At 40.5% G+C, this 254,685-nt stretch overlaps 4 protein-coding genes across 16 annotated transcripts in view; 2 read left to right on the top strand and 2 right to left on the bottom strand.

The window, feature by feature from the left end:
• Nucleotides 1–18,664: 18,664 nt before the first annotated feature.
• On the top strand, nucleotides 18,665–44,593 carry creb3l1 (cAMP responsive element binding protein 3-like 1). 2 transcript variants are annotated; one of them, XM_012814742.3, is made up of 12 exons: nucleotides 18,665–19,222; nucleotides 28,774–28,978; nucleotides 31,423–31,589; nucleotides 32,340–32,424; nucleotides 34,789–34,946; nucleotides 35,338–35,487; nucleotides 35,816–35,874; nucleotides 36,393–36,461; nucleotides 39,113–39,212; nucleotides 39,915–40,041; nucleotides 41,114–41,366; nucleotides 41,532–44,593. In XM_012814742.3, exons 1-12 carry the CDS (start codon nucleotides 19,121–19,123, stop codon nucleotides 41,566–41,568), a joined length of 1,512 nt encoding a protein of 503 aa, XP_012670196.2. In that variant the 5' UTR covers nucleotides 18,665–19,120; the 3' UTR covers nucleotides 41,569–44,593. The 2 variants fall into 2 exon arrangements, with proteins under 2 accessions (XP_012670196.2, XP_031425417.1); XM_031569557.2 differs by lacking the exons at nucleotides 39,915–40,041; nucleotides 41,532–44,593 and having other exon boundaries at nucleotides 41,114–41,269.
• Nucleotides 44,594–49,690: 5,097 nt separating this feature from the next.
• Nucleotides 49,691–173,352, top strand: dgkza (diacylglycerol kinase, zeta a). Of its 12 annotated transcripts, XM_031569543.2 has the most exons (37): nucleotides 100,404–101,204; nucleotides 112,906–113,920; nucleotides 115,691–115,799; nucleotides 116,120–116,215; nucleotides 117,025–117,102; nucleotides 117,229–117,288; nucleotides 119,275–119,331; nucleotides 119,572–119,670; nucleotides 120,579–120,647; nucleotides 121,005–121,076; nucleotides 121,704–121,820; nucleotides 127,055–127,126; nucleotides 127,457–127,552; nucleotides 127,684–127,766; nucleotides 127,857–127,917; nucleotides 135,358–135,471; nucleotides 135,796–135,936; nucleotides 137,168–137,246; nucleotides 137,458–137,513; nucleotides 137,666–137,728; nucleotides 137,930–138,003; nucleotides 138,128–138,239; nucleotides 138,636–138,835; nucleotides 141,147–141,247; nucleotides 143,577–143,656; nucleotides 144,575–144,619; nucleotides 146,466–146,535; nucleotides 152,906–152,946; nucleotides 153,138–153,331; nucleotides 157,670–157,783; nucleotides 159,595–159,651; nucleotides 166,447–166,481; nucleotides 167,832–167,881; nucleotides 168,405–168,525; nucleotides 169,116–169,152; nucleotides 169,360–169,459; nucleotides 171,920–173,352. In XM_031569543.2, the coding sequence occupies exons 2-37, from the start codon at nucleotides 112,962–112,964 to the stop codon at nucleotides 172,034–172,036; spliced, it is 4,029 nt and encodes a 1,342-aa protein (XP_031425403.1). In that variant the 5' UTR covers nucleotides 100,404–101,204; nucleotides 112,906–112,961; the 3' UTR covers nucleotides 172,037–173,352. The 12 variants fall into 12 exon arrangements, with proteins under 12 accessions (XP_031425411.1, XP_031425413.1, XP_031425414.1 ...); XM_031569551.2 differs by lacking the exons at nucleotides 100,404–101,204; nucleotides 112,906–113,920 and adding an exon at nucleotides 49,691–50,200; XM_031569554.2 differs by lacking the exons at nucleotides 100,404–101,204; nucleotides 112,906–113,920 and adding an exon at nucleotides 73,630–74,163.
• Nucleotides 173,353–197,091: 23,739 nt separating this feature from the next.
• chrm4a (cholinergic receptor, muscarinic 4a) lies at nucleotides 197,092–212,713 on the bottom strand. Its single transcript, XM_031569542.2, has 2 exons — nucleotides 212,200–212,713; nucleotides 197,092–202,486 (listed from the first exon to the last, which is right to left on the bottom strand). Exons 1-2 carry the CDS (start codon nucleotides 212,252–212,254, stop codon nucleotides 201,000–201,002), a joined length of 1,542 nt encoding a protein of 513 aa, XP_031425402.1. The 5' UTR covers nucleotides 212,255–212,713; the 3' UTR covers nucleotides 197,092–200,999.
• Nucleotides 212,714–254,490: 41,777 nt separating this feature from the next.
• Nucleotides 254,491–254,685, bottom strand: part of LOC105889064 — a 13,856-nt gene continuing 13,661 nt past the window's right edge. Inside the window, exon 7 of the mRNA XM_012814824.3 lies at nucleotides 254,491–254,685. This exon is cut by the window's right edge and continues 454 nt beyond it. The gene's annotated coding sequence lies outside the window, so the exon portion shown is untranslated.

Genomic DNA, 254,685 nt, shown 5'->3' with positions numbered 1-254,685 from the left:
TAGCTCAATACCTTCATTTTAAGTAGTTGTAGTAATATTTACTAGGTTAAACCTTGTGTTCTTGGCGAGATGTCATATACTTGGCAAGCATAGGTATTTAGCACATTGGCTGATAGTAGTTATACTATACTGAATGCAGGTATGGGGGTTTATATAGGCTACAGGCATTTACTTTACATCTGTGTGATTCGCTTCAGCCCTAATTTGTGAATTAGCTAGCTAGTGTCTGATAGCTCTCTAGGTTGAGGAGTGAATGCAACAATTGGCCACTTTTGAGGTGTTTTTTATGGGCAACTATTGGTATCATCTTCACATTGATTTGGAAGGAATATGGTAATGTGAAGGACAGATAGACACAATTGACGTTCTCTCTATCTGTGCAGGGTATGCACAATGTAGTTATGTGGTTCAGGTTGGAACACCCCGCAAAAATGTAAGAAAAGGTCTTCACAGTACGACATCGCTTATAATATCGCCAAAAGACACCAGTTATCATGTTAGCAAGCTTTTATCAGTGGCAACTAGGCTGGTGATTTGCAAGGTTTTTGCATGCTTTTTAGGTAGGTAGCTTGCTAGTTTTAGACCAAAACTCCATAATGCTTCTTTAAGCAATGGTGAAATGGCTCTTTAAATAGGGCCACAAATTACAAACAAATGAGCAATTTGGAGAAAGGGGAAAGGAAACCTCGGATTCTTTATAATATTTCGTATAGCTGGCTGCAGTGAGACAGCTAGAAATTATCCAGAATGGTCTTCAATCAGCCAAAGATTTCACTCCTGCTTATTACCCTTCATCTCTATGTAGCTGCTACTGGAGAACTGAATTCAGGTCTCTTTACTTTTGCCACTGGTTCAAAACCAACCTAACCTAATTCTAGCATTCAGATCTATTCCTCCTCTCTACCACTTTGTTCCTCTGATGAAGAAAGTTTTGACTTTGCCCTCTCTCCATAGCAATCCAGACTTCAAAACCTCAGTACCTCAGTGGTGGAATGACCTACCCTATTCTTTGCGATTTGATGACAGCCTCAGCCTTAAAAACACATTTGTATGATATATTTTATGTTTGTTTTCCATTATTTCATTTTTTTAATTAAAACAAATCTTAAAACTATTTTTCCTTTATTCCAAGCAGCGAAGCTGCGGCGCCACCTAGAGGGTTTCTACGTATTATTATTCTTATTGTTATTCTTATTATTATTATACATCTTCTTCCGCCATGGGAGTCTATGGCAGCCCCTAGAACCGCATGGTCAGACGTTGTGAAATTTGGCACACTCTTTGGGACCAGTCCCCTCATCAATTTCACCAAGTTTCATGTCTCCCATTCGAACCCTCTAGCGCCACCAATGGTTCAAAGTTTGTGAAGTGTGAAGAACTGCTTATATTTTTAGCAAGTAACTGAACTCTGTGAATTCCAGCACTGAGAATAGCTCACTAGGATAAGTTGGTGTCCTGGCAACGTCAACGTCAGAGGTTCGAAGGTGACGAGCTTGTCATGTCTCTGATTCTCTCTTTAGCGAGACTGTAAGCCACTGCAAAGGAAGCCAGGTACGCCACAGTCGCTAGCTACCTGTAGTCAAGCTCGATATAGTCAATGCAATCCTCACACAAACTATCAAAATGATTTTGGATTTTCGAAACCGTTTGTCCGGTACAGCCAATCGAAATCGACAGCAGAGCCGCCAAACAGAAAGTTGTGTCGTATCTCAGCAAATCTTTGATGGATTCACGCCAAACTTGCTGCGTGTACTCGGAACCCTCTTCTGAGGATGTCGAAAGTTTCTTCTGGGTCATCTGACCTGCTTGGCAACCCCATTGCTGCTTGCAACTATATTTATTATTATTATTATTGTTGTTGTTGTTGTTGTTGTTGTTGTTGTTGTTGATGTTGTTGTTGATGTTGCTGTTGCTTGTTCCAAAAAAATGAATTTTGGAGTGGCTGAGTCTAAGTCTAGACTTAAATCCATTAGAACTGTTGAGACAGAAGCTGATGCATTAAATCTCACTGACATCACAGAGTTGATGTACTTCTTTATGGAGGTATGGGCCAAAATTGGGCCAATCAATAGCTACCAGTAAGGTTTGTTTGAAATCTTTGTTGTCAAAAAGTTGTACCAGTATTTTATATTGGATCATTTGGTCAATAAATACATTGATAAGTACACCAGTTGTGCACATAAATATTAAATCAATTTAATCTTTATAGTGAAACATGAAAACGTATTAAACCGTAATAAAGTTGTAGTACAGGCATTCAATCAAACAAAAGAAATACGTTGTCTAGTTTAATATATCAAATGTCCCTTGAGTTGGGTGTCTGGGTATCCCAATGTTATTTTCTCTTATAACACAGTTAGTTGGACTTTTATCCCATGGTATATTAATAGTATTCCATGTTATGAGAGTTGAGAGAGACAATGTAGTGATGGCTGTTTTATGTGGTGATGACTGGTTTCAAACTTTTTTTTATAGCAGCCTGGACCACAAGGCTGTGGCGGTTGTGACCACATGGGCACCACACCCTAACCCTCTGACCCTCTGATCTTCAGGTCAGTGGGCACATTTCCTCCTCATTCAGTCTTCCAAACTAACTGGAGAAGGAGAAGACAAGCTGAAAGTGGAACTGCAATGGATTTCACAAGTGTAGATTCTTTGCAGAACTATCCAGCCATCCTTCCATCGAACCCACTCTCTGTCTGTTACTTATTCATTGACCCCCTGTCATTTGTTTAATCAGAACACACCATTGTGTGCAGTGTCAGTGTCTGTAGACATTAGTAAAGTACTGACACGAAAGCAACACAATGAATCATGAAGGAAAACTAAATTAATTTCTTCTGAATTAACTGCCAACATATCTCCAATACCACACGTAAAGTAATAGGATAAAAACCACTGGCACACCTTCCTTCCTTGTCTACACATGTATTCAACTAGTGTATTTAAAGAGTATTTAAAGAGTAAGTGCTGCCACAGATATTGTTGACATTGGCCACAATATCAGGTTTCACAATTGGTAATAAACACAACTTATATAAGTATAAAAAGCACCCAAGCCATTTAACATCAGATACTTTGGTTGGTAAAAAAAAGCCTCAGATTAACCTCTCAAAAATGCTCCTGTATCTTTGTGTTAAAACTTCTTTTCTCTCTTATCCTTTCAAAGTGTCATGTCAGACTGGCTGTCTCTCATACTCTGTTCACAGCTTTTTTTGTGCTCTTTTTGTCTGTATTTCACCCAAACAAGCTCATTTTAGATTGTGGGTTCTCAGACACATTTTGGCCATATGTTTGGAAAAGACCGGAGAGGGAGGGGATTGGCTGTGTGTAGTTTGTGTTTTACTGGACCTGATAGGAATTGGTTTGGTTCATCATCATGATTCACTCTCTCCATCTAGGCACGCTTGTACAAGAATTACTGTGAACCAATTCTGGCTCTGCCTTTGACACTTATCTCTGCATATTTTGTATGGAACTGGGCTTTTCTGCATGTGCTCTCATGTCTTTTGTACCTGCATGCAACGTGGCAAACGTTTGGAAACATTTTCTTCAATGAGTCCTTCTAGAGAACTGTAAATGACATCACATGAATACTAATGAATGCATGTTTTCCTGAAGGTGGCTGATGGTTCTGTCAACATAAAAAGGGCTTCCTCGCAACAATGCAGCGATTGATTTTGTCAGAATATACATCAAATTTGTCTCAGTCCTTCTGTGAGTAAACCTAGAGTATGGCGCAAACAAACACAACAGCATATCAAAAATGTATATCTTGAGTCGGTTAACTCTGATCAGCTATTCACTACCCATTGGTAATAATTGATGAGTTGTGTTGGATTCATACTGGTCCATTTTCCCAAATAGAATTAGAAGTCTGGAGGAAATTCATTCTCAGCCCTCCTGGGCCACTGATTCATGTAAATGCCTTACTCACTGGTACACATGTGCTGGGCCTCACGTTATCGGACAATGAGAGTTGACCTAACACGTTTTGTTCCAAAGTATTGTGAGACATGAATCAGTTTTTCCCTTGGACTCCCATGACTAATGTGTGACAGCTAAGGGTCATGATGTGCTTTTAAAATGTAGTTCATGAATGATGTCAGCTACTCATGGAAGGTTGCCTGTCTAATGAAATTTACTGAGGAAACAAATAAGGATTTTGTTCATTGCTGAGCTGTGCTGTTTTGGTAGCTGTTTAGTATGCGTGCTACAATGAGATACTTAACAAAAACACAACCTATGCAAAAAACACAAATCTTTGTCCACACAGTATGTTGTAGAGCCTATGATGCTAATGCTGAAAAACATGTCTTGGAATGGCATTGGCATCAAAAAATAGAGAGAGGGTTTTTAATGTTCTTTTAGGCCTTTTGGGAACACATCTACTTAAAATCATATCTGGAAATGCATCTCAAATATGGGATACATTTGAATGACCAATCCACTGATGATTGCCTGTGTAACATTTAAGCTCCTCAGAAACAGTGTTCTCATGTCAGTAACTCACTGTCTGAACTTGTCTGAACCCAGACACCACAGCTCTGCAACTCCAAGATGTTGCTGTTCATGTTACCATCTTCAGTTCTAGGTCAGAGAAGAGCTGGCCCTGACTGCAGGAGCAGGAGAGGAGACACCATCATCTCCATGGCAACATGCCAAATTCCAACCCCTTTGAGTGCTGTGTGGTCTCTGATCACACTATACCACCCCAACATTCCTCCTGAAGCATTGAGATCTCTCCTGTCTTCCGTGTAGAAGGAGCTACTGAAGGAACGCTACCGCTGCCTCTTTGTCTGATGAGTGTAATTATGAATGTGCATGGGGGGATCCTGCAGCCACGCCCGGTGCCTTGACTTCCCCAGACAGACAGACGGAGTAAGCCTGAGGGTTGCTATAAATACCAGCCTTATTACTGGTTGGCTATGAGGCTTGCTGCTGGAGGGTCCTCATTTTGGCTTTTCCAGACTAAAATAAAAGAGGCTGGAGAATCTGGGGAAAGAACCTCACAGCGTCAGACCTCATTTTCCCTCCAGTGAAGTGTTTTAGAGTTGAATGCGGCCTTTGAGACAATAGAGACCTAGCTGGACCGGATCCAGACAGACGCTTGGCTTCTTTCTCCAGCAGCTGCTTGCAGAAGTCCATGCCGGGTCAGAGTAACTCTTTGCATTTTAATGTTCACAAAAGCCACAGCATGAGGTTTGGGGTAGAGCTGCATTTTGGGCTGGAAGGTTGGCTGGAAATTCAAGGGTTAGACTCTCCGAATTCAAACTCTTTTAACATGAATTTCCTGATAGAGAAGCACAGCTTCACAACCAGCTCAGCTAGGCATTTACATAAAAATAACAGAATTGAATAAGCCCACTAATTTATATTCTATAGACTGAAAGTGTGATCAACATTCACTTTCAGATATTTTGAAAAAAATAAAATCTAGGTTAATTCTTATATACTGTATTTACTTTAATGGGCAAATTATGTATTTGTTTTGAAAATATTTCCATTGATGTGTGTCACATGTCTTTACCCTCATTTGGCAGCATGTGGGCATGTTTAGGATGCATTCATGGTCGCCAACACATGGCAACAGTAAAAGGACTCTCGAGTTCTACTTATGATGGACCTCCAGGGCAAGGGAAACCTTTGTTATGGAAAAAGCAGGTCTGGTAATAAGCTTTTCAACAGGCAGATCACACAGGCAATGACTCATCTGCCCTCATTGAAAAAAAAAGATATTCATGAAGCAGACAGGGGTCCAGAAAGAACTCACGCTAATAAGTCATCCCATTGACTCGATGGCCAGAAGAGACTCAGGAGATTTAATTTTTTTAGACCCCAATTATATTAAATCTTGCCGATGCAATGCAGCAAGAAAAAATGCCACCCTCAAAACGTGACTCTGCATTTTTTTCAAGGACCAGTAGAATTAATACTGCAAATATTTCAGCAGCTCAAGCGGATTCAAATATATTTTTTCATCTTTTCAATCAGATCTAACCCTAAATAATGTCCACCAGTATACCAGTTTGATAACAGCCAGTTTGAAAATGTACTAGGTTTTTCATGTAAATCATTGGTGTTTCATACACTAGACTGTTCGATTTATTGGTCTTCTCAAAAAAGATAGTCTGTTGTGTACAGTGCAGTGCAGTTTCCAAAACACTCATTTCTTGTTGAAGAACAATGACGAAACAATATGATTTCCACACTTTTTTGAGACAGAGGCTGGATGTCTTCTTCAATTTCATCTGAATGGTATGATATTTATTTCAACATGGTGCTGTACCATTCATAGCAGGCATTGGATTTCTGAAAGGTCACATATGATAATCCATATGTATAAAGGAGTTTCCATTTAGACCGTTTTTATGGTATTGTTATGTCAATGCAGTTAATGACGTACATTTCTGCACTGACAACAAGTCTAGTTTGAGCCTGACGTCGAGAGATAAGAGAGATAGTGTTGTGACTCATTGAGCTGTTCCACTCTATTGATGTGCTAACTCCAGTGATGGGTGGGGATCGAAGAGGCGGAGGCAATGGTTTCCAATCAGAGCAGTCGCAGCAATCAGATGTATGGTACTGCCATATCACACTGCGACACAAAATCTGGGGGAGGAAAAGGTCACTGCTCCACAACACGATTAGCGAGATGAGTGACTAATTCACTTTCCCTTCTTTCTGATCAATTCAGACATGCTATCTTTTTATACGCTGCAAAGAGCACTGTGAATGTCTGTGTGCAGCTGGGAAAGACTCTGCCATGAGATACAGGTCAGTAGCTTATGGTACATGAATTCGATTTTTGAACTGAGATAAAATGCAACCCATTTGCAAATCATTGGGTCCAAGACAATCCTCTACAATTGAATGTTCCGTATCAGAAGTCTCAAAACGATAAGATGAAATAATCCTGTATTAATCCAACAAATGGGAAGTGTGCAGTGTTGCAGCAGCAGAGTAACAGCACATTAGTGACACGCATCAGTAAAAAGAAGATGTAATGACACAAATACCTAAACGGACAGCAAGATGTAATAAATAATAAATAAATAATAATGGACAGTGCACAGTTTAGTAAACATTATACAATGATATTGCACATGAGTGAATTGTCAGTTTTGGTTTACTATTGGGAGCAGTGATGTAAAGACTGACAGCAGCAGGAATATTTCCTGCAATTATGTATGGATGGACAAACAGACAGGCTCCAAATTATTCAATCCCTTTACTGTAGCTGCCAAGACATTCTGGTGTGAAAATATTTACATTACAGACTTAAACTGATAAACTGGTACAAACTGGCACTTAAGCTAATAAAGTCATACAAAAAGTTTACATATGAAAATAAGAGTGTATTATTGCAAGCTTTTGTCTGTCCGCATGATGCATATTTGACTATTGACTATTCATGACAGTTTCAACATTTCTTGTCATGTATAAAATGTGCTGGAGTTTTATTGTTTCGGGGTCATCCGTGGAAATAAACTTCGCAAAATATGCACAGGTGACATATTTGTAATGTTTTGCTCGTTATGCAATTTCACAAAAATGTACACTGGACTCGAACCTGCACCCACAGACATCAGGGGTGGGGGGTGTTAATAATTACGCTACAAACCCTGAGTTAGACATTTGTCAATAGAACGTTTCTTATAGCTCCAGGGAATTATATTTTCTCACTGCAGAGTTCTATGTCTTGCTGGCCATGAATTGGCAGTGATACATACCGATTTTAATTGTAAACCTCTACACAATCCAAGTAACCTGTGAAATTTGGTTAATTTGTATTCGATTGACGTTCCTCGTAATAATAGCAGAGGCAGATAACACAATAGGTCAGTGACAGGAAGCATAATGTAAAACCCCATCTGGGTCCCCAGCACTTTTCAAACCAAAATGATGCCCATGATCAAAATGCATAGATTCCAAAGCTAATCACAGAACCTATGATAAATATGCTTACATTGATGTGTTCATTTCGCAAAACAAAATGTAACTAGAAGTTCCATATAGTGGTACGTAATATGACTGCCGCATAGGAGAATGAGCAAGAAGTAAGTGAAACTGAGAAATAAAAATAGTATTGAGAAATTCATTAAAAGACAGAATAATATATAGTTATACATGTGTACTTTAACACAATTTGATACATCCAATGTTAGCCAGAAAAAGTGTTTATTGGATCTTATTGGATACCAAAATCTATGATTTCAATGATTCCAAATTTTGTATCCAACTAAATTTCCAAACTTTACTTTAAGATGATGTTGAGATATTGAGTTGTCAGTTGCAGCACCCACTATACACGAAATTTCACAAAATTTGGCGTGCATCCAAAAAATGTGGTACCAATGCAGCGTGTCAAATTTGACATCACAAGATATTGACTAACGAAGCACTAGATTTACAACATTATTCACTGGGGTCCTCCTAGAGGTCAACTTGCCATAAAAAAAAATCATAATATTTGGTGAACCAGTTGCCAAGCTTTTGCCCAAAATGTTCGGGGGGCGCTAGTGGAAAGGGACAGGCCAACCTAGGGACACAAACCTGATATTCTGTATCAGCCACGTGGGGCTACATTCTTGCCAGGTTTCATGTGGATTGGTGAAGTCTAAGTATATGATATCAGCGACCAACAATCGGTGAAAAAAGTCAAAGTCGGTGCAGCAGTGGTCATAATAAGGTTGCTAGTAATAAGTAAGTCATTTTTAAATAACCAGTCTTGTCTATCTTGGTCATCCCAAACGAACACATCTTTTTTAACCAAACCACATATTCATATCCCCTTCCACCAGGCTATCATTCCCACATAATCTGATAAAACGGATCTAATTATGGCTCCTTTTCCCACCTCCCATTCAATAGCTCTAAATGGCACTGCATCCATTAGAAAGACATGTCAGAAAAGTCGGTAACCACCTGGGAAATCTATATGGAACTATTAGCATTGAGCACACATTAATGATGCCTGTGGGATTAGTCCAAATCTGTGTCTCTAAGGGCTCTCATATGGCACGGCTGAGGTTGGCTGGATGTGTTTTCTTGTGGTTTAACCCTTAGATTAATAATGACAGGAGTGCACTGGGCTAACAGAGAATATGTTTTACTCTCTCTACATCCAGATTGCAAGATGAAGGAAGAAGGAAGAAAAGAGATACGTACTGGGAGGTCAGTGTCATATTTGGATAACAGCCCAGGTGGGAACAGCAACCCTGAAAGTCTATGGTCTGGCAACTCCACCTCTTGAAAAAAGTTGTTTTGCCTCGGTGCACTTCACTTCTTTGCACCCCCTCCAAGGAGTCAGCTGAAGTGTATGAGGAGAGTAGGCCACTCTGGCCATGGAGTTAGCGGACTGGGATGATTAAAGTTTGTTAGCACGGTCCAGAGAGGCCGTTTCAAGGTTGAACAGCACAATGTCCATTACTCATGACTCATGGACATGATTTGGTGACTCACCCTTGATTGACCTGTGTGCTTTCGATACATCTAGGAGAGTTCCTCATGGAATCATGAAATATAGCCATCTAGGTCCCCCAATCCTCCTCATTGTTTTCAAAACAAACAAAAACAGTACAACTATCAATTTGGTGGTAAATAAAAGTGGTACAAAATGTATATGGCTGCAGAGACACACTTCAAGTCCTGCTTCCATGCATATCTTTGCCCATATCCTTGGGCTAATGATTAAACGCAAGTGTGCAGAGCTAATAAAACAAATCATTTGGCTGTCATAATGGACAAACAATAATGAAATCCTTGCCACTCATTTTGAACTGATATTACTGGTTACTGAAGTTTAATTGTTGAAATATGGTCCCACTTTTGTTGCTTTCTGTGTTGTCATGGGTAACTGCTACCTGTCTTTGAAGTTGTTCATCTGCCCAGGTTGAACTATTATTAATATTCAGATTCAACCACAAATGGAGGCTCTCCACATAGTTTGTACACCTGGCCAGTTCTTGAATTGGCATCATACTCTGCAGGAAATGATTCTGTTAATGTCAAACCATGCATATCTCTGACACTGATTCTCACATTAACCCTTTAAACACATTAACCCTTTACACTGCATTTGTGAACCTGCAAAGCTGCAGCATGGTAAGCATTCAAACATTACTTCAAGCAGTCAGTGTTCAGTTCAAGGACAGTTCAGTTCAAGGACAGCCAAAAATCTGCATTGTAATATAATTGAACTGGTGACTGCTTTGAAGTGTGTTTTCTCTCCGGCTGTATTTATTCTAATCTGCACGAATTCAGTGGGTACTGAAAGTTGTTGCTAGCACACAAAGACACAAACAAACATACTCACAAAGAGAGTGAGAGTGTGAGAGAGAGAGAGAGAGAGAGAGAGAGAGAGAGAGAGAGAATATAAGGTGACAGCAGGCTTCATTGAGGCCAGCTGTGTCTCTGGGGTTAGTGCTGGTGTCAGGCAGCCAGCACAATCCTCTGACTTGGTTTTCCACAAGAGCAGATTTGAACCCTTTATACTGCAGATGACTACGAGATCTGGACCTTTGCTTCGTGTTCATGAAGTCAAACAACATAAATGGTTTCAGAAATATCACTCATGAAAACAATTGTTTTGGAATCTTCCTATTGAGGCAGTCTATTTCACTTTGACACATGTCAGTAAGATAAGAGGAAGCAGGTGAGCAAAGCAACATTGTTGACACTCAATCAAAGTTCCTCTCCTGGCATTGATCAAAACCCTAAAATCTCATCTCTGTTCCTCAAAAAAAAATTTTTTTATGAAAAATGTATGGTTTGGATGTAGCGCTACACCTTTGCCTAATTTAGTATTCATGGTTCTATGAATATGCAAAGTAGCCCCACCTCTATCTACGTGTGTCATTGGTGTGTCGATGGTGCACTGCAGTTCCAAGGTGTAAATACTAAGCCATGGCTGAGTACTGCTTAGTTTGCTCATGATAGGACAATATGGACATGTTATCAAGGTTAAAAACTTAAATTTTCTTTCTTGATATTTAAGGAATGGCTCAGTACTCAATTTCACAGCATCATTATAGTCCTCACCATCTGTTAGGCCAAGCTTACATGCCAATGTTTTGAGGTACAATAAAATGTCAAACCTGGACTGTGCTTCACAAATGTCATTGAACATGTCAGCCCTCTCAGCAAAGTAAGGACAGAATAAATGAAGGACATGAGAAAAGGCCATTCTGCTGGGCATAACCTGAGGCTAAGTAGACCAAATGGCCTTCCAGCCTTTTCCCAACTTGATTCTAGAGCAACTCGAAGTAAGCCAAATCCAAAAGTGTGTGTGTTCATATGTGTGTGTGTGTGTGTGAGAGAGAGAGAAAGACAGATAAAGAGAAAGAGAGTATTTGTTTGTTGTTGTCTGTGAAAAATTAAATAAACATTTTTACCTTTTCACCCAGATTGGAGATAAATGAACGTATAGCTCAAGAACACAAAGGACAGACCTGTCAAAATGGGAATCAGGTACCTAAAAACTGAAAATTTGTGTCCTGATAGATTTCTGTCAGATGAAGATCAAGATGAAACTCTGTGTGACATAATGTGTCCTGAAGTCTCTGTGTTATTTTCTTACATAATGAACTAAATTACCTGTAAACTTTTCTAGCAACTCTAACTCCTAGAAACTCTAAAAATCTTTAGTGTCTTTAACTTGAAATAGAAAATGTATTTGCCTCTTGGCTATTGTATTCCAGTGTTTAGTGTGTCTAAAAAAAAAAAACTGAAAATGAAGATAAAATATTTTATGACAGTTTTTACAGTACTGACTTGAACATAAGGTCAAAGAGTAAGGCGATCTCTTGAAGCAGTAGGAAGCACACCTCTTGGGTTCTGCTGTGTTTTGTAGTTAAAGCTCCAGTGATTACCAGCACATGTGGAACATGTTTTTCCCCTCATTCGCTTTGCACTTTCAATGTTTATTCATCAGCCTCGTTGACTCTGTTGCCATGGCACTGAGCAGTGCCTCTCGGTAGCTGCCAGACTGGACGATGAGTCAGTTGGGCTCGCAGTTCCATCCAGTTGTATGACGTCAAGGGAACAGTCATGTCTGGAGTGACCAGGAGGCAGGTAAAACAACGCTTGGACATACGTCTGCTGAGCTGAGTTACAAGTCACCTAGCGATGTTTTAATTCTGCTGCAAATTCAAAAAAAGCGTTGGAAATCGTATGCATCATATACAGTACAAGCAGAAAGAAGAACTCACAAACATTTAGGCATGCCAATAATATGCTGACAGTGGGGTGTAGAATGGAGTATTCATAATCAAACATATACAGGCATAATCAGTGAAATCAAACATCTGCAGTTATGAAACGGATGTCAAATCTTACCTCAACAGATACAGATACTACCCATCAAGTATCACAACAGTGTGAACAGAGGTAACCCTTTTCAGAATGCAGGCTATTGTTTGTTCAGGGCCTGAGAGCATGGCAATGTAATACATATTCTCTCAGTTGTTTCACCAAGACAGGGCAATTCTCCTCAACTAGCTGATCAGGTAATCAGATGGAGACTTTGGTTATATCCCAATCTGACAAGACTGCATTGAGAATGAAGGTAGACCCAGACCCTAGTCTGTGATGATGAATGTAGACCCAGACCCTATAGTCTGTTATGATGAAGGTCGACCCAGACCCAAGTCTGTTATGATGAAGGTTGACCCAGACCCTATAGTCTGTTATGATGAAGGACAGATTGTCCCTGTTCTCAATGATATGGCAGGGCCACAGACAACATTACAGTCTTCCTGTGACTAGTGCATAGACATATTGAACTAATTTGATCAGTATCAGGATAGACAGTTTGTCTAAGTGGAGGGTGTAACATATTGGTGTGCATTGTGAGCCAAGACTCAGCAGGGTAAGTGACCCAAGAAGTGTAAGTGCATTGTCATGTTCCTCCTCATGTGTTTGTATTTCCTGTCCATTGCCTGGTCCCTCCACCAGACCATATTGCAGGGAGTATACAAAAACTCTTTCACCTGACAATGTCTTCCTCCCACCTGAAATGTTGGGAAGGTGGGAGTCATACCAGTAACACATGACAAGTCATTCAGGTGAAATGTAAATTATCCTCAAAGTCTAATTCATAGTTGCAAGATATTGCCAACAGGAGTTATACTATTTTTATGCCATAAACATGTATTGTATATTCTGAGATGCTATTAAATCCAAGCAATATTAAAGGCCATGACATATTGGTCTAAATGGTCAAAATAAAACCATTCCATCACTGAAAGTTAAAATGTTTTGAAAGAAAAAATGAATTTGATGCACCTGGTTCTACTTCACATAAATGCATTGTCCTTCCATGTTTAGATAAACTTCTGTCCTGGGCATTGGTATTTTCTTTTCATGATGAGAAAATGTCAAAAAGCAAAAAACCATGTTTACCCACAAAAATACTGCTGGAAGATGTGGTGACTGTTCAGATGTGTTTGTGCAAAACCTGCACTTGTAAGACTGACTGGAGAGAAAGTGTGTGTGTGTGTGTGTGGTTTGCATGCCCCAAGGGAGGAGTGCTTCCCAACAAAAGTAATGTTCAGCTTGCCTACATTGTAGCTGCTGTGGTCACACACAAACACACACACACACGCACACACACAAACACACACACACACGCACAAACACAAACACACGCACACAGGCACACACACAAACACACGCACAGGCACAAGCACAAGCACAAGCACAAGCACAAGCACACACACAATCACACACACAATCACACACACACACAATCACACACACACGCACCCCCACACACAATCACACACACAATCACACACACACACAATCACACACACACGCAAACACACACACACACACACACACACACACATTCACAGAGGAAAAGTGTTGTCACCTCCCATTCTCTGTGCATGTTTCCCTGTAATTAGAGGGGTTCAATGAAGCAGGAGCAGTTTCAAAGCAGACATTCATTTGCCCCATGTAGTAATAGCTTGAGTAGCACCCTTTTGACTACGTTAAACCCGATTCACCTTGTTTCGCTGTCTACTGAAACAGCTACTGCACTCCACAGTCACCCCTTTAATTAAGAATATTCTCCCCCATGGCCTGTGAGGAGCACTGGAGCATCGGAGGTGCTTTGACTAATTGTCTATGCATTTTAAAGGCAGCATGTTACACTGGGAGCTAATGAGTGTGTCTGATGAGGGGAAGCGAACTTGACCAGGGAGGATATCACATGTTGACGCCAGAAGCTCACTCACACAGGTGCTATCTACAACCCCTCATCTCAAGACCACTTCACACATCTTCTCTGGCGATGTTTGTGATCATTGCAAAAAGGTAGTTTTTATTTTATTGGAGTTTATTTATTACATTTATTCTGTGTTTGTAAGACATATAGTGTTGAATCTCCGCTGCACATGTTAGTGACAGGTGACTATGCATAAGCAGATCTCTAGGATCTTTAAATTAATAATTTCATTTTTCTCCATCATGAGTTAATGCCTTTTGTTACTGTAAATCATTTTACATGAAGTACAATACTCAATTGTGTGATAATAAAATGCTTGCCTACTTTTCTTATAGCCTCTAAAGTTATTTATTCAAGTTCTCCAACACATGGTGCAAGACTGCTAGTTACAGTAACATGCTTTCCCTTGACCTCACTTTTCTTTCTCAGGCTTCTTTTTTACCCGCTGAAAAAGAACCCTAGCAGGTGTACCGTTCACAGAGTAAAGTTTCATTCTACCATTACATAAGAGGTAAGTTAGAATTACATCATGCTTTGTTAAAGGTGGAGACCAGGGGAGTGTGGCCAACAGATCTGTGTCCGAAGGCAGGGGATTCATCTCTGGCTCTGAAAAGAGCCTGTCCAATCACTGTCCACTCCACAGGCAGCAACCAGCAGAATGAGGGGTCATGCTAAACATAATGACATGGCTGAGAGATGATTGCACGTTGCAGACAGACTGACAAAGAAGACCAGACCGGAAAATGCCAAGATTTTTATGGGAAGGTTGATGTTTTGTTTCTCAGGCAAAGCATATATCGTGCCATGCTCAAGTAAAGAAGGCCAAATACATCTTGTGAATCACTGAAAGGTCATTCTACAGAAAGTCTATAGCAGTGACATTGGTTTATTTCTGATAGATCGTAGGCCATACCTCTGCTACCAGTTTGTACAGATATTGGTCAAGTTATTGGTCATTCTAACATGTTTAGAGAGTGAAAATCAGCTTAGCGAGCTACAGATCATTCTGTAATGAGAAAACCTTTCACTGGGTCGATACCTGGAGAGAAGCTGCTTCTCAGGATACTGGCGAGTGGAAAAAAAATGTCTGCATCTTTCTATTACAGAGGGGTTTCTTGACGGTTTACAAGAGTGTAGCTTGATTTCATGAGCAAGGTGCAGACCATGAGATGGACTCCATGGTGCCTGGTAATTAAAACCATTGCCGGATATGAATTGTGGTGTAACAGAGAGCTGAGTTTCCATAATGGTAAGCTTGGCTCCTGGAGAGATCAATGAGACCAGAGGATAAAGTACCCCTTGGACCATACCCTGAAAGGAACCACATGCATCTCACAGTAAAGGCAACACAGCGCTTTCACTCTGGAATGCCCATATGGCCCAGTGTCTCACACTCACTGTTTATCTAATGCAAAGGAGATCATGTTTGCAGAGACGGATGTAAACAAATGGGAGTATTCACATCTTTGGTAGCAGTCTTCTCCTGTGGGGTATAATGGAATAGTGCAATAGAAATGGTGAAGGACACCTCATTACTGCCAAATCAGATCCTTTCACTGTCAGCAACAGTTAAGATGACCTGTCCATAGTCACTAGTCCACCAATCACATGTGTCGCTGTGTGTGTTGGTGATAGCAATGCTAACAGTGATGGTAAGAGCAACATTAGAACATATTAGACCATTTTTATTTTGTTTGTTCTCAATGAACTGGAGCAATACAAAAATGAAAGTATTGCCACCTAGCCATAAACACCCATGAGGCGTTTCATTTTGAACTCCCCCACTATATTTCATTAAGAAACGGCCTGTAACAAAGCTGAAGAGAGGTCTTCAATGTAAGTGAATGTCAGGGAGCCTACCTACAGTCCATGCACTTTCCTTGACGTGAGGTCCTGGTTCCTATTAGTGAAACACTAACGTCGCTCCATTGGTTGGACGTGAAGGAAATTCGGATTGAGTACAATATAGATTATATGTCTCCATTGTCACCAGGGCAATATGGTTTACAAGGTCTGGGAGCAGAGGGAAGAGTTCTCACAGAGGCTGTAAAAGGCCTGGAGCCATCGTTTGAGGGGGTGTCAACAGGGAAATCCTGCCAGGTGTTGGCGCTGTCCTGGCAGTTAGTTTGAAGTAACATGCACTGAGGTTAGGGAACCGAACACACTCAAGATTTACAAGGTGTTAGAACATTGCAGTGTACAACTGGTGCTACTGGGGGACTGAAACTGACCTTGAGCAAGGAAGGCAAACACTTATCCTGAAAATGGTTGGGTTCATTGAAATCACTGCCATCAGTACAACTGAAACACTGGATACACGGTATTTTCATGTCAAAAATGCACATTGAAAGTGAAAAAGATATAATTTTGAAATATCATTTCATCTAATCGAGATTTGTAACATGCCAAAAGATTCAGTAGCAACATGCCTGACAGATGGCTGGTATTATAGAGGCAGTAATAGAAACACTCCTAGGTAAATAAGTTTGATGACTTGTGTGTGCAGAAGAAAATATACATTTCAGCATGAGCCTTCATACGTGTTCAAAAAAATACTTTTTAATTATAAACACAGTATTTTAGACTTGATCATTTATACCTGAATAAACAAAAAAATCCTGTGTAATAACACAGCTCTGTGGCATAACTGTCATCGTCAATGGCGTTGCGTGCCTAGTACCAGGCTGAGACATCTGCACTCGTTATTGAGGATAATGATCTCACTTTGCAAATAAAGAAATGTCAAGTTCCAAAGTCTTCTCAGAAGCCTACCACTTCTCAACAGGACTAATTTGTTAGTGGAGCAATGATATAGCCTCGCCAGCTTAAAACCAGGCCACGGACTGCTGATGAAGCCAGAGGTTCTATGGGATCCAAAAGGGACCTACTGTATTGTCAGACATGACAACACTGTCAAGTTAGTGCTAGAATCTATTTGATACATGACAATGGCATGGGTACAGGAGTGAAAATGGACATAGAGATATCCAACTAAACTAAAAAAAACTGTATATTGCACTACAACAGTTCTAGCAGTAATTCTTCTCAATTTATTCCTATTTTGTTGTTTCATCAAAACAGTTCTGTGAAGCAGGTCTGTTGACATTTTTGTTAATTTTGTATTGTTTGCTAGGTCTTGGTTTGGTCAGGACTGTCTTATAGAAGAGGTTCCAATGTCAAAACCTATCCTGATTAAATATGCTTTTAAAATAGACATAAAACAAGGTATATTTTGTGATATGCTCAACATTGTCAGTGATACTTTGTAACATAAAGCTCACTTGCAATGATCTAATATCAAATCGGTTTTATATGACTAGCATGATTATTTCAATCGTATATGTAGAATGAGATAAATAACAAGAGAGTATATAACAAGCTAGTAAGTGTAAAAATACCATATGCACCAAAACTGAAATTTGCTAAATAAAAAAATTATAAAATCTTAGAAATATTTTCTGTTCAATAGAAGTGGTAAGATTACATAACATGTGAGTGGTACCACTATTCCTTTGTCTGGTATTCCATTAAGAGAAAACCGCCAAACAAAAGTGAATTGGTTGCATTGTTGAGCAGGTATCTATAAACTAGGGCACCACAGAAGTCCCTCAAGTGACAAGGCCAACCCTTTTCAAAGGTAACATTAGCTGGGGTTAGAAGAAACCTGTGAGCTGCAAGTGTGAAAGGGCCAGAGGTATGCAGGGTGATCTTCCCAGATAGAATAGCCTCCTCAAGCACAGTAGGGAAGAGCAGGCAACCATCCAGTCATTCACTGAAAAGCCTTTTAATAAAAAAGTTTTAGTAAAAAAAGGTTTCTAGATATTCTTTTGTACAGCAGGGATTGGCCTACATATACAATTCAGTTGTTTCAAATATTTCTGCATGCAAATCCCTCTGGTCCAGCAAGAGCATCAGAACCATATTACTGTATCAGGACTCCAGGCACAACATTTACACATCTATGTGTTCACCAGAGGCTGTTCTCCAAACTTAAAGTATGCTATGGTACAGAAGGCCCACATAGTTATTTGTGTCCCTTGGGTATCAAACCTATGACCTTGGTGTTCTTAGTACTTGGATTTACACATTGAGCTATAGGATCCTAAATAGAAAGACTTCACTGAGCACACAAATATTTCACCTCATTAGAGTTTGTAAAAACAAATTGGTTGAAAAATACTCCTCGCCCATTGTAGAAGACCCATCATCATGGATATCATGACCAGTTGATTTATTATATCTATCCATTATACTGGAGAATGCTGCATGGGTCATGGATATACATAAGTCTATCTAACGAAATTCTCCATTGATTATTGTTTTGAGAATTTGTATGGTAGCAACAGTATCAGTGGCCAAACACATATTTGGGTTCATCCCAGCACTAAATTCCAGCATTTCGTTAGAACTATGGTGTTACCTGTTTTGAAGAAATGTGTATCTATTTTGTGCATGTTCCTAGTGTGGATACCAGTGGAGTGTAGTAGACCTTTCAGTATTTGGCTCAATGCGAAAGGAGTTGCAAGCTCTACCACTTTAACTTAAGGAAGAGATGGGAGGGATCTAAAAGAACTGAAGGAAAAGTTGGGCGGTGTTAACATTAATATGAATGAGCTGTGCTGTCCCTTAGAGACAGCACCAGCTGAATGTGACAGATTTTACAGAAACCAAGAGAGAAAGCATTGCTTAACATTTTGCCAAGATACATTTTGTATTTACTTGACCACTGCATGAACCAGTCCGTCAACCCCGATGGTGGTTGGTTAGCGCCACGATCACATCGTCAGTTACCGTTGCTCTGCAGTAATAGACTATTTAGTTATTCCTTTTATTTTTTTCATTAGACAGTTTGTCGTATTCTGGTGAGATATTATATCATTTTTTGTTATGGACACCATTCTGGACAATTTCACCTCGGACAAACTTTTCCCTAATTCCAACCTGTTGGACCTCGAGGATTTGAATGAAACCGATTTTCTTAGTAATGTGGTATGTTGCAATCTTACTTTTTACATCCTACTTAATATTTCTAAACGTGCTCACAATCGCTGCTTAGTAAGTCATGTATTCTACTGATGTGTATTTTACATTTAGCATAGCCTTTGCCTCATTTCCCATTTCATGAAGGGATGAGACAGCATATGCACAGTCAGTTGAATATTATCTCACCTGCAATAAATGCTGTAGTATACGGGTGACGTGCCTACCATGGATGAATGTACCTTACATACTGCTGAATGAACGCATCATGTCACACAGCTGACATTTATTTGATAACTTCGTAAGCGTGTCATGCAGGAACTCCATATCTGTAACTGTCACGCGCCTTTTCCAATGATTTAGCCTATATGTGCCCTTGAAATGTTGTGCCACCCTCTTTAGAAGAAATCTGTATGTATTTAAGAAGCATGTAGCTTCTAAATCGTCTGTAATGAACTCAGCAGCTGTTTTCTACACGTTCTGCTTTACCATACGATAACCCTTTAAGTGGGCGTGTTACCGACATAAGTAATTTCGCCATTCCACGCCTCCCGGACCTTTTCTTATCCGGCTTTAGGGTGAGAACTGAAAAGTCAAAAGTCAATCTATTGGCCATTTAAGAAGTCCCTTTAGCATTTGAGTGTTCCCATTGAAGCGTATTTTAGAAACGTATGCCACAAATGTGTTTATTCACCCAAGCCCAGTTAGAATCACATCCCAAAGCTACTTTTTAATTTATTCATCAGGCTGTTTCAGTAGTCTATAATTAAATTGGTGGAAAATTAGACTTTGGCTACTAGTGGGCTCCTGGGCATAGCTGCTGGTTAGTTAACTCCATGAAATCCATTAGGCATTAGGCACACAAAATGATGTTTCCAGAGTGACTCAGTCGTCCATGCATACAGAGAATGTGCTAATGCCCCAGACTGCTCCCCATAAACCAGCCTCCATCCATCATACTATTTCTTCGCTGGGTAATCTCCATTTCACCCAAATGCATAGTAGCCTGGTGTCCACTTGAGGCAATTCTTTGAGAATTTTCTTTAGTAAATCCATTAGTAAGTCCATCAGCTACAATCTTGGCATTGTGGATGCTCTGGTTCAACAACTGGAGCTGCATATGCACCATATTTTAAATGTTTATATGTGCTGCACAGTTGTAATCGCTTGCTCTTATAAGCATCATGGTTTGATTGTATTGAGGGAGAGAGAGAGAGAGAGAGAGAGAGAGAGGGAGACAGAGAGGGAGAGAGAGCGAGAGAGAGAGTGAGAGAGAGAGGGGGGGAAGAGAGAGAAAGATCTAAGGTAAATAGAGGTCTGTCTGAGCCCTCTCCAAGGCCCTCTGTCTGCTTGGCCCCACAATTTTTGGGATGGGGTTAGAGGCAAGGTAAACGAAGCATTAGGGGCGAGGCCCCTCAGTGAAAGACTCTTTGTGTCCTGGAGTGGGAGGCAGCATGCTCACCCCTCTTGCAGTTTAAACCTGCGCTCAACTGGCCTGGGGCTGAATCACAGTCTCAGTTTGTTTGACCTACCATTACAAGGATATAAATATATGCAGGTTATTTGAGGATTTGGCCCCGAGGCCTTACTATGCCACTGTTTTGTAGCTAAGAATGTTATCTTGTGGCTTGTGGTGTATGGGCCATCAGTTGTTTCCTTCAGTCTGTTGTATTAAGAATAATTACCAGCCAATTTGTCACCGGTTGCAAATCAGATATGGAGTGAATGCTGCAACGGCTTGGACCAGAAGACATTTTATTTATAGTTACTGCTACTGTTAGTGTTTGGTATTGCTTCTGTTAGTTCCTATCCTTAGCACTAGATTTTAATTCAATAATATATTTAAACTTTTTTTGGTTTAAAAAAACATGTTAGCCTAGGGTTAGGCTGAAAGAATAGTTGGTTATTTGTTGTACAGAGGATCACTATGGTAATAGTCCAGCGTTCTTCCCCAGACGGATGAAATGAGGTGAAGATTGAACATGTGGAATTGATGGCCTTTCCCCGCTCTTAAAGGTGATTGAACCAGACAGAGCTGAGTGAGAGGACAGTGTTTATTGGAGTGACATTTCACGATGCTGAAGACAAGGCATATTTATTTGTTGTAGACCTCAAGAGTTTTTTCCACCAACCAACCTCATGACATTCATTAATGGTCCCTACATAGGTGCTGGCCATCTGTATATTTCTCTCCATTATTTAACTTAAAGTGTAAGTGCACCCTAAAATGCTGTATCTATGACCATTTGGTACATATTTACGTCATGAACTTGGTGGCCTACTTCCCCCAGTCCATGGTCATGAGTGTCATTTTCATTTATATTTTCAAAATCATGTAGTGGGTGGAGTTAGCTCAGAGCTGGGGATGAACTTACACTTCAAAAGATTTGTTTGTTGGGATCACAGGTACTAGCAGCTTACTGAAAGAAGAATGCAGTTGTGCCGGCATGGCTTGTCTCATAACGACCTGGATTTCTCTGAAGTCAGTTCCCTGACAATGGTTGGTGTCAGTGGTGAGGGTGATGATGAAAGTCTATTAACAAAACGTTTTGTGTACGCAAGCTCATCATCACTAATTATCATCTGTCTTCTGAATAGTGACAATTGCTAGGTGCACACCCTCTAGGTGCACACCCTTTACCCCTTATGAATAGGAAGCGGAGTAACATTAGCACAGGTTTGTCTGGAAACACCTGTCTAAAACCATTAGCAAGATGTTCTGTGTTTGACGACATCTTCAACAAACCATTCTAACTAAAGGATGGGCTCTAATACACACCTGACAAAAAGGACCTGAAGGTAATGACATGCTACATTACAGATGTGTGTGTGGAAAGACAGGTGCTTCTACACCCATATGACATACGTGACACCAAACACTGATCCTGTGTGGATGAAATAGATGTACTGTATACATGAGAGAGAGAGAGAGAGAGAGAGAGAGAGAGAGAGAGCTGTGGGAATGTTTAGTGGCATGGTGGTGTCACTTGTGGTGTTTACTGACTGTGCCATGTTGCCTCTGGCTTTGAAGCGTTTGTATTTGTTTATGGCAGTTGTGTTGGATGCAGATCTCAGCTGGCAGGTGGTGGCCAGTGAACCCATTATCAACCAGTGAGCACACCTGCATTTCAGACGGGCCTGTGCGAAGGCAAAACAATACTCCTGGCTGTGGCAAGTTGGGGCCATATCACTAACCTAATCTGATTCAGGGTGGGGAATGAAGTGGGTGGAGGCCTGTGACAGCCCTAGTAGAACCCTAGAACCTTAGAACCAAGGGGGGGAGGAAGGCTGCATTCCAACCCACCAGATTCCTACCGGGATTCACTGCTGCTGGCAACACTCCACTGATGCTGGATCCCATTCAGCAGAGCAGGCAGCAGTAGTGTTATGTAATTTATGCAATGCATAGGCCAATGACTGAATGAGCCAAAAAGTTGCTCACACTGGCTCACAGAGAGGAGTAGCATCTCATAAGGTATGCGTTTGCAGCATTCTTTTCTTTTTCAGAAAAGTTGTTGAGCTTATTTGAAGGTCACGCATGTACACACTTGTCACGCACACCCACACCTGCAGTGATCAGGTGGCGTTCTAGACCACTGGTACTAATACATGACCTCTCTTCAAACAGCAAGTTTTTCCACCTTCCCAGTATAGAGAGGTTTAGGGGTTCTTGGACTTTTGTTGCTTCTGCAGATACCATATGTTTTTTATGTCTTTAGTATTTTCAATGTTGTTCAGCATTTGACTTTTCTGACTATTCTCATAATTGGTTCATACATTCTAAGTTACTAACACATGCCAGATCTTAGAAAAGACAAATGATCCCTAACCAGTTCAGATGTCAAGCCTTCCACCTAAGCTCACTGCTGTGGTGCTCCCAGGGCTTGAGTCAATATCATGCATTAGTGTTAGCATTTATCGGAAGTCAACAGTTTTCGTCATAGTCCTGTGTGCAAATACCAGTGAGTCCTTTTCCCATGCATTCTGTGAAGATTCAGCAGCTTGTAGCAGTTCACAAATTTTACAAGACTTTCACTCACAGGACCCTTTGTATTAACTAGGTGATTGCTCCCATCTAACCACTCCCTCCAAACAGCAGTTGACAGCAGAAGGCAAAACGTGACTGTGGACTGACTGACTTATCGAAGTTTGCAAACTATAGTTACAGACTTTCAGGGGGCTAAAATTATACCCAATAATAGGGAACACATGTAGTCACAGTTTGTTTGGAAATGTAGCTAATGATCCTTTCTGAGGGGGGGGTGTTAGGTACTGGTAGAAAGATCAGATTAGAGTTGTGACTTTTTTTCAGGGCCTCCTTATGGTAAAGTGAGGAGTTTTGTCAGTTTTTTTATTTAAGTTACAAAGTATCTTTAGCAGAGAATCTTTCCTCTTTGACCTTCTCTCAGCCATCATTTGTCCATTACCTTAGATTCATCCCATCATCCATGGTTCAAAAGTGGTCCTTTGGGGGATGGAAAACCAGCCTCAGTGACACACAGAAGCCTGTCTCCAGTGATTGTGGTTAGCCAACCCCTGTAGCATGCTAAAGAAAGCATGAGCTGGAATTAAGAAACCAGGCTGCTCCACCCATGGACAGTGGGGGATGGGTGCTTGTCACCATAATGCTATACTTGTGGGGAGACTGCTCACTCTGTGTGTAGGAGGTGGGGTGGACTAGTTTGAAGGAAGAGACAGGACACAGAACTGTACCCTCTTGACCACAAGGCATTCAAAAGCTGTCTTTTGGTTTGAAGGGACAGGGTGACCCAGATGGATTTGGGATGTTCTAAAGCCTACTTGTCTTTGTTGCAAGTTTGGGTAATTACACACAGTGCTGCTGTCATGCCTCCTGTTGATTTATGAAGAGTGTTTGGAGTGCACACATACGTGATTCATTTAACCTTTTCAAAGTCGCACAATGCATGCCTGCAGACCAACTACAGAAGTCAATGAACTTCTTTCAAAGAACAACCCATCTGAGATTTTAAAGGATGTGTTTCATGGCAGTTTGTGTTCCTGTATAACATCATTATTTATTCTGCTGAAAAGCGATCTTTGTGTGTATATGTGTGTATGTGTGTGTGCCTTTGTGCATGTGTATATGTGTGTGTGTGTGTGTGTGTGTGTGTGTGTGTGTGTGTGTGTGTGTGTGTGTGTGTGGGATAGCTACTCAAGGTTCTGTATGCACCTGCATTATAGAAGCATTTGGTACAGACTATTGGATTTGGATGTTAGTGAAGAAAGGTGGTGTGCCCCAGACTCCACATGTGTCTGCATCTGGCATAGGTGTTGTGTGAGCTGCAGTACAACAAGCCAGGATGTGACATGTGTGAGTATTTGGAGACGACAGGTGAAAACATTCACGTATTTGAACACATGCTGGCTCAGACACTCCCGTACGCCAGACCAATATATGGGCAGGCATTCACTTTCTACCTAATTCAAAATGTCAGAGGCTCTTTTGGTCTGCGTGCATCCCTTTTTAAAACTACCCTTGGCTTTGGCTTACACATATGCTGGACATACAAGTACACATACCAGCTGATTTTTGTTAAAAGAATTTTAATCATTTATGATGTGGCCACTTTTATTGCAACTGAATATGTCAGATCTTCTGGTACCATAAAACCTCACACGAATGTCTTCGGTTTCTTTCCTGTCTTTTTAAGGAGTAGGACACATCTGCACTCAAAATCCTCATTGTTGCAGATTCGTGTCTCAGTGGTAAAACAGTTCTATACCTAGATTTTCTGTTTCTGACCCCATGGTTTGATGTGCTCATTAGGTTTTTGTGCAGTGTTGTAGCCATGCCGGCCCGCTCCATGCTAACCTTGCACTCCTGCTCCTCTGCTGCTGCAGCCGGGGAATTTGCATGCTCTGTGCTGATTGGCCAGCATACAGCTGGATTGTTTGAATCAGCAAAAGGAATGCTGGGAGACATCTGGGTATGACCTAGCCAGAGGTGTCGAAAAGACATCACTTTAACATTATAAAGTCAATGTTTCAAGTGTGACAGAAAATCCAGAGTTAACAAGCCAAAGTCAGGGCTAAGTAAGAATTTTCATGGCTTCTACCTTTCTGAAAGTCAAGCTTCCAACCATATGAACTGCACATTTAAATACATATATAGAATCAAAAATACTTTTTATTGACATATTGTTATTGCATTATTTCTAACAGTACAACAGTAACAGTATATATATATGCTAAGGGAAGCTATCCAAGGCAATTGTGAAATAATATATGCAGGAATGGGCTAACACAAGCTTTCACCAGTTTGGGGGTTTGCAGCTGAACCCCCGTAATGCCACCAGCAGGCCAAGTCTGGACATATAAGGGAATGATAAAGCACTGTTTGTATGAATTGGTATGCTAAAGGACAGGACATTTTAGAGTCACATTAGAAAAAATGTTTTTAGATATATGGATAGATTACTAAATGTAGTGTCATGCACAAAATATGTTTAATTCTCAAAATGAATGCAGTTATTTTATTATACACACTCCATCTCACATTGAAATGCTAATAATACATAATTTTATGCATACTTTGAAAACAAGTTTTCTTCAGAAACAATTGTTGTAATTGTTCAGCTGTTGTGCAGGCAGTGAGATACGCAAGATGCTTTAAAGGTATGTAGACTGCACATGATTGCTTAAGACTAAGCCTTCGCCTGTGAGTGGTTCTGAACTCCACGGGTCCTGTCTGCTACAGACCTGCACCACCTGCCTTAGGTGCTCATGCTGGACCCCAGCACTGTTCACTGTGTCTAAGCGCTCTCAGTCATCTCGTTTCATAATGCTTGTCATGATCATGGGAAAATGTCTTAACCGCAGGTTGAGTTACGTCTGTGGATCATTGGTAGCAGTACTAGGATGCAATACGAGGACAGAGGAGGAAGCTAGGCACTAGAGACATGCCATAGACATCACATTTACAGTAGCTGTGCGCTCTACTGCAGCATTTTTTGCCAAAGGAAAAAGGGGCTTTCCAGGCCCTTCTGTTGTCTTGGGGCTAGAGTGTAAATAAACTGTCATACCACCAAAAGTGAATAAGTCTCTATTTTTACCTCTATGGTAATATGACCCAGATCCAGAGAAAGTATGGCTTTCTGAGGCCGTCTGAAGGCTATCCTAGTGCCACTGGGAAAAAGGGCCTTCTGTCTGCAGCTGAAATTCCACAGCTCCATCTCTGGGATTCTGAAGAGAAGGCCAGATGTGAAATTTCAGAGGTCTTGCATCAGCAGTCTTGCATCACCACTTACTACCTCAGTACTACAGAAAGGGCCCCTGAACCTGATAGGCCCTAAAAAAAACAGTTAGGAAAAAGATAAGGTCTCTCTCAGTTTTTTTAAGGGCTTCAACTTTTAACTGTTTTTTTATTTTAAAATAAATTAACAAGCATATCTTTATCAATGCGTTTACAAAAAAACAACATATACCTTACATTTTTGTCATTCTTTTAAAAAGAAATACTTGACACTGCACAATGAGACAATATATTATATTGCTGCCAGGTTTTCTAAACTGTGTTTCATTAGACTTCAGAGTTGACTCTGAAAACAAGTTACTTTACCAGGAAGGACACCTTCCTATCACATTCATTTGAATGGTTTTAGTAATAATAGTTGCCTAAATTACCAAGGTGTTTAACAGATCTACAACACACACAGGAACCTTGCCGCTTCATATGAATGAAGCAGGGTGGGACTGTTTATGCTGTTGCGCATTCAGTGAAAATTATCAGGTAGCTGCTGACGTCTGATCTGTTGCGTCAACAATTCAACTGTATAATCCTGGGTGTTACCAGGAAGGCAGGTTCCTTTTACGCACTTGCCTGGATCATCGATTGGTTTTAGGCAAATCATGAAGGTACAGTTCTCCTCATGTGTCATGGCAAGTGTAATCATCAATTGGTTATGGTGATTTTGTGAATATATCATATTTAATAATACTTACTGTTAAGGACCATTCGATTGACCATGGACATTCCCAGGTGATATGAAGGGTATATCAGCCATATCCTGGTGCAAGAGTTCCCTATCCGGGGCCTTGGCAGGTGCAGGACCTGAGTGTTAGAACTGTTGCTTGTCGATTGGTGGATTCCTCTGGTGCACACCACTCTGCAGCTGTGTGTTTCCCATACCACGCCTGACCTAACAGGATGTAAACAGCATGGGTGTCGTTGCACCACAGCCCCTCCCCTCCTCAGCAAACACATCTGACCACCACAAGTGTTTAGTTGCGGTGACACTCCTTCATGAGTAAAGTTTAAAGCGTATTTGATTATGTAGACCTGAGGTTATCCTTCAGGATATTTGCTTTGGCATGCCACAGCCATTTCATCTTATAGGTGTAATAAAATATGGCAGTGTTCTGAAAGAGATGTCACTGTTAGTTTGAAATATCAGGGGCTTATTCTGGAAGGCTTGGAGAATATAGAAAAGGCCCATTACTTGGTCATAGCAAAGAAGTAGCTTTATCCCTGAAGTATTTCGGGGTACGATGTCAGTGTCATCTCAGTAGACGTTTCCTTGTCTTTCTTGTTGCCACAGGCTTGCTTAGTGGACTCAGGCCTAAGGTGATGCACTTTAAAAAGATGCTTATTTTCAATAGAATGGGTCGCTTAAAAGTTAAGTTGAATAAAGTTTCTGTGTAACAAATGTATGGTCCCAAAGGTTACCAGTGTTCAGCAGACCTGTTTCGGTCTTCATTCAATCAGTTCAGATCAGATTCAGTGCAGTCGAAAAGTGTTGAGTGTAGATAAACGGAACGGGAACCTAAACAATCCACTACAGGTCAAAGTTTATATGGCAGTGCTCTTACAGTGATTAGTTATATCCTGCTTTGTAATTATATAATATAGCCAGGGCCCACCATTTAGCCTGTGTGTTAGAAGCTAGCCTAGATAGCTAGCCTAATTATTAATACAACGGACATGCACCTAAAATGTTTGAAAAAATGAAATTGCAGATGATTAACTGTTGTTAATGTAGAAACAATATTTAAGGAATGCTATGCAACAGCTGATATGCTTGTGTTTAGATTAAAACCTAAATGGCCAGTAATATGTAAGTGTCTAAATCTGCAATTGTTTTTCAATGTAAGAGGGGGCCCTGCCATAAAAAGTTTGGTAACTGCTGATTTAGAGTCGATTCTAGTCATTCTAGTCATTCCTTTCTTATGAGATATGACCTCATGACATGAAGATATTATGAACATAAATTCTGCATTTTTCTGCACAAATTCTATGCTATGCAATATTGTTTTCCATGATTAATCAGAATGGGAGTATATTAACAAGGCAAGGATTGTTAGTGAGGATCAGTTGAGTACACAGAGGTATTACGGGCATTTAAACAACAGCTTAAACACCCATAACATAATATTCAAGGTTCAGTCAACTGGCCTGACTTTATTCTTGAAACAAAACCAAACTCAAACATGAATGCTGCTGACAAATATGGCTGATTAAACAAATACTGTATGTTAACACAAACTCTTTTAATGAACAACTTCTGAGTGGTTTACATGTGTGTTCTCTGTGTGATCTTCAGCACTTCTCAGAGCAGATGGAGGACCTGTCAAATGATCTCTTCAGTAGTTTCTTTGATGACCATCTACTGGCAGAGAGACATCCTCTGCTGGACATGGAGTTGGACCCACCCAATCCTGCCATCCAGGCTGAGCACAGTTACTCTCTGAGTGGAGACTCGGCACCTCAGAGTCCCTCTATGCCCATCAAAATGGACGAGGAAGCAGGTCAGACCTCGTACTTTGATGACATGCTGATTACACCCTATGTTCTATTTTGTCTTGTGTTTAGAGCTTGTCGGTTACTCGGTTCTTACATCTCTGCACTACACCTCTGAAATAGACAATGACAGGATAGGTGAAGACTACAAGCTGCCAACTGTGTGTCTGCCACTGTCATTCATGCCATTTGATACGTATCATTAAATACATTCTCCACAAAAAAAGTATAACTCCACATAATGAGTACATTATGTAATATAGTGTAGTATAAGTTGACTAACAGACACAGGCTCTTCCTAGCCTCTATCATGTGTTTTAGTGTACTTCACTTCCCTGCCCTATCTCCTTCAGCGCCTGTGCAGCGCAGAAATCCCAGCCTACTGAGCATGCTCCTAGCTCTGACCGCCCCAGAGGAAGTCAGTCAGGGGATTACAGGCGGTCAGCCAACATACACATTCACTCACTCTCCCTCTCTCACTCTCTCTTTCTCGCTCTCTCTTTCTTTCTTTCTCTCTCTCTCTCTCTCTCTCTCTCTCTCTCTCATACACATAAACACACACTCCCAGGCACATACTCATGCTCAGACAAGCCATGTGGCTCTTGCATCTCCTTGCAATGACTCCCAGCTGCTGATGTTTTCTGTGCTTGGGGCCAAGATAAAAAGGAGCCATCAATAAAATGAAAAAGAAGGAGATCTGCTTTCCAGTTCAGATGGAAAACCAACTGAAAATAAGCTCGTGGCTAGGCTGGTGGGTTGGTCGTGGAAAAAAAAGTACTGGCTCTTTTTGTCCTGTTGCATCATCCTGAGTTTGACACAAGGCCAAAACCACAACACCGCTTCTAAGTTAAGATATTGCAGACATGATGCTCCACACCACCCCCTTCCTCCAAGGGTTCCCCCGAGTTAAAGCCCTGTCTTATATTAGGAGGCTGTTAAAACTAGGACCAGACTTTACAGGATCTCCTGGTGCACTGTGGCGAGATCAAACTAGTTTCAACATGAAACCTGCCTAATGAGCCCTGCTCCCCCAATATGGCCAGAACTAGCACAGCTGAACCGGAGTTCCACTAACTTTAACAACTGCACTGCTATGAAAAGAAAAATCTTCAAAGACACTCCTAACACCCATTGGGAACTAGATAGAGTCTGTAAGCAACATCAGAATACATTTCTATTTATTCATTCATTTACCCAAAGCAACGCAGTACAGTGTAGATATGCATTCTCATCAGTTTATGTGCTCCCGGATCACTGAACCCACGATCTTACACCTTACTGTACCAGTTGAGCAACTCATTCATTAGACAGCAATTCATTACTCAAAATGTAATTGTGCAATGTGTTTCAAAAAACAATGTGTGGAATATGCACTTTGGACAATTGACGCTGTCTGAGGACATAAAGACTGAAGTAGGGGGTGGGGTATGTGGGGGATTACACCCTGCTGGCAATCAGTCTCCTGCAGGGTGCTTTTCCTCTTTCTAAGCACAACTTAAAAGTCACCCTCCACCTCTTAACAAGTCTCTGTAATGTTTTACTGATGTATCTAAGCTGAACCAACACACAAATGGGTAAGAGGAGACAGGGTGGTAATATAAGCCTCTTTATTTCCCCTCTCCCCATTGGTCAAGACACTCACTCCTCTGATACCATCCAATTTTATGTTAGATGGACGCTTGAGCATCTCAGTTCAACTTAGTTCAACTTAATTCAACATGACAATGCAATATTATTTCCACACTACAGTACTCTGGAGTAATTGAAAAATACGCTGACCTTCAGGATTACAATGTGGTTAATATAAATCAAAGAAAGAGCCAGCAGGGAAAAATGTGCAGAACGAGAATGCTAATATTACTCATTTGTTTTATATTTAGTTGCAAATAAGATACATAGTTAGCTATTTGTATATGGTTAAAACAACTCTATGCAACAATTTGCCACTTATAGGCAACTACTTTGGTATAAGCTTCAAATTCATTTTGATTATATATGGCCATGTGTAGGACAGATAAACATACCCGTTTTTACCACTGGCCATCTAGGGTATGAACTATGTAGTTCTGTGTTCTGGGCCAGAACACCCTACAAAGATGTAAGAAAAGCTTTCACAGCACAGCCAACCCCACCACCAAAAGATGACAAACTAGCATTTTAGCAAGCTTTTGCCAGTGCCACCTGGGCTGATATTGGTGATGCAAGGTTTTTGGATGCCTTCTAGGTAGCTAGCTCGCTAGTTTTGGACAAAAACTCCTTACTGCTGCTGTTCTTGGGTTTGGAAAGGAAGAGTTCTTTCAGTAACACCTTGGCATACATGTTGCTACCACTACTTGATTTGATTAGTGAATTTTGGGATGTTTTGAATTCAGAATAAAAAAGCCTCATATTTTCTCATCCAGTATTTCAATAACTGTCTCATTGTCTCATTAAATAAATCTTCTTTCAACAGAATCAGAAGGAATGTGGTCCTTCAGCCAGGATCTGACAGCCATTTTGGTGAAACAGGAGCCCAGTCTTTTGTTAGACCCTGTTCCAGCAGCCTCTCCGGTGGTCAGTGCTGTCCCTCCACCTCTCACCCTCGCCCCTCCACCCCAGAGAAATGCCCCTGAGGATAAGGTGGGTCCTTGCCAGGGCTTTTAAATACATAGTAGATTAATAGTAGACATATAGACTAATAAACAGGATTGCATGAATAGGATGAATTCTTACTAGTGTGCCTGGCAAGGAAAAATCCAGACACTTTCCAGACGTTCCTATTATTACTTTGCTTTTGCACGTACGAATGTAATCCTCTCATTTATTATGCCTTCAGAATTGGAGCATCATTTCTCTCTAGTTACCCTCCCATGAATGAATATGCATAAGTCAGAATAGCACAACTTGTCATTAAGCGCTACTGCTGCAGGCAGAATGCGGTTTTAGCCGTGTGCGGTCTGTTCATAAATACTACGCCGTTAAGGCACACGTTATGACGTAATTACACATCAAACGGGCACCAACAGAATTAATACATCTGTCCCTCAGTGTCGTATACTGTATATTTGGAGGTGAAACTCTAGAACCGAGTCACATTATGACCCTGACTGTCATTGTAAAATGATTTAGCCAAATTTTGTTTCGTTTCATTAAAGTTGTGTGAGCAGCCCTAAAGCTTGACATCTCAATGTCAATATTGTGCAGTTGTCAGCTGTGTTTACTGTTTGAGTAATTGGCTTCATACAAACATCTCTCCTTATTCCAAGTCTTTTGTAGTGTAAGTGGATTTGTGTCCTAAAATGTTTCCAGCAAGATACTTAGAGACCTAGATATTTAGAACTGCAAGATGTTTCAATATTTGTTGATGCCTTTGAAATAATCTGGTTTCAGGAATCAAAAGAAGTGAAATGCAATCAAGTGCCTACGATCAAAGCTGAACCCAGGGAGGTCAATCAGTTCCTCAGTGTCCCAACAGGTAGGTTTTTTTGTGAAGTCTGTCATTATGTTAAAATTATGAAATACATTTTTAATCCATCTCCTCAACACCAGCAGGTGCAACAGTGCATGTCCTTCTTTTCCCAATCATTTTGACCCCATCAAGCTGCCGCTATTTCAGAGCGTGCACAGTTCATTGTGCATTGAACACACAGGTGTTTCTCTCCACTAAGCTGAAATAACACGTTGCGTCATCATGGCTTATTCTCTCCCTCCCCATTGCTTTCGAAAGCTATTAGCATCCTGGTTTTGGTGGAGCATGCGTCACTGTGACTCACTGTGTACCAGTACACCTGAAGGAACATGATAACTGGAACTCGATCTCTGAGCATTGCGTCCTCCCTCTGAATAATACTCATCCAGTCAGGCGGCTCATCCAGTTAAATGGGTACAACTTCAAACATCTACGGGAATTGTTCAGATGTGACGTTTGTGGCATATTGCTTTTTATAGCTGCTATCATCCAACTCAGTGGCTCATTGAAAGTGCTAAATCAGCACATTTGTTTTGTTTTACTTTAGAGCGCAGTTCTGATTTGAGCAACATTTCCTTTGCAGTTATTTGAAAACCCTAGGTTGCCTGCTTGTTAATAGAACAAGTACAGCAGTCATTATTGGTAATGTCTGGTCCTCTGACATGATAAGATATGTCAGTGTGTGGGTCATGTCTAGATTGTGCTAGTATGCCTCTTCCCATTGTGATTTCTGCAGTAGTATGGCACAAGAAGACTCTGATAGGTGATAATGCAGCTTCAGTGCATTTACGAGAGGTGTACAGAGATGTCATCATCTGTATCTGCATCTGTCTCTGTATCTGTTCAACCAATACAATTATATGGCCCTGTATCTTTATTCGAAAGGGGGCATGGCAATGCAATTGTTGTGCCTTCAAGGCATCAAATTGATTCAATATTGGCATATAATTAATTATGAAATATATACCTTTCATGTCTCTCTCTCTCTTCTATTTTTTTTCACTAAACTCAGTTTTATGAACTGTCTGAACCCACCACCACCCCTTTAACTGGGGGACATTGAGCAACTGAGCGCACAGGATGCATCATCCTCCTTGATGCGAGAGTTTCCCTGAGTGTTGCTGGGCACGGTCAACTCTCAGCCCACTGCCTACTGTGCGCTGACTCTGTGGGAGCGACTACAGAGTATAGTGATCACGTTTCAATAATGTGTAGTGAATGCGTAGGCCTATGTTTCAATAATGTGTAGTGAATGCGTAGGCCTATGTTTCAATAATGTGTAGTGAATGTGTAGGCCTATGTTGCAAACAGAATTTGACCTCGTGTTTGTCTACAATGATATGAATCGATTTGAAGAAACATAATGGCTGAGGCACAGATGTGTCAGTCAATGAGCTGAGCAACTTTGGCTCGAAGAAATATCTTTCCATCGCATTTGTGCTTTCCCGAATATTCAGATTTGGGTACACCCCACACACCTGGCTAAGCACCAGATGGTGAAGTATAGGGCAGTTATCTTGGGCCAGTGTGAATTATGGGGAAATGGCTGCACCTGCATGACTGCCTGAGTGCTTAGTAGTTAAAGAGACACGTTTACTGGCTGAAAGGTCAGTGAGACAAGGGCACTACAGGCACCTTCAGACCCCCATGCTCAGCTCCTGCCTGGCACATCATAAATCTCTTTTCTGCCTCTCACTAACGTGCTTCTAGTGAGCAACTGCAGAAGCTAGACAATTTAATGAACTAATGAAATGTCTGCTTGTGTCTGCATTGTATCTGGCTTTTGTCACCCTCCCCCCTCCCGCTTCTGGTCCTAGGCTTCCTTTTTCCAGTAATAACAGAATTAAAGCTAGGTTGTGTTTACTCTGGATGCTGGTCAAACTAAACACACGGGTCATTCCAGAATCAGTCAGAGTGGGTGGTAGGTGTTTTGCATGGGGGGAACTCTGCCTGGTCTGCTCACATTTTGTGTCAGCCTCTCCGCTCACTGGAACTGAACCGTCTCCTGTTTGACCTGGCATAGTCCTGGAAGTCATTTGCCATTTAATTATGAAGGCCTTGGCAAAGGGCAGTGTTTTATGAGGTATACAGTTCCACCATATAAACACTATAAAGACCACTCAGTCCAATGCAGTAGAATTGATGAGGCTATGGATGATGACTGATGACAGCCTTGAGTCTTTACTGACCTTCAAACTCTTTAGGGTAGTGCATATAGGCATAAGCTGAATAGAAACCCATTCATTCGTAAACCCCCTCATCTCTATGATGATCAAATGTATTGATATTATTTGACATGTACAATGGATGCACAATAGTTTTCTTGGCTGATTAGCATTAATACTATTTTAACCTTGCAAATCCCAACAGATGAGCACCTGCAGCTGCCGCCCACTCCTCCTAGCAGTCATGGCAGTGACAGCGATGGCTCCCAGAGCCCCCACTCTCTGCCCCCCTCCAGCCCTGCACGCCTGCAGGCCCGTACCTCTGCAGCCATCTCCACCTCACCCCTCCTCACTGCACCTCATGTAAGTGTGTGGGCCTCCACTATATAGTTTCTCACCCAGTGCTGACCACCATCATCCCCAGTGTTTTCCACTGACAACTCCTTGATGACCTCTGGCTGTACCTTAGATGGTTTCCTATTGGCTCCCGGCCCTGGCCTCAGCAGGCCCCTCTCCAAGCCGTCCTGCTCAGCTGAGCCTCCCACAGAAAGCAGCTGAGCAGCTGGCAAATTCCTGATCCGACTCTCTACATTTGTTGCTCAACTCCAGTGAATGTGTTTGTGGAATGTGTAGAAAATGTGCTTCCACAGTACCTCTGAGCTTTGTAGAATTAGTAATTATAAACATAAATGTGATAATTATATGATTATATAAATCTTGACCATTAGTCATGAATTTTGTGTTTGATTTGCAGAAGCTGCAGGGCACCTCCGGCCCACTCATGCTAACAGAGGAAGAGAAGCGCACCCTGATTGCAGAGGGGTATCCTGTGCCCAACAAACTACCACTCACCAAGACTGAAGAGAAGGCGCTCAAGAGGGTCCGCCGGAAGATAAAAAACAAGGTATGAACAATTAAAAAGCTCTACTTTCTCATGACAATACAAAAACCCACTATAGTTACATCTCAAAGCTATATAGTACACGCACCTCAAGTTTGTATTTATACCAGTGGGTAGATATACAGTATACTGTAAAACCATTTAGATTTTATTAATATTTCTGAGATGACTCTGACATCATGTCAAACAAACCCCAAAACAAAAATCCTATATCCCAAAACTAAAATCTATTACCAAAATAGCAAATGTTGGTAATAGCTTTATAAGTAAAGACCGGATCAGTCCTGTTTTGGTGAGGAAATAACCAATCCATTTTTTCTCCTGAATGAAGATCTCAGCCCAGGAAAGTCGCAGAAAGAAGAAGGAGTATGTGGAATGCCTGGAGAAAAAGTAAGCTGGAAATTTCTTTCTCCTGATTTTCTTCTGTTCTCCCCTGCTGGCACAGTATAATATCATTCTCTCTGTACTTCTGTGTTTGTTCAATCCTGATCACTGTTTTACTCTATTACCCCTATCCTTAGCCTCATGCCCAGTTCTACTTCTGACATGAAAATGTTTTACCCCACTAGTGTTGTTGTTCTCAGTCTAATGCCGATGGCTTCTTTCCATCACCATGCAGTTGCGCAGGCAATATGACTCATACAAATTTGAATAATTCACTGGAGCTCAAGGACTTTGGAGAATGTTTCTGTGTAGGGGAAAAGTGGTTTTGCATATTACATACAGACTCTCCACTAACTTTAAGGTCTCAGTTTAAGGGCCTTATTTCTTCCATTCACACATGATTGCCATTGTAATTGTATTGTTAAGTATGATTACTTAACTATTATATATGAATTGCTCTGTGTAAAACATTGTTATAATTATTTGTATGATTGATGGCTAATATTGTCAATATGTCTCACCAGAGTGGAGACGTATACTTCAGAGAATAATGAGCTGTGGAAGAAGGTGGAGACCCTAGAGACTGCAAACAGGTGAGCCATTGGTGTCAGAAGGTGTCATAAATAGAAGAGTTTCTGTTTCAGTGATGAATCCGTATGGGATTTAAAGGGGAGGTGCAATGAAATGATGCTGTATTATGTCAGATGTACAAATGATTACAGTTAGAACAGTTAGAATCAGATCTGAGATAAAAAGTATTTACTGTCAGCCTTAATTTGGCAAAGCCAGTATGATATTTTCATGGGAATTTCTAAGGCCATTTTTAAAATCCCCAAACTCACCACACTGTTCTTTCTTACAATGGAAGATGGGCTGAATGAGCAACTTAATGAGCTGTATGGATGGCGTTGCATTAAATGTTAACAGGTAACACTAAATCAGACCATATGCTGATGCTTGCTATGCGTTTGATTCCCTCTAACGTGGGTGGCCCTCTAAGTTTTAGATGGAATTTGCTGTGGGAGTGAAAGATACTCTAAACATCTCCTATTGTAAAATAAGAAACAGGACAGAAAAAATGTGTAGCAGTATCAAAGTCTGTGCTGCAGTATCAAAGACTGTGCTGCAGTATCAAAAGCTGGGCTGCAGTATCAAAAGCTGTGATGCAGTATCAAAAGCTGTGCTGCCGTATCAAAAGCTGGGCTGCAGTATCAAAGACTGTGCTGCAGTATCAAAGACTGTGCTGCCGTATCAAAAGCTGGGCTGCTGTATCAAAGACTGTGCTGCCGTATCAAAAGCTGGGCTGCAGTATCAAAGACTGTGCTGCAGTATCAAAGACTGTGCAGAACCAAATTATTTGGTCTTCTTGAGAACACTATCACTTTTTCTGTCATTATGAGTAGCAAAGATGATTCATACATAAACAAACCTTACCTGTTTCCTTCAAAACACTTAAGGCCATGTCTAATAAAAACTATCCACACAATATTCACCAACCATACTGTATTACACAATTAAAGCACATTTGGCAGATATCACTATGGAGTCAACAATGTTCCAGCAACTTAAACCCAATCCTCAGGCTAGTTAAAGGGCCCAGGAGTTAATGCTGCCCACCTCTCATTAATAATAGACATTTATGGTTTGCTTGCATTGAACACACAGTGGGGTGTCATGTCTCCCCCTAATTATGGTGTAAAATAAAAGATCTCCTCTGAAGAGCCGGCTCCAATCTGCTGTTTAATGATTTGACCTCTGGCAGAAACCACAGGCCCCCTAGGAGAAAAAGCCTCTCTGACTCAGCTAGTGGAGTTCAAAGGAGAGCACACCCAGTACAGAAGCTGTGTAGGGGGTTTCTCTCGGCAGAAGCAGACTATTCAGTCGAAGCTTCTGTGAAAGCTGATAAAAATACTGGTTATTTTAGAAGTCTGTACAGAGGTACTGTTTAAATGTCTGTTTTGGTAACGCTGACAATTACGTTGGTACATTCTCTATGAGTATTGGCAGTCATACAGAAGTGGATGTGCAGGAGTCGTGTGGAAGTCGTGTCGAGTCGTGTGGAAGAGAATATTTGTACTGGTGCTGGTACTACTTATGGAAATGGAACACAATGAATTAACATCAGACTTAACATGTTGTTTTACCTCAGAATCAACCTTAGTCAACAGTCTTGGATAGTCAGTTCAGTTATTTTGTGCTCTGACAAATTATTAGTAGCAATTTTTTACAGGCAGCACATAAATTGTTCAAAACAAGTAATTTGCTATGAACGGTTATGAATTCTGTGAAGGGTATCATGTTCACATAATTTAGTTTCCAGGATCAATCAAGACACATCTTCTTTCCTGTAGCCCTCATAAATTTGTGCAGGCAAAATATGTAGAGAACACAGTTCTTTGTGCACACTCAGCTTCATGACGACTTAAAGGATGAGTGCCTATTGAGACCAGTGAGACTCCATTCAACCATAGAAGCAGTACATCCCATATCTGAAGGCCTAATCAGAAGGCTCCCTCTACTGGTCTGTAAAGGTTTTGAGGCCCAGCTTTAATTACAGTATGAGCACTACAATGTTTAATACCCACACAAAAACACACACACACACACACACACACACACACACACACACACACACACACACACACACACACACACACACACACACACACACACACACACACACACACAGAAAGGTTTAAGTAGGGCTCAGTGCTCACACAGAAGCAAGCAGGGAGTACATCTTACTGTGTCGCAGGTCTTCATGAGTGCTTCGGGCTGTTAATACAGTCATTGCTGCCGCTGCTAAGAATATTTCACTTGAGATTGAACCCACCTTTAGGGTCAGACGTGAATGCTTTCCATTTGATGCATTTGTTTCCCTCTGTGGGTGCTGTTCAGGGATGGAGGAATGGGGCTGAGTGGGAGTATAAATTACCAGAGGTTACAGTGAAACTACATATTCATACAGAGCTTGTATTTTGTGGTTTCTACACAGATGCCCTGAAACCCAAAGTAGAAATGCAGTGCAGCTTATGTAACATGGCTGATCCTTCAGTCCACTATCCTTATATGATCCCTTTGTGAAAGCATGAGATTAGTACAGTGAAAGATCAGGGGGCATAGACGTGCTGAAGGACTTTGATCGGAGAGTCCACACTAAAGGTTTATTTGAAGCTGATCTGTGGCCTACTAATTTACTAAATAACACTCAGTTTATAACGTTTATGTTTTCTTACCACTGCAGATCTCTTCTTCAGCAGCTACAGAAACTCCAGACTCTTGTATCAGGCAAAGTGCCTCGGTCCTGCAGGATGGCCTCTACACAAACAGGAACCTGTCTCATGGTGAGCAATGAAAATGAACTTATAAAACTCACAAGCATGCACACACAGAGAGGAAACAATCAGGTGTTTATTTGTGTGTGAATTATTTCATGTTATTGTTTGTTGGTATCTTTGGGCTTCTAATCTAGCTCCAACAATGGGGATGAATTTGAGATTTAAAAAAGTCTCTGCAAATATATCTCCTGGAAGTAAAGCCGTGCAGCAGTGCCTAAAATAGTGAATCTGAATGTGTTGGCTTCTGTGGACTATACAAGGGTGTTCAAAAGGGCTTAGAACAATACCGTTTTACAAATATGTCATCAAGGGGGCAATTGTGCTGAGCCTAAATATAAAAGTAATCTAAGTAATCTAAAGATGTATAATGACAACAACAACAACAGCAGCAGCAACAACAATGATATTAACAATAATACGACATTATGTTCAATGTAAGTCTATGAGGGCAATTCCGCAAGTTCATAATGCTGACATTCAGATTCAGTGAGAGTGAGATGACAGTGTCTCAGAATCCTCAGTCGGTGGAGGGCAAGGCCTTCTGTGTTGCACCTCTTACTTCCCTGCATGAGACATGAGACGTTGTAGCTCAAAGCCGCTCGACTGTAACCGCGATGGGGGACGTGCTAATTTCAGATCAGCTCTGAGGGCTAGCCTCTGCCCACACAGCCAACGCCCTGTTCACAGAGTCTGGTTCTTTCTGACCAGGTGGTGGTTCTGTGCTTTGTCCTTGTGCTGGGTTCACTTGTGCCATGTCTGCCTGAACTTTCTACCACGTCGCACATGGTGAAGTCCTCACCCCTTCCCTCGGCTGACGTCTACACCACCAGCCAGGGTATGTCTGCCCTTCCACCCTGTCGCTTCACATCCCACTTTCCTTGTCTGCCAAACTGATATGATAGAAATCAATCCCACCCTGCAGATATGGTGATTGGTGATCCATTCACCCTGACCATAGCTTGGGTTAGGCATTCAAATGCATCTATGCCAGTTCTCAGCTGAGGTAGATGTGGACAGACAGGGGATTACTGCTTTTGGGCAGAGCTCCTCATTCATTGTTGCTTGATGACCTGAAATAACATTGCTGTTACTAATATCTTATAATATCTACTTCAGCTGTGTGCTCATCTATTCAATCCACCAAAGATGAAAACATGTAATCAGACAATCTAAAGAATGGATTTCTTCATCTTTCTTTATCTTTCTCAAAAATACAGTTAAGAAATACTGGACAAGAAAAAAATCTATTTCGTATGCTACCGGGAGAAAAATAGGTGATCTAGGCTAAATCAGATGTGCTGATTCCAAATCTGAAACCGGAATGTGTGAGCATATCACGATTTTGAGTTATCCACACATAAAAATGACTCAAAATTACTGGCTATCATGATTATATATTTAGAGGCTATCAGAATGGCTCTAAAGTGTTCAAAAGTGCTCAAGACATTTGCTCTTGCACTTGTAATTTGCTGCTTTTTCCTTTGCAGGAATCATCAGTAATCTTCCAGTTGAAATGATCTTGATAGCTGGTTTCCATTTATGAAATTACTTGATAATATATTTCTCTATGCTCATCACTGACATCACCCAAATTAAAAGAGTACTAAGGTTACTGTGCTGTTCCTTAGGTGTGTATTTGCCACAAATACACCAATAATTGTCACAATGGTTACTAAAGCTTTGTCAGTTCATGATGATGATACAAGTTGGCTATGCCTGCAGGTATTACAGTATCTGTTTGCAGGAAAACCTGCTGTATGATATCAGTCTAAATGAGAAAGGAGTTATTGTTGAATTTCCCCTTGTTGCACAGCTCTGAATACAGAAAGCTATAGGAATTCAGTATGTGAATCTCAATCGTATCTTTTTGACACATTATGATGTTGTGGTTCTGTGTGTTTGTTCAGTCCGGTCCCGCAGCCTCCTCCTCTACGACGAGAGCTCACCGCTGGAGGACGGCCATGGCAGCTTCCTGAGAGTGGAGGCAGGGGATGGATGGGAGGGGGCGCCCCTTGACTACACAGTGGACCAGCCAAAACAGGTGGACCACGCCACACATGAAACCAATAAGTACCTGAGCAAAGAACACTCAGACCCTGTGGCCTACGATAACAGGACCGGCGCCCCATTCCTCCACAGCAAGGAGCAGTACCATAAAAGGTGAGAGGACCAGAGGCAAGTAGCAAAACCAGTCATGTGAACCAGTCATTCTTCTTGTAAAGCGTAAAGCTGGCACTGTTGCTGGGTACTGACTGAATTGATCTAAAGGAACTGTTTGCATTGACTCACTGACTTATTGGGTCCTCCTCTGCCTACCTCACTCAGAGAGCCAAACCCTGAAGGTGGAGCGGAATACTTCTGACGATTTGAGCAGAGCTGCCACGCACACCCCCTCCACAGCTTCCTGACTCGAGCACCAGACCTTGGAGACACTTCCAGATCATGCCATGCCATGTGTCTCCAAGCTCTTTCCTAGTAATCCACTGGCACCATCCCCAGCAATCCATCCCAAGACCAACCAACAGTGACAAACAAGGATAAGAAAGGGGGAAGAGGGGGAGAAAACATTGACAGCTCCAAAGAAATGGAATCATACATTTTGCTGCACAGATTTACTTATTGGACCTTCTACACTATGGGGAGAGTGTTGCATTCAGAGCACTGGATTGGAGCCCTAGTCCATGTGCCTGAACCCAAGAATGGGCAAACCGCAAATTAGAGCGAGATCTATACAAGTGTTCCCCAGAATCTTCATGTATGTTGCTGTTTTTCAAACTTTTAAAAGAGCTGTGCTGTATTTAGATGGGATTTTGGAGCAGCATAGTGATCTAAACAGAGTAAATTAAACAGAGGAACTAAAAGGAAATAGGATGTCTTTTTTCAATTGCCATGTGACTGAAACTCAGAGTGTGTATTTTTTACAAATATATTTAGTTTCTTCTCTTTTAAAATGCTGGCACTATGTTTGGGTATAGATGTGATGATGCAACACTAGTTGTATTAATCTATACCATACTATGGTTGAACGTTCATACCTTGCTACATTCTTTGAGGTGTTATTTTTCTCAAATCCCTCATTTCAACTGCAGAAATATTCTTCATTGGACTTTTTTGTTTGAATAACTATTTACACATTTATTTAATGCCTGCATGGGAAAAATATTTTTGGATTTAAGTTCATTTAAGTGCCTTCAGTCTCCTCAGTGAAATCATTTTAATATTATATTCCTCAAACACCCAGTCCTCTTTTTAGATTTATTTTTCATCATTTTACTTATTGCTTAAAAAAAAAAAAAAAATCAGAGGTATTTTTATGGGAAGTATAGCATCTGTAAAATATGTAAGTATTGTTAGCATCAAAAATGGCATATTTATCTTATGCAACAAAAAAACAATTGTGAAACAATTATCTAAGTTCTATCGATACATACAGTGGTGTTATGTCATAACTGTTAAGCAGTCAAAGGTATTTTTATGGAAAGTATAATACCTGTAATATATATGTAAGTATTATCTGCATCACAAAAGTGCATATTTATTTTATGCAATGAAAAAAAAGAATTATGTGTTTTTATCTATGAAAATGATGGTGTCATGTTTTAATACTTAAAAAGTTTGACATTTTTATTTCTGTAAGAGAATAATTTGTATATAAAAAGTAGAGACAAAGGAAGAAGGACCATCAACTGTAAACATTTGCTGACAAAAAATGACAAAATTAGTTCATAATATGAATTCTATTGCATTCCTTAGGACCAAATGTCTTACAAGTGAAGCCAAACCACATAATGACTACCATTTGGCAACTGAGTAAATAGCCTCAATTTACAGTCCTTGGTGTAAGTATAACCCAAATTAAATGATTAAGTTATTTTTGTGCAGTCCAGTCTAAGGAAATAGGAATGGGTTCATTGATCTCTCCTGTGGTTGACGTAGCAAGACAATAATTTCGTAAATTTAGTAAAAGCTGAGCATGATTTGTGACCCCGTTGAGATCTCTCTCCTTTAACATCATAGGAGAAATTTGGTCTATATAGAAATCTGAGAAGCAGGAGATGTAAGCCTTAATCTCACATTTTAGATTTTCTTTTCTTATGGGGAAAGTCCCTCACAAATTCTTATTTTCACAGACTTTATGGAGTGCTTCAAAACATATACATAATTTACTATAATATTTTCTATAGTTATGTATATTTTTGAAATGCATTGGATTATTTTTATCTATGGTATTTCAGCAGAAATACCCAGGTTGCCTATTCATTTTGAAGGAGGATATGTTTTCCTGTTCACTTATGCCTGTAATTTAACACAATGACCAAAGGAAAAGCACTGTAATGAGCAAAAATTATCTTTTCGTTTCCTTTCAGTTGCACAAAGATGTATAGCAACATGGTTTATGGTATGAATTAGATGTCAAATTGCCAAAAAATGTTAGAAAGGTACGTGGCTATACTAAATGAAAGGATACTTTTTGTCAAATTTCTGTGCAATTGTATGATACCATTGTCTGGTTGTATATGTGTATCACAGTATGGTATATAGTCAATAGTGTTGGACACTGTCAGTGGTCATTTCTGCACAAGCTTACCGTTAAAGGAAGGCATAACCTAAAATCTTTGTAAAAACATGTATGTTCTTCTCACTGTCGTTTTCACATTTACCACTTTACTTACATCTTAAATGTACAGTCCGTGATTCTAGTGAAAGGTTGTTGATATATGAGCTTAGCAGCCAATCAAATTACACCCCTCCCTTCTGTACTCCTGAAGCAACATGCTAGAACACTGGTATGGCTCAGCCCAAGCCACTTTGTTAGTTTCTCATTCACAGAAATAGGACAATACACGAACATCAGAGTTTTTTTTGAACGGACAGACAGCTAGGACTGTGAGAAGCTATTTTTGAATTTGACAAAAAGTAAATTGGATTACAATTACGGACTGTGCCTTTAATTGTGTTTGTCAGATGTTGTATTCACATCTAACCTGCCTGTTCAGAGTCACAAATTAAAGATCTCAAACCTGTATGCCAAATGTGAGCGACACACCAAATGTAATCCTGTCATGTTTATGTAAACCTTTCTTCCGAGACATTCCACAGCAGTTTTCTTAGTCTGACCTTACATTTGTGTTATCCTCTGTACATATGTGCAAGTGAAGTGTTTACTGTAAATACCGAGAATGTATTTTTGTATTTGTAATGTATTGATGTATTTTAGTATTCACTTGGCATCTTTGGAGAACTGCCTGTGTCTCACCTCTTTCGTACAATTTCGTACTGTTGAAAGTGCATGCATTTCTGTAGTGACCATTCTCATTATCTTTCTTGTACCTGTCTCCTGTCCAGTAGATTTAGATAAAGCAATATATAAAAAATGCAGAAGCAAACGCAGCCTCCTCTCATTTGTTCAAAAATCGTGTTCATTTTTGCTTATAGAAGTGGCTCAATAATATAAACACTAATAGAGTGTGATTTGTGACAATATAGTGAACAATACAAGCAGCACACGTCTTATATACTGTATTTGTGATATATAATCACATCATGTTACTTGATTAGAGTGAAAGCCAAGATATCCAACCTAATATTCCTTGTGACAAAAAAACTTGCTTTTTCTCTTTTGAACAAAATGGGAGTTATGTTATGTTATGCTGCCACTGGGTGTCAGTCTTTCCTCAAGATAAGTTTCCCAAACCACAAGGCTAATGTATTGCGTATTGCCCTACAGACACACAACACAGTATGGAAACATCTTTTAGATGATGTCAGTGTCCCAAGTATAATTCTACAATCTATTGTATGAAATGGCTCTGGGCATGACTCCACATGAGTGGATTGAAGATAATAAACAAGTTAAAGATGCTGAGTATGTTGATCCATGTCAGTGTCCATGTTTCACTGTCTTGCTGGAGTCATCTCTTTGTCCACCCAGTCCATCTGCACCACATCACTGTCAACATGCTCCTTCTATACAGTGGGCTCTGTGATGCAAGAACCACCGCCAAGGTTAAGTTCTTGTTACTGTATGTGACTAAATCTGTCCTATTATGCATTCCAAAAAATATATATAAATATAAATTGGGAGTGTAATTTTGTATCAAAGAACCAAATAAATAGATAACAACTGTACCATTGTACAACATGTACAAATGTACAACATATACCATTCACATCAAAACATGAAATAGATTACTAAATTAATTTGTAATGTGTTGCATGACTAAGATCTGAGCTATGACTCAACATGCTGTGTCACCATGACCCCCCTCACAGCAGCTGGGAGCGCTGTGCACCTGATAATGACCGGGCTGGGCTAGACTCTGTGGGCCATTATCGCAGTGCGGGGGTCTATATGTCTGCGGCTTTAATCAACAGATAGTCAGCTAGCAAGTCTGTGCAGCTAGTTTTAAGCTTTACCACTGAGTACTATCCTCTGCGTTTGTTCATTTTCTGAGAACATTCATTTGGAATTTCTTTTGTTCTGACTCTATGCTCATGTAAACATTTCAGATTCACTGAAATAAAGTTGATGATGACAAGAGAACTGTAAGCCCTTGGAGTTCATGTGGTGAAATCTCTCCAGACATATTCTTCCTATTGTATTCTATGACATTTGTAAAACCTCAGCCAGGGATTTGGAATTTGTGGAGTTTACTCATCTGTTCTGTGAGTTTAACGTCACCGTTGAGTTGATGATGTTGACCCTCGTGAAATAAAATTACTTGTCTATATCACATCATCTTGATTTCACAGAAGACCCTAATCACATTGGCAGCCCCAAACCAAACAATCATTATGAAATAATCTGAGGAACAGCATCCACCATCCTCTCATGACACTACACTACTATCAATCACACAAAAGAGAATAAAGACTGTTAAGTGCAATGTTAGAACAAAAATGTTCATTTCATATACATATTCTATACTAACCTACAGTTTCTTTACAAGGTACAAGGACATTTGTTATTTATATGCAATCCACATCACTAATGACACAATAACAGTAATTCTGGACTAAATCCCCGAAATACTTTAACACTGTGTGGCAGTTGTAAATACAATGGTTAAGGGCACGTTTCAGGTTTTTCGAGCATAATCTCCAAGAGTAGCAGGCTTGGACACTACAATTATTTTGTCACAGGACACATAGAATATATACATACTATTTTGACAAACAACAACAAGACTAAAGCAGTCTGACAATCAGCATGAAAAATTCACAAGATACAAATATTTCACCCTATATATAACCCCCATGATTACTAAATTGTCATTACACCAAACATTACACCCTATGCTCAACCTGGTGACCAACTGATGGGCTCAACAGGACGACAAGCACATGGATTTTAGCCCACAACACAATCAAATCTATAACTTTGATCAATGTGTGGTAATGCATTCCCCCTTTTGATAATGTGCTCTTTGAATTGTCATTATTTTATTACTGAACTAAATGTGAGCTTTGATGTCTGTGATGTGTGTAAATGGAGTTTTCTCTCCCATTGAAACACTGTCGCTGTCTTTTAGTGTAAGCCCCTCATGTGCATAATCGTGCCACATGATGTACTGTATGACTTGTCAAAAGAAAATGTGTAACATGTAAATGAATCTTTGCAGACGACAAAGCAAGCAACTAGCTCCCTATGTGTAAGAATGATACCAAATAATGCCAGATTCCATTATTCTGACACCTTCCATTCATCCTAGTTAATCCAAAGTAGAGACATATTTCACACTCATTAAAATGGTTGATTTGGAAGATTATACAGTTTCCAAATATTATCTCTGAATGAACATTCTATTTAAGCTGTGTCATATTTTCATGCGTAACATAATGCTACTCCTGGTGGTGTGGTGTGTCAAACCGTTCGTGTGAAAAACCCTGTTAGTATTGATGTGTAGCCAGTGACCAACAGGGTTACTGTGCCGTGTGGGGCTTGGTATTGAACAACAGAGACAACATAAATCAATTGTTCCAGTTTGTCACTGGTTCTTAGTCACTGTGTTAAAGCTATGTTTGGACCTATTATTGTACCTACCCATTACCTATTATTGTTCTTGTCACTCTTAAATGTCTATTTTTTGGGAAACTAAATGTCTATTTCCATGAGAACACTATCCAAAGAAAACAAGAATCACCGGTTTCCTTCAAAATTGTTTATACAACCTATCTATGTCAGAGAGTCATGAGCCTCAAACTATTTCATTATACTATCAGATGCATCTTTTCCCCTTACATGTAATTCCTACTCACACCGAGAGCCATTTATTTATTGCTATTATACAGATTTTCACCCCATTTAAATTGCTTTTGAGACACTATTTAAAGTAATGAACAATTCACTAAATTCAGGATACGTTCCACAATCATTCAAAATAGCAGTGAGTAACAGTCAAACCATCTCTCAAAAAACATAACCCTGATCCTGACAATCTGGCTAACTGTAGGCCTATATCCAACCTCCTTTTCTTGTCAAAATACTTGAAAAAGTAATAGCAAAGCAACTTACTTCCTCTCTATATAAAAACAATATCCAAGAAGCATCAGAGCCCATCACAGCACCAATACTGTCTTGGTCAAAGTTCTGAATGACCTACTAATCACATCTGATCATGGGTGCATTTCAATACTGGTTCTTCTAGACCTTAGTGCTGCTTTCAACACTATAGATCATCATATTTTTCTACAGAGACTTGAATATCATGTTGGCAGGGACGTGCACAGGAGGGGGCTAAGGTTGCTTGGGCAACTGCCCGTTTGCCCTCCTCGACTGAAGTTGCCCCTCCGAAGGAAATATATATATTTTTGAAATAGTATTACCGCTGCAGAACTTCATGTAGGCCTAGATAAAATAATCCCGGAATAAGCGTCCAGGGGACGGGGGCGTGGCGGCGGTTAGTGAGAGTTTTAAATGATATAGGCAAAATATGCATCCAGGGGACGGGGGCGTGGCAGCTGCGGTGACAAAAATGAACGGGTTGCCCCTTTTTCCAGGGCAGAGCAACTGCCCTTCAAAATGTCTGTGCACGTCCCTGCTTATTTGGCATGAGATTGAAGAGGACTGATCAAACTTTTTGGCGTGAGAAATTGATTTGGATGTTAGCCTGAGATGGTACTGAGATAGATAACTTTATTTGCTGTCTTGCTTTGTCTTGTGTTGCACTTGCTTGATGTTTGACTGTGTTAGGAAAGTTGTTGACTCGCTAGTTTGTCATAAACAAAGTAAGCACATTTCAGCAGGTTTCGCTAAGTTTAGCCGCTAGCAAGACATCTCGTTAGCGATGTTAGCAAGCTTGTTATAACACGGTTGGACATTGATGCTAATAATAAGTGCTCCCGCGTCGGCTTCTTTGTAATGTTATTGTGATAGCTATGTTGGCTAGCTTGCCAACAACTTTCCTAACAGAGTCAAACATCAAACAAGTGCAACACAAGACAAAGCAAGACAGCAAAAAAGTTACTGAATCGTCCAGCAGAAAGTAGCCCCCTACCTGGCGGCTCCAGAAACTCCATAGTGTTACTTTAAGATTACATGCGTGACAAAAGGGAAAACAATTTAGTTTTATTTTTCATTCCTATATAGCCTTGTATGTGTTTGGTTCCACAGGTTTGCTTTGGCGTTTCTGTTTCTTATGGTCATGTCAAAAAAGCTTATCTATTTTAAACTTAGAGAGAGAAAGAGAGAGAGAGAGAGAGAGAGAGAGAGAGAGAGAGAGAGAGAGACCTTGACCTGACAGACTTCAGTTCAGGGAGGGGAGCCAGCTCACCATAGGCTAATTGTGTGTACGGTCTGTATAGCTTCGTATTGCTATATATTCACATCAATAACATTTTTTTGGCATCAACATAATTCACGCTCAATGATTCACCTAGAGTTTTCTTCTTGAAATAGCCAAGAAGGCGCGATTGTTTTTTTTAAACCGGAACTTTTCATCTGGGTGCACATCCTCTAACTTTGTGTGCACTGTACCTTGATAACTCCCCCCTCTGATCCATCCTGTGTTGTTTTTAACTAATACATTAATGGGTTTTGTATGTGAAAGAGGCTTTAAACAGTCTCAGCCTAGACCTCCTGGAGAAAATGAAATGGAATAGTGGCCTCTTGTGAAGTCAAGTCTCAGAACTGGTTTAACGTGTTCTTTCTTGTGTAAATACCCTTTCTGGAAGATGTGGAACAGGAGATGTGTTGTTCAAACATGGCCTTGTCCAGGGCACTGTAATTTCTCAAAGGATTAAACTACATAAGAAACACTGAAACATCCCGAGATACTCTAACGCATGAATGTGAATATTGCCGTGATTGTAGAAAAGCTGAGTCTTATTTTAACAGAATGCTACGTTTAAACTGTTAAATCACATGGTAGGCCTATGTTGCAAGGCTGGGCATGTCTTGTAACAAGCGTGTACAACGAGAGGAATTACCTGGTGCCCTAACCGTTCTAGTACTATGGTCTGGTTGTCGATTGTGGTTGGCTGATGCTCTGGTGATTAGAGGGGGCGGGTCTACAGCTGAGAGATTCGGCATTGTAGGCTACTGCGTCTTGAGTAAACTGACTGACATTATATTTTAGGTTGAAAATCTACACAGCAAAAAAAAAAGTCATACAAATTATCGTTCAGTATTATATTAATACGCGCAAAACCCTGTCTGAACAGCTTTGAGGAGTTTTGAATTTCAAAGCTCCGGCAAACGTTTAGATGGCTGAAGCAACTGATTTCACCGGGGACAGTTCCACTCGTGCGGCTAATAGTTCCGCGGACTCCTCCAATACAATCATGGTGCCAACAAGTCTCGAAGATTTGGCCGAAGAGGAGGACGTATTCTTGCCCTACGGTGGAGAAGACAGGACAACTTTCAGGACACGGGAATGCCCTGTTAACGACTCACAGACTCTCCAGACACGGAGGGAAACCACGGCGTTGACGCTGGAGAGTCAGATGGAGAACGAGTTTCTTCATCTCACAATCCGGAAGCAGGTGTCATACAGGTAGGACCTGCGTGTGCCGCTGTGAATTTTCGATATTGACAACTTCCTTCTATTTGATTTGCAGCGGTTAGCGTATTTGCTGTCGCTAAGTGCAACCACGGGTTGGTCAGTCCCGTGTAAATAACTTACTTTGACAAATTAAGTTGGTGGTGAATGTACTCAACTGAATACACTTTTGATTTAAACGTAGGCAAATAAACAATATGCCAGGATACACTGTCACGGCGTTTCAACTTGTCGTTGGGTAATTCTCGTGTGACTAGCTAGTTCACAGACCCGACCATTTGTAAAGATTCCCCTTAGACAGTTTAGGCCTGTGGTCATGTGTGGTGGCCTTTTATTTACCCTGTGGCCCATCAATTAGTGTACGACTATCATATTTGTCATGAAAAGCTAGCCTAGGTTTTATTTTCTGTGATTACTTTTCCACAGCGTTTTTACTGATATTACATCACAATTATGGAAATAAATGGTCCAACATGTTTCATTAATGGCCAAGACCAATATAAAATGAGTAGGCCTACTAAATTAATATGATGTATCTTACAATATGTCCTGGAACATTATTGCCACCCTCTTTTGTAATCACAGCTTTTAGTTGTGTTCATAATGCGTTTCGGCGCAATGGCCTACAGGTTAATCTCTTTGTCCTGCTTTGTCATAATTTTGTTTGGCTCATGGACTCTAGGACCGGCTCACATGGCTTATTTAATCATTGAAATATCTTACTATAGGGATTTTCAGTGCACTCAATGACACCCACTTGCAGGCACACACCATTGAAATCACACTGTTCAATCCATGATGTTGTATTGTTGGTTGGTTAGAGAAAATTCCCTGATCAAATGGCATTAACAATGAAAGAGTGAAGTTAGCCCATCGCTTATCATGTAAACCAACGACTAAGTGCTCAATCAGGTTCTGCCAGTGGGAGCAACACATTTCAGCGAGGATGACAACAGCCTCAATTTCCCAGTTTCCCTCTCCAATCCCTATCAAATTATGTAAAGCCGAGCAGATTTCCCCAATCCCTGAGCAGCACACTCTAATGTGAATGACGTTGGGAGGGAAGGGGAGGGGGGTGGGGGTCTGATGCTGGCACAGGGTGCAGCAGCAGCAGCAAGCTGCTCTTATGTAATGGGATGAGAAGCATGCCAGACTGAGCAGAGATCAGCATGCTGTTTGAACGGTAAATAAGAGGATATTTAAGAATAGACCTGGATAGGGGGGTGGCTTTGGCCCCATTCATATGAGACCAGGAATGTACTACATTTGAGCTATGTCAGTTTGTTTTCTCCCCTGCAACAAAACCGTTGTTGCATAGGCCAGGCATACATTTGCGTGCATTCTTTATTAAATGTTGCAGTCATTGGCTGAAACAATCCAGTCAAAACATTGTGCCATTTACCTTGATATGCTTGTCATCACTATACTGCTAATGTGAATATAATGCCCTGGTTACAGTGGTTAGCCATAGGGACACCATCATGCACACGTGGGTGTGTGGTTTATGTTGAGTACCGTATTTTCCGGACTATAAGCCGCTACTTTTTTCCCACGCTTTGAACCTCGCGGCTTAAACAACGATGCGGCTAATTTATGGATTATGATACCTGTGACTGTATACGGTGGCTTTGTGTTTACGGTGGCTTTGTGGAGCTAGGATGCTAGCATGGATGCAGCCACATGGATGCTTAGCTCCACGCGATTTCTCAGTATCTCTCAATAACTTAACTAATGTCAAAATAACCACAGTCTACCAGCGTAGACAGAACACAACTCAAAACACTTTAGAAAATAAAATAAAAGTTTACAACAATGCAAATCCAGTCTTCAAGTTCTTTAGCTCACTGGTTTCAAACTAGCGTCTGTCTTCAATCTAACGTTCTAGCTTCTGATTGACTCTTGCGACTGTGCGCTCTTAAAGCAACAGTGCACTTATCTAACTGGCAAAACTAACTATTGTATTAGTTTTGATATTCATTTTAGCCTGTGTAAAGTTAATTTGTTTCAATGTTGCGGTAGGCACCTGCGGCTTATAGACATGTGCGGCTTATTTATGTTAAAAATAATTATTTTTAAAAAATTCAGTGCGTGAGGCTTATATTTAGGTGCGCTCAATAGTCCGGAAATTACGGTATTTTTCAAACCTGATTCTGTAGCCTGCCTGCTTTTGTTTGGGAAGTGATTCAGGGAGCTCTGGCAGCAGAAGGCCAGTGGGAGTTTAGCAGCCCCCCTCTCTGTTTTTGTGTGCACCTAGAGCAGTGACTTATGGGGAGGGAGCAGCAAGTCAGAGAGTGCAGTGGGTATGGGACGCAATCAATAACCAGCTTCAGTGTGGAGTTGACTTGATCACTTGAACATTGAACCAACAGCAACAAGTCATCTGGTTTTCTTTCCTGTGCAACAAGATTAGCAGATCCAACCTGATCCTCCATGGAGGGTTTAGATTGTGAGATGTGATTTTGTAATTAGCTCCATCGACAGGTTAGACTCATCTTAGCAGGGAACTAATGGGTTTATCACTGTTTATGTTGTACTTCCTCTTCAAAAGCCCTAGAGGTAATGATTTTAATTGAGTGGCTCAGCACTTTTCAGAGGTGAAAATGAACAGCCGCAGAATGGAACCAATGAGGTTGTGCAAAGCAGAGTATTGTAGTCATGTGCACGTTTGTTTTTCTGGGTAGATGAACAGAATGTGCACGCTGTCCTCCTTGATCACAAGCGCCTTTCTACCACAGGAACTCATGGTAGAAATTATTTTTTATTTTCCTGCAGCCAATCAAAATGGAAATGTGGTAACCCATGTATTATGTTTTACACAAATGAGAATCATTTTTTCAAGCCTGACCTGAGGTGAGCAAATGGATGTTTCATGAATAATTTGAGGATACTATGATTTCTTCAACTGTTTGCAGACAATAGAACAGCTAATCAGTGATTACATTTGAACACAAGTTTACCATAGTGATCATCTTTTATTAATGGCTTTTAGATATTTGTCATTTATTTCTTCCATCATGTACTTTGCATTTGTAAGTATACCTTTTTCACAGTGGATTATTTGACGCATTGGGTTGTTCTAGTAACTCTATACAGGTGATTCAGATATGTATGTTTCCTTTAACAGTATATTTTCTTAACCTACTGTGTTCCACTACTTTTCTATTAAATCCTCCAGGCTTTACTATCTAATTCTGGCTTTAGTGAGTTATGTATGGGTTCATTATATGGGCTTATCATTTATAATTCCCTCTTCTCCTGTTGCTGGAGAAAGAATATTATCAGCATGAACAAAGGGATTAGATTAGTTAGAGATCTGCAGTATGACTGGACATCAGCTCGGCACTATCAAAAGGCACCCTGGTAACAGGGTTAGCAATTTCAGCAAATGTTGAAGCAAACACGAGTCACAAACATGGTCACATACAGGCTTACGTGTTCTCATGTATAAACCCAGATGGCAGGTTCAAGCCCAGTGAAGCGAGTATATTAGGCCATGTTGCCACGTCTAGATCAGAAGTTGGAACAGCTATCAATTCTTGTATTGACTATTGTGACAACCTCAGTCTAAGTTAACAGCCCCTAGGTTTCTTGTTTGCATGATGACATGAAGTTTCTTGTTCACTTTCAGACTTTGAAACCATGTTGTTTCCTTTTTCCTTTCATTCATTCATTCATTCACTCATTCATTCATTCATTCAGTGTGATTGGGGTGGGGTGGAGGGTGTTAGTATGGGGCGAACCATAGCTAACCTTCATTCATCCAATCATTAGAAGAGTGCAGCTTGTGCTTGCAATACTACATGTAAAGCCAACTAAAGGTACTGAGTAAAATCATAGTGAAACGGTGCTAGTCATAAAGTAACTAAATGATGAGCCTCATTTGATGACGCAGAGACTAACATGCCCAGAACCATGACTTTAAATAACATGCACACACTCTCCAATGAGCTAGCAGTTTGTTTACCAAGTAAAAGTGCTTCAGACCTTTTCCAAGTCCGTGACCATAGAAGTGCAAAGACAGTTTTAAACCCCATTACTTCCTGTTCCACTAGTCCTGCAAATAATTCCTGTGTAGCATTTAGCAATCCCTCAGTGTACTTATCTGAAATACTCTGTAACCCTGCTTTGAGGAGTACCCTTTAATCCCTGGGCCAGTGGCAATGTTGTTGTGAAGCACAGGTGACCACTTGCATAGGAGATGGGAAGTAAAGCTTCAGGGAGGGATTTACGCCTGGCATGATGCAGAAGCTGACTGGCTTCTGGTTTGAAAAGAAAAACAACAGCAACAGTTAAACAAACAATTCCATTAATGTAAATCACAGGAATGTTGTATCCTGCTGTCTTTTTTACTGTTTCTTCAGATGTACATCTGTATTAAAGCTTTTTATATTTAATCAAAAGCTTTACACTGGAATTTGTAAAAAATGAAGCACCTTTCAAAGTGCAATTTAAATAGGTTAGCATTTCATTTAATTAGTTTGGAGCAATAACCTGTTTGTAGCGGACACTTCTCTTGTAGAGCTGGTGCAATATTACATTGCTACTTGTTTGTTTGTGATTGTCACAGAGATTTGACTGGGTTTGCTTTTTTAGATAGCGAGAGGCTATCTTGGGTTATGCTGTGAAGGAGATTAACTCCCAGTGTAATCCGGAGTGGGATTAATAATACAAGCACATCTTGGTAGTTGCTTGGGTCGTCTATATTTTAAAGTAACAGGATGACCCATAGAATATGATTTTAGAACCATTATAAGGGTGTGCTGCTATTTAATTCTGATCAGAGTGTTATACTAGGATACTAATAAAATACATATAATTTCAAAACACGTAATCGGACCATCGACTATGCTCTGAATAGATTTGCTGAAAGATGCCACAGCTGAAGCTCAGTCTAATATTCAGCCACATTGCTGTCTGATATTCTTCAATCATCTCTGGGCTATCCATTTAGTAAGAATATGGGTAGTGTGAGTCATATCCTTTGATTTTTAAATAGGGCGTCTGGACTGGAAAAGCTCCTGCTTTGGACCCAGTTCCTTCAAACATGAGTGGTGCCTTTCCCTGGCTGTTCCCTACCTGTGAACTGGATGGGGATATGACAGCTGAGGCATGCTCTTACTTCCAGACCCAGGCCATATCCATCCATGAAGACAAATTATGAAGTACCAGCTGTGCTTTTTCAAAGCCCCTGCATGGCTCATTGAAGTAGCCTAATGCCATTAAAGCTACCAGACTCTCATGAATTATGAATCATGTTCTTTGTGCCTCATGACTGGGTGTCACGTACCACATGAAGATGAAGGATTTCAAGAAGGCCCAGTGGAGTCTGTTTCATCTTATTATAATTCAGATTGAAGGCACACAATGCTGACAGTACTCAACGTTTTCTTACACCTAGGGTTTTTTTGGCAGGCTGACCAAACATTGGCTCATTATAGTCTGATAATACTGCATTCCCAACTTAACAGCAATTATGTACGTCTGAAATGGCTCATTATAGTCTAGGGATGCACGATATTGAATTTTAGCCGATATCCGATATGCCGATATTTACAAGCTCATTTTGGCCGATTGCCGATGCCGATACCGATATATACACCTTTGCTTTTTAATTATTGAAAAGTCTCTCCTGTACTAGAATGAATCTGTTATTATGATAGGGTATTGCTGTAGATACGGGACATTAAAAACTTGATTTGTATCATTTTAAAAATAGACATTCACTCATGAAAACTATTGAAATGATTTCAGCAGATTTATTTATATTTTCACGTCACAATTTTCATACTTGAACAGTACCTCCTTGAACTTGAACAACTACACTCTGGAAATGCAACTTGGCTAACTTGGCAAGCTAACGTTGGTTAACTGACTCACAGTTTAATAACATCCCTTCTAGGATTTCTAATAGACTAATCTATGTAACGTTATTGCCAAGTTAGCTATATAAATTCCATATATGCAAAAGTAAGCCATGTACAGATAGCGTGGGCTCGTGACATAACGTTTCACATCCCGTCAAATGAAATCATCAACTTCGCTGGTGCCACGTAGCATGCAAGCTAACTAGCTAGTGTTTTCTAGCTAACTAGCAACTTATTAACTTCTATTAGCGCGCAACAGGTAATGTTGCAAAGCGTTGCACGCAGATGGTCTGCATCTATGCATGCAACCTACGTTACGGCCAAGCTGTAGTCACTTCAATCTCCTGAAAAGTTTCCTGACAAATAACATGTCAACATCCTCTGATACTGTGAAGTACTGCCACACAGCCGACGTGTTAAAATACGTTGTTGGCGCTCATAGTAACCAAAACATTTGCTTCGCGTGAGCATAATTTGAACGTCACCTTATCGGCCAGGTACATCGGCAGAAATGTTCATATCTGCAGATGCCGATAATTAAGTTTTGAAGCTTTTATCTGCAGATACCGATGTCGTGCCGATATTATCGTGCATCCCTATTATAGTCTGATAATACTGCATTCCCAACTTAACAGCAATTATGTACGTCTGAAATGGCAATTGCAATGCTATTCTCCACCGTGTGTCTTCTGCTGTCTTCCAAAAAACTCTTATCTTAAAGGGAAATTTAAATACTTGTCACATGATGGAAGGTAAATGTTTAAGGACAAAAGTATTATGGTGGCACAGTGGATATGTCACTCGGCGCCTCATTTACGTACCTTTGCGAGCGCAAGCGCATTTTGCGTAGTATTTATCAAACAAGAACCTTGTCGCGTAATCAGCACCTTACTCCGCCCTCTAGTGGTATTAGCGTGCCGTTAAAAGACGGGAGAATGGGCCTGCCACCATGGATGATGAATTAGAATTAGAGCTTTTGGTTCACGAGGTTACAGCAAACTTCGACCCCGTCCACACTAACCCGGGTAAATATAGAAACGCATAAATATTTCTTCGTTTAGCCCTTCCGTCCACACTAACAAATTCGCCTTGTAGGCTGAAACATTTATTTTTTTTATTGCAAACAGCCATGAAATTAGCCAACAACATTAAACATGAGGAGAACATGTATTTATGAAATGCATTCAATTAAATTGTGATGTCTGCTTTGTGCTGATGGACTGAAGCTGGTAGGCTACCCCCGGCTTGTATTCGGGGGCCCGGCCTTTATTTGTCCGTATCGACCACGCCCCCGGCTACTATCTGAAGCCCGGCCTCTAATTGAATCCCGGTCTTTATTTGAGGATTTACGGTAGTTTAGTTAGTGTACTTCAGGTACAAGTACTTTTCCTGAATAGATACGCGTTACTCCTACGCAAAAGGCGAGCGCTGTACTCTGTGGGGGGGAAAAGGCAAAGAAGACGGTTTAAACCCTACATGGAGCGGCGATTCTGGGTAAGACCTGGCCAAACAGCTAGCTGGTGGGACATTTTTTTATATGCCTATATTAAATGATGTATGACATATAAACATGTAAACAAATAACATTTCTGTTATATTTTCACCTGTATCCCAAACCCTGATTTTCTTTTTAAAATGAATTGCGTCAAATTTCTCGCACGCACATAGTTTTCATTTAGCAGCTGATATGTCATGCTAAAACACCTCTTATTTCTTTACAAATGGAACAGACCTGGTTTAGACCTGCTTTTATGAGGCAGAGAATTCTCACGCTAATTAGAGACGCCCTCTCGTCAGGCAGTCTTAGTAAATACCACAGAATATATAATCAGTCGACTGTACGCATCTCCTCCCATCTTTTTGCGGCGAACACACACCCTCTCTTATACCCACCCATTTATGCATATGTATAAAACGGGAAGCGAAACTTGCCTCCATCCGCTTCAGCACTGGGCAATCTGCGATTTTATCCATGTGCGCCTTGTTTGTAAATACGGTTCCATGTCTTTACCCGCATATTGCGTAGAAATTACGCCTGAAGTGGGCGCAATTCTGTTAGTAAATCTGGCCCTCAGTGTCTACTACGTTGCACTCTGCTTATTCCCTTTTCCTTTGGATGGGATACATATGGATCCTTACAATATACAATTCAGGCACTATGACAGCTGATAGTATCTTCATCTGTAGTTTCATCTAGATCAATCTAATTTTGTAAAATCACTTGCTTAATCTCAAAAGAGACAGTTGCATTCAAGTTTTATCCAACTTGAACGTAATCCACACAGTACTTTCTACCTCTTATTCAGTATGACTGGGCTATTTTTACGCGAAGTGTTTTTGTCACCATTTTTTTTATTGAGACATCTTGCGCCTTACTCATCAGCACAAAGAATAACACCTTTCTGTTCAAGGCCATATTTTTTTCTCTGGAAGCTTGAATGCAGTCTCATTTTTGATTTATGTTAGGAGTTCAAATATTCTCAAAATTTACCAATAAATGTGATGAAATATTTTTCAAATGACAAATGTATTTCTTGATTCACATGCAAATGTCATATGATTCACAAATGTAAATGCTGTTACATTTATTTAAAGACTGACGAACGTGCATTTACAAACTCCTCGCCATTCGTGAACATCCCTGCATATTTTTTGTGGATTTTTGAGACTTTCCTGACACGGTTTCATTTCATTGGAGAACGGTTCCGATGATGATGAGGTCAGCCACAACCTGCTATACAGTAAACGGCGGTGAGATGAGCTGGTTCCGTCTGTAGATAGTGGTCCTTTGGTGGGCTCAGCACCGACTCAGCCACCAAGCGGTGTGGCTATGTCAGCTCTGAGTAGTCAGCTTCACTCCGTAATTCTCTAGTTGAACGGAACTATCACTTCACAATAATAAAAAAAACGATTTGTGATCAAACATACAGTATATCTATACATATATCTATACAATTGAGGTTTGGCTAACTGTGGGCCTATTAACACTTAAGCACAGGTGGTTTCCACTGAAAGCAGTCGTTCCACTGGAGCAATGAACAAACATGTGACCTCTCTCCTTAGAGTGCAGACTTGGACTGACAGCTCTCTTTCGTCGACACAGTGGATTAACAAATTAACATCGTATTTGAATTTCTAATGGAACAATCACATCACACAAATAAATCCGATTGGTCTACATGTACAGAATTCCTCATCAACAGCGGGAAAATGTGGTAAATGTGACAGTGACCGGAAAAAAAAACACAGTACAGTATCATTACAGTATATACATATGAACCATATTTTACAGATCCTTACAGTAGATATATGCTTCTGACACATGATGTTTCCTTCATTTCAATGGAGTGCAGTCAACCCTGGGTAAATGTAATTTAAGAATAATGGGCCACATTCTGGAACATTTTCTGAAGTTTCTTCTGAAATGTTTCTTACGGACTTCGGAAAACCAACGTAAGAAAAAGATCTCCGCCAGATTCATGAACACCTGAAAATGTGTTCTTACGCCGCTGAAGTGTTCTCAGCTGTGCTCTCCCGAATGAGGTTTCTTACATTGAATGCGCGTTCTCGTGCACCTGAATTTGCATACATACACGCCCGACAGCTTCTTATAAGGGCACGCAACCGTAGTGACGTGTGCAGTCGGAATCGACCGAATCCACGCGAAAGCAACTCGAAAGCGAGTTATGTCAAAGCGGAAAAACGAGCACCGGTCGAGAACAGAATACAAGGCTGACAGTACCTTGCATGGAAGGGGATATTCCTTATTGTATTTACACATAGAGGCTTGTAGTGTGGCTCCAATCACATTAATGCGTGCTCCAGCGTAGGTTGCTGGTGAGATGGCAGTAATGACCTCTGTTTTAGCTGGAGATTCAACACATTTGTATTGCTTAGTCTAGAATTGAATAATTTAGGGTCTCTCTACTGCTCCCCTGAAGTGTAATTAACAAAGAAGAAATAATTAATATATTGCCTGTGTAATTACTAATTTTAGGCACACGAATGTGCATAAAGGCCATGTATGCACTGATGTAGCGTAAAAAGGGTGGCCGTGATTGTATAAATCTGTTTGAACTGAATGCATGTTTGATCGTGCAGATTCAAAAAGCAAAAACAAGTGCATTAAAAACTGAAATCGGACTGTTATTGTTGCTTAACTACATGCTGACATAATTGCCATGTCTGGCTCTGTTTGCTTGCATGGTTTGTGTAATGAACTCTGGAATGCTAGAGAACAGTAAGTGGATAAATGGTTCTAGTCTGTCATTCTGAAATGCATTTGTTCAGGCCTTTTGCTTATGTGATATTGTTTTCTGTGACCACGAGCGCTGACTGCAAAGTACAATCATTAGTGCTGGTGCTTTATAATTGCCAGATATAAATTCTGTTTTGTGCTATTACATTGTTGGGCCACATTCTCAGCTGTTTTCCACAGTGGTAGATCAGCAATCACAGCGATGCCAGGTCACAATTCCAGCTTTTATATTTATTTTTAACCAGTAACCTTTAACTTAGTCTTCTGAATCTGAAGGGTGTTGCCTTTTGAGAGTAGAGGTAATCTTCAGATGTCAGAAGAAAATCTCCCAAAAGACATTTACTTTTTACCCAGGGTAAATTAGACCACAAATTAGTCAAATGAGTCAGGACAGGTTTTTGCTCTTCTTTTGAGATCAGTAGAAATCCAAGACCCGGGTTATTGGGAGGACAGAAATAATCATTTCTCTTAAAGGACAGATCTCCTTGAACGAGCGGTACTGAGGACAGCAACAGCTGACAGTGGTTGCTATGGTAACAGGTCTAGTATCAGGTTGTTAGCTGTGGGGAGAATGGCTTGAGAGGGTGTAGATAATGAAACACTAGTGTGTGTCTGTGTGTAAGGAGCTCATTTTGGGCTGCATGCTGTCTCTGTGGTCACCTTGTATGTCTCTGGAGAGCGGTCTCGCTGTTGGTCATCTGTTGTTTTCAAGTCAAGTGCATCCCATTAGCTTTTGCTTGAACAACAGCCAGAAGCAAGGATTTAAATTAGTTTTCAAATATTTGAACTACAATTGTTTGTGTATGGTATACTATGCTTTACCATGAGAGATACTGAGCGGTGCTACAGGAAGGAAATAACCTTCTTTTGGTGCCTGATTCAATTTCAGTTGTTGTTGTGGATGCAGGGATCAGTAAGGTGTAAGCAATTTAATTAAGTGGTTAATAGTGTTTTCCTAGAAAACGGTGGTTGTGGCAGTTTTCTGATTTCCGTTACTATAGTTGCATGGCTGGTCTGTTCCCCTGATTCTCTGTAGAAGGGTGTGTGCCTTTGATGAGTTCAGTAGACACTTTCCTGTGTTCATCTACCCTGGAGGTCTCACTGATGTTTAGTCAGTTCAGACCAAGCCATGAACTGTTGCTTTGCGACAGTTACAGATAAGTTGACCAATGGAAGTACAGAAAGAAGCAGCATGTTACATGTGTCTGAAATAGTTTTTAGTACCGTTATACTACATTTGGGCTAAGGAACACAGTGTTTCTACTAAACTAAGGCTCAATAGAATGCTAGGGTATGCTATCTTAGCAATAGAGGTATGAACGTAAGAGCTACTGGAACTAACAACCACCTCGAACATGCATTATTTTCTCCTACCCGAACACCTTGTTACCATTATCCCTTACTAGTGTATTTAGTTTTTATTTGGCTTTGTATCTTTTGTAACCTGAAGCCACAGTTTTGTTAATGCATTCTGAATGGACCTAATCCTGTTTGCTCGTCATTTAGTCATTTATAATTTTTTACGTTTTTATAGGGATAAGGGGTTGTGTCGTGTGAATGAAGCCATTCTAAACTCAATTTCCCATAGGTTCTGTGAAAGTCAAAACATTAGCAAGTGTGTTTGCAGTTTTGTCTGGAATCATTTATATTCTAATGTAATACTTATCGTTTGTCTCATCATCAACCCATTCAAATAGAGCTGTCAGTTCAGTAAATATCATCCCCTTTTTCTTTTTTTTGTCTTTCAATGATGGTTCTCTGCAGATGAACCTGATTTCCAATTTTGTGTTCATATTAAATATACAATAACTCAGTCCTGGTGTTTACTCATCAAATGTTTTGACTGGAAGTCAGTCATACATTTTTGCAAATACAATTTAAATTAATCCAGCTCCACTGGATATTAAGTTTGAGTCATGTTGCAGCAGAGTAGGGGAGAAGCAGAGATGCAGTGAACCCACTGAGAAAGTGCATCCTAGCTCAGTGTTTATAGGCTGTGAAGGCTTTAAGAATAAGTGGAAAAGGTCAAAAGTTAGTGTAGCAAACTAAAATAGAGAGGCCTTTATGATTCAGAGCTGGTACCTCAGTGGGCGAGAATCAGACCAAACACAATAGGTGAATAATTGCACATTACACATACAGTAATTGCACATTACACAGATTACAAAAATAGTTCTGCCAAAACGAGTCAAATCCACACAACCTCCCCAACAGCACCTGTACACACTTGCAAAATGGAAAGATCAGTGCATAACGTTTTGAGATACAGTCTCAAGGCTGTCACCACCCAATTCACTGAGGCAGAGATAAAATAAAACCAAATGCACAAGAAACACAGCAGACATCTAACAAGGTTTGTTGGGGGTAATAATAATTTAAGATAACAATAGGTGATTGTGGCGCAGTCACATAAAAAGACAAAAACAGAGATTAGATTATTAAAGGGTCCCAGCATGGAAAACACAAACCTTGTGACAAACAATGGGAACAATAATGGGAATGCCACCACAATTAGGGAATTTCTAGCACTGGCACTTTAATTGTGCACACCTCTGTGACCTTCGCTCATTCATAAGACAGAAATTCATAAAAAACATTAAAATCAGACCACAGCGTTAAGTACATGGAATTTCGAATAAAGTGAGACATTATTGACTTCAGGTTAAAGTTACCAGCGACCCCTCATTCTCATAGGGTCAGTTCACATTAAAAGAGCAATATGTAGTTCGGGTTTCAGGTTCAAAATTGTTTCTAGACTTACAATGTAACATGGCATCAAATGTTCAAAAAAGACAGATAAGCAAGCAAAATCGAAAAGTAATGGATATTAAATAGATAAAATGAAAATAAACAGATAAATACAGCCATAAATATGGAAACCAAATAAAACCACTAATAGAGTAGAACAGAATAAAATACTATGAAGTTACAATTAAGACTGGACTTCAGACTGAACTGAAAGCACAAATAAAAATACACTAAAAAGAGCGTGACACTAAATTAAAATCCAGGGAATGCCAATGTGTAAAGGTATGATTTTAGTCTAGTTTTAAAGGTCTCTAAGCAGGCAGAAGATTTTGTATAAAATGGGAGGCTATTCCACAATTTAGGACCACATTTTGACTATAATTTGATCATCCTTAGAGTTGACATAAGAACAAGGTAGAACCATTAGGGATGCACGATACCACTTTTTTACAAACCGATACGAGTACGAGTATTTTTATTTGTGTACTTGCCGATACCGAGTACCGATACCGATACTTCTTAGATTTGGTCTCCATGAAAGTGCAATTAATTTGGAGGCAGATTTTATTTAATCCTCTGCAGATTATGTCAAGCCTATTGTACAAAATTAACAGAAGGCTATCCCAAGCCAAAAATAAACAGAGCTTTCTGGTTTTAACACACAAAAAAAGCCTTCAAACAGACAATATCATCACATTAGACAAAATGCAAATATAACCAGATAAAGGCAATTAAATTTGCTGCATAGTTAACAACACAGTCTGCTTAACAAAAAGTGAACAGAACTATTACTGGATTAGCACAAGAGCACATTTCAGTTACAAAAGGATCAGAAGAATCTCCTGCTCAAGTACACAAACAATCACTTAACCTATGTGGCACAGTCTTTCTCTCTACCTCTCTCTCTCTGTGTGTGCGTGCGCGTTTTTTTCTTTTGAAAGACGTCAGTTAAGATTGGTTGCTTCGGTCTTGCGCCACTAGCATCAGTGAACTCTGTGTACTTAGCACTATGGTGCGTCTTCAGATGTTTAATCAAATTGCTTGTGTTAAACAGAGTACTTTCCTTTCCGCCCCTCGACACCGTAGCAGTGCAGATCTTACACTGTGCCTTACTCCTGTCGTCGTCATTTATCTTAAAATGAGCCCAAATCGCCGTTAAGGCAGCACAACGGAATTGCTAATCGCTAACGAGATGCTAGCAGCTACATTTAGCGAAACCTGTATACTGAAATACTTTGACACTATGACAAACTTTCCTAACACAGTCAAACATCAAGCAAATGCAACACAAGACGGCAAATAAGCTACTTACTAGTCTGGCAGAGAATGGTAGGACAGGTAGGACAATAAATCACATTTTGTGTCAGCATAGCCCGGCCAGTTTGATGCAGTGAAATACTGATGAGTGGTATCGGTGCTTGGTATCGGCAATTCAACAACGAGTACGAGTATATTTTAACGAAGTATCGGTGCATCCCTAAGAACCATTAAAAGTTAATTGGTGGTTCTAAGACCATTCACAGCCTTAAAAACAGACATTAAAATCTTAAAATCAATCCTCGAACAAGAAAGTAGGCTACATCAGAATGGACGTTTCAATATCCAAGCTTGAGATTATGTTGCGTAACCCATTATTAAACACCCAAACATCAAGTAATCAAACAACTTCCCACCGATGACTGAAAATGACTTGTTTGTGCTTCATATGACATATATATAACAGCTGGACTGTTTTTATTTTCATTTTTTATGTGTATGTTTGATTCCCATTCCTGTCCTATTCACTTCATAAATCTTGCTGCTATGACACCTGAATTTCCCTAACGGGATTAATAAAAGTTTATCTTATCTTATATCAGCCATCCTCTGAAACGAACCGCATGCAAGGACAGACAGAACACTAATTATTTTGATTTTGAGGACCTGCAGAGAATGTGGATGATTACTGTGGCTTGAAAGTTATTCATTCATACGTGGCTGTAAGATCCAGTTTATCTAAACTAAGTCAGAGCTCTCGCAGATATCTGTATATGTCATTTTTCGAATAGACAAAGGCGTAGTCACAGATTCCTGCTTCTTTCTCCGCTTTAGTCAATCCTGGATCTGGTGCATTGCCGCCCCGTACGGTTTTCCGCAGGAATCGCACCCACTCCACTTCCAGTTTATCGATGACACCAGCATTTAAGTCCCATGTTGCCGTGTTATACATAATCTTGGACCTGATAGGGGCATCCATGTACCTCCCTCTCGTTTTGAGTTTCACACGGTGGTCTGTGAGCACCTTTCTCAGTGCTCCAAACTTTGCAACAGCGGAGGCAATGCAATGTTCGATGAGCTTCTTGAGTTCAATAGATGATAGCATGATGCCAAGATATTTAAACTCTGTACTGTTCACAATATATGAATCTCCAAGCTTGACCAGACATTTTGCTAGTGTGTCATCAGCGTTTCCATTGAAGACCATCGTTTCTGTTTTCTTACGGCTCAACGTGAAGCCAAACCTCGTGAACACTTTCTCCGTTATCACTAAACATTGCTGTAAAGCCTCTTTTGTTCGAAACATGAGCACCATATCATCCGCATACAGGATGTTATACCATACACGTTCCTGTTCCTGGATGTGTTGAGCACTGTTCCCTGTTGGTTCCCTGTTGGTTGCCTCTGTTGTGATACCCGTACATCACATCAAATTCACATACATCACTTCAAATTCTTCTTCCAATTTGGATTTCAACTCTGCATTAATGATATTTCTCAAAATAAACACTGCATCATCCCTTGAAGATCTTGCCCGGAATCCGTACTGTGCCCTGTCCAACCCGGAGTTGTATGCAGCCTGCCCACGACAATCATTGTTGAAACAGTGTTGCTGTGATACTGATCCCCCGGTAGTTAGCAGCAAGTGCTCCGGAGCCCTTCTTAAATAGACATACGATGGTGCTTATTGTCCATATCGCAGGAATTGATACTGTTGTCCAAATCATGGTGAGAAGGAGGTATTTCATAAGCAGTGCCGAACCCGTGGCATATTTGATGGACTCCATCTTTACGGCATCCACGCCCATACAGTTTTGGTTCTTCAGTTTCTCCATGTGTGCTATGATCTCTGCCTCTGTGGGGGGCATCTGGTGGACCTTTTCCGCCATATTTAGTCAATCCTTCAGGCACAAGTTGAGCGGTGTGGCCAGCTCAGGTGGCATCGGTAGGTCTTCCTTCCGCTTGAAGTGGTCCGAAAAGTGATCTTGTAGCTTTTGGTTGGAGATAAGATTCTCAGAAGTCTTCTGGTGCATGTTATAGCTTTTCATGAGTCGGAATTCTTTCGCAACCTCTCGCTGTTCTTGAGCCCTGTTGATACCATCCGCCTTCTTGTCATAAAACTGGTTAATCTACCTGTTTCTCCTCTTTTGTATCTGTTGGTTAAGCTGGCGGAGGTTCTTACCCTCTGTTGTCAACAAGCTTTCGCAATGCGTTATCTTCCTAATGACGACATCTGTTCGTCTCAATCAGATCAGGGCAGACACTTTGGGTTGCTCCTTTCAGGCCTTTGCAGATCTCATCATTTAGTTGTGTCACATCCGCTGGTGGCCCGTCAGCTAACAGTTCATCTAGCTTGTCTTCATATACGGCCCTAGGGTCTGGATCTTGTAGAACTTCTAAACAAGGCCTTGGTTTGCGGGGTTTCCTACGATTCTCTTTGATCAACTGTGGAACGGCAGGTACATACATAGCCATTTCAATCAGAAAATGATCTGTTTCGAACAGCTTTGATGATGTAAGTCAAGGGGAGAATATGCGTAGGCTGAAAGGTGCATAGAAGGATACGGCCCTATGTGTCTGGCTGCTTTTCCAACCTGGGTCAGTACAACACAGGACTGGCAACAAAATTGTTCCCTAAAAGAGGGATCAAATGTAAGTAGTTAAAAGTAGTCTATTTCTTTGGCCATTTAGCAGTAGCTAATGCTAGCAGCTGAGGTAATAGATGTAAGTTATGCTAATTTTCTAGAAAGTTATTGGCACTACTTGCTACAGGATCCACAACACCGTTAATGCTATAAGTTTGTTAGCTGAACGTCTGAAAGATATACTTTATCTTATCAACACTCTCTTAAAATAACCTGAGAGTAAAATGAGTGAATGGGTGTTAGAATTGTCAGAATCTTTACAGAGAATAGACAGCATTGCTTAAATCTTTTTCACTTTCGGTTTCACAGACTTATAAGCTAAAGTGAATTGTGAAAATTGTCACATCATATGTTGGTCAAATAGAGATGGCTTTCAAGGCTTAGGAAAGTCTATTGTTGACTTTAGAAGCATAAGAAAATAAATGGACTACAACAGTTTGGATGTAATGGTAATTAGTTTTAGTGCTGTCAAACGATTAAAATATTTAATCGCTATTAATCGCATTTATGTCATAGTTAACTCAAAATGAATCGCGATTAATCGCAAATTTGTATCTAGTCTAAATGTCCCTTCATTTATTTCTTTTTTCCATAATTGTATTTTTATTTTAATGCCCTTATCAACATGGAAAAGTGGATTGGCTTGCTTTATGCAAATGTTTTATTTTATTAAAAACCAACATTGCCAAACAGGGCGGTACAAAATAAAATTATAAAGTGCAAATTTCAGGTTAACAAGGACTTCTTTTTTTCAAGTTTGCTGGGAACATAGCAGTCAGGCCTCTTATTTCAGAAACAATGAACCGTAACAGTTAGGTTACCAATAAAAGGTAAGCCTACTACTTCATTGCTTTCAGCCAGCTGCCTGTTGACATTTTCAGACAACAGTGAAGCTCGCTTCTTTTGCACAACACAACTTTTAAAAGTAAACTTTCCATTCAGAAGCTTTTTTATCATCCATTTCGCCGTATCGCGCTCACCATTCACTCAAACCGTAACGTTAGCCTACTACACAGTTTGCGAGGCCAAAAAGAACGTTAATGTAAAATACAAAAAAATAAAAAATTACTCCGTTAAAATGGGTTTGCGTTAACGTTAATAACGCGTTTAACTGACAGCACAAATTTTTTCAGAATCCACGAATCACCCCAACGTGAGAATTGACCCAGCAATAGAAATGCTCATTTTAGAGTCCATTAGAACATTAAAAAGTTTTGCAACATCTCTGATTCCCTCTGAGAGACATCATTTAAACCCACATGCACAACAAGCTTCGTGGCTGTTGAAAACTGGGCTTGCAGCATTGGAAGTTGGTCTAAAATATCACAGACCTCAGCTCCAGGAAAACAGAAGGTCTGGGGTTGATCTCAAGCTCACATGCCCGATGATCGAGTCCCCGACGATCAGTGTTGCGTGAGATGGTGCGCGAGACTGAGGCCAAGGGTGAGTGTAGACTACCAAAATAGGTAGTCTTTTGCCTTGTAAGTGATGAATAAACACATGATCTGAGCTGTCAGACTGAAGCCCCTTGGTAATGTACAATAAGATATTTGAGCCCAGGTACAAATGAGGTCACAAATTCAGATCATATCAAAAAATATGATTGGAACCGTCAGCGTGAACATAGCCAGCCTTTTCCTAAGGAAGAGGAGCTTTCAGACAGAATAAGGCCATCCAAAAACTTGTGTTCACAGCTGCTCTCGCCTGTGAGTCATGGAACAGAGCCTCTGTGTTCCCTGAAGGGCTGATATGGTGATGAAGCCAGTCATCCATGTCTGCTCTGTTTTGTAGAGACAACAGTATGGGCTTCTTTGTAGTTTTTAGTGCCTTAATCTCATACTGTCTGTGCTAGTCAAATGTAAGTGCTGTTATTGTGAAGTAAGTCCTGAAGTAAGGTAAGGTAATTTGTCCACAGTGGCAACACTCACTAACAAGTTTGAAACTGGTCAGGCCAGCATGAGTACAAGAACTGGTGTCCCACCATTGACTTGACTCGGGACAGTGGGAATGTGTTGTCTAGAGTGATAAATTAAGCTTCAATTTCTCGCAGTGAATTGGAAAATCCTGGTTTGATTGATGCCAGGAACACTCTCTGCCTAAATGTATCAGTTGTAAAACCTTGTGAATGAGTAATGGACTATAGCAGTTTTTCATAGTTATGGCAAGACATGTTCACACTGGCACTCTCATGCTCATTTAGTTCTAAAATCTCATTCTTTTGTTGTACTGTTCAGATTAATTTCTATACGTATTTTCTAACCATATCAGTGTGAGCCGATCACACAATCCTGTGCTGACGTCCTGTGCTGTCATTGGCAAACACAATGGAACAGCAGGTTCAATCCATGCTAATTAAATTTAGCTATGGCCAAAAAATCCATAGCCCCTCTACTGTGAATTGATGGTGCTTTTGTCAGTGAGCGACAGGGGGAAAAAAGGTGAATGTTGAGTGATGTAAGAAGTCACATTATTTACATTACCACTGTAAAAAGAGGACCTCTTTGGTATTGATGCAGTGTGAAACGTGCAGTTTAAAAACTCATATGCACTGTGTGCATTTGAGAAAAAAATATCTGATACCAAATCAATAACATAGCCGGACTTCCACCTGACAGGTCCCAGATATTTGTGGAAAGCACTCCCACAGGAGAGCAGGTTGTTATTGCAGCAAGTCCATATGAATGACTGCTTTTGGAAAGAGATGTCCACCAATCTTTCACTTTATGCTACGTGAACACAAAGGTGCAGCACTACTAACATAGAAGTTCCCTTCATTTAACCTAAATGACCTGAAAAAGTACAGAAGTATGAAAGGCTACAGTGCCAAAGTTAATGTAAATGTTGTGAATGTGTGAATGTCTCCTGAGCTTTGTGTTTGCTCTACTTGGTGTTTTTTCACCTGTCAGTGGAGCTTTGTCTAAGGTGTGACTCTGACTGCTCCACGGGGTGCACCTCCTGGTTTCTGTAACAGAGAAGGAAAGGCCTCTGTCCAAGAGGTTGTTTTACTCTCTCCTGCCTTTACACACACACACACACACACACACACACACACACACACACACACACACACACACACAGGTGATTTTATCGTTTGCCATTTTGTTTCTTCTTTGGATTTCCTTCTGCTTTGTTTCTGTACTTTTTGATAAATCCCATTTAGGGATAAATGCATTAGCAAAATGGAAATGAAGAACCCCTTGTACCCCTTTGTGATTTCTTCCCCTGCCTCCAGGCCAGTTGCAGGGGGTAGGGGGACGCTGTGATACATTCAGAATTTTGTTTAATCTGAAGTCATCTAAAGCAAAAGTCAAATATGAGTGGTGCTCATATACAACTCCAAAGCCTCCTGTTCACTGGGACCTGAAAGACAAGCACAACACATTTCTCATAAGGACAGGTTGGCCAGGATAGGTAAGAGGACCTCCAGTACTAAATTAGTCAGCTGCAATGTCAACAGCAAGCTGGAAACTGAGCGGGGATCCGAGTGGTCCTCAGGTGGGCTGCAAACTGAAAATCGAGTGCACCCTTTGACATGGTCAGATGCACTACATAATACAGAATGTGGCTGCGCTACTGGGTCCAGATGGCTGTAGGGGACTCTCCAGGGAGCTAATGGTACAGTCCAACCACGAGAGCAAAACACAGACATGGGGAAAAACTAGAATGTCGAGTCATTAAAGGCTTAAGCGAACAGTTCAAAATGAAATTGAGACAATTATCCATTCGTGAAGTAATTGAACGAAATGGATGATGAAAGATTCAAACCCATTGTTCATTGAAGTCATTTTGATGGTGCGGACTGAACAGAACTACAAAGCACTTCACTGACCCTCTGGTCACAGGGGGAACATTTTACAGTAGATGAAGTCTTGTGGAGGGGGCTACTGACTCACTAACTGTCAGAATGTCAGTGCCTGCTGGTGGTTAGGTAGGGTCACTTTAAACCTGTCCTGTCCTGTCCTGCTGACATTGTGTGACAAGCATGATGTCTGCTGGTCTTCCATACTCTGGAGCATTTTTGTAATCCCTTCGTATAATCCATAGGATACAATCATCCGCTTTGTGCGAGGAGCCACCACCCAAAACTCATCCAGTTTAAATGAAATAAAAAGGCCAGCTCGAAGCATGCGATAGATAAATCATAAGGCTACCCTACCAGCAGCCGTTAGAGCCACTGTTCCAACTGTGTTTTCTCATCAGAAACTGGTGAGGTAGCTATTTTATCAGAACATTGACTAACACGTGCAAACGCCTCATCTTACCGGCATCGGTTCTAACTGTAACTCCTTCAAATTATATAGATAGAAATTTTAATAAATGATAAGTTCTATCATTTTTTTTATATATGAACTTTAAAGTCTGTGTCACAATATTGGACTAATAACACTTGGGGACTACTTGTGCTCAGAACAGCGCTGACACACACTCCTGAGTTCACGTGGAACATCCCATGATTCAACTTGGGCTCTTTAGTGTGAAGAGTGCTGTGAGCTCTCAGCTCCTCATCCCATCCACCCACAAGCCACTATCAAAAACAGTCACTTGGTAACCAATGTCCTGGCAACCAGTTCTTTATCTCCTGGAGCTTTATTGGCTGTCAGATAACCGTGTGCCAGTAAGCAAGCCTCCTCCATCATCTCCCTAATGCTGCCAGTGCACATGACTCACAAGCAACTTCCACATCCCATTTCAGGAGTTTCTCTCTGAAGTGCTCCCTCAGAAGTGCTTTTTTTATAGCTCCACCTGTCTCTGTAGGGTGAGTGTGCTTGAGTAGGAGAAGCAGGACACCCTGGCCCCCTTGAGTCCAGCCCCAGCTCCATCAGGAGAAGCAGGAGCAGTGGTATCCATGTTGTTTGTGTGGGAGCTGCTGGGCCGAGCAGTGTGGGCGGCATTCAGCTAAAGCACAGTGTGGGAGGATTGAAGCACTTTGCTTTCTGACTGAGAGTTACATAGAAGTAGACGTGTGTGATCTGGATTGCTATATATGTTACTGGAGCTACTGTCATTTTGGAAAGTGCACCACTACACCCTCTAGTGGTAACTTTGCATAGTCATATCCAAGTACACAAAATGGAATTAATGGAGTATTAAGGATGATTACATGGTGTCTCTTTGAAAGCTAAGAGATTTTAATATTTACTGCAGCCTGGCAGAAATAACCACATGAACCTAATGTGTATTTCTATACACATTTTGTACGTAGTGGTTTTTACCCCTCTTTTACATTTGTTGCATATCTTCCATTGCAATATACATTTTCTTTTGTCATTGTCCAGACAGGAAATTTATTTAGCTTCAGATTCTATTTAATTTAGAGTCATGACATTTACGCTCAAACAAGCACAGTTTACCAATAAAGAGTGTCATGCGTCAGTCTGGTTCCTTTTTCCACCCAGTGCTTCTGAGAACATGTAGAGCACTTTGTACCCAAGGTCTTATTTATACACTGCAGGACACTGTATATAGTTCTTTGTGTGATGTCTTCACCACGGGCAGGGGTTTGCTTTATGTTTTTCCCCTGTCACCCACACACAGTCACACTGACCTGAGAATCATGCACTGGTTAAAGAGGAACGAAACAGAAATAGACCTTGAGACTGAACATATGTAAGAAAAGACACAGTTGCGATAAAAATGGAGATAAAAAAATGGATGCTGCTTGGTATGCTCTGAGTGTTTAACCATGTGATGAGACAGTGAGGTCCAGCTGTAGCTGAAGGTGAAGGATTTTGGTATAGATGTGCAGACAGTGCTTTTCAGCATGAAAATGTATGTTGGCTGTCTTACATTAGCTCTCTACGCAGAATATAGATTGTGTTATCTCAATACGGATATGAGTAAAAAGGTCACAACTAGCTGTCGTCAAATTTTTTGCACTATTTCCTGGGTTCCTTTATCGTGTTTGATTATGTTTCTATTTCTACATGTTTTAATAGTTACCATAGGTCATACCAAACCTATTTCCAAGTCTAAAAGATGTGAGTCATTCAGTGCTGCGGTTGATTTTTAGTTTTTAGTTTCTTTCGGAAATGCAGTAGAAATGCAAGTAGTAGTGGATACAGATACAAAGCTCCCAAGGAAAAAGTCTATTCAAGGGAGGAGGAAAACGCTGCATTGCTTTAAGTACTTCCATAGCTGTTTAGAGGCCTCAGTTTCTCTCAGAGCAGTCATCTGTTTACAGTTGACCTGTAGGCCAAGGGGCTCTCTCAAGCTCCGTGGTGTAGTGATCATAGATCCTGATCCTCAGTCAGTATGTCAGCTCAAGCTCTGTGCTGTAGTGATCATAGATCCTGATCCTCAGTCAGTATTTCAGCTCAATCTCCGTGGTGTAGTGATCATAGATCCTGATCCTCAGTCAGTATTTCAGCTCAATCTCCGTGGTGTAGTGATCATAGATCCTGATCCTCAGTCAGTATTTCAGCTCAAGCTCTGTGGTGTAGTGATTATAGATCCTGATCCTCAGTCAGTATTTCAGCACTGCCAGGAAAAGACAAACATTGGCAAAGAGAAAGGGGAGAGGGAATCTCCTCCAGCAGTCTATAAATAGCTACAGAAGTGGGCCTGGGGCCAGTTTGGCCAACTCATGCTTTTTTGCAACAACTCGTTTAAGATCATGTAAAGTAAATCTGTCACTCTCCTGTATCTTATTCTTGCTCTCTTTCTCTCTGTACCTGCTGTCTCTCTTTTTTTCTCAGTGTTTAGCTCTTTCTCTCTCTCTCTTTCCCCCTTCACTCTCATTTTCTTTACAGTCTCGTGTCATAAGCCATGAGGAAGTCATAAAACAGGAAGTGAGTAGGGGGGGTGGGGGTTTGTTCTGAGACAGAAATGAGATCGCCCTGAGAGAGAACCCAGTCATCACTGTTTGACAACGACTCAGGGCAGCTCCTGTCCTCAGAACAGGGGGAGAGGAAAAGACAGAAGGAGGATTTAAGAACAACGTTAGACAAGACAGAGGGGAGATTGTATATTTCTGTCGCTATCAGACAGAGGTCACATAAAGTTCGAGCGTAAGAGTGCCAGACAGTGGAGATGTGGTAAAGGCCACGTTGAGTAGAGCATCCAGCACGGATGACTACATTCCAAACAGCCCCGAGGCTAGGCTCAGTATAGCGGCGGAGCACTGATGTGGAATCACCGGGGGAAGTGGGATGTACCCCCAACCCCTCCTGCAACTACTCTTCAAAGGTAAAGTAACCTCTGCAATCTCCATCAGTAGCAGAATTCAGCACTGGTGAGAAATCAGTAGGTAATGCATGTCCTAGATTGGTGACGACCTACTTTCAATCTGTTTTCACGCTGCATTTTTCACTTTCTTCCTCTTTCAGTTTTCACTTTTTACACTCTTTCCACATTTTACATCTGGATTGGTGTCTTACTCTATGCTGAAGAGAGCCATCTCTGTAACGGTTTGTGATAGACAGGGAACTACAATATCGCCTGCTCTAGTTTGCCGTATTTTCAAAGGGAATTCATGCTGAAATTGCCTTTCAAACTTCCTCTAGATAGTGGAACAGTTGTGTTCCTCAGTGCCATCTGAAGCTTTGCTGTAACAGTTCTCTCATCACCTCTGACGGATATACACACAGCCTCCTTCTTTTGAGAGTCTTATTTTCAAATGTTGCATTTCCACAGTGTCGGTCTTTCCCATACAATCAGAGTAAGCATTTCATCATCAGGCATGCTTCTTGTTTAAATCCATAAAGAATCACCATTAAAGCCAGGAACTAGAAAATAGAAGATCATTTCCAATAGATTAGTGCTGACATTTACTGTCCTCTTTTGTGTGTGACTATCAGTTTGGAGTAATCGCACTTCAAAAATGTTGAAATAATTAAATGTAATAAGCAGTGACATGTAGGGCGACTGAGTTCGGTATTGCACCCTACCTGTCTGTGGGTATCTAAAGAATGTTTAGCTTTTGTGAGACAGACAGATGGATCTGTCTGGTTCACTTGACATTTGAGTTGATTTAAACTTCTCAATAGTCTCAATAGAAATTAATTTTAAACGTGTTCATGATGGGTTTCATCGAGTGTCTGCAGGTCAATACACGGTCTACTGAACCAAGTTTTAATCAGTCAAAAGGCGAGTTTTGCAAGGGGCCAAAACTTGTTTTCAAAACCATTTTCAAAGACTTGCGTGCAAAAAACTGTCACTCCAGTGCAAATGGAAAATAATGCAATTAAATAAAATAGCCACTAGGTGGAGGACTAAGTACACTGAACAAAAATGTTAGGGTCATCTTAGTAGGTTTCAAGAGAAATCGAAATACTTTTACAGATATGGAAATACAGTATTATCCTGAGCAGGCAAAATTAAAGCATGTTTTATTTAATTGTACTGATGTTTGTCTGACTATATATAGACACAAAATGTAATTCTCGTTTTCTTACCTATTTGATACTTCATTCCTTCTGCCAACCTTAATGTTCTGCACACCTACCCTTTTCTTTTCCTTCTCCTTCTCTTATGTCTTTTTCAGATGGGTAGATGCACTGTGGTACTGCTTCTGTTGTGTGTGGGCATTCAACTTGCCAAATATGAGTCCTTACAGGCTTTATCAGCCACACATACATCACACATCATAGCCACCCAAGCCTAGCTCCAAAGCTCCATAATATACGTTCATCTTGCATCATGTTAATGATGGCTCTAGATTCAATCCTGCTCCACCTGAATGTTGATTGGTTATCTGAAACACTTCTGAGGGATTCAAGCAGTCTAAAGTGCATGTGTGCTGATAGGGTTGGAAGATATTGCTGATCTGTGTCTGGTTTGTTTTACATGAAACAGTATGCTGTATTAAAGCAATGGTTTGCTATTTCAATTTGGAGAGACAGACAGAGAGAGACTTGCTATACACTTACTCAAGATACAGTTTATTTTCACACACACACACCCACATACATAGAGATAGAGAGATACACATATACACACACTTGCTATACACTTACTGAAGATACAGATTATTTCCAAACACACATACACACACAGTCTCATACATTCACAATCCCCCTTGTAACATAAATGAAAGAGAAAGATTTCAGCAGGAAACTGGCAGAAGAATAGCAGGAAGCCACTCATGGTTTGTGGTCAAACCGTAATTGTGTACAACTCTCTTGCTTATGACGTTATATCCTTCCTGTGTAGGAAGACACAAGTGAGTTGGATCAGGTTAAAGCAGTGGGGCTACACTGTTGCTTCTGCTCCTCTCTGACTGCAGGTGCGAGAGGGCTCCCCACATGTTAGATTGGGTGATATGCTAGAGTACTCCCATGCGAGGCCTATTCCGACATTCATTTGCAAGCACTTTTATTTGTAATCCATACAGAATATGACACCATATGTAAGGGATAATGTATAGTCCGCCAGTCAGTATAGGAAAATAAATCCCAACGGGATGAACAGGACCCCGACGCGTAGTGGAGCATTTATTATACGGTTACTTGCCAAGCGATAAGACATTCCTCCAAAATACCTCTTTTTAATGGTTTTATTGCCGTTTCGTAACTTCTGCTTAGGAAAAAATTGTTCTTCACGCGAATACAACTTGAGGTGTTGCGTGGGAACCTGTTACTTGCTGACTTCAAGTTACAATGACTTTCCGTTGGGTTGTTTCTGTTCAACCAAGATATGAACTCTTCAGTCTTGTGTGTTTGTGCATTTGTATATTTGGAGGTTGCGTTGATGCACTTGATGTCTCTGTGAGGTGCATATTTCCTTATTGATATAGTTATATAGGTATGGCCTTTTAAGGATGTAGAGCCTTTGTATCTTTATCCACTGTCTAAACAGAGTCCTGAGTGTCATCTCATCTGCCCTCAACCACAGTTTGTTTGTTTAATCTGTTCGTATTTACTGGCATATCAGTTAGTTCACTTGGAAACAATTTGAAGCCATGAGAAATGTAGTATTTCATTTGTGAAGCCTGCACCAAGAGATCTTCATAAGACACTAGGCTTTTAGAAACCGCAGACCCCCATTCAGATGAAGGTCCATTTTTCTTTGTCCTAATCCATTTTGCTGTGGTCACAGCTATGCCACTCCCTCCCTCCTCCAATCGGCTGTTTGTATTTTCCAAGCTGGTGGGAGGATGTGGCCCTGGAATTAGCTCCATTAGCGGCTGATGTCATTTGGTGTCTTGGTAATGACTGTTTTACTACCTAGTTGTCTCTCAGCAACACACAAGGTACCCACCCCCCTGCATCACATGCTCCAGTGTGTGTGCATGAGACATTTAAAACAAGGACATAAGGATGCCTTTAGAACTAGTGTTTACACTACATTTTGTTTCTGTAGAATATGTTACTGAAAGAGAGTGAACTTATGACAACCCCAGGCACAAATTGTGGCCCAGATGTAATCACGCAATACATTTTAGTCATGCACCCACACGGGGATGTGAACAAAATGCTCTTGCCATTATTGTAAAGCGTAGCCAGTCACATTATGTGGTAGGGACGGACGCTGAATTGTTTTTACTTTGATTTCTGGCATTATGTAAGGGAAAAAAGTGTGCATTGCCTCCAGAAACAAAATGCAGTGTAGACACTAGTTCTAAAGGTATCCTTATTTTCTTGTTTTAAATTTCTAAATTTCTTCGCCATTTTTTCGTGTAACGGGACACCTTAGCGTTAGCCTGGATGCCAGACGAACTTAGCCCCGCCCACAACATTTTAGGTCGGGAAGTTCGGTCTGGTGTCGCTCCGTTGGGGAGAAACTATCTCCTCACAAAAATCTGTGAGGAGATAGATAGACCAATCAAATTGTCAGGGCGGGCTTTATACGATGATGGACAGATGATCAACCGTAACGTAATCAACCACGTCACCAACGAGCTTTTGGGGTGAATTCGTTTTCAACAAACATGGCTGCCGTTGGAGAGCTGAAATGTGGAGATTCGAGTCTGTTTTAGAAGACATTGACAGCACATTGATTTTGAAAGAGGAACAGAGAAACGCGATCAAGGCATTTGTCGACCGAAAAGATGTTTTTGCCGTCCTTCCTACGGGATCCGGTAAAAGTTTAATGTATCAGCTGGCCCCATGGTCTACGTTATGGTCATACTACGTTTCTCTGATTGGTTCTAGATATATCCAATTGAGCGAAGAGGCATTTTTTTTCCTGGTTCGGTTAAACACGCCTCATAATCACAGCCCATTGGAGCGGTATCAGACTCATATTCTGACTAGAATTATAAATATGACATCGTCAGGCTACCTTAGCGTCTGATATCCCTTACATCGCAGATATAGAACATACTTTTGTATTTCGTAACATAAACAAACAATCTACAAACTCATCTGATGACTGGTGCAAAGGTAGAGCTCCATACATAGTCTGTTTTGTAGTTATTCGATACATAGTCTGTGTTGTAGTTACTCTTTACATAGTCTGTGTTGTAGTTATTCGATACATAGTCTGTGTTGTAGTTACTCTATACATAGTCTGTGTTGTAGTTATAGGCACTAAAGCTGGAGAGACTTGGACTCCCACATACTTTCAGAGTAATCCATAAAAAGCTCTAGGCACACATGTCTTATTGACACACACACACACACACTTTTCAATTCATGTGACGCCAGTTTTGCATATATGACCAGTATGAAATCTAAGACGTGATTTCGACTGCATCACTTGTACCTTTTGTTCGTCTTTGGACTGTGGACTGTGGCCTGTGTAATAAACGATGAGCAGTTAGATGTGCAGTAAGCCCTCCAAATGAGTCCCTTCCAATGTGACATCAATCCCCTTCTCTCTGGGCCAGATTGAGCTTGGCTAATTCTCTGTGTATGCACTATGATGTTACAGCAAAGAAAAGATTAGAGGATTGCCTTTAAAGGACCATCTGATATCAGCCACTTGGCTACATCTTGACATGTAAGAGGTTTCACAACATATGTTTCTGCATGCCCATGTAAGTCTATGTGTATGTGTAAGTGTGTATGTGTATGTTTATGTGTATGTGTAAGTCTATGTGTATGTGTATGTTTATGTGTATGTGTATGTGTATGTTTATGTTTATGTTTATGTGTATGTGTATGTGTATGTGTATGTGTATGTGTATGTGTATGTGTATGTGTATGTTTATGTGTATGTGTATGTGTATGTGTATGTGTATGTGTATGTGTATGTGTATGTGTATGTGTATGTGTATGTGTATGTGTATGTGTATGTGTATGTGTATGTGTATGTGTAAGTCTATGTGTATGTGTATGTTTATGTGTATGTGTAAGTCTATGTGTATGTGTGGTTCCTTCCCACCCTGGCTGGCCTCTTTGTGTCTCATGTATTTCTAATGATCTGCCAGTGGAGGGCAATGCATCTGCTTCTTTCCACCTCCGGCTAATCTGTTTTGAGGAGGAGTGAGGGAGGGGGTAAAGAGAGAGAAGGGGAGAGAGCAAACGTTTCAGTGGTTGTTTGTCTGTGAGGGAGTGCTCTTGATAGAGCAAAATATACCCTGTAGAACATGTTAGCAATACATGAAGAGTAAGGAATAAAACAGCTTTTTGCTAACAGTAGAAAACAACTCATGTTGAAGGAGAGCCTGTATGGAGCATAAAAGGTAGACTTTTAGAGAGAGAGAAAACAATTAGGCAGTTGAACAGGCACCTATGTTTGGGGTCCTTTGACTGCCTCTCTTCTGAGTTTGACACTTCCTGGACTTTCAGTGTTCAGTACAGGGAGCCGGCAGATCTTGCTAGAGAGCGTTAGAGAGTGTTCATGAATGCGCATGCATGTGGGTGAGCGTGCGCGTGTGTGTGTGTATGTGTGTGCATAAATGTATGTGTGGGAGGGAGCGAGGGAGCCAGAAGTCGAGCGTGCATGCCTGTGTGTGTGTGAACGTAAGTGTACTTGACAGAAAGACTTGCAGTCACAGCTGAGAGACGCAACGCTGAGGCTTACACGGACGTGCATGTCGGAGAGGGGCAACAAGAGGGAACAGGAGGTGGGGGAGAGAAGGAGAGGGTGGGGGGGAGAGAAGAGGGGGACTTAGCAGAAAGCAACAACCAGCTGGTTGCCTCTGTCCCTCAGCCCTGGATAGAGAACAACTTGAAGGCAGCACAGGACTCAGGCAAGTGAGCCGAGAGATTGGTGGGGCAATTCTGAACTTCCTCTGGAGTGTGTTTGTGTGGAACTTGTTAAAGCGGGGAGAGACGGACAGGGGAAAGAGAGATAAAGACAAAAGACTGAAAAAGGGGAGAGGGCAGAGAAAGAGGAATGCGAGGGCATAGCTTATAGGATTACCTCTCCCCATGGCAAAATGGGAAGTCTGTCGCACGTGGAAGCCAACCAGGACCTGAAGGAGTGATCACTCATTTGCCTTTCTTTTTTGGTTTCTTTTTTGTCCTCGTCTCTCTCTTTTTTTTTCTTGAGAGACAGAGGGTGGGAGAGGGTCCCACTTGCCAAGCCTTAGAATAATTTCTTCTCCTCTGATCTGCTGGTGCTTTGGGTGGGGGTTTAAAGTTGCCCTTTTTTGTTTCTTTGTTTGTTTACTGCCGCTGACACTGACCTTTCCTTTGACCTCGTTCATGTTACCTTTATGACCTAAAGAGCGGCCTTTTTGTTTGCCCCTTCCTTACTGGATCTGGGTTTCTGACATTGCCATGGAGCAGCAGTGTGACACAGGGGCAAGGTGGGATGCGTTTGGGGAGCCCTCAAGCCAGGGGGGGCAGCAAGAGGTGGATGACCCCGTGACCTCTGCCTCCTCCTCAAATTCTGATCTTCCGTCCATTTTGCTGCCTGAGGGTGAAAGAGCAGCCACTGGACGCCGCCACACTACAAAGGCCTTCACTGGACTACGTTTGTTTGGCAGGAGGTGAGTGGAAGGCTCCTGGCTTCTCATTGGTTCACAGTGTCAACTGCTCCAGGTAGAGCAGTCTGCTGCTGGTTGAGCTGAGGTTATGTATACTGTTTGATACGGTGGACCACATTCAGTCATCTCTATGTTCTAGGGTGTTTGTGCCATTAGGCTGAGCAAACTATAATATAGTAAACAAGGCTTTGTGTTGGTCATCAGTTCTTGACTAAGATCTGTGGATAGGCATTGCCAGACTGCTGGGGATAGAGCTATGGTACATGTAGACAATCAGTAGATTCCACTGTGTGTGAATGAAGGCTCTTTCAGCAGCTGTAACTGCACATATGGGTGTGTATATGTATGTCAGAGTGGGTGTGCCATGCCTCTGGCTCATCTGTTCTGTATTACAATTACATTAGAAGAGCATTTTAGTTTCCTAACTACATCTATTAGAATATGACCCATGCTGCTAGGATGGTTATCAACTCGGCTATGAGTCACAGTCAGACCAGCGCTGTTATTCAGAGTTTATTCAGACACTGTGAGTGGGTGCATGTGTGTGTGTTCTGCAACTGTGTCTGGACTTCTGTGTAATCGGTTCTCTGTGGTCATCTCTGAATGCCTAAGAAAATACCTGACACCATGCTTCTAATTAGACTGAAGAAGAATTGTGCTCTGTTGATCTGACTTGGTGGGTGCTTATGTTAAAAAGTTAACAGTTTGAACTTTAGAATTAGTAGTTGATCAACATGTTGTTGCTGGTGTAATAAATTAGAATCTTGGAGTTTTAATTTTTCTGTCAGCACAGTGTTGCTCTCTCTTGCTCTGAATCAGTCTTCTCCTATGCGATCTCTCTTGCTCTGTATCAGTCCTTCCTTGGATCTCTCTTGCTCTGTATCAGTGTTCTCCTATGCGATCTCTCTTGCTCTGAATCAGTCTTCTCCTATGTGATCTCTCTCGCTCTCTATCAGTCTTCTCCTATGCGATCTCTCTCGCTCTGTATCAGTCTTCTCCTATGCGATCTCTCTCGCTCTGTATCAGTCTTCTCCTATGTGATCTCTCTCGCTCTGTATCAGTCTTCTCCTATGCGATCTCTCTCGCTCTGTATCAGTCTTCTCCTATGTGATCTCTCTCGCTCTGTATCAGTCTTCTCCTATGCGATCTCTCTCGCTCTGTATCAGTCTTCTCCTATGCGATCTCTCTCGCTCTGTATCAGTCTTCTCCTATGCGATCTCTCTCGCTCTGTATCAGTCTTCTCCTATGCGATCTCATTGACTGTAAGCAGTGTCCTGCATGCATGGCTGACAGTAATGCGGTGGGAGGAGTTTGACAGAAAACCTCAGTGGACCTCTGTACTCCAGCCAACAGGTAGCAGCGGCCATGTAGACCTAGCAGCCCTGTGGGATGTGTCCCTCTCAGTCACAGTTTATCTATAAACCTAATTAGGATCGCCCCCCCACCCTCATCCATTGCCAAGAGCCTTCAAAGGGGAGATGAAAAGATGAAGGATCTCCGGTAGAGATGTGTTTATCAGAGCCCAGGACACAAAGCTAAGATATGCATGTCCAAACGAGACATCATGGCACCCTCCCCTTGTGTCATCAGCACCTACTGCCCTCTGAAAAGGGTGCAAAGATCAATCAGCCGGGGGAAGCCCTGACCTCTCCTCGAGCACCTGCAGTACTCTGATGGATATTTGAACTGGCTAATGTGTTTAAGTAGGGTTGATGAAGCACTCTAAACCAATGCAGGTTTGGTTTAGTTAACAGAATGTTATTGTGACGGTGAGGATGCCAATTTGTGACACTGACACATTTATTAGCACACTGAATGCATCATCTATAGATCTGAAATCACTAAGGAATCAATGAGATTAGGCAAGATTCATTATCAGGACATCAATTCTTTCAGTTTTTATACTTTTTTTTGACAATGAAATCTAAATATTGACTGCCTTTGGTTTATATTGTATTTGATATCTACATGACATCAGCCTGTTATGTCTTCAGCATACAGCAGTGGCTTCAAGAATTGATTCAGTGTTATTCAAATGAACGGGTGAGGAACAGGAAGAGGAAAGTTAGAGACTGCATGGGAGTGTGCACTCTTTTTGTCTTTGTCATTTGCAGGCTTCATGCACACAGAGGTTGGGTCCTTGTTTAGCATCGTCATGTATGTGAGTGTTGCGTCTAACCAGAGTCAGCTGTGGATATGTGCTCTTTACCACACCATGTATGGTGCATTTTTATAGTGTGCGATTGTGATGTGCATGTTTGTGTGTGTGTGTGTGTGTGATCTGATTGTGTTCGTATGGATCCCAACATATAAAAAGGCGTGTTTATGTGTGTGTCTGTGAGGAGATGTTTGTAAAAAGGCTTGTTTATGTGTGTGTGTATCTGTGTGTCTGTGAATAGATTAGGTTTTAGCGATTCCGATTCCATTTTCGATTCTGCTTATCGATCCGATTCCTTATCGATTCTCATTGGGCAAGGAAAAGTAGAAACATGTTTATTAACATTATTTTTCAATTAATTTTTTATATAATATTCTCTGAATAGATGATGCACAGCTAATACAGTATGTATGTATACATTTACATATTTTGAATAACCAAAAACAAACCTAAGAATAGGTCAACAAACTCTAAAGTGGAAATGGAGATTATTCATATAGTGAAGGCTGGTTTACACAATGAAACAAATGGCACTTACACAATAGACCTCATCGTCATTCCCTAGCGCATCGAAAACGTGACATTTCTGCAAAGTTATTGCATGTTGTGTGGACAAATGTTTCTGCATATTGGTAGTATTTCCCCCCTTTGACGAAATAGACGTTTTGCCATCATTGCAGGTGGCCCTGTGGTCATCTTTTCGCGTGAAATATAACCACACTCTTGAACATCTCTGCCTAGACGCCATGTAGGCTGCGGTCTAAACAAAACAAGGCTATGTGCGTGTGACGTCATCGCGCATGCGCAACGGCAATCTGGAATCGATAGCGTAATCGTTAAGGACTTTGGCTCACTATTCCAAGGAATCAATCCACTCGGAACCACTTCTCAACAAGAACCGGTTCTCGATTCCCATCCCTAGAGTAGATGTCTGTTTTGAATCTGCTTGGGTGCCTCCATGATTTGCTTTAGCAGGTCCCTGTGATGTCTTGCTAGATAACATGAGTTTTAGAATTTTAGAAGGCACATGATCCCAGGAACAGTCCACATGCTGTCACCAATAATAACACTTTCAGAATACAACAAACACCAGTCCTGTGACATCCTTAATGAGGTCAGATGGAATAGAGGAAGCCTTGCCCAATGTCCCAGTGAGATCAATTAGATGAAAAAGTGGTGATTGTTAGAAGGAAAATCAGCTGTGGCTTTTAATAATCTTAAGTTATTTCCCCCCTCACACAGTCTTGATGGTATTACATACTCTTCTGATTGCAACATTGCAGTCTGATGTCTGTGGTTGAGACATTTTAACGTGACACACTCAGAATCAGTCATTTCACTTCTCAGAATCTAGCAAAGAGATTCTGGAGGTGTCAGAGTGTTCTATTAAAAGAGCGTCTGACAAGACTGTCAGCATCTATTTGGGGAATCTGATGCCTAACAATGTTAAGTGTCACCAGACAGTACTCTGGGTGATTGGTTATATTTGTCGTTGTGTGATCAGGGTGTGAAGAGAACAAGAAAATGGCGATTCAGTGCAAGGGCATCTCAGCCCAGATATCTTAGATCGCTGGTGCAAGACTGCATTTTTTTTCCCAGTTGTTGTTCCCAGTCTGTACGGTGGATTTAACATCTGCTTGGCCATGCCATCTGACTGATGCATGTCAGTCTGATTCAGATTTTCTCCATGACTGGATGCCAAGATGTCAGAGGAGTTTGAGACATGTGGCCATCATGTAGTGTGTTTGTGTGTCAGGAGTCACTTATGCAATGCAGGGATTTGCTCCATCCCATTACCATGAAAGCCCTAATCCTGGATTTAGAAGCTCCTTCATAATTCTTGACAATCTAGGGGGAAGTTGTACTGTGTAACCAGAATTTATAATTTACCTTAACTTAATTATCTTTTCATAGCCATATTAATCTGTATCTCTAAGACGGGATCTTCTGGATTCTTGAAGTGCTCATTAAGAATGTTGCAATATGCAACAAACTGAGTTTGTCCACATGCATCATATGTGTGAATGTGGACATGTACTTTATCCTCTGTTCTCCACTGGACCCCTTATAAATATGTGAAGTCATCACCTGTCCGAGGCCTATCTCCAGGCAAATGGCCACACTATCCTCCTTAAGCTCATTAAGTGCACTCAATTCCACATCTCTGTATAGAAGGAGCTGCTCTGCAGCCAACAACACAAGCAGCCAGGGCAGAACATGTGACCATCATTTGGTACTTCTAGCAGTTATTTGCCTAACTTAAATAGTTAAACGTGTTGTGGCAATGGTTACATGTGGCAATGGTTCCAACATCAAGAAAAAAAAATTGTGAGCTTCTCATGAGTTTTTGTCTAAAACTAGTGAGCTAACAACCAACAAACTTGCTTTGCAAACACCGACAGCACAGGCACTGACAAAAGCTAGCTAACTTCATTAATGATTCATTTTTGCATACATTTTATGAGGACCTGTTGTAAAAGCTGTTTTTACATTTACGCTGGTTTTCTAATCTGGAGCACAAAATGACACAGTGAAGCGCCTGGATGGCTAGTGGGAATGACCGGTGTATGCATCTCTCCTTCACATGGCCATATGCCATCAGCACACTTTTGAGGATGTTTAAAAAAACTAGTACCAACAAAAAAACCTACATTGCACAATTTTGCTTTAAGTAAGTAGTTACGGGTGTTGCAAGCAACAAAGTAGAGTACACATAGGTGCGATTGAAGCTATATATGCCATTTCTCCTTGTCTTCAGTTGTTACCTCATTTTCAGTCATTCTAGAGGGAAATTAAAATGAGATTTAAGCATTTTGATAATAATTTGAGATTTCAAAATAGTGCATTTTATCTCATGAGCCTTCGCCTAGCTTGTATTGAGTATGAAATTAACCTGACTGCAATGAATGTTAAAACACTGTCCTTTGTATTCGAGTTAATATAGTGATTGCCTTCTGTGCTTCCCTCTCACCTGGAAATGTGGCATAAAATGGTGAAAAGACCTTGTGTGAATGGTGTTGTATTTCATGCTTTTGTGCTCTTTAAATATGGAGACTCTGCCTGCCACCCACCCCCGGAGCAAAGAGAAGCAGAATAGTAGCAGTGCATTCTCAAGGTTCTCTGCTGACTAGAACTGCTGTCTGGTGGAAAGTGTGTGAATTGTCCATCTACATAGAACATAAAGACATGGGATTCATGTGCTGTAAATTGTCAATTTTCTGTGGCATAAATGTTTTATTGTCCTATGTCTTAGGCACTTGTCAAACATATTATTGAATGGTTTTGTTTTAGAGGATGCAAAATTATGAAATATGCGTAACTTTGGAGATATCCCAGATAGCAAAAGGCCAGTGGACCAAGTCATTTTTCACCTTGAGAACCTTCTAGTGCCATGAACTTCGGTTCAGCGGCTGATGTTTTAAATAGACTAAGCCAAGGATATGATTTAGAAATTCCAGGAATTACTAACATTTTATGTCATTTTCTTATTATCTACGTCCAGTAAAACTGGTGGTGGATGGTGGTCTTAGAACAGCCCCCGAAGTGCTGATAAAAATTCACAGGTGGACCAATATATGCTTGCTATCTGGGTACAGTTGATTTCCAGAGATTTCCAGCACATGTAAAACAGAATTGAATATGGGAGGCCTGCTAAAAACACTGTTATCTCCGTATTGAATTCATTTAGCAAAGCACTGATATGTTATTTTATTAAAGGAGCTCTATGCAGGTCTGACTAGAGAGCGAAATTATTTCATACTCCACACTCCAAGCATACTGGGGGCAGTGTATCATTAGAATTTAGAATAGAAACTACCACAAAGGGTTTAGTTGGTTCAGTTTAGTGTTGCCGCATTGCTGTTACTCTGTTTACCAAATAGTTTGGTATGTAGCAGATTGTGTTTGAAATCTGCCGTTATTAAAAAGTCAGATTCCAGACATGGTCAACTCCAATAGTTTTTTTAGGGCATAATCAGTGAGTGAATGAGTGGACATTCCAAACAGAACTTAGGTTTTTACACCCCTACTTCTTTTCCATTGCAGAAGTAACCAAAAAGTTAAGGTAGGATGGTGGAAGCTAAATGCTACATGTAGCATACATTTATACGATTGAAAGATACATTGGCTTGCAAAAGTATTCAACCCCCCCTAAAAGTCAGCACCATTTTCTGTTTTACAAAAGATACATAACAACATATATTTTCCCAATCAGTATATTCATTGTAAACACTTTAGTATTAGTATAATTAGTACCAGTATATTTCTAAAGGCTAAATAAGTTGCTTCAAATAAATAATACTTCTAAAATATTCTGCTTGCATACAAATGAAACCTCTATACATTAATACTTGGTACAGAACCCTTTTCCTGCAGTAACTGCTTCAGGTCTTCTGAAGTGAGACAGTACCAGCTTGGCACATTGTTCTGCTGTGTTTTACCCACATTCTTCTGTAGTGCCACAGAGTCTCAGCAGGATTTTGATCAGGGCTGTGACTGAGCCATTCTAGAATGTTCACTTTACTGTTTTTGAGCTACTCCAGTGTTGTTTTGGCCTTGTGCTTTGGGCAATTGTCCTACTGGTAGGTAATCCCTCTCCCAAGCCTTAGTTTTACAACAGATTGCCACAGGTTTTCTTGTGATATTGTGGTGTAGAGTTTATGTCCATTCATCCTCTCTTCAATTCTAAAAGGTTTCCCCAGTTCCTGCAGTTGAGAATTATCACCACAGCATGATGTTGCCACTGACATACGTCATGATTGGGATGAGGTTTCTTGAAGAACTGGCAGTGTTAGATTAATACCATATATTGTACTTTGAGGATTGGCCAAAAAGTACTATTTTGGTCTCATATGATTTTAAAAACCTTTACCCATTTTTAGTGTGGATCTTCAATGACAATGTTTCTTTTGCCACCCTGCAAAAGTTTTATGGATAGCTGTTAAGATTGTGGACTCCTACACCAGCACCCCAATTCCATGAACTTTATTCATATGGATCCAATGGTGCTCAATTGGATATCAAAACACTTCATCATTTCTTGGAGGTTATTTGACTTTCTTGGAGCTATCATGTTGGCCTGGGATTTTTGTTTACTTACCTACTTTTCTAGCTGTAATAACTCTAGACCAATTCATTTTGCAGTCTTTTGGGTTCCTTGCCAAGAAAGGTCTTATTGAAAAATGTTCTTCTTGTGTGAGACATGAGGTACATAAAAGGATGATGTCCATGTTGTTAGCTGCCTAGAAAGCAGGAATTGACAATACACATGTTTTTGAGCTGATGACGATTTGAAGGCCCAATGATGGTATAGAAAGCCCACACCAGTAATTTAAGCTGATAAATACAATATTTTTGTATAATAACAATTTTTCTCTTTCCATCTATCTGCTAATCGCGGATGTTTAGTAAAATTAGTAAATCATTTTAAGCAGCCATGTTGTCAGAACTGCTTTGCCTTAGTAGACATCCATCTGTTGCAAACAACTGTTTCTGCTATATCCCATGTGAGTCACTTGTAAACATTTTACCAAGACCAATGCTGCATAATGGACAGCCACAACCAATATACAAGTCAACCTGTTCAAGAATACAATTTTGGTGTTTAGCCTACACACATTTTTGTGCATACACATGTAGTGATGATTCTCCTTTTGTTTGTCAATACAGACAATATGTAAAGAGATATGTAAATATTTGTATTCAAAGAAAGAATTTCCTCAAAATGTGCAGTGAGACAGGGTCATGGAACAGATGACATTTACAAGCAATGAAGAAGAACAGTACAGCCTGCGCTTTTTGCTCCCATATGCCTAGCCACACAAGCCATCTGTCCGGGTCTTCTACCAGTCATTATGGGGGGTTCAATGGCAGCAGCTTCTCTCTATGTCTGCCAATCTCCCTCTCTGTGTGAGAGGTCTCACTAGAGCTCCATCAAACTGAGCTGCCATCTGCTCACTGTCCCGCTCAAATAGAGGCACAGCTTTGGCCTATTTTCTGTCAGAAGGTACCTCTCAGTAATTCTTCACTCAGCAGTATCCGTTAAAACCTGTGTGAATTAAGTACAAGTGTAAGTAAGCGTGAAAGATGCTATAGATAATAGTGTTTTGGAATCCTTGAGCATTTCAAACGGCAACTGTCTGCAGACTGTTACAACCAGTTATCACATCCTGCCAGTTCATTTGTGGCCGGGCCTGATGGCATTTAGGAAGAAAAAATGGCATCTCTTACTTTCTGTGAGGGCACTATTTTGACGAGTTGGCAAGGTGCAAGAGTGTAGCATGGTGCTAAAACTACTCCTTTTTTTTCCCAAGAAATTTCAAAGACTGTTTGTGTTTGTTATGCCGCTGTGTAAAGGTAGGAGTGTGTGCACAATGCTTGAGAGTGTTGCCCAGAAATGGGAATTCCAAAAAAATATTTTCATCTGAATTCACTATGATTTTGAAATCATCTTGGGATCTTGGAACTGTTGAACTGTCTTAAAAAACTGTTGAACTGTCTTAAAAAAACTGTGTTAAAAAAAATAACTTGGTCAGAAAAGTCCTCACACCTGTTCTCATATCAAGTAGTCATGTGTATCCCCCCTGGCTGCAGACACATGCACTTCCTCGATGATCTAAGATGCAGTTGGAACAGCCATTTTTTCCTACCTGCCATATTAAGGTTGAGAAATTGATGGGTAGGTCAGACCCTACTTGATTACTGCTCTAACTGTTCCTGTGACTGTATGGCCACCAGCTTAACCACATTGTACACAATTCACAATTTTTCAATTTCTTTCATCCACATTTTTGAGCCTGTACTAAAACAGTTTACATTAGCCTGACCAAATCATTTTATGTTTTAACTGTGTAGCATTCTTTGGTGTACTAGGCCTTTTTATTGTGAGCCATTTTGGTTAGTTCTTCCTGAGTAATAGCCCCAAGAGGATAGTCTCCCCCTTAGCAGTGCTCTTAGTAATGCTGCTCCTTTCTGAGATAGTTTGTGGCTTCAGTTTGTGTTCATCATGCCATCCCTGAACAACCCATTAGACCAGACTGAAGCATACTCGCTGAGCCAAGACCATCAGCAGCTGTGTGACTGCAGACATGGGATGGGAAGGCAATGTGCGCATACAGATGATGACACCATACAATATTCTGGAGATCCAGAGAATAACATGTCTTGATGCCTTCTGTTCACACTCCACACTTTCCAATGCTTTCACTGACTGACAAAGCATGTGATATTGTTCATATTTACATCACGTTTATATCTACTAGCCTTACAGGAACAGAGTATACTACAGCATCATACTTTACTCTGAATGTTGTTGAACAGAGAATACTACAGCATCATACTTTACTCTGAATGTTGTTGAACAGAGAATACTACAGCATCATACTTTACTCTGAATGCTGTTGAACAGAGAATACTACAGCATCATACTTTACTCTGAATGCTGTTGAATGCTGACTGAATGCTGAAGAAATGATTTGGGGTTGACCTCTGAAGCTCTCTGTCTACTTCAATTAATTAGTGAATTATAATGTGCAAGGGATGAAATGATTTTCTGGACATGAACTGTTCTAGCAATTTATTTTTTGTCAGTAAAAGTATATTTATGTATTTTCTTTGTTGCATTATGTATTACTGTGGATTTTCTTCTTTACTCTTACGAGTCAATTGCACTTGACAAGCTCACTTCCTCAGTTTCTACACAATTGCCTGTTTTTATCTCTTTGTTAGTCATGCAAATGCCTTCCTGTTTTGCTGCAGCGAGTGACTTGCAGCCTGGTCGGTGTCATATGAACAGCCTGATCACACAATGCTGAAACATTGCCCAATTTGATGAAATGCTGCCCCTTTGTCTTGACAGAATGAGAGGGAGTGCTCAGACAGAGTTGCCGGGTTGTGTTGATGCCTTCATGAAAGACATGCAGACTCTAATAATAATAATACTTGGGTGTGAATGTGTTTCTGGAGAAGCTATAGAGAAGGCTGACTCACCAAGTAGACTGAAACATGGAAGCAATCCTGTTGTTGAATTGTGTTTCTCCATGATATATGAAAACATGGACTATTGGTTACCTATACCGCAAATAGAGACCATATTCTGCATATTTAGTTAACTAAAATCACAAATGGTGTAAAAAAAAAATGCTTACTGCCTTATCGGCCATATTGATTAGTGGTTGTAATCTTGTCCCTGTTTTGGTTGTATATTTCAACTGTTTGTAGTCCTCAGAGTAGGGTCATGAAGGGGTTCCCATCCCCATTCCCCATGGCATGGCCAGGAAGGGGCTGACAAGCCAGTGTCAGGAATCTGATTAAAACCCCTTCGTCAGTTTTAGTTTAGTTTTAGTAAGTTACTTTGTTAGTTGGAATCTGATTTAGAACACAATTGCAGTTTTGCAGTGTTGAGCCAGTCACTGCCATCACCATCATACCAACCTGAGAGTGCTGCCATCCTCCAGGAGCTTTTGGCTCAGTCAGCGGCCTTGTCTACACATTCAGATATGGATCACAAAAGGATCACATCGACAGTACACACCTTTTTTTTTTGTATCTCTCCACACGAGAACGAGAAAGCTATTCTAAAATGTCCAGACCTGTGCACTGAGCATACACATAACATTTAGCGAACGCATTATGTCATTGTAACCTTCTGGTCGACTACCATAATTTGCAGACTATTAACGGCATTGATTTAGTAACATTTTTGCAGCCCTGAGGTTAATTGTCAAGTGTTAATATGAAGTGAATATGAAAACGTGTTAATATAAAGCTGCAAAGGCACCCTGAGGGTTTCTACCTTTTCCTATTATATTTGTATCAGTTACATTGAGGAGACTATAACATCAGCTAGATAACTAGTTATCATTTCATGCAAGTGGAATCCTGACATTTAAACTGCTGAAGGTTATTTAAAAGTTTCCTTCACTAGCTGTCAACCATAGCAACCAAGGAACACCATTTACTGCAAAGCCTGAAGCCAAAGGCAGTCTTGGGTTCAAAGTGATCACAACCACTTGCAGAGGATGTTAAATGGCTTCACATAGACATTAAACAATCCTGAGAGAAATAATGGGAGCAAGGGCTCCCCTTTGCCCTTTCTTAACATGTTTATTTCAATAGTTGCGATTCCCACTGCAAGTGTGTCAGAAGATTATTGTTTATGGGGTCCATTCCCACCATAGCACTAAATAAACTCTCAAGGAATGGTTTTCACTGTGAGTGGGAATGAGGTGTTTGTGTGTTTGTGCGTGCGTGCATGCATGCGTGCGCACAAGTATGGTTGGATAACGTTGAATAAACTGCGGTCAATACACAGGTTTGTTTTATAAAATTACATGAAATACTGTAATGTGGTTTTATATATGGTGCAGTTAAAAGTCAGGAAAATATGGTAACCAATCAAATCAATCGAGAGGACTGGCACTGAGGAGAAGCAGTTTGCGAGTCTGGTTTTGAAAACTAGTGAGCAACTGTCAACAAATAATGTTATGGAGGAAAACATTCAATCTATGATAAAATGTTATAACACACATTTCAAATAATTTTACGTGAGTTTTGTCACACATTATAAGTTAATCAACCAAATATTTAGCATTTTATATGGTATGCACACCATAAATAAACCATAAATTGTAGTTAACAGAGTTTCAACAGATAGTTTGTTTATAATCTGAGCATCTGAAGATGGTCTATCGGGGACCATCCAAATATAGTGTAACTGGATATTTGTCTTTTGAAAATGATAGAAACCATGTTTGTGCAACAAAGATTATATGACCTGTTTAGGGTAGGTGTATTTGTTGTTTAATACAGATATCAGCTAATATGTAAGTTAGGAAAACACTACTGGGAAGTGCTAAAGGTGTGGATTAAAAGATATTCCAATATCTTTGAAAAGTGACCGCTAGAATACCAAAGGTCATATGTCTGATAATTGAGTGTCACCAATCCATGTTTTATTTATATATGGGTTAACTGATAATACTCATTGATTGTGCATTTTAAACTCAACTTTTGTCATGATTTTGGTGTGTAAGTATTGCTAACACTGAGGATACATCTGTATATGCTTTTAGTTCCGATTGTAAGCGACTTTGGGTGTTTGTCTCATCTCAAGTTGTAATATTAATATCTCTGGAAACCAAAGCTGTTCTTTCCACAAATAGATGACCAATGTAAGGAGTGAGCTTGGTATAGTATCTCTAGTTGTATAACTGTATTGCACAGGTCTTCTATTCACCCTTGTACTTGAACTCTGTAACTGCTATAAATCTACAAGATAAGAGTGATGGAGTTGTGTAACACTGAAGTATGTTAAAAATAGTAGAGAAAAAGCCTGTGAGTAGGCGCTGATTCGCCTGGGATAGAATAGAGTTATAGCCAACCCCCCTCTTTTCCGTGACCTGCCTCACTTATATCAGCACTTCACAACAGTAACAGAGAGTTACATAATCACACCACTAGACATTTACTCGTGAAGTTATTTCTGTAGTCTGAAGGACTGTGCTTCTCTTGGTGATTTTCAGACACATACGATCCATAAATGGTAGATTATGATTTACAATGTTTTCCATAAACAATCATAAGCAGACATCATTGTACAGTTTAGTAGTAGGGAAGGCATTTTGAAGAGATACTTCCTTGTTTTCTGTGGTGATGTTCTTCTTAAGCTTCTCATGGTTAAAAGAAGCGGAGCTCAAGGCTGTCCAGCCCCATAGCAAGTCCCAACTGGAGGCTTATAGTGAAACCTCATGAGACCTGAAGCTCCTCCAACAGCAGAAGAGCAATTGATCTTCAGACCTAAGTGCCCAGCTCTTCAGGGGGAGTTGTGGTTGTGGTGTTGGGGGGGGGGTTAAAAAGCATCTCTGGTATTTTAATACCTCAGGGGCTGCTCCTCTTGAAGTAGGAATGAAGAAAGGTCATTGCACCAAACAGAAAAACAAGTCTTTAGGCAGTGTACTGTACATTGATGCACATTTGTGGTTGAGTTTATAGAAAGGTTTAAAAGGTTTGTTTGAAGTCCATGATGTTCACTTTGTTTAGTGTAACTTTGTCCAATAGTTGCACTTTATTCTCAGTTCAGGTAAAGCTCAGTGGTTTTCTTCTTCGGTTGCCACGGTTGCCTTCTCTTGATTAGTCACTCTGATAGGTACATGCCTAAGACAAACCTCAGTATATTTTAAAGGGGAATCCTTAAATTATGTGTTATGGTGTGTCTCGAGAGGTGTTTTATCCATTGATAGGGTTTGAAATTAGACAAAAGAGATGAGTTGTCAATGACGTTCATAGCACTGTTCTTGGTTTTTTCGCAACCCATGTTTAGCATGTTTCTAAGGAAAAATATATGATTTATAATTGTGTGTGTGTGTGTGATTTTGTCTCTCCTGACCACACAAACCAGCCAACACCCAGGCATTGCATTTGTCAAACCTATTTAGCACACCCACCATCAGGAAAGGCCCTGAGTACTAACAAAACAGTGGAAGAGGAGTGCTTGGGTCACTGGGGGTCACAAGCAAACTAGCCGCCTGGGGATTCAGAACTCACAAGTTCCCAGTGGATGAAACGGTGCCCTTGCCAGTGGACGTGAAGCTGTCTCCATCACTTGTCAAGGGCTTGCCACAGATAGACATTTACTGTCACACACACACAGAGAGACAGACAGATACACACACACACACACACACACACACACACACACATGAATAAGGGATGTAACAGAACTTCCTAGGCATTCCCACAGATAGCTTATCCTTAAAAAGAATCATATTTCCTCCATTAAAAGCAGTGAAGATAATCTTTTTTTTCTGTCGCTTCTTAATTACAAATAGGCAAGGTCAAATAATCCTCTTTAAATATTCATTGTAGTTTGTAATTTCCATCATTAAGCAAGACCTTTTACAAGTCTTCAACAGTTTCTAGTGTGAGTTAAAAGTCTGAAAGGTGCAAAAGGATTGGTCTTGGTACTTTTATATTTCATAGGCCTTCTCGTATATTAAATATGCCAATGTATTTTTAAAAGCCTCAGCAAATGTAGAATGTGTCAGTCTGTTACTCCAGCACACGCGTAGGGATCATTTGATGTGCAGAGATCTGTAACCGAGAACTGGCATAAGCCTCTCTGTATGAAACTACAATCATGGCCTCCGAAGCAGATGAGCTCAAGATGAGGCTGGACTAAATTAGATCGAATGGAATTGTGATGCCTCCTAGTGGAGAGTGGATTCAGACACACAATATGAATCTAGTCTTGCTGCACATTAGCACAAGCTAGTATGTGTGTGCAGACGCACCGCACTGAAAATATATGGACTATACTTGTATTTTGCACTCCACATATATTACCATGACTTAAATGCTTAGGTGTTAAACAAGTCAACCTATATAGGATGGATACAGATATCCAGTGAGAGGCTGAACCTAACACAGGTCTAAATAAAGCTACTGGCTCTTCCATTTTGGCCCAGTAAATCAATTTTGGGATTACTGCCATTGATTATATTATCAGCCTGTGAAAATCCTGACACTTGCAGAGTGTGCTTCTGAGTGAGCACTCAGAGTTATTGCTGATTGCATTGGTGCTTTGGTTTAATACTAATTCCTTCCATTACAGTCTGCTATTCTGGTAAAAGATTGCTGATCGTTGAGCTCAACAGCCCACCAGATTACTCCCCTCCCTTCCATGCTCCGGATGCGACGTGTTGATTGGTTGGAATAGTGTATGGCACAGTCCAAGCCACTTTATTTGTTTTCCAGGACCGTGGACAAACACCAGTTTTGCTGAAACTGCAATCTGACAAAAATCGCGGACTGCACCATTAATGTTCATGCCACCTTCAGTGACCAGTACACACACAACACAACAGTATTTGTTCATAAGATAGAAATAATGGGTGAGAATATAGGTTATTGTTAAGGTTGGAAATATGCTGAAAATAATTATTCAGGCATAAAGGTGTGACCGTTAAGATAGATGTGGTTAATGTTCTTATGAAAACATTACAGTGGAGGAGGAACGCACCTTGGAGTAACTTTAGATATTTTCCAGTCTACCCTGCCTTAATATTTCCTCTGCTGTCCTGCATGTGTTTTAGCTGAAGTTTGTCCATACTGATTTGAAGGTCTCTAGAGTTGTAACTGAATGTGGTTGTGATCTAGAGTGCTGGATGGTTGTAGTGATGTATACTATCCACTAGATGGCCCACAGGCCTTACTGGTCACTTTACCCTCAGTATGTTAATGAATTAGGTTCCCTCCACAATGATTTTAATTTTGTAAAATTCACATAATGTCATTACAGTTACTGAGACGCTGTGGTATCTTAGTTGAAATGTGAACGGTTTAACTTGTACAATTTTCACACAGAATAATTTGTATGTTGCAGTGACAATTGACAACTAAAACAGCAACAGATGTAAGAATTCTGATGGTGCATTCTTTACCTACTGATGTGCTCACAAATGATGTTGCAATCACATTGTTTCACATTTAGATATTTTATCACTCTAGGATTCGTACCACTCTGAGTTGGGCAAGGACAAATTACATGATGACGATTTACAATCACAAGGAGATTCAATTAGTATTAGGTTCATGTTGTAAGGTTGCCATACCAAGCTCCATGGCAACCAGCAAGTGTACCTGTATGGGTCTTTGCCAATAACCCGCTGAAGTAAGTCCAGCTGGGTTACTGTGTGCTATTGTTAGTCCTCAAGTGTCTGTGCTCACTTTGATCCCAATCACACATCCAGTCTTAACAAAAGCGGCCCTCTGCCACCACAGCGCTCTGAGCACTGCTGCATTCCACTCAGCTCCAGAAAGCTGATACTCTGGCATCAGCTTGATCTGTTAAGCAGTTTTAAATTCCCACCAATTAATTGAAAATGCTACGATAAATAATAGGTAAAAGATGTGTGTGGTTTGAAGTGGAAACCAGAAGGCCAGACAGAGGACCTGAGCTCCTGAATGAGCACTCAGGTTTCGTCTGTACATTTGAAAATATGCCTACCATAGTTGAATTCGGCCAGGAGGCCCAGATCTAGATGACAACAGAACTGTCATGGGGAGAGCACTGTACGTGGCAGTGAACTGGCTCATTATCAGTCACTCAGTCCACAGTTTAGATTATTTTCAGTTGCCTGTAAAAAAAAAAAAGTGCCTCATAGGCTGTCTTACATCCATTTGTATGCAGTGTGCGAAGCCTTTCACAAAGATAATGGCATTGTCATACCAACTGTTAGATTTGCTCATTACCTTTACTTTATCATTTCCTCTTGGGAGATGTGTACATTTTGTCAAGACATTGTCCGTTGTTTGTCACGTGTTTGTATAAACTTGGTTCAGAGAGAAAGCAGTCTCATTAGAGAAGTGCTGTAATTCCTTTTCAGCTACAAGAAAAAGCATGTGAGCCCTTGACTGCTTTTATTCTAATATTATTGTTTATTTAAGTAGTAACATAGTCATTTGTCAAAAGTTAAGCCATATTGCTTGTGTACACTGGTATTTGAGGCAGTGTCATCAGGTGGTGTCACTAGTTTTTAAGAACTCACTGTAATTGTTAGCGCACTTCCTCATATGTTCATGTTCGTTACTCTAGCTTGTGCTGTTCCTTACAGTCCTAATCCTACACACCTGACATTAGTCATCCAAACACTTCCTGTTCTCTTTCCTGGTACTAAATACACTCTTCATATTTCCTCTCCCACACTCGAAAAAATATTGTCTCCCTAGGTTTAGGGAAATTTCATTTATGTTACACATATTAGTACAGAAAGTAAAATATATTTACCATTAATTATTATTTGTTGTGTGGGAAATGATATAATCAAGGACTTGCAAGGGACAACGGGTGGACCTTTGAGTTGAATGAAGTTGAAGAGCATATTGGCCCAGAATCTTGACGCTAACACATGGTTAAATATGGACAACCTATAGACCTCACCTCGCTGCCCTTCTTTTCTCTCTCTCTACCACTGTCATAACACAGTGCTATCTGTACCACACAGTGCTCTCTCTACCACTGTCATAACACAGTGCTATCTGTACCACACAGTGCTCTCTCTACCACTGTCATAACACAGTGCTATCTGTACCACACAGTGCTCTCTCTACCACTGTCATAACACAGTGCTATCTGTACCACACAGTGCTCTCTCTACCACTGTCATAACACAGTGCTATCTGTACCACACAGTGCTCTCTCTACCACTGTCATAACACAGTGCTATCTGTACCACACAGTGCTCTCTCTACCACTGTCATAACACAGTGCTATCTGTACCACACAGTGCTCTCTCTACCACTGTCATAACACAGTGCTATTTTTCTCTCCCCAGTTGTGCAGCTCTGTTAGTCTTCACAACCCTGGGCCAACGCTGTCACAACAGCCTCATAATCTGGCACCCACTGGTGGAGAGAGGCTGGAAGCCTTCTCACAGTGGTGCTCCTTAGAGGGTATGGAGGCTGAGGGACAACACCATGGGTTGGGACTACTCTCTCTACGTCACACTGCACATTGGCCTGATCATTTACATAGCTTGCCTGTCTGGTGACTGGAGACGGGGGACAGACATGATTGTCATGCCAGGAGGGACATGCAACGGCTATCAACACCCTCTCCTTTCTGTTATGGTGACAAGCGGAGGGCGAAGATTGGCAAGTGTAGGGAGCACAGGTGGCGTAACTGCCAAGGAGATGAAACCCCCCCCATTGCCACCGGCAAGGGAAGTGGTGGGGGCCTAGTGGTAAGGGGAGATGTGTGTGTGTGTGTGTGTGTGTGTGGGTGTCAGGGAGCTTTCGTGTACAAACCTTAAGCTGACCCCTCTCAATTCATTACATTCACCGATGCTTAACGCCCACCTTCAAAAAAAGCAATTTTTCTGTAGGTTTGTTTTTCCTGTTGACTCACAGGCATACCAAATATCTCGCTTACTTGCTGCATCTCAGTCAATCTGAGACCCAAAGCCCCATATCTCCTAGCCTCGAGGCGTACTAAGTGTGACTCACACAATCTCTTACCCCTGCCTGCTCCCTTCCTCAAGATGTGACCTAAAAAAAATCTCTCTTATTTGCCTGTCATATGTGCCTGTATTTAAGTCTTTGAAATTATGAAAGGCTGGTTTACAGACCTCTCACCCCAGGGGATGCTTAAAGTGGCTGTAATTGACAAGCTATGAAGGCTATTTCCATATTTTGGACATGATTTTAAATGAAGGCTTGAAGTGTCCATCATGCACAGGCTTAACAGTAGTTTTCTGTAGCACCAAATCATAGCTCAGGTTTTTCCACAACCCACACAGACAGACACACACAAACACAAAACACACACAAACACACACAAACACACACAAACACACACAAACACACACAAACACACACAAACACACAGTCTAGTGAGTGCATACAAACACAGTTTCATTTTCCGGTAACCAAGGTGTTTCAAACCAAACCTTCTGCTGACTTCTGTGATGTGAAGTGGTTGCTGTCAGTTTTGTTGGTCGGATTGTATGCATGCAGTGCTCATTTTTTTTTTAAACTAGCAGTAACATATGAAGCACTAGGGGTAATTTACGTCTTTTGTAAAACGTTATAAAAAGTGCAACAAAGCAAGCCTATTCTTGAGCCTATTCTTACACAAGGCCCTTATTGTGCATGTAATGCCTCAGCACGTTTCACATCACTTGTTGATGTGACTTGTGGTTTTTTGGCCCCTTCATCTCTTTCCTACAGCATTGGTTCTTCTGCGCCATGTCAATGCAGCCCCCATGTAGATATAGTGTGGTTGGCCCACACCGTCGGTGGCTTGTGAGTACGTCTGTAACTGTCTGAGTGACTCATCTCGCCTGTCGGATGCAGGCGGGCCTCGTGCCAGGCCAAAGTTGCAGAGCAGTGTGTCACTGTCACCCACACTGCTGCCGAGACAGCAGGCTGTGGGTTTGTTTGAGAAGGGAGGGTTTAGGGTGTCAAGTCAGACATCAGGGGCATGGGGATGCCATAGTGGCCGAGAGGGCTTATCTATATTAGCAGTGTCCTGGCACTCTTCCCCCACACAGGCTCAGTGGCAGGGCCAGGGTAGGAGTGACGATGCGCCCAAAGCCAGATAAGACATCCTCAAATCGTGTTTGTGTTTATTGGTGTTTGTATCCGTGTGCAGAATAAATATCCCCCCAGACGTTCCAATACATGAAATGATGATTTAATCCATACATTTTATGTGGGCATATATTCAAATTCACAATGTATTCTATCAGTCAATAGGATGTTTTATCATAGTAGCATTCTTAGAGTATTTCACAACTAGTCTATATATATATATATATATATATATACACACACACACACACACACACACACACACACACACACACACACACACACACACACACACACACACACACACACAGTATATAGCTACTATAATACACTGTCTCTCCATATTCTGTCATTTCTGCCTCAGGTCCACTAATACTCTTTCTCATTCTACTGTGCCCTCTGAGGATGTGGCTTCTGCTGTGGGCTCCTCCATACTCCCTTTACCCTTTGACCCTCGCCATCTCTATGGGGAGGTTATGCACAGTGTGTTAATCCACCCAGCCGTTCCACTGTGTGGGTGCATGCTCATGTTTGCATGCGTGTGTGTGGCAAAACATGAAATGGCACTGGCTTAACCTTGCTTGTGGGCTAGCCATGATGGTTAGGGACACATCAGCCTCTGGTCTCTGAGAAACATCTAAGTATCTTTGTTCATCTCAGTTCAACTGAAAGCCGTTTTTAAACCATTTGCTTCAGAGATTTCAAAGATTCCATGCCATCAGGTTGATCACCAAATATTTTAAGTACATTATCTTTGACAATTTTAGAAAAGACATAGACCAGACATGAAAGAGAAAAAAGACAATTGCCATGCAGCTGCATGTGAACAGTCTGCACTGAATGGAGGAAGCGTGCTCCATTACTGGGTTTATTTTAATGCTTACACCCCGCCCCCTCCCTTGCTTTCTTTAGCTCTCTCTCCTTTGCTCCCTCTCTCTCTTTTTCTCATGCACACTGTTGCTCTGTCGCTCTTTTCCCCCTCCCCTCCAGACACTCCTACTTCAGCCACGGCTGACTGACTGTGGCAGTTCCAAACCTAGCCTAACTGTAGCTACAGTCGTTTTCATCTCTCTCTCTCTCTCTCTCTCTCATCACATGAAGTGAACATTACACTATTTAGCACAGATTAGCACAGACTCTGGATTACTCTTCTTTGCCTTCTGCCAGGTTGTATAAAATCTTCATAATTCTTTATTGTAGACTATCACTGTTGAATTCTTTATGTGCATTAGTCTCATGGCAGGGCGCAGTGCTGTCTCTCTTGGTCTCTGGACACAGGGTAGAGGGCTGAGATGTTGATGCATGCATGTGAGCAACTTCACACTTATCTGTGAGATCGTACAATGACCCAGCAATGTGCTCATGAACTAAATTTGAGTTTGCACTGTTCCGTCTCAGTACTGCTACTTCTAAGTACTGACTTATCTCTCCTGCTCCTGCTGCTCTTCAACATTTGTTTTGAAACATAACGTTCACAAAGTTTGGTTTGATTCCAGCGGTGGACCTTGTGCACATCCTCCTCGCCCTTCTGCTCTAAACAGAAAGTGCTGACTTTCCTGCAGGGATAGTTTGTGTAAAACGTGTATCACATTAGATGGATTATCTAATGTGTAGCAAATGTCAGACGTTCTCCCATCTAAGGGATTGGGGAAAGACATTTGTAAGACCGTGGCTCTGCATTGTACAGTACTGGGATTATTACACCCAAGAGAGCTGTGACGTTACTGTATCTCTATTTACTGTCTGTGTACAAGAACACCCCCAAGATCACATACAAAATATAGAGAGGAAGTAGGGAAGATAGACAGTATCTTGACATCCTCTGGTCATATAATGTGTACCGCTCTGTCCTGTTACACCATAAAAATATATAACGTTGTAGTTCATAACTGATAGACATTTCATTGCCATTGATAATGTCTCGTATGATGTTTTGAAACCTGATCCTCATGTGCTGGTTGAAAGCAAAACATTTACAAAGCAGATTCTGAGAGCTATCTTAGTCGTTTGCTGCCTTTGTTGACAGTTTGAGTTAGGGGTTCCACAAACAAACTGTGCTTTAATCATGCTGTTGGACAAAGGTGGACAAGGACAAGGTGTATATTTATAGCACAGCAGATTTTGACTCCAGTCACACAAGTCAATGTTGGCTTTCCACTGCACTCTTTTTTTTTTTTTTCTCCCAGGGAAGGAACTTCATCCTAGACCCCTATTTTAGAAACTCGCCATGCTACTCAACCTCTGCCATCCTTACAATTACAGTGTTAACTGGGCTATGTGATATCAGTTGTTTCTAATGTACTTCGGTGTGTACATATTTTATGTACATATTTATTTTCATGGACTTTTGTCAAGTTGTGTGGGGTTCCCCGAAGGAAAGCCAGTCGTTCCGTTGGCAGAATCCAATAGCTTTTGGGAATATGTAGGCACAGGTGCAGATTTTGGACAATAAAGCTTTTCTTAGTCTTCAGCAAAGTTTGTAAATGTTATTTCATATGTTACGTTTTTAAATTGGACAGGTAGTAGCATACAAAATATTAAGAGCCTTATATCTAATAAGGCAACAGGAATGATGCATCCCCAATGTCCCCAGGTTGGCATCAGATGCTGATTGTAGAGTTGGCAACCTTAGACACCCAACCTTAGACACTCTAGTGTGCTAAAAATGGTTCTGTGTCTATCTAGCTAGCCTGTTAAGTAGCAGTAGCACCTAGGACCGAAATGTCACATGCAAAAGTTACAGAAGTTACTTTCCTTATTTAAATTCATGAACAGAGCCTTAAGAATTGACCAAACTGACCAGTTGTGGTAGCAGGAGAAGTGGAAGACTGTCTACTCTATTGTTTGCTATGACTCAGCAGTGGAACCACTAGCATAAGGTGCCGGTCACACTGGACATCACAAAGTGCCAGCAGCAAAGCGTGATGCAATGCTCAATGCGCCAATGCCCACCTGTTAGGTTCTAAATAGGGTGGGACATCTGGAGTGGTGGGAATCACAGAAGAAGAAATTGATCATCACTTAGCAACCACTGTGTCTGAGTCATCCCATTATGGTGGGACCATTGCATTAATGCTTTGCCACTTCTGCTTACACTTAGTTATTTCTGGTGTGATTGCCCACTAAGAGCGGGGTACGAGCAAGTAGCACCAATCTATAAGACATGAGCCCACAAACAGACAGTCATTTAATTGTGGGACCTGCGTCTTTGTCAACCAATGTGTTCATGCATTTCATATATATATATATATATATATATATATATATATATAGTATAGTACATTTCATTCTATATATTTTTTTTTTTTATAAAAAAACTGTTTTCCTACTTTTCCTAAAATATAGAATGCATTTAAAGGGGCTATATGTAAGCCTGACTACCTGTTGGCTGAAGCAGATTGGGGGCACTGTATTACTATGTTTGTACATGTGTTTGCTGAAAATGGATTGAAGCTCCGCAGTTCAAAAATGTGATTTTCTCTTGGATTCCAATTCTCCACGAAGTAACAAACACTTTAACATTAATGTCATTATTTCAGCCTTTGAAATGGGATTTTAGCGATTAAAATAACCATTCCTGACTGTGTGGGCTTATGCCTTGCTGTTTTTGCTACAGTGACTCTCTAGTGCCTCTTGAAATACAACGTTGTATTAGGCGAGAGGACATGCCAGGGTTAGCTGATTAGCATGCTAACTTTTGTTGATATCTGGAAATCGTGCATAGGCGTATTTTGTATTCTGTTGCTATTTCTAGTTAATTCATTCTAAAATCCTACACACATAGCACCTTTAAGGATAAAACAAATGAAGGGAGCCTATAGAAATATTTAACAGTGTTTTCTTCACTAAGGGAATTTGAAAATGCCAGCGCATGCGGACAAAAAGGACATGCTTTAGAAAGAGCGGTAAAAGGCATTAAGTGGGCAGAGACCAAGCTGAAGTTAAACAGTGAAAGTTTAAAGCCTACCAATAGCATTGTCGAACAATCCCTTTAAACTGAATGCATCAGACATGATTACAATGTAAGAAGATATCAATATCATTGTGAGTTCTGGACAGTGTTCACCATGAGCCCTTTTATAAGGGATAACTTGTAGCTTTTCAAACCTGTTCAAATGCCCCAGCCACATCCCTTTGAACCTGCCCAGCCGGAATAGACCATTTTCCCTTGAGTTTTTGCACCCAAACTAAGGCCTTAAAGCAAAACTATGCAACAATTTGACACTTTTTATAGGTATGTTTTTATAGGCAACTGGTTTTGGTACCATCCTCAAATTCATTTTGATAGCATATGGTCATGTGAAGGATAGATAAACACCTGTGTCTTTCCCACTAGCCATCCAGGATATGCACTATGTAGTTCTGTGTTCCGGGCTGGAACACCTGGCAAAAATGGAAGAAAAGCTTCCACAGCATGGCATTTCAAGCTATACTGCCAGTTTGTGTGTTGGCAAGCTTCTATCTGGCAAGGTTTAGCTTGCTAGTTTTGGAACAGAACTACTTATTGCTGCTTTAAAGGTGTTGTTTATTGCCTTTTTTTGTTGATATCCTTACTTTTGCACATCCACAAAAGGGTCTGTATAGAGTCAGATAGGACATGAAGCAGCACTGCATATGACTCTATGTGAGGTCTGTTAATTAAAACAGGCCTCACATGGGAGATGGACGTGCTCCCTGTAATTTACTGGCAGTGGGACATACAAGCCCCGAACAACAGGGCAGTGATCCAGAACAAGTAATCAACGTCCTTAACCCTGACTGGTTGCATTGGAAAAATCTGCTCTGAGCCACTGATCCCTGTTCAGTGTCCAAACACATCACTGCATAGTCAGAAGGAATTTTCAAGTTTGGAAGCTGTTTCTAGAAAAGAAAACAGTAGACCTAGTCAGCCAGTGTTTGATGTTGGTGAAATAAACTCTGAACGTATTAAAGCTTATAAGGTTAGTGCACACAAGGCAGATACATGCACGTTTAATGGAGTTGGTGACCACAGGGTAGTAGATGTTTGGAATGAAAAGAAAGTAAGGGACATTTCTTGGAATTATGCTGTATTTAGGTGGCTGTTCCTCAGGGTTCATTTATGCAGAGCCACAATCTACTGCCTCTGTCCTCAGCCAGATTGCATATTCAGAGATCACTCAAAAGCTTTTGCAACACCTCCATGCAAATCACACTCCGATGGTTCCCTCGTGGTTTCACCTCTCAGTAAGGAGATTTGGGGTCAGAGCAAAGCCCCATGGCTGTGCCATCACACCTACTTAAGATCCTACTTAAGTGCTCAGCCTGACCTTTATTTTGATGCCAGTGAGAGCAAGAGTTTACTTTTAGTGACTGTTTGTATCCTCATGTGACTGAAGTGTTTACAGAACAGAAATGCAACATTTGATATCAAACACATCCCATTGTCTGTCACCATGTGGGAGGAACAAGTATAGTTTATTTAATTTCCAGGGTCTGCTGTTCACTTAACATGTAAATATTTACTTGACTTGTAATAAATGCTTTTTTCCACTCTCAGAATCCATCCTAGAAACAGTAATATATCCTGTTGTACCCATAGGAGTAACAAGGAGTGACACTAACTATTATTAATATACAGCACAAATTCATTTTCGATATACTGTAAAGGCAGTACTCTGCCAAAAGAGTTACATTTTTGTATTTGCATTATGCAAGATGTCTGGCTCACAGCTGAGTGCCTTCATTTGCAGTTGCATTAAAAAAAAACCTGCTGTGATCACAGTTTCTCAGTTTGCCTTTTTAGCAGCAGTCCATACATGTATAATTTATACTCACCCAGTGAGTTTATTTCCTCCTCTGTCTCTACCAAATTATCTCTGTTTCTCCAATTATGTCCAAACTCCCATATGTTTTTTACCACCTTAAACACAGTGTTCATCAAAAATGTTTTACACAATCTTTTAACGGTCCTTAACATTTAGATTGTCTAACGTGACACACTTCGGTTCAAGTTCACGCACCAGAGTTGATTTACTGAGTTCTCCATTCCCATGCTCTGAGAAATCACCCCATGGGAGACAAGATGCAACATAGACTTACCAGTTTGAACTCTCTGTGGGGATGGAGGTCATATTAGACTGTGACCCTGCCGGGCTAACTGGATGTCGTATGTCACCACTGGTTTAGCGGATAGTAATGCATCATCTGCTGAGTGCACTAGCTTTGAGCTTGTGACCAGCAATACCATGTATTCATATTCCTTAGATCTTACTTCAACTTTTTTGTGTTAATTATTACATTCTTATATATACAAATTATTATATATATATATATATATATATAAATTAAAAAAACAACATGCTGTAAACTGAACTGAACAGAAATGTCCTTTTAAGAATGGACTTGAAAAAAATGACCATGTTAAACAACAAAATAGCTCAAATAGACCTCATCACACGATTACAGCCACCGTTATGGCTACCTGCAGGCAACTCTTCCACAAGGGGAATTCTTTCTTCAAAGTCTTGTTTCCTGACTGGCTGAGCTGTTATGGACTCTGGTCACCTCACATCGTGACTTCCGACAGCAAGGACTCGGTCATCAAGGTTAACCTCCTCCTGTTACCACGGTGATGACCTGCCAGGTGGGTTTCCTGGGTTTGAGGCAGTTAATATTTTTCATTCTCTGTGGAGCAGCATGGCACCACTTTGACTTTGATCCGTGACGAGCAGTGTAGTGAGGAGCCCAGAGGCAGCCACGGATGGCAAAGGAGATTGCCATAAACAGAACAGGCTTCTATAAATAGTGCATTGCCATGCTAGTCTCACATCAGACCCTCCTAATCTCCTTTAACCTCTGACTCCCATTTTAATAAATATGAGGTAGCTCAACCAAGTCACAGCCTTCAGTCAGTGCTGTGGTCCTCTCTTTTGTTGAAACCTGCTTTGGTGCCTCTGCAACAACAACTAAGCATTCTCTTTAAGTGTCTAAAAGTCCCTGTGCACTTAAGTGAAATGTAATTTACCCTTCACGCTTTGCCAAATATTTGAAGGACAATATCTGCCTCTGTTGCAGCCTTCCAACAGAATGTGTGTGGGTAAACATAGTCAGAAGAATTGTTTACATTTGAAACATCGAGTTGGGGAAGAGAGGATTCTTTCCAGTCCTTATGTCTACCATATTTTGTCACCTGTTTAGTCTTGTTTAACTTTGTGGAGGACCTGTGTTTTCAGAGAGAATCCCCTCTGACGTAACCGCAACCTATTACCGACCAAATGAGATGGAAATATCCCCATGTTTTTGCATTCCGACAAGGTACCACACAACATGACAAACAATGTTGGGTTTGTGAGATGTAGTGGTGTCCTGTTATTTAACATTTCAGCTACGTTGGTCCCTGGCAATTTGCATTTCATTATGCAATTGTAGTTTTGAAAGATGCCATTGCATTCTTGATGTCGTATGTGGTAGTAATATTTGGTTTGGTTAGAGCTAACTGTTTGGCATGTAGTTTTTGTTTAATTTAAAAACATCAAAGGGCGATATAATAATCACTTGTGTCAGTGCTGCAGTGCATTTTATACTATGCGCCAAAGTAAAAACGTGCCTAGGGCTCCAACACTGTCAGGGCCGGTCCTGCACAGACACCATGCAGAAAGTTGCCTCTACTAATCGAGTATGTAAGTGACAGTTGTCATTTTGTATGCTGCAGATATGTATTTTCGCAAGTTCCTGTTTGTAAAAAATAAATTAAAAAAATCCCTGAATGAACAGGGTTTTGGAAAATCAACAAAATACGTCTTTGGTAGTTAAATAACTGCTTGAGAGACCCTGCATTCAATTCTGTTTGATAAAACGCACATGTCTGTCGTCTCCGTATAGACTGTAGACACATTATATCTTCATAATATGTCTGTTGTTATCCCTCTGCTCACAGCGAAAAATAACTCGCTATACAGCAGGTCACTTAGCTGATGTGACAGCTGATGTGTTATTTTACAAGGGGAGCAGAAGCTAACCATAGTTCCCCAAAACACACCGATTCCCTGAGGCTTTCTTGGCCGCAACGTGTTGCATAGAATAAATCAGATGTTTCAGGTGCTAGAACTGTAACATTAAGTTTCATAACAGATAGCTACAAAAGACCAAGCGCTTTGGATTTAGGTTTTTTTCCTGGCGTCATTTCACTCACACCTTATTTTTGGAGATTTTGCAAACACCTGTTCATTTTTCCATAGAGATTTTTTCTTTGGTACCAGGAAGTGTAAAAATGCCAACACTAAAAATGACATGCTTCTGGCCAACATACACACTCTTAATAAAACAAGCAAATGAAGCATATTTGGCTACTGGTAGTTAACAAATCTATTTGAACTTTCTTTAATCCAATCAAATCAAATTGAGTATTTTTTGATAATGTTTCTCACAATTTTTCTGAGATATTACCCTAATTGGCTCAGTCACTGTTGATTTCATTTCCTTCAATTCTCATTATTGACAGGTTAACAATTGCCTTAACATTGCCAAATCTTGAGGGTTTTTAGACCAAAGTAAATGTAATGGACAGTTTATTATCTCGTCACAAAGAGTACTTTTTTTATAGACAATGACATTTGGAGTATGATACTCATCTACATTTTCAACTGCATATATAGGCCCATGTTACAGAAGTATGGTGAACATAGGCTAAATTGAAGTCATTAACAAAGCCAAATATTGGGAGTCATGTACTTGCTTCATTTTGTAATGAAATTAATGGGTAACTTAATGTTTCCTCCATACAAACATTTACTTGTGAAAGATGAAAAGCATGTGTTTGGCCCCATGAGAAATACATCTGCAGGACGATATTATGGTAATCCTACACAATGCTGTGTGTAGAGTTTTGGTTGTACTTAAGATGATGACTCAATCCTTTCTCTTTCATCAGAATTGTTTTTATTTTTGACAAAATAAAGTCACCTACAGTTGCCATATGGTATGCTAAATCTCCGGTGGTGTTTTTGGAGAAAGGAAAGTCTCCAAACACGCCACACAAGCACTTTAAGAAAAAATGATAGACAGTGCATATGGCAATTAGTACTTGGTTAAAGCACCTTTGGCAGCAATGACCGCCTCAAGTCCTTGATCCTACAAGATTGCCACACCATTCAATTGTAATGTTCTCCCATTCTTCTGGGCAGAATTGTTCAAGCTCAACCAGGTTGGACGAGGTGTGTCAGTGAACAGCCATTTTCAGGTCTCTCCAGAGATGCTCTATTGGGTTCAGGTCCGGACTCTGGCTGGGCCACTCCCAGTCTTTCACAGAGTTTTTCCAAAGCCACTCGTGTGTTTTCTTGGCGGTATGCTTTGGGTCATTGTCTTATTGAAATGTAAACCTTCGCCCCAGCCTGAGATACAAATCTCTTGACCTCATGGCTTTGGTTTTTACAAACACCATCAACTGAGACCTTATATAGACAGGAGTGTGTCTTTTATGTCTACTGACTTTAGTGAGGCACAGATGGACTTTAGTCAAGTTGTAGAAGCATGTCAAGGACTATTGATAGAAGTGGGCTGCACCACGCGTGTGAATACTTATGCAAATAGTTTATTTCAGTATTTTATTAATAAATTAACAAAACATTCCAAAAACCTGGAATATTGTTTGTAGATTGATAAGAAATAAACAAATTTAATCCATTTAAAGATGAGTCTGAAACCTAATAAAGTGTAGAATACTTGAAAGGGTCTGAAAACATTCTGTATGAATTAGTGGTTGCGTGTCTTTCATTATTAAAAATGTCTACCACAACAATGGGCTTTAGTCAGACTCACAGTATTGCTTCGGAGTCAATTATGTTGCTGTCCCTGTAACAACAAGCAAAACTAAGGCAAACTAGTCTAAGGACCTCCAGCATTTAGTGTGCTCTAGATGACATCAGTTCTGTGTGATTTGTATCTTGGTTGAAAATTTTGCTTTAGATGTCATAAATAACTGATATCTTAAAAATACCTATCACCTATTTTTTTGTCTAGCATGTCCTATTTTGTTTGTTCATGAAATTCAGACTGGGAATGAAGGTTTTTCATGTATCCTCTCACTATCCACCTTGCTCTCTCTCTCTCTATGTGTCTCATATGCTCTATGGCAGATTTTGGCCTTTCACTGGTATAGCTGGTATACAGAAATGATTTATGGAAACTAATGCACAGGTCTATGTGAAAAAGCAGCCTCTCATCTTTCACTATGATTATTCAAAGGTCTCGTCGTGCCTGTTCTCTCCTCCTGCTCGTGTTCCCTCACCTTCGTTTACTGCTTGCAGACCATATTTCATTATTTCTGCATTATGCTCAGAGCAGACTAAGTAATTATGAAGATCAAAGACACTTTTCACTGAAGTCCTTGAACTATGTGAGGGTGTGTGTGTGTGTCTGTGTCTGTGTGTGTGTGTTGGTGTGTGTGTGTGTGTGTGTGTTTGCATGTTGTTGGTTTATGGTGGGTGATGTCTTCTCTCCTGATGTGTATAACATATTCTTATGTGTGTAAGTGTTAACAGAGAGATTGGTACTTTCTCATGAAAGTGTTCATGTGTTTCCACAGCTGTAGTTGAAGCGAAACTTTGCAACCAGTGGTTATTACTCTTCAGTTTATTGCCAAATCACCAAAGTGTGTTTACAGTCATTCTTAACATGGTCTTTTTAATTAGATCAAATCATAATGGACGCTAGAAGTGTCATCTGTATTTGTATTTGGATATAAAACTGGAATTGGGCGTGGTTTATACAGGAAGTCACGTTAAATCGGGCAAATACTGTATTTTCAATCCTAATATTCATTGGCAATGCAATTGTACTTTCAAAGCATCAAATTGATTTAATATTGGCATATAATTAATTATGAAATACATTTCCACATGCTCATACTGTACTTTTCATCTCTCTCTCTCTTTATGAACTGTCTGTTGATAGCCTAGGCTTTCATATTCCTGCCTCTGCTTATTGTGTTTTTGCACAATTTGCAGACAACGTTAGTGAATATTGACTGAAATTAAAAGTAAAACATCTGGTTTTTTTTTTATTTCATTTCACAGTACGGATCCCTAAACCTTATTTTGATAGGTTGCAGGGGTCTGAAAGTAATCCAGCTGCCACACCAGCTGCTTTTGTCTAGCTAGGTCCCGTACATTACTCTTCCTCCTCGATGTCTAGCTAGGTCCCGTAATAGGTCCTTAATAGCCGGGAACGGTTAGCTCTCAGCTCGCTGCCTGCTGTTCACTTTTAAATGATGTGTAGTAAATTAAACGACTAGTTAGTGAAATCAATGTTCTATGTTGCAAACAGAATGGGCATATTTATCTTGTGGCCATCCACAATGATATGTGAATTGAAGAAACATTTGGCTGACGTGTCAATCATGAATCTGACTTTTATCTCTCCATAATAATGTTCAACTTTGGGTTGAAGAAACTGACTGTTTGTGCTTTTGCAAATAATTAATCTGGATTCGGGTACTTTCCTAATGGACTGTCCCATGACAGAGATGTCCTCATGTGTATGATTTACCAGATATTTCCATTTCCTTGCTATTCATCGGTGAACTTCTTCTATAGTCAAAGGCATGTTGACGGTTTTCTGTCAACTTTTAAAGCCTTTTCCTGTTCGGGCTAATTATGGCATGCTCCGTCTCTCTCTCTCTCTCTCTCTCTCTCTCTCTCTCTCTCTCTCTCTCTCTCTCTTTCTCTGTCTCTCTCTCTGTCTCTCTCTCTTTCTCTTTCTCTTGCCCTCATAATAGTATTCTATCTGACTTTGAAGGAGTTTGTGTAGAACTAAGGGGGGTGAGCAAGGCTTAATATTTTCAAATTGTTTCCCTGTAGGACACTTCATCTGTAGTTATATAACCAACCTTTCCCTGACTATGTCATTGTTATCCATTTCCTTTAATGTCTCATTGAAAAACCTTGTGTTTTTGGGGTGACTACATTTCTCAAGCAAACGGTGTCCAGACCACAAAGGAAGCAGTGTACAATCCTCAACTACAGTCTTTCCACATCAGTCACTTTTTCTGTATGTGGCTACTTTTAAAATCTTGTTCAGTGAACAGCCCCTCTTTTAATTAGTATTCAGAGTGAGCACCCTGCAGATGGAAGTAAACTTTGGCCTATGTGTTTGAAGAAGTACTTCTCTCAAAACTCAGTGGAAATAGCATAGTGTTTGTTTGTGGCTTATATGACCTTTCTGAGCTGAGCTGTTCAAATACCAGAGGTACTGTATCTGCAGATGGCATACAAGTGTAAGACTGGCAGACTCTTTTTCTAGAAAAGGTGGTTTAGAGCAGAGAACAATCCTAAAATATCCTGTCAGAATCTAATAAGTTCTAATTGCACATTGTATAATCATTTATTTAACTGTCCTTTAAAATTGGATACTTGAGAACGAGGTTACTTTTCAAGTCTACTTGATCTTATGTGGTCATTGAGAAGATTTCAGGTGTAAAGAAAATAGTCCCAGGCTTTGTGATGGATGCTGGACTGTGCAGACTATCATGTGTAGATACCGAGATAGTGGCAGCACTTTGTACTAGGACATGTACTTTACTAGGACACGTAGTCGACTGGTGGATAGCCTTACAGGGCTTGCGCTATTTTGTATGTTCACTTGCACGACTGCCAAGAGGATTCACTGTTTGTTTAGCTGTGTACTTCCATTCATGTGGTCTTTGCCGAGTGCTTTGACTGTTGCCTTAATCAGCATTGATTGTTAAAAGCTTCACATTTTTTGCCTTGTTCTGGTGAAGTGCCATTCATCCGTTATGGTGATTCACACCTTAGTGTTCATGAGATCAAAAGAGCAGCACTGCCCTCGTCAGTCCACAGTTAGACACCTTTTGATTGCTAAATTATGCTGACAGACATCTTTGCACCCACAGCCACCTGTGAAGTGAAGTGAAACCCAAATCAATCTGTCCACCCTGTGGCTGGCATCATGGACATGTTCTTCCGCCGGCACTTCCGCCGGAAGCTGGATCCATGCCGGTGTCGCCGGCCCAGTGTTGCCGTGCCCGCCAGCAAAGCCCGCCGGCGCTCAAGCGTGGGCTTGGCTAGCGCCGTTTTGACCCAGCGCCGTAGGTCGAGCGTGGGGCTCCCGGGACCCGTGGCTATACTGGGCCATCGCCGGCCCTCCACGCCTCAGGCCTCTGGCGGGAAGCCGCTGAGGAGGCCACACATGGGCCGCAGGCGCTCCAGCACCACCACCACCACCTGCCTCAGCCCGCGCTTCTCTGTGCGTCGCCGCCGCGCCGCTAAGCTGCGCACCATTGACACCCATCTGCTCGGGCCCTCCATGCTTCTGGCCAGCCTGGTGCAGATGAGCGAAGAGAAGGAAGACATTCAACCAGTGGATGAGGCGGAGACGGAGGAGGGGTGTGAGGATGATGATGATGCCTCTTCCGCCTCAGGCTTTGAATCTCAGAGTGATAGCAGCAGTGATTTTGAGGAAGGGGCAGAGACGTGCCTGGATGAGCAAACCGCAAACACCTCCTGGAAGGACTGGGAATTTCTGCAAGGCCTGGAGGCTACATCGGCAGAGGGCATCCAGCCACGGCCTTTAATTCGTGCACCTCGGTGCCTGCGCCGCAACTCGTCTCACCTGTTACCAGCTGATGCTGTGTACCACAGCAGGACATCATATGGTCTTTATGGACAGTACCGCCGGTCCAGTCAGGTCCATCGGGCCCCCCTCAGCCCTAACTCACCTGGACCCTGTCAGGGAAGGACAAGACTGGCATCTGGGCCCAGGAGCTCAATGTCTGGCCGGAGGGGCTCCGCGTGCCTCTACAGGAACTGTTCAGCATGCTGGAGGCTCTCTGGGCGCAGAGACTCCCTGGGCCACCTCCAGTGCCCATACTATGACCCCCGTGTGGAAACATGGAGTGGGTTCCTCTCGTATGTAGACCCTTGTGTTTATCCAGGTTGCAGGCAACCATCAGCAACTGCCATTATCTGTGCTACAAATTCAGTTCCTTAAATATTTTGTAGTTTGGAAACATTCAATATGGTTTGTACACACCATTTAGTTTTTATGTGTTGTCATGCAAACGTTAAGTTAAAGTACACATTCAGTAACAAACACAGGATGGAAATCTTACCCTGAAAGTGAGAGCAACAAGAGCAACAGTGGGCTATGACCGAAAAACCTATTCGTTAGTGAGACAGATTGTTAGTAGTTTATTTAAATTGCATTTTTAATTGAATAACTGTTCGATTTAATTCAATCCTTTAAAGATACAAAAAACGGACAAAGCGCAACTTGAGGACGACTGGAATCTGTTATCTCCATGTCATTTATTTTTGACCTAGTTTCTCAAGCTCAAGTTGCAAAGGTTCCAGATTGTCTTGTGGGTGGTATGCAACCAAAGACCTGTGAATTGATCACAGTCTTTTAGAGATTTAGACATAAAGACAGGTTGTAACTTGAGCCAGGGTGTGCAAATATTTTTGCACCAGGTTAAACTATAATTGTCTAGCGCACTAATTTCATAAAATCAGAGCACTTAACTGATTTTCTCTCTATCTTTCTTTCTCCCTTTCTGTCTTGCTCATTCTCACAAAACAAACTTTTCCCTGTAGTTTCCTTTCATTCTTTTCTTATCCTTTGTCCTATTTTAACTTTTCTTTCCCTGACTTCTTTGTCTTGCTCTCTTAGTCACTCTCTCTACATCCTTCTCCCCTGTTTCCTTGCTCAGTATATTCAGGTGATCTGCAGAGCTTAAAGGCGCTGTACTGCTTGGTGCTAGCTTTTTGAGTGAAGCGCTGTGAGTAGAATGACTCTAGTGACACTTATTACCCCTCACACACCTTAGGGCCAAGCCCAACTGTGGAATAAGGGATGGAGCTGCCTTCCTGAACTCATAAAACAATAAATTCAGAACCGATTAGAAGCTTTCACAACCAATTGGGAAGAGGTAGGAATCTGAGGATAGGGGATGAGCTGTGCCCAGTAGTGGTTTCTCCTTAATGGGCGGCTAATGTACAGTGTAGAATATTCTTTTCATTGTATCTCCTTTTTTTGTTGTCCCACCACTCCTTGATAAAAGGGTAGGATTGTTTAATGTAACAAACATCTCGTCTGTCTTGTCAGTGAAAGAGTAATGAATTTGCCTCCAACTTTTTTTTCCATTAGCAGCACATTTAGATCAAAGGGTTTTATGTGGATTTGGGCTCCATTTTGGTTGTCATTTGCTTTCGAGTAAAAGGTTCATTTTTGTACACAAGCCATTGCAACCGAAAATTGGCAGGCAGAACTAATGAATTGCTTTGGGTTTTTTCCCACAACCTTATGATTTATTTTTTTCAGAACCTTAATAATGCTTGGCTTGAGAAATAATCGCTTTAGAAACATATTGGTTGATTAACCATGAAAGTGGTCACTTGATGGCCCTAACATAGAAGTAGGAAAACACTGCACACCCAGTTTAATTAATTATGTTCTGAAATATGTTTTTCTTGTTTTATAAACTAAGGCATAATTGAGTAAACTACTGAATCAAACTGACATAAAAGAGGGACGATTTATGTTATTTTACTTTTACTTTCTTAACTTAACTGTAGAACTCAACTTTACTACATTACCGAATGCACATTTAGGTAGCTGTCATTCTTGAAACCTTGTTGTGAATTTATAACACAGATGTTTCCAATGTCTCTGTATCACAGGAAGGCCATTGCTAAATCGGGTCTGCAGCACCTGTCAGCCCAGCCCTGTGCCTCTGCCTTGGCCAAGTGTGAGTTGGACCGAGAGATCCGATCCAGTGTGGACTGGAGTGTAAGTAGTGGATGTCTCCAGTGACGCTGCCTGCCTGTGCTGCACTTCATTGGCCAGACTCTGTTATTGATTATGTGATTATAGGGTCAGTGTGTGTATATGTCTATGGTACTACATAAATATTATGTCTCAACAAAATAGTGATTTCTTTCAGGAAATGTTAATAAACAGTCCAATCCATAGCAATCCACCAGAATTGTCAGCATTAGATATGGGCTAGTAGAAGTTCAATGGTATAAGTATCAGAGACAGAGGCTATAGTGCACCTCTAGCTGCTCAGTGTGAATGGCTGGGCTCAGGTTGTCTGCTGTTCCCTATAGGAGACTGCTGTGTATGGAGAGCACATCTGGTTTGAGACCAATGTCTCTGGGGACTTCTGTTATGTTGGAGAGCAGCATTGCCTTGCCAAGACACTGGTGAGTGTACGTGTGTATTTGTGCGTATTCTGATGTCTGTGTCTATGGCACGTCTATGTGTGCACACATGCATGTCTATGTGTATGTGCCTTCATGTTTGTGTGTATGCTATGAATGAAATATCCTGGATATATTGTTTGCGTCACACAGAGAGAGATCTCCCCTAGGCCCAGGATCTTGGGCCGTTGCTAGACCAGTTCTCCCCAAAGGCATGGCTAGAGCTTCCATCTGTGGAGAAACAACAACAAAGCACAGCAGAAGGGTAGAGAGGAAGAGAGGAATAATAGAGGTGGGGAGAGTTAGGGATGGGGGGGGGCGGGGGGGGCTAAGAAAGGAAGATGGAATTACAGCAGAATAGGGAGGGAGAGCATAACAAGAGATCTGTTTGGGAAAATAAGGGAGTGGAAGAGAAGCTGAAGTGGGAACATAAATAAAAGTGGGAATGAAATAAAGGGTATACAAAAGAGGATGAAGATGTGCTGCAAGCAGAACTTCCCAAGATTCCCACAGTTTTCACACTTTCAAAAATAAATAGTTTGCTCTAGCTTTTGTGTTTGTTGACGTGTTTTGATTGTCATAAAGAAAAGTCTGCCATCTGCTGGAAGAAAATACACGAGGCGTGAGCACAGAAGGGTTCAGAATATGGTACATTCATTTTCAGAAAAATATGGAACAGCCTGAAGCCTGGAACCAATGACCCAACATTGTATCATGTACCTGCAGGCTATAAGCCCTTCAGCAAAACGGTGCTGCCAGAACAGATAGCTAGAATTATATTTTTATCCCTCTTCCTCTTTCTGTTCCCACAGCAAAAATCTGTCACGCGAAAAAAATGTGCGGCCTGCAAGATAGTGGTTCATACCATCTGCATCGAGCAGCTGGAGAAGGTAACTGTGCTGATTTTTTTTCTACCAGCTAGAAATCATACTGAAGGGACTGGAACCCAGAGGCAGAAAATGCACTGGTGTTCTGTTCCACCCAAGATCTGTCTCACCTTCCTGTTCCATCTTTAGTTGTCGCAAACAGAGGGCCAGTGGCTGGATAACCTGCCCCACAAAGACCAAGCTTTCCGAGTGAGACCTTCATCATAACACCGTGCCCTTCCCTATCCACAGTTCTAGCTGTTTATTTGGGATAAGAATCTGTGCTCTGATCGTAGGAGAGACCCCGGGGGAATTTTCTGGCTTGCCACTTGTCAGAGACTAAGCATGGAATATGAATGCATTTGGCCATGAATGTTTACATTTATGATGTGGGTTTTCTTTTAAATAAAGATCATCCAGCCTTGATTGATCCAGCCAGAACACATTTAGGCATGTTTAAAAGCAGTTTAAGTGCGTTTTGCAGCTGTTCCAAACGTACTATAGCATAAAATGTATATATACAAATGTACTATAGCATTGGGCTATTGTACTATAGCATTGTGCTTAACTGCCAGAGAATTTCCTGCGGGCTCCCTCATTCAGTTGCCTCTCTTCTCTTCTCATCTACTTTTTCAATGTTAATAGGCTTTGATCAGCACTTTGATCTCCAGCTGAATGTGTGGTAACCAGGGTTTGAATGAGGGCTTTGGCCTCTGGTTGTGGTGTTGCATCCAATCTATCTAAAATACTTACCTTTTGAAAACAGCAGGGACCGGTTTCATAAAATATGCATAGTATAAGTTATCTTAAGTGCAAGTGCTGGGAAAACAGGTGTACCTCTGCATATGGTCTCTAGGTGGCGTACCCGCAATATTTGTGATCTGCAGATTGGCGACACCAAGAGAAACTAACTATGATGCAAGTAGGCTAAATGGTCTGTGTATCACTCCGGTCAGGAATTCTTGCACACGGATTGCTAATTGTGTAGGCCTATTACTGCCGTAACTGAACCGACAAAGAGCTATCATGGCAATTGTGTGGAAAAAGGACCACCCGGTTGACTTCAGAACACTACTGAGGCCAATCTTAAAATGCGTTTTGCAACAATGTCAGGTTTTCACAATGTAGGCTATTCAGAGTAACTGACTATATTCATATTGACATACAGACACCAACAGAGGATGATAGATTTTTAATAATTTAATAATTATTTGAGACATCACTATGACACTTAAAAACATTGTAGTGCAATGGCCTGAATTATATATTCATTATTTGGTAAAGAAATGTATGGCAAAAATTAAAACATGGAGAATTGCAGGAATACATTGCCAATATATGAATGTATCCTTATTTAGCATATTAGTCCTAATTTAACTTTGAACACAGACGAGACCTAGACTGATTTCCTTAATAAACCTGCAGGATGCGCAGCAAAAGAATTTCAAGTTCATCCATTTGCGCGCTTTCTGTAAGGTGGTGTACCTGGAAGATGTACATCCTAACCTGACCAATTTAGGGTGCGTCTCGACCCTTAGAAGGATAATTGTGGAAGTGGGCATTCAGATTTATGAGGAGAATGGGTGCATGTATATTGTGTTTGATAACTCTGACGACAAACCAGATTGTGGGATTGTGCATCCACATGGTCCTACAGCAAGCTGTACACAGAGATGGATACATGTGGTCCAGCGAGTGACTGGAAGCAACGCATGCCTGGCGTTTCATTTTTAAAATCAAAATGCCTCTCATATGAGTTCTATCATCTTGGATTCTCACAGCTCAGGCGCACCATTTTGGTCACCATTTACAGATACCTAAAGGAATCCTGTCAAATCGATCAGAGTATTAGACAGCACCAGGGTTAGAACCCATTATTCTATGCAGTGTGACATTGGAGATGAGGAGAGATTAACTAGTAGTGCTGTTTTCCCTCTATATATCTATTTGTGTCATGTTTGGTAGTTTGTTTATTAATCCTTGTGAATGATTTTTCTGGGATGGTCTTTCAATCGTGCTGGGATATCCTCTTGGACAAATAGATCAGTATTAACACACACTGACCTTTAACCTTTCGCTCTTGGGTCATTGACTGTGTGGGTTCTCACTTTTTTGGCTCCGGGGCTTCTTACCAACACTGAAGTGAAATGAAAGTGCAATTGACCTTAAACATGTGCTATTCTCTATTGTCTTCAGATTAATTTTAGATGTAAACCATCATTCAGGGAATCGGGATCCAGAAATATTCGGGAGGTGAGTACATCCATCACTCATTGATTGGTATTGTAAACGGTCCCTTGTCTATTCTATTTCTAAATCACCTTTCATCCTGTGTTGAAACATGCTCCATTGAAACTTTTCCAGGAAACGTCCTCCCCTCCACTACTTTGTTTACCATCCTATCTCCTCTCTTGTTCCTTCCTCTCTTCCATGTGCCTTCTCCTGTGTGTGCCCTTTGACCTTCCTTTTCCCGTCATGCCTTGCTCTGGTTAGCCACCCTGGCGCCGTAGGGCCTTCAAAAGGCCCTGGGCTTTGCTAAGGCACAGTCGTGTGGCTAAACCAAAGGCAACTGCATTTGTAGCCAATCAGAAGGTACCACCCTGCGTTCTATGCATACCCCATAAGCCAGTGCATGTTAATGTTTCCCTACCAACACTTCACACTCACAAATGTCCCTGATTCTCTATGTTCTCTTTGTCATAATTCCACAAACATGTACGTTGAGGTTGGAATGTTTCTCCATGTTTGGCTATAGAATTTTTTCATTTATTAGGGTGTTTTTATTAAACTAACAATGTATTTCTTGATTCACAGTGAGTCCTTAATGTTTTGTAGATATGGGATCACTTGTGAAGTCATTTATGTATCATATGAAAATAAGTTTATCGTACGAAAATACGTTTTCCTTCATTTATTTCAGTGCTCTCATGTCCAAAATCAATAATCTATTTAAAAAGCCTCATAGGTGTAATTGCTGAATTGATAATTGATTGATAATTGTCTAGGAAAAGATATAATATAGCAGGGCATTTTTGTAATGTTTCTGTATACTGTATGGCAGAAGCTGACTCTGACATGCTGAATTGTCTTTTTGTCTAAAGCGCCCTCTGCTGTACTAAAATGTGTACTGTTCCTCTAAACTCTTCCCATCAATTTGAAATTCTGTAACAAAGAAACTCACTCTTTTTAACAAAGAGGTACACTATCTCTCAGTTGCGGCTAGGAAATCTGCAACCGTTTTCATTTCAACAAATCATTCATTTTTAAATCCAAACAGTATACTCTATAGACTTGTGGGGAATTTGTGGTTTGAGAAATAATAAAAAAGTAATTTTTTCAAGAAGTAATTGCAAACCTTTTTAGGGTGAAGGGATGTAATATATTTAGGTCTATACTTTTGAGAGCCTGAAGTTAACTGATGTTTTACAATGGTGGTAAAGATGTGTAATTTTCAATAACATGGCAATGTTGACACAACACATTCATGTTTTTCACTACAGCCTTCAGTAGTGCGACATCACTGGGTCCACAGGCGCCGTCAGGATGGGAAGTGTCGACAGTGTGGGAAGGTGAGTTACCATTACCTTTAGATCAGACTAAGTGTTTTAGTCAGAGATCAACTGGGACACTTAAAGGCTGTTCACAGAAGTTACACAAATAACAAAAAATACATAATGTTGCTGACTAGGACAGCTCAACTAGTGCATTTAAGGAAAGTGCACAAATAAAAAAGATGCACTGCACAGTGTATCAACTCCTCATGAAGTAAATAAAACAAAACAGACTAACTCATGTTAAATACATGTTTTGCTGTAAGACAGGTAGAAGAGGCATTAGCATTAATGCTAGAAAAAAGGCTCCGTTTCAGAATTAAAATCTGTATTTAGTTCAGGGAACTTCCTCATGCACTTCATCATTTCCTACAGGGTTTCCAGCAGAAGTTTGCATTTCATAGCAAAGAGATCGTGGCCATCAGCTGTTCGTGGTGTAAGCAAGCAGTAAGTCTACTCCAGTGCCTGGAAAGTGACATGTTTTGATGTATTCTTTAGATATGGTTCTGGTCAAATGAAAGAATCAAGCAGACTTTTCTAATAGGATGTAAACACTGTAGTCTCAAGGTACCCGGTGTAGGCCTTCACCACATGGGTGCACTATAGAACAAAACTTGGTTTCCAAATGTTACCGTTATCCACGTGTTGTGTGTGTTGGCTTGATTAGTTGCTAGTGAGATGTACGATGTAACAATGTAACCTTCAAAATAACGTTGTTTACATTTCATGTCATCGGAAATGATTTCATCCCGTTGGGTAGGTTTCAAGGACATACAGTTTGTTTGGGCACTGAAACATCAATGGTTTTTCATTGAACTCACACTGGGTACCTTTAACTTTATTTAGGAACAGGAAATCAATGTCAGACTTCCAGTGTGCCATTGTAGTACCAATACAGCCTTGTTAAGACCTGCTTAATGAAATTCACATAATTGTAATTTATGTATATGCAAATGTAATGATACATTTGTGTCAATTGGGCCAACTTGGGTCCTTTTCCTTTGACCACCCTTAGGAGATATTGTAGGCTAATACTCACTCTTTGTTTTCTCTCTCCTCCACCCCTTCCTAAAGTACCACAATAAGGTGACATGCTTCATGCTACAGCAGATTGAGGAGGCCTGTTCTCTGGGTGCTCATGCTTCAGTCATTGTCCCACCCTCATGGATCATTCGTGTACGCAAACCTCAGGTACAGTACAACACCAGATCACATGCTTCTCCCACATTTAATCATGTTTTGCTTCCACACGATTCACAATTAACACATCCTACACCTCAGACCGAACTCATGGAAGATAAGTTGGGTATCAGTAGAAGCATGAAAAGCTCCTATGGTAATCAGTCAGACTGTGAGTTGTTGGTCATATTTTGGTGGGTTTCTCTTCAACAGCCATTTACTCTAATGCTTATTGGTTAGACTTTGCCCTTCATAAACTGTTTTGTGCTCAGCTATTTAGGTCGCTATTCCTATTCCCATTTCCCATGCTGTTTCTTAACTACATGAAGCATTTTGCACACTATTAACAGCCATATGTCCACTTCATATAGTGCATCACATCATTGAACCATCTTAAGTACATGAAACATTTTGCACACTATTAACAGCCATATGTCCACTTCATATAGTGCATCACATCATTGAACCATCTTAAGTACATGAAACATTTTGCACACTATTAACAGCCATATGTCCACTTCATATAGTGCATTACATCATTGAACCATCTTAAGTACATGAAACATTTTGCACACTATTAGCAGCCATATGTCCACTTCATATAGTGCATCACATCATTGAACCATCTCAACCATTTTTTAGGTAATAATGCCTGAAAGTGTAAACAGGAATGCATTACCAAATGTTTAGTGTAAAATGTGAAACAAATATAAACTGATCAGAGTAGTATATGGTTACTATGTGGGTTAACCTTTTGAGTCTGAAACCCTAGTCAGGTGGGATTAGTTTTACATGGAGAGAAGGTGTGATCACCTATGATGCGTGGAGCTCATGACAGGGCATTTTACTGACTTTTAGAGGACTACACATTTGTATGACTCAAGATATTTACTCTCTGCAAACCCCTGTAAAAATAACGTCAGGTAAAAGGTAATCTCAAATATTCTCTAATTTTCGTTTTGTAAGGTTGCAGCCTACAAATTCAGGCGAAAATTCAAATATTGAAAGGCTTAGGCTACTTGTCAGAGAGAAAATGCTAATTTAGTCTATCCATGTCTTGTGTTTATTGAAACCTCTTAAAGCAACTTTAACAAATGCACCAGGGGACTAATCATTCATTTAAAAATATAAGAATATAATAAGAAAAATTACAGGCATCTTCCTGACTACTTTCAGACAATTTGTTGTATTGTGGGCAATTTGTTAAGTACATTGCTTTAGGTGGGTAAAACCCCTTATTCCCATGAACAATACCATACTCCCTGAATCCCTGAGAGGAGCCCGAGTGCTCTGGTGAATGTAGGCCACTGCGCTGCACACGCCCTATGAGTCCTTCTGATCTCTGCTTCTCTCAGGGCTCTTTTCTCTCTCTTCCTCTTCTCCCACATTCTCCATCTGCTCAGGCAGCTTTTCCTCCACAACTCGGCTCTAATGATGTGTGCTCTTCTCTCTTCCTCCACCGCTCCGATGGTCCTCACCGGAATCCTGCAGATGATGTTGCTCCTGCCCTTTTCTCTTTCAAGGCTGGCAACAAACTCTTTTCTTAGATACTGCTCCACCTTTGTGTTCAGATACTTAATGAGCTGGTTTATCAAACCACCATCGATGGCTTCTGGATCCTCTTCTATTACTTCTTCCACGGTGGTCTTTGCCTCTTGAGAGCTCACTGTGTCACTCTCCCCCACCTTCACCTCTGCCTGGAGCTCCGCTTGCCTTGTCCAGTTCATCGGATCAATGTCTTTATTAGTAGCAAGTAGTTTAATCTCCTTCTCTATTTTGGCGGCTGCAGAAACATTTCCCATGTCTGCCATCTCCTCTCTCACACTGGTCTTCTTCACCTCTTCTTCTAGTTGTGTCTCCACATCTATTGAAATGTCTCTCTCGTTCTCAGGGCCTGCTTCTTCTTCCTCCGTGTTCTGTCTCTCTCTCATCTCTGCCACTTCATGATATTCCTTAACATTCGCTAGAGTGTCTTCTTGTGTTCTTGCTCTGATGTTGGCCTCTCCACTAACACACTTCACACTGCTTAGTGTTACCCTGGACTTCTCATCAGCCACATTCACCATGTCCTTCTTCTGCTTTTGTTGTTGACTAGTCTCTTCCTTTGGCAGCCGTACCTGTCCATCACCCTCTCTAAATGTTTTTTGCATCCTAGTTGCTTTGTCTACGTACATACTGATTTCAAACTCCTCCATTTTGAGGGCCACCAGTTTGTCAACCATACGCTAAACCCTAAGAGGAAAATCATGTTTGATCGTTACTTTTGTACATACACATTTTTTTATATTTTTTTTTTACAAATTACAGGATGCTTGAGCTTTCCACCTGTTGCAAGTTCTGGATACATCTGATTGACAAACAAATAGCCAATCATTTGCCCCCATAGCCATTCATGCAGATGAGTGAAGATTATCAGTTTCAGTGTGTGTTACTCAAAGTCAAGGATGTTTCCTTGGTAGGATGGGTCCTTCCAAGTCACTTTCAGAGGCTAGGCAAGACTCCTTCCTAGCATTCGGAGAACAAACCACGGAAAGGTCTAGCCAGTGAGCAGGTGTGCATCATTGAAAAGGTCCTGCCATCAAATACCGCGCTACTTTAAAAAAGAAAAAGAAAAAAAGGCTCTGGTACGTGCGTATAGGATTATGGGTTCTTTAAGAACGCAGAGGATACTCCAACTGCATGCTTGCAAATTCTTTGAACGAAGGACTCGGTCCTTGGTTAAATTCAAAGGGTCCCAGACATCAGAACAGTCCTTCAGCTGCATTCAATGACACAGCATCCTTGAAACCCAGCCATCAAGGATCCTTCCTTGACTTTGAGAAACTCCCGGTGGAACAGTGGGTGTTTTATTTACACACACACACCCTCCTGTCCCTAACAGTCTTGCTAGGCTACTAAGAAAAAACTGTTTGTACACTGCAGAAGGCCATTTCTAGACCGCAGCTGTCCTAATAAACTTGTGTTTAGTTTAGTTTGTTTGGTGGGAAATTAAATCAACGATCAACTAATTCAAAGTTAGTGAATTTTATGAAATCAACATTTTTATTAGCTTATTGTGTCCATCTGTAAGTGCATGTGTGTTTTTTCTTTATTTTCTGCAAATAGCGATAACTCATCTGCAATCATTGTAACAATAGTAACTGAATTGTGGGCATTGGATAAAAGATTTATCTTATCCACAGAACAGAATTAATTTTCAGCATATTAATTGTAGAAATACATTGTATTAACAAACTGTTTGACAATATATTGCATTAATGTAGACATACAACTGATTCTTAATTTTTATATCCTTAAATAGGCGAACAGCCTGTATTTGATCTCACATTCAAAGTGTATTTCGCAAAGGGCAGCCAGATTTGGGAATTTCATTGGCTTTAAAAAAAAGTCTGAAACCTGGCCAATAGAGAGCTCGTCAATCTCCAGACGAGTGTTGAGTGTTTTAGAGGGGAATATCAATTTACAAACACCAGAAACTGTGCTTAACACGTTTGTTGAACACATCTTTCATAGTAATTATACTAGCTTACATGGCCGACACCCATTGGCACCCAATTAAAGCTCAGCTAGTGCGTGCACCTCAATAGTAGGCTACTCACCTCAGCATTCCGCCTTTTGATGGTGTTTCATAAATCCTGCAATACACTGCGCGACATCTGTAGCCTAGATTTTTGTGATAACAGCCACATCACTGGGGCGAGGTTTGGTAGAAAATACTTGCTAGTGACATTCTAGTCGTTCAGTCTTCGAAACATTCGGAAGTTCCTTAGCAACAGACACACCGGCATAGATGTTTAGATTTCCCGAGTTAATTATTTCGTGAAAAGACGTTCGCTAGTAGCCAAACACTACTGATGTTAGCGAAGAAGAGTTTAAATGAACAAATACTCTATTGGTTGGCCTAACGGTCAGGGACGTCATATATGGTTGTGGGGGAACTAAATCATCAGTAGGGATGTCTATACACCATGGATAAAAGTTAGCCTCATTGTGTCTGTTCTTCATTTTAGATTAATAAGCATTGCATCAAACCAACAAACGGCTCGTGTGTTTACAGGTGTTTTCTTAAATCGCGATTTCATTCATTGTGCGCATAAATATAGGTATTTAAATGTTCTGTTTACAGTACTTGTCGCCTCCCATAGAATTTTTCGTAGGCTATATCATCCAACCAGTGAAAAAACTGTTTCGAGGAAATGTTGGCATGATAAAGGCGACTGACGAGGGAAGAAGGCAAACATTATTCTTGCTACTTATTTTACTATAGCTGTCGCCCTACATTAAACTCATTCTCATGCATGTAACTTTTCTTTAGCCGTAGCCTAATTAAAGTGTAACTTCACCCCCAGCTCTGAGCCTAACTCCACCCACTGCATCATTTTTTTTTAATTATTCAAATTGGACAAGGGGCTGAAAGTGGGGCTGAGGGGGGAACGGTGAGACTGGAAAATGAGACTCGCGCACTGGCGAGCCGCCCATTTCATGATGTAGATAACTCCCAAACGGTTGACTGTTTCAGCATCAGCCTTGCAAGGTTTTGGATGATTTTAAGAAGAGGATGGCGTATTGAGATATAATTTTTTTTTACCCACAAAGTGCAATTTTTTTTTATAACAATGGTCATTTTGTATCACAGTACAGTCATATAGTTTAGTTTACAGCTAAAAAAAACACACATTTAAGGTTGCAGTAGCTCTTTAACAACCAACAATGAGAGCTGGCTGAAAACATTGAACATATTGCCACACTTTTTTTCTTTTTTTTTTTGGTATATATTTTATTTAAAGTAGACCTACTTAGTATTTTAGTGGATAGGCAATGTTGAGATTTTGAGATGGCACAGTGGGTTTTAGTTGGGTGATTCTATCAATTATAACAGAGGTGAACTAAAGTAAGTCATGGCAACAGTAGCCTTCCCATTGGATTTGGTCAATAGTAACTGCCTGCTTTAGATACACTGATGGATTTAATTAAGTGAAGCACATTTATTTTGGGGGGGGGGCTACACACTATTTATAGAGCTCCCCACCACTCAGAGATAATTAGTTTCCATGCTTCATTGCTTTATGCCTGCTGATGGAAGCTGTGTGTTATTCTACCGCTTCTCTCAGCAGATGGCAGCAGAGACCGCGTGCAGTCCTTAACATTCAGTGGAATCAGAACACTCATTCATTTCCTTCTTGGGCAGTATGATACAGTTGTACATTGTATGGATTACTATTATGTCTTTGTGTCCCTTTCTGTAGTCATCACTTAAAGCTAGTAAAAAGAAGAAACGGACCTCATTCAAACGCAAATCCAGCAAGAAAGGAGCTGAGGTAAGGCTCAGGAGCTCACTGTAACTCTAAATCAATAAGAGCACATTTGTTAGTAGACAGACACAGACGGTACAGAGACATGTCATGTGACGTGACCTGGCGGCATCCACAGGGCCGCTCAGCCCTTAATTGCATTGGCTCAGCCTCTGAGGTCAATACTGAGCCTTTATTGATCAGCTTTCATGATGCTAATGACTGGCCTCTGACATAAAATACTTGAAATGAACCTACGGGGGTCTCTTAAGTACTAGCACACACACACACACACACTTTTAATAAATGTCCAACTCACAATACCTTTGGATGATTTTCCATTTTCTTTCCTGAAAGGAGGCTCGCTGGAAGCCTTTCATTGTCAGGCCAATTCCCTCTCAGCTAATGAAGCCTGTGCTTGTATTTGTCAACCCTAAGAGTGGGGGGAATCAGGTGAGAAGGAATCCTCAGTTGCCACCTGGAAGCCAGTTATCCTCAATTGTTTGTCACAATATTAATCTATTCAAGTATTCAAGATGTGGTTGACATGGTCAAGGCTGCAAGATTTTTTGTATTTTTTCCAGGGAGCCAAGATCATCCAGTCTTTCATGTGGTACCTCAATCCCAGACAAGTATTTGACCTCAGCCAAGGAGGGCCCAAAGAGGGGTATGCATTGAGTCCTAATCCTTCATTGCATACAACAGTTGGCAGGTGCTTGTTTGGGTAATTTACTTTTGCTTTTTTTGTCCTCCTAAGCTTAGAAATGTATCGCAAAGTCCACAACCTGCGGATTTTAGCATGCGGAGGTGATGGGACGGTAAGTCCATGGCTTATTATTGTTGTCTTTTTTTGTGCATTCTATTAACTAATATGATCCCTTGCCTCTAATAGTAAGGTGTCTTGGTGTGTCATTATACATTGTTCAGGCAAAGAGATATGTGTGATATGATGTTGTTGTGGTGTAGAGCGCATTCATAAAGTATTCAGACCCCTTCACTTTAAAAAAAAATGTTCACTTCAAATGTTGCAGCCTTATGCTAAAATTGTTTAAATAAATGATTTCCCTTCTCAATCAACACTGTAATGCTGTTTTTGCTTTGTTACTATGGGGTATTTAAAACATTTTCGCAAATATATTAAAAAGGAAACACCTGAAATATCACATTGCCATATATATTCAGACCCATCGCTCAGTACTTAGTTGAAGCATCATTGGCAGAGAGTACAGCCTCGAGTATTCTTGGGTATGATGCAACAACCTTTGCACAGGGGATTTTTTTCTGCCATTCTTCTCTGCAGATCCTCTCAAGCTCTGTTAGATTGGACGGTGACTGTCAGTGGACAGCATTTTCAGGTCTCTCCAGAGATGTTCAATTGGGTACAAGTTGGGGCTCTGGCTGGGCCACTCAAGGACATTCACAGAGTTCTCCCTCCTGCATTGTCTTGGCTGTGTGCTCAAAGTCATTGTCCTGTTGGAAGGTGAACCTTCGGACCAGTCTAAGGTCCTGAATGCTCTGGACCAGGTTTTCCTTAAGGGTATCTCTGTACCTTGCTCCATTCAGTAATCCCTCAACCCTGACCAGTCGCATAGTCCATGCCACTGAAAAACAACCTCACAGCATGATGCTGCCACCCCCATGCTTTACCGTAGGGATTGTATTGGATGATGATTAGACATGTAGCTTAGAATTGTGGCCAAACAGTTCCATCTTGGTTTCATCGGACCAGAGAATCTTGTTTCGCACAGTCTGAGAGTCCATTAGGGGCTTTTTTGCCAGTTCCAAGTAGGCTTTCTTGTGTCTTTCACTGAGAAGAGGCTTCCATCTGGCAACTCTGCCATAAAGACCAGATTGGTGGAGTGTTGCAGTGATTGTTGTTCTTCTGGAAGTTTCTCCCATATCCATACAGGATCTCTGGAGCTCAGCCAGAGTGACCATCGGGTTCATGGACATCATTTACATTTACATTTAGTCATATAGGAGATGCCTTTATCCAAAGCGACGTACAAAGGAGAAAACAAGCAAGCTACGAGCAATAGAGACCTAGTGTAAAAATTAGGGATGCACCGATACCACTTTTTTACAAACCGATACGAGTACGAGTATTTTTATTCGTGTACTTGCCGATACCGAGTACCGATACCGATACTTCTTAGATTTGGTCTCCATGAAAGTGCAATTAATTTGGAGGCAGATTTTATTTTATCCTCTGCAGATTATGTCAAGCCTATAGTACAAAATTAACAGAAGGCTATCCCAAGCCAAAAATAAACAGAGCTTTCTGGTTTTAACACACAAAAAAGCCTTCAAACAGACAATATCATCACATGAGACAAAATGCAAATATAACCAGATAAAGGCAATTCAATTTGCTGCATAGTTAACAACAGTCTGCTTAACAAAAAGTGAACAGAACTATTACTAGATTAGCACAAGAGCACATTTCAGTTACAAAAGGATCAGAAGAATCTCCTGCTCAAGTACACAAACAATCACTTAACCTATGTGGCACAGTCTTTCTCTCTACCTCTCTCTCTGTGTGTGCGTGCGCGTTTTTTTCTTTTGCAAGACGTCAGTTAAGATTGGTTGCTTTGGTCTTGCGCCACTAGCATCAGTGAACGCTGTGTACTAAGCACTATGGTGTGTCTTCAGATGTTTAATCAAATTGCTTGTGTTAAACAAAGTACTTTCCTTTCCGCCCCTCCACACCGTAGCAGTGCAGATCTTACACTGTGCCTTACTCCTGTCGTCGTCATTTATCTTAAAATGAGCCCAAATCGCCGTTAAGGCAGCTCAACGGAATTGCTAATCGCTAACGAGATGCTAGCAGCTAAATTTAGCGAAACCTGTATACTGAAATACTTTGACACTATGACAAACTTTCCTAACACAGTCAAACATCAAGCAAATGCAACACAAGAAGGCAAATAAGCTACTTACTAGTCTGGCAGAGAGTGGTAGGACAGGTAGGACAATAAATCACATTTTGTGTCAGCATAGCCCGGCCAGTTTGATGCAGTGAAATACTGATGAGTGGTATCGGTGCTTGGTATCGGCAATTCAAAACGAGTACGAGTACGAGTATTTTAACGAAGTATCGGCACCGATACCGATACTGGTATCGGTATCGGTGCATCCCTAGTAAAAATAAATACTATTTTACATAAGGAGTAAAAAGTGCAGGAATGTAACTACTGTAAGAGTGAGTTAAGTACGAGTTAGAGGAGATAGCATTAGAGGAAAGATAAGGAGAGGTAGAGGAAGTGCAAGTTAGGAAAGGAGGTGCTCTCTGAAGAGTTGGGTCTTCAAGAGCTTCTTAAAGGTAGAGAGGGATGCCCCTGCTCTGGTAGTGCTAGGCAGCTCATTAGACGAATGCAGCATCTGGGGGGTAACATTTGCCCTTACAAGAGCATTTAAGTAAGTGGGAGCAGAACCAGGAATCACTCTGTAAGCAAGCATAAGTGATTTTAACTTAATGCGAGCAGCTACAGGCAGCCAGTGGAGCTCAATAAGTAGCAGGGTGACGTGTGCCCTCTGCGGTTGGTGAAACACTGTGTGCGAAATACCCAGAGGAAATCAGAGGGGTCCACCCAACCTAACCTGCTCCAATGTTATGCTGATGTCTTACACAGACTCAATATTTCATATACAAGATTCCATGGATGTAAGCCAAGGCAATCAACTACTGTACACACTTCACGCACATCACAAAGGCTAATATCGGTAACAAGAAGGCCACTCACGCAACTACTCAACCACACAACAACTATGCCCTGCAACAGAATCCATACAGCACACTTGCCTAACCTGACATGCACACACACTCAAACCTGAACACTTGTGTATTGGTGTACACATTTTCACCCTTTTCATCTACAATTCAGTCACAGCAAACATAGGCCATAGATCAAAATAAATAAATCAATATTAATTGATCTTATCTCCTATCTTTCACTTGGACTATTTCCATTGACCATTTCTGGGCTTGGGTGTCCCTGTGTTTGTAGATCTTTTTTCGTAGCCTCTTTGCATCAGGACCACTAACTTCACCATTTATTCTTCCTCAGGGTGTATGTCCCTTTTCTGAGAGCAGCAAGCTCATTGCTTTTCTACACAATAAACACCTAACTTTTCACCCAGGTTACTTATGCTAGCAGCCGTAGCATCATCTCCGTCTCCCTCAACCTCAACTTGACCTGGTTCTGGGGAGTTACTGGGCTGGAGAAGAGCCCCCAACTCACCTGTGCATGTGCTACTAGTTGTGTTAGCAAGCAATGAACTTCACTTTCTTTTTGACATATTTTCCCTACTAGAGTATACTGATACTGAGTCTGTGTTTGTACCCATAATGTTGAAACAGAAAAATAAACTACACCAGGTTGTAAGGATGTTCAGGTTGTATGTTGCGGGCCCTAATTTCATTAACGGGCAACAGGCAACCAGCAAAGCAACATGCAAAGTTATTGTGCCTGAACTATCAGCACAGCAAAAAAAATCAGCCTGTACTCTGCAGGCAGTTCCTTCAATAGGAGACACCTGAGCTACCTTTCAAGGGTCTGAATACTTATGTCAAGGTGATATTTCCCTTTTTCGTAAATTTGCAAACATTTCTAAAATCCTGTTTTTTTTAGCATAGGATTGCATCATCACAAAATGTGAAAAAGTGAAGGAGTCTGAATACAGCGTTTCACTGTTCATTGTTAAGGATATTTTGGTACAGAGACGCACGTGTAACATTTAGGGACCTGGCCATCGTGTGAGGCCTCTAATCTTTAGTACAAGGGTCTTACTATCTTGCGTATATAACTGAAAAAGGCTAGTGATGACAAAAGGCTGTTTTCTTATCAAAGACAAAATTAGGCTTTAATAGATAGGGTTTCCCACACATAGGCTTTACTTGGGCAGGTATATTTGGCGACCCATTTTAGGATTTCTTTTTTTGTATTCATCCGAGAGAACGATGCCATTTGCGATCGATTAACTAGTGAACAATCTCCCCTCGCACTACTTCTCCTGTACCTGTTCGTTCTGCCATCGCAAGGTCTACTGACGGTTGCACATGATGCTCTACAGAGAAACACAGAGAGAGATGTATTCTGGTATTACATCAGAAGACGGAGGCACGATGGATATTTTACAAACATGAACCAGGTAAAGCAACTCCTTTTCTCCTTATTATGTAATTGTTCTCAGAGGTTGGTTTTTGTTTACATAGGTCTTGTACTCAAGAGTCAGCACACGTACGTAACTTGACCATTGCGCAACATGCAGCAAAGTTGTCCTGGCTAAATATGAGAGATTATCATTTGTTTTCTCTTTGGGCTATGGCAGTTAGAAAGACACAAACTAACTTTAGCTAAGGTTAGACTACAAATTTTTCATGTATTAACTCACCAGATAATTTTTTTTTAAGAGAATACAGCATGAGAATGAGCAAGAGAGACACATCGCACCACAGAGAACATAGCCAGCGTTAGCATTTAGCGTTAAATAAATGTATAAGCCTCAATAATTATATGTGTCAGTTAATTTGATGCAACATTACAATTGCAGTAAACACTGAGACGAAATGCAGACCAAACTAGATTCAAGCTTGTTCTCAATATAAGTTGGTCAATGAAGCTGCTTGCAGAAGTAGTGAGACTGCTGAGGGAGAGGCAGCAGCAGCAGGTCCCACTGAGGCAGGTGCCGGTGACCAAGCAGCACAGTTCCAAGCATCCTATTCAGATAGAGAGGCATAGCATAACAGCAAGGAGAACTCTACCATTTACATACTGTAATACCAATGCCTTATTTTCAGATTCCAAGCAACCCTGACTGGCTGAAAATCCCACCATTCAAGCATTGGCTCTACCTCGCCCAGCATGGTACGGATAGCATTTGCAAGGCCATATTTTTTAAATAAGTTTCAGCACTAAATGTTTTTTGCATCTAATTTCTGTAAAGTTAATTTAAAGCTAAGTGTCTGTTTTTCCTTTGTTTTTCAGACCTTACAAACAGACTGAAATGGGAGCACCTGGCTCTATAAATGGACCAGCACCAGAGGCGTGCCCATATACAGGGCATTGGAGCTCTTCTTTGAAAAACCTACAAAGATTTAGTGCTCTGACAAACAGTGGCATCTTTGTACACACTAAAGAGTGTTTGTTTATTTTGAATTGTTTTACTTTGTCTCACTCTTCCCATTTGGGTAGATGGAGGGGAGTGTTGGGGGATTGGATCTGTGAAATAAATAGAAATGTATTCAACAAAATAAAAATATTGTGTTAAAAGTCACGTGTATTTGTTGTTTGTCACATGTAGAAGACAATTTTTGTGCCCGCTGATAATGCCGGCTACCACCACAAGCACGTTTCAGACTTGTGGGAAAAACTTTTACATGAGTAACTCCTTAAAATCCTTCACTTATATGATTAGTAATGTAAAATGCACTTTCGAAGAAACAAGAGCAGAAAATCATAGCAGTCATAACGGTAAAGCAAAATAAAGTAACTTCTTCCCCAATATTGCAAAACACTCCTAAGAGAGCCACTATTGCAACTGGATAAACCAACCAGTCGGAAACCAACTCGAAGTTACTATACAAACATCACAAAGAGCTCAGTAAAGACAGCAGAATGCTTTAAGGATTGAGGGCTGAACTGTACGAAGTGCTTATAGAGCTGCATGAACATCTAAATCGGCTAATAATGGCAGACCCCTACTCTTATGGGTCATACAATATTGATGACAAAAGGAACACCACCATCCAATTACTACCTTATATTGGGCCACTCCATAACATGGAAACCTCTCCTAGGAGTCATAGCCATCAAGCTAAATGAACATACGTGTCCTTATATGGGTACGCTCAGACTAGAAACAGCACCTGAGGTTCAAACCATTACCTGCTTGTAGACAAAGCAGTCACACAGCACTGAAACAGATGAACCAATCTGAACCTCCTGTATTGCGTATCTGAAGCCTCATTATTCAGTGCTACAAATATTGATCCTCAAATGCCTAGTATTACTTGTAAGGTATGATAGACACTGATTTATCTTGACAAAAAAATAATGAGTGAGCTAGAGGCAGAGAAATCTGCAGTGCGAAGCATAGTCCAGCTTCCCTTGCAGAGTCTATTATTTTAATGTATCTGAACACCTCTTTCAATAGTTACAACATAGGTACATAGCTAAAGGAATTATTCTGTTAGTGTTGTACAAAAGGTCAATAAAAGTCAAGAGGATTCCAGAATCCTGGCCCAGATATATTTCACTAACTTGATGACAGAAGTGGAAATGGAGTACAGTACAGTGGGCTGGACTACATAGTTCCTCTTAAAGCAGGCAAACACAAACCCAAACAGCCCAACTGGTACTAATAAAAGCTGGCTAACATGCTAACTCGTGTCTTTTGGCAATACAGTTGCTGACGTTGTGCTACAAAAGCTTTTGGTACGTTTCCGCAGGAGGTTCTGTCCCGGACCACAGAACTACATAGTGCATAGCTTGGATGGCTAGTTGGAAAAACGGGTGTATTTATTTGTCCTTCATTTGACCATATACCATCAAAATTAATTTGAAGTTGATGCCAAAACTAGTTGCATCTAAAATCATACCTACAAAAGGCAACAGATTGCTGCATAATGTTGTTTAAACACTCAGATGTTACTTTTTTATGTTTGTTATAATACATTTACATCAGAAAAGATAAAAGTAGTGTAAATCTATGCCTTAACTGCAATGCACAGACTTAGGAAGCTCGTTTCATGTAGGGTCCAAAACCAGCCATGGCTTCTTTGGGAAAATATAATAGCATATAGAAGCTACAACATGCTAAAAGACGTTTTCCTCTGACATGGTTTGGCCTATCTTCAAAATTAATTTTGCCTTTAAATCCTTACGGAACATTTCCAAAATTCAAATAGTCCTCTTTCTCCCGTTGAAGCATTCAAATCATTCAACCTTTTGCCACTCTGGGCACTTGGGAGATGCTGCTTGGACCCTGATGATTGCCGCTTGAGTCTTTATTTGTATTAGGCATCATAGATGCTTCATGAATAATGACAATGTTTTTAATGACAGTATGAGTGAGAAATAATTAAAAAAAACAACGTAGAAATCAAGATTTCAAAGACAGATCTAGAGCATTATGAATGTTTCTGGTAACGAATGTTTTTCATCTCTTCCTCTTTCTTTCTTTCTTTCTTTCTTTCTTTCTTTCTTTCTCTCTTTCTTTCTCTCATTCTCCTCTGTCTTGTCGCTGGTGTGCTATAGGTGGGATGGATCCTTTCTACCTTGGATCAGCTCAATTTGAATCCTCAGCCCCCTGTGGCTGTTCTTCCTTTGGGCACGGGAAATGATCTGGCCAGGACTCTTAACTGGGGAGGGGTATGTCCAGTAATACCAGAGTCTATTGTCAGTTATTGTGCTCTATGGCCTTCTCAATTTCTCTAATGTAGTTTTTCAGTTGGAATAATCAAATGTACATAGATTTTCTATCTATCCTAAAATCAGATTACAATTTCACTCATCACATTTCTGTTTATAGTTTCAGAATTGATACACTGTACTCTGCTCTGATGTCATCAGCTATCGGCACCATGATTAACAGATTTCTGGCATGACATGGGGCCCAAAATCATACAAATCTCTCACTGAAAATGAGCGGTGCAAAGTGACAGCTTCCATATAATCTCTTCTGCTTTGTCATAGGGCTATACAGATGAACCCGTGTCAAAGATCCTCTCTCATGTTGAAGATGGAAATGTTGTCCAGCTGGACCGCTGGAACCTCATTGTGGAGTCCAACCCTGAGGCTTCAGGAGAGGAGAAAGACGACCAGCAGACAGATAAAGTAGGCACTCTCCTGACATCCGCCTCTCCTTTCAGCAGAAGGAACGCTCTCTTGCATGTCTGCAAGGGCCAAGTGCCCATCAGGGTTTTTATTCAAGTACATTATTTTCTTCCGGGTGCCTATTTAGTTTCATATTTTATGCAGTGCCATTTAAGCTATAATCAGCATTCATTTTAAGTTTCTGAGAGGATACTATAGATGAATCTTATATATATACTGTGAGGTCAATTGAATGCTGTGATATTTTAGTATTTCATATGTAGTTTGAGAGTCTTTCATTGCACCCATGCATGTAGCTTATAGAAGCCACTTATCTCACAGTTCACATTCCAAAAGCTTGACAAGCTTTTATCACCACTGGAAGCTTCTGTGTCGAATAGGTGGAAAGGTAAGACATAAGATACAGAGCATCAATAATGTTATCTTCCAGGTGCCATAAGGGACTGATGCCAACAGAGAATTCTTATCAGTAGTTCCTCATAGCAGGCAGGAGGACAGAATTTCGAGCCCCATTGTTCCAGAGACCATAGTGTCCTGGTATCTCTGTGAGTGAATGACTGTACCCAGAGGAGACTGCAAACACAGGACAGAGGGAGGCCATAAACCCTTATGACATCATTACAGCTCAGTCTCTGCTTTGTGTCATTATATGTGTGTGTGGTTTGTGTGTTTGTGTATGTTTGGATCTGCGAGGGAAAGACAGAGATCGTTAGAAAGAGGAGAACAGAGAAGAGGTCTTCAAAGAGGCACTCTTTTAATGTCCAGTTTGTGATTGATGTTTTGTAATTACAGTTGATGCAGGGTCCATTGGGCCATAAAGTAGACATTTCAACCCTCTTGCCCCTGTCCTTAGGGCATGCGTGAGTGTGTGTCTTTCGGGCACTCATCGGACAGGGGCGAGTGATTGCTGTAGTGATGTCCACTGACGTGTAATTGACTTCTTGTCTGACCTGCTATTAATTACCTACTTCCGAACAGGGTGTGGTAGGTACTGCTGAGAGCCCAGAGAAGCTGATTTAGCACAAGACCTTATGCCACTATCTTTTATTCTGAGAGATTGTTGGGAAATTCAATGACATGTCTATCTGACAATGTCATATCTAATCTAGTCATGTGTTTTATTCAATCACAGTAAAAGCAGAATCTGAATGTATGCCAAATTTATATTGAATACTGAAAGAGAGCAAGTTTTTGTATCACAGTTTTTCACAGCATTTAATATATTCAACAGCTTCCCTTGGATGTATTCAACAACTACTTCAGCCTTGGCTTTGACGCTCATGTGACACTAGAGTTCCATGAATCTCGAGGTTGGTTTAAAATACTAATATTTATATATAGTTCTCTTTTATTGTTCTTCAGTTTGTATTGAGATGCTGAGCTGGTGTATTGTATTTGTACCTTATTATAGAGGGGATGATGGGGGAACTCTATATTCGTATATCTGTATTTATATTGAATAAAGCGCACATCATAGTGTGTGACACCAGTGAAATCTCTGCCCTTTCTCTATACCCCCAGAGGCCAACCCTGAGAAATTTAACAGCCGTTTCCGTAACAAGATGTTCTATGCTGGGGTGAGAGTGCCTTGTGTCAATGCAAGAGGACCAAGAATAATCACAGAATGATTTGGCCACTGGAATAGGATGTGGAACTGATTTGAGAAATCATTTTAAAAGTGGTGAAGACTGCACTACCCGCTCCCTAATGCTTTGCTCTTCTCCATCAGACTGCGTTCTCAGACTTCCTCATGGGTAGTTCCAAAGATCTGGCCAAGCACATTAAGGTTGTGGTAAGTCTCACTTGTGCTGGGATCACACAAGATTTCAATTATTCTTCAACAGATAGATTTGCTCAGATTTGCAGTGACGTGAATAGCATGGTGTCCATCCCATGTGTATCCCTGAGTGTGCTGAATCTCACCACATGTGTGAAGTGAACTGAGATCTGTTCCCTCCCCCCTCTGCATGCTCTGCCATCGCTGCCTTGCTAGTGTGATGGCACGGATCTCACCTCAAAGGTGCAGGAGTTGAAACTGCAATGCCTCGTGTTCCTCAACATCCCTAGGTAAATCCTCTTCATTTCTGTCATCCAGGGTAATCTCTCCTATAATTTTCCTTAATCCAACTATAATTTTGTTTCATATGCGTACGTGTGTGTTTGTGTGTGTGTGCCTTCATGTGTGGTGTAGGTACTGTGCTGGCACCATGCCGTGGGGAAACCCGAGTGAGCACCATGACTTCGAGCCACAGCGGCATGACGACGGCTGTATTGAAGTGATCGGCTTCACCATGACCTCACTGGTATGGCCTCCCTCGATGTCCTTAATTGTGGACCTCTCTGATAGATCCCTAAATCCTGTTTCTTCACAAAGGAAATGTGTCAAAACAGTATGTAGCTTTGCATCTGTGCTGAGGACACCATTGTATTGGTCAGCCATGTTGAAGTTTTAGGATTATTTTACTGCAAGTGTCGAAGTTTATTTATTCATGCAGCAGCCCCCATTAATGAATTGAGTATTTATGAATGTGCCATCTTCAGCACTTCCAAATATATATCTCTGTATGATGGCTAGGTTTCACTGTGTTTGCATCAGCAGAGGTTAGAAGCAATGCTGCCAGCATGTTGCCGTCCTCTGTTCAGTGAGCCTGCGTGCGTGCTGACTGTTTTAACCCCATGCTGATCTTTGATCCCTGCAGGCCACGCTGCAGGTGGGAGGCCACGGCGAGAGGCTGAACCAGTGCCGGGAAGTCACCCTGACGACCTACAAGTCCATCCCCATGCAGGTGGACGGGGAGCCTTGCAAGTTGGCCCCCTCCGTTATTCACATCTCCCTGAGGAACCAAGCCAACATGGTACAGAAGACCAAAAGGAGGACCTCTATCCCACTGATTAATGAGTGAGTGGCAGACAAACATAAGCAGTTATTATAACATGTCAAATCACAGGTGTGGGCACATCCACACAAATACTCATACACACATATAACATATTATATAGATACATACTGTATATATATATAGAGAGAGATCTCATCCACCCACCTATACAGCACCTTTTTGTGTTCAAATATACCCATGGCATGAATACATATTGCTTCATCTGTGAGCAATGTTCTTTTTCATTCTGTTCATTATGTTGCCTATACTTGAAGAGACAGGTTAGAAGCTCAGACTGTTATAAAAAGAAGCCTACATCAAAAAGGCTGTTTCAAACTTCCCAGAGAAAAAAAGAGCGAGTCTCCAGGTGGCCACTTCACCGTGGCAGGCAGGTTTGAAGCAGCTGACAGCTTTGCCTTGTCTACCTCTGACTAACAGGGGAATAGACAATTGGTTGTCATCCAGTGAGATGTCAACTCCCCAGTGAGGCAGAAATCCAAGAAATCACATCAGCACAGTGTATGGGTGAGGCTCGCTGTTGGCCCGTGTTTATTCATCTGTCTCTCTGATGCTCACCGAAGCAGAGACGAGGTCATCAGGTGACTGAGGAAAAGAGATAAATGAGCTCTCGTGTATCCTATCATCCCTTTTGGAAGCATGGCATCAGCAGTACTTATGGGGTCGAATGCAAATACAGATCCTGGTAGATTTATGCATACCTTGATAATGTGCCATGAAAGCTCTATATGATGTTACTGTTCAGATTTTTAACCTTGCTGTTACGCTGGATCAGCAAGAATGTGTTTGATAGCACATATTTTCTCGTGAGCACACATTTCTCATATGGTCTGATAAATGCTAGACCTCTAGATGTTCTTTTTAAACCATGGGGTAACTTGAGGAAGTGATCATTGATGACCCTCTGGGGGAGGCAAATTAGGATGTCAAGTGCCACCACTGGAAAATAAGACATAAATTCTGTTATGCTTTGATGTAGAGATTGGCGTTATTCTTCATACAAGGTCATCTTATAATTTCTCACTTTATGATTGAAGAGGTGCACAGGTATGCGTGACAGACATCGCTGACTAGGTGAGATTTATTGGATCTTATCGGACTCCTAAAGTGCTGACAAAGATAGGCACTAGATATATGGCTGCTGGGGGGACAAGCAATGGAGCTCCATCCACTTCCTCTAATGTATCTGATCAATTTGTCTTGATATTGGAGAACTGCTGTTTTTCACTATATGTATCTTACATTGAAGCAGAATAGTTTATATTATATTAGTAGCATTATATTATAATAGTTTATAAATCACTCTATGTACCCCCCCCCCCATCCTTTTGCACATTCATTGTGAGGAAAACTAGAAAAATTAATATTCAGTAGACAAACAGGCCCTGTTAGCCGTGACCGTAATAAAATGATCTTTTTCCAGTGTGATCACATTGTACCTCTTGAGTAATTACATGCTTGGATGAAACTGCAAAGGCTCTAGGAATCGACACAGAACCTCCCAAGCCATTACAAATCCTCAATTATAGAGTAGAAGATGGAAGTTAAGACTAATTGAATTACCGTGGTAACAGCACACTCATTTAGCAGAAGATGTTATGTCATTTAGACCTCTGCATGCAGTACCCTCTTCCTTTTGGAGTGCAGTGATAAGATGGGGACAATTTTCTGTGACAGAAAATCCAAGGCATTTATGTCTATAGTGGTGTGAAGAGGTAGGAAAGTACTTCAACAGCCACTTTAATTAATGTAGAGGAGATGACCACACCATCAAAGTGTCATGTTTTCTAACAGCCGTCAAAGAGGGGAAAAAAAGAAGTAAACAGTGTTTCTGCCATTTCTATTTTCATAACACTCTAAGATTTCCACCAGATGTGTTGTACGTAAACCGCTTAAATAAATGCTCTCTCATAAATGGCAGCTTTCTATGTTGGGCCCTATGCCGATGTCTGAAAATTCACTGAAAGACAGGTCCTCTACCACAGGTTTTTATTCCCAACATGTGCCTCAGTCTGGCATTACCAGACACAAACCCCAGGCACACCCATGCATGACAGTCATGGGAGAGGCACACACTAAAAATGAATTAGGAATTTGTGATCATTATGCAAATAGACAGTCATTAATTATGAAAGGAAGCATCCCAGTTTGTAATGTTTAATTGAAAGTGATTCCCGTGAGAGAGGAGATGCATTCTGCTGTAGTCTATACTCACCTATGAAAGCAATTTATTTGCATTGTTGATTTTCTTCAATCCTGTAATATGTAATATTATGTTGCTAATACAATTTGAACTTTCTGTCTTCTCAACAGCCAACAGCCTTTTCCAGAGAGGTTGCGGATCCGTGTGAATCGCATCAGCATGCATGACTATGAGGCCCTGCATTATGACAAGGAGAAACTCAAAGAGGCTTGTAAGTACACATAAAATGCTGCTCGCACATAGTCACCACTGTGTCCTCAGTAATTTTACCAACAGCATATGCTGTTCGTTCCTCACTGACACTGCGTGACTGATGTTTTTAACGCTGATACTGTGTGATTGTGTCTCTGAGTGCACCAGATTGGATTACATTTTCAGGATCTGTCTTTTTTTACTACATATATACATGTACATTTGTACATGATTGAGCATGGAAATGTCAAAGCTTAAACTTGATCAGTCAGATTTCTCAAATCAAAACTTATTCAATTTATAGTGTCCACTGATTTCTAAAAACAAAAGCTTCCAGCCAGATAGTGATATTTACTGTCACATGAATGTCAATACAAACATCTGCCTAGATGTCAAAGGACACATCCTGGCCACCAATCATTACATGGAGAGGTTCATCAACTGAGCTGGGCTAATTGTGGAGAAGGGAAAAAGGTTTGTTTGATTAATAGATGGCCAGCAAAGGTCCCACAGAAAGCAATATACCTCGTCTATTCCTGGTTGTCTGACACTGGGTGGGACACAGGCTCATAGCTCTGTCTGTCACCTCCCTTTTTTTCAACCTGCAGCTGTATGAGATTAGCAAAGGCGGTGCGGTTCTGTTTAGCTCCGGCCAGCCATCAGGCACTAATGAGGGAACAGCTTGTTACTGCTGCTAATTGATGCCCAGTGGACCCAGGTGCCCATATTCTTGGCAGCTGTGGTGGTGATTTGGCATTGACACTCCTTGTCAGAAAAAAACTGTAATCACTTGAACCTCAGTGGTGCTTTCTGTCAGTCTCTACCTGCACAGAAGGTTCTAGATGGAAATAAATGTTGTGCTTATGCATTCACGGCTCTTTCCAGGCTAGTACCCCGAGGAGTTTCTTGCCTGGAAAGATGTTTTGTTTGACTGTTTGAGCTGTGGTGGCCTGCATCTGTTTAGCCTGGAGTAAGAAGTGTGTTGGACAACTCCTCTGGGTATAGCCTGAATGGGAATGAGCAGCCTACACTCTTGTTCAGCCTGCTGGGCAAATGCATTTTCATTTTTGTTTTCACATTCTCAGTTGATTATTATATTCCCAGACTAATGTAATTGGATGCTGCCTGCCATTTTTATCTCCCCATACACTAGGTGTCACCACATGCACAAATCAAATTGAGGAACAGATCCAATTCACAAGCAAGGGACCATGTGGAGGGATTTTGATGAAAATTATGTTTTTCATCCACATGACATGAAATAATAGATTTTCTTGGAAGAATGTAATTGGAGTGATTTGTGTGGAGATCTGTCCCGCAGACCTTCTTACTGTATTGTACCCTTTTGTCCAAAAGGTCTATGTTATCGGTGCAAGGCATTATGCAATATTATTTGCACTGTTACAGTAGGGGATGGTGCATTTGTGTCTTGCTTTAATCATTCATGTCTGTAATCGCTCGGCGATTCTGTATATCCCTGCTGGTACACATGAATCTGCAATGGTAAACAAGGCTGGCTTTTGCTCTTTTCACTTGCCTTTGATCCAAAAATATACAATGCTGCTGCTACCCTTTTTGCTGTTGTCACAGTTGCCTGACACCTCTAAAGAGCTCTGACTACAGAGCCAGAGCCAGAAAAGAAAGGAGAGAGTGAACTTGAATTGAATTAGAGACTGACTGTTTAACGGTTGCTAAGCAACCCGAACATTCCACAGTGAAGAAGTCTGTCTTTCCCCCATCCCCCAACACACTTCTCCCTCTCTCTGCCTGGGATTCTTGAAGACCTCCAGAGGCATTAGCTTTTTAAAATTCATAAATCTGTGTTTGACGGGCTACAAGTCATTCACTTAAAACTATGTTGCAATATTCTAAGATTAGCTTTTTGACGAGAACAGGAGCTCATGACTATTGACCAAATGTTTAATAATAAAAGTAATAATATTAAGAATGATAATAGCTTTAGTTGTAATAGTTGTTTTCAAATAGTGCCACTAACTTGTATAGCCCCTTTCATGCGAGGCTGTAACAAAGGTTGTAGTTAAATCAAGTGCTTTAGATAGAGGCAAAATAATAATATACTGTATATCCATGTATTCTGTGTTTGTGTAGGTGTGCTCTGGGGTATATTGATCAGTGCATTTCAATGTATTTTTTGTATTTTCTGTTTATGTCAGTACATGAGTATATGGCAAGCAAAGCTCTAGGGAGCTGAGTTTTCTGTCTCCTAGTATTATCTGCAGCCATTGGGCAATTTGGGTCAAGTGTTTACTGAGAGCCTGACCTCAGGTGTGCATCAGTATGTAACACAATGTTTTTCCCTTCTCTCTCCCCATCTATTTGTCTCTTAGCCATCCCTCTGGGGCTCATTGTTGTCCCAGGAGACAGTGACCTGGAAACATGCCGGTCTCACATTGAGAGGCTACAAGAGGTAAGGAGAGTATGTAGGGAGAAAGACTGTCAGGAGAAAGTTGGAGAGTGTGTGAATGTGAGAAAACAAAGAAAAAAAAAAGATAATCAGTGCCGTGCATTACGGCTTGGTTTCCCAACACATTATATTGCCTACTTTGCTGGACATACGTGCAAAAGTAAATGTTCAAGGGACAGTGATGTAACTGCGCATAAAAAAAAGGGAACCCACAACCTCTCCTTCCCTTCCCCACAACCCCCCACCCCACAGTTTTTAATAAAATACCCAATGCAGTAAATAGTGCATGAAATTTGTGGTGGAATAGCTGCCTCATTGTGTGGTGCGACTGCAGTCTGTTTTTCTTCTCTCCATTCTCAAAGTGCCCTTAGACATGCTGTGCTGGTATATACCCACAGGCCTGTTATAGTCAATGCATGATGGCTCTTAGTATCAGCTTCATGTCATTTTGGTTCATTTGCAACAAAACATTACTTCACTGACCTAACTTACATATTGCTTCATGGCTAGAGGTGAATTTGTATTCCTGCTTTAAAGCATTACAACAAGCCTAACATATACCAGATAACTGAAATAATCATATTATACACTGGGCAACACAAAATGGAACTAAGGATAGGGAATAACTTAATATTCCCATTGGTAATCATTTCACAAATAATTGGAATCTAGTACGCCTTGTGATTCTATGGAGTGTAATGGTAGGAGCGCTGGGAGTGGAGTCATATAAACTCTCATGCAGATGTAGTATCATCTGTCTCATAACGATAGACTGGCCAAATTCATTTAAAATTTGATGTAAGGGGAAATACTGAGGCGCAGCACTAAAGTTGGTGTATTTTCCCCTGGTTTACAAGGGCCCTTGAGCTTTGTATGTCTTTCTGTGGTGCTCCTTGTCTAATGTTGTGGGCTCTTCTACAGGACTTTATCTCTTTTCAACCCTCATTTCAGCGATTGGTGCTCCAGGTTTGTAATAAGACAGCTGTGAATCCTGGATCACCATGAGGAACAAGTCTGAAATGGGGAAACTCCCTCATGAAATGAAAGCTCACCTCAAACAATATAGCTCCCAAGAAATACTGAAATATGTGTGTTTTATTTTGAGAATTTATAGCTAAAATAAAATCTGACACGGTCACACCCAATAAATAATGGGGAAGTAATTTTGCTTCAGTGTTGAGGGAGAAGCTGTTGAAGTAGCCTAATCCAAATATCTGGTGCCAACAGATGCTGCAACTTCCTGCCTCTGATTAGCCAGATGCTTTTTGTTTTCTCTGCAGTGGATCTGTTTCTACGGATCCTCTGCAGTATTGTTTAGCCAGTTGGTATTGGAATACTGTTACACATTCCATTATTAAGAACCTCGTTCAGATCCACCTCTCCTACTATGTCTCTTCCCTGATAGTCCTGCATATGGGTTTTGGTTTCCCCTCCCCAGATTTTCATAGCAGTCCCCATTTCATCAGGATCTTCTCCTCCTTGTTCCTCTATGTCCCCTCCATGTTACTCTGTGCACAGCATCCAATTGGGTCTAGGTCAGTGGTGCCGGGGGAAAAACGAAGTGGGGAGAGCATCATAAAGTATCAGACCTTCTCAGATGGCTGTTATGTGGTTTTACAGCAGCCTTCCCAGCTTGCAGAATGATTGTTCATCTCTGAGAATGGGGTGTTTGCACATGCTCTTTTTCTATCAGTGAGCTTCTCTGATATTCCCTATTGATTGCCTGTGTGAATCTGCTGCTCGGTTCATTGTGTTGCATATGACAGCTGGATGAAACAATGGAACATCAACATTGTTACTAAAACCTGCACTTAATACGAAAATGGCAGTCAAATACCTTGTCTGCCATTTTACTACAGTGTAAGTAGTTAGTAATAATTTTGTTGTTTTGGTGTACAAGTTGCCACCAATAAACCAAAATTACTTGTGAAGGAGATAAAACAGGGTATAGAGAATTGCTCATAAGTTGCCATTAGGAAAACAGTTCCCCCCACTCTTCATAACCCCACTCCGGTACCTATGGTCTAGGTTTGTCGTTGTGGTCAAGTCTTTGCATGTATGTTACGGTTGTCTGTACATCTAATTACTTTGTGGATGTTGTTGCATGGTTGTGTTGACGTATGTGATGCTGATGTTGGGTGTGCATGGGGCTTTAAATCATTATGAATTCTAGTCACACAGTGTCTGATATTTCGACTACAGACTTCAGTGTAATTGGGTCAGGAGATGACATGGCATCATCCCATCATAGCTGCATCCTATTATTGTATCTACATAGCAATGAACATTAAAAACAAGCTGCTTTAGCAATCTTTATCTGGCATCAGGGTTAGATCATTTGCAGTTCTGTGTTTACACAAGCAACTCTGGAGTAGAGGAATCATTTCTAAGTGGTATTTTTCTCACTATATCATTAACACAGCAATAACAAGCATAAATATCTCTCTGCAAGTGGTGATATTCATCCTTCATTTATCAGAGTAGCTAAGGATACAATTTCCAAAAGAGGAAAATTATGAACCTGGTTCTTCACTGTGCAGGTATTTAACAGCCATCTCCTGGAAGTTCATATAAATGTTTCATGTTTAACAGAAGCCCTTCTGCGAGGCTCCCTAAAGACAGAGCTTTGTGAAAGGGCAGTTTTACACCCAGCCTGAAACACAGAAGGGTTTCATTATGCCAAGCTTATGCCTTAGTTAATAGACCAGCTGCCAGGACAAAATGGGGTTAAGTCTTTTCAGTCTCGTGTCTGCTGTAGTCTATAGAGGGAACTGCCGTAGAAATAATCTTGTTGCCCACTTTTTCCTCCTAGGAGGGCGATGGGAACAAATCGAAGACTCTGTCCTCTCAGAGGCTTTCACCAAAGTGGTGCTTCCTGGATTGTAAGTATGGGTTTCTATTGGAGCCATGTTATTATCTATCGCCTTCTTTTGGTCTGTTTTCTTTCTTAAACCTCTTGTTCAAATCCTTTGTCCCTCGATATTATGACCTCTCTCCATGGCAGCCATTCAATCAGGACATTGTATGTCAGAATTAGATGCTAGTATAGGGCAACACTATTACATTAATTGGAGAGTATTGCTGGAATTCAGCAGTGGATAAAGTGCCTAAGTATAAGCTGGTCTGCTGGTGACCTTGATAACTATTAAAGACAATGGCTATGACTGACCAAACCAAAGCCGCTGTAAGCTGTAATTTAAATTAAAAGTTGAATTGTCTTTATGATCCCAGAGCTATTGTGAATATCTTCCTGACTCCATATAGACCTGTCATCTTTTGTTTCGTTATCTATTAGCAATATGGCGACAAACAACTAAGTTAGTGCATACTTTTCGTCCTCTTAAACCACTTAAAGTTTAGTTGGCTGGCTGATGTTAAATTTAGCCTCCTGCTTACAAGATATCAGGCAAGGATGGTAAATGGGCAGTTGGGAAGGAACATATATATGCTGATACTTTTCCTCCTAATGAAGCAGCTGCTATGCCAACCACCCCTCATTCCAATCTCATGTGAGTCACGGTTCCCTCTGGTTTAATTGAATGTCAGACCAGATCAACCACTCTAAACACAGTAGGGTGGGTTGCTGTCTTGTAAGGCCAGAATATGGCAACCGAGGGTGGTCTCTCTCCAATGTTTTTAAAGAGGGATGCCAAGCTGCTGCACTGTAACGGCCCTAATTAAGGATCCGGTGTGTGTAGTGGTAGTGGCCTTCTTTAGCTTTGTCCAGAACTGTACACAATTCTAACTGGCAAGATTACATTTTCAGCATACATTATTTAATGATACCATGAATATTTCAACTTCCCCCCCAAAAAAATTCTGTTGCATTCATTAGTGAACAAAGAACATTCTTGATAAAGCTCTGGGGTTCATCAGGATAAAAAAGATTAGGATTAAAACCATAGCACACCGCTGAAAGCAGCTGAAGTCCATTACATACTGTACAAATGAGCTTGAGGGAATGGTTGAAAGGGTGTGAAAATTGCTGTGCTTGTGTAGTAGAGCTCTTCAAGGCCTCATGAAATCGCTCACCTCCTTCTTGGAGATCAGGGACGATACATTTTCTTTTATTCCTCAAAAATCGACTCCCAAAGCTTTAAAGGCTCACCAAGGAATTCTCAGTTGTGAGGAGCATGTATGAAATGGAAGGAAGTTTAAACTGTGTTATTTTATTAAAAAAATTAAGTAAATACAGAAAGTAGAAACCACAGCTCTTTTTTGTAGTAGCTTATAAAATCAACCATTGAAAGAAATCTTGTTGGATATATGCACTTCTCAATAAAGTAAGTACTTATAATTAATATTCCAGAGTTAACCAAGGGACCTTCAACTATATTGGATTGGTAATTACTGAGGTAGTTAGAATGCACAAAGAAAATTTGAGTCTGAGTCACGAAGGTGGCTGGAAAGACCCATAGGTGTAGTACAGGTAAGTACTCTGTCCTGCACGGTTTTCAATGTAGTGCTGGGAACATGTAGATAAAGGCTGCTGCCATCAGATGTTTCCACTCGAGCTTTCTGCTCAGCAAGCCCCTGTCTATTGACCTAGCTAAGTCCCAGTCTACTAACAGTGATGTGGGTGTTTAGTGTATAGTGAAGGAGTGGAGGTTTGTAGAGGTTTGAAGAGCATTTAGTAAAACTCATGCCCTAAAAATCTTACTTCAAATAAAACAAAGACAATTGTCAGATAACACTATTACATTTCAATGCATTGACTGTCATGACAACTTAGGTCAAGACATAGAATCTGGCATGTTTATAATTTGGGTACATCACTCTTATGACAGAGGGTGCATATAAAGTCAGATGAATTATGTTTGTACCAAGACAGGGTCCTTTAATATATATTATATTTCAGCAAAGCGCAGAGAGACGTACACGCTGAAACCTTCGGACATCCCGGTTCCGCCATTGGTTTGGGAATATTGGTCCTTACTCTAGATCACAGAGTTTCTTAAGTAAATTATATTCATCCATATCCCCAATTACCTAAATGGAAGCCATGTTTCTCATGTGCTTTTTAAGCCTGTGGTTTAAATGAAGCACAGCTCCATTTGTCTTTTAAATATGGGCCAGAATCCATTGGTCAGACTTTTTTCAGGAAATGGCAACAAAGTTTTGAACACATGTCAAAACTAGTTAAAAACTACTTTTTTTAGGGTGTCAATGTACCTGGAAAGCAGAGACTTCATGCACTCATTTTGTCCACTGTTAGTAATCAACCCTGTCTGACTGTTCTAATAGAAAAGAAATGAGTGTCCTTTGGGATTATCTTGTTTGGCAGCCATGGGCAAGAGGAAACTTGGTGTGTGTGTGTGTCTGCGTGCGTTTTTTGGGGGGGGGGGGCGTTGACAGGCTCTTGGCAGAAGCTGGCGTATCTCACTGTATCTCTCTGCTCATCTGCACCCACTCAGCCCTAGCTTTCCTCAACAGCCGCTCCCCTGCCTACCAGATAACTTATTAGATGGACAGTCCTATAGGGCTGAGTGTCTGACCATCTGAGCTATGGTGCTGAATCATGGGTGTTGATGAATTATATAATGTAGCCTTTTTTGTAACTTTGCTGAAGCATCTTTATGTAATTTTTAAATCAGTGTAGATATACACATTAAAGACTGGAGCTATAATCTCTCTCTCTCTCACACACTCACACAAATCTTATGAACTTCATTAGATTGTCCCGTCCCTGATCTGGAAAACAGAGTTAATAGACCTCTGAAGTTGAACCCATATTTTGCCCATATACAGAGTGCCTGGTCTAAGCAATACAGTATGGGACAATAGCTTGGGGTTTGAATACTCGCAACTACCAAACTGTGTCTGTAACAAAGTGGTCTGAAATGCTCCTGTTTTGCCCTACATACTTTTGTTATCTGACTTTGAGTGGATCCTGTGATCTTTAATACTGTAAAGAAGATGAAAAGATTTTTGCTTTGCTAACCCAACAAACAAACAAAAAAAGAGTTGGATTACAGGTAGAGTAGGTGATTTGTCTTAGAAGAATTTTTGAGTACATCAAATGCTCCGACAATAAAAGCAAAAATCTGTCATCTGTGGCAGGCGTAGGACTGTAAAAGCCTGTCCAATCCATTAATTCAGGCCGAATTACTAGATGGCCTACCTGCCTGTCTACATACCTACCTGCACACTCTCTGCCATTGCACTCCTTGTGCGTGGCCAGAGTCTTCAACACGGCTAGGCAGACATATTGCTAAATTTAGCGAGCTAGTCGCACAAGAATGGCAGAGAAAGTCAAGTCAAAAATTCCAGTTCCATCTATACCTACAACAGTTTGTGCTGCTAAACATAGCAAGAAAAGAAAGACGGAAGTAGAAGGGCTGTGTACGAAAGGCCTCCATAGTTAACACAAACTCCATGACACAATCTTAGAACCAGAGTCCGGTACGTGGATTATGGGAGTTGTGCAGGCACAGCCACCCAACATGCCTCCTCCTCTGTTTGACAGTCAACTACAAAAGCCACAGACTCAGCCTTTCGCCCAAGTCTTTGGGCAGCAAAGGAGATAAGGATGAAAGGGATGTATTACAATACAATGCATGTATTATTTAAATATGCTTGAGACAAGGATGACAATGGTTATGGTATCATGAAAGTGAATGAACAACAACCAAAGCATTATGCAGCAACATGCTTACAATAGTAAAATATATGAGAAGACAGATGAGTTCTGAAGAGTCTTTAAAAGCTTTATGATGGGTACCATCAAAGAAAAGAGTCTTGATTGCCATCTCTTGCTGTGGAGAGAAGGCTAACACAGCAGACGTTTTTCAGAGCAACAAAGTGGTCCTAGATCTCGATAAGGTGCATTGCACTCAATGAATGGAGGCCATTAACAGTGCAGTGCCATCACATTCACATTTTCTTAGGGAAATGCATCTGTAGTTTCATTTGCCAACCGTCCCACCCAGCCACTGTGGTCTGGTCATGACCTGTTAATTTGGCTTGAAGAAAACTTTCTAGACAACTTAAACTAAAGTGATACAAAAGGAAGACACGATGAACTGCATGAAATATTCATGCATTAAGTATTGAGTTTATAAAGGAACCATTAGATCGTTATCATTATGTCATTAGTAATGATCTGAAGCATAGCCAGACCTCAGCTCCTTATTGTTGGCGCCCAAAAGTATGCACTTACAGTGACTGTGCATGTGCAATGACTCATCCTGTTTTGAGATGCCCACTATGGGGTAAGCTTCTCCTATTTCCCATCAATTTACATGAAGATTTTTTAGGGGTTAGGGAATAACTTTACCAACATGTCAGTATTAGTTTCTACACTCGAGCAGTTGTATACTACCAAATATCTGCAACATGAAAATAAATACATAAAATAAATCATGAAATGTGATATTGTAATTTATTTTCTTATTTAAGCCAGGACCACTCTCATCAAGCAAGAATTTACAATTTCCTAGAGTATTGTGAAGCACATTTCTCTTTGGTGGAACTACTTTATTCCAGGGGGGTTTCTGCTCATCACACTGGAGTCTAGGAGTGCAGCTCAAAACCCCCCTGGAGCAAAGCCAACAGCCAACATGATATTTATACAGCAAAAGAGAAAATCTAAATTAGACAGGACAGTCTTGATTAAAAAATGAATGGTTTAAATCTACTGTAGTTAAGAAATGATATTGATCGATGTAAAAGGACATGCTGTACAACAATTCGAAACAACAGAAGTGACTTGGAGCTAGAGTTGTGCTGGGTGTTTGGTTTGGAGGAACAGCTAGGGAACTGACATGTATGAGGACGACCGTTCAAAAAATCATCTGAGCCTCAGCTGATGAGCTGGACAGTAGTCAGACAACCATGACCTGACTGAACTAACGCTTCGCTTCATTAGAGTTACAGCTGACTACTACAATGCTGTCATCATTCTTATTAGTATCCCATGATACTACCACCTAGCCATGAATGCTAGCCATGACTGTTTCCGCCGAACAGGACAACATAACGTTGAAAGAGCAGAAACACTAACACTGAGAAATATGGGGTTTCTTTGCATGGGAGTTTTTGGGAGAGAACACTTGCACCTCCACTAAAAAGGCAACGCCCTTAATGGGGTAACCATTAAGGGCGTTGCCTTTTTAGTGGAAGCATTTGATATTAAATAATATTATCTACAAAAATGCCAGAGTGGTAGCGCATCTTATTTTGGCACTGTTGTGCTACGGTGGTAGCTACAAGGATAAAGCTTAAGATACCTTGTACACCTGATACAGTCTAATCAGGCTTTAAATCTCATAAAAGAGGTACTTATAAACTGAGATATTTATATGGATATGGAGTACTGATGTCAGGTGATATCAGCAGTTATTAAAATGCCACCCAACTCTTTCTTTCTTTTTAACTCAGTTATTATGCAAACTGCAAAGTTCTACATACAGAAAGATCTAACGATGGTACATTGCATTTCTTCCTCATGTTAATCATCATGTCAACACCAAATGGTGTGACAACAGTGCACTCACAGATAGGTGCTTGTTAATGGCATTCTGTCTTCCTCTCCTACCATTTACGCAACTTCCATGATTGCATAAAAGTGCCTGTTGCACTATTTTCTTCATTTGTATGTGCCGGTAGTGAATCAAAAAGCAGTAACATGATGGTAAAGCTAGTGTGAATTAATGGTAGGGGTCAAAAATAACTTGAAATTGATGACAACAGGCCTAATTTCATTATTTTATAAACAGATGACAATGAATTTGTTTGTTATATAATTAATAGACTTAATCATAATATATACACAATAATTTAATGCTTTTTTTACCAATCTTTCTTTATTCTGTCACTTTTTTCAACAATCGAAAACAGTTTGAGAACATATTCACATGATGACAATTCTCTCTTAAATGTCATTTTGTTGTTGAAAGTTTTTTTTCCAACAATTTAATACTGCTTTCTACAACCTCTTCCCTTAAAAGGAGACACTCTGATTAAGAAAATATGGGTTTCCTTGCGCTTCGAATCAATTTCAGCATTTTTCTAGTAAATTACACTAATCTTAAATATATGACCTCATTACCATGCTGATTTCCATGGTTGTTGCGGAGCGGACATCTGAGATTAACAAGACTGTAACAATTGGACTGTTGCCTTTATGAATGGATAAAATGTAACATGCTGGTGTTTTAGAGGGCCGTGTAGGTTTACATGCGAGTTTTATTAATTTATGCCTCAGCGTTTTTCCTGTGTAATGATTAACATTGTCTGATCTCTTGTCAACAGCTACTACTGCAGACCGCTTTTACAGGATTGATCGTGCACAGGTAATTCTGTAATTCAGTTGAACCAGAATTCATTGTATTGCCAAAACCCTGACTTAAACAATCCAAATCAATATGGTTCATATTGACATGTCCCATTTGTACCGCATTTGTGCTACATTAGGTAGCTATGAAGTAACACAAATATCACGAGTCATTCAAAATTGATTTGAACCCAGTTTAATTTTTCTTAGGAGCATCTCAACTATGTGACTGAGATCTCCCAGGATGAGCTCTTCATTCTGGATCCTGAGTTGGTTGTCACGGAGACTGTGAGTACATCACCTGGAATGCCTGACCTGGTGAACTCAGGAGAATTCACAACCACCTTGGGAAAATTTGCCTTCCCATCGTCCTCCTCCTCTCCACCACCTTCTCCTGGCCCCAGGTAAAATATCCTAGAAATTCTCTCTCTCTCTCTCTCTCTCTCACACACACTCACACACACACACACACACACACACACACACACACACACACACACACACACAATTACAATTTGGTAATATTTGATATCATTTTGAAAACTAGACGTACTGCATACCGGTGTGCAATATAACCACCGCTCCAAATGAGAGAATGAGTGAACTAAGTGAAATAACAAGATATTTTCCAGTGTGAAATCTTGAATGATTACATTTCTGGTGACAATAGACTAAAAAGTGTGTTTTGTATATTTTATTCTGAGTGAATATTTAAAGAACTATAGTTTGTGGATGTGGTGGCTGTACACTGTTATGGTGTGAAGCAATACCTGTGAGTTATGTTCTGCAGTCGCTGCGGAGAGCTGTCTAGTGAATATGAGGATGAGTTTAACTTTATAACAGATATATTTTTGTGCTATTTTAAGCATTTTGTGAAATTTACATGTATACATAAGCAACAATATGAGCTTCATTGTATAACTGTTAATAATAATAGAATCAATTCTACATATAGGCCATTGATATTGATAACAAGACAGGGGTATACATTATCATAATAATACGTTTAAATATAGCAGCGATCATCTAGGTCCAAGCAGAATGTGAGCACTGCCCCAAGCAGCGAAAGGTTGTAAGATTGGCCGCTTCGACCGGTGAAGGAGGACCATTTGAATTTCGTAAATATTACATAAGGATTTTAAGAAAAAATTAAAAGATAAGATAAAACAAAGAAAAGAAAGAGCTTCTATATGCCATTAGGACTGAGCCTACAACATTTTATTGAGATGAGCCATTCACTCAGGCTGCTCGCTTTGACCAAATGAAGCCAAGTATAATAAGCATACCATATTTCAAAATGTTAGTTTAAGTGGTTCTTGAGATTTTGAAATATGTCAGTTGGAGTGCCCCCTAAATTTGGCGTGAATCCATAGAATGTGGTAGTGATGCAGGGTGTCATATTTCGTTTTCAGATTTCCTTTACATTACAAGATATTGGCTAGTGAAGTGCTAGATGTTTGCTTTGAATGTAAATCACTACTCCACATATGAATCGTAATGAGCTCGGGTAATATGACATGACGTTTTCATACGTTTTGGACTTTTGCTTAAAACGTGCTTTGATCCCTACCATACTTCAGGGGGTGCTAGCCCATCTTCTATTCCGTATCAGCCATTTGTGGCTATAACCATACCAATTTTGTTATATGATGTCATTGTCCAAAACATTGTAAAAAAAGAAGAAAAAAACTTTGATAGACACTATATGCCCACCTACCTGCGTGCAGTGACGTCATAATAATTAGAAGGGCATATCCCATACCTTACATTTTCTATCTACGCAAGTTAAATTGCACCCAGCCATGAATTCTGAATGTATACTAGTGGTGAAGAGACCTGCTCCTGCTCCAACCAGTCTGAAGTAACTGAAGGGCATCCTTATGAATCCTTTTGATAGTTGCTCCGTCCTCAGTCCTTAAGAAGATTTTTTTCAGAAAGCTGTGACATAAAGAGACATATACAGGTCTAATACCTTTCAGGATCTTATACTCGGTACCTCTGTACACATTGAGAGGTTTAGGCCAAAAAAAGTAATCATATTATTGAAAGTAATGATTAAATGTATTTTACTCAAAATAAACCTTCTCCAACATATGCTCAGATGCCTGCTGTTTTAATGGAGCTGCATTTAAGTGACATTCTGTTCGTCAGTTTGTTGTCAGAGCACACCTGGAGGCAGAACAGGCACATCATTACTGAGGAATCAGCAGCTGGAGCTTGAACAGTTATCACTTTGAAAGTGTGTGGGCTGGCAATGTGGTTTCAAACTCTCAGGCAGACTCTCTCTCTCTCTCACTCACTCACACTCACTCACTCACTTACTCACTCACTCACTCACCCACCCACCCACCTACCCCCTTAGATTTGTATAGTCTTCAAACATAAAAATGTGTGTGGGAGTGGGATTTGGAGAAAGAGTCAACTGGACACACAAAGACTGATAGGCCAGTTGATTTGTCCTGTGTCTAATGGCCCTTTCATCACTCACAATTTGGCCTTCGCTCCTGAAATATTGAATACCTTAATTATTCTCCAAGTCCAGATTTAATGGTCTGAAGTTCTAACCCTTATGTGGGATGACTTGACTGGTAGTTAGGGCAGGGAAATTAACTCCTCCTATCAGATACAGATGAGAGAATGAGAGCAGGATAACATGTCTCATCTTTCACTAGTTATCTATCAGTGAAAAGGATAAAACATGTAGAAAATTATGAAAAAGGCCCTCTCACACACACACACGCACACACACACCACATACACACACGCACACTTGGGTATGATTGCATGAGAAGTGAGAGAGGAGGAAGCAGTGTTGCTGAATTGCAACTAGTTTGTCCAACTGTCAGCCTTCCTCACCTGCTTCCTCACCTTCCTCCACTCTCTCCGCCCACATTTCCCTCCTTGTTGTGCCCCCAGCCCCTCCAGCCCACACTCAGACCCTGCGCATAGAGCACAAGAGCTGCCTTCTCTCTTTTTACCTTGGCTTCCTGCCAAGAACTGGCCTGTTTTTGCACATCTTTTCACACACACACACGATCTCTCACCCTACCTGTCTTTCTTCCCTTTCTTTCATTGACTGTGTGATGTGTGCTCAATTTGATGTATGCTTTTTTGCTAGCTAACTGCAAAATATATAGAAATCAATGAAGAGAATGAAAACAATGGCTATTGCTTAATCTCAGATCTCAAGTTAGGAACTACAGGCATGCATCACATACAGCATCGGTTCCCAAACAGGGGTACGCGTACCCCCAGGGGTACGCAAAGTGGTTCAGGGGGTACGCGGGGAGAAAATTCCTGCGATAACAGAAAACGGACGGAATTCGCAGAATGTACCGTTTGAAACAGAATTGCAACTTTCAGACGGAAACAGCATTTTGTGCATCAAAATCGCCCAAATTCCCCTGTATTTTGTCCTGCAAGACTGTATTTCTTTCTTATAAATCACGTCTGTGCTGAACTCCGCTCCGGCCACGCCCCCCTATTCAACACAGACCTCCGTAGCCTGTCAAATGAATTCGCTCATCTTCCCAATCGCCTGCAAATAATGTTTTTTTAGTCTTCTGTTCTGTTGATGGCTGGCAAACAACAACCTTAGAAGGTTTGGGTCACTTGTGGCACATATTATTCACTCATTTTAAGCCATCAATCTACCTCTGGATGAACAAAATGAGCCGAAACGGATTAAAACGGAATTAAAGTAATAGGTGAAAAGGAAAACTTTCTTTTTTTCAACGGGGGGGGGACAAATAAACTACACTCCTGTGTCCCTGATCTGGGTAAGTAAGGAACATTTCAATTGATTACATATTCCTTAGGGACAACTTGAGAATTTCCAGAGTTAGTGTTGATACTTCATAGGACTTCTTTGTAAGCTTACAAGACCTATTTCAGAGACATCTGAGTCAGGTGTAGACAGCTCCAAAAAAACTGGCTAGGGAATCGATTTATAAAACATTCAATTTAATGACTAAATTATATTGTGCCTGAACATAAAGAAAAAGGCACTGCAGCCCTCTTCCAAACCTTCATCAGCACTGCAGTTGCTCAAAGTTTATTGCTAACCCAGTTTGGAGTGTGTGTTTGTTTGGTGAGCTTCCCCTTCAGCGAATGACTGGGCAAAGCAGACTGCCTTTTGAGATGTTGATGAATGCTGAAGGGAGTGCAGAAGTATCAGAGACGAGATACAGATCGTTGTGCTTTGCTCTGACACCAAACCCAGAGGGGTGAAATAATGATGCGTGTCAACAAGAGGCAGGGCTTTTCCATGGCTGTTCAGTCAGACTGGTAGATGAGAGAAAACAGAATGAGCTTACCAAAAAAGAGCAATTAGACCTTATCTTTGTCAAATTAAATGTGGTCTTTCCTTACGTCATCTGTGGGAAAAAAAACTTTGAAACGTATTCATTTTAAAGGAGGTTTTCATGATATAAATGAGAATCATGCTGTATGAGCAGTGAAGTCATAAGTTGTGTGTGTGTCTGTCTGTCTTTGCGTATGTGATGAATTCCGTGACCCTGCAGAGATGGGTACAGCAGCTTCTGTGAAATCTCACATGATCTAGCCCTTCAGATCAAATTATGCTTTAGTCACGTATGCCTTGTTCTCCTAAGGGTCATATGCTTTGGTGTGGACTTTTTCCACAAACTTTATGTTGTTTTGAGGTTGACTTTATACCTTGTTCCAGCACTCTCAGCAGTAGCATTTTTTTGTTTTGTCTCTTTCCTTGTCTGTCCGGACAGAGTTCAAGAGCTTCAGCGGACGGCTCAGAGAAAACGTGTCTCCAGTGACAGCTCGGTGGCGGAGGCACTCGCTCATGGCGACTCCATGAGGGTCAACAAACCAGCGCTCATCAGGTAAGAGCTTGAGCCATACCTCACCACAGTCATTATTACACAATGATCAGTATAATAGTGCTCTCAACTGTTTTTGCATTTTGGCAACAGTTTACACAGAAAGACTGTGATTTATGATTGTATTGCTTGACCCTCACCAGTCCTGTATAATTGCACGTTTTCCAACAGATGACTTGTATTGACTGGTCTCAGGCATTGTTGTGGTGTATAAAAAGTATAAATGCGTGTTTTGGGGAAGTGTGTCCACTGACATGGTACTACATATCAATTTCATCTGATAGACGATCTGTCGACATGGATTTATGTATTAATAAATGCATTATGACATTTAAGGTATTATGATGATGTTACATAAGCACCTAAATTAAGCGTCACTATTATGATCTGATTTATTCAATATGTAGGGTGATCATAGGGAGGCCTATGGTTCTTTGTTGGCTCAGGGTTTTTTCATTGCAAATAGTGACCCATTGTGCATCTTTAAGCAGATTGTTTAATATATGTGCCCCCTATTTGCCTTTGTGGATATTTCTATTAGTGATCTGCTTCATGGATGATGTTTCATATAGGTTAAATTCAGTTAAAGCAAGATAAGATCATGGATTTGCCAGAATATGTTGAATTTCAATAACATTTCAAAACACAGGAACATTTATTATTGATATATTATAATCAATATGAATACATACAATTCATAAGCTGAATGGAGTTTTAACAAATGATGGACAGATGTGAATGAATAGCAAACTGCTAAAGAGAGGAATTGTGTGGAGTGGTTGTGTCACAATGGAGGCATCACAGTTTTGTGAAAACCAAGACATTTCGATTTTGATGAAGAAATGCATCCTCCATGCCTGAGGTTCATGCTCATCCAACAGGCTCAGTGTCCTGTGAGAGAGGTTGCTTTGCATCATTTCCTTTGCAACGGTGGAAAGAGTGCAAAGTTAAATGTACTGGGTGAACAGCAGTAACATTCCCCTTAGATTTGTTGTTATATATTTATTCCTCCCACTTGTCTCCAAGAAGTGGAGAGGTTGAGAGTTTTCTCTAAATGATATGGTTGACCCGCTCCTGTGAAAACGTACGCAATACAACAAAGTACAGAATCATTCCAGAAATGATCAACTGTTCATAGACAGCCAAAATCCGTTCAGTTTTTATATTAGTTTCAGGGTCGACTGAAATAAGTAATGCATAGCAACTACCACAAAGTCATCCAGCCATCAAAGTGAATCTACTGTGAAATATGAGGATGATAAGTTGTACTTTGATATTAAGGGAAATGATATTGATGGTCACAGTCACGCTTATTTAAAGCCTCAGTGGTCTCTAGCCACATCTCTGACACAGAAAGGGGAACCACTGCTACTACACGATTATATTCAGGTGAAATTGAAGGTCTATGGCTATAAAATAGGAAAGTGCCGTAATAATTTCTGTATGGTCATTTTGGTGAGGCTTAAATGAGACATAGAATTGCAAAAAATGCATTGTAGACATCCACCTTTGTCTTCCACTTGGGTATTCAGAGTTCATTTTGATCAGGTCGTATTAATGTTGAAAATGTTATAAAATTCAAGAGGGACACATCAACAAAAACGTCTCCCCTCTCTGTTTGTGCCTTTTTATGCCACTGGATTTATGTGTGCTCCTTCAGTGTTTTTTGTTGAAAAATATATATTTGTTGTTTTGTTATTTATCATGCATTTGTGAAATGTGAACATTTTAGATTATCATTCTTTCTGTACTCATCTACCATATTATGTTTGTTCTTAGTTTGTTTCCATGTTTTGTCTTTGGTTGTTTCAAAGGGTGGGGGGTGTTCACCGATCAAACACAACAGCAGCTGATTTTAAACCAACTAGCAGGTGAGAACCCATCCCATCCTTTCTGTCAATGTCTACTGTTTGGGTAAAACATTTCAGGACCATTACTGTGTTACCAAACCTGATGGGGAAATATTGCATTCGTGAAAATGAGAGAGTACACAATTTATTTATTTTATAACTATTCTCTTGTCCTTATTTCTGAATTTACTTTCTATTGATTAATGTAATCAGACCTGGATTTTCTGAAGCACCATTCACCATTTAATTTCAACTATGATATGGAATGCCTGTCCCATCTGCTGAAGTATAATTAGTTCCCACTGCCAGAATTAAACTGCCACACACCATCACTATTTAACACGTTCACTCTTTGAATTCTTCCTTGATCCCGCCTTGTTTGTCGCGTTTATGTATACATGATGTATACAGGCCGTGGCATAACCAGAATTTTACTTTTGGGCAGCCGGGCATTGTTCTACCTGTGCCTACTGGCCATATTGCATAATTAAAAAGGATTCATTTGTGGTGGCTGGTAAGTCAGTGCCAGAGCCCGCTGGTCAGCAGCTCACCAGCTGCAGGCAGACAGAGCAGTTCTTCTCTCCCATGTTCATGTGTTTTTCTTAAGTACCATATAGTATAATTTTGCTTAGACATCACTGCTACTGAAGGCCAAGAGGTTTAAAGAACCACATTTTCAAAGTATGACAGGCTAGATCGAAGTTAACTAATTAGCTTAAACACATTGCCCCAACATGTCTTAGATAGCCAGCCAAACTTCTCAAAAATTCATGATTTATTGTAACTGTCCTCTGTTGAGATTATTTTACCATACACATCTCCCACTTGACAGCTTGTTTCAGTTCCCAAGGAGGAATTTGATTGTTGTGATGTGAATGTTTTAGCCAAGTATCTATGGTGCTAAAAGGAAGAACGTGTTGGGTCACAAATTCAAATACTATGATGATCTCTAAAAGATACATCTAAAAAGTAGTTAAGCAAGGGATATTGGATGACCCTTGTTCAGGTTGCATGTAAAAATGCATGCTGAGGTGGTATTGGAGCCACTATGCAAAGAAGAATGCCCATTACACCTTAAAGTGTGTTATTCTCTGGAACCTGAATGCCACAGTTGCCACACTTACATTAGTTTGTAGAATTGCTGTGCCATCATCCCTAAAACAGACTTGTTTGTAGAATTACAAACGATGACCAATGTCTTGTTGTTGGTTCAAGACATAGAATTAGAAACTGTAGAATTGACATTCGTATTCACAACATTATGTTACATGTGAAACCTGGAATATGATGTAAATTAATAGAGAGAGATCCAGAGTTATCAGTATCTGCTATCTGCCTTTTCTTCTACAGTCACAGCTGCCAAAACGACATTCTACCAAGAAAAAGTTGCCCCAGACAGTAGGAAACATCGCTACTTTTAATAATCTTCTCAACCCTTCACCTCGGCCATCAGTTGCTTCCATCTCTGCTGATAACTTTACTAAAAAAATTGTCGTTCTACTGAAATTACTCTTTTTTTTTTTTTTTTGTCTGTGACTGAAGCATTGAGAGTAGCAAGAGCCTCTGCTCAGTCATCTCCACTATCTGATCTGAACATTTTGGGGACAACACACAGCGTGTTTGAATCGTACTTCATTGGATGCTCATTCAATGTGTCTTGGCAGGCAAGTCCAAATCTCACCATCTACACCACTGGTGTACCTCATGGCTCTGAACTTGGGCCACTCCTATTTTCTACCTACACAAATTCATTAGGTGAGATCATCCACTCCCATGGGTTCTCCTGCCACTGTTATGCAGAAGACATTCAGCTGTACTTGTCCTTCCAATTTCAGCTCAAACTTCAGCATGGCTCAGTGATATCTCAGTTTAGATGAGGGACCATCACTTTAAACTCAATCTTTCAAAGACTAAGCTATTATTGAGTAATCACACTTTGCATTTTCTTGCGGAAATGCATCTCTAATTATTCTTATTCTTATTATTATTATAGAAATCCTTGCTTTTTACTATAATTTTATATTTGATATTGTTATATGTATGTTGTTGTAATATGCATAATGCTTTATTCTGACTGTTGTTCATATTATATATTTTTCAAATATGTTCTGTAAATCGCTTACACACTATAAACATAAACATAGATTAACCAATCTAATCTAGCCTGATGGGGGTGCCGATAATGCAATGATGTTCAATACTGACTGTTCCAAATAAATTACAAACATAACATGCATTTGTGCGCTTAGTAGTATCCATAGTAATCATTTAGGTCCCCAATAAAGTAGAAAGTTCTGTAAATGGAAGGAGGTCACTTCCATCCATTCTACTCCTTCTAATTCTATGGTTCCAGACTTCTCTTCCTGCCTTCTGTTGAGCCTTCTTTTGTTCGCTGTACTTCCATCGTTTCACTGATTTCTAACTTTTGTCATAAAGCAACAGTTAATTTAAACCTCAGGATGAACTCAGCAAATAGATATGCAGGGTTACAGTGACATTGTGCTGCTGAGCTGCTGAGTTTTGTTCCCTGAACACAAACCTACATTCACTAGTTCGCCCATTACAATGCTTGATTTAGAATGCTAATTATAAGCATGTTTGGCTTGTGAGCCTATAGCGGAGATCATGTGTGTGATGTCCGCTAACACCCTCTTTGGATAAAAAGTAATAAGAGCTTAGAGCTACTAGTCAAATGGAGGAGAATGGGGAGAAGAAGGGATGCTTTGAGCTTAGAGCTACTAGTCAAATGGAGGAGAATGGGGAGAAGGTGGGATGCTTTGCTACGCTGGAGTGCATAATGTGCTGGACAGGTAAGGCAGGTTTAAATCTCCTATAATGCAAAAGTGGGGTGATTGACAGCTGTCAGTCTTCCCTTTTGGCTCCTCCTAAGCATTGTTTAGAAAACATCATTAGTAAACAGCAAGGGTGGCTCATCTGAAGAGATCAAGTACCATCAAAATAAATTAGAAGATTAAGTTATAAAATCTAGCTACTTTTAAAAACATCTTTTTAGAGATAGGTGAAATGTTGAACAGTTAACTGCTGTAACTATAGTTGCTGTGCATTCCACTTGACTTGCATTTGAAATCATCCACACAAATATGATTTATACAGGTTACTTTCCACAGAAGTCCAGTGGAAAGTGTCTTGAAAATAGCAAACATTTTCTTGCACAACCTCATTTACATTCAACTCCTAAGTGTTCACACTCAGACAATCCACCTACACACCCACCAAAGAATTTAGCACCTTGGGGAGGACATGGAAATTCAGGACTGACTTTGTCTTGTGCTGAAAATGTGTTGTTTTTTTTGGCAGTTAGTCTGTCACCACACAGTTTCTTTCATCAGACTTGATGACTTAGAACACTCTAAAGCCCATTATCTTCTTGAAATACCAATACCAGCTGTTCGATACAACAAACCCTTGTCTTTAAGAACATTGAGTGTGACAGAGAATACAGGCCCTGGAAACTGTTCATTAAAATGTTGAGTGGACGCCATTTCTATTGGTTCCTTCTGACAAAGGGAAAACTCCCTGGGGATGGCTTTTATTGGGCTATCCCCTTTGGCCTTTTAATCAATGCATTGTGGACTCTTAGTTCTTAATTAGTGCCTGTAGTTCGGAGGGGCAGGAAGTATTCAGGTAAGTGACCTCACATCAATATGTCCATTAAAATTAATATTTGATACATCTGAAACTAACTGTTCACAAAATAGTTAAGAGTCCAAATGCTAAGAAGAAATAAGAAAATCCATAGAATATCTCTTAGAATGTGGAATGCACAATTGGTATTAAGACACTACAGTATGGCCTGTCTTGCCCCCACTAAAGACAGTAATGGTCTGTCTAATGGTAAATCATTACCCGAAATTGTTGTAGTCATTGGATGTACAGAATCGAGTAAATAATGGTGTGGAGCTCCCAATCAACTTTTAGTTGAACTCAAAGTTCAAAACCAATGTGTAAGTGGAGTTATGTATAGCAGAAAAATGTAGTTAGTCAATGTAGGTCAGCTATTTGGAGAAATAAAGTTGTTTGTCAAGAAACAGCAGCTTCCTCACAAGAATGCACCCACCAAAAACACCTTGTGCGCACACACACACGCAGACACACACACGCACCATACACCTAGGGAACAAATTCATGGTGGGGGGTTTCCTCTGTCTTCACATAATGATTTGGGATATGCTGCCAGGTTGGGGGTGATTTATGTGTTTGCTGCTACTGAAAAGCTCCTAATTAGTGGCTGCTGTGTACCAGAATCTGGTGAGGTTCTTCTGCAAAAGATTCGTTTTGGTTGACCAAAGTGTGTGGCAGGTCATTATTTGCTTATGGTGCTTCAACTCAGATTTTGAGTGCTTCTGTTTTATTCCTGAATTGTGCTCATCACTACCATTTATCATTACACAGAAACTGTGTAGCTCAGAAACTGTACAAATTGTAAAGTGCATGAAGAGGGTCAAGTAAAATTATTGTTACTTTATTATAATAATGACAAAATATAACATTTTAAATGCTTGTCTAAAAAACATATCAAAGGCATCTGCCATCTGTTGTATTAGGCTACAAAATACAACGGCAATTAAATAACTGTAGCTTTCTCTGTAAATGGTGATTCCCATTAGTCTGGAAAATGCTACGATTTATACACCCCAGGCAGCCCATTGTTACACCAATTTCACTCAGAGACTAATGTTTTATGATTGACTTCCATAGATTTCCACTGTCAAGTGTCCTGGTCCAATAGAGCCCAATACAGTATCTACGTTCATATGCCTATGCAGCCAAAGCAGCCAGCATTGTAGGCTAGAAGCTGTGCGTGTGTGAATACTTTTTTTTTTTAAGTTTCCGATCTTGTGTGTACAACTGGTATTACACTCAGCCGATAATTTTTCTTGTAATCTAATGCACCAGGTCAGAGATTGGTACATTTTATGTTCTGAGATAGCGTTACAAGCCATTAAACCTTTACAATCTTAGACTGTTTTCCCATTAAAATAATCTGGCACACTTTTGCAAGCCATTATAATAGTTTGGGTCTTACTTGTGTGTGAACACCAACTCATATATGTCCTTGTTCTGAAGGAAACGTAAGGAGAGTAAGTGGTGAAGCCGGTATCCGGTTATGCAACTCTCCCTATGCATCCAACTGATTCCAGCCTCAGAAAAACAAGGCTCACATTTTTCAAACAAGCAAATCTGATGAGGCAGCTTTAGCCTTTGATCAAATATTCATTCAGGAGCAATGCTCATGCAGGATGCTGTGTCCGACAGCTCACATGATAGGATATGATGATAAGCGAGACTGTGGCAGTAGAATTTCTCCCCCCTCTTAATTACCCCTTACTGGATAAACGCATACTGTTAGATTCCTCAGATTATTTTAATGTCCGCTCTTTTATTTTTCTGCTGTCCACTGGCTTTTTTTTAAATCCGTACACCTATCAAAAATGTATGAGAATGTACTTAGCCTTTTCTCCTTTGTACATGCTGGCTCATAGTGGCAGTAGACATGTAGCTCTTCGATATATCCTAAATCAACATTATAGATAAACAGACAGACTAAAATGTGAACATGAATTTGAATACCAGTATTTCATATATATATTATTTAATTACTTTTTGGAACAAACATCTGAGCATTGTTGACAATTCAGGAAAAAATATATTTATCGATAGCCCAGAGTATATGACAAACCTTAAAATTACCAGAAGACTAACATTATACCTTCAATGGTGAATTTGGGAATGGCCAACAGCAATAGCAGAGAACTCCAGAAACACTCCTCACAAGCAAGCCATGACTATAATTCTGCTTTTGTGTTCTCTACAGATGTCAAATGTATGCATGCGTACAACAGTGGAGAGTCTAAAAATATTGCTATAGTTTAAAAATGTTTCTCTATAAAGAGCCATTACAAAAGAGAACACTTAAGGTATTGACCACTAACACTTAATATGATCCTTTAATTGCAGTAATGGGGATGTGGTCACCCCCAGGCATTCAGATGGTCTGTCTGCTCAAAGTCTGACTGATCACTCTGCCACCTCATTCCAGACACTTATCCTGGCTAATTCTTCAGGGGACTGGCCTCATCCTGGTGGATTAGTGGGCAGGGGGTCGTCTGTGGACGAGCAGAAAACCAGGCTCAGACAATCTTTCTCTGTGTAGATGGTGCCACACATCCTCCCTCTAAACTAGGCAAAATCATTAGAGGATGGAGATCTCCAGAGCGTTCTGTGCTTATATGTATGAGTGTAAATGAGTGTGTATTTGGCTGTGTGTGGAAGAGGAAGAGGAAACCGCTAAGCATTTAGGAAGAAGAGCTACGGAGGGTGGAAGAGCTGTAGTGCTCTGTCACATAATACAATACCTTCCCCTGGGCCAGGAAGAGAACCAGGAGAATTGGAAGAGTAGCCCTTTGATATGTTATCACTCCAGTTAGAGGTCCTCTGACTAACTCATCATCTCTTATCTTCTCTGGGACAAATTCACCAGTCGGGGTCATTGTATCTTAAATGAGATTGTACTCAAGCTTTGTTTTTTTTCAATTATGGATATTTACTGCGATACACCAAGACGTATAATAAGGTAGGTTTGCCAAGGAAAATCTAATTCTCCTGAGAAAGAGCCTGAAAATCAAATCATCAGAATTAGATAGACACAGCACTCAAGGCCTACATCACTAATGCTGTCTCTCCCTCCTTTCCTGTGTCTTTACAAAAACAAAGAAACATATTTGGAAATGACAGTGATTTGAGTGTGACAAATACCACTGCACATAAATATCTGTCTACATTTGTCTTCTGCAGGTCTGAGAGGAATGCATTGTGCAGTACAGACTCAGGTAAATCAATCTCTTCTATGAATAGAATACAAATATCACTGGCAAATGTGCATTGACACTCAGGGTATCAACTGTTTTTCAGTTGCTGTTCAAGAAGTGTTCCATTTTCTGATAGGAACATGTTTTGGTAAAAGAAAAGGTTTCTGTTGTCAGTAGGCTGATTACAGACCACGCTTGTAAAGACCCTTTGGCAAAGCACTGAGTCTTAATATTTGGGAATCATTTTGGGCTTACCCTCCTTGACAGTGGGGTTACTAGAGGTTTGGATTTATATTTCAAAGCAGTCAGATCAGGATTTCAGTGTCTGAAAGGTAGGAAAAATGACATTGGTCCTTATTTGTATTCTGGACATGTGTCTCCAAGGGTCCTGGCATGAGCAGCAGAATGTTTGTATGGCTTGCCTTGACACTCCCGAGAGTTCCTTCAAATCTCTGTGGAACTGTATTATGTTCATTCCTGCTCTTCGCCAGACTTGGTGGAAGATGTTTTTTTTAAATAATGCAGGTATTTCTATGGGCGGATACACAGCTTACCAAGAGCATTTTAGCTGGATATTCCAGACTTTAAGAAAACGCAGTTAGAAGACATGGGTTTGTTTGTTCTGTTCTGGCTCTGTGGCGGAACATGTCATGTCAGGAGGATTAGGGGGCACAATCTACAAAGGGTGCCTCTTGCTCTCTGGATGAGGATTTGCCATAGTGAGACTGAGGCTCTGAGAGCTGCAGCAGACTCTAATGTGATTATCTGTCTTAATTAAAATGTTATTTTTCCTTTCATTTGAAAACTGAACCACAGAGAGTAGAAAATAGAGATTGTTGTCAGCGTCACAAAGTGTGCCTCCTAAATATAATTGTGTATAGGCAATTCACCGTCAGTATGGAGCCCTTCTCCAACTATATGTGGCTTTATCATAATATATATGCACTATGCAGTTTGCCACTTGGGTTATTTGTAGAGCGGAATACTGTATACTGTAACGATGGATTTAAGATCACTGTGTTCATACTTGCTATGAAATGGAAGTGAGATGGATTCTAATTGGAGTTTAGCTTGAAATTCAAGACACCATACTATAAAATAGGCAAACAACATCTACTAGTAAACATTCTGTTGATATGCAGGGGGACAGAACTCGGCAGTTCATCTGAACCAGGCTAATACCTACTTTGAACATAACTTTATGTTGTTGTCTAGTTTGGTTGTAAAATCACTATGAATGATATTTTTGTACTGTAGTTTTCTACTCATATAGTCCATCCATAGGTGGTCCTCAACATTACCAAAACTACCGTACATTGCCATGCTATATTTGATCTGATGAGTGCCATACCTTACTCTGTGCACTTACAGTCACAACTGAAGAGCTGATTGAATGTGTGAAGAGCAAGGACCACCAAAGGGTAAGGTCACAGCAATAACTGATTAATAACACTATTGAAAAAAACTCCTCAGGGTACTTTGAAACACATGCTAGTTTAAGTATTTATGTATGCATATTTATGCAACTCCATTGTTTTATTAGATACCAGTCTTTTCGTCACTTGCATTTTGTCAATACTAACCATCCATACTCTTATTTTGGTGCTTTTGTTGGAGCTTCCAACACATTCATTTGATTTGCACATTTGACCTCGTACAAAACAGCTTACTGTAGTGACATGTACTGGTGCTATTAATGAGCCATACTGATCTCATATTTTTCATCTGTGCTACTCTATACTTGTGTACTTACATGGTGTGACTTCATGATATGTTTCGAAAAGCTTTTAGTTTCATCCAAGTCTTGACTCTCAATGACCTAGTGACAAGTTTAGCCATGTCTTGCCTCATAATACTCAGCTTAACACAACAAATGATATGTGCTCTCAACCACTTTTACAACCTATACATCTTATGACAACATCAATGTCATATATTTGACAGCTCAAAGACCTCCATAAGATGGGCGCAAACCTAACAGTGCAAGATTCACATGGCTGCACTCTACTTCACCATGCAGTGGATGTGGGGAGCAAAGAGATAGTCCGCTACATTATTGACAATGGTAAGACAACTTCTACAGATAGCCATTGTACTAATATGACAGATAATGGAATTATCTCGCTTTTCTTAGCAAACCTCAGAATGAAGTTAATGTTATCATGTTTAGGATACTACAAATCATGTACAATTAGTTTTCACATAGTAGGTACAGTATGCTGCCATTAGCACATAACATTCTGTTATGCTTTATGTATTTTGATTTTTTTTTTTTTTGTTGTTTTAAGGAAAAGGCACTTGTGTCTTGTGCTGTTTCTGGAAGTCAAAGCACAGAGCTACAGATAGGGAGAGCAGAGAAGGAGACATTTATTCAGATATCTTATCTGCAATCTCTCTGTACAGAAGAGAGAATAAGCCTCACATGCTCTGTTTATGTGTTCTGTGAATTATGCCACTGTGTGTCAGAAGCACTTGGGCATTGCTGATGCCAGTGGTTGAGGAGGCAGAAGTGCTCTTGGTCAGAAATCACTCCTACGCAGGCTTTTTATGGCACTGTATAAAAAACCATGAATAACCTTGGGCCTGTTCCGTTTTTACTCACAAGCATCAATCTGTTTTTGGCTTTTATTTCACCCATGTTCTTTTTCTCAACAGCACCCGCCGATATATTGGATGTAACAGAAAGAGAAAAGTAGGTGTCATAGTAAAGTAGAACATGACTACAAGTAAAACATATCAATCCATTCAGTGACAACCTGTATTATCCCCAAAGCTTTTATTTTTTTCTTGTTGTTATTATTATTATTATTTTGTACTTTAATTACCTCAAAGATTAGTTTATGGAAAATTGCCGTAAGTGCTCACCTCTCACAACACTGGACGTCATTTTGTCTGACAGTGGGGAGACCGTCTTGCACAAAGCTGCGTCATTGTGTCACAGAACCATCTGTCACTACCTGGTGGAGGCAGGCGCCTCCTTAATGAAGACAGACTTGCAAGTGAGTCAAATCTCCCTTTTCCTTGGTTATCCTCTATGCTAGAGAGGCCTCAGTGCTGATGTGCACCATGCACCTTCTTAGAAAAGGATTCGATCACTTTAAGAAGCCTTGTGCAGGGAAAATATTTGCACATTTGGGAAACTCGCTGTAATCCTAAGCTTCATTTCCATATGAACTTTTAATAGCTGGGACAACTGCTGCCAAGATGTGCTTTTTTCCCCACATGAAAGTCTAGCAGAGACCCATTATCCCTTATCACGCTTTCTATCCATCTCCATTTCCCGTTATCTCTCCCCATTTCCTCTCCTCCACTACTCCTGTAAAGGCTAAATCTGCACCATGTAAATGAAAGCACTCAACACTGCACTGCCCATAAAGACGTCTGGTGTAATGGCTATACTCCCCTGCCGAGTCACCAACTCTCTGTCTTGCAAGGAGAAGGAGCATAAGTCTTCAGTTAAAGGTCATATGAATATTCGGTCAGCTCTGTACTAGGCATGTAGGCTCCTTGCCATTCTGATTAGTTATCCTAGAGGTAGAATACAGTCAGTACTTAGTCGTCAGCAGCAGCATCTTCACCACCTCCAAACTGTGGGTTAAATGGAGATTCCTGTTCTCTCATTGATGCTCAAAGGGTTTGTCATGAGATACCATGTACCTAATTGGTCACTGTGGTGTAGAATGTGCCTTAATAACCCTGCTCTGAACCCCTTTTCCCATGGCATTTGTTTTTCTTTTCCTCTATTCCTGCAACCAGTCATATACCCTTATTGATCTGGCATTCTGTTACTGGCCATCGAAGAAACAAGATTTTAGTGGTAGATATTAGCCACCGGAGAGATATGCCATCCAGTAGGTTTTCATGTTAGCCTGATAGACCAACATAATTCACCCTTAATAAACAGGCCCACTCCCACTCTATCTGTGTCACTCAATATTATGATATTATGAGTTTTTCCTCCATCAATCTGTCTTTTTTCATTAAGGTACATTTATTCATTTTTGTTGTAAAAACAAAAATGTTTGCAGACTTAAAAAAAAACCAATGTAATCCCAGAGATTCCCAGTTTCTCTGTTGCAGGCCTTTTATTTACTTTTCTCAATACATGTATAGAAACCACCTGAAACAAAACCCCCAAATGCATAGAATGCACAGAAATATTGTGAATCACAGCTGTTTCCTTGACTTTGCAGAATTGCATGATCATGGTGGGCCTAGACTAGTGGTGTCTGGTTACATCTATTTATTCCAACATTTACCACATTCATGTACACCGGAATTTAGATGGAGTTTAGCTTTTGTGTCACACAAGGGTGTAAACAACATGACACAAAAGCCAAAAACAGCATTAATATTTATTAACATTTAAGCGCTTGTTATGCAAGTTCCATTTAAGAATAAGAAAGAGAAGAGTCCTTTCCTAGTCTTTGTGAAGCATTGATTACTGCAACCTTGGATGCAACCAAATGGATGAGCAGAGATCCACTGCGTGTTCCCAGTGATGTTTTAAACCCTTGGTGATGAGCAGAGATCAATTGCATGTTCCCAGTGGTGTTTGAAACCCTTGGTGATGAGCAGAGATCCACTGCCTGTTCTCAGTGGTGTTTTAAACCCTTGGTGATGAGCAGAGATCCACTGCGTGTTCCCAGTGGTGTTTTAAGCCCTTGATGATGAGCAGTGTGTAACAGTGTGTAAGTGTGGGGGATTCCACTTTTGTATGAGTGATTCTACATGAATAACACACCATGCCATTGTTACACAAATTACTTTGGAATCATGTACGCACGTACCTCCAAATTCTCAGCTGTGCAGTTGCCCAGCAGTCGCATAATCAGATATCGGATTTATATCTGATTTAGTACTACATATGGATGAGGGACAGATCGGATTTGAAGATATCCCATTCCATGCAATTTTGGCTTGTTTAGACTGGCGTGACGCATATCCGCCAAGGTGCCACTTGTAAACATAGCCTTAGTGTTAAAAGACATCACATCTAGATGTCCTCAAATTTAGTTTTACTTCTTTTTTGAGTATCTGTGTACTGTCCATTAAAAAAGATGAAATAACGCAGCCTAATTCCAAATAGTAGAATAGCAGAATTGGGAGCAAGGAACAGACACTGCCACATATTCATAAATCTGCTGGTACCTCCTACTCCAGATTTTTCAGAACAACAAATGGAAAAAGAAATGGTAACTTAAATGTAAACTACACACCAGCACATGGTGTTTAGGATGGATTGCACTCATGACAGGATAATGTGTGCACCTTTAGCTGGTGCCTTTAATATAGCAAGTGCACAGCGGTCTTATTGTTATTATTATTGCTGTTGTTTACATTTCAATTTCTTATTTGACAGCCATGATTTGTTATTACTGATCCGTTTATAATAATCTCATCATCTCCCTCCAGCTCTTACTTCTCTTTGACTTGATACCATTCTTTCCTCTCCACAGGGTGAAACACCAAAGCACCGTGCAGAGAAGGCCAAGGATGCAGAGCTGGCAGCCTATCTGGAGAACCGTCAGCACTACCAGATGATCCAGCGAGAGGATCAAGAGACTGCAGTGTGATGGAGAACCTGGCCTTGACTCACTTACAAGCCTCCTTTACTTGTGCCAAACCAATGCCAACCAAATATATGGAAGCCCATGGAATTTTTAAGTGGGAATGCATTTCAACGCCTTCATCTGTAAAAAGGCGAGAGCAGCCTGAGAGTGTGGCTAATGGGTGTTCTTCTAACATAAGCAATGTACGTGCAAGATTAGCAGATCCTCTATTTATTTATTGCACTGCCAAAAAGCATAGTGTTTTGTTGTGTGTGCATATGTATTTTGTATCCGTGTGCCCATGCACATGTGTGCGTGAGGGTGTGTGCGTATGTGTGTGATGTTAGGGGAAAGAGTGCATTTTTTAGACTTTAAAGTTTATGTTGTGCTGCAATATTGAATGTTAGATGAGTTAAAAGAAAGCTTGGGGATAACATGGGTTTTGAGCTGGGTCAGCTGAAGAAAATGGAAAATGTAAGAGTATTTGAATTAAAAATTGACTTTTTAGTTCCTGTGATTCCTGAAACTCTCGATCTCTAACATGAATGGGGGCGATTGAAATGTACTGAAGAGATCAGTTGTGGATTTCAGAAGATAAATGTTAGGGTTTTCATTGCTATTGACTCTCAGTAAGGCGTTGTGATAACATTGTTCGAGTCAGTGGTTTCAAATGTTTATTAGTTAATTACTGCTGTTATGCTTACAGTCGTGTCACTTTCACTTCTCTCTACTATCCAGATATAATTCCCCATTAGATAGGAGGGGAGAACACTGAAGTTCCCTTCCCTGTAGTTCCTCCAATCAACTGGTCTATGGAATATGTCAGTGTAAAGCTCTGATTTTTTTTTTGCTACTTTGTTTCGCTTCAGATGTTTTTGTTTTGAATAACAACCTAGTAAATGGTACTGTAAGCGTATCTTAGTAGCGCTCTGTCAAAGCAGTTTTGCACTGTAGGTTCAATTGCCTTGAATATATTTTCTCTCTATGGCTGATTATTGGAATTTCTACTCGATGTACTAAAGTAATGGTTTATTTCATATGACATTTACGGTCAATAGATGTTTGTATATTTTTTAGCAATGAATTTCTGTGTTGTCATGTTTGTATCATAAAAGCTGTAAATTTGATATATATTTTTTTTTTCTCAAAGTACAGAGCTCTTTCATCTCTGTTACACCTACTTTTGTGTACTCCTTTAAAGACTTCATAGCAGAATATTAGCCTTTGCTGTAAAATTAAACATGAAAGGACATTATTATTATTATTATTATTATTAGTCTTTGTGGATACTATTTATTTTCTACTACCATTAAACTTGCAACATCTGCTTTTAAACAAGACATACATTAGGTCTATTAATTATTACAAATTTCATACATAATGATGTACCGGTGCATACATAATTATGTAGTGTAGTTGTAGTCTTTAGTCACAGACATATTTCTATTGTATTCACTTTATTCAGCGTTTTCTCTTTATCTGAACCTCTGTCACTACCTAAAACGGACCTGAATTCTTTTTCCTTCTCTATCAGTTTCCAGCGGTCTTATTGTGTGGCTCTCTGGTCCACCAATCCAAAATAGCCTGCTTCATGTAACCACATCACTCTCACAGCATCCTGCACAAACTGACAGGGTAGTTACCCCAAGTGTTTCACTTCCACATAGGAAAGACAAATGGCTTAGCAGTAGCTGAACCAGACCTGAGGATCTCTGATTGTAGCACGGCACACAATGTCATGTGCAAGCCAGCATTTCTCCCCTTGATACAGAAGGTATCGGTAAACTAAAGCAATCCAAGGCAGCAGTAAAGAATGAGGGTTATGGCTGGTACAGTTACTTTTCATTTGCTAGAGGAATTGGCTGACTAACTCTCCATGGTATCAAAAATATGATCTTATAGTTAGAAGAGTGATACAATTAAAATGGAATCTTTTCCCCCCCAACACACACAGTGGTTACTACTGTTGCATATTTTGTGGCATTTTTTAAATAGGTTTCAGTAATTGTATTTCATTTGTAATAATTATGCTTGGCAGGTCCACTGTACATTTAGAAAATAACACTACTGTCACAATGAAACATTGCTCTTTCAGAAATTAATATAGCTAATACAATGATTGTTTTCATTTTGTAGTCTTTTATTGAATGATCTCTGCACCCTTCCATTATTGCTTCAGTTCTAAATGAGCTCATGCGTCACATGTGGTAGCAGAGTTGTAATGATAATGTCCCTATTTCAGCACCAGTGTTGAACCTTGTTTTGAAGCGGATTCCTTTTTAGCAAACTATGCTATTTTTTCATCCTCAAATGTTTGATGAGGTGTATTTTTTTTTTTTTTTTTTTTCATTTCCAAACCTTTTTTCTCTTATCATTTGTGCATCAGGTTAGAGGTAGATCTACTGACCTTGTAAAAATATCAGAAAACCAAATATAATGCACATTTTGCACATGACAGTTTTTTGTGTCCTGCACTGTTTGAAAATTCCACAGGCCGTTTACAAACAGAATCCTTCAGTATGAAGCCTTAGCTACAATGGCATGTATATTTTTATTATGAAAACATATTGTACAGTTGAACCATCGTATGTACACAGTATGGCGTATGAACCATCCGACACAAAAATAGGAACTCAAACAATTCACAGTTGCTACTTGATATCTGTGGTAGTGTTTCGTGGGTGATCAATACAGTTTGTTGTTGACATAACAACAGACTGTGAAAAGATGTGTACGTTTTAGATATTGACATTACAGTGATGTTAGCCTCTACATGGACTCAATGTACAGACTGTGACATACCATCAGTGAAGGATGACTTTGCAGCCACAAATGAATGCAGTGCAACAAAAGAGTCTTGATTTACATGTATCTGTATGTTGCCATTTTCAAATTTAAAGATACTTTTCAAATTAATCAATTTTTTGCATGCAGTACTGGCCCCGTTGAGGAGCTACAGATGGAGGTGTCTTCATTACCTGTTTTTAATGCTGATGTCTAGGTTCATTTATCAGAGTATAATGTATAAGACTTTCCTCAGTCGAGTAGATGCGTTTTACTTGATATACAGTAGCTACTAGCTACATTCCCCTCTATAGTCCTTGGAAGGGCATACAATAAGGGATCAGTAAAACACCTCCCATTTTTAAATACACTTTGTTACAAGGTACTCTAAAAACATAGAACCTCAATTATGTATTTGAACATTATTTATCAACAGGCAAATAGTATGTGGAATCTTTCTAAATGCCAACTTTCATTCTTTACAGAAGTGTAAGTTTGATACATTTGTTTATCTATCGATCTACTTATTAATTTGGTTAGTTAGTGTCATTAGTAATAAGCGACACGTTGAGGTGCTTTACTACGGTGGCCCTGAGCATCAAAACACAACAACATTTCACAAAACATGTTGAAAGCATATATCGATAATGCCCTCTGTTAACATATTCCCTCATGATTTCAATGTCCTCATCCATCCTTGCAAACTGTTTACATTTTGTGCAAGGACACAGAGTAGAAACAGGAAATAACATTGAACTGTCACCAGGCACTTTGGACTTGTCGCCAGGGACAGCCCACAGGAGATGTAGTATGGATGGAAAAGGCAAGGAGAGATCAGAGGGAGAAAAAGTCCAGTATACATCATGCACAGATGCACAGAGGTATTTATACATAATATATATGTGAAAGCAGTCTTAAATTCAGTAAGCAGGCAAACAAATAATATTCAGTAAAACAGGATTGTGAAAGTTATGATGTACCTGCAAGTTAACATACTTTGCCACGGGTAATGAGTAGAATTTCAAATGTGCGCACGGATCATGTACACCTATGTTTACCAAAGTATAAATAAAAATGGTTCATTTGAATGAATAGTAACATTGTTATTATATCAAGCGTATCCAATGATTTTTGATAGTATTTGAATGTTAATGAACCATATTCTGTCATGATGACCTCATTTAGTTACGTTTACTTGATTCGTTTGAAAGGTTTATGCGAGTTGCTGTGCAATTCAGGGAAAAAAAACATTGATTATTCTAAAACAAACAAGGACAACATGACCATCACAGTGCAATATGCAACTTTGATCCTCAGAATCCTTTTATTTTGTGGTTGACACCATGACCATACCTTGTATTTATGCTTGTTCAGTTATCGGTTTGCAACTATAATAAATACATTTCAAACACAAACCCCTGTTTTTTTCATTAACAACATAATACAGAAAATGAAAATAAACAAATATATATATCTATATACTTTATGTTTAATATCTACTACTGTATATTGTACATTTATTTTGTAAATAATTCCACTTCTCAGAATGTTTGCATGCTGTTGATAAACACATCTAAATGTATACAATTCAACTTTTCTAACCATAAGGTGAAAAGGTGAAAAAGTTGAGTGTATTGAGTATAGGGAGTGTAGGGAGAATAGCTAGGATGGTAAATGGAATGTGACACAAGGCCTTGTTGGAATCAATTAAAAAAGACTAAGAGGGAATGAGAGAAGGATGTACTGTCCTATTCTGTCAGCTCTATGTGCACTGATGACAGACTGTGACCACACAGCACCTAGAGGTAGTCTTTCTTTTTTACTACAATCCTGAAATGTCGCCTTTAGTGCATTCACACAGTCCCACACAGCAGAACTGCTACCTTAAATGATACTCAACCCAAAATAACTTTTAAAACCAGAAACAGATATATTGGTGGAACAATTACTACTTTTGTGTTTTTCTTAATGGGAGTGAAACCTGTAGCTACTAATCGTGTTTTGGTTAACTGAGAATGAACCCAATATGCATAGGGAGCAAGTTGTCTTCAATGGAGCCCACCATGTTGCCCTGCCATGTGTCTACTGTAACCCAGAACTGACAATACTGGCAGCCTTTTCACATTGAAGAAGCAACTTGAATTTGGTGCTGCTAGTTGAAAGAAAAAGAATCAGATGTTGCTGGCTAACCATTTTGTGTTGTGAGAAGTTTGAGAATCTAAATTTTGACAAATGGAGGATCATACTTACTTAGCTTAAGAAAAAGCAAGGAAGCGTGAATCCTAATTGTCAAGCAAAAACATGAAGGAAAACGGAATTCAGACAGGCGATGGCAGAAAACAAGGATAAACACTGGTGTGGCCTTTCGCAGATGGATATTGCTGATGAGGGACAAATGTTTTCAGACAGGTAATATAGCCCACCACTCTAAACGCAATTTGTTGTTTGGGAGCTTTAGCTAGAACATGGCCATGGGCACAGTTACCAACACAAGTAACAATTTTTCCTGGGTCAATGTTGAAAAATCTAATTGCTACCAGGTTTGAGTTTTACATTTATGCACCAAAACTAGAATTTTTCTTTGTTATTTGGACCCCAAAGACCCAGTGACATTACAAAGATCAGCCCACAGCTGCTGAAAATTATTGCCAATAAAAGTGTAACATTAAACACTTTGGAGCTAATGTCAGCCAACAACAGACATAAATTAATGCATATAATTTATCAATATCTATGTAAAGTAACCTCATCACTTTTTGGCCACTCGATGCAGTCATACACAATTACATCATATTGGAAGTAGCTCCTGTAAGGGAATGTAGCACCCCTTTACTACATGACCCCTTGTGATGCCACACATCCCTCTTCCCAGGCCTGACGTCCTTGCCAGGGTGAATGAGGACCAGAGGGTATCATGGCGGGACAGGGCATCTGCGTTTCCATGGCGCTGTCCTAGCCTGTGAACGACAGAGAAATGAAAAGCCTGGAGGCTTAAGAACCACCTAGTTACCCTGCTGTTTGTCTCTTTGATTTTAGCCATCCATTGTAAAGGAGAATGATCTGTCACTAAAGTGAACCTCCTTCCAAGCAGGTAGTATTTGAGTGTTTCCAGGGCCCATTTTATGGCTAGGCACTCTTTCTCCACCATGGCATAGTTCTCTCTAGGCAACAACTTCCGACTCAAATAAACTGGGTGTTCCTCATCCTCAGAAGGTAGGAGAGCAGCTGGTCCCAATTTCTTCCGTCTTTGTCTATGGCCTTCCTCAGCATGGCTTTGAGAGTCTTGTTAAACCTCTCCACTAACCCATCCATCTGGGGGTGGTACGCCAAGGTTATCACCTGTTTCACTTGCAAAAGAGCACACAACTCTTTGGTGACCATGGACATAATGGGCTCTTTTTGTCGGTAAGAATGTCTTTTGGAATCCCTACGCGGCTGCTGAAGAGGAACAGTTCTTTTGCTATTTGTTTAGCATTTGTCTTTCTTAAGGGGGATGGCTTCCGGATACCGGGTGGCATCGTCTACTATGACCAAGATGTACTGGTGTCCTCAAACACTCTTGGGGAGTGGACCCACAATATCCATCCCGTCCCTTTTAAATGGGGTTTCTATGATAGTCTCGTGGCAGCCTTTGCACCAGATAGAAGATGGCACATATTGGACGAGAGAGTGGGATTGGGAGTGCACACACCTTTCTCACTATAATCAACTTGGGTGCAGGTCATCCTGCAACACTAGATGACTTTCCATACATCTGACTTTCCATTCATTTGTCAAAGCCCTGTGGCGATGGGGGAGTGGTGACGGGGACAGATGGAGGATGCTGCTGAGAGTCCCTAGCCACAATCCTGCACTCAGGCGGCCCATGTGTGATGGTCATTTGCCATAGACCGGGGTAGTTGTCTTTAGGGACAACGATGTTCTCCCCACATGGGGAAAGGTACTGAAAAGGGACCCTAAAAACCACCTACTCCACATGAACCGCACCTGGCTGGGCATTCACACTCTGCGGTCGAAAAACTACTCAGAAGCACATCATAAACTTTGCATCATGGAATGTCCGGACCCTTCTGGATAACGATTCTAGGCCAGAATGACGAACGGCCCTCGTAGCAAAGATGCTTGACAAGTATAACATCGATATAGCAGCTCTCAGCGAAACCAGACTCTCTGGAAAATCAAATCTGGCTGAAGTCGGTGCAGAATACACATTCTATTAAATAGGTAAGCCCAGGATTGGAGGTGTTGGGTTTGCTATCCGTACATCAATTGCTCGAAGCCTAGACACGCCCCTAAAAGTCATCAGCTCGAGACTGATTAGTATCCGTATAAATCTCTCAGTGGGCCGTCCTGCAACTATACTCAGCACCTACGCTCCTACTATGACCCACACTGACGAGGTGAAAGAAGCCTTCTACGAGGATCTGTAAAGGGCAATCAAAGAAACACCTTGGAACGACAAACTTATCATTCTTGCCGATTTTAATACCCGTGTTGGATGTGAGGCGAACGTTTGGAAAACGTGATAGTCTTTCTTATTCCATGTTTACCTAACGCTAATGGCCTTCTCCTCTTAGAGAAATGCAGCACACACAACCTGGTCATTACCAATACCATCTTCCAACAAGCAATGGCACATACTTGACTACGTCATTGTTAGACAGAGGGATGTCTGTGAAGTCAAGCTGACAAGGGCAATGTGGGGGGCTGAGGGCTCGACTGATCACAGGATGGTCAGGAGCAAAATGTATCTTAGTGTAACTTCAAAGATACAGAACACCAGAGTGACACCACCACGTAAACTCAACACTTCAGGTATCAAGGAAATGTCCATTCTTCAGACAACTTAACTGTGGAAAGAGATCAGTTGGCAGGCCGAGGTTGAGATGCAAGGACACACTCAAACACAACCTGAAGAAATGTAGAATCAACCCTGATACCTGGAAAAGCACTGCCCAAGTCCGTGCAGCGTGGCGCAGCATAGGCCACTCCTCTCGAGCTGCTGTAGCTTCAAATGCATAAAGGTAAGCTTCTACATTGTCTGTCACTCACAGTTTAGAGATAAAATCAGCTGCCTAGGGTTTCGACCTTGATAACTGTTGATAACTCTTTCAGTTGATTGGCCTTTATTTGCTGTTGCGACTAGGCTGCACTGGTTTCTTGCTGTGCCCTGTGGCTCTCCAACAGCACCTGAACCAGTTGCTCCATTTGGGTTTGGTGGTTCTTTGTGTAAAGTCCTGAAACAAGTCGAGTCGAGTCTTCAAAATCTTCACTCCCAATCATCCACACTTAAGCGCCCATGCCTGCATTCTCCACCATCTGTAATGTCATGAGAGGTCACTAGGGCAGGCTAGGGTGAGGCATGCATAAGACTGACCGTAGGAGTAGAATGGTGTCAGATAGCTGACACTTGGAACGCCTTAGGGCACAATAACATACAAATGGGCTATTAGAGTGAGGTTAACAGTGGTTATCAGAACATGATACAGGGACTCCTAGGGAGGATAGAAAAAACATAACCGGGGACATGCAGACTTCTCTAAAATATCAGACTGTGTGTAAAAGAAATGGGGAAACAGTCCTTTAATACCTAGAACGACTGAGAAAAGTATTCAAGGATCACAGTGAACTGCTAGAACCAGCCCCATGGGCTGATGATGGGCCTTACACCATGCAGTTAAAAACAAATTTATGATGAATTAAACCAAAAATTAGCGGGTTTGTTAAAAAACATTTGATAACATGGGCCACTGGAGCTTTTGCTCCTGTAAAGCAACATGCTGTGAGATAACAAAGGAAAAAACTGAAAAAAATGATAAATATTCGCTTAAGGAAGAAAATGAATACGGCGAGAAAAGACAGTGCTATCAAAAGTAGCGGGGCCGGAAAAAAAAGCAGATAAAAAATGCTTTGTTTGTCCAAACAGCACAAAGCTTACGTTAATGGTGGCAAAAAAACAATAACATTTTCTTTGTGTGTGACTCTGTTGCCTGCAGAACAGTAATCAGAGAATGAGATATGCCCAGCACAGTGAGGTTGTCAGGAGAAAGAGTACAAATCTCATCTGGAGGCAGAGCCATACACAGAACCCCTTACGTTTGAAGATTCTGAAACAGGACAGATAGTTAAAATGCAGATCATTGTTTCAAAAGCATGCCCTGCAAACTTACTAGGAAGAGATGTGATGGGTGGGTTGGGCATTAAAGTTGTTCCAACAATACATGGGCTTAAGCCAATATGAATAAATGAAACAATGGTGTGCCAGAGAAGTGGTGTCCCACAATATTATTATGTATAGAATTAAGCTGTACACTGTTTAGCCCTAGGGGGGGCAGGAGCTGACTAAAGATTTGAAGAGAAATCCTTGACTAATTTGCATTGGACTAAGAAAGGATGGGTGGGGGCTGGGTGCTGTCTCAAACATTATATTTTCACAAGCCATGAGCTCAAACTCACACCAACTGGAGACAGTCATTTATTGTTGTGCATCTTATGCTGTTCTCTAGATAATGAGACCTGTAAACAAGATACCCTGGCATTGATTTTTAGCAGAAACAAGGCCACAAAGTAAGCACCTCAGCTACAGACAAAAAAATTATAATTATGTCTTTTCTGGGAATGACTAACTTTTGCAGACAGTGGATACCTAACGATTTGTTGGAAATACAGGCATTACAGAGTTTAATTTATTTCACAACCCATGTCAGCCGGAGATACAGGTATCATTAAATGAACCGAGGAGGGAAAGCAGGCATTTGAACAGATGAAACAACTGTTGGTCAGTTCTGCTGTCTTAGCACATCCATGACATGACAAAGTTTGTGCAAACTGTAGACTGTAAACAAGGGTATATTATGTTAATGACTGAAACTGAGACCAGTGGCATACTATTCTAGCCCAAGCAATGTCTGAATGCTTACAAGCAGTAGTGGCTGCAGCTTTAGCAGTGCAAGCCTCTGCTCCTATTGTATTATACAGACCATTTACACTAAAGGTTCCACATGCAGTGTCTGTATTGTTGTTACAGCACAAACATGCTTACATGTCACCAGCTAGACACTTATCTTATATACTGTTTTGCTCTCACAGCATTATGTCACTATTGAGTGATGCACAGCAATAAACCCACATGATTGTGTAGAAGAGACAGAAAAGAACTATGGCAGCCAGAGCTGATCTACGAGGCATGCCTTTTCTGGATGCAGACTTTAACCATGTTTGTTGACGGTTCAAGCAAAAAAAAAATGCCAGCAATGTTTGTTGATATGCTGTAGTCAAAGCAGAGCCACCTCCTTCATGTTGTTCTGCACAGTCCTACCAAAATCATTATACAGATATGCTGCAATATTGAGCCATGGGAAAACATGCCTCAAAAGTGGGGATGGTAGATGAAATAGATAAGGTCTTTACCTGAACATATGGTTTCATTTCCTGCAAATTTTTTTTTGTGTAAAAGATGTTTAATCATTAAGTTATGGATTTTATTGAGTTTAATCCAAACAAAGGAAAGAAGTATTGTCTAGTCATAGTAGACGTGTTTACTGGATGGGTAGAAATATTTCCAGTCAAAAAGGCAGATGTCCTTGCAGTAGCAAAGGCACTGTGTGCAGTAATTCCTACCAGAATCTGCAGTGATCATGGTCCTCATTTTGTGAATCAAACACTACTCAATGCAAACTCTTCTGCTAGCACAGCTGCCTGAGCCAGCTCATTGACATAGGCAATAAGCTGCATGAGCCAGCTCATTGACATAGGTTATAAGCATCTTGGGGACGAGTCTACTCACTGAGAGGTACTCCAACGATCAAATAAGTGCTCCCTTTCGCAAGCAAACTCTATATAGGCGTGCTTGTCCAACTTTTTGTAATGTCGGAACCGCTGCCGATATGCCTCGGGAAGCAACTCATAAGCACGAAGTATGGCATAAGACATGGACTGTTCAGCAGACAAGGAGGCCTGAATGTCTTGAGCCCTGCCTACCAACACACACTAAAGTAGCAAGGTCCAGATGTCTTTGGGCCATTTCAATGAGGTTGCCACCCTCGAAATAGAGAAAGTATTTATCTACTTTCTTCTCAGAGAAGGGTGATACTATCCTGATATATTTGCTAATGTCAAGTGGCGTGGTATGAGGCTGTGACTGTTAAACAGAAGAGGATGGTGGAACTAGAACTCCCTTGGCAGCAAGCTCTAATTCTAACTTGCGGAGCTCAAACGGTCTCCGCTTTCAAACTCCAACTTTCTTAAAGCTTTTTTTCTGCCAGTACCTCTCGGTCTGTCAAAAAGGTTTTAATTGCTTCAAACAGTGTACCCCTTGATTTTTTTATTTGACTGCTAAGCTCCACCTCATAGTGCTCTGCAACTTACATTAGCTGTTCCTTAGACTTATCTCTCTAGCACTTCCTCAGAGTGCGGAGCAACAAACTGTGCTACACTGAAAGACATGACTGACTTACGTTTAAGATTACAAAAGCAAACAGGGCCCTAGAAAAAAAAAAAACATCGTACCCTCAGGCGATCCAACAAAGGAGACCAACCAAATAGCCTACTCTCACAAAACAAAACACACAATTTAGGGAAGAAAAACAAACTCCTACTCAAAACGATATACCGTTGTCCGTACAGTCCAGACCTTTCCATAAAACTAAGCTGTCCTACTCCTACCGCTTCAGAAACGTGCCGGTTAAGGGATGCACTGTTCCCAACCTTTGAGTGCAGCCGTACTCACGTACCCCTGACTGAGAGTTTTACAATTCCCACCCAGGATAGTTTCCACCACAAAAAATAGAACACAAACGAAAAAATGTAATGAATGAACCATGCAATCCATGCTGAAATAAACTGCAACCCCCCCCCCCCAATCTATCCTGGATGAGCCCCCAATTTTTATGTTATGATCGGCTCGTAAAACCTCAACATAAAAAAAAGAAGGCAGACAACTAGATTCATTTTTAAGTAAATTGATTTAGTAAGGCAAAAGTAGATTGAAAGAAAAAGTCTAGGGGGATTCAAAGATGAATGGATGCGTGTAGCGGGTATGTGAGTAGGAGTGTTTGCAAAAAGTGTGTGTGTGCGCAAGAAAAGTGAGAGAGGAGCGGAAAGCTCCCACAAGAAGACCTAAAGGTGCTTTTATGCCCACACCGATGCCAGGTGTGGGTAATCACCACTAATGAGCTTCCCCACTGCAGGCCCACAACCTGCAGCCTCTGTATGGCCAGTACATGGATTGCAGGGTGTGCAGGGGGCACAGGGGGTCATAATAGCTAGCAAATTGTTCTGAAGGAGCTAAAAATGAGCGGCAAAGTTAACGAGTATAGGCATAACGTAAGATGGACTAGACTCTTTCAACAAAAGGCCATTGCTAACATTAGATGGCTTTCATATATATTTTCCTGAAAAAAAGAACCCCACCCAGCTTATCTGGCTAACCTTTTGCTTAAAGCCATGTTATGCAGACCGTTTTTAGTGTATGCTTTTTTTAGGTACCTAGTTAGTGTATCATTCTCAAAGCTCTAAAACTGCTTTTACAGCATGTAGTTTTCAAATAAGTCACCAAAACACATCTAGTAGCAAGCTAGCTAACTTTTACGTTAAAAGACATTCCCCCCCCAAAAAATGTATGCCGTTTTGTGATTTCAAGATACTGTAACCTGTAAGACCAGCTGGCTAAGTACCTTTACCAAAATGGGGGTGAATGGGATAGGTACTTGCTTCAATTTTCTTTGCTCATGGCAGAGAACCACACCTACCTGTTCATGTCTCTTTGAATAGGAATCGTGTAATGTCAGCATCAACTCCTCGTACACCTGCAGCATATGCACAAGATCTTTGCACCCGCCTCTCACATGTCTTTAGTGAGGCAGAAAGGTCAGTATGACAAAAGGGCATTGTTTCATCCACACAAAGAGGGTGATTTGGTCTTATTGGATGACCCTGCTCAAAAACACAACAAACTAGCTACCATAGTCAATATGTCTTAAGTCTTTCAATGGTTCCCTCTTAGACCCATCAACTACTTCTCCTCAACCATCTGAGTCACATGATGATAGGACCAGAGCAGATCTCTCTTTCTCTAACCTAAATGCACTAGCAGGGCCTTTGCCATTTCAGCCACCTATTCCAACATACAGTATATGTTGGTCAGTCTGTAGCTCAGGGTGATTTAACAGGGGGTGCGACGCCTGTCCAACAGAGTCCTCCTGTTTCTACCCTGTCTAGTCCTTACTCTACTCCCCCATCCAGCCCCTCCAAATCCACTCATAACATGCTCCTAGTAAGGTTCTCTCTTTTGCTCCTGATGCCCCACTTAGAACTACCCGTAGTGGGACGCCAAAAGTTTTGTGACGTAGTGGGAACATTTCAGTGAGGAGGTACTCAACACACACATGTAATGTACACAGGTCATCACATGCATTTAGTCTTTGGTTTAACATACCTGTTGTTGTTTTCTTTCTTGTCTGAGGTTTGTGGTGTTGTAGAAATGTACTATATGACACCTTACTGCCTGAACATGCAATTGCCTGGTGTATGAGTTGTTGGGTTATATTACTGTTCCTGACTTCTATGTGGGATACTGAGACACTTACGGTTTATTTTTGTCCTGTTTTCTACTGTATAGGTTAATGTGATACTTGGGAGTTGTATTATCTACTGTTTTGAAACATGGACATTTCTTCTGGTAGCCGGGGAAGACTTATATAAGACCTTATATTTTATGGCTTTGGGTTAATGAAGACTAAACCAATTTATGTAGAACTTATTGTTTATTTAATATTTAGTTGTCATGGACCAATACCAGTTACTTAGTCTGCTGGGTCACAAGAGATTGGTTCCAGGGGTGATGTACCCAGTGGGAAGGTCATTTTGGGTTGGCACTTTTTGCTCTGCTGCGTTCGGTGAATAAAGTCAACTCCAAACAATACCTGTAACCTGTTTTCCTTCCACGCCTCAGCGAGAGTGGATATTACACTAGTCACCCAATTGATAGGGTTACATAACAATGAATTCCAGTTATGTTTAATGAATGGACTACTTGAGGAATGATGTGAATGAGAAGTTCAAACCCCGTTGCCAGTGACAGAAGTCATTCATTTCTTGCAGCGGTCATTATAAAGAAATATCAAACCTCTGAATGTTGGGGTGGCCAAGTCAAATCGATGGAACTTTGTGCAACATTACGAGGAGCCATATAGTAAGTGTACATCAAGTAGGCTTAGCTGGACTACACCGGTCAGGACTGAGGACTGTCCCCATAGAGACAAAACTTTCCATCATAATGGAATGAGTTAAAACAAATAATGTAGGCATGAGTCAAAACAAAATAGCCTACACATGACGTCCTACCCCACACCAGGCATACACTGTGTATGCCTATTAATTGGCTACATATACACTTGCACTGAATACAGTGTGCTTGTTTGGGAAATGTGTAGAAACAAACATTCAATTACTTGTAGAACAGACTAGTAATCACTAATAAATATTGTTATCTGGAAATGGGACCCTCTGCCAATTTCGTATGAAAGTCCATGTAGTAGGAAAGATGGGCGGACAAGTTCAGTCTCCGGTATTCCACTTGAATTGAGAATGTGCTGATGCTGTTAACATTGCAAGAGCTAGCTTGTGCTGCTGGACAGGGAAGAAAAATTTGACTCAATTTAACCTGCTGCAGTGCAATTTAATGAGGGGAAAAGACAGAAATCAGGAGAAAATGGAAAAAGAGTAGTCACTTTAAGCTTTAGGCTTCGGGGCTCAAAGACTTATGGTTACTCTAAGTGTTTGGTCATGCTCTGCTGGGCCCATGACACTTAATTACTTTCGGAGTGAGAGCAAACAGATTTAGTAGGTCAAGAGAATACTTTATGTACTGGCTTTAACAGAGCATTAACTATGCGCTTCAGCACCCTGGCTGACTTGGTGCAGCTACCGCTCTCATTTGAGCCGCAGCCCTTTTGAAGTAAGTTTAATGAGCAAAGGGCTGTCAGGTAACATAGCTCTCTGCAGGAGTACTCATTTTTTGTGGTCCAAAAAAGTGGTAGTCTAGAAAAGCTAGTATATTTTATGGTTAAGCCTGAACGTGAGACCAGTCAACCTTTCACTGTACTTATCCCATCCAAGGGAGCTCCGCACACAAGTTCTTCACCCAGCTATGGGGTCACTCACACAGGGGTCAACCTACCTGGGGGTCCTTCATGCAGTTTGCCGGGCACGCCTCCGATGACCTCACGGCGAGTCATCCCACTTCTGACACCATTTGTAGCGAAGGGAGAGCATAGTCACCCCACCCGGGTCTACAGGGTACCAAACATGCACTCTGACCGCACGCCAAAGAGCCAGGCTCATTGGTATGGCAGTCAGAGCACATACTCATCTGTAGTGATGCCACATCGTCACAGTCAGATATAAACGCAGACTCACGTGATGTACTTTAAGTGCCTGAGCATCCAGAAACTCTAGACCAAAGACTCAGTCACAAGAATGGAAAACAGCCAGGTATAAATACACTGTGAATGGTCATGTGACTCAATGACGAGCAGGTGATTACTGAAAATGGCGGGAAAACAGACAAAGACAGGAAGTAAACATAAGAGGTGAGAGGTCAGGGCAAGTACATGCAAACCAAAGGCCAAACAATCCTGTGGGGAGTTACGGATCTCTCCCCATTCATTTGATATAGGAGCCTGTTTGCTCGATATAGTTGCCCAGAGGACTTGCAACACTTAATGATTTTACCTTAAAATAACAGCTTCAAATTAGGTTTGGTGGTTCATGGTGTTGTAACTTAGAGATTGGCATGTCTGCACTTTACAAGAGGTGTGCTGTTCTGAAGTTAGCTGAACAGTGCTTGTAAATGCTTTTGCAGTACATCACACACCTCCAAATATAGCAGCTGCTACCAATACCTCCATGGCTACTACCAATGATTTTAGATAGGCATAGCAAGATACTTCACAGCAATGCATGTCTATGGGAGCAAAAGACATTTGAATCCTATGCCTGCATCCATCAGGGAGTGGATAGTCATGGTCTTGCACTGCCTATGTACAATCTTTGCTGTTACAGCTAGTACCGTAGCTGACTACTAATAGCAGCTCATATTTTCAGTATAGCACTACTATAGCTACTGAGCCCCCCCTAAAGTTGTGGAGTGTAGCTCACTTTTACACAACTGTCGTAAATACAAACCGCACTTCGACACCACCTAATAGACATGTGTATTTGTTGACAAGCTGAATCATATAGAACCGGCAAAGACAACAGCAGAAGCCAAAGCATGTAGACTGACAAGGTAGAGAATGAAGATTTTATCAAGATAAATATCAAGATTTTTACACAAATATGACTCTGCATAATTGTATCTATTGTAACATCGGAGATGAACACCAACATAAACAAAGAACAATATATATATATATATATATTGTGAGAAGGTGAAATCCCTCCCCCTTCTTACCATGGCCCAAAAGGGAGAGAACCTTGGACTCCCCTACCCCAATGATTGGGTCCTGGTTCCCCCAAATCAGTGGAGGAATCCAATTGACATTGATTGGACCAATTTAGCCCAATGGGCGGCCTTATATAAGGTGTGCCTCACTGTCTAGTGAGGGAGACACAGATTGAACATGTACATGTAAGATTTGTGACCACAGATTTGTACTTGTCTCTTTTTGGCTTTAGGTTTGTTCATTTGGTAATCCCCCCATGTAAATAAATAGCTATTTTGATAAGAAAGCCACCCTCTCCTGCACCGTGTGTGTTTCCCATCTGCAACCCCATTCCAACCAAGCATACATCCCAAGATCGTGGGGTTGCCGACTCCGGACATTTTCAATAAATATTTTTGCTGAAATACTGCTCACATTTTCAGCCCATACACATTTCTAAGCATTTGAATGTGGAGTATGTGTAATCCAATAAAATATTGTTGGCAACATCAAAATATACATTGGGCAGAGTAATTTATTACAAGCTAGCTGAGTTAGGTTTTCAAGGTTGCAAACCTCCAAGGCTTATTGGCGTGAGATTGACAAAGACTGATCAAACTTTTAAACAACTATTAAACTACTTTTAACCAATAAGCTTCAATTATTAATGCAAGCCCCACCCAGCAGTTTTAGGGCTACACAGAAGTACCTACCTAGAGTTTAACAATACTAAGTTACCCCCCTAAAATGGCCCTGAAAATGGTCTTACCTATAAAGACCCGCTAGTTCCTCTGCGGTTGAAAAATGTTATGTTAGCTAGTTAGCATCCCAAGTTTGCATCCAAGGACGAATGCAACTTTTGTTAAGCTGGCCAGCAATTCTATGTTCTCTATGTTATAACTATGTGTTTTTTGTGCTGGGGTGCATTTCAAGAATAACGACGGAAGGTACGCTGGAGCATTTTCTGAAAGACCAAGTTCCTGTGAAATGCTTGTGCAAATCTTGAATTGCAACTGGGGTTCAAGTTCAAGTCTTTTATTGTCAGATGCACAGAACAACACAGAGTCAAGACAAGACACCGCACAATAACCTACCATAGCATAACATAACATAACATAACATACTCTGTTTATTACAAGTACTCTGAACATAAATTACACATATGATAAACATATAATAAAACTACTAAATATACAAAATAAATATACAATACAATCTGCTAAACATATAATACACATAAAGTAACTAACCTAATAGACCTATACTAAACTAAAGACAAATCTAATGTGCCTGGTAACAGGTAGTGCAATATTACTGATAGTGCAAACAGTAGATGAAAGTGACAGTGTGTAAAGTGGCGAGACTGTATCACTGTCCATTTAGAAGCCTGATGGTCCTTGGAAATAAACTGTTCTCTAATCTACAGGTGCGAAACCGAATGCTTCGGTAACGCCTGCCAGGATGCAAGCGTGGGTTCGTTTCCCTCTTAGCATTGTCCTCTTAGCCGGTTCCAAATCCTTCAACCTTGTCAAAACATTTACATGTACATCTGTCTATGACGATCAAGATTTGTATTTATAGTAATTGTCTAAAAGTGAACTACACCCCAGAACTTTTGGGCCAGACAAACTGAGAAAAACAAAAATATCCATTCCATCATTGGGCTGTATGGCTCTTTATACCATGGATTTTACCCTATTGTGACGCTTTCTTTTGAATGTAAATTAACTTTTGATATTTGCACACCTATGAAGTAGTTACAGTGTGTTTACGAAGCGTTTCCCTTCACATTAGACTTGGTAACCAATGTTGGAGTAAATTAACACAACCCCAAAGCCAAAATCAAATAATAATCACATAGGTTTCTTTTGCAAAGTGTATTTAGTAAACAAATATATCAAATAATGCTGCAGACAAAAGAGATTATCCCTGATGTTAGTATTGGCATCAGTGTGAATGGAGGCGTGGCTCAATATGAGATCCCCCAAGAGTGGTAATGAGCATCAGCTGACTTTTGAGTGTAATGAATTCTTTCTTTAGTGAAAAAATGTATAGTTAATGGGAGAATTCATATGTTTAATATGTGTATAATTGTTATAGGCGTGTAGAGGTTATTTCCCATAGTCTTAAGCTTGGTAACAACTCACTATTCTAATCAAGTATTTATTTAGTGCATGCAATCCCCCAAGGATTCAAGGAGAACCTCAAATGCCATCCCAGAAAGGCCCCCCCCCCCCCAGCCAACAAAGGAAAGACTCAAGTGGCCTAAGAAGTGTGATACCAAAGAGTGGTTCATGCTCGATGAAGATCTGGACAAGGTGCTTGAAGCGGCTCAAGCAGGATCAGCAGAAAGAAAGGTGGATTCACTGACAGCCATCACCTACAGCTTGGCAAAAGAACGGTTTGGAACAGTGCCAAGGAAAGAGAACAAAGACAGACGAGAAAATCAGGAGAAGAGAAAGAAAGATCAAACAACTTAGGAAGGAGATTAAAACCCTGAAGAAGCAATTCAAATTGGCAAGCATGGAAGAAAAGGAAGGAATAAAAGAACTGACAGCCAGCCTCCGCGAGCAGCTCATCAGAGCAAGAAGAGCTGAGGGGTTAAGACAGAGGAGGAAAAAACAGGAAGCTGCACGAGCCCAGTTTATAAAAGACCCTACCGCTTCACCAAATCACTTTTGGGAGAGGCGAGGTGTGGGAAGTTCCAAGGAGGAGGTGGAGGAGTTTGTTGAAGAGACGTTCAGCGATCCATCAAGAAACGACCCCCTAGCAGAAGATCACGGGCTTGGCACCATCGATCCACCAACAACATCCCTGAGCATAGATTTTCCATCATGGAGAGAGGTTCAAGAGGTCGTCAAGCATGCTAGATCATCTTCGGCTCCAGGTCCCAGCGGTATACCTTACAAAGTATACAAGAGATGCCCCAAGCTCCTCCGAAGGGTGTGGAAGCTTATGCGGGTAATCTGGTCCAAAGGAACCGTCCCAACAAGCTGGAGAAGGGCAGAAGGCTGCTTTGTGCCAAAAGAACATGGATCCACACAGATCAACCAGTTTCTAACCATTTCCCTGCTCAGTGTGGAGGATAAAATCTTCTTTTCCGTGCTTGCCAGAAGAATGAGCGCGTATATGACCCAGAATGGATACATCGACACCTCTATCCAGAAGGGCGCGATTGAAGGGTTCTCCGGGTGCTTGGAGCACACAGGGGTCCTCAGCAAACTTATCCAAGAAGCAAAGGAGAAGAAAGGGAACCTAACAGTTGCCTGGCTTGATTTTGCTAACGCATACGGGTCTATCCCCCATAACTTGATTCAAGTGGCCATGGACCATTACCACATCCCACATCACATCCAGGGTATGATCACCGGATGGATTCATGGATGACCTTACTGTCATAGCACCTTACTGTCATAGCACCAACCCATGTGCAGGCAAGATGGGTCCTGGCGGAACTAGACCGTATGGCTACTTGGGCGAAGATGATCTTCAAGCCCAAGAAATCAAGATGCCTGGTGATCCAAAAGGGCAAAACAACTGAGAGGTTCAAGCTGCTTGTTCAAGGGGAAGTGATCCCGAACATCCAGGGGAACCCTATTAAATGCCTTGGGAAGGGGTATGATGATTCCCTGTCAGACAAAAACAATATAAGTGGGAAATATAAGTGCTGGATCTACCAACATGGCCTACTCCAAAGACTTATGTGGCTTCTCACCATCTACGAAGTGCCAATAACGTCAGTTGAAGGGATGGAGAGGAAGTTCAACAAGCACCTTCGAAGATGGTTGGGAATACCCCCGAGCTTTACATCAGTGGGGCTCTACATGGTCGGGTCAGCTCCAGCTCCCCCTGTCCTCAGTTGTGGAGGAGTTTAAAGTTGCCAAGTGTAGACTTTCTCTCACATATAGGGACTCCGAAGACCAAGGAAGGAGGAATAAGAACAAGATCCGGCAGGAAGTGGGCCGCCAGCACTGCAGTTAACCAGGCAGAATCTTCTCTGAGGACCAAAGATACCATCGGGAACCTTTGCACTAGAAGGCAGGGTCTAGGAGAATCCCATTTCCAGCAGTGGTCAAAGTCCACTCCCAGGGAAGAGAGGACCATGATCCAGGATGAAGTCCAAAACCTTGAGGAAGAAGGAAGAAGAGCTAAATCCATCGAGCTCGCAACTCAAGGGGCCTGGACAAGGTGGAACCTTCCCAAAATAACCATCACGTGGAGTGAGATGTGGCGGCTGGAGCCGTTTCGTATCTCCTTTATGCTCCGAGCAGTGTACGACACCCTACCGACCCCAGTCAACTTGCACAGGTGGGGAATGAGGGAGGACCCACTGTGCAGGTTCTGGAAGTTTTGAATGGTAACTATTACAACCAATTACTACAACCAACCAATGAAAGGCTGCCCATCAATAGAGGTTACTACAGTGAGTGTTTTGTCAGGCCAGCTAATGAATGAACAAAATAAACCCAGATCCGGCCTGCCAAGCCTCATTTACTAACAGGATTGCGCCCATTTCAGGCGTAAAATAGCGGGTAAAGACATAAAAACCGTATTTCCAAAGGAGGCGCACCTGAGTAAAAGCGCAGATTACCACTGCTGGAAAGTGGGTGTGGGAAAGTGGGTGTTCGTCGCAAAGAGATGGGAGGAGATGCGTAAAGTGCGCCTAATTATGTATTAGTAACGAAACAAGAGGTGTTTTAGCATGACATATCAGCTGCTAAATGAAAACGATGTGCCTGCGAGAAATTAGAAAAATACGAAGATCAGAAATGTTATTTTTTTTTTTTATGTTTATATTTGATATATCATTTAATAGGCATACAAACAAATAGAATTACAAACTGTCCCACCGGCTAGCTGTTCGGGAAAAGTTCGGCCACGTCTTACCCAGAATCGCTGCTCATTGTATGGTTTAAACACTCATAGTTCGTGCACACCTTCTGCGTAGGAGTAACGTGTATCTATTCAGGAAAAGTACTTGTACTCGAAGTACACTAACTAAACTACCGATAAGTAAATTGTAGAGACAGAGCAGCATATTCATTTCACCTTCCATGTTTATTTTGACGTTATAGCCTCTCAAGCGCAAGCTACCCCCAGTGCCATGGCAACATACAACTACAGTTTTCAAATGTATCTGCCTAGGGCAGCGTTTTTGAAAAGCATGGTTTTCAGTGTTGGAATACGCCGTTTTAAAGTAAGGGGTGTCGTGTATTCCTACCAGACTATTTAAAGGGATGCTATGGAGTAGTTAACCTGGATATTAACTATCCTAGCTATCTCTAGCTTAGGGAACCATCTTAACAGTTTGCAGTTGCCTGTGTGTGATTAACTCATGTTAATATGTGTGAATATGAACTTGAGAACATAAACTCGTTAATATGAAGCTGCACAGGCACCCTGAGGGGTAACCATAGTAACCCAGAAACTCAATGTTCGCTGAAAAGTTTAATTTCCCAAAATCAGCTCACCAATAAAATTAATTCAAAGTGATCACAACTTTTAGTGTAGACGGAAGGGCTAAATGGAGAAATATTTACGAGTTTCTATATTTACCCGGGTTAGTTTGCTGTAAACTCGTGAACCAAAAGCTCTAATTCTAATTTTAACTCATCATCCATGGGTGGAAGGAACACGCAGGCTCTTTCTTCCCTATTTTAGCTGTGCGCTAAATAACACTAATGGGCGGGGTTAGGCGCTGATTACGCTGGTAAGGCGTCGACACATTCAGATGAGGTTCTTGTTTGATAAATACGATGCAAAATACCGTGCGCTATATATGTGAGTTGGCAAAGGCGCAGATTAAGCTGCGGTCGCAATGTTAGTAAATTAGGCCCTGAGTGTTTTGTCAGGCAAGCTAATGAATGAACAAAATAAACCCAGATCCGGCCCGCCAAGCAATTTAATACGGCCTGCCACCTCCTCAGAATATTGCTAAAAGTTCCATTGCTTTGAATGGGCCACTGCAACTCTTATATCTTTCATATCATTCCGCAAGTAGTTTAACGTAGTTTAAGTAATTTAACGTATCAGAAGCTTAATTGAAGTCAGCAAGTAATGGGTTGCTACGCAACACCTGAAACTTTCAAGTTCTATTTGCGTGAAGAACTATCACGAAGTCACGAAATGGCAACAAATTCATTAAAAAGAGGTATTTTGTAGGAATTTGTTCTATCTAAGAAACCGAATAATAAGGGGGATAATGTATAGTTTGGCGGTCATTATCGGAAAATAAATGTAGCTGTGTGTCAAAGGCAAAAGTTTCAGTGCGTATTCTGTGGCTCTGGATGAGAGCACTGACATAAATCATGACATGAATGCTCAGCTCGCGATTTTTGTCCATGGTGTTAACAACCAGTTTGAAGTGACAATAAAACAATGCAAGGCTGTACCACAGCTAAGGATGTATTTGTGCAACTGTGCGACGCAATTGATCATTATACAAAATGACTGGACTTAGTGGAGGAAAGTCCACAACGCGAAGCTTCGACAAATATCTAGCCTACATACAGTATATAAGCATAATCTTTTGTATGATGTCTCTGAACAGATAAGTAAAAAGAGTTCCATTATGCAATTATCTAGGTTACTTTTTCCCATCAGGAGAAGTACTCAGCTGGTTGTGCACTTGCCAGAGGTGACTTTGGGGCTGTGAAATTGGGGATGGTTCCACATTGAAATGGAAGATTATCATACTAAAATTAGGAGATAATTGCATGGATATTTTATGACATCTGACCCACTGTCGGCCAGCCCATGGTGGGTCCTCGACACTTTTTGCCCATGTATGCAGTAGAAGCTCCTAGCAGAGGCCAGGCATCCTCCGAATTATTCGACAATTTTTTTACATTTAAAATAAACGTATATGAAACACTTAACGTCATTATATTGATTTAGTTTGATTATGTACTTTTTATGTTTAACATGGCTGAGTCTCTCACTTTACAGTAGCCTAGGCTTGTATGTACATTTCATGCTATTGAGGGGAGGCCAGACTAGGTTCGCCTCTCACATTTTTTTTTTTTAAATTAGCCAATCAGCGTTGAGTTATGCACTACTCTGACTCGACTGTGAAAGTGAACAAAATGCCCAGTTGATGTAGAGGGAGCCCACAAATATTGAGCTTCCATGAAAATCCAACCTGGTGTTGTCTTCACACCATCACGCCAATACAGTGTGACAAACTATTAAACTATACATTGAGTTTAGACAGTGAACTGCAATTCTAAACATGTGTCGATAAAATACATAATTTTCTTTTTGCATATCTATGTGGTCACAATGCCTGACAAATAACTGAACAAGGTGAAAGGGAGGGAAATGGCCAAGACAGTAGTTGTGCAAAAACTGACTGTATAAATTAGGTTCCCTAACCAAGTTATGCTAAAGCAGTTTGGCTAACTAGCCTCTTGAGCTGCAGCTTTAGCATAACTTGGTTAGATGACCTAATCCTTCCTAGTTAGCCACACTGCTTACTGCTGAAGAGGACATCATATGCAAGAGAATTATCTTATTTGTCCAGGTCAGTTCACAAACATGAGAAAACTAAATTCATTGGTTGATATTTAATCAATCTGTCTTTAAATTGTGGTGCTGCTTATTTGCAAATTACCTTATAGTAGGGTGACCAGATTTTAGTTTGTGAAAAAGAAGACACTTTGTCGCAGGGGCGGGGGCGGGGGCGGGGTAATGTATACTGGATCTGGCCCGCGGGGAATACAGATGACCCCGGCCCCCCCCCCTTGAGAGAATGGAATGGCCTGCCATGAGTCCAGACCTCAACCCAATTGAACACTTGTGGAATCAGCTTGGGCGTGCTGTACGTGTTAGTGACCAACACAACCACGATGGCTGACCTGCAACGACTCCTGGTTGAGGAATGGAATGCCATCCCACAGCAATGTGTGACCAGGTTGGTGACCAGCGTGAGGAGGAGGTGCCAGGCTGTTGTGGCTGCGTATGGATCTTCCACCCGCTACTGAGGCTCCTGAAGGTGTATTAAATGAATAAAGTGTAAAATTGCCAATATGTCTTGTTTGTTCCTTGTTACTGATTGAGAGTTCAATCATCCAATCCACCAACCAACTCAAATTCATGAAAACACCACCGCAACTCTGTGGTCAATCTTCACAATCATAAACTAAATACACCACCACTCCAAATTCATGTTGGGGCTTCCTCAGTTTGAAAAGTGACAAACCGCCACTATTACTTATTGCTGTGGGGTAGCCCAGGGAAATTCCACACAGAACCCATTGGTAGGGCCCTTGTGGACCACTGTGGGTTAACTGTGGGGAACACCATGAGGTCTAGTTTACAGTAATTGCATATTGACCTTACTTAGAATGGTTTGAATGGGAACCGTGTGGGCCCAAAATGGAAAGTCCACCATAGATCCTTTGGACATCCCATCCCAGCCCACATTTACCATCTTAAAATACTCTTACTTTTCTGCTACTGCTTATTAATATTGTCGAGAGAAAGAGGCGTTCAATTGAAAACCTGCTGTCTAAACTGAGATTCTATTTATAGAGTAGCATTTCACCAAAGCTTTTTTAAACTGCATTGTCATGTGGTGTACCATCATGAGGTGCCACAGTGGGGTAAAAACACAGTTGTGTACCACAGAGACACGGGACATACAAGAGACTGAATACCCTAAACATTCAGTCAATGCTCATGTCCTTTCAGTTTGATGTGTATGATGTTGCCTGTATGTCAGGTAGGTGAACTTAGTGTGTGTGCCTAGTGATTTTGTTCCACTTCTTAAGATGAACTGAAGACTAACTGAACTGAATTGATAGAAAGATGAGGAAAGCTATAAAACCATGGAGAAACTGAAAGGAACTGGAATAAATAAGAAAATGAATCTGAAAGAATTTTCCCTTTATTCTTCTTTGTCTCCTTGTGATTCCTCAAAATAGCAGAAGCAATGGGGACACTCAAAGGGAACTACTGTGTAACACAAACAAAGGGCTCATGCTCCAAGCTCCACTTTGTGTCTAGATCAGGGCACAGATCCGTGTTCAAACCTGCTCCTGGGGCCCCCATGCTCTGCATGCTTTCCATCTTCTTATTTTGCATACCTGAACTCAGCTGAACACTCAGCTCAATACATGACAAAAACAGTAACCTTAATCCACAGACAAACACAAAAACAGTAACCTTAAACCACAGACAAACACAAACAAATCCACAAAATACTGAAGCCTTAACATTTCCAATGTTGAAGACAACCTTTTCCTCTGCTGCTGTGCATTCCGACCCAAGTATTGTTGCCTTTTTTTACTACAAATAGCCGATGATGCACCACATATATTGGGTGCCTGCACATTAACAAGAAAGACGAGTTTTGAAGAGGTGGATCTGTGTGGACGCTTCTAGAAATTACATAATATTTAGCTGATCAAAGACCAGGCACACCACCTGAATCATCTGCAATGGGTTCACCATGCATGCCATCAGCTTTTGCATAGCTTTTCTAAAACATTGTTTCTACATTTGAAGAGCTAAGATTTTCAGTTTAATTTCATAAATCTGTTAAACTTTTAATAAAAATCAGTTCTCCATCAGCTTTTTATCATTTTTTTATTTAGCTTGATCAGAACTCTTGTTTAAAACTGATCAAATCTGGCCAGATCAAGTTTTTTTTTATCATTCCATTCTTTGAATCAGCTCATGTTAGGCGCATGTCCATATTAACAATTAGGCTAGCTATTCTCTCTAACATATAGGTTAAACGGTAGGCCCTGACCATATTATATGAACTCATCACCAAATAGGTTATTTCCAGACTACCTTGCTGAGAGAGCACTGCCATATTTCATATAACCAGTAGTTGGTTGTTTAGGGTTCTTGCTGAGAGAGCGCTGCCATACTTCATATGACCACTAGTTGGTTGTTTAGGGTTCTTGTTCCTTTTTTTCGCCCTCAACCCACACCCCCCTTACTGTAGCTCCACCCACACAGTGGGAAACACTGCTTTAGTCAATTAAATACGTTTCTTTTGTCCAAGAAAATAAAATATTAGAGCCTTTTGAAAAAGCACTGTTGTCAGTTTACTGGATGAAATGATCCATCCCTTTTGTCTATTGCATGAATGAAAGGGAGGTTTTCACCATTCCATGGACAGTATGTTAAGGCTTTTGTATTTAAAAAAAGGCATAACGAAACATAAAACACATTCTGTTCATAAAAACTGAGGTGTGCCAAACATCGCTTCATAACAATTGGGAGTTCCATTCCACCATGTTATAATCAGAATTTTACTGGATTCTTGAAAAAAGTAATTTTATCGCATAACAGACTTCTTAGCTATATAAAAGAGTTCTGCCATAGGTAACCATTACATTGTCACACATCATTTAACATTGATATTTTGGTCAAATTCCGATTGAAGTGGTAGGTATAAAAGTGTGTTTAGTAGGGAGCAGTGTAGTAGATATTCATCGTGTTCATTCAGTCGTTCATCGTGTTCATTCAGTCGTTCATCGTGTTCATTCAGTAGTTCATCGTGCCAAAGGTTATTTGGGTTCTGTTTTGCCACCTTACTTGACAAATGTGACTGGCTGAGTGCTTCATGAGCGTGGTATGTAAACTATCTGTAACATAACTGGCATAACCTTGCATGATCTGATGCCATATTTTCGATTTAGGTACAGATTGCTCAATTAATAAACATATCTATATCACATTTCAGATATATGTTTTCCTCTGAGAATCTATGGCGAGGAAATAAAAACTCTCTATGATCACCAGTTGGACAACAGATTTTCAAATAAAGTAATTCATTATTTACATTCCATGCCATGTTTGTAATTTGTTTTACCACAAGTTCTATCTTAACAAATTAGAGACTTTGTATTTTATCTTTTTGCATATCCACAGTAACACAGTTTATATAATTTTCATATAATTACAAACATTGTATTAATATCATAGAACAAACATCCAAATATTCAATACTAAAGGAAAGAGTAATATGGAGCATTCATTATGATACACCAGCCATATATGTACACATTCATTTAGTCCCAGTGTAAGCAAGGTCTGTGACTAAGTGAGCTGACCAATATGTATATTAGGGGTGTAGTATATATTCATATGTATTCATACCATATTCATGCTTCTGTTTGGTACACATTACAAACAAAAAATACTGTGAATTACAATTAATTATTTGAATTCAATGCTTCATTTAGATGCACTAAAACATAGAGTAAATGATTATTTTGTATTTCCTCTTGACTAACTATATAGAATAAATAGGTAGTAATCAAGTTAATGCAAGAGGTCCTTGCTGTTTATTTTGAACATTCTTGGCTCAGCTTTGTTTACCTACAAACAGAAGAAGTATCCGCACTCTGATCTGGCATTGCTTTTTGATTCTATTGTTTGTAGATGGGGTTATCAACCTAAGTGAAGCACCAATGGGGAAAAATAAGAACATTACAGGAGAGCACGGTGTTTACTAATCATTGTCCAGCTTTCTTTACCTAGCAACCAAATACGTTCTGGCTGTGGCTCAAAGCAATAAAATTAAGGCACTCGAACAATTATGCACGGTGAAAGAATTGGCTAAGCAAAGAAAATTACGAAAATCCAACTTGTTTACAAAACTTAAGAGCATCTTATCTACTCTTTGTTGAAATAGAAAAAAAAACAGAACTGATTTTTATATTTATAAATCTATGTTATATTTGTTTTCACAGCATGCAGACAAGACTCCCTTTTTATTTTTATAATGACATTGGCACAACTTTGGCCTTGGCCTCATACATTACATTTTTATCATGTACAATTGCTTAAGCATCTGTCTTAAGTTGTCATTTTTACAAGTTATGAATCATGACCTTTGTGATTACAATTTTTACAATAAATTAAGTTAACACTGCTGCTCACTCCTTTGAGATAAGATGATGTTCGGACTGTGTGACTGAAGTGTCTTTGGGACTCTCCTGGGCTTTGATGAATGACTAAGGTTTCCACATGGTTTGGCTATATTAACAAATCAGCAAGGTTGGAATGTGATGGGAATCCCTGCCTGCCTTGCATCTTGCATGTGTCTTGTTTATCTAGGCAAGAAATGCTAGCATTGTGTATAACACCTTTAAGTTCTTTTCCATCTTTTCATGTCTTGTTTTTGTGATTGTATTGAAATTTACCAAACCATACCAAATGTACCGATCCATAATGTACTGTTAGACCCCTTTATAACGTAATGTATGTGTAGGAGCGATGCCAAGGTTGTAACGGCACACACACACACACACACACACACAGACACACACACAGTATACTGTGGGCACAGAAAGCTTCCATTTCGCCACGTCAGGTCAGGAGATTACAGTTAAGCATTGATCCATTCTGAAGATTATTTGATTTAAGTGTCTGGCTATGCGATAACACATTCATTATTTCATCACTGGATGGTAGATTTGTGGTGGCCTTGGTTTACAGTGTCTGGGCAAACTGACAATAATTTGCTTGAGAGAACTTTTTCGACTACCTAAATTACATAATAGAATATTGGAACCTTTTGTATGTGGTCAGACTGTCACAGGTAAGTTGACCATTACAAATGTATCCTATCCAAATGTCTCTGTATTTAACAGTCCGTGGGTAGTATTTTCTGTCTCTTGACATTATGAGACAAATATTGTGTATGTTGTGCATGGTGCTCATATATGGGCACAAGGTACATGTTGTTTAAAGATTGCAAATGGTGGATGAATGGAGTTGGTCAGTGGCCCAAACATTCTTTTCTCCTTTTCTTCAGTTTATCTAGCGTTAATATTCTTATACTGACACATGAGAAGGTTCTTGAAGGTTTTCTTGAATGTTGCATTGCACAGAGCATAGCAGGCAGGATTGATGGTGCTATTCACATAGCAAAGCCAATACCCAATGGCCCATACTGTGTCAGGCACACATGAATGGCAAAATGTGCTGATTAGTACCATGACATTATATGGTGTCCATGTGATGATAAATGCCAACAGAATGGCAAAAATGGTCTTAGTAACTTTCTTCTCCCGAGCCGCCATCTGCCTCTTCCTCTTTACCTGGCTTCGAGCGATGCTGGCAAATTTCCGTGCCACCATTCTGGGTCGGTTCACAGGAATGGAGCGGGCCTCAACACCGCTGTGAGGTGGGACAATCTCAATGGCGGTGATGCACTCATCCCCTGCCTGCTTGGTGACAATCTTGATTTTGGACCACTTGGATGCTGGGTTCAGTTTGGAGATTGAGGCCGGATCAGCAGCAGCAGCCTCAGAAGTGATCTGGCTGTTTGCCTTCTCGTTGGTGTCCTTCGGGGCAATGCTGGCCGTGCTGGAGTCATTGGAGCTCTCCTTCTCCTCGGGCTGGACACTGGACTCAGCCTTGGTCGAGACAACAGACTCATCCAGCTTGCCATTCTTCAGGGTATCACTCGTGCTGCAGGTGTCCAGGCTGGGTTTAGGCACCTGATTGTTGTTATTCTGTTTAAGAATGCGACTCTTTAGTAGTCCACCAGTCTTGAGAATCTTGTTTTCTTTCTTGGCCTCTGGTTTCTGTCTGGACACTCGGCTTCGGCTCGCTAGAGAGATGTGGATATAGAGCACAGTCATGATGACCACTGGCAGGTAGAAGGCAGCAATGGCAGTGCCAAACGTGATGGTAGGGTTGGAGAGGAACTGGATGTAACACTCGCCGGGCCCGACTGTGCGTTCTCCCGCAATGAACTGCCAGAACAAGATTGCAGGAGCCCACAGGATGAAGGAGAGTATCCATGCAGCTGCAATCATCAGACCTGCCATCTTGGTGGTCCTCCTGGCTGGATAGGACAGTGGTTTCGTCACACAGAAATAACGGTCAAAACTTATGATCAACAGGTTCATCACAGAGGCATTGCTAACCACATAGTCCAGGGCCAGCCACAGATCGCAGATCACAGGACCCAGGGGCCAGTAACCCGTGATAATGTAAAGTGAGTAAAGGTTCATGGAGAAAGCTCCAATGATGAGATCTGCACATGCCAGGCTAAATAAGAAGTAATTGTTGACTGTCTGAAGGTGTCGGTTGACTTTGATGGATAGCATTACTAGGATGTTGCCCGTCACTGTAACAAAACTGAGGGAACCTGTGACCAGTGCAATGAAGACCATCTCAACAGTTTTGTATTGGCTTCCAGGGGCATCCCCAACTCCACAGGATGCATTGCTGCTACTATTGTCACAGCTGAGGTTGGCAGAGAAGGCATCGTTGAAGACACTACTCAAGGAGCCTGAAAACAGAACACAAAGATGACTTTAATCTTTGTATCTTTGTCCTTTAACGTTTCATACTGTAATGTTTTTAACTGAAACAGTTTCTATAAAACACATTATTTGCATTTAGTTAAAGGTCATGTTCCTGTTCTGCATTCTCAGTGTAGAAAGGGTGAACTATTACTTACATTACTAATGACCTTGCATTCCACACCATAACTGATCTGGAATGTTTGGAGAAACTATTGCAGGCCAGTATTTTTAGTCAAAGTATTTGTATTCCCCAAAGCCATAATTTGCAGGTTTTCAAATGTAAGACTCCAGCTCTTATTGCAGTCTCACCCAATTCCATGTACTGACTTTGTTTTTCACAGGCATTAGATTGAGTACAGAATGGGAACAGACAGCAGTCAGGGTTAATTGCCTCCAGTTAAAGCAATTTGGGCATTCCTGTTTGATTAACCACATGGTCTGCATGGATGTCACTTCATTTGGTTTTCAAAGAGATTAACATATCGCAGGGAATATGCTTAAACAGTTAAGCAGCTCAACATCAACTACAGTTGTTTCTATCGACTATTCTGCCAGTGGCATTGCTAATTACATAAGCAAATCAAACACCATTAGAAAAATAAACATTTCTTTTTTTGATCCCCCATGAATTTCCATAAAAACACCCATATGTTAGTTCAGTGCCAAGGTAAAGAGATGAAAATATGAACTTGCAGCCAACACTGTGATAGAGCTTTGACAGTACATATACGTGACATGTCCAAATTATGCATAATTTTCATCTGATGAATATTAATATTTTTTCACTCATGCTACCCAGGCGTGGGGTGGATTTGCTGTATAAAATATTGACGGTTGTTTTTTTTCTTCAAGTATGAGTGCTGAATACATTTCAACCGGTTTCATCATGATTTGTGCAGCATAATAATTCTCTGAAGAATCATTTGAAAGCACCTCCATGCAAGCTGGGATAACGCCTTCACTGTGCAAAAAAACTGTGTAGCAACCTAAAGAAATATGTTCTTTCTATAAGTAGTCTTGAAAGCTTGATTGTTCTTGTGGCCTTCCTCCCTACATTATAACACTCTATCAAACTGGTAATATTAGTGCATGCAATGCCATGTAAACATGCCCTCCTTTTTCATCAGCCCATGCCCCATACATATTCTAAATAATCTATTTGAGGAAATTACTTATAATTCACAAATGTCAGACAGCCAATACAGGCATTCCAAAAATGAAATAACAAAATAAGTGAGGGCAGACATTGCACAAGATATAGGACTAGAACTGTTCATTCTGTCAACACTGTTTCAGGATCTACATGAATAACATGGTGGCAATATGAAACATGTAATGTACCTTTCAATTAGAAGATTCACTTTGGTGTAAATAATGATCCCTGCAAACTTTACAATTACTGATAATGAGGAAGTTTAATGTAAACAATGCATGTACACGTACACTACTTTATTACTTTACTTTATTAATTTACTCACTGAATATTTTGAGGTTTGAGTTCAGAGTGTATTACCTCTATTGGCTCAAGATAACCATTTATTTTCTTTACATATGTGGTTTCAGTCTATTCTGGCCGCAGCAAGGAAGAGCAAGGAAGATGAAAACTACACAGGTTGGTATATAGCTCACTCAATCTATTTGTAATGCACTGGGTATGACATACTGCACAGTAGATCATTATACTTCAAAGTCAACTAGCAAAGCATTCTCTGTAATGTATTCCTTTTGATACCCTGACCAAGCCTCCAAATGTAAAAATAGTAATAAAACACTTTAACCAGAGGTACTGTAGTACTTACAAGCAAGCTTCATTCTTTAACATATTCCACATGGTCTATTCCATATACTAGGGACAAAATGGATGCTTTGTTCTGTCATATATTTTTTGTACTACACACACACCTTGATATATTTCTACACTGAAAGACCAGTAGCCACCACATTTAATGTTTGTTGTAAAGTAATGAATTTATTAAATCTGTAAAACAATTAATCTCAAAACAAATGAACGAAACTTAAACCTCAAGATAACATCTCTGAGTGCATTCTGCTATTCTGAGCATCTACAAGCTTGTAGACATGTCATCTACAATGAGTTCACAGAAATCTCCAACAGCTGCTTGTGATCTATCCTCAACAAAGTCATTGTTGTAGTTCTTTTTTGATATCTTGAGAGCCTCAGATACTGTGAGTACAGTCACTGTTACTGGCCTCATATATTGATTCCTAATATCGTTTTCTCTTGAAGGGCTTTTCAGAGCCTGGATGTGAAGGAAAACATGCCCTTTGATGATAGTTGTGTGACATTTGTGAAACCAATGGCTACATTGAGTCTTTGAACACTGTCAAAAATAGATACGGGCAGGGTTGATTGAACTCCTATCATAAACACTTCACCACTGGCAGCCACATCATTTGGCACGGAAGGGATTCATGCCGCCAAGTTTGCTGTGGTTGACATTGTTTCTTGTGACATTGTTTCTGCGATTATCACTGAATGTTTAAAATGAATTGATTTGACATTGCTCTATACTTTCTCTACTCTCTAATATGTAGAATAATTCCACTTGAAAACTGATTATTGGGATGGGTGATGCTGGGTCTCATTTGGCAGTGGGAAATCAGTAGATGGATCTGTGTACCCTTAAAGGTCCAGTCCACGATTCTTTTCTAATTCACATTTTCTCAAATTTGCTGCTGTCCGTTCTGTGTGTGCGCTCAGAAACTGTGCGTACAGAGCCCTGGCTCTGAAAATGGAAAACAAATAAACAGGCTTGGATTAAGCCATACAGTATTTCAGCCAATCTACATGTTGCTTCAGGAGCATTGAAGGGATGGGTGTGATTTGACTGGCTGTTGAGCTCAAATATCAACAGCCTTTTGCCAGAATCATCTTTAATGACTTCAGTAGATGCTGATGCCTGATTCCTCAAGTAAAATGAAATGGTCTGCCTGAGTTTTTCTTAAAACTATGTTGCTAACCCACATTATGTGCATTTTTTGCCTTGACCATCATACAAATATTTGAAAGCTAGGCATCAAGAGGGAAGTATTTAAAGAATTCGACTGCACAGTGCTCAGTATTTACATGCAAAAAATTATTATGACAAATAATAGCCTGATCCACTTTAGACAGTAATGGTCAATGGCAGAGCTAATAATTACAATTTAATATTCATGGTAGAAGACAAACTTCAGACAGTCGATGAAACGATGGCTGTTTATCCAGGCATGCCTCATTCTTATGTGTAGCCTGACCATTATTCTAATTCCATCTCCGAGATGGAGCTACACTACAATAGACAGAGAAAAGATAAGGTTAAATGAGGGCCTCACCAACTCTGTGAATCATTTTGGTGATAGGGACACCATGAAATTAAATGATTGAAAATAAACGCATACTTAAGCACTTTGTGTTCAGATTCAATCAGACTGGAGATTGTATAAACTTGGGTCTATAGAAGAGAGGAATTCTATACCAACGTGCAGCTCATCACTGTGTACATGTCCGAGAGAGCCACACAACACTGCCTATGATGTGCAGAGCACCTAGTGACACCAGAGAGAGGCTCTGTCCTGTGAAGAGGGGAGACAAATGTGCCTCTAGAGGCAGAGGGCAGAAGGCCCCTCCGATACATCAACCAAACTCACTGAATCACAAGCACAGCGGCTAACATCTGACAACGTGGCGCGAGCTAAATAATATATAAATCTTGACATGATACCATCTTGTTCAGGGTGTCCAGTTTCAACTATTCCTTGCCCCTGTCGCCATTGTGCTTGCTCTAAAGAGGGTCCAGGCACTGGGCTCTGTGAAGCGCCTAGAGACATTTTTATTGTTTTGGTGCTATATAAATATTGTATTGAATTGAATTGAAACTATTTAATTTGTATGAAAAGTTAAAAAACTTCATGTTTTCAATCTTTGACCCTCCAGGGGCTCAGTACAATGCCACTGAATAAGTTAGTTGTCTTTTAATCCGTGTGACCGCAGGATCCAGTAAACTAGAGGTGCACTCTCATTCACTGGACATTCAGTTTTTTCAATTAATAGCTGAACTATGTGGGACGGGTTAACTATGAGTGAAGTAGGAGGGTTAACTTACTGAAATGACATATCCTAAGACAGGCAGATACTATACTAAGTGCTTCAGCAACTAGGCACCATTAAGGGTAAACACATTTATCTCTGCACCATTTAGAAGTGATGTATCTGTGATCCAATGACTGTCACTATGGTAGGCTTGATTAGTGGCAGGCCAACCAGTCCAATAATCCTGAAATCAGTGTCTGCCAAGAATAAGAGTAAAGGGATGGGAAAAACATAAGGTCTTGCATACAAAATCCCCATAATCCTCTCGGGGAGAACATTTTACCCATAAAAGTAGTACTACGCTAGCCTGAAGTTCTTCCACCAAGGGTGAGAAGATGAAAGAAGAAAACATTTAGACTTTCATGCATCACTGCACAAGTAAAACCCCATGCAGCTATTAAGAGAGCAGCAGGGGTGTCTGTCTGGGAGTACTGCAGAGCCTCCACTGACTCTCCAATGAAAGAAGCCCACTTTTGCACCCTACCTTAGACATAACCATGTATATATCCTCAAAGCTGCCTGCAAATGAATGGCAAGAGCATGGCGTACTGGCATATTAACAAAAATGACATGTGATTTACCATGATTTCATTTTTGATTTACAACTTAAAAATTGTATATGGATATGTATTGGTCGTCCTCTCCCACTACATAGAGGCACATTTGTATATGGATATGTATTGGTCGTCCTCTCCCTAGAGGCACATTTGTCTGCCACGGGCCCCTCGTGACTTGAGGCCCCATGCAGTTGCATTGACTGCACTGCCGGTAGTTGAGCCCCTGGAATTGTCACTGTCATAAATAGGTCAAGGCATTGTGTATCGGAAGACACAAGTTATGCCAGGAAGATGCCAGAGGACTGATGATCTCACTCCTGATGAACAGATTCCAAAACCATATTCTTATGTACACCACCTTCTCAGAACTGAGCAACAAAATGCAGCAAAACAACAGATGGTCTGCAGTTAAATGTATTCATTATGCCACACACAGTGGAGAGAACAAACCAACTCATTGAGTTAGGCCTACTGCAAATGATTCATTAGCATCTCTTTACAGACAAAATGGTGATTGTATGTATATGAACACCATTTTGGTATCGTAAAATAAAGAGGCATTGACATAACAGCAGAACATACAACAGGGTCCCTTCCCACATATAATCCTCATATAAGCCACCATTACCTGTAATAGGATTAGTATGGGGTACTGCTGGATCGGTTTGTTGTCATGGTTACTCTGAAATCAAATATCTTATGATATTGTCTGCAGATTACTACATCTAACAACATTTAATAAAATAATAAAATAAAATAATAGACACGGCCTAACATCAGAAGGACTTATTTGCCACCCCTAATACCAAATTCTGAATATTTTGTGTGCAGTGAAATAAAATGTTGATTTCATAGTAACCATGGCAACAGTAGCATATAGTGCTGAACCAGTAACAGTAAGCACTGCGAGAGGACCCACCCCTTCCTCAGCAAAGCATGCAAACACTAATTTATGGCCAAATGGGAATATCAAGACATCTGAGTGGTAGCACACTACAGTGACTGTCATAGAGTGGTGGGGATGGCTTTGCTGTAGCAGAGGATCACATTTTATATTTGGTGTGCATCATAGCATCATTGTGATTCCATAATGATGTACACATTCCCTTTGACTACATCTAGAGCTCATTAACCTGAGCCTGAGCTGCGTGTGACAAAGAGTAGGACAGTAGTGCCATAGTGTAGGTATTTAAGCTGCTAATACAACCAAACACAAAAATGCCACTTTTACCAAGTAAAATACAAAAGGAAAATAAATAGAAATCACAACAATGTAATCATTTATAGTGAAAATGGGGACTCTCACATAATTTTCTCGAGGAACAAAAATCAGCTAACGGTCTGAGATCCGCTTTGGTAGTGCTGCACCCCTCTGTTCTCAGTGGGATGATAACAATGGTGCCATCTTGTTATAGTGGAAAACATCTCTCTCACACACTGCTTTGATGCGAAATACAAATACTGTATGTCACAGGCACTGCTGGTGTGATTTACTGCTAAGTTATGTGACAGTACAATACTATCTGAACAAAATGGAGTACAGAGGGACTGTGCAGACTATCATATGCATGGTTCCAGGGAGTAGTTGCTTTATACATTAACGTTCCTCCAACACTACTCACATGTCTAAACCAGGCACAGCATGTGCATGATTGAGTTTACAAGGCTGTATTGCATTTCTGCCTATAGTTGACACTGAGTTATAAAAAGGTTGACATGAAATACTGATGTGTATTGATTTGGTACAACCCTACACCACTCTCCCATTTCTGCCTTCCGCTGTAAGCAATGGCTGATTCTTATTGCTACCCTCTTTAGCCTCGATGGCATATGAAATGGGATAATTTGTTAGGCTAAACAGTGCATAGGCACAATGCGTTGAAAGAAGCGGCAGATCAATCAAAGCGAATGGATTTTTCTAAAAATGGCATCAAAATGACAAAATGTGAGTCAAGCATTTTCTTTGTTATTACAAAGTGAATCGTTACGACTGCAAGTAAATGACTACCAGATAATGTAAGCCTTTCATGAAAAGACTAGCTGGGCATAGTACAGTCCTCAGTGAGAGAACAGTGTCTATGTTGGGTCACTTGCAAAGTAAATCTCACATCTGAGATTTAATGTGCTGCATATGTAAATGATTTGTGGATGGTGCACCGGTCAAATTTCATGTCATGCTGAATTCCAGCCAGCCCCTTTGATCTGGCATCATTATTTACTCAGCAAAAAACACCCCCTAATTGTTTTATGTTTCAATATGTACAGAACATAGTCATAGTGTTTATCTGATAGATTCTTTATGGGTATTCATCACGAACTCTCATAGTTATAATGTTTATATGTAGCTATTGAGTCTTCTGAAATAGAAATACATGTATTCAAATATGTATCAATGTCACTTTTACTGTTATGCAAAAAGGATACTTAATGTGTTATTTGACTTGGGGAAATAGAAGAACATAAATATATATTACATGTTTTATTCTTTCTCAAGAATTTCTTACTGGTCATATCCTCTGAAAATCCCGAGGTTCAATAATAACTGAGAAGAGATTAATGTTCTGTATATTTTCAAGCAATCACTTCTATGCATATGACTCCACCCTGTTTTCATTGATTTTATTGTTCAGAATATATATATATATATTATTATTTTTTTCAACTGGTATAATGTCTCTATTTTAGTTCCTGCTTAAGGTCTTATAATTTAAAAAGATACCAGTTTTAAAACATAAAAACCTCTCTTCAAATTCTCAGAAATTCTGAAAATTCACAGATGTTTAATTTAGAATTTTGAGAATTGCAAAGTTATCTGCCTTTTTAAAAAGGGAAGTAACGGAATAAGACAAACACAGCATTCCATATGCAGTTAAGCAGAAGGTTCTAGATAAAGGTTCCTGGTCCGTCTAGGACTCTCATGCTGTGTCCCATATCAATTTTTACACAACCATTCAGCTTGACTTTCTCAGAAACATTTCTCTCGTTCTGATATCTTAAGAATGCAAACTGGGCACTGTAAAGGGTCATTGAAGTATACCTAAGAGATTCATTAATCAAAGTGCCACTCAGCGCAAACATGCACACACGATACACAAAGGTAATGTCATGTAATGAGTGCTCTGAGAACAGTAGTTTAGCGTGAGCAGAATTCCAATACATTTTAAATAAAAAATAAGCCATATGCAGCTATACAATCTGAAAGTCTAGTCCATCAGTGCAATCCCACCCTTCCTCCTATTATGTCCGTGTTCCCTATACTCTGGAAACGGTGTTTAACACGTCCTCAGGAAGCTGTCACCTCCATGCTCTCCAAGGTTTGAGAGGGCATACAACATCTGTGTCTAGCCCTGGCACGGCCACTGGGACATGGCAGCCTCATCAGCACAGTTTCTCTGAGAAAAGTAGGTTACAGCACAAATGGATGGGGAGGGCTGCCACTGTCAGAGGGAAAGGGGGTAGACACTGACACCATTAAGGGGGAGGTTTAACCCTTATGTGTCTGACAAAGCACAAACTCCACTGTCAGTAGCCAGTACAGCCCGCAGAGACGGAATGCCCCACATTCATCAGTGCAGCATCTTCAGCGACTGTATACATGAACACTGGCCACTGAGCCCATGTCATGCCTATTATACATTTGTATAACTTCCTAAACTTACCGATGCCACCTCTACCTATCTGTGGTAACAAGAGCCAATAGTGGCGCCAGCTGTTCAGGTTTTTCTTTTGTATTTGAAAGATATGTTGGGAGGGTTCGGGGGTTTTTTTGGCAGTGACTGCTCAAGATATTCGGATTCTTAAACATCTAAATGGCACAAATCCCACCAGTGAGGATACTCATTAACAAAGACCACAGGGAGAGCTCTGCATGTCAAGGTGTGCCCGACAGCTTATCCAGTAGAAGCAGATGATTTTAGATTGGTGGCGTAGTGGTCAAAATATGATGGTATAACAGTATCACTGTATTATTGATACAAGGCAGCGATGAGGTTTGTATATTATATTTCCCCCAATATGGATCCCATCAGTAATACCAATGTTAGAAGTTGAGAAACAACTGAAGATTTATTTAATTACTGATTATCATCTCTCCTTGAACACGTATGTCCAACACTGAGAAAAACATTATTTTACAAGCACAATTACACATGATGTATCTGATACTGAAAGGGAAGAGGTACTAAGCAATTTTAGTACGGGATAACAGACAAATGTATTGTTTACTCATTTGCCAATACTGTTGTGTGTAGAGATAAATGCTTTTTCAGTCACTTGTATCAATCCCGCAACATATTTGCATCACAGGAAATGAAATCCCAATAACTATTTGGGACGCTAATATAGAAACACTGTATCTTTGAAACAATCTCAATAGTTCTCATAAAAGGTTCACATTAACATGTGTGAACATGAAGTGCATCTTATTCAACGTGTATACAAGTTACTTATATAATAAGCCCACTGGTCGCGCTGTAAATGGACAGATTTGGAGTGATAGAACTGCCTTCTCAGCCTTCATTGAACTGGTCTCTGCCGTGGGATATCCTCAACTTTGACCATAAATTTGAAATGGTCGGTCTCCTGTGTTGTTCTGTCATTAAGCCATATAAATTAAGGTTTTATAAATGAACTGTTTTCCGTTCGACTCATATTGTTGATTGGTTATTCCGTTTGAAGCTTTCTTACTTTGAAGACTCCCAGTCAAAACCAGGACATAGAACTATTTGAGGTTAATTATCTATGTTAAGAAATTATTGGCAATAATTAAGACACATTTCAAAACGGCACCTTAAAACAAATTAACTATGTTTACTATAGGCTTACAGTAGCTAGTAAATTGTCAGTTTACCCTTCGAGATTAAATAAAATATTGCATTTGACCAAGCACCTGTATTTATCGAATTCGATTTTTCTTTCTGAGCGTAAAATATAGTTAAGTGGAGTTCAATGATTTAGGAGTACTTACAGAATGTAAACGAATATGTATCACAGACTAAAAGAAGAAGCAAAAGAAGTTTCTTGGGTAATCATGCATGAGGAATCTTACCGTTTTGGTTCCACGGCACAAGACCGTCAGTTCCAGTGCTATTAGTTACATTCATGTTGCATGATTTTAATGTTCTCAACTTGTCAAAAAATCCCTCCGAATTTATCTTAAAGAAGTTTTTTTTCTGGCAGCTGGTGCAAGCGTTGTCCTCATTTTGGGCAATGTCAATGTAAGCGTGACTTATGTAATCACGTTAAGTGCGTTAACAGAAACAGTTTTTGATGCGAAGTCACGTTATAGCCCTCATTACGGAGATAACCATTCCAAGTGACTGGTAACCGCGACACCCTACGTGATAGTGTACGAGTGTCTCGAAGACGTCAATTTTCGCTCTGCCAGATGTGCTCCACATCTGCGTGAGTCGATCCAATGTTTTCTCTTCGAGATTTGCAGGCACACACATGCCTGAATGTCAATGATGTCATGCTAGTCCGACCAATCACACATGAGTCCCTCTTGTTGGAGATAGTTTTTAAATAGACTAAGCTATTGGATTTGAGCATGGAGCAAAGTAACCAACAGACAACACAAGAGTTTTAAAATGTCACGCATTCGTGGTTTATTCAGACAGTGCATCCAATCAGGTAAAGCAGAGAAAACTGAGACATGAGAAAACTGACACTGAAATCATTTAATTCACTTTAATTCAATTTCACTGACAGTTTTCCTCTTAAGGTTTTGACAATGCAGGCTCTCGATAGGCTACTATCTAACCAAAAGTTGTGCAGGTAGCCTACTGAAAATGATCGCTTCAGCACCACAAACTGTGGACAGCTCATAGAACAACATCATTTTCGGTGTTCTTTAAGCGAACATTGTAGCGCGCTGGGGCTTTCCCAGCATGCCTGGGGTGAAAGACTGACATTCGTCAAGTTTGTTGTTGTGCTTCCCATGATAGCTCCGTTGCGTTTCCCTTTTGTGTCTAATGTTAGCGTGTGTGATTGTTTACCATGTCATCTCAGAATCAGAATTCTTTTAATGGCCAAGTATATTTACATATACAGGACATTATCTTGGTGGTTGGTGCATAGGACATAAAACACATAACATAACAACAAAATAGCAAAAACAAGAATAAAAGACAAATGTTTTACAAGATAGAATATTAAATAATAATAAATAATTTGGGCACGTGCAGGGCTAAGATGCAGTGAATTGGAATTGGCAAACCCAGAGTCAGTGTGATGCAGGGGGCTTGTTTGTGAGCACCACTGTCGTGGGGAAAAAACTGTTCAGGTGGCGCGAGGTTTTGGTCTTATAGCCTGGAACCTTCAGCCAGATGGGAGTCTCTGAAATAGGTGGTGACCGGGATGGGAAGGATCAGCGATGATCTTGCATGCTCTCTTGCTGGTCCTGGAGTGGAACAGGTCTAGGAGAGACGGCAGGTCGCAGCCGATGACCTTCTCGGCTGACCGAATGATCCGCTGCAGTCTGCCTTTGTCCTTTGCAGTAGAGGCAGCGAACCAGATGGTAATTGATGAGGTGAGGATTGACTCAATGATGGCTGTGTAGAACTCGACCATCACTTTCTGCAGCATGTTGAATTTTTTTAGCTGCCGAAGGAAGAACATCCTTTGCTGGGCCTTCTTGATTGTGGAGGTGATGTTCCCTGCCCACCTAGGTCCTGTGCCATAATTGTTCCTAGGAATCTGAAAGACTCCACAGTGTTAACTGGGGAGTCACACATGATGAGGGGGATGGTTGGGGCTGGGCTCCTCCTGAAGTCTGCTACCATCTCTACTGTTTTACAGGCGTTCAGCTCCAGGTGATTCTGGCTGCACCAGAAAGCCAGGCTGTCAACTTCTTTTCTGTAGGCTGCCTCGTCCCCATTGGAAATGAGTCCAATGAGGGTTGTGTCATCCGCAAATATACGGAGTTTGACAGAGGGGTGGCTGGAGGTGCAGTTGTTGGTGTAGAGGGAGAAGAGTAAAGGAGAGAGCACACAGCCTTGTGTGTTTTAATCTGTGTGTTTTAATGATTTAACCCTGTGTTAGTTCCTTGTGTTTGTATCTATCCACTGTTAATGTGTCAATCAGTGTAAATGGTGATTTCCCCCTTCCTTCTCAGCCTTCATTGATCAAAAATCAAAATGAAAGTGTTTCAGCCAGACTTGTTAGCAGATCACCTAGAGGCCAACACCGTGGCATCAGGAGCATTTTGGAGCTAATTGCTACCAAATCAGGGGCTTTCTAAGACGTGCCTCATTCAGATATAGCTAGTGGCCCAATTCAATGCATGGTCACTGGAGGAGACTGTGGTCCAGGCGGCTCTCAACCTGGAAGACAAGGACTTGCAGGTCCTCAACCACCTCCAGCCAGCAGACTGGAACAGCTGGCCGGCAATTGAGAGGGCACTGCAGCAGTGGTTCAGCCTCCAGGCACAAGCTGGTCAGGAGTGAAGGAGGAGAGTGAGGGGGAGGAGGTGGCCTAGCATTCTCCACGGAGAGCAGCTCTGCAGCCCAAAGAGGAGTCCTTCCACTGTGGAGTGCCAGGCCACATTGCATACTACTGCCCAGCACCAACGCCACACAGCCCAGCATCCCAGCTATACCCCAAGGCAATACCCGGATTGGGGTCCTCTGCATCGCTGTCGCCAGCCAGGGGGAATCCTCCACACCGCCTTCATTGACAGCCAGAGGGACATCCGCATTGTTGCCATTGCTTCAAAATAAAAGGCTTGGGCAGAGAAACCCAGTCTCACTATAATATGAAACACGGACAGGTGTTTTAACCTAGTCTGCTGAGTATATTTGTTCACTGTCACAGTCTGAAGGACCTCTACAAAACCTTGTTGATAAATCCAGATACATACATCAATGATTGTCTAATCAGGGTTGGTACCATAGCAACATATTGCAGACTGGGAATACACACTAGCATAAAGGTGTTACAAATACGGCAATGTTGACAACAAAGCCAGCCTGTTGACAACCACTTGCAGTCAAGAACAAGGCAGAATACATAAAGACAAACAGAACATTTTTTACATCATATTATATTATAAAATATATGTATGCATCAGCATCATGACTGTAAGAGTCGTCCGCCCAACCCAACCCATCTCATCCCAACTCCCCAGCACTGAATTAAGCAGGCAGATTTGTACTTACATGATAGCCTCCTTTGGTTCAGTATAGACCTGAGGCAGCATGCTTAGAAAATCTTAAAAATAAAGATGAAAAGTAACTCTTCTTAAAACTTCCCATGAGACCAATCCTATTATCTCATTACAGCCTTGTCCCTCGCCATGGTTTATGTTGTCTGCAGGGTGTGTGCTGTCCCAAATACTCAATTAAAGTGCACGGATGCATTCATTAATATAACTACTTCATGTCATTAGCCCTCTATTGAGTCTTATATGCAGACAACCTGTATGATATTTAAAAAAACAAACCCATGAGAACACACAGTGGATTACAAGCATACATTCATCTACAACCACAAATACAATCTGCTTAATAATAGATGCACATTTAGTGTTCAGTTTTGGAATAAAAAATGCATGATCCTTATCCTGTCCATGTCCTAATATGGAGTTCATACAGGGTTATAAACATAAGCTCTCCAGGGACATTATAGCACAATTTCATCATGCTACTGGATAAAACCCCCACTATTTATTATTCATTTTATATGTCATCTAGGGTTAGGTACATTAATGTATCTAATTCCAGCTGTCACAAACAGGATGTATTTTTGTATTCTATTTCATTACATTATTATGTTTCTAATAACACCCCCACTGTCAGCCCTGACGCCACCAGCAGCACTGAAGTCACAAGGTCACTGTTAGCACTGGAGGCATACCATGTAATAATGTATAGCCTGCTTCTGAATGTTACTTGTATTCATGTATGTAGGTCTAAGTGTAATGCAAAGTTGGCCTAATCTCACAGCACATAATTATTCTTTATATCTACCTATTCTAAATCATGAGAATTACTAAATGAGTTATTAAATATAAATTAAGAGGTAATGGTATCAAGCCGCCTGTTAATGCCATCGTTTAGGGGATGGTAACCGTTCTAAGGCCTTACAACATACCAATCCACTAAGCAATGCTGTGAAAAATGAGTGAAGTCATATTTTAAATAGTACATTGTGGATGTAGAGGTCTGAGGGCCCTCTCTTCTGTACCAAATCATTAAAACTCTTGGCTAGGCATGGCTATTCAAAGATCAAACTGTCAGTGCAAAGACACTCTTTTCCTGTATGTTCAGATGATTTTTATCTTAGGTTTAATTATGTCCAGTGTTAAGACCCTGGCGGATGTAGGCCCCGCCCCATGATATCCTATGCCTGTTCTGTCTCTGTCTCCTCAGCAGGTAATGGGAAGCAGGTGTACAACAGGTGTACCCATGATTGGATGGGCTACAAAAGCTCTGATCAGATGGCAGTCGGGAGAGCTTTGGATTGGTCGTTGGATTTGGATAGAGATTGGATTTGGGATACTCGTTGGTTTTGGATTGTCGTTGGTTTTGGATTATCGTCGTCGTTTGTTTATATTACCATTTAACTGACTTTACATTACATCTTTTGTTTCTCTTCACAACACTGACATTCACCACACGTTTGCCTATAATTAATAGATACATATATATTTGTAACCCTTAATAAATAACTTATTAGCATTATATCATAAATTCTGCGATTTTCATAAAAATGTGAATTTTGTCCATACCAACACCAGCTTTGATGTGTTTCATCACAGGACAGCTATATACAGGTCTTTATATATAAAATTTAGTTTATGCATTTTGTGGTGCAGTTACACGTTAAAATAATCCAAACTTCCAATAAAGAACTAATGTAACACACTTGATCCTTTTGACCGCAGCATTTGTAATCTTATTATATTCATTTTGATGTTTTTTGTTTATTCAGATGTGCTTTTTCAATGGCAATCTTTTCCTTGTATGTTCGCCTTTTCGATGGCAGTATTTTTCAGTGTCAAATTTCTGTCTCTGTTTTGGCGTGGAGGGGGAGGAGTTCGATGGGAGGGCAAGAAATAAGTGATTTGCAAAGATCCAGTAGGCAGCACATCTCTGAACCGGGGGGAAAACAAGAAGTCCATAAAAACCTGTCACTCTTTTATATATCACATTTTTCCTAACCCATTTCCTAACCCATATCACAGCAATGTCTACAGCTGAAGTAGTTTCATGTGGTGTTCATCCCTTCTTCTCTAATGAGTGAGGGAGAGACAGAAAGATAGAACAAATAGAGAGGGCTCAAGAGCCCTAAAATGGTGAGAAGAAGAGAAGAGACTGAATACCTTACAATGGCTCATCATCCATTCTTAAGCTTTGCGACAAACCAATCCCATGGTACCACACTGTGTGTGTCTGTGATTTGGTTTTGCAAAAGGTTGTTGATATTTGAGCTCAGCCAATTCAATAACAGCCCTCCCTTCCATGCTCCTGATGCACCATGTTGATTGGCTGGGATCGTTTATGGCCCGGTTCAGGCCACTATGCTTGTAAGCTTTTTACAGAGTCAAGACTGTATACAAACAGGATTTTTTTTTAGAGCATACATTGAACGGACCGGTAGAGGTCCGTGAGGAGCAATTCATTGAGTTTGACAAAAAGTGTATCAGATTAGAATGCACTCTCTTTTTGTCCTCACACCTTTGGAGTTTCTAAGTAAGTTTCAAAATGTCCTGGGACAAAAAGTTACTTCTGGTTTCAGTCAGAAATATTCGGATCTTACTCTGCTATTAAGAACAGAGGCAGCACTAGATGGAGGCAGCAAGCTTCTAGAAGAACGTAACACTGGAAACAGGTTAATGGAATGGTAACTCAAAAACTGGACTACACACTCACTCAATCTTCTCTTTCATAGAATGTTTCACAGTACACGTCATAATGGCATTGCACAGTCACCCATACATACGTCCCTACTGCAGCATAGTCAGTTAAGTTCAAACTCGCCAGCTGACATCCTTTTCCTTGTGTCTCAATAGTCTACACAAACTCGCACATCTGTTTACAGCTATTTAATTTTTTGTTAACATTTCGCGATCAAACAACTTCTCACACACACAAACTTTCACCGTCTTCCTTTTCTCACTGCCATGTTCTTCTTCTCTCTCACCTTTAACAAAGACCTGCCCCCTACCACTGTCTTGATTTTAGATAGGGTTACAGTTTCTGACAGTCACTGATTTGCTGGAGTGCTCAGTCATTATTAGAGGCACTTTAACCCTTATTTGTGTAGTGAAGTATCAGTATGATGGTTGTAGTGCACCCTGTTGTTATTATACTTAGGCTAGTTTGTTGGGTATGAGTACTTGCATGTGTCAGTGAGAGGTTTGGCCACTGTAGGAAGTCCCCAACCAATAGCACAGGGAATGCACCGAAGTCCTTCTTGAGCCGTAAGGTATGTACACCGGTCTGCTTTTCCCCTACTGCTGGATTTGTCCAACCGCTTTGAACCACTGCAAGCAGACATATGTACATGCACTTCCAGCAGAGAGATCACCCCTTCCTGCAACCAATGCTGCTCCTGGAGAAAGGATATGGACTTCTACCAGGGCTACTGTTCCATCAGATTCTTAACGCACTGTGGCCTCTGATGACACAAACCCGCTTCTTCTCCAGTCCAGAAGTGTGGCCTTCACGTGTGTGGCTATGTTACTGCCAATGTATGTCTAAACAGTGTGATTACGGTTCCAAGTTAGAAGAGGAAATTAAGACCATGTCTCTGGGAAGCCTAACTAACAATAACCCTTGGATGGTGTGGCGAAGCCAACTACCCAATAGTTGAAAAGATGTCCCAACAGTCATGTTCAGTGAACACAACAAATCAATGCATGTACAATGGCAAAGGTTAAACAGTCTTATGCTTTGCCAGATAGCGATTCTGCTAAGATAGCTGTAAATGCCCAGTTATTACATTGGAGTTACCAGTCTGTGCTCTGGTGTACAGGCCAAGCGATCAACAATTTCATCGAAGAGTTCACAGACTTCCTGGCTTTTCTGAACAGAATCTTATTTGTTGGAGATTTTTACATTCATGTTTGCTGTCCTAGTACACCTTTTGCCAGATATTTCCCTGAATGTAATTTAGTGTTATTAGGGACTTTATGGCCAGCCTCCTTTGTACCTCGATTTTTTACCGTTTTTTTTCTGAATTATCGGGTCTATTAACGAGATAACTCAAAATCCTGCGAGAAGCTCTCACTTGCATGGAGCATAATTGCTGCTATTAATCAGCTTAACCCTCCAACATAGATATATGATTTCAGCATGCCATATGGGTTCAACTGATCCTGGAGAAACACTGCAGTGTCCAGCAGAACAGAATGGTCTGAGCAACCTGAAGTCCTGAGGTACCTCCGCAAAGTCGACAAACTAATAACAATACCATCTGTATTACTTCAAGACAAGTATCTCCTAATGTGTCAAACCCACACCAAAATAAAACTGGATTAAACTAAACAGGCAGGACATGTTCTTCAGTGAATGCATTAGGCTTCTGTATGGCTACCGTCTTCGGATGCACACCAACATTTTTTACATTTTGTCCATAGGGGACGCTGCAATTTACACATTAAGTTCCAATTGGCATGCTTAACAAAATGTTTACCTATGGCCAATCAAAATTCAGCAATTAATACATGCTTGTGTGAATAACCAATCTTAGTTGAATTTTGTAGGCTCATTAATAATGCCTTATAGAAACTATTTACTCAATTTCAAACAGATCATCCATAAGATGTCGCTACAAGTTCCACCAGGTTTCCCTCTGTTCCTCTGACATGGTTTTGTCTGTCTTCAAAATTCAATTTGACTTTAAGTCCGAACAGAACATTTACAAAATCACTCTTTTGCTACTTGAGACAGTTTGCATATTGTGCTTGGGGCACAATGATTGCTGCTTGTGGCTATTTTGTGGATATTTAGTGTTACTGCTTCACACCCTTTTAGTGTACAGCTAACATAATCACAAAGTATAGTTCCTTACATTTTTGGAAACCTAAGGATCTTTCCAATTTAGTTGCTGTTTCAGTAAATAATAAATCATATTCATTCTAAAGATTGGTCGAAATGTACGAGATTGGAAATGTGGGAAAGGTAAGTAACTGCACATTACTTTAAAACAACTATTCACTTTGTCTTCACAGAATGACAAAATAATGAAAAACGATTATTGGGACTAGAGGTAATATGTTGTATTGGTTTTGCCATTAAAGTAGCCATTTTTGACGTCTTTTGACACTCAGCAGTCCATATTGGTATCAACCTCCTCATATCGGTTTTACCAATACTAGTGTAAATGCACCCTCTTTTATTTACATATGGCATGTTTATCTGTTGTATCATATTTGCTATATGAGTTTTTGAGATGTCTATGTCTGTCATCGTAATCAATACTTTCCTCAAACATCTGACATGTCCTCTGAGAGCAACTGACAATGCCTTTGATTGCTATATCCAAATGGCTGCCTTCATGTAGTAACTCAAAAGTATTTGGCAGGGACATTCAATATAAAATTGTAATGTATTGAAGCAACTTATTTTATACTTTCTTTTATAGTAAAGTCTTGCTAAAAATGTATGTATCAAATATGATACAGCAGGTATTTCAGGTAAATATATCAAGTATAAAACACGATACAGTAAGAATTGAAGGTAATTTATCTATACATCCCTCAATTGTCTTTGTGTTGCATGATGCCGACATATCTTAGCAACTCTTTGATGACACAAAACTTGGTATATGGACTAAGGATCCCTAAAAAGGTTCCTGTTTGAAAAACTGTTTTTATTTCCTATTCTGGCTCATTCTCTCACTTAATGCAGTGGTCATATTATGCACTGCTATGTGGTATATTTAGTTAACATTAGATTAGCTTTACATCAACCTACTGAATGTATGTGAACTGGGAATGGGGTATAATGTTACTGAGTGAATGTCAACAACAGAATAATGGCTTGGTGATGTCACAATTTATTCCTGCCCTAACTATAAATGCTGCGACCCTCTCAAACATTATGCTTCCCCCAAGTTGGTAGTACACCTTCAAGTGACAAGTAATTACAGTGTTTTTACACTGTAATGACATTAATGACTTTCTGATTATTTTCTGAGAAGCATGCAGTCATGCAGAAAAACTTTGAAACTGCTCAATTAAATACATAAAATTGATTCTGTACATGAGCTAGTCCTTCTGCATGGTAAGCACATCACATCCCTGCTTAACTGAAATACAAAATTTGGTTGGTAATCAAATGGCTCATCTTTTCAAAAGCTTTGGATAGCTCAGGTTTAAGGGTACAGTCCACAATTCTAATCCAATAAACCTTTTGTCAAATTCATCAAATTGCACCTCATGGTTATCTATTTGTTCTGTACGTTTATACAGTCCTGGCTCTGTAAATAGAAAACAAACAAGACCGAGCCATATAATATTCCAGCCAATCAACATCTTGCTTCAGGAGCACAGAACGAAAGTGTTACGAACAGTGGCGGCTGGTGATTTTTTTTGGGGGGGGGCGCAGTTGGGCGGCGCGGTTAAAATAGCACTCCACAATAAGAAAAGAGTTTGAGTAGAATATAAAAAAAAAAAAGCTTTATTTCAGAACACACAGTGCTCAACACTATCCAATAACATCATCAAACAAACTGTAACTTTGGGCATGAGAGGTTCAGAGCAGAATGGTTTCAGAGGTTTACAGAATAAAACAGGTGCCCACACCCTCACATGAGAGGCTTAGAGCACAAGAGATTCAGAAAGAGATATCACATTTTACATTGGGTGTTTGACAAGAGTAGGCCCCACTACTTGTAAAGAAATGTAGCCCTCCTCGCTTTCAAGTTGGCAAATCTCACTAACTTTTCCCTCACAACAGCCAGCATAGTCAAGAAGTTCATTCTGGACAGTTTTGGATGTTCCCTTAAACAGTCGCGCTCTCGAGATGCTCTTTCAGTGCACTGTCAAGTGAGGCACCGACGTCCACCAAGCCACGGAATATCCCTGGGTTATCCGAGTTCTCGCCCTCATCATGACCACGCAGGGCCAACTCAAATGCACCACAGAACTTCACACAGTCTATTATTCTTGAGAGAATGTGTCTGTTTTTCCTTACTTCTTCATTGTGTTTTCGAATGCCAATCCATTCCCTTCCGTTCCCTTAGTCGAGCTGCTCTGCTATACTCAGTCTTCCTAAGAGGCTTAGCTTCAGGCTGTTAGTTAGATGGCTGCGGCAAGATTCATGCTTCTTACATTTATCGTTGAAGTGCTTTAGATCCCTCATCCCCGTTGCAGTCCAGATTGTTTCAGTCCCAGGACTTTAGAACAACAGGCAGGGGGAACAAAAAAAAACACATCACTCACTGAACAACCAGCTAACCAGCTCCGGTTAGCATACAGGCTTGAGGAGAAGAGCTACGGGTGTACGTCCTCCCGCGGTCGATGCTCTGCTGCTGCATTTTTAAATCCGGACGTTCGGGTCCCATGTCTTTCAATCTCTTCTTATCGACATCTGATCGTCGATTGAAAGGTGTTTCACGAAGAGATACCACAGAGTTTTCAGTCGCCATACTCACAGAATCAAAGTCTCTGCTAGCTATGTTGCTCACGTAGATACGTGAGATTTATATGGGATGTGAGGGAATGATAAAGGTCTCTGATTCGACGAATAGTCCAGTCGCGTTGAAATAAGAAACAATGTCATTGGTTAGGGCGCAAAATTTTGCGCCCCAGGATCAAACTTTCATCCGCCAATGAGAAGCTGTCCTTGCTCAAATGTTTCAGAAAAGTATGAGAGCTCCCATTGACTTCCATTTGGCCGGCGCCCCTCCAGGGAGGAGGGGCTTATCTCAGTGATAACGAATGGCAATATATTATATTTGCTCACATTTAAGTGGTTGTTGACAGGGGCTTACGGTCTCCCACACACATTTAACGCGTTAATACAGTACAGTTCTCATTTTAAATGTTTGGTCTATAATGTTTTTTGTTTCATCTCAAAATTTTAGGAGGGGCGGCGCCCTTGCGCCCTGTATTGACGCACCGCCACTGGTTACAAATGGGGGGTGTTGTGCAGGACTCAAACGCACGACTCAGCACAGGAGTAGAATGAAAGGGTTAAACGTTTTACTAACAGGGTTCGGTACACGGGTAGACAGTCCAAGAGCAGGCAAACAAATCCAAATGGGAATAGGCAAAAGAGAAGTCGTTATACAGTCCAAGGTCGGCAACACTAGAAACTTAATTAAATAACCACGGCACTTGAGACACAGGGAAAACACGGAGAAACCAACATGTAACATTAATGACGAAGACGCAACGAGAAACAAGAATACAAGGACTATATACTGTATATACACACAGGCAACAGATAACGAGGGACAGGTGAGAACAATCAAGGCGGGGCAGACAATGACACAGGTGGACTAAACAAGGGGAATTAACAGGACACAGGAGAAACCAATAATACAAACAAACCGGGTGATTGGGAACAGGTGAGGGGTGGAGACACGAACAACAACAAGAGGGCACATGGCATAGACAAACAAACATAGGAAAGCACATGGTGGGAACAAGGAAGCACGAGGACTAGACAAGGGAACAAACATGTGACAACACAAGGGAGACAAACTCAGAAATTGAACACGGACAGAACACAGACCTTACAGAAAGGATATAACGTCATTAGCTGTTGAACTCAAATATCAACAACCTTTCACCAGAATCATGGAATGTGCCTTTAATGAGTCATAATATTGCAAGAAGCGATACATTTATGGGATACATTTATGGTCTTATTTTCATAACATTGTTCTACAGAAGGATTTCAGACTGTGCATTTCTTATGATATTGTTTGTCTGATCTGCCCTGAGACACAGACCTCCATCTGACTGGATGTCTCTGAGGGTCAAGTGGGAGTCATGAGGCAAGTGCGCAGCGTTTACAGTGTGTGGGCAGGTTTAGCCCAGGAGGGTTGGCCGAGGACTACACTGTCAGGGGCCAGAAGTAGGTGGATGTGTGCTCCCTAGTAGTGGAAACACGCAGGTCAGCTGGCCCCACAGCTGGTGTGGAGACTCATCTCGAGCAGAGAGGGGGCGGGAGCAGATCTTTGCAAGCAAGGAAAAGATATGATAGGAGAATGCAGTGCATACAGAAAAAGCTTAAGGCTGTTTGGTGCTGTATTTAGTGGTGAGCTATCGCCCACACTAACAGAACAACGGACAGTTTTTGATTCCAGGTACTCAACTGTCTTTTTGCTAAATCTTTTCGGTATTCAAATGAAACTCGTGCTAGTTATTCTAAAATGCTAGTTATATATGGTATATATTTGATTCTCTTCCTTTTCAAAGTGGTTTATTTACTTACTTACTTTATTTAGTTACTTTGAAACACATTTCTCCCCATCTTTCTGAATTTAATTTTGCTGACAGAAAATGTACATTTGTAAAGTACTTCTTAGTTGGGGACGAAATTAATTAATTTCAAAGACAATAGTAATTTCATTCACATAATATATTTACAAGGTATCAGAGGCACTGGTTAGTTAAGTAATGAATCAGTCCCTGGAGCCTCCCCTACTGGTACCAACCAATGATAACCATAAGGTGCTAGTGCTCACAAGCATGACCAGTTTGAACTAGTACCCCTCTCTCCTTTTTACTATACAGAGAGCATATTGTGTAGGAAAGGGCTATTGTCCATTGTTCAGTGACACTGCAGGTTACAAAATGTATTTCATGTCATGAAATTGCACATAAATCATAGTAAAGGAAGCAAATCTGGTCAAATGTCCTTAAAATGTCTTTAAAATAGTGGCAATCATGAGTCACATTATCAATTTTATACAACTCTCAGTAGAGATAAATATTTTGCTGATTCAACCTAACATCATTGCATTTTTCATGCAGAAAATGCATTATGGTGTACCTTGGAATGATTTTCATTGTGCAGAATGTCATGTCCATGAAAATGAGTGGTTGACAGACAGAGTCTCATACACTTTGTCTCACACTGAAATATGGAACAAATGTGCATTTTTTGGGAAGTATGTCAGAACACCACGAATACACGTCAGAGGAAAAGTAAGACATGTGTTCGCTCTGCTTGTAAATGTCACAAGATAATCCCAGGAATTCTAGGAGGTTAAGGTCCATTAACGAAACATCATAGGTGACAGTAGCAGCTTATACTGTACATTGTAGGTGAAATTGGTACCAGCTTCACATGGGAGTACCAGACTATGTAGGTAACTTACCCTGTGAGCAGGAGCCGGGTGAATGTGGGTGCAATTGTGTGTAAATTGTGATACCGTCTTTGCGAGGGCCACCAAGACACACTGGTGCTGTCCTTGCAACAGCAACAATATGTTGGTAATCTCACCCGATTGGACAGGCATCAACCATTCAACACAAAGGCAGATCAGTTAAGTTGAACACCTAGGGGGCGCCACACAAAGTGTAGTGTCCTCCACGTGGTCAAAATAATGATAATCCACAAATCAGTCTCGTTAAATATATCAGTCTCATAAAATATATTATACTATCAATTTGTAACTCTGATTAATAATTAAATTAATAACTACAACCAAAGTTACCTTACTAATAGTATAGTTGAAGGTCATTAGAATTCTGAATAGAAGAGGTTGGCAACGTCCATTCTTGTGCAACATTAAATAAACCAGCGTATATAAATCAAAGTATTTATTCACACAATGATACGAAAATAACACACAATATGTAATCTAGCTAAATGTAACTAACCAATGAATTGAAGGAATGGGTGTATGTGTAATCGAGAGGGAGTGTGTGTGTGAGCTTGTGAGCTCGGGGTTGCGCTGTTAGGAGCGCGCCAGAAAGAATGTGTGTGTGTGTTCCTTTGTCTGATCACCGTAGTTCCGCGTGCATGTGTGTGCACGTACGCGAACATACATGTGATGTGAACAAGGACGAGCCTATATGCAGCGCGAAGTTCGAGTATTCTCTTCGCGTGTGAGGCTATGTGAAGGCCAATGTATGTGTAATCGTGCGCGATTAAGGTGCCATGTTAGGAAAGAGGGAAATGGTTAGTGATGCATGCAAGACTCGATGTGTCTGAGAAGCAATCCTAACGATAACCCTTAGATGGTGTGGCGAAGCCAACTACCAGCTAACAATGAACATATATATCACAGTTACGTTCAGTAAACAAAACATATGAAACACATGAACAATGGCATGTAAACAGTCTTATGCTTAGCCAGGTGGTGAATAGCTAGGATAGCTAAATGCCCAGTTAATGTCAGAGTTACCAGTCCTTTATGAAAAGAGTCGTGCTGGCGAGTCCGATGTTGAAAAGGGCAGAAGAGATTATGCCGTCCGTAGCTGGAGAAAGTTGTCCTTGCTGTGATGTCTGTTTTACTGCAGTTTAGGTCGGAGGATTTGATCGCTCAGAACGTTGCAGTTGCCTTTTGTTCCCGTTGTGTGGAGTTAGCTAGCAGGTCTGTTGTTAGCTGCTTTCCTCTGCACTTACTGCGTCTTACTTATCAGTTCGGTGACTGAGATCTTAGGCGTGTGTCGGCCGTAAGAAGTTGAGAACAAAGAGAGTGGTTCCTCACCGGTTGACGGTGTGCTCCAAGCGTTGCTGGAGGTGAGGAGGGGTCAAGACGGTGCGCCTGGCTGGAAGGCCAGCGGAGAGAAAGAGAGCGAACATCTGGAAAAGACGTTCCTTTTGTTCAAGCTAAAAGGGGCGTGGTTAACATTGCGTCAGGTTACACTTTATGATAGGTAAAGCTTGACGTAGTTTCCGGGGGAACCCATAGGCAAGTTACGGATTGAAGTCAACCACAATGGACGAATTCCAGTGTACCTACAACATGTAGGAAAGTGTTGTTAAAAGGAACAGACCAGTCAGTGAGATAAAGCATATATTGGAGGGTTTGTGATCACCTTTTTCTTAGCACAAGACACAACTGAAGCAACAGCAGCTGGTCAATTATGTGGCCTCTGATTGCAAAGGTATGTTAGTTTATTTGTGGTGTGATGTTCTTGTATGTCCTTCCTCTGGTGAGAGCCCCTCGTGCCTTTTGACAAAAGACCTACTGAAAACATTCTACTCCCAAAAAAGTCTGTAGCAACATACCATGCCTGGATTCATTAGGGGTGTAAGGTTTATCCATGATCTTTGTTGCGGTTTAGAATTGAGGATTAAGGATCAGTTTCACATTTTACTCAAAATCTACCACCCACTGATTGAAATAGACTCTATTCTAAAGCATTTTCACTCTCACATGTGGCTGGTTTAGACTTCATTATTAATGGTGCTACTATATTTTTCCAGTAGATAATCTCTTTTGTGATCAATAAAAAGTGTATAAAATGTTAAAACACTTTCTTGCCATATTAGTGATTTATGAAATCCTTAGTTTCTTTCCAATGGAGCTGAATTCGAAAACAGGGAACTTTTTCTACCACTAGATGTACTCATTGTGTTCTGATCTTATTTCTTACTTACCTGTGTTTGTTCTGGTTATTGTTGTCACCTGTGCTTGTTTTGATTGGGGCTATTTTAAGGGTGCCTTTGTTTAACGAAGCGGTATAGTAGAGACTGTTACGTACCAAGCTACTCTCCCAGCACGTTAAATGTATGTGTGTCTGTGTGTGTGTGTGTGTGTGTGTGTGTGTGTGTGTGTGTGTGTGTGTGTGTTTGTGTAACAACACAAACATAACTCAGATGGTCTGCCACCTGACGGATCCCTACATAGATGAGGCTTACCTTTTTTCCCCACCGAAGGATGGCGTTCTCCAACGTTACGGCTACAGGTGATTGATTACCTAGCTTAAAACAAAAGAGAAAACAAAAACACTATACACTAACACCGTACAAAGGAACAACTCCTGCTGCAGCAACTCTATGGACACCTCACGGAGTCTCTACACCATCACTATTGTCTGGCACAAGTTCCCTGTCAATGCAATTAAAGGGATAGGCCCACCCCTTACTGATGGACCATTAGCTGCATGTGTAAGGACGCAGCAGGTACCAGTTGTTAATTAAGTAAAGAAATAAACTAAATATAAATTAGTGTACTTGTGTGCATGTACAGTATGTAACAAGACCCAGGGGATTCCTGGCGCAGTGCCAGCTGATGTTCGACCTACAACCCCTCACCTTCCTTACTGATCAGTCTTGAATCGCCTATGTCACCGATGACCCTCCTGACTGGCAGGGTACTGGCCTGGGCAACAGCTTTGAATGAGAAGCAAGACTCCATCTGCTGCTCATTCAGGCTCTTCTCAGAAGAGATGAGAGTCTTTGATCCAACAGCCAATGGCCATGAGGTGCTGCAGCATTCATCTTGTTCCGGACCTTGGCAGCAGAGACTGGCTGGAACGCAGAGGTGCTTCTAGCCACTTACTACCTTGCCTTAGCAGATCCTATTAAAGATGAGCTGGTTTCTTGGGAGGAGGTAGGTGATCTGGAGACGCTTATCTTAAGGGTCATTTGTCTGGATAATCGTCTTTCATAACGGTCTCAGCTCAGGTTCCCAAGGGTGTTTGTCCTGGGGCCACCAGCCTCTTCCATCCATGTTACCCAGGTGTCAGAGGGGGAACCTGAGCCCATGCAGTTGGGTGGAACATGACTTTCCCAGGCAGAGCGAGACTGATGGTTGAAGGTACACATGCACCATCCTTGAGTTTGGACCCCCATGCCATGCTACTTGTCTCTTCACTACCTTCTCAGTCTCCCAAGTTCTCCAAGTTCTGAGTTCAGAGTTCCCCCTGAGTTTCTGGACCTAAAGGAGGTGTTCAGCAAAAAGAGAGCAACAGTGCCTTAGACCACTTCCTACCAGGGGCTTGCCTCTAGGGGGCGCATTTTCTTCTTGTCAGCTCCTGAACATGTGGATAAGAACATGTGGATAAGAACATGTGGATAAGTACATGTGGATAAGAACATGTGGATAAGAACATGTGGATAAGTACATGTGGATAAGTACATCAAGGAGACTTTTGCCTCGGGTTTGATACGCCCTTCCTCTTCCCCTGCTGGAGCCGTCACCTTCTTTGTGGGGAAGAAAGATGGAGAACGTCGACCCTGTATTGGCTACCAAGGTCTCAACAATGTCGCAGTCCACAACCGCTACTCACTGCCTCCCATGGTTTCTACCTTTAAACTTCTGCAACGGGCCTCAGTTTTCACTAAGTTGGATCTGCGGATCACCTGGTTTGAATAAGAGAGGGCGATGAGTGGAAGACCACTGGGCACTATGAATACCTTGTCAAGTCCGTCGATCTCACCAACACTCCTCCAGTGCTCCCGGGCTTGATCAATGACTGCTCTGGGGTTTGCTGAACACATTTGTGTTTGCCTACCTTGACAACATACTCATCTTTTTCAAGGGTCTGCATGAACACCTTAAACATGTTCACCGGGTCCTTAGCTGCTTCCTTAAAGATAACTTGTTTGTGAAGTGTGAAGTGTGAGTGCCATGTGAAAGAAGTTTCCTTCCTTGGAATCATCATTTCAGGATCCAGATCCAGGAAAGGTCAGAGCTGTGAGTGACTGGCTATTCCGTTGCCAATCCGGTTGATGTGGAAGGTTAACATACAATTTCCTTGGACTCAGAGGCTGAGAAGGCATTTTGTTGATGAGGGGTTTGAAAAGTGAAGACCAGAAAGTTCACCAGTTGTACTTTTATTGAGTTGTACAGTTGACTTTTACTACCCTCGTTCAGAGTGAGGGCGAGAGAGAGAGTGCAACGGGAAACTACAAACTTATTTATATAATGTAATTATAGCCTACATTGAGTTACTATATAGTAGGCTACACATCTAGCCTCCACTTTCCCCTTTCATGACATGCAATTGCTAAAATGGTTAAAAATATATATTAGTGCATGCTGTAACCTGTTAACATGGTCGCTGAAATGAAAATCAACATGTAATGCAGCCACAATACACATGCAACGCAGTCAGTGTGGATGGTCCACTAGATCCAGCAGGACAAAGATTGGAGTTAATTCAAATGTAGATTAAAATCTCCATCAGGATGGCATCAGGAGACATAGCAAGTTAGTTGAAAATTCAGAAATAAAAAGTATAGTACACTGTACAGTACAGCAATAACAGTGGGTGTAGGTCCACAGAGTCTAATAGCCAGCAGTTCAAAGGAGGATTGATCAAGCATAGCGAGTGGAGTCAGTTTACAATAGAGCACGATAGAGCCGCCAAAGACCACCTTCACTCCCAGGAGGACAGGATTTATAGATGAAAACAAATCCCAGCGGGGCTAAGAGGTAAAAAATGTTAAGATGTTTTTTGTGAGACATAGAAAATCCAGTTAATGGTCCATAATGAAATCACTGACCAGAAGAGCTTTTGTTGGTGAGAGACCAAATGTTGTATAATCCAAACTTCACGCAGTTGGAGTTTGCGTTTTCATCTGACCTGGGCAGAGATTCTAGTACCCTGTAGTCAACACGTCAGTCAAAGATCCCCGTTACTAGGCAAATCACACATAATAACTACTATAACTATAAATAACTATACTTTACACCTCTGCTTAACAGTGCATAAGAGTATTATTCATATCTATTGGGTCTGTCTTCACTCATCTGAACCAGATGACCTGCAAATATCCAAATTATTGAATGAAAATCTTATTCAAATATGAAATGTAAAGTTATAGTAGTTCTCTGCATGATACTTTGTGTATAACAATATACTGATAACACAAAAGTAATTGACTGCAAATAAGCGATTTTACCTGCTGAGTCTGCTCTCATATCACCACCAACTATTACCTTCTCCTGTCTTAGATGTTGGAAGACCTCTGCCTGTTCTTTCATCCACTTATGGATCACTGCTGAAATCCTGGCATGCCTTATGAATGTGCTGTTTTAAAAAGGTTTTGATGTTCATGGCCTTGAATACCTCAAATCCAAAGTATTAATTTGTTCACAACAAATTACATAGCATTATGTTTTAAAACAATTTTGTTTGTCAACAGTCTACAACAATCTCTGAAACAATTTCAGGGTCAAAGCTATTTCCACCCCGAATACCTTTTTCATCCGGAATCAATAGCTGTAGACAGTTGGAGGTTACCAAGGGGGTTGCAATAGGCTGACTTCTTCGCTGTCTGAAGAACTAGCAGTGGGGACAAATGTGGTCAACTGCCAAGAACGTTCCACGCTTGAATGGCCTGACACCTGACACCCAAGTGCATACAGGGCAGGTTTCAAAGAGTTCCGGTAGGCACTTCTCGAACACTATAAACTTTGAGTTCTTATAGGTAGACCAAGATGTGCCATTGTTTACAACAAATGATGATTACAGAAATGCTCCTGTCAGTACAGGTCTTCAATAAAAGGGTAGATCATCTGAAAAAACATACTGGTAGTCACTTTGTCACAATGCTGCCCAGGATCTCCTGATTCTGATTTACGTGTTCCCTTTGTTCTGCCCTGTCTTCTGTTTCTGTTCCTTGTGTTCTGTTTTGGTTGGCCATGTGCTTCTTTGTTTACCTCCTGTGTTCCATGCGCCTTCATTGTTCCTTCTGCCTTTGTTCACAGCTGTTTCGGTACTGACTGGTGTGTCTCACTGTTCCCTGCCCACCTACGTCTTGTTTTCGCATGTAGTCCTTTGTATTTACACCCTAGTGTTCTTTGATCTTGGTCTGTCAGTGTTTGCAGTTCATTTTAATGCTGTTTTGCTGCACGTATCCTGTTTTTGTTTCTAATTCACATGGTACGTAAAGCCTTTGTTGTTATGAGTCATTGGATCCTACCAAAAGCTGTAGTGTGAACTATTTGTATGAAAAGAAAATGCTAATGCTCTCACAAAAGCTGGGAGGATTCTGTTGCAACTGTAACAGACCCAGCAGGATCATTAGTGGAATCCTGTGGTTCAGGGATCTCTGAAAGATCTCCCATGTCCTCTTCCTCTACATCCAACTGAGGCCTTTCTGCTGGCCTTGAAGCCTTGATTGGTGTGGATGCCAGTGGATGACCTGTGGTCCAAGGTGAGTCTGTAGTAGTAGTGTCAACCTCCACACTTACAGAGGAACCCGAAGCCTGTGTAGCTTAAGCAAAATAAATAACCATTATGTAGAAGTAGCATTTTGTTTACATGATCACTTAAAATACTAGTATACACTACAAATTCTTTATGAATATATCATGTAGGCTGGACCAGAAATATTACAACACTTATCCTAAATATCTGAAGAAAGCCCAAGTCATTCATGACTAGTGCTTAACTGAGCCATTCCATTGTTATGATAGTAATGCAATGTGCCATTCACTGGCATTAGACTGGTCTTCACAGAGTTATTATAGGCTATAATGTCCGGTCAATAAGAGATCTATGTAACCATGAATAATAAGAGGACAGAACGCTGTTTGTAGTGAAGGAATTTGGCTAGATGTTTTTTATTTAGTTGGTAGCACATAGTGAAATTACTGACGATACAAGCCTCTGCTTCTAACACGATGAGTGGTAGTGTACTCATGGAGAGCTGTGTAAGAGCTCAGTCAGGCAGTAAGGCAGCCTGGCTGGGTCTGTTTGACAACCTACATGTTTACCAAACAAGGTCTGTGATTCCTCTGGAAGTCAGACAAATTGTTACAAAGTTACAAATCGGCCGTGATAGGGTTGAATTTAATTATGGCATATTTCAGAAAATAATTCAAAACAATAACTCCAATTTTGATCTTAAGATGAGAAATATATTTTCTATAATGTTTAAACGTAGCAATGTCACATCACATCGTAAAACGTTTAAATGTGCATTTTTGATGTACCTTTTTCATAGCTTCATCCAACACAAATGGCATAAATAGAGAAGAATCTGTGAAGGATCAGAACAGAGCTGGCGCTGATCATTCTTTTTGGTTCTCCCAGCTGGATGTGGTTCCCTTTGTTGGTTTGTGTTTTCAAACTTGCTTGAAAACAAAATGGGAGGTGAGAATGACAATAAAGAGGCTTATTCTAAGGTGTGGACTGACATGGATGGATCGCCTGCCGTCAGATGAGTGACGTAAGGGGCAGAGGTTGGAGGCTGTTATTTGTGGGTACACCAACTGTACTGTAAACTGTACTGTTTGCAGGCTTTTAAAGGGACTCTATTGGTTTGTGGTTATGGTGGTGGTATGCCTGTTTTTACATTAGAAAAATGATTTATATCAGATACCCTTGGCTGTAATTTGACTAAAACTATTACTCCAACAAGCACTGAGTTCATCCCTCTCCCAGGCCCTCAGCTGTGGTCTCTGGGCACTGCTAATTTGATCAGTTCAGATTATCCTCTCCCTGAAAGAGCAGCCTGTTGGACAGTAATTGCGGCATGGTAAGGTTTTAGGGAGGGCAGCCCATTGGTGATTGGCAGTTAATGCACCTCATTGGGTCTGTCTGGTCCTCGGAGTGGGTTGGAGGTGGATGGTGGAGCCATTATAGTCAGAATGATGCTGAACAAACACCTGGGAATGTTTGCTGGTGTAATTCTCTCATTTCATCTGTAACACAGAAACAGATGACAATACAAGCACTGGTGTGCTTTGATTTTGTTTTCCATCCAACAGTATGCATGGCATGATACAGTCAAGTTATAGATGTATTACTCTATTTTTAGTACATTTATATTTATATTATTACTGCATTGGTAAAAATAAAAGTAACATTTGTATTTGTCAATGAAACCTTGATGTAACTTTCAGCCTGTTTTAGAGATGTATTAGAGATTAGTAGTGTGCACTCATATGAACTACTTAAGTCTTTTCTTAACTTTGTTTCATCTTAATGTGTTTACTTTGATAAACTGCTTACAATACAATTGTTTTATTTTATGGAAAAATGTTTGTTTAAATGTCAGACTGTTAAAATAGTCATATAATACAATGTTATTCTGCACTCTATAAAATTCTAGGTTGTTTTTCAACCCATACGCTGGGTTGAGGCTGTTGGCTCATTTCGGTTGGGTTATTTGAACTCATTCTTGGTTGTTTTCGGTAACCCCAGTACCACAGCCCCTCCTCCACCAGATGCCACATAATCTAACCAGCGGCAGGGTCACTTTAGCAAAAAACAGTCATTACTCTTCCAACCATCCTGCTCAGCAGTTTTCAGGCTTCAACATACACTGGAAAACGAGCAATTTCAGAGTGAAATAAAGGTTTGTATCTATACTTCTAACCTTTTTTATCCAGCACAGACATGCCCTTTGTAAAACAATTGAATGATGATTGATACTGTTGCAGCTTGCTACACTCTATAAAATGCTGGGTTGTTTTTTTTTTTCAAACCAAATGCTTGGTTGAGGCTATTGGGTAATTTTGTTGGGTTATTTGAACTCATTCTGGCTTGTTTTCTGTGACCCACCTTTTGGGTTAGTGTTTGAAGACAATGTCCCCTCCTCTTCTCCACCACATAATCTACTGCTGCTACTGCGCTAGATAGAAGGCGTTGCATAGCTTTTCTTAAACATTCTTTCGACATTGGAACAGCTAACATTTTCAATATAATTGTATCCATCAGTTAGACTTTTAATTAAAAATAACATATAGGCTAAAGTAGCCTATAAAATCATCACCAAATAGGTTACAGGCTACTATGCGGTAAGCGCACTGCCATACTTAATTTGACCAGTAGTTGGTTGTTTAGGGTTCCTTGTTTTTTGCCCTCAGCCCGCACCCCCTTGCTGTAACTCCGTGTCCCCACCTGGGGGCCCGCGCCACACTTTGAGAACCACTGGCTAAACAGTGAGAGAGCACAGACCTGAATAGAAATGCTGTTTAAGGGTTTGCTATGCTGGTTGATGCCTTGCTACCATGTTTTCATGTGTTATGCCATCAGATCAGTGTTAGCAGTGCACTCCACAAAACAAAAGTTCCAAACAAATGAAAAAACTGAATTATCAAAATTGTCACCTATTGCTTGGTAATTCAAGGAGAGGGTCCTGTCATTGTAGTCAAATGTTTCTTGAGTCTTAGTTCTCACCCTTCTGCTCATTGAACTTGCCCTCAATGGTTACATATTATCAGAAGGCATTGTATCAACACAATGAAGTTGTAAATGTTTTCTGAGAAAAGACTACTTTGCACATTTTCAGATCTCCATAACATCAACACTGTTTTTTTGTACCTAGCAGAAAACCTTTTCAGTTCATCCTGGTGGAATTTTGCTGTGTGACTGTATGTCTATTGCTGGTCACTCTGAGTAAAATCTGCATACTGCTGTGCTGTCCCAAAAAAAGTTGTGAAACTGACTCCTATCCAAATAAGAAGCTAATTTCATCCAGCAACGGACAACCATATTGTACAATGACAGATTGTAACTTTTGTGTCATCATCAGCAGATTAAAAATGTAGGGACTAGGGTGTTGTTTGGTCATTTAGTCATTTAGCTGAGCTAATGTGAGCCAAGAGACTGTTGTTGCCCCTGGTGGGTTTGATATATAATTGTTTGTTTATGTAACCAAAATAACAGTCCTTGTCAAATAGCTTGTTAACTAGGTAGCCAACTTGCTAGTTCTGTTTTCATATACTCAGAACACCATCCATACATAGTGAAGAGAAAGATTCACTCTGCATGTTTCAGCAGAAATGAGGTAGTCACAAGGAGAGCAGAATACATGCAGTGTTACAGCATCATAGCCTTGATGTTATTCCTGATTACATCATCACTTTATATTGATTTTAAATTTTTTCTCAGTTGCTTCGGCACATTTCTCGAATCATCCTTAATATTTTCATAGAAAGAGCTTATACAATGGATTACCCACGAAAGCCTGTAACTCAAAATTCTTAGTTTATGTCTCAAAAGTAAATAATTATCATTGCATGAAAAGAGGTGCAATAATGCAAATAAAATGTTGGTTTTAAAAGTTGAAACCCCTTTTAAAGAGTCAAGCATCTAGGAAGAGGCAGTCTGATTCGTCCAGCTAGTCAGCAGTAAAGAAATGTATATATTATAATGTATAATAATATATTGTAATGTAATTAGACTATGGCAGTAGAAGAAATGCAGTGCCACCATAAAATGTCCCTTTTCTGCAACGCATTGCAGAAAGATATCACAATCTCCCATATCTTATGCACTCCCCATTCATGTATGCAAATGGTCACAGCTGCTCTTGCATTTTACGGGTTCCTTAGAACACTGGGCACCGGAGAGGTGTCACTACACATGCATACAATCACCAGAAGCCTCGCATCATCCAAATTAATACATTTATACGTCCACTCTCTCCCGATGAACCGGTGTTCAGCTTAACAGACCTTTCGACAGCAGAATATCTGGTCTTGTGAGGGAACAGCTTCCGGCTGATATATTGCACCAGTTTACAGACCTCACTCTCGGCCTCAGCCCCCCTCAGCATGTAATCCAAATGGCATAACTGTAAAAAGGTATAATCTTGACTGGCACCCTGTAGCAGGTCTGCAGGATGGGCCTTGGTGAGGTCAGCTGGATGTTGTGCTGGGTCAGGGTAGTTCGACCCAGCTCCTCTTTGTCCATGTTGTCGTGAGTCATTGTGGTGAGCTGTGTGTGTGTTAGCTCCCTTCCCAGGCCTCTCAGAGCACATCCAGAGAACCTTTAAGTTTCAGGTGCTACATTTCCGTTACAAAAAGTGAAGGGACTATTTGCGGAATGATAGCAAAGATGTGAATTAGAAGCACAAAACCTGTTGCCAATGGCAGCCATCATTTGTTTTTTGCCTCTGAACACTGACATGGCCAATTCAACTCAATGGAACTTTTCTGAGGAGCCGTATAATAAATATCCTTAAACATTTTAAATGGAGTGCCATTTGCATGAAATGATAGCTAGTTACCTAGCTGACATTTCAGTCTCATCCACTTTAGGCTAGGCCCCTAGATACAGTACATTGACATGTTTATCTTGGCAGCTAATTAGTTGCCAACTGTTCAGATTGCTTCCTAAGCTACCGTTAGACAGCTAGGATAGCTACCTTAACTGACATGAGAGCTTAAATATTAGTTTTCCACAAATTCCTGCTCTATTTAAGTGACTATATTTGAAATATTTGCCAGCAGTGCTGCTGACTGTCACATATTTTCACATCTCACAGAGGTTCACGCTATTTTATGTGGGTATGCAACTTTGCTGTGGTTGACGTTATCTATTCCGAGTTGTTTTCATCTGGTATTGTTATGGTTTTCATATGTGAAATAGGCTATATTCTCGTACAGCACCCACGAGAAGATGATTTGCCTATGCCTTCTGTTTGCCCTCAGTTGCTTGTCTTAAAAAAATATTGTAGCCAAATTAATTGACCCGAAAATCAATTCAAGTATCAATAAGTCAAGTTGCAAGTATTTATCCTTAGAACAGAAGTCACAAATAACGTGATTCGAGTTGACTCTCGTCCAAATGACCTTGACTCAAGTCACGATGTCTGTCCAGTACAGCTAGTAATAAGGGTTTCCCCTCAGAGACGAACCATCAGGCCATGCTAAGCCTTCTCTGTAGGCCTCACAATCAAGGAAAGCAAATAATGTAATCTTCATCACTCTAGAAAGCCCAAGAAGGCTTTCTCAGGCTTCAGATTGAACTCCTTGTTATGGTAATGGTTTTTAGCAGAAGCTTTTCTCCAAAGCAACTTACAAAACATTACAAAAAGACATTAGAAAAACATAACAACAAAAAAGGAACTACTAGAAATAAGCCTAAACAAGCCAAAACAAACAAGCCAAAACAAGTTAAGAAATTGGCTCAAGCAGCTAAAGGCTAACAAGCAAAAGAGAAAACCATAAATAGAAAATCACCGGCAAGACCAAAAAGTACCTCCAGCGTTTGGGGCCTACAAGTACAACCTCAGTTTTATCTGAGTAGTATGTTGTTAGCCATCCAAGATTTTACATCTTGTAGACAGGTTTCTATCTTGGGTAGATGTACAATTTCATCGGGTTTCATGAATAGGTAAAGTTGATGGGCTCTAAAGCCAGATTGGAAGTCTTCTTCAATATAGTTTTTATGTAGAAACAAAGTAAGTTGCTTAGCTATTATTTTTTCAAGTATTTTTGACAAGAAAGGGTGGTTAGATATGGGCTGATAGTTAGCCAGATTATCAGGATCAAGGTTAGGTTTTTTGAGAAATGGTTTGATCATTGCTATTTTGAAAGATTGTGGAACATATCCTGAAATTAGTGAATTGTTCATAACTTTAAGTAATGTCTCACTTAATAAGGGTAGTGCATGTTTAAGTATTTTAGGTAGTATTACTGACGTCCAACAAAAAGAAGGCCAGCTCGCCATCTGACATCCTTTTGTCTTTTTTAGCTCTCGCCATAGAGCAAAATCCACTCCAAGACTGGTTTTGTTGGAAATCTGTAGTTCACAGGAGAGAATCTGTGTTCAAAGTTAATAAGATTAATCACATCACGTTGTGCATACACAATTTTTGTAACTGATTGACAGTACTATATAACACTTTTCACTTCAGATTATGCTTACTCTAAATAAAAAAGGAAACACAATACATATTTTAAGTGCAATGGTTATAGGATATTTGCAAAATGAGAGGTTTATTGACAAATTGTCTTCAGTCTGAAGAAAGGCTTTTATTAATTAGTTAGTGGGGGAGTTGAGTTAGTTAATGCTAATAGTCAGTACTTCACCGAATCACTAAAATTGGTTACAAAAACAATCATTTTATGAAATCAACATCCGCTTCATGCTTGATTACTGTTTAAACTTTAAGTTAGTTGGTTTAAGCTGGTATGAGGAGCTTTTACTGCAGCTTCATTTTTACAGACATATTACTTTAAGAAACTATGAAATTGTGATTAAATTAGAGTTCATTAGAAAATAATATTACAGTATAGTATAACAGACTAGAGTATAATGTTTTGTAACTTCAAAGGTTCAAAATAACTTGAAAATCTAGAAAAAGCCTATATCCACTACTTGATAATGTTTGTTGATGTAATTTTAAATGGTTGTGGCTCATATTGTGAAACTTTAACTACAATACATTATAAATAAACTGCTCTTTCTACTGTGATTTTCTTGTTGCTGAGTTGATTTCATTGAGCAGACTTATGCTGTTAAGCTATTACCTATCCTTGAAAAGTCCCTCACCGCAGACAAAGCCAAACCCTTGGCTTTCATGGAAATAGTATCTGAGTGCATCAACAGTACAGTCAAGAGTTAATCGCAATCTGCATCGTTGAGGTGAGGCTCTGAGCGAGCTGTCACAAGTGCTGTTTGCATATCAGTTATTTGCAATTTACTGTAGTGGAGACCTGTGAATGCTACTCACAATGATAATGTCTAATGCCTCTCCCCATGGATCAAAGCGTCCAGTAATTTGTCCAAATTGAGATGTTTTTCTGCCTTTTAAGTACACAATTACTCATTAGCAAATGAAAGCAATTTGAACAATATAGCTGCAAACAGCAATGAGGGGGCCAAGTAGCCCAGCTGGCCAGAGTTGCTATGGAAACTTTATGTTATTATGTCAAGGGCATAAGCACTCACAGCATGTTTCATGCAGTTAACAGTGTGTGGGAGAGCCCGTTGTCATTTTGTATGTGGCATTTTAGCATTTCTGCAAGTTCTGTTTTTTTTTTCTCTATGAGAGAATGGATGCTTTTTAGAAAATCGTCAAAATAATACCTGTGGTAGTTACATAACCGCTTCAGAGACCCCACATTCGATTCTGTACAATAAAATGCATGTGTATGACATTCCGTAGACTTTAGACCCAATGTATATTTAAAATATGCCTGTTGCTATCCCTCTGATAACAGTCAAAAATAACAGACTACAAGGCAAGACATTTAGCTTGTGAGTCACTAATTTCACAAGGTGAGCAGAAGAATGCCGTTAACTTAAGTAAAGACATATATTACCTAAGGAGGCATAATCTGTTGCATAGTATAAATACAATGTTTAAGACGCTAGAGCTGTAACATAAACGTAAACATAATATTATTATCATAATATTTGTATCTACTATAATAGTTTTTGTGTATAACTAATATATATATATATATATATATAATAATTCTGTGTTGTCTTTTTACCTACCTCATTGGGTGTGTTTTTGTATGTTATGTGGGTCATTTATGTGAATTCCTGCTGCAACACTGATATTTCCCCTTAGAGATAAATAAAGTACTCTAATGCTGATCATGTTTTATTATTATTATTATTATTATTATTATTATTATTACTGTTCATTTTCTTCTTCTTTTTATTATTATTATCACTATTGATACTAGTACTACTACTACTACTAATAATAATATGAATGTATATTATGTAAAGGCATCTTTCAAAACAGGTCGCTTCACATATTCAACAAAAACACAAATACAGTTCACAAACAACAGAAAAAAACACTACATAGAAGAAGGTCAAATTAACCTCAGTTAAAATAAGTCTTTGTTAAAACGAAAAAAAAAATATAAGGGGAAATGAAATCATTCAAAATACTGTATAACGGAACATTTAACCACAGGTGCAGTCTGTAGGACGATAAGATGTGTTGTGATCAATCCTGCACAACAGTTGGGAGGAATTTTGGCCCATCCCTCCGTACATTTTTGAACGTGTTGTTTTTAGTGGGCTTTTTTGCATAACCACCCTACTTCATGATCTGCCACTACATTTCTAATGGATTAAAGGCCCTATGCTGACTTGATCATTTCAAAGCACAACATGTCCTCCACCTTAACCATTCTTTGGTAACCAATTTATGTGTTTAAATTAGTTGTCTTTCCTAAAGACCCGCCCTCTGTTGATCTTGACTTCATATTTGGATACCTTGACATTGTGCTGCATAATTTCCTGGCAAAATATAGAATTTATAGCTCTATCAATGATGGCATGCTGTCCTTTACTGAGGCAGCAAAACATCAGACATCAGCAGACATCAGTCTATCAATTCATTAGTCCAGCATCAGGGGGAAACCAAGGGTGTAGGTTTGATGCGAAAATTTACAATATTTTTTATGATGCACATATACATATGGTACTCTTTAAACATTTATATGTGTTATCACATAGAACATATTATGATTTATTAATCCCATTAGTTCCATCCTTGCCTGGCCTGTCATCGTCCTAGACTGTGCTCATTGCTCCATCTCTGTGTTTTGTTGTTTTCCACGTCAGACGCTGCTCGCTGCTTTTTCAAGACGAATGATTGACATTCTATGGAACCTATCAGCGCCTCTGCTCGCACCTGTCTCTCATCTGCTAATTCTCAAGTCTATTTAAACCCTGCTTTGTTAGTTACTCATTGCCAGATTATCGCTTAGATTCTCAAGCCTTAGAGATTCTTGCATCAAGTGTCATGTGTTCTGTATCCTGTTAATGACTTGCCTGGCACTGTTTACGATTTTTGTCTTGCCTGGATGGCATTTGGATTTTGTGAATGAACTGTCTGTTTTTACGGACCAAGATACTGGATTGACCTTCAGTTTTGGTAACTTGGACCCTTTAGATTTTGGTGTTCTGACTTGGACTGTTTTCTACTTTTTGACCTCCTCTGCTCCTGGATTTGTGCCTCTGCCTGAAGTTGATCCCCTGTTTGAACTATTGTTGATGAAGTGCTAAAGGAGAAGTAGATCAATAGACAATAATATTGTATTAATATTTGAAGCAGGAATACACTCTTAGACAACACCAAAGCTCACAATTGGAATGCTTACCTGGTTACCTCTTTCTCCTCTCCCTGCCTGGCCTAGTCTCTGTTGCACTCTCTCTGCCTGTGTCTGCCTCTATCTCTCTCTGATGACTGGATGGACAACCACTGACAACCATATTTGTCTAGTTTTGGTCTTGCACATGGGATAAATTGTTGAAGGATGGGCTCAATGTGAACATTGACAGTGCACAGGTCTGTCTCTCTCTGATACCAGTACAGTCATTCCAGGATACATTGTAACATAACAGCCATAACAGCCACTCTGTTCACGGACTTGGAATGAGGGATGGGAGGAATTTGCTTAAACAATGCTCAAATCAGATGGATGTGCTCTTTGAGGTAAAGTTACAGCTCATACTCCAAATTCTTACCTGGTCACTCCCCTCCACTCTTCCCTGCCTCGCCTCGGCGTTCTCTCTTTCTTTTCCTGTCTCTCTCTTTGATGTCTGTATTAACAACAAAGCTAACTGATTTCATGATGGGTGTGGTGGTGCAGTGGTTGCAAAGTGATTGCCCTGGGTTCGATTCCAGATCACTGCAGGCTGTCTCTACATTGATTTGGATAAAAGTGTATGCTAAATACCCTACCTTTAAATGAAAATGAAAAACTCCTAATGAAATGAAGGGAACTTCTGATTGTAATACAACACTAAATAAAATGTTAAACTACAAGCAAATGTTAACCTACAAGCATTGCTTATGCCTTTTACTACATACTTACCTACTTACATATACCAAGAAATAAATTTGTAACCAATGTATGTATTGTATGCACAGTCCCACACTGGACTCGATCTCGCAACCTCAGGCATGGGAGGAGGGCGTGCTCGCATGGAGGCTTAAACCCATGGGTGCTAGCATCTGTCACTAGCATGGCTCTTAAGGTGTCGGGGAGTGAGGTTTAATCACTGTACCTGCTGGCTAACGTTACTCACTCACACCCTTAATCTTACTGACTGTTTGGGTCTACGGCGCCAATGTAACCTGCGTCGGCAATATCCTTCAGCAGCATGGTATTCACTTTCACTGTTATGCTGATGACACACTTTACATGTCTATGAAGCCAGCTACCTCTCTTCCTCCCAGCATGATTATTGCCTGTCTTCATGACTTTGGGACAACTTGTGGATGACTGAAATTGGTTTGAAACTAAGCAACAAACTAAATCACCTCTTGCGTAGATGAACAGTTTACCTAGACGGCGGCTCCCATACCCTGCTCCACTCAGGTTGGTGTCATCACCCATGACAGCACCATTCCTTTCTCAAGTCATATAAACAATGTCTCCTGGAAGGAACACTCCATGGAGGTCTATAGTCAATGCTCTGGTCACACCATACATTGACTACAGCAATGCCATCCTGGCAGGCATCCCCAATAAATGTATTCACCAAATTCAGCTCATCCAAAACTCTGCAGCATGGATTGTTGCACATTCAGTCCACTGAACAAATGTCACACCCCTGCTGATTTAATTATGCTGGCTTCCTGTGTCAAAACAGATTAACTTTCTGAGATATTCTTTTCCCTGCTTATCTCACAGACCTCCTACAGGCCCAACACCTCCTCCCACTCCCTGTGGTCATTATCAGCAGGTCTACTGGCACAACCATCCATCCATACCACCCAAACTTTGGAACTCACTTCTCCACTCACTAATCCGGACTGCTCAATTAAGAAGAAATATTGCAGGAGGTGTCATCAGAATATAATAAACTGTAATGTTAACTACAGTTACCCTAGGCTGTAGCCACTGAGATGGGATTGAAAAGTGGAGAAGACACAATAGCGAACTAGCAATCCTGGAAGAATTACTAATGGTCCTCTTGTTTGGCCAACAGGTATAATGCCAACACAAGAAGAAAAAGAACAGTTAATGTTACAGAAATGTGACATTTGTTACACAAATAGCACACAATTAGCCCACCTTGTCACAACAACATTTAGTTTGCTAACTTACTACATTATCTTAATTTTTATACTAGCTACTAGCATACTGGTAATTGAGGATTTCAACCTATGTCACTGTTTCCATTTTGCCATTTTGAAGGTCAGAAACACCGGGATGTAACCAGTACTAGTAGAAAATGTACCATTTTTACAGTGTTTTTTTATTGTGTTCTTATTTTATAATTTTCTCATGATCTATCGGATGTATATTAATCAATATCTCTCTACAGTAATGATTCTGTGCACCTATAATTCAAAATATAACAGAAATTGTAAAGGTAACATTTCCCATTCAGGGAATACCATATAATTCTAAGGGGGAAAAGTAGGATTGTAATGCTACCTAACATTAGCAGCTAGGTAGCAGTTTAGCCACATGCTGGTGAACAGAATAACAGCTCTTTGAAAGGAGCCAGATCTTATTGCTCCGTTTGTTCTTTTTTCTTTTTTTTATGGGGCAGGGTTACTAGGTTTTGTCTGCAAAATAATCACCTAGATAATGAAAGGGTAAGATTGGGATGAGACACAAACTTAGCATCCCACCAATATAATTTCATTTAACTCTACTCAGAGAACCAAGGTTACAACCCTAGGTTATATCCTTCTCTTTCGTTATCGTAAGACCTATGGGTAGGCAATAAAAGAGATGTCGTGAAAGTAAATGTAAGGCAGTAACTAACCTTGATGTGTCACATGAGCCAAATCCTCCCATCCAACTGGAACAGTGAGAACACAGATAAATTACCTGTTATAGTCATATATTGCAACTGCAATGTAGTAAGGTGCAACAGCACCAACCTATTTCTCAATATGAACTATATACATGCAAGTAATATTCAAGTGTCTGGATTAACTGAGGGTGCATAGTACTAGAGACCCAAAAGATGGGTTGGACAGGACGTTGAGCCTGTAGTATCTCATTAGCCTACCTTACTTTGAGTGAACAGAAGCAAAACATCTTCTTAATACACAGTTGCACTGATATCTTTGTCTGATCATTACAACTACAGGCATGTTTTATTTCACAACTGACCTGTGCTGTAACTTTGTGTGTAAAAAGCAATGTACAGATATGCCAACTTTCAAGGCTGACTTGAAGTGAGAATTGGTAAGATTAACCAAAACAGTTGTCATTTTTGGTGTGACATAAAAGGGGGTCTCACGTTAAAAACATGAGAGTTTGTAACCCTGAACGTATGAGCAGATATGTGGACACAAATTAATGTTGTACTAGCCCACAAAAATGAAAACAAGATAAATGGATTGTAGCTTGCTTGTGCTGTCATTGATTATGCGCAATATGGGTATAACGAGCAGTTTCTGTGAGCAACGTATAGCTGTATTAGTGGAAGAACTTGTGATATAATGTTAGCCTACCTTTGAGTAGGCTAAATATTTTACACTAAATATGTACATTGGGCGACTGTCCTCACATTAGCTATGTACCGGTAGGTTAAGTATCCACATAATATTGCATCAGACATTACAAAGGTTGTCACATGACTGACATGCACAGAATTCTGAGGGGAAACATCTATCTGAGTTTAAACCCCAAGAGATGCAAGACTGTGGAACAAATTGCATCCCAAATAGATTTTCCTTTGTGGTGATCTGTATAGATTCCTCTGGCCTTCTGTAAGCCTAGACATTGTGGTGTAACTTGTCATTGTAGTTACAAGTGGTTATAGTTTTAGATTGATGCTGAAGAGAAGATGAAGAATTACACACTTACTGATTTTGATATTGTATTCTAAATAATTTGCGAAAATTGAGAAACAATCACACCTGTGCTCACTCGGGAATGTTTCCCTGTGGGGACTGTGTAGTTTGATGATGTATAGAAGCCACTGCTGACATTATTAGTAAGCCTTTTGGGACAATGATGTGGGTGATTGGGAACAAGTGTGCCAGAGCCAAGAGATGCCATGCCATTTTGTGAAGACATGCCATTTGGTGTTAATCAGAGAAGAGGAAAGTAAATGTCAAAGTCCTTTCACTTTGACTACATAGGTGAGTCGCTGTGTTATGCCAGCCAGCCTTGACAGATGTTCACAGCAATCTCGGAGCCAAAATCATTGCCATTTAAAGAACCACTTCGCTGGGGAAAAAAGGTCATTATGTCAAAGGTCAAGTCCTTTCATTTTAGAACAGAGTAAAAAAACAATAGAACAAATTCTCTTCGACAGTGTACACATATCTTTCCTCTACAATAGGATTCAGGTACTCAGGATTCAAGTTTAATTTATATAAATATAATCCAATCATGAGTATCTGGTCTCAGACATGTTAACACCGTTAACACCAAACAAGCCAAGTTTTCAGATATTTCAACGAATATGTTGTAAGTGATTAATCACAGTGGTCCTTCTCTTCACACAATAATAAATAATTAAATTAATAATTGCAACCAAAAGGACCAAATCATTAGCTAGTAAATAAGAAATAAGTTCTTTGGAGTTCTAGACAGTAAAGGTATTATGCCAACAATCACATTAAACATTAAAGCATGTAAAAACAAAAGCCTTTATTTAAAAGAGTAGAAAATTAATAATGAATACAATTAATTAATTCTCAAAACTGTTCAACTTACACATCATCTATTCACGTGTACACATCATAAAAGCAGTTTCTCATTTTGGAAATGCTTTTGCACATTCATACAAAAGGCAATGTACAATTGTCTGCTGTTTAGTCTTGCCCCTCCCCCCCAAAAAACTTCTTGGTATCTAATCATTGAGTAAGTCATGACAGGCAAATTGTCATGACTTACAACTAGTTACAAACTAGTTATCTAGATTGATGAGGATTGATTACATTTTTTTAGTTTAAAACCTCATAGGCCACCAAGCCAGAATGGAAAAATGTGAAATATCTATGATCATCACAACTGGATAACATTCCTTGGTTCTCAAAGAATGCTGTGGCATGCAAGATTGTCCCATACAATATTCTTCAACAATCACTTGGAGCCTTGAATTGAAAATGTTGTCAGTGACATGATATTCCACTTTCTAGAAAAATAATATTCAGTTAGCTGGAAACATTCAGTGATCTGTTATGGTGATACATTGTGAGAAAAAGATACTTCCAGGATATAATTTTATATTGGCAACATTATTTTGGCAACTCATGGCAACATATTTAGTCTGTGTTGGTTACAAAACACGACAAAAGAAATTTTGGTGGCACTGACATATTCATTGATGCAATTATTTACTTTTGAGGCATAAACTAAGTATTTTGAGAGAGTTACAGGCTTTCACAGGTAATCCATTGTGTTATACTGTTTGTATGAATTGCTTCAAGAACTGCACTTACTGTTTTGAAAATGTTAAGGACGATTTGAGAGATGTACCAAGGCTACTGAGAAAAACTGTAAAGAAAATGGACTCACTTGTCTGTTGCTGAACAATACCCAGCAAATACCAGTCTAATCAAGTTAACTTCCCTTAGTTACAAAGCTAAACATGTTTGCTAACCACCTATAGGCACTAACATTATATTTATGGACATTTGCTGTCCCCGACACTGGCAGTAGGCTAACACTTTGCTCAGTGTTGGTAGATGTGCTGCACCCAACACTGGAGGCAGTATGCACTACGGTTGAGGGTGGCTGTTTTTTAATGAGCCACTTAACCATGCTGGAAGATTGACCTTGTTTGCTACATAAATGTATCGAATTAGCCTTCTGTAAATAATTTTATACCCAACAAGCCAACTCCAGTGACCAGCAGCAAATCAGCTATAGTTAGCCTGGAACTGGCTAATCGACTAATCACTAAACTGATGGCCACCATGTGACCTGCTAACTTTGAAGAAATACACAGCTTGCAAAACATCCAAACTCAACTGTGAAACTATACAAGAAAAAGACATACAAGACAAAGCAAGGCTTTGTTTGAGTCATTCCCATTGCCAAAGCAAACCAAACACAATCACAAACAATCATAACAACTCTCATATTAAAATGAAAAAGTATCTATAGAATGCTTCGAATAGCACTAATAACATGTATGTGCGCATGTGTGTGTGTCTGTTGTCTGTTCTTTTCATAGGATAGCTGCTTGGTGTTGACTACCTACTGAGTCAGATAGGACGGCCCCTGAAGTTGAACCCTAACACTCTTCCTATGTCACACAAACATATCCCTGTATTTCTAAGAGGCCTAATGAAAGATTACAAGATTTATGTCAATGGCATAGCTTAAGAAAGGTATCTAACAGTCAGAGCAAAAGCATTGTGGTTTTGTCAGAACAACCCATTTTATTTGGGTAAAATAAATATTTTATTTATTTATACATTCTGTGCACTGCAGAAGGGCATGAGCTGAATTTGAGGTGATATGGAGTCATACGCATGGAATGAATGAAAGCCCTTGAGATCTGTCTGGTGTCAAAAGGCAAAAACCTCAGATCAAAAGTACTTGGAGCTAGAGGGTTATAAATGCACTTTTCCCGAAAGTAGTAACCCTGTTTCAAACATTGGGGGTAGGGAGAAATATGGAGGTGGGCGTATGTCCATATATGAATTTGTTAACAGCCTAATAGAACCTACAGCATATAAGGACAACAAAAAAAGAGGTAATAATTAAATAAACATCAATTCCAATTGGCCCGGTTGCCCTTCCCAGCCTGAGAAAACAAATGAATCTCACCAGGCCCGCTGGATACTGTAATAGGATGTGGCCAAGGATGCCTCTTGGGACTCTCCGTGTTCAGGGAAGGCATTCATGATATGGATACATAGGCTCTCTGGCATAGTGATACCATCAGTGAGCTCAAATAAAACATAAAGCAACAAATAACACAAATATCCCTCCATTTTACAGCAAGTTTGGCCTGCGGCAGCCCAGCACTCTTGTCAGCAGCTCTTGAAGAGTATCCCTCCTCCCGGTAGGCTTCCCGTCACACTCCTCAGGTCAGCCTTCTTTTCCCCACACTCCTGCTCAAAATACAGGCTCAGCCAGTCAATTACTTACACCAGCTGCACAAGCAAGCAGCAAAGTCCCAACAAAAACGTCCTTTCACGAATAAATGCAATTTTGAGACTAGTAACAGAGGGGAAAGAGCTATGCATGTTCATACATAATCTAAAGAGTAAGAAAGGAGCTGAGCGCTGATCCGTTTCACATTAATACATTAATGTGCAACCCATCCCAATTTCATTGTAAGTGCCAATATGGGACAGTAGGAGCCAATCCACATATTCCACCTTTTCCATATGAAGTAAATTGTTTGGCTAAATCAAGTGAAACTCTGGACTTCTGTATGGAAGCTGTTTGATCTACATGATATTCACCCAAAATGTGTGGATTCCTGTGACAAATGTCTATGTGTAGATCTGCTGAGGTAGGCATTTTTCTTACAAATGTATACATACCATGACCTATGCATCTTTAAATAGGATATGCATATTGACACATTTTTACTACAATTGACAAATAAAGCACTTCTATGTAATGCAGGAGTACAGTATGGCTCATTTACGAGTGCCTTGGCGAGTCAGGAGGACAGGGCAGGGTATTCTTTTCTGTGTTTTTCCATTCTGGAATATTCCATTTTGTCTTATGCAGATGGATATTGTGTGTTCTGAACTTCACTGGATGTGAAGTGTCACAATGACAGCTTTGGTTGAACCTGCTTGAACTAAACTAGAAGCCAGTGCAAAAAAAAATCTAGTGATTAGTATGCATTACTTGCATGCATTTCTTTCTCCCATTTTGTTTGCCTCCATATCAAGCATGATGTGTTCCCTTCAGTCTATACATACTAACAATAACGCTGACAGAACCAAAAAAAAGTGTCTCAAAATAATGTCAGAATGTATACATCCTAGAATAGCAGGTTACATCCTAGGTAACAATCGGCTATGTTTATGTGAAAATATTTTTATAGGATTTCATTCAGTCTGACAGCTTGACTTTTCAAGACATAGATGTATTTGGCCTCTGATCTCCTCTCACTCTCAGTTATTCATATCAATGTTCTCATTAAGATGAAGATGAAGATTATAACTAAGCAAACACAGATGGTGAATTCAACTGTAAAGGGTCCATGTGCTTGGGTGACCAGCGAGTTCTCCAGAACGCCCTCTCTCTGTCGAGCCTGCACGTGTTGTGCTTCTCTTTATATCTAGGCGTTTCTGTCTGCTAGAATATACGCTGGCATTTTCCAGAGGGCAGCCTGGGTTGGCCGAGCACACTTCAATCAAAAGGGCCCTGACAGGCTGGCAGTCTTCATCCTTTTGTCAAATGTCAGGGTTACATATCTGGAGTTTTGTTGTGAGACGTCACATTCTCTAAGCACTTTTTGCCTTAGCTGTAGAGATAGATAATGAAGGTTTTTTTTCTGACAGGCAAATGCTTGCTGCAGAGCCTCATGCCATGTTGCCGCTCTCGCTCTCTGCCACCCACACAGAGCATTATTTCAGAGGCAGTGTTGCCTCAAAAGTCCCTCCTCTCGCTTTTTGTTATATTAGCCCATCAGCCCATCAGGTAAGTGTTTGGATAGAGAGGCCCCATACATTATCTATGGCCTTTCTACTCTCCACCCACGCACCAGGAGATGAGTCCACGTGTTCAAGGGTGGTGTTTATGTGGACTGGCAGCTAATGAATTCACCAACAAGAGTGCTTCAGAATCCCTCTCACCCATCGCCCACACAGCTGAAACCAAGCTGTGAAAGCTGACGCTGAAGAGTTCACTCATTGGGAGAAAAGAGGACTTGATGGTGCATACAGCCTATGTGCTTTTTGAAAACTACAGAAAAGCTCAACAAAGTATGTAGATTGTTGCTCAGAGGTGACCTCACATAAGTCATCAGTGCCATTTTGGGGGAGTAGTGTTTTTAAACGTAGAACTGTTAAATCTAGATTTAGGTGTGTAGCTAGTATAGACCCATGTCGCACTGAAGAAAATACTTGTGTGTGTGTGTATATATATACATATATATATATGGAGTTAATGCATGGGTTAATGCATGGGCTCCATGTGGTAACTGCAACTAATCATCTCCCCAGAGTGATGAAGGCAGAAACAATCAAGGTAACTGCAGAGAAGATGCCTGTAAAAGAGAGGGGCAAGCACCTTTCATTCAGTACATGCATGGGATTATCTCCAATTGATCTAATTTCAAGTCTCAAAAAGGGTTTTAATAATGCAATTATTTTAGCTTATGCAGCATCCAGAGTACCAAATGATGTCACTTATAACAGTAACCAACGCATTTTGAACTTGTTATAGGTCACTTACGACAGACGTGTACTAGGTTAAGAGGCACATATAAAGTAGATGATCATATTTCCACTGCTTTTCTCCTTTTCTGTATGTGTGCAAAAATAAATGTGACATGTTGGTTAACAAAAATAAAATTGATTGGTAGTTTTTATCTTTGTTTTATAACTAGTGCACTCTGGCCTCCCATTTTGAGTGCATTCCTGCCGCCCACATCCCCACTCTGAATGCTCATGAGACAGTTGCATAAGGGTCTGTCTTCCTGCAGACCCCTCTTATACTGGCCACAATTCCACATGTCCTTAGCCAGATTTTTGAGAAGCAGCTGCCTTGTCAATGCCTCTTTTTACCCTGTGCCTGCCTCACAAATATGTCTTCTCTCTTAGTTGGTGCTCCCAACTCTGCCTGCTGTTTAAGTGTCCTCTTCCAAGTGCTAGAATCCTCTGATGCACAAGCGAACCTTGACCTTTCTGGATACTAATATTGCACCTTGATTATTGTGTCATTGCGCAAGCAATCACATATTGTTTGTGTGATAGCATCAGCATGACAGTACTGTTCTTAAGTCTTATTTTTCTCTTCATTACACTTTGTTGGCACTGCTTCTGCTCCAAGCCCTTTTGAGATGTCATCACCTGTCCAACTCTGATGTCCGTCCTTATCCCTGGCAGTGATCTTGTAAAGATCTTTTCAATCCCCTCCCTCATCTTTTAGTTTTTCTTGTTATTTTACCCCTTTTTTCAATTAAAATAAATGGGGAAACACTTCAGAGAACTTCAGAAACCTTTGCTACAATTCAAGAACATCCAGGCTTCTGACATCCACAATGCACGATATAGCTGACCCCTCCGTAAGCTAGGTCAGCTAGTTAATCATATTCACATGTACAACACAGGGCAGTTAAGGAATTACATTTTTCTATCACTGTTTTGGTTTGTAATTGGCAAAGTTACAACCAACAAGTTCATAAATACTTGCGTTAGACGGACGACAGACAGGCTACTTGTATCACATTACCAACATACTCAGACAAACTGGATTGCTACGATAAGGGTGTCAAATTAGCACATGGATTCACAAGTTACTGTCTTGTTGCAGGCAGTAATACTCAGGATTTTCTCAGGTTAGTGAACACTTTTTCATTTGATGGATTAGTTTAGCTCCATGCTAAACACTGAACTTTATTTCATGCAATGATTAACTGTTGACCCGTTCAAAACAGTGCAGAAAACAGTTTTATCTTGCTGGGACAACCTACTTAATTGTGTAGGTAAGCGCAAACTTTTATTTTCAGTGATTATGTTAGTGAAAACTTTTTCAGTTGAGTGACTAGCTTGTGGTTAACTAAATTCATTCTCCAACACTGCAAGGTAGGGTTAACTAGCTAACAACCTACGATAGGGCACTATGATAAACTAATGTTAATGTCCACATATCTTCTTATATATTTACATTTACATTTAGTCATTTAGCAGACGCTTTTATTTAAAGCGACATACAAGGGAGAGAACAATCAAGCTACGAGCAATAGAGACCTAGTGTAACAATAAATACTATTTTACATAAGAAATAGAAAAGCAGCAGCTGGGTTGAATACTGGGTTAGGTACGGCCTGATTTTGCGGATGTTGAATAGCTCGAAGCGGCACAACCGGGAGATAGAGGCAATGTGGTCAGTGAATGTTAGTTGGTCATCGATAATGACACCTAGATTACTTGCTGTTTTGGAAAGAGCAGGAGATAAGGAGTCCATTTTGACATCGATGTTCGGGTGTATGGCCTGTTTGGCTGGAAAGACCAACAGTTCCGTTTTAGTCAGATTCAGCTGAATATGGTGATCGTTCATCCATGTGGATATATCAGAGAGACAATTCGAGATCTGCGCCGAGACAGTGGTGTCGTCAGGAGGGAAAGACAGATACAGTTGGGTATCATCTGCATAGCAGTGATATGAAAAACCATGCGAGCGGATGATAGGGCCCAACGAGGTGGTGTACATGGGAAAGAGAAGTGGTCCCATCATCAAGCCTTGGGGCAACCCTGTGGTGAGGCGGTGAGGTACAGACAGCTAACCTTGCCATGACACGTTGAACAAGGGCCCAGTGAGGTAAGATTCAAAATCAGGCCGTACCTAACCCAGTATGCCACCCAGCTGCAGGTGCAAACCTTGGTGATTTCCCGCCTTGACTTCTACAACGCCGTCCTAACAGGCCTGCCGGCATGCGTGGTGAAACCACTCTTCTTACGGCTGTTACTGGGAACCTCCAATAAACCAGCATTAGATGATCACAGTGTTCTTGAAGGCAAGTATTTGACAAGGGAGTTTAAAATGTTACTTGGTCCTAGCCCATTAAAGTCTTTGTATATAAGGAGATGGACCTTAAAATCGATTCTTAAATGTTACTGGAAGCCAGTGCAGAGCGACTCAAACTGGACTAATGTGCTCTCCTCTTGGTTAATAGCCAAGCTGCAGAGTTTTGAATGAGCTGGTCTCCCAGTTTTTTTCCCCGGGAGGCCAGTTAGAATTGCATCACAATAATTGAGCCGGCTTGAAATGAAGGCATGAAAGTTTTTCAGCATCTTTTTGATTGATAAATGGTAGAACTTTAGCTATGTTTCTAAGGTGGAAACATTATGTTTATCACCTTGTTAATGTGGGACTTGAAGATTAGATCTGAATCTAAGATAACACCAAGACTTGTAACCTCAGATTTAATCCAGGGAGTTAATTTCCCCTGATTGTTAAACAGCATTTCTCTTTTTGTTTTAGGGCCGACTAGAAGGATATCAGTTTTGTCCTCGTTTAACTTTAAGAAAATATTGCTCATCCACTTATTTATCGCCAAAAGACAGGTAGTAATGGAGTGTATAGCTGCAGCATCATTTGGTCTGGCAGAGATGTACAGTTGCGTGTCATCCGCAGAACTATGGAAACATATATTGTGATTCTCTTAATCTCATTAACACTGGTATTATTTAATCAAGGGGAGATTGTCAGCAACACTATTTAAAGCAGATGACAAGGTATTGCTGAAATCTTCCACCATGTCATTTAAGGAGCAGTCATAACTGTATGGCTCATACGATCTCATAATATTAGTGAACTTTGCTTCAGCCTTGCCATCTATGAATCGCTTTTGAACCAAAAAAAATTCCTTTTAGTCTTTGTTAAGATTAGGTTGGCATCAAAAAACACAGTGGTCAGAGATAGGTAATTCAAATACTGAAACATTATCAATGTTTAACCCTGTTGTTATTACTAAGTCTAGAGTGTTACCATGTTGATCAAAGCTGTCCAGTAGATTCATGAGCTCCATAGCTTTAACAAAGAATGTTTAACACGACTGACTGGAAGACTGACTAGTCATTTTCATTTTTTGGTTTTTCATTTTGTGCACTCTTCAAAAGTGACTTGTACTTTATTGCTCATGCCATTTTAAAAGTCTTGTGTAAAATGCGTGTCCACTGAAAATAAACAAATGAGCTTCTAGTATTTTTTTATTTATTGGATATGCAAATGCAATATCAGAATAACTGTCCTTAGGACAGATAAGTGGTAATTAAAAAAAATCAACTATCTAAATATTAAAACTTTAAAACACAAAGGATTTTACTATATACAATACAAAAAAATAAAAAATAACAAGTGTAAAGTCCAGTGCAACAGTGCAGTGCAACAG

This window comes from Clupea harengus, chromosome 6, assembly GCF_900700415.2.
Source record: "Clupea harengus chromosome 6, Ch_v2.0.2, whole genome shotgun sequence".
Lineage (NCBI taxonomy): Eukaryota > Metazoa > Chordata > Actinopteri > Clupeiformes > Clupeidae > Clupea > Clupea harengus.
This window is presented reverse-complemented; position numbering and strand designations above follow the sequence as displayed.

Coding starts and splice junctions, on each gene's coding strand:
- creb3l1 (XM_012814742.3), top strand. CDS start 19,121: ATGGACACCATTCTGGACAATTTCACCTCGGACAAACTTTTCCCTAAT. Junction 35,875..36,392: donor GTGGAATGCCTGGAGAAAAA/GTAAGCTGGAAA, acceptor ATGTCTCACCAG/AGTGGAGACGTATACTTCAG. Junction 40,042..41,113: donor CGTCTACACCACCAGCCAGG/GTATGTCTGCCC, acceptor GTGTTTGTTCAG/TCCGGTCCCGCAGCCTCCTC.
- dgkza (XM_031569543.2), top strand. CDS start 112,962: ATGGACATGTTCTTCCGCCGGCACTTCCGCCGGAAGCTGGATCCATGC. Junction 120,648..121,004: donor AGTGTCGACAGTGTGGGAAG/GTGAGTTACCAT, acceptor CATTTCCTACAG/GGTTTCCAGCAGAAGTTTGC. Junction 135,937..137,167: donor ACGACCAGCAGACAGATAAA/GTAGGCACTCTC, acceptor TATATTCAACAG/CTTCCCTTGGATGTATTCAA.
- chrm4a (XM_031569542.2), bottom strand. CDS start 212,254: ATGAATGTAACTAATAGCACTGGAACTGACGGTCTTGTGCCGTGGAAC. Junction 202,487..212,199: donor TGTGCCGTGGAACCAAAACG/GTAAGATTCCTC, acceptor TTCTGTTTTCAG/GCTCCTTGAGTAGTGTCTTC.